Source organism: Rhea pennata, chromosome Z (assembly GCF_028389875.1).
Source record: "Rhea pennata isolate bPtePen1 chromosome Z, bPtePen1.pri, whole genome shotgun sequence".
Taxonomy (NCBI): Eukaryota; Metazoa; Chordata; class Aves; order Rheiformes; family Rheidae; genus Rhea; species Rhea pennata.
Window position 1 is genome coordinate 37,714,565 of NC_084702.1, and position 252,402 is coordinate 37,966,966.

The 252,402-nt window shown below is 38.4% G+C and overlaps 3 protein-coding genes across 5 annotated transcripts; 1 reads left to right on the forward strand and 2 right to left on the reverse strand.

Annotated features, from left to right (window-relative positions):
* Positions 1–17,866: 17,866 nt before the first annotated feature.
* On the forward strand, positions 17,867–24,193 carry PPIC (peptidylprolyl isomerase C). Its single transcript, XM_062599119.1, has 5 exons — positions 17,867–17,989; positions 20,057–20,170; positions 20,627–20,720; positions 22,293–22,477; positions 23,764–24,193. Exons 1-5 carry the CDS (start codon positions 17,867–17,869, stop codon positions 23,890–23,892), a joined length of 645 nt encoding a protein of 214 aa, XP_062455103.1. The 3' UTR covers positions 23,893–24,193.
* A 1,619-nt stretch (positions 24,194–25,812) lies between these two features.
* On the reverse strand, positions 25,813–112,128 carry SNX24 (sorting nexin 24). 3 transcript variants are annotated; one of them, XM_062600303.1, is made up of 7 exons: positions 111,989–112,128; positions 67,822–67,905; positions 62,438–62,542; positions 33,878–33,972; positions 32,069–32,101; positions 31,282–31,346; positions 25,813–26,804 (listed from the first exon to the last, which is right to left on the reverse strand). In XM_062600303.1, the coding sequence occupies exons 1-7, from the start codon at positions 112,046–112,048 to the stop codon at positions 26,734–26,736; spliced, it is 513 nt and encodes a 170-aa protein (XP_062456287.1). In that variant the 5' UTR covers positions 112,049–112,128; the 3' UTR covers positions 25,813–26,733. The 3 variants fall into 3 exon arrangements, with proteins under 3 accessions (XP_062456287.1, XP_062456289.1, XP_062456288.1); XM_062600305.1 differs by lacking the exon at positions 111,989–112,128 and adding an exon at positions 79,057–79,076; XM_062600304.1 differs by lacking the exons at positions 67,822–67,905; positions 111,989–112,128 and adding an exon at positions 61,388–61,502 and having other exon boundaries at positions 62,438–62,520.
* A 6,548-nt stretch (positions 112,129–118,676) lies between these two features.
* SNX2 (sorting nexin 2) lies at positions 118,677–152,393 on the reverse strand. The gene is made up of 15 exons (XM_062599470.1): positions 152,258–152,393; positions 143,374–143,491; positions 134,996–135,159; positions 133,677–133,743; positions 133,420–133,463; positions 133,168–133,309; positions 130,489–130,567; positions 127,211–127,286; positions 125,766–125,879; positions 125,444–125,537; positions 123,395–123,600; positions 122,291–122,434; positions 120,016–120,096; positions 119,834–119,905; positions 118,677–119,201 (listed from the first exon to the last, which is right to left on the reverse strand). The coding sequence occupies exons 1-15, from the start codon at positions 152,363–152,365 to the stop codon at positions 119,151–119,153; spliced, it is 1,560 nt and encodes a 519-aa protein (XP_062455454.1). The 5' UTR covers positions 152,366–152,393; the 3' UTR covers positions 118,677–119,150.
* Between the last annotated feature and the right edge of the window lie 100,009 nt (positions 152,394–252,402).

The window sequence follows — 252,402 nt, forward strand, 5'->3', positions numbered from 1 at the left end:
TGAATACCTCAGAAAACCTGCCAGACTGTTACGTTAGGGCAAATGAACATCCAGTCGGCTCTGCTGTACAAATAAAATGGCCTAGAATTGAACCTTTTGTGAAGAATAGTCAAGATTCACCCTGAGACAAATAGTCTAAAAGAAACAGCATCTAAGTCATAATCTTCTTTATATCCTGAACAGTGAGCACAAAACTATGTCAAATAAATATGCTGAGACAGGATGACTGAAAAGCCATGAGACTTCAGTAACGATATAATCCTTTGGTCATAAGCCAGTAACTTGGTTTCTGTTCCCAACTCAGCTACTGTCCCAAATCATGTAATGGGCCAACTTCCCTTTCTGCAGCCAGCACCTCTTTAGAGATACCAGTTCTTACCTATCTCTGTAAAAAGCTTTTACACCTTCAGATGAAAAATAGTGTAAGTGCTAGATATTACATCTATTAATTAAAGCACAAGGAATTAACCTACACATTGGCTAGGAGGGAGGATTATTAATCTTCAAAGCACTTCTGTTTGCCTGCTTTGTGCTATGTTATGTACAAGATACTCTTGAGTGTGTATGCCTGTGAATATATGCGTGAAAGAGAGGGAAAGAGAAAGGCAGAATGACTATGTGCATAATAGGTCTCAATGAAAACAAAAGCTAAATCAATCTGGGTTGCCAAGAGACCTAATATTCTATTATGATCAAAATAACGCCAAAGGAAATAGAGAGGTCAAGCAGCAGCAGCAAAAAATTTATCATCGGTCAGGGTATGAAGATCAAAATAAACTCTTAGGAGTGTTGTTGCACAGTGCAGAGGACAGGATCCAGCCTGAGAGGAAGCCAAGAGATCTTGCTTTGAAAGATATTGCCACAGTTGCAGTGTGTTACACTCACCAAAAAAGAAAGAAAGGTTGAATATTAAATGGCAACATGCTGGATCTTCTATTGGTAACAGATTTTTTTCTTAAAAACTGGACTGATAATTGTTTTACTTTATGGCATTATTAAGAAGTTCTCCACCATCAAAGAAAGATTAACAATGTGAGAACCCAGAGGGATTAGAGAATCAAGAAAAACTGTAACTATTTAGACCAAAGATTTGGCAAAACATAATAGTGCCCTGAGGTGTTAGAGCATAAAAAGCCAAAAGTACTTGTAGTTTGAGAATTCTGACAGGCTCAGGATTTGGAATTACAGAATTGTTAGTGTTGGCAGCTTCGTTAGAGGGCAGCTGACTCCCAATGATCTTAGTTTTGTTCTCAAAGCGGGATGTGAACGGTTCACAAAGTTCTGTTGATGGAGGAAGAACCAGATTAGACAGCTTCCCTGCAATAAAAAGTTACAAGAGAGTAGGGCAGTCTGCCCGTTCAGCAATTAAATTGGAATAATAAGCAGATCTGGCTTGTTTCAAAACATTTCTGTACACATTTATATGGTCCAAACTTGTAAGTGTACGTGCAGTCAAGAAGTCCTCAAACAGCATTTAACTTACAGCCCAGAACCTTCACATTTGAGTGCATCTACCAAAGAGGAGTCTACAGAAGTGGTATGTCCTTTAGGACATTACGAAGATGGTTCAGCCATTTTATATTTAAGAAAAAACAGAGAATTTCATGAGGTAAACAATAATATAACAGAAAGCATTGTTTGTCTGGTAAATGACTGTTCAGTTTAAAATGCATAAAAAGATATCAAAAACCTTATTTAGGTTTTATTCTGCCTTAATTCAATACAGATTTTTGGGGATTTGGCCAAGAATAAATGGTAGAAACAAGTAACAAGAAATAGTGGTGACTGGCACCTCCCTCACAATTTTTATCTACAAAGCCTCTCCGGAATATCAGTCACATTGCAGACGGTTGCCCTCCAGATGAAGAAACTAAGTCAGTGGAAAAAAAATAGGTCTTGATCCTACATGGAATAAGTATGGGTTTAGACTTCATACATAAAAATATATTCTTTGAAATCAATGGAACAAATGTCATGTGCACAGCTGAACACATGCTCAGTATTTGGGGGACTTTTGTTATATACACAAACACAATCACTCTGCAACAGAATTAGGACATTGGAATCTCCCACCCCTACTACCTCTGCCTTTTACAGCCAACTACAAATAGAGACCATACTGTCACATTTCATTCCCAGCTGAAGGAAAAATGACCTTATAGAGTGCTGGGCACACCTCTGGCACTTTTAGGGTGACAACTTATGACAGAACAGCTTTATTTTATATTGTTTTCCCTCAGGTAGACTATCTCAAAGTTATTTGACTAACATGAGCACAGTGTTAAACTTTAAAAAAAAAAAACAGATATGAGAATTAAGAAGTACACAGTAAAAATCAGAGATGCTTTGAGAGTATCTGAAATGAACTCAAGGAGGGGGGGAATAACTCTAAAACTGCTACCCTTTCCTATAGGTCGCCTGGAGCAAAAGGTTCCTGCACCACCTGGGAAGCAGGTTAGTGCCTTGGCAAGAAGCATGAATAGAAAAAAGCTTTGAGCCATCTCTCAAAATGATACCCTTGCTGATAGTGCAGGACTGAGGCAGACTGGTAACACAGGAAAAAGCATTTACTTTATTCCATGGCTGTACCTTCTATGACCTAAGTCTGTCCCAAACAGCTTGTGGTCTCTACTGATCTTTTAGGAAGCCCCACCAAGGGACACAGTTAGAGTTAGACTATGCAAAAGCCTTAGAGGTATAATCTGTAGAGGGGCGCGTCTGTACAACCACTAACTTCAACTTTCATGTTTTCCGTTCTGGGCTTCAGCTCTAACCCCCATTTCTGTTATGGCACTGAAACAAACAGAATGCTTAAACGTAGAAAACAAAAACAAATAGCAATACAAATGGATCCCTAGACCATCAAAGCACATATCAAAAATTGTTCCAATGCAGAAAGAGCACCTCTATAACACAAGGGACACAAGTCTGTTTGGGAGGCAAGATATAAGAGTGTTAGATATTCTTCAGCTATCACTTATTGAAATACAAAGTATGTGGTGCGTAGTGCAATAATATTTCCCAATGAACTAACGACATTCTTCCGGAGAGAATGGAGCACAAAGATGACAACCTCATCTGAAAGCCTGAAAAAGACTGGACAGCTGTCCAACTGTGGCTGGAACTAGCCACAGAACTGAAGCATTCAGATTATTCTGTGAATTTTGCAGCAGATTCAGAGTAAAGTGGTCCAGAAGTGAATCAATTTCCTTTGCCTGTGCCCTTAAATTTGATGAATTGAAGCCCTTGGTAAAGCTACTGAAAGTCCTATTCATGACAGCTAGATCATGGAGTACAATGTTGTTCTTGGAGCTGAAAAATAGGACATTAAGATTTGGGGGTTTAATGGCATATTGCAAAATCTTTCCTAAATTGCCTCCATATTCATATAGGTTTTGCCTTGTTTCTTTTATGCTTTTTCCATATTAATTAGTAGCAGAGACTTCTTCAGTTACTTCTGCATGATGAAGAAGAGGATAACATATTGCTGTTTGTCATATTTTAGGAAACTGAGCAATTTGCTTCACCCTCAGTGGCTTAAGAGTTTATTTTTGTAAGATTAAAGACAGAGTGCATATGGCAGTAATTCTGGTGTTTCTTCTTGTGGGTAAGTCATATTATTATGCATTTTATCACCAGGAAAGGTCTTAAGCCCTAAGTGATAGAAGTTCAAATTCTCAGTAAAATCAGAAAGTCAGTACACTTCCAATCATCCACTCTAGCATTAAAACAATAGGATGCCAGATAGTAACTGGCTTTCCTGGTTTGGTATCTTAACTAACAATATAGATTAATAATTTAAGTTACAGTGATGCTATAGAGAACAATTCTGAGCAGGCAGCTCAGAAAGCAGGGCAGCAAGAAGGCTGCTTGCAAGAATGGGGGGCTGCGGGGGGGAGGGGGGTGAGCTGCATGTTTTAGTTTGGCTACCTGAATGTTTTCATTCATTTTTCAAAAAAACCCAAGATCATCATTTACCACCTATATAACTCTTAACCTTTTAGTCTCAGGCCTCAGTCCTGTGAGGGGAGAGGAATTCCCTCCTGTTCCATTCAGAAAGCCTCCTGTATTAGCTTAGTTCTGTACGGCTAGTGAGACACAAAAGGTATTAAGAAATAAGATAAAAGGAGTCGGTAACAACAAGGGAATGCAAAGCGGCAAGGCATCACTAGGATACATATCACATACTGAAAGAACTGTAGTGTTGAATTAGTCCATTCTCTTTGCAAGGCTTTGGAAAAAAAATACAGACGCATTATATCAATGTTCAATGGAAAAGAAACAGGTACAGGAAGGTCAAATAGACTAGAAGGTCAAATAGGCTAGAATCACATCCTTCCTAGATATCTACAGCTAGTTCTTAGGGTGCACCTACGTGTTCAGTTTAATCTTACCTAACAGCAGGCTTCCCCCACTCTCCCCCTTTTCCACTCTTGGCCTTGTTTTCCCTTTACCTCCATAATTCTGGAGCTACCAACCATGAGGCTTTAGAATGAGCTGATCTGGTGTACTCCTCCACTAAATAACTGATCTACAAAAAAAGTTTACTTATCAGTCAGATCAGCAGGTTGATCTGACTCTCCGTGCAGCTGCATGATCCCTGTAAATGACATAAAGGACTGGCTAGAGCTTGGGATGGACAGGAAGTAAAAGGACCGGAATCACCTCTTTTGTTAACTGCCCACAATTTCGTCAGGTCAGGTGTAACACAAAAAGGCATCTTCACGGTGCGATAAGCGCAGCTTCTGAATCCCGCTAGCCCTGCTGCGCACCCAGACTGCCGTCAGTTTGGAGTATGTGATACCTCCTCGCAGACCCTGCCTCCCCACAGGCCAAGCTGCCAGCAGCACCCCACAGCAGTGACACAACATGCCGGACTTTGTGCCATCTCCTCTGGTTCTTACATAGATCGCCCCCCACTTCCATGACTGAGGAAAAGGCTTTGGAGAAGAGCAGATTAAGGAGTGCAGATTAAGAAACATGAAAAAATAACCTGCATCTCCAGTTATGAAGGTGGAAAATAATCTTCTCACCAGCCTAATTCTCAATAACAGAGTAACATGCAGGGGCCTAATGTTGTTATAAGGGAATCTGAAGCAAGTGACCACTCTGACTCAGTATCTTTTCTGTCCAATCCTATCTAGTTCAAAGATGCCTGGCTGAAAAGTTTTAGGCATAAACGCAAAAGGCCTTGATACAATGCCCCTTCCTGCTCCCCTGAAATTCAACAGAAAATGGTCCCTCAGTGATCTTTGCATGCAATGCTATCATGATGGCATCATATTTGGAGATATGGTAGTCACGCTTTGGGCTGATGATGAAGCTGGAAAAGCTTTGGTGTGTTCTCATCTTGCCGAATACTCATGGCTGTTGATTGGACACTACATTTAGGGTAGGAAAAAAGGGTCAGTAAAAGCAGGTGAACTCCAAAACCAGTTTTCTATCTAGAGTACTCACCTCCTCACCTACTGTTCTGCCATGCTGAGTAAAGAGCAAGATAGTGCTGGCTAATAGTTTTTAGGTGATTCCGGCAAATTAATCACATTCAGACAGGGCTGGCAACTTTTGATACATCTACTTTAGTCCTTCTGATGAAAGAATCCTTTGGTGCCCAGACAGTATGCCAGAAAGTGATTTCACACTATTTCTCTACAAGTTCCTCAAACTCTAATATTGCTACTACTATTTCTTTCATATATGGACAAAGGTAGGAAAAGTACATTATATAAAAGTGAATATACGGAAATAAGCAATCTGTAATTGCTTATATTAATGAAAGAAGGTTATACCTACATGATTCACACCAATAATTCTTGGAAATAAAGAACATTTCCATTCTTGAAATATTTTGAATGTGTTTCCTCCTGAAAGAAAGTGTCTCAACTATATCTTAGTAACCAGCATTTGAGTGAAGACTGGATTTTATATCATCCCTTCTGAGCCATACTCCTATTTGAGTCAAAGAAAGTAGCTGCTAAGGCTATCTGTTGTCACCTGGAAACTTTCATAGCACACTTGCCTTGCCTTCAAGTGAGAAAGGAAATAGAAGGTAGTATTAAAAGTCTGTATTTTCAAGTGTGATTTGGCCTTGTTCTTATTACTTTCTTCTTCCATCTTTTCATTTTTTGCTTTTTGGCCATTTCTTGGGGAAAAAAAACACCCCTCAAATAAACATTATCTGCTTATCATCTTATCACTGCTTTTTTTCCTTGCTATTTCACTGTTTAAACTTTTCAAATAATGATATAGCATCATCCTAATTATTCCCTTATTTGCAGGTTAAGCCAGAGTAAATCTGTTCTTCAAGTCCTATTGAATTTATTGTGTCAATCATAATACCGGACTAGAAGTGATGCAGTCTCTAAAGTACACAAGATTTGACATAGTTGAATACAGTCTTTCCTGGGGTTGTGGCAGTACTAGCCTGAACTCGATAGCCAAGTTACTCTTGACACCAGATTTCAGGGATCTAAGGCCTCCTGAAGTCAATGGCAGCTTTGATGACACCTGAAGTCAAGCCAGGCACTCTCCACCTTTGTTAGCCCACTCACTCTACTCTCATGTGCATTTATGGCTACTCTTTTCAGAGGCTTTCTTTCAAAGTTTCTCACAGCACTTCCCAGGCTAATCTGTAAAATTCCTAGTTCATTCTCTAAGTCAAATACCAAACTCTCTTTTCAACTGCCAATATTTGTTTTATAAGAGCAATGGAACTGCCACCACAGCTTCTGAGCTTTTATAAATAGTCATGTCTGTGCCAGAGATGGCTGTGACAGCCTGAGCAGCCTTTTTCCTGCTCTTCAGTCACAGACTCCTCTTACATGGATAGCCTGCTTGTTTCTCCTGCCCCTGGACTGGCTCTTGTCAGGTTGTAGACTGTGGTCTGCTACCTTATCAAGCTGGCAGGGCTAATGTTCTTAATAAAACAGCAACCAGCTCATGATCTATAATTATCTGTAATTGCATACAATCATTTCTCAGTTCTATGAGAGCCACAGCTTTTCTGGAGGTGTGTATTTTATACATATTACGGCATGACAACTATGACAGATTTTAAAAGTTTATTAAGAAAGAAGACCCAAGGAAATAGTAAATAATGAGTATGGCTATGCATGTGGGGAAGAGAAAAACATTTTAAATGGCAGCTAGGGAAATAAGAAGATAGGAAAAATGAAGTATTATTATTTTAAAGGTGTTGATTTTGTGTACATTTAAAATAGCAGCATTCTGACGAAAGATGCTGAAGTACTTACCAGACCTTTTCACACTCTCTGCTCTTGTTTTGAAAGACATTTACTTAGGAAACAAAGGGTTCTGCTAAAAAAAAAAAACCCAATTCTATTATTTTGAAATATGATGCCTTTCAAATACATTTGTTATTCAGAAAACAAAATACAGACAATCTGCAACTGGACTACAATTTTAGAAACAAGCAAGTAAGTTAACTAACTTCCATCATTTATCCTGAATACTGGGCATGTACTCAGTCTTATAGCTATTACCTGCATGGTGACACTGAGGACAGCTGGGATTACTCATGTCAGGAGCTTAATCATTTATTTTCAAGGCATCTCTTTAGCTTCTGTAACTTTGAATGCCTGGGAAGATCCTTCTCCAAAGAATATACTTTCTATTAAATTTGCTAATTTTACAAGACTGACATTATTGTTAGGTACATACAGAAAGGTAAGATTAGCAGGTAACAAAAACACTAGTTTAGGGAAAGATGGTCAGCTGCTTTTTACCTCATTCATTTCACTCAGCCACTTTATGACTTTGAGGATGATCCAGTCTGAAAAGTAGATGCAAAGCTGGATAGGAGCTTAGTGGCTGATGGGCTCATTACAGCCTCAGCCAAGCAGCTTCACCTGCAGCAGCTGAGACCTGTTCAAGATCTCAACAAAATTCAATGACTGCTTTACCAGGTCCTTGTCCAGCTGGAAGAGGCTGGGCAAGTTTCCAATCTAGAAGTTAAATAAGGCATTTGTAGACACTGATGCTACCTGATTATCTTGTGTCAGACAGGATGCTGAGGTGTCATACAATGACATGGAGGTTGGTGTAAAGTTAGGAAAAAGTATCTCAGCCAGGTATTGAAAGCATCTTATTACAGGCCAGCACGATTTTCACCTTGCTATGATTCAGAATGAGCTAGGTGCACACCTGATTTCTTGTCAGCATTCTGTATCGTAACAGCAGTAGCAATTGCATCCACTGGAATAGAGAGATACAGCTGCTGTATTGCTGGAAGTTGCTCCAGTGAGGACTTGTCACTGCCTTCCCCAGTGGTAATTTCTGAAAATTATGGATCCTGATGGGGTCTGCAACTAAGCTGCTCCTCTCTGTGTAGCAATGAAATAATGATATAATTCACTGTACAGGCAGAGGAGCTGAAACTTCCTAAACCTCAGAAAAAAATCAGTGGGAGAATGCAGAAAGGAAACCTGAAGTCTTTACTTCACGTTTACCCTGATTTGCCAGTCTGAACCTGTGTCTGTCTCAGCTGTCCCCCACAGATGACCTGCCCCCTCTCCTAGCTCTTACAAAGAAGTTCCTTCTAATGAATTGACCTGAAAGCCATGCTCATCTTATTTTCCTCTGTAAATTAGGATTGAGACACTTGACAATTTTGCTCATTCAGGCCATGGCTGAAAAACCACTTGTGATAAGATCTGTAGTCATGCAATGGCCTCCTCCAGATCTGAAGAAAGGAACACCAATCACGGCACCTCCTAGTACTGATAAGAGAGGTTCAGACACAGCTATGGATCAGCTTCATTTAATCAGATCTTGGCTGTGAAATGTCTCCTCTACTCCTCACAACTTCTGGCAGAAAAGACCACATGTAGACAGTGATAGTCTCACTACAAGAACATCCTTAGCCAAGATGATCCTTACAGGCCGCCTCAAACACCATGAAATGTAAAAATCCTACTCAGACAGAAAATACAATTAATGGGGAAGCATCACAGACAGAAGACAGAAAGAAAAGAAGGTCAGCCAACAAGGACACCCCTGCTGGAAGACTTCACAAATGTGCTGTTCACGTGCTTTTGAATATCCTGCTCCAATACAGGCAAACACTGCTTTTGAAGAGCCGAGTTTATGCCCGTGCTAGAGAGAGAAAAAGATTCAAGTTCTAATTTACATTTCCAGCACCCCTTTTGCTCTCCTATATACTTTGAATCTGATTTCCTAATGACGTTATAATTTATGAACCATGTCATTAAAAGACAACACTTTAGCTGTGGATGACATTGTTTATCCTCTAGGGGAACATTCGCAGCATTAGACATAATACACATAGCCAATGTGTTTATGAAATGAGTACCAATTTTGTCTTCACGTTCAAGAAGATTTACTGGTTCCAATTTGCAGATTGGTGTTCTAAGTGTGAAAACAGTAGTTTGCACGTCATATGCTATACCAGTCTGATTTTATAGCAATGTATTAGCACAACAGTTGTGAATAAACTCTGGATTTACAACACGACTAAGTTCTCCTACAAAGGGAAACATATAAAGCTGTCACTTCCCTAGCCATGCTGCCTGAAGTTAGAGAGTTCTGACACAGAACACGGCTAAATCTAAGGCAGCGCTGGGTTTTCTGTCAACCGGGAGAGAGACAGGGCATAGCCCCAAAAAGGAAAAAGCTTTCCTGGAACTGAATTGTAAGCATTCACTGTAATCCCCTGCCTTGAGCAGCAGCCACAACTGGCAATCTTAGGGGTGACTTTTTTCTCACTTGTCAGGTTGATGGAAGGAAAGATGTGAGGGAAGAGATCTGTAAAAAGTGAGTTCCCTAGAAGCCGGCAGTGCCAATGAAATGATAAGAATGTTAATGTTTAAAAAAGCCTGAACATTTTGGAACAGAGCAGTACATGGACTTTATCAATCTGATGTTTTAATGAGGAGAAAAATGCCACCACTTGTTTGCCAAGCCAAAATCTCTCTGTTTCTAAGAATACCATTGACATATCCCTAGATACAATCAAAGAAACATCTGCTCTGCTTCTACTCTGCTGTTGCTTGTGCTAAAAACCAGGGACATATTTTAAGGGACGTAAAAATGGACATTTAGAGTAAATCAGCTTCCAAGTAATGTAGAATTTCCAGGTAATTTGCAGAATTTGATTTGAATCTCCAAAGGCCTATTTTGTGCAGAAAAACAAAAATCATCAGTAGGCTTTCAGGCCCCTAGTGAGAAGTACCTAGAATTTAATGGTCTGAATAAAATAAATAGGATTCTCTAATCCATTTCGTCATCCAAACTACTACTTTGACAACCACAACTCTGAGAGATTTGCCATCCAAAATGCTACGCAATTAAAATATGCTTCCAGACATAGGGAAAATAAGTCATCCAGCAAACTATATGCAATCTAAAAATGGAAAAATAACTGTATTTAAAAATGACTGTACTTATACTAAACATTATATGTATACTAAACATTTCAGTATACAAAACATGATATGAAGTCATATTTCCAAAAACATTTCCCAGCAAAGGTTACCTATACTAACACACTTGATCCTTGAGCTCCATACTCCAAAATCCTTCGCACACACTCACAAATCTTACTTCTTTCCAAGTTACAGTGCTTCATATTAATGGAAGATAAAATCATCAACCAGTAAAACAAAATACATTTAGTGGCAAAGTATTAAGAACAAATATACATAGTTATAGCTCCTGAAGAGTTAGCAGCCTTGCTTCACAGGAAATTAAAAAAAAAAAAAAAAGAACACACAGTGAGTGAAAAACATATCATCAGCATCAAATTCTGATGAATTAAATATTGAAAAGTGGCAGCACTTTGAGCAAATTAGGTAGGTCATTCCAGACAATTGCATTGCCATGCATTATGTATATCCAATGTATTTTGTCAGGAGTTCTTGTCCTAAAATGTTTTGCATAGTCTTCAGGGCTTAGGGGATTTGTTGTTGACATAAAAAAAAAAAAAAAAAAAAAAAAAAAAAAAAAAAACTTTAAAACCCTACTCTTTTCCAGTAGCCTAAACCTGTAAAGTCTAAAAACAACTATGAAAATTATCTCAGTGGCTGGAAGGTCCCTTCCCAAATGTGAACAAGGCGTTCAAAATTCCCAGCTTTCCATAATCTTAGACCTCTCAGGATTTCTTTTGATAATGTGAGTTCAATGCTGAGACCATTTAGGCACCTCTGAGCTTTTGATTTGTCTCACTGCCATCAGCACAACTCTCCAAAACTGCGAATCAGAAGTATTTTAAACTGTGAATCAGAAGTATTTTCAAATGATTTAAAATAACTTTCTCAAAAATAACACATGAACATTACTACCCATTACTCGCACTACAGAAAAGCCTATGATGAAAGATAGAACCAATTGCTGTAACAAGTGCAGGGTACAAAATGTGGACTTTGGAAAACAGTCTAGTGTACTTTTATTATAAAAGAAATTGCTTAGAATAAAGAGAGAACAACTTAGAAGAGATAATGGACCAAAAAAACGAAGACTAGCTTCACCAGCAAATGTTTGTATGGTAAGTTCACACCCATACGAATACCACTAAAATGTCAGGATGTGCAGTTATTGTATCATGCTAATTGGGACACTGCGCTTTTTCTCCAAACACAAGAAACCACTGTATGTTTTTAGATAGAGTGATGTAGTAATTTTTGATGAGGACTACTGTATACCACTTGACATATAACCAACCTTAACATTGTTCAAACTAAAGGCACTAGGGAAAATACCAACTATACGTGCTCGCCTATAGCCAAGCACTCGTCGTTCTTGTAAGCAGCACTAGAGCAGCACCCCTCTAGATCCTTATTCCTGATAGAGAATTCCCCTTAGCTAGTGCATACATTTAATGCACAAAATCTTATACAAAGTGATTTTGTATAGGCAAAGGAGTATTTCTCAGAAATGTGATCTCTGATTAGCAACATCTCTACAGGGAATATTACACTTATAATAAAATATTTTCTTTACTTCTGTGTGTAATATTTTCAAAATGGAACAAACAATGGACCTGGTGCAGTCAGCAAATAGGGTGGTATCTAAGTCAAGTGTACACAGGCATCTGTATTTGCATAAATAAAATCTTTCAAAGTCAAAAGGAAATATATGAAGGACTAGCCCCAAATCTTTGCAGGTAGCATAAGATACCAGTCTGGGCATACTCTGTAAGAGTAAATAAATTTCTTTCTTCAGTTACACTGCAGCTTACAGATTAGAAACCTACTAGATAGATGGGGCCTTGTCCAGATACTACTTTTAGCATGGCGATAACAATACTGATCTTTATGGAGGACACCAAAATTACACTTACGTATTCCCTCAGTATCTTCTAAGCCATATTTCCTGGACTAATGAAGCTAACATCATTGTATTTTTGTCAGCACTGCAGGCTCCAGAGTGATGGGAAGAGAGAAACATCAGTTGTTGTCACCTTTCACTCAGCTTGAAACAAGCCACCAACATCCTTCTGTCCCTTTAAAAACATCTTTGATGGAGTTCTCTCCCCAGTTCCAGATACTCAGGTATTTTCTAAACATTATTACTTTTCATACAAAAGTTCTTTAAACATCTGGCCATTTTCTTCCTGGTTCATAAAGCAAAAACTCTAGAGGAAGCCTTTGGCACTTCTGGCTTGAAGAGTTGCAAACCCCACTTTTCCTCTTGACTATTCTAGTCTTCTCTGCTGTCTGGAAGGTGAGAACCTAACCCATTCACATGCCTTCTCATTTCTGAGCCTGTTAGTCCTCTTCTGAGTGATACTTCTGAGTTGCCATTTTTCTCCTAAATGCTAACGAGCTTCCTCTGTGTCACGCTTCCTATTTCCCCCCTCTCCCATCTCTTCCTTGCTCGAAAAGAGTAATTTAACATTCATTAATAATAATTGAACAGCTCACATGCAAACCACAAAGCTGGATCAATTTTCACCATAGTCACATCACAGTATGTTGTTTCTCAACTTTCTCAGTCTTCCCATTTGTATTTTTAGGGCACAAATTCTCTCTTCTTTCAAGAGCCCAGTACACAGGCTGTCAATCCTAATTTGCACCTTTGTGCATTATCAAGCTAGAAGTATTGATTACTGGAACTTACAGGTATTGACAAAGGCCCAATTTTCCAAAACTTTCATATTAACTTTAGATGTGAGTAGCTCTGCAGAAGTAAGACCACTGCCATAATTGAGGGACAGCATAAGTGTCTGGAGAACTAGAATCTTTATTATAAGCAACAGCTGGAGAAACAAAATCCTAATTTTCAGATAGTATGAATAAGTTCTAGCTTTTTTTGCCTTGAAAATAAAGAAAACTGATTGAACACTTCTTTATAGCTCGTCTTTACTGCTACAGTTCCCCCCCCCCCCCCAGGACCCTTACACGACTGCAGACTATACGAAAGACAGAAATCAAATGAATGACTATGTGCTAAATGCTCACTACAGTGAGATGTGCAATTACAGATAGCTCTGATATCCTGTAAACAAATGTGCTCAAAGCACAAACCATTCTGGCTCCAGCTGCAATATTTTGAAAACACATTGCTGGTATCACCTAAATAAATACTTTGACCATTAGAGTGGAAAGGGTGACACTTCAAATAGTGTTTGGATACAAAATTTAAAAAGCTTAAAAACTGTTCACCAAAAGGAAGACACTTATCCGGAGCATAGGACACATTTTTTTTCTGTAAGTGCACTAGATGACAGGAGGAGTCTAAGCCATTTTACAAGTGATTTAATAGACGAGACAGCACATGATACACTCAATCTTTCTGAAGTCACATAAAGGAAAAGACAAAAAAAAACACAAACAAAACTCCCTATAAACTTCTTTCTTCATTATTCATGAAGGCCATATATCGTGACTTAAAATTTTTGCACCTTAAGCTGTTGTGTTTGGTTTTTTTCACTGTGGTTTCTTAGCATTATATACAGTCACAATGGTTCTGATGATACTTCATTGCTTTTATTCTTATTATAATACAGACCATATATAAGATAAAGCAGTGTCATTTCTCAGTCATTACAGCAGTAAACTTTGGCTTTAAGCACATGATTATGTTCTGCCAACAACACATTAAAAAAAGACAAGTAATACTATGGCACGGAGAAGTAATACGGGTTGAGATTATGCCTAGTAAAGGTGATACACTTTCAGTGTGTTCAGGTTTGAGAATTAAACACGTATCCAAGTGAGGAAACCCAAAATTAAAAGCTCAGTGTAGCAACCTCACAGACCACAGCGCTTACTCTAAGTTTTATCCTGGCAGCTGTCAAGCAGTTAACAGTGATGAAAATGCCTACAGAACTATAAAGCATTATTATTAGGTATGTCATGCCCAGAATTCTTCTGCCTGTATAAGATGATATACTAGAGCAGTTTGGATATGAAATATTTCTCTATCACTACAATAAATCATGGCTCACTAAAATGCCACAGTGCTGAAAGGAAGTGCTAGAATTACTGCCAATGCTGGTACTACGAGAAATCAAAATCTGTCAGATGCGATACGCTTAATATAGCTCTCTTCCGTACCCGCTTTAAGTTGTAAAGAGGCCGTTAGAAGCAATGAAACACCTCATTACAGATACTATTACTTAAATTGAAGGATGTCAAACAGTGGCAAATTATTCTTTTAAAGGCTTGATTACTTCAGAAGGCTACGAGTGCCAAAATAATGCATGTCTGCTAGAACTAAAATGCAGAACGTTCCATGAACCACACTACAAATACAAGACAGTTTGGATGTATTTTAACATTTTGGTCACAATAGACTCGCCTCACCTGATCAATTTAAAAAACTGAGAAATGACAAAATGCGTTTATCTATAATTGCTACACACATTTAAGGATAAAGGTAATATTTCAGCTAAAAACTACACAGCCAGATGACGCCTACTCTCATATTTGACCCATATGGAAAGATTGAAGGAATTGGGGTTGTTTAGTCTAGAGAAAAGAAGACTGAGGGGAGAAATGATAACAGTCTTCAAATCAGCAGCAGTGAAGAGGGGAACAAATTGCTTATGCCTAGGGAGGATGGAACAGGAAACAATGGTCTTTTTTTGCAGATCCTCCCTTGATTTTGCAATTTTTTTCATGTATTGAAACTGCCTGTGCAAATCCACTGTAAATTCAGCGTGGTTTTCAGTAGACCGTGTTCAGTCTGCCTGTATAAACACTTTACGGAGACCTTCAAAATCTTCAAGTAGTTGTGAATAATTAAATCAGAAAAATTAAAAGAAAGACCAAAAAAATTCCAACGTTATCCTCTAGTCTCATTATAAGGATTTCTTTCTTTTCAGTTAATACAAACCCTATTGTTGGTCTAACTTTTGTCTTCTTTCAATTTGATATCATGATATCAAATTTCCAGGGGAAAAAACAAAACAAACAAGAAAAACCATGCAGTTGTTCCTTTAGGGTCAGAAAAAGATTTTCCGTGTAAAACTCAATTTTCATGAACATATTAAATTTTTGTCTCATTTAAAGATTTTTCTCTTTAAATAGCACTTACTCTTCTACCAAAAATTATTTTGCAGCATCACCACTATGCATAACCTTTCCAAGATAATGTAAAATAGATCCTGTCTCATCTTGCCGTTTTTAAATATCTTCAGTGCTAGTAAGCACTGAAGCATTTCATTTCTTCCCGTTCCCTGCTCTGTCCATACTAGCATTTTGTACAGGGATAAAATACACTTAAATTTCCCAAAACAGAGAAGCTACCCCTCTAACCCCAACATTTCTATTGAGAGAGAGTAAACAAGTGTAAAGAAAAGTTTGGGTAGTACAGCAGGTACTAACAGTCAGCCTATCTGCAGTGAATAAACCCTTCCGTATTAGAAGTATTGAAAGGAGCCACAGAGCCAGACCATCTTTTCTTTATTGTCCTTCCAGCCCGTTGCATGTCCCCTGCACCTTCTTAAGATTTGAGAAAATGTACTACTCAGACTGAATTGCTCAGAGAAAACAAAAAGTCTTACAGGTAACGTTTTTATTCGTTCAAGTTCAGAAGTCAGAACTGGTTACTGCTCCATCCTTCCCCACATTCCTGTCAACAGGCGCCTCATGACCTGCACCCATCTGGAACAAAAAAACTCCATCCCTTATAGCTCTCTTCCCACTCACCTCAAAGCCTAGAAATATTACCTGCAGAGTGCTGGAGAGTACTAACATGCTCTTATCTAGGCTTTAAGAGGAACCTTCTTCCATTTTTATCATATGCCTGTGAACATCTTACAGTCAACAGCATGTCTTCAGTAGTATAAGCAGAGCAAATGCAACTGAGGAGCAGATAAATACTGAACAGGTAGCTATAATGAAGGCAGATTATAGTGATAAAGGTGGAGGGAAATGCTACGGTAAATTTTCAAACCTTCTGTTTTTTAACTGCTTGAAATCTGTGTGGTGGCGTACACATTTTTGGAATGCCTTTTTTTTTTCCTTACTGTTTAGGTAAAAAAATATGAACTACTTCGTAACACAGCTACAGTGATATTGCTTTCTACAGTTTATACCTAACTACTACAACAGTAGCCAGAGATACAACCAGCATATCTCTGGCTTTTGCTATACTTCTGCAGTAAATCTTAACTCAGGAGCAAGTCAAATACCACTGGTATGCAATGATGCAATGCAGAGAAGGCAGCTGAATCATAATGCTGAATTCTCCTTTTTACCTGAATTACCTTTTTACACCAACAGAGAAAATCCAGTTCACTGCAGCGGGGCTGACACATAGGAGAACCCAACCTAAGAAACAGTAAAGCTTCGGTTCTGCTCTCATATTTAATGAGTATGAAATACATCAAGCACTAACGGGAGGGCCAGAGGAGGTCTCCTATGCCTATGCCACCTTAACTCGTCTGGCTTTAGCTCTGAAAGCAGATCTAATTAGCTCAAGGCAACCAGGCAAACGTCTTGAATCGCACCCAGAGCTCTGTCCTACAAACCGGCCCCTTCGACTTATTAACGCCGGGGCAGCCTCAAGCTCGCCGGTTCAGCGGCGGGAGCGGCGCAGGCGCAGCAGCACCCAACACATCCCGAGCCCCCTCAGCTTGGGGCTGCCCTTGCAGCCCGCACCAGGCCCTGCCTACGCGAGGTCCCATCTGCCTGCCTGGGCCACGCAGTCACACGGTTTAATCCTGACTGTGCTTACGTGTACCACTGTTACTCTTTTGCTTGCAGTGTACGAGTATCTTATTAACTGTTTTTCTTTCCTATCCTGTAGGTTGGGAGACCACAAATTTGATTGCGCAGGACAACTTGCAAGTTTTGCCGGGACTGCAGCAGCAACACCATTTAGAATAGATCCTAAGTGGAGACAACTTTTGAGCAGAGAAGGTAATAGGGCTAAAGCTCAAATCATCTGCTAGACCAGGGTCCCCTTCCCCTGTCTTGGCAGGCAACGGTTTGCACTTACTGAATTCATTTTGGTGCAGCTCTTCCCTGATTGAAGCGAAGGGTACAAACACGGGCGCCGAGCTGCGCACCCTCACTGCTAACGCAGCGGAAGCCAAAGAAAGGCTTACTGCTCCACTTTCCACGTCTCCAGAGGCCCTTCAGGCTTGTGTTGCTCCTCAGGAACCTCAGGGATGAGGACCCACGTCCAGGCTCCCTTGAGGGCCGCCCGCCCTGCCTGCTCCCGCCACAGCCCGCGTCGCTCCCCCCTCCCCGCGCGGAAGCTAAGCAGGGCCGGGCCCGGCCGGCGCGCGGAGGGGGGACCCACACGGCGACGCCCGCCCGCCCTCCGCGGCCGCCCCTCCCCTCCCCTCCCCGCGCGCCGCCACATGGCGCGGGCGGAGCTGCCGGGCCGGGCCGGGCCGGGCCGCGGCGGGCGCAGGCGCAGCGCTCGCGTCGGCGCCATGGCCGGCGGGGGGCCGCGCCCGGCGGCGCTGCTCGGCGCCCTCGCCTGCCTCTGCCTCCTGGCCCGGGCCCCGGCCGCGGCCTCGGGCTTCAGGAAGAGGGGACCCAGCGTGACAGCCAAGGTGACTGCCGCGGCGCGGCGGCTGCGCGGCCGTTTCGCGGCGTCGCGGGCGTTTCGGGCCGTGGCCGCGGCGTCGGGCTTGGCGGCTGCGCGGCGTGGCCGCCTGCGGCCGCTGCGGGCGGCGCCCCCGGGTCTCGGTGCGCGCGGGCTCCGCGCCGTCTGCGGGGCGGCGCCGGCTTTCCTTTCCTTTCCTTTCCTTCTTCCCGTCATGGAATAACCGCTGCACGTTGCAAGTAACAGTAGAGGTTTGTGTAAAACACAACGACCGATTTTCTTTAAGAGTTTTTGGTGAAGAATCTGACCGGGAGTTTTTGGAGATGCAGGCGTGCTCTGCTGAGGGGACCAGACTCCAGGATCTACATGCTCACTGACCTCGCAAAGAACTGTGAAAAATGGCTTAAAAGAAGAGGGTTTCTCTCTGCGAATGTGACACCTAGGGCTCCCGTATCTGCGTGCAGGATTTCCTGCCAGAAGCACGCACAGGCACATTGCACAGTATGTAATCGGGAAGCCCAGAGCTTTCCAAAAGCGCCGACCGCCTGGTGCAGGTACGTGGAGCGCTAGCAGGAGCAGCGTGTGCTGCGTTTGCGAGGGCAGGGTGAGCCCCAGGAGCGCCGCTTGGAAACGCGGAGTGGGCCGGTAGCTTTGCCCCGCGTGGTGCAGCGCTTGGCTTGGGTTTGCCCTGTGTGACTGACTCCGCTCTGTAAAGCGTTTGGTGACCTGACCCAGGAGTGCTGTCTGGTAGCCCCAGTTGCGTTGCCCGAGGCTGGTACATTGCAGGCAGTCCTACCTGGAAGTGCAAGCTGTGTTGAGAAATCCTAGGCACGCAGTAGCCCCTGCTTCGATAGGCCTGGCCGCAAAACTCAGCGAGGTATGTCTACAAAGTCGTGAAGCAATCAATGAAACCGTGCTCTTAATACTTTGGGAGTCACACATGGAAGAAGTACGTTGTTTGGTGCCAAGGAAGTGGATGAAGTGTAGCAAAAGGAATTTTATTTTCTTTATGTTCGTTATAATGTTATCCAGAAGTTCAGCAGTCACAGCCACGTGGAAGATCAAGAAATGGTAGAAATGTTTAGCAGGAGAGCGTGAAAGAGGCATTCATATTGGAGAGAGACTATGGTCATTTATTATCGTTATTGGAGTAACTTCTTAGAGTTGCAGACAAGTAATATTTGGTCGAGTGCCACAAGGAACAACAAATACCACGTCGTAGGAATACATATTGCTGTTTCTTAGAAGTTTTAATAATCTTTACGTAACTTTCTCTGAACTTCAAAATGCCTTGTTTCCTGACAGCTGCTCCTATTTTCTGTAGTCACTGGAACATTTTTGCTTGTTCAAATATGCATTGATATGTTCTGAACTATATTAAAATGCTTTTAAACTAATTTGTCTTTTTTCAAGTACTCTTTTTAGCAGTGTCTACGTTGAAGATTTTAGACAATGAGCTATCTAATGTAGCCTGGTTATATCTCTGGACAGTTCTGAATTCATATTTAGGAGGACAACCTCATGCTTTAGCAATAAGATTTTACTCTCATTGTTTGATGATTGAATGAAATTTTGGCTTTCATATATAATTACATACGCTGTAATGCCTAGAACAATGAAGATCAAGAGTGGACAGCAAACTCTCTTTTTTGGGAAGTGTCTGTACTATAGTTCCTTGAAATTGTTCATGATGCTGGAATAGCAACATTGTTCTTCGTTATTTTCATATTTCGTCTTTTCCATATTGTTTCATACAGTGCCTTCTAAATATATGCATAGCTGGAAAAAAGCTTCTTGAACCTTACCTACAATCTTGTGACAGAACAGTCCCACAGAGCACTTAAAAGGGATAAGAATCAAAACATATAAGTGCCAGGTCTCATGCATATTCTGCATAATCTGAAGTCAGTAGCTCTGAGAAGATTTTTCTTAAGCAGCACCTTCAGCAGTTGAAGGATTCAGTTAACATAGACCAGCCAAAGGTTGTTTCTTACCATTTCAAGTTTTCAAAAGGCTTGCCTTTTTGTTGTGCTCATATTTGTATCACTTTTGTTTTCTTCACAAAAACATCCAGGTCTTCTTTGATGTGAAGATTGGAGACAGAGATGTTGGCAGAATTGTAATTGGATTGTTTGGAAAAGTTGTCCCAAAGACAGTGGAGAACTTCATTGTGCTGGCAACTGGAGAAGTATGTGGTTTTTCTCTCACTATGTACTCAAGTTTGGTCTGGGAAGTAAATGTTTGTTAAATGCTGTTTCAGGTGTGAACTGTCAGTCTTAATTCAGTGGAATTGGTGAGGGAGAGAGCCGTCCCAGAGGCTGTGCTGTCTTGTGTGCATCCCTAAAGCCTTGCAGTTTTATTTGCAAAATGTGAATATGAGCTACTGGACGTCACCTCAGTCTACCCCTAGCTTGCAGATCTAGCAGGCAGAAGTACTGCGATCAGTGCATCAAAGTGCTGAATAATACCTGCTCTGTGCCAGCACAGCCCACCTGTATTTCAGTTTAATTTGTTTCTGATCAGTGTTTATCTCAGGTTGTGGTATATTCTGAGAGACAATGACCATTCACAGCATGTGCTTATTCCCATAAAACTGTGTAGGACTGGGTGTTATATTCACTTAAAAACTATTTCCTTTTCTTAGAGAGGATATGGATACAAAGGAAGTAAATTTCATCGTGTGATCAAAGACTTCATGATTCAAGGAGGGGACTTTACTGTTGGAGATGGATCAGGAGGTAACATGCTCAGTATCTTCCAGCTTCCCTTTCTGTTGCACCTTTGAATGTTTACTGAAAAGATGGGTGAAACAGTATTGCCGCTCTTTCTTTCAACTAAAATAAATGAAGAAAACATTTCTTTGAGAAGCATCCAAAATAGTTCTAAGCCTCTTGGCGTATTAGCTGCAAATACTTGGATTACCAGATTATCTGTATACTTAGGGATTCCCCTGTCCTCAATTTTTGCAGATAGATCTTTTCTGTCTATTTCTGCTCTGGCTGTGTGCTTCTACTCCTTCCCCCTGGTACTCATTGCATCTGTACGTGAACCAACTCGAATTATCCAGCAGAAAACTAATCTGGATGGAAACAGTGACAAGCGTAGAGGGAAGGCAAGGAGGGAGGGCACACACTGTCCTCTCCGTTCAGCTCACCCAGCTTGGTCGAGCTCTCTGAAGTGTGCTAAGGGAAGGAATTTCAAAGCAGCTGTAGAGAAATTAGAAAGCGAGGGTTGTGCCCTCCCTTTTTTTCTCTTAATAAATTTAAAATCATAAACTTACCTTTGGTCTGACTCGCTATACCTAGCTTCTGGCCATTTATATCACTTCTTTCTCTTGAGCTTCCAGAAAACCAGTTCAGCCAGAAGGCACTTTGGAGGGCATGCCCAGCGCAGCATCTCTTGCCTTGCATGCGTTCTGGCGTCTGATTTCCTCTCTGCCTTTACAACCACGTTCTTTGGGTGCTACGATTTGAACTTTCCGCATACAATGTTAGCGACTTCCCCATTGGGACAGAAGGGAAACACGCGCAGCACATGCGTTTCCTTGCAGTTTAAACAATGGGGAAGGCTAAAACACTGAAGCCGCAGTTTAGCGTTAAAGGTAGGCAGTGTGCGTTTGCCTGCTGATACCTTGGGGTAGTATCTGGCGGGGTGCTGGGAACAGTGCCTTACTGTGTTAGGCACTGTACAAATAAAGAACGAGACAGCCTTCTCCTTTCAAAATTATGGTAGTTTAAACATGACTCTCATGTTTTTTCTTCTAAATTATTTTAGGAACGTTGAAATCCTTATGTAATATTTATACAATTCCACACTGACTCTTTTAAGCTAACTTTCATTTGGTCTCTGTATTTCTAAACATGTCTAAAGCAATTTCATGTACTAGAGAAAAAAAATCTATAAAACTACGTATTAAAATTGTCACAAAGCATGGTTACCTTATTTGAATGGCCTTAATTACCTAATTTAAATTTGCTGAACAGGGCAAAGTATAGTATTATTCAGTGGTGTATGTAAGCAGGACCTTTGCAGATACTCGGCTTACTTCTTAAACTCAGAGGCTAAAGGATAATCAGCTTTAAATATTTCCTCATTATAGCTGGTGTTTTAGCTTTTTTTGTTCTTTCCTCTACGTACAAAGTACTTTTAGTTATGGATCACTGAGGATCTAGCAATGACGGTTATGGTGCTGCATTTACTCAGCCTCTGAATCTTCTCAATTCCTGAATTTATGCTTAATTTTTTCCATTTTGAACAAAAAGATTTCTTTTATTATTTATTTAAGTTTGCTTTATTATTTTGTGTCCTAGGAAGGAGTATCTATGGAGAAAGATTTCCAGATGAGAACTTTAAACTCAAACACTATGGAATTGGATGGGTTAGCATGGCTAATTCTGGCCCAGATACTAACGGATCCCAGTTCTTCATCAGTGTGACAAAGCCTTCCTGGTTGGATGGAAAACATGTAGTATTTGGTAAAGTCCTTGATGGAATGGTGAGTTAAAATATAGTGGTAAGATTACTCCAGGAAAATCAGGACAAATCTCAGAGTATTACATCTCTGTGGATGTAATTTATCATACCGTAGTCATTCAAAACGGTTTATTGTTTGTTATCTAACATGGACAAGATAGAAAATGTATGTGAAGTGCTTAAACTACAACAGAAATGGCAAGTGGTGATTACAGAAATGGAAACTTTAATCATCCCTTTTGCTTTCAGATTTCTTGTTTTTAGACTACTAAGCATCAAAATCAACACTGACACCTTTACATACTAAATATTGGATAAATTCAGGTCTGTCTTTCACTATGAAATAATTTATTTCCACAAGCTAAAATCTAGCTTTGTAACATGTGCTAGTTGTGGGTAACACTTTCACAGTTTGGTCTTCTAGAAGATGTGAAGTATACAAATGCATATATTTAGATCTGTTTAAAAAGAAAAAAAAAAGACTTATAACCAGCATCCTCAGAATGTACAGCTGCAAACTGAATAAATATTTGATTGCAGTAGAGGAACAGAATTTCAGTTTAAGAAATCGTACTTCCAGCTGACTGTACTTGTACTAATCTGGTTTTCCCTTTAACTTACTCCCTTAATCGATGTTGAAATGAATGGGGAAAATATGACTTGTTGCATTGATCAAATCTATGAGGAGTTTGAAAGCCTCATCAAATCAAAACTCTTCCCTTGCCCCACACCCTTCATATTGAATTCAGTTCTCATCGGCTACAGTAGTAATTAAAAAATGTTGAGGAGAGTTTTAGGCCAGAGGTATATTAATTAGCAATTACCTAAAGCCAGATACTGGAGAGCATGGTGCCTACTTGTACCATCTGGGCATAGGTTATGTGAGAGTAACGGGAGTCATCAGACACAATTATTCTGTATGATCAGAAAAAAAACTTACTGCTTATCCTTTATGATGTGTAGATTCAATTGCTGCTCAAAGATCACAGGTAGACTTCGTGTTTGCTGGGTTGATCATTTGAAAGGATATTTTCAATTGTTCCTTTCTAACATTTTTACTGGCTGGAAGCGTTTTCAGAAGGGCCTGCAGCCTTCCATGTTAGTGCTGTCAACTGCGTGCCAGTTGCGGAGTGGCACAATTTATAGCATGGAAAGACGACGTCTGTGGGAACTCAACATGGTAAAGGTCTTTGTTCAGAAGTTGCTTAAAAATAAACAAATAAACGCTAAGAGCATTTAGTTATTTACCTGGTATTGGATTTGAGCCGCTGGAGTTTCCTTGGCTAACCTGAACTCTCTTTTAAACAGTCTGTGGTGCACTCGATAGAGCTTCAGCAAACAGATGAACATGATCGCCCCCTTCAAGACTGCGTGATTGTGAACAGTGGCAAAATAGCTGTAAAGGAACCATTTGTAGTGGAAGTAGGTGACTGGTGAGGCTAAAAACCAGAATAGGAAATAAAATGTAGTCATTCTTCTTTCAGGCCTAAGTTTTGGACTGATCTCAATTATCCATTGACTTTTTTCCTCAAAACATACGAGACTATATTTAGACAATACTTAACATCTGCCAAATACATAAAACTTGAAGTTCATATCCCACTAAATCCTAGAACTTGCAGAAAAATTCTTACCTGAAAAATTTCAAAATATTTCTATTTTTTCAAAGGTTTTGAATTGAAGTCATTTTGTTTTCTTTAGAAATTTTACAATATCTGTTACTGCTATTTTATCTGATAACATTTTCTGTGAGAATATCTGCATTTTTTAAGATTCCTGTAAAAAGTAAAATATTGAAATGTTTTGAAAAAACACTCTTGATTTCAAATAAATACTTAATAAAGAGCTGCTTTTTTGCAAAAGGGCTTTTTTTCAGTTGATTCAATAAATGATGTAAGGGTGCTGCTTTCGAAGAAATAAAAGAGCAGGGGTGGCAAATCTCTCTGATCTTAATGTGTCAGATAAAGCCCCTACTGTCTTTCAATAAAAGACTGTATTCAGATACAATACTGTAATCAAGATAGAGCAGCTTAATTTATTGGTAAATAAAATGGTTGGTTAGAAAATGATTTAAAAACCCCTTGTTTTACAGCACAAAGCATTTTATAACACATAACTAATACCATCTAAGATGCAGCTCCAAAACACTAACTAAAAGCTTCGTTGTGTGCTCGAGATGTGTCTTTAAGTTCATTGTTTTTGTTAGGCTACTTAAATACCCTTTACCTTACTTCTAAATTGGTAGCGTTTAAACAAGTTCAGTATAAGATACCACTTAGACAACTGTACTACATTTTTTTTAAAAAACATGTTAATATTTTTCAGGAAAGAGATGCAGATTTTTTCCCATGAGTTTGCAGTGTTTTAAAAATTCAAGATAGAAGAGCTAATTCCTAGATCTGGTAATGGATTCACCCACCTGCAAAGTGGGTAGCACGACACTTACTTACCTTTTAAGAGGACACTGTCCTGAAGCTCACGCGAGATGACCTGTGGGGGAAGTGAGTACTGCAGAGAGGGGCCCTAGTCACCCAGCCCACAGCTTGTAAGTACCTGCTGCCCCCCCACCCCCAAGGGAACAGGAAGACACTGGGGGGCAGGGATTTACCTGGGGTGATTTGCCGTTGCAGCACTGCTTCTGCTGGTTCACCATGCACAGCCCCAGGGCAAAGGGAAGTACTGACACTTTTTGCAAAGAACTGTGGAAGGATTACTCTCCTCTTCAAAACGCAGCAAGAGGAATGGAGAAAGCCTCCAAATTTGCTTAGTACTAGGCAATCAGGCTTCAATTTTATCCATGTTCAGGTCGTGCTGTTTTTTTTCCCCTAACGTTCATTTTAAAAGTCACTAAAAAGCTGCACTCTGGAAGCAAGAGCAAGAATGGCATGTTCTCTCTCATCCCTGCAGCTTTGCACTAGTAGCTAAAGCTCGTTCCTGAAGGTTGATCGCTCAGAGGGTAGAGGGCTGAATAAGGCTGAGATCACTGGTGTCCTTTCTAAATAGGTCCCAACCACCCCCAAGCACCTTTAAAACAGATTACACAGGAGGAGGCAACTCTTGCTTCTCCAGCATCAGGTTTGTGTTAGCACCCAGCTTTGCCATTACTTCTTTTGCACAACTTCCCCTTCTTCTGTTTAATGCAGTGAATTGTTGGCTATCCACCTACACTGAAAAATGTTTTCCTTTTTTTTCCAAGATACAAAATTGTATAAATCTTCAGATAGCATAGTGCTGAGAGTCCTAAAGGAGCAGACACCCAAGTATTTTCTCATGCTTCATATGGAGATGTGAGTACCACCTCTGATAGCACAATGTCTGAGAAATGTCTTATTTGAACAGATACGCACACAAAGTACATTCATTTTCTAGTAATTTATTTTGTAATGTTCAGTAACACACAAATTTCCAGTTAAATCTGAACATATATATGCATTTTAGTTTATTATTTTACTACTTAATCTTGCTTCAGCTTACCACAAAATCATATGCACTGATTCATAAAATGTTAAGATATGGAACACAGTCTGCAAGTTGACTTGAAGAGTAAACATGCACACACATAAGATGTCATAACTGAATGAGATTCATAAATGCCATGTAAAAATCTGGTAGATAAAATCCTTTAGATGAAGTCTAGACAACTTCCTGGAAGAGAGCTACGTATTTCAAAACATACAAGCCTGTTTTCCAATAGAAACTCTCCATATACATGCATTGGCTCTTTTCCAACCTAATATTAAGGAGCAGTTTTTAAAATAACTTAAGAAAAACGAACAAAATACTTTTAAGTTACTTTCCATTTTTTTTCTTGCTTTTAAAATCACTTCTTTGCAATCTCTCACATACTCTGTTCAGTGCCAGCACTTTCTGTCCACTGCCAGCAATGGGTAATGTGCTGGGTAAAATCCTAGTGCACAAAGGTTTAGTGTAATTTATGACAGAAATCCAGAAATAATTAGTAAAACTTTCAATTCTTTTCAAAGTTTAGTGTAATTCAGTGTATGACTTACTTCAGCTTTTAGTGTTAAATAGAGCACGTCTAGAGATAAGGTTTAAATAACTTCAGTACTGTTGCTTCCATATCTTTTTTTTTTTTAAAAAAAAAAAAAGCAGCAGTTATGACACTGATTTTTACCATAAAAAGATATAACGCTTGAATTTCAACTGAGGCTGTCCCTCTTGTGAGCATAATTATCACATTTCAGAATTTTATTCCCATTAATTCCATTGAACATGACTTGGAGACTTGCTTCAGCTTCTTCTAGCCATATGCCACTTCTACCTGGGCAGTAGATGAGGATAAAATATTCCGTGCAGAATGCCTTCTATAACTACATTTGGAAAGTCATCTGAAAAAAACCCAAACAAACAAACAAAACTTGCTTTCTTACCTATGTCAATACAATCTAAATGTTTTTGTGGAACTTAACAAGGCAAGGCCCAGCATAATTTAGGTTATTGCATCACTCAACTGTTTACCCATGTTGGGGATGTGCTATTAGTAATGCTGTTTCAGCACTAAAGCCACTTTAGTATAGCACTGGGCATTGCATGAATGCGCTGCCAGATTTGTAGTTTATTGATTTAAAGGGATGCTCTAATACTTAATGCTGCTAGGCTCCAGCTCTTTATCTGAATCTTTTCTCACAAGGAAGATGGATTACAGTGGCAATTCAATTTCTAACAAAATCTCAATATACTTGAAGGAATTCCAAGATTGCTACTGGGAATACTTCAGAGCTGTTTTTCCATTGTGGTTTACAGCAGTGTTTAGACTGAGCAGACTTGAGGATGCCTGTGCCATCAGAGATGATCATTTGAGACAGGAAAATTTTAGACCGTGTAATCAACATAAAATGTCACATATGTTACATAAAGTCATCCTATAATATATCAGAAAGAGAAAAAACTCTATTCTCACCACAGATAGAGCGGAAACTGACACTTTTCATGTTAAATTTACCATGAAAGAATTACCCAAGGAAAGACAGCAATAGATCCACACAGAGGAAAGGCAGGATGTACATTACTGAAGGGAAAACATTTTTCAAATGCACCAGCTCCTGCCTTCTTAATGAAGGGGTTACTTTAATCACCAGGCATTAACATTAAAAATGGCTGATCTGATCTTATGATCTTAAAATAGCCAAAGAAATGGGTTTGCCTAGAAGATGTACATATATATATATATATATATATATATACACACACACACACATTCACACACACATATACGAATAAACAGACTGTATCTTGTACAGAACTTCCCACTCCAATCAAATCTTTCCTTCAGCTACTAGCCTATGGGATAGTCAGAAAGAGTGAGATGCAGCTTCCATTAAAATCGTAAGATACTTGATAAATTAGATCACCTAATACAGGTGGGAATTAAGTTTTGCCCCTAGTCCTGCTAAAACCACTTTGAAGGTAAAAATATTGAGCAGTAAGTAGATCAGGACTCAACAAGAAAACAATTTTTTTGGCTTATAGGTGTTAAAACTAGCAGGTATTAATAAAGTGATTCTATGGTATTAAAGATTTTGCAAACAGATTTTAAGGATGATGTTATGACTGAATCTCCACCACAAACAATACATGCATATTTCTCCCCAATTTCTGATAGTAAGTCATTATAAATTGCTCATTAATATTTTGAATCCAATAATGATTTCTGAAGTCCTGCAAGCTCAGCTAACCCAAATCGCTCTGCTAGACTAACCCTGTGCTATTGTCATTAATGGTATTAAAAATACACTTTGTAAGAGCAATCAGATGGTTTCAGGCTAAATTAAATGCTGATGTTTCAGAAACCTGTTTTTACTGGTTCTTCTGTAATATATAGGACAAACAGTGTATATGGGAAAATGAATATTGATTAAAAAAATGAAACAAGTTTACAGCACCAGATTTACTGTGAGGCTTTGTTGCTTAAAAAAAAATCAAGCATATAAATTTAATTTTAATGTACAAATACACTGAAATGCAGTCTCACAGATCCCCTACATGGATTAAAGAATCAGCAGAACAATTTTCAACCAAATGACAGGAAATCTGAGATTACACTATTCAACTCCTGAGGCATGATGCATCATTTTAGATTTTTTCTTCATTTTTCTTCAAAACAGAATGTTATTGGTCTTTTGCGTTTTATTAAAAAAGAAATGGCTGCCTTACACAAAAGATGTGTTCAAGTGCACAGCTGTTACGAAAAAAAGTGAATCTGAAAAAAAATCAATGCTATTTGTAACTACTATTTTTGAAAAATTCTGTTGCAACACAACAATGCTAAAGTAATGGCAGCACAGTATTTTGTAAAGACAACACTCAAAGAGTGAAAATTTTTTCCTCACTGTACTGTTATGTCCCACGAACATCTATTTTCTTTCACTACAAACCCCACAACTGCACAATTTCTTTTTTTATTGGAAAATGTTAACATTGGCATTCCTGTGTCCCGGAGAGATTAACTCCGCTTCTGATCTAAACGACTCTCACAATTTGACTTCTTCAAAGAGTAAATGCAATGAACAGTTATTTGATAATGGACATGCACTTTTGGTCATAGTTTGAACAACTATGACTACTTTTTAAAAAGGAATCAGAACCTATGGAAGTATCAGAGAAAATTTTAGAAGACTCATTTATCTTTTTTCTGTGCTGTGAACTGAAAAAAAAAAAAGCAAAATTCAAGCGAGTGGTAAAATGCTAAAATTTAGCCAGTATAAAAGCCTTTTTTCTTTATAACCAGACTGAGCCAACACAGAATAACATCTATACTTACAGCTTGATTCCCCCTGCCCCCCCTTTTTAAGGCTGAAATTCACATTCTAGTTTGTCTTGATTTATAAAAGAGTAAGTTAAATAACTTGCAAGTGAATTTATTTTTTTACGGTCTTCCAAAGATAAGGAAGAACATTCACCTGCTGTATGAAATTCTAGACACTGTGTGTCAAATGCAAAAAGAAAGCCTTAGCAAAGGCCTGAAGAGCCCGTTGTTTTAGATATTTAAACATGTCACACGTTACAAGCAGCATTTATTTTTGATTCAAAGTAAAGAACAACTTAAAAGGAACAGTTACAAAATTCATTATAAAGTTCCTAATGAATTCAATAAAAGGAATTTTAGCCATACTAAGAATACACATTAGGGAAGAAAGAAATACTGTTGCAGAACTGCCAAATCTTGAAAAGAAGTCATACAGCAAAACCTTAGTGTGGGCTGGAAACTTTAAGTGCTATCTTCATGTTTCAGGCTAACTGTATGTAAAATCTGTTTCATCTCTCTCAGGAATAGTATGAAATGAAAGATGTTGACCATTTACACCCTACTCTGGAGGAATTCACGTTTGTAATTAAAAGGGATGTTAAACTTTATTAAGAGTGAGACATACAACGTTGCTAACTCTAAATATTAGCATCGCAGCATGGTGCAAACTTTCAGACAGAAGGAACTGCGTAGGTGCGCCGGTGTTAGTGCTGCAGCTTGGGTGAGCAGTAGCCTTGGGAGGTGACCCTTCCCACCACCTCCAGGCACAGCACTTCGGTGCTTTGGTCTTGTGCTTTGCTTTCCCACCTCAAACAGGTGCCCAGCCACCTGGGCAGGCTAAAGCTAGTTCAAAGTGTAAAAACAAGTGAGCAACCCAAAACCTGGAACGTATCTAGTGCGGACTGCAGTGACGCAGGTCCTCTGCACCGACTGTTTCACTCTATACCTGGGACTTCAAATTCAGTAGGACTCCAGAGCTCAACCCTGTTGGGCCATTCTACTTGCTAACGTGGACACAGCCTGCAACAGACACTAACCTCCAAATACATGCTCTCCCAGTCCGTGTGGCTTTGAAGAAAAGCTTGAAAATGTGGAGGAAGTACACATCACTGGCTCAGAAACTACAAGCCAACACCTGTCCTTTCCTCAAATTACTCTTCGAAGTGCTGTGATTTTCAAGGCAGCTCAAGAACCTGACTCTTGATTTCAACCACAGCATTTTGTAAAATCAAGTAAAATCCCACATTTGAAAGTCTTAATTTACAGCTCTAGGAAAAAATTCTCCTATGGAATTGTATCCAGAGATATAAAAAAATCTAGAAACAAAAACATTTTGAATGCAAAATATAGAAGTAGTAACGGTTCTATCAAGTAAAACGATAAATCCAAGTAGAAGGCACTACTAGAAATAGTATTTTCTTCACATATTTAATTCTAGAAAGAAGATAGAGAATAAGCTCTATGTGTATTCATAATGCAAAGAAATGAGAACTTAAAAAAAAAAAGTTGATTATAAGCTATTTCAAACACTCTTTTGAAGCATGTATTAAGAGATGAAGGCTAACATGAATGTCCAGTGAACCCATCAATTACACTTAAAGTATACATTCTTTTTTTTTTTTTCTAAAGCGCTCTAGAGGTTATAAATGATAAGAAATAGTAATAATCCAAATGGAAATACAAACATGCTTGCAGTAAATCGACTGGTGTTTAGGGAAAAAGCACTTACAAAGGACTGGGCCTCTTAGTTCAAATGCTTCAGGCAAAACAGCCCAGAGGGTCAACAACAAAAAAAGAAAAGCAATGTTCTTAGTCTTTTGATTTGAATTCTCAGTAGATTTGACTGAGAAAATAACTGGGGGAAAAAATCCATCCTTTTATAAATCATCCATTCTACTTAAGGTTTCAGCAGTCTCTTACGTAAGAACTATGGCTTTATTGACAGGTTATTAGATTTTGGACGGGTGTCATTTGACTAGGCCTATATTAATAATAATGTGGTTTATGTGGTGCAGGGTCAGATCAGTAAAATGCTGTTAACAGATGACAGGTTTGATTACCGTTGGCTTTAGGCAAGACATATGGATCCCTTAGGAACAGCAGCACAGGCTGGTGGGACAGTTTGCTGGAAAGGTCAAGAACAGGGATGTCAGTATCAAGGGACAATAAACAGAATATTCTACAAACTAGCTTTGATAAAGCGAGGTGATCAAGCTGCTCGAGAGCAGTGTCAGCGCGTTTCAGCACACCGGGGCTGTCAAGAGGAGCACACCCCATTTCCAGGGAGCAACACTCGCCGTTCCTCAGCCCCAAAGTGAAACCATCAATGTGAAACCTGAGGTAAACAGGTCACGTTGTGGTGGGGCAGCCTGCAGCCAGCTCTGAGTCTTCCTCACCCCCGTTTGCGCTGTGGTACTCAGCATAATGCAGGCTACCTCACCAACGGGAAACCTCAGCGCTATCTGCTCCTCTGTCTGCATATACTTGTGAGGTCGTGCAACCAAGTGTATACAGAGCTCCACTGAACGCACAGAGAAAACCCAGACTCCTAATTCCTTCTGATAGACCTTGCTACAAACAATACACTACAATGAGTGGAAACGTTCATAGACAACATCCTACTACGGTTTTATAAGAACTTTCTCAATACATGATGCATGCTCAGTTCATATGAAAAGTGGATCTAGTAAAGCTGATGAAATCAGCCACAATATTTAACAAATATACCTAGTTTTAAGGCTAAACTAATATTATGTTTAAAACTACAAGGAACAAAAACAGGAAACACCAATAATTTCAAGTAGTTTATTAATCTAACATCCTAAAAAGAACAGGAATCAAGCTCACCTTGATTCTTCTGATTCTGTTTCATCAAATGAGCTGCAATTAAAGCAAGAGGAAACTTTGATTACAATAAAATTAACTTAATAAGCAAAAAAAAAAAAAAAGAAAAAAAAAAGAAAAAGAAAATTCCTTTAACAACCACCAAAGGGAGCATTCTTTTTCTGGTCAGTGGCTGCATAATGTGACATGATTAAATGAATGTGAAAGACCTTATCATTCTGCAGCCACTGCTTGGAAGTGGCAGCATCCATTCACTATAATAAACTCACATGCATACATATCTATCTATATATGCAGTGCTAGGATATAATTCCACTGAGGGTATTGGTTGACATCATAAACTACAAGTAAAAACTTGTAGTCTTGTCTGCTAGCTTGTCTCTAGATCACTAAAAAGTGAATATTTAGATTTGGGGGAGCTTTTTTGTTTTTTTTTTGGACAGTAAGGACAAAACATTTAAGTTTCATTCCAGTACTGAAAGTGGGATGACTGACAATATTACATAGACTGCATATGGAGTATATTTGCTATGATATGAACATTTTCAAAACCATTGTATAAGTGTGTTATACGTAGAATAATTCCTGCAGATCTTTAACATTAGCTGTACTAAAAGTGAACAATAATTTCCAAGCTTGATCTTACTATCTGCTTTTGAAACAACGTCAAGAATCTGCAGAAAAATCATGGCCTGTATGTAGACCTAAATTACCCTTTGCAAGGTTACCTGTTTAAGGATGTAGAAAATGATTTAAAGCTGTACTGAATTTCCTTTGCGTTCTTGCATCTTACCAAAAGGCAGGTGCAGATTTACTCCCACATAGGAAAAACTAGATCTTCCCTCCAACCCGTTCTCAGCTCTCTGCACACCGCTGTGCTTCCAATGTGGTTCCACCGCTCAGCAATGCAACCGTCCTGGTAACACTTCTGCTTTAATGGTGACGACAGGTGCATCAGAGCGGTAGACGTCTGAAAGACTCTAGAGACCACTCTGGGCCGTAGACAACTCTAAGTTAAGGAGGACCTCAAAATCATTTATAGCTTCCTCCATTCTCCTCCTGAGTGTGAATTCTCTGCTGTTAATGCACAGGAACTCCCCAAAAGCAGGAAAGGGACACATCATTTTCTTGGGAACAAGCTCTGACAACACTGCTGGCCTTGCCAACTACATCAGCTTGTCTAGTAAAAGAGATTATTCTCCCTACAAACGTTACACCTGTACATATAAGAGTTTCTGGTTACGGTATTTGGGGAATTTCTGTTATCCTTACACTAATCATAACCATACTTGGATTCCTTTCTTCTGCCCTGATCAAGAACCCTTCCCAGAGGAAGTGCAACATGGCCACTGAGGCAGATGTTACCAAAGAGATGAAAGACACCATTTCCAAACACACATGGGTGGTCAAAGATGGCTGCAGAATAAATTTCTATTTCATCCAAATACTAATAAGCAGAAAACATACACACACAAAGGCTTTCTATGAAATTGTAGTGAGTTTTTATGAATATCTTTGAAAACTCCTTTCAACAGATACTCCAAGATCTACAAAAACCCAATTTTTCTCATCTAAACTCTCCTTTGCTTTCCAAGAACATTACATTAAATCTCACTAGTGTCTCTGAACAGACTAAATTTATTTTACCACCTTTTGGGGATATATAAACATACTTAACATGACCCTAATGCCCATTTATTTTACCGTGTAAGAGTTGGCAGCAAGACCATTTTAAGTCAATGCAATTGCATCAGCACTGAATGGATATGGGCCTTTTGGCTTCAATATATTTTTCAGTAAATGAGCGCTTACCCACAGCTTTCTGCTTTTGGCAGAGTAGGTACATGGCGAACATTCAGGAAATCAAGAAATATTTTAGGGAGTTCTTCATTCTCTAAAATGACTGTCTGTAATAAAAAAGGGACAATAAGAAAACCAAGATTTTTTCGTATTTTAAATATCACACACTTGAGCACACTTCTGCTCAAGCTAGCGAAACACTTCTCACTTGCAACACCTGTTCAATTCTTCTCCAATATTTTTCACTTATTGGAGTGCTTCATTTCAATTGAGAAACCACAATTTTTAATGAATCACATCAAAAACATTCAGCTCATGCTACTATGTTCTTAGACTATGGGAGATATTTTCATGTGTCATCACCAGTGACAAGCTAGATGCATCTCATGCAGAGATGTCTGATTCTGAAAGTAAAGTACTGACACACTCATTTGTGAATAAAATTCTGTTTATGCAAAACATAAAATAAAGCAGCTACAGCTCAGTGCTTTCACATACACCTCCCAGAAGATTCCTGTCTGGCACATCAGGGAAAAAAGGAAATCTTTAGTTTTTACAATTTTATTAATGCATGCGTAAGTAAATGCTAACAAGGTAAACTGTTTACTTGGCTTGACAGATCAGCTTACAATATACTCCTTACACCTACGCTGCCACCCCTAACGACAGAGCTCTCAAAGAGCTGCTGTCTCTCTAGACCCGCCACGTTCTTCCAGAGCAGTAACATAATGGTTGGACTCGCTCTTCTTTCTTTTTTCACTGATGAGATGATTCTATGATGTTAAGTAAATTAATTAGCAGTATAATTACTTAAACATACATAGCAATTAATGAGATGGTTCGGCACGCATTTGTCATGAAAGAATGACTTTTAAAGAAAAGGATAGATCCCTGACAGTTTTATAGAAGCAGCCCCCAAATCATTGCTGATCTTTAATTTTCACATAAAACAGACAAAATAGTTTATAAATTCAACCAATGACTCACTGAAAGATTCAATCCCTACTTACTTGTTCATGCTGCAATAGTCTCAGAGCACACACAGATCTACGTAGCTGTTTGAGTACAGTACTTCACAGATAAATGAAAGCCACACGCTTTTTCCTAAATAGCTTTCCTTCACTGAGGCCTGATCATAGACCGAATGTGTGTACAGAAGAGGCTTTACTGAATTCATAAATTACTAGTTAATCGAAACTGCTTGCACAAGTAAAGCTATCCACATAGAGAAGCAACAAGAACGGTAACGGCTCCTCTGCTTACATTCAGGAGATAACTTAAACCTGCACGCGTATTCTTTCACATCGTAGTATCACTAAGAAGATGCAGTAGTATGTGGAGGATAATAGAATCACAAAAAAATTTACGTTGGAAGCAACTTCTAGAGGTCACCTAGTCCAACCTGCTCAAATCAGTCTAACTCCAAGGTTCAATAGCCAACAGCTTGGTTATCTGTGTAATGAAAACAGTGTGACAATTACCTAAAATGTCTATGGACTTAAAGAGAGAAATAAATTTTAAAACGGAAGTATTTGGAAATCGGTTTCCTTTTTTATATTATAGTCCCAACTCTGAATTCGGTGGCTACATTTCTTCAACAGCAGCTGAGGTCACCACTATCAAGCTGAAAAAAAAGGAAGAACACGCAGCAGCGCAGAGCTTCTGAACTGCTGTATTGTAGATTTTAACGGCTATGTCAACTCCTGCGGAAGAAACAGGAACGTCTGAAATGTAGGCAAGTGTTAAGCCTTTCAGTTCACCTCTATACGAGGATGCTGCATTACATGCCACCTCATTTGCATTCTGTGAAATCAGCACTCTGCTGCTGCAAAATTCATCTTGTTCTGCATTCAAGATATGCATAAAAGGGGGGTGCATATTCAGAGGGTGCGCGCACTGCGTAACAATGCCAGACAAAACCACCTCCCTGATAACATGCAACGGAGAACTACAAACAAGTTGTATAAAGATGCGTTAAGGGCATCCCACACTTCGTGCAACCTCACGCTTCTTGACAGCTTCTTCCACAAGCTGAGCTGTCAGCTGAGGCTGCTGAGCAGAACAGCGGTTGCGGGCGAAGAACAGAAGGATACGTCACTGTGCAAAAAGAAATAGCCCCGACAAGGCTAACAAACCTCTCTGTTGCTCTTTCCGCCCACTCCAGATTAGTATCTCATTATGCTGTGCACCGAGTCAGCTCAAACCCTGCCAACCAGCTAAAGCTTATCTGCCTAATATCTGCCCTGATATTAGCAAAAAAATTGTACTAAAACATTTAAGGAAATGGCATCTATTTCAGAGTCCTCTCTAAGTAGTTTGTTAATTGTTAATTCCTCTATGTGATGATCAGTAAACCTGAAAATGTAGAGTTTGCAAAAAAGCAAAAGCAATTTTGCACAGCACTGTATTTGCACCCTGCCTCTGCTAATGTGGAATCTGTCATTTCCAGGATTTCATGAAGGGAGGTATGACTGCACTGAACATGGGAAGATTTTCCCATTAATGTAATGCAATATGGATTTTAAGGAATTTAAAAAAAGAAAAAAAAAAGACACAGGTTAATTATACTAATTCAGGGTCAAATTATCTGCCTCCATTGGCTTCAATGGAAAAGGGCCAGCAGATAATCCAGCCCTTCAATTTACACACTAGAAAATGAAGGAAAAGAGAAAAAATAGGGACAACAAAAGAACAGCCACACTGCATTAGCTGTGTATGTCTAGCCGTATTTCCCACCACTAGTAGGAGAACAGACACGAGGGGAAAAACAGAAGTATTCTCAAGTTCATATTCTTTCGTTCAGTAAATACTCTTAAGTTAGAAAGAAAAGCGATCATAATTGGTTTAATTTACCTAGAACAAAGGATATCACCACATATTTTTGAGTTCTGACAAAAAATTTTAAGAAATGCGTATTTTGCAAACTTTGTCTTTAAATAACAGCTAAGCAGAAAATGAACCGGCAGGTGAACCTCTAAGCCACTATTACTTGTGATGCAGTGTGCTCAAATGTAGCCTTGGCTCAAGTAAGTAAAGGACATTGCCTTGTAAACATGACTACTGCCTACAATGTTCTGCAGTAAGGAACTTAGAAGATATATTTTCAAAGAAATGAAAACTTACAATTAGTCTATTAGTAATGTGGTTTTCGAGTGCATCTGATTTCTACCAAGATCATAGCAATGAGTTTCAAATGTGCATCCCCAGAGTGTTAAATAGGCTAATTTAAAAAAAAAGAACAGCATGCATATTTCCTTCCTAAAATAAAAAAAGAACTAAAACACCCAATACAGCCCCTAGCAAGTGATTTGGGAAGCAACTCCAGAAATACATTTTTCAAACTCATTGATTTCAGCTGAACTAGGAGCATAAGCACCATATTTTCTTAAAAAAAATCGTAAAGGGTGTTTATCCGTTACTGTCACACTTTAATGAACTACTGCATGCTTCAGAAAAAAAAGAAACCACACGGGAAAGCCTGATGTTTACATCAGCAGAAATGTCTTTTTCTTTGAAAGGGTGCAATTATTATTATGTAACACAAATCACTAAAATCCCAATTTTTCTACCTTATCAGTTTCATAAAATCATGTTCCCTAAGGACGTCATTGATTAGTTGCACATGTTCTTTCAGTGACATCCAAAATACTTAATTGTCGGTTATCTTTTCTCCTTCAGCCAGTAAAATATAGTCGCAAAATTGCAAAGGGACTTGTTCTGCCTTAACCTTAGCTAGATGCCATCATGCAGTGGAAAACAGTGCTAAAATATCACAGGATAATGCTCTCCAACAAGGGAGACATATAAACAGTATAATGATTTCCCACGAGTTTCCTTTTTAGAAAATTGTCACTAAAGCCAGGGTAAATGGTGACATATCTTCACAGAGGACACCGTGAAATCGAACACTGGCATTCTAGTTAGGTGCAAACCTACTCATCAGCCAATTATAACAGTAACTGAACATCTCGCTGAAAACTTGAACAAGACCACTTTGCTAACCTTAGGAGATCATGCCACAGGAATGCATTGTTTTCGGGGATTTTTTTTTTTTTTACTATTGTTATTGCTGTTTTTTAAAAAAATATTTTAAAATTCCTTTCGCATGATCATCTATCACACTTTCTCAAGGCTGCTGGAACACTCATCAGTGAAGGAGAAATGAAAGGGGGGAGCTAAGTTATAGTTTTTTTTTTTTTTTTTTTAGGCTCCTTGTAGTCTTTTCCATTCTGGTTCAGTTTGAAATGCCGTACTGTTAGGGTGAAGAAGTTCATGACAGTTTTTCCTCTCTTCACAGGGAAAGATGCTTCACAGAACCTAATTCAGTGGTGCAGCTAAAAATGGGGGAGAAGAAAATCAATATGTTCCAGCTACAGTAAGTAGGCTGGAGTGTCAGTCTCCACTGGGACCGAAACCCACATCTTTTAGAACACTTTAGAGTCTATATTCTTCTATTAACCTGCTTTCCTGCTGCTGCTTTACACAGTCCCAGGAAATGATAAAAAGGTTAGCAAAAGAACATATTAATGAAAATCCAAATAGAGTAGATGAAGGCACCAGACTTTTGAGAGTAAGCTTTCTTCTTTTCCAAAGAAGAAATAGCAGATACAATATAATGCTTTATATTACTCAGGGCAAGGAACAATAAAGTTCTTCTGCAGTGAGAATGTTGCACATCATCAGCAAGAAATATTTCTAAATACGTCACTTAAATTATCACAGTAAGGGCTCTCCGCTTTCCATTACCAGGTGAATTTGTAAGAACAAAAGAAGTATCAGCTAAACTCTGCATACGGACATAAGTAGTATGAAAACACACACACAGCGAAATAGAAGTGATGCTGTATAGGAAGTACCAGCCAGGTAATGCCCCTAAATCACAAACCACAGGAAAGTCAATAGTGCTGGGGGTGCCCTCTACACAGGGGAGCTTGAACAGAAACAAGATGCTGATGGTAAGTATTATATGCCAACATACTTACAAAGATCTATAAGATATTACCTGGAAGTTAATGACAGTAATTATAGCCACAGAAACGAAAGGCTGGACTTTGCGTAAAGTCGCAAACGTATAATAAATAAATAAATAGAAGGGAGCTGCACCCCCAAACCTCAAGACTGGAGAATAGTAGAAAAAGTCTCGCATCAACTATCAAACCAATTTATTATACTTTTGGTGAACTTAAGCTCACCAGATACCTCCTGTGTGACAAATACTTCTTTCACAACGTTCTCCAGCTGCACAGAGGATAAATGACTGCTGGAACTTCATTAAAGATATTCATAAAACTTGATGGCAGTGACTGTAAACTATTAGCATTTTCACTTAAGCCTTATCTAACCTAATTTTAGAGCACTTGACTCACTTTGATTTAAAAGTGCTACCAATTAAGTTTTGTGGTAGTAAGTACTTTAGTTAGAGAGTTACTTAATTATACATTTACAGTTAAGTTTACGCTTAACTACCAAGGGATGGGTCTGAAGCCAAGTATAACCCATTTGATGTGGAAAAAAAAAAAAAACAAAACAGCAAAATATAACAAAATATCACCAAAAAACATCTGGAAAACTGTGAATATAATGAAGTAGAAGCAAACAACGAATCTCTCTTCATAGAAAAATAGGATATTACCCCTTCTAAGATTAGAAACAATGTGCAACAGATCACATTTCCTTTGAAAACAAGAATTAAAGGTAGAAGCAGTCAATATAGTTTCCTGCGACACTGCTCAAAGGTTTCAAGGATAAGACAAAGCTGCAACCAAAATGAAAAAAATCAACAGAGCAAAAGGGAAAGAAGAGAAGCAGAAAGGCAGTATGAGTTAATGCTATGCAAAAAGATTAGCATGAACAAGAAAGGCTTTTAAAAATAATTAACAGGAAATGGTAGTACACTGAGGAAGCAGATCCATTAATGACAAAGACAGACACTGAAATAAAAGTTGATTTTAAAATCACTGAACAGAAGTGTTTTTTAAGAGTCAGTGGACCACTAGGAGAATGAACAATTAACAGGTAATTAAGTCTAAGTCAATAATGCTGCTGATACTAACCAGGTGCAGGAATACTTTAGACAATAATAGGTATAAATCAGTAGATCCAGACACATTCTAGGATGCTAAACTAAAGAAAATAGGTAGTTACGCCTGAAAGGTACAGGGGAAGAAAGTCTGGAAGAAAGCTACTGCACTGTTTTTTTAAAACACACAAAAAGGGGGAAAAAAGTAGGTAAAAGCAGAAGTTTAAGCTTGCAGCCCTCTCTTCTAAGCTTAAAGCAGCTAAATAGATAATCACATACAAATAAGCTGTAATAAAAAAAAATATTCTGGTTGCAAATTAGGACACCTGGGAAGTCTGGAAACCAGTAGGTTTTTGGTTTTCATGCAATCAGATACTGCCCTCTTCCCATACGCTGGTCTTTCTGCATTAGGCAGAAATCTAATTGAAAAAAAACCAAACTACACAGCAGTATCTGAGCAAGTAATTAAAGACACCCTCATAAATGCAAACTCTACCTTAGGGTGAACAAAGCTGTTATTGGAAACATCAGATCTAGATTTTCCAAACTTTCAATATATTTTTTAATCCTAACAGCATTCCTCTAAATTTGGGGGATTTGTGCATGTTTCTGTTTTTTTCAATAAGTGGTAACCCTTACAACATTCATCACTGCCAGATTTAAACTCTGAATCCTTAGTTTAAAACACATATTTCTTTTCTTTTTTTCCTTTTTTCTTTTTTTGTTTGTGGATCCTCATCAGAGAATGTCTCTAACTGAAGTCATGAAATACACAGAAGAGTGTTTGCCGTATTCATTCAGTTCAGTAACAAGTCAAGAGGACCACACGGTACTCCTCCAAAGGATCTTGCAGAAGAAATTGCTGAAGCAAAATGCTGTATAATGCATTGGTCATGGCTGCTTCTGAACCAGAAGACTGCGCCACAGCAAACAATGATTTTGAAAAAGACTACCAGGAGAGATCTGGGGATTTACCCCTGGCTAGTTGGTATAAGACAAGTTAGTAGCAACGACAGTAAGGAAGAGAACCAGCAGCACATCGATAAATACATTAGGTTAGCAAAAAATCACCGTGGTTCCTGTTAAGAGCTACGTTGTTTCAAAAGCTTATTTGAAACCCCTGAAAAGACAACCAAGCTCACAGATAAGGGTGACCCTGTTGATAGAGCCGATCTGCATTTCCAAAAGGCTTATTTTAACAAAATCCCTCACCCAAGGCTTTAAGGGAAACCAGGCAGACATGGTTCTTCCAAAGGTAAAAAAAAACCTGTTAGAAGTGAAGCATAAGGTAGGAGTACACAGCCCGTGCTCGCAACGGAGGGATGTCACCATCGGCACTGCTCAGAGATCTGTGTGGGACTGATGCTGTTCAGTGTGCTAACAAGCAGCACGGAAAATGAACTTAGCAATGAGGTAACAAAATTTGCCAACAATATCAATTACTTAGTAAAGAGAAGGGTCAATTGTGAAGAAATCAGGAAATATCTTACAGGACTCAATATATTACGGGAGATGAAATTGTACTTCAAATTCACTGAGACAAGTGTAAAGTGATGCATACGTGGAAAAAAGGAACACACGCAGTGACGCGTTTTGGGCTGAGCATTAGTGATCAGAGGACTGAGGTGCTTGGGGTTTCAACAGATCCAATAAATATTTGCTTTTTTAATTGTTACTGAATAATAAGCATATAAAAATGTTATCAGAAAGCATTAGAGAAGAAATCAACAAATTACTAGAAATTATAAAAAAAGTTACCTATTATTAAAAATCAGAAAATATTAAAAGAGGAACCACAACAAGAGGGAGAATATAATGCTATTCTCTAATTTCCTGGTTTGCCCACTACTTTGAACAGCGTGCACGGTTCAGATTCTTAGAAAGGACACTATGGGGCTGGAAGAGGGTCACAGCAGGACAACGAGGATTACCCAAAGCATGGAACAAGTTCCAGACTAAAAGAAAACCACCACCACCAAAAAAAATAAGCGAGGACTTTTCAGGCTGAAATAGCTGGCGGGGGGAGAGAAGAGGCATGCTTTAGGCCCTGCGAGCAGGCGCTGAAGTGGCAGGGGCAATGGAGGGGAGATGATCCAACCCTTCTCCCTCACTTTCAGCTGTGAAAAGTCTCACTTTAGAAATACGCCCATTAAAGACGCGTAAAGCCAAATAAAATTAGCACAAAGTAAGGATAAAACAGAAGGAACTTAATGGAAGGCAACAAACATTTTAAGAGATCTTAAAACATCACTTTGAAGCAAATAGCGCTTGTGTTCTTTTAGTCCTATTGCATAAAAATTATCTGAGAGCAAATACATCTCTAAATGTGAAATAAAAGTGAAAAAAAAGTATTTTTTTAATTTACTAAATGTTTTAAGTAGACAGGCTGAACAATATATTAAAATAATTCACAGCTCATTGAAAAATACTATTTGGTAGAGAATATTTTAGCTGCAAAATAACTACAGTGTTTTGTAAGTATTTTCATGTTTAACTTCCAGACATTAAAGCACATTCAAAATATCACTCTTTGCTTTACTCTTAATTACGCTGCATTTCAAAGAGGAGTTTGAAAAAATTGTTGCCTGTTTCCGTACAGAATTTTCCCCCCACTGACGTATTTTCTGTATGCTACGTTTACAACGCCTGTAAACGGTCAGTAATAAAGAAGAAAACCTATGAGCAAGCATGAAGAAAACGCTACGCTGAAGAGCGAAGCTGCAGCTTGCTATCCGGAGCGCCGAGAGCGGCAGCGGGACTCGCCAGCTCGCGGCGCGAGAGGGGCGCAGCAACGCAGCACCCCCGGCTCGCTCGGCCCCCCCGAGCCGCCCGCTGCACGAGCCCGATTCGAGGGCGCTGCAGCCCAGCCCGCTCTATTAACATGCGGACGTTGGACTGGACGTTGGATTTGTTGGCCGAATAACGTGGTTTTGGTCAAATAACGCAGCTTCAAATGAACTGAAAAAGCCCACAAAAATCCTAGAGCTCCAAGAAAGACTTAAGAACAGCTTGGAAATAAAATTTGTATCTATCTATTTTACTCCTTAAGAAAGAGGTCTCCTAGCTCTAATTCATAGTGCTGCCTTTGCTGGGAACAAGGAAGGGGCCAGGTGGTGGAGGAAGGCTGATAAAGCGAGCTGTGGAAGCAGCCTGGCTCGCCACAAGAACGACCATCTCACGCAAATGCCATGTCAAAACTCTAGAAATCACCCTCTTCTGAAGACCGTTTCCTCACGTACGTCGTTTGCGTAAGGCACTGTAACAAGAATGCTATTCAACTCTACAATAATTTTCTTGTTTCGTCTCCCTGATATTTTCTTGTCAGAGGTTTTGGGTCAGAGTAAACTCTTGAGAAATGATTCGATGTTCCCTTTGAAACTAATTAGATTAAGCAGCAGGTACCCGCTCCAGAGTCAGAACGGGAGAACGTCGAAAGCATGGGGAATTCACGGCACTTGGGGTTAATGAACTCGTTGGGTCATTTTTGCAGAGGTAAAGAAGGGGCAATCTAACAGACCAAATACACTTAGATTTGTATGCATTTTTAAAAAATCGTTTTTGAGACATGAGAGCCCATTCAGCAAAAAATGTGTTGTCAAATAAGAACTCTAGGCTAGTCTATTAGAATCTGCAATGTTGGAAGAGTAACTGTAAGGAAATCTGCGTGATTAATTTTAAAAACACAGAAGCCCGCATCAAATTTAATTGGCTTTTAAAAGAAAATACACTAATACTTGTTGCATCTGCAAGACATTTACTTATCTTTAGCAGCAAAATCAAGGGAAAAATCTGGTTTATTTTTTGCTGACTGATTAGTATATTAACAATTTACTCTGTGATACCGTAATTCTGGAGTTAATGAGGTGGCCGCTTACCCCAGGGCAAAAAAAGCATAAAATAAGTTTCAACCACTTGTAAACTTGGAAATGAGAGACACAGATGGTTTGAAGCAAACAGAAGTCAGTTGTAGCAGTACAGACAGACATCACAGGAATGGAACAAAAACATATTTGTTTTAATTTGTGAAAACAACTAGTTTTTTTTGTAGAATCATTATAACACAGAAAATCCCCTTTAGAAACATACAGCTTTTTCAGATCTTGTTAAATTAACTTCTGCTTATAATAATTCTTATGTTTAAAACATTTCCGTAGCTCCATGGGAGAATAAAACCCAATCAAATTATAACAACACTGTAATGCTGCTCAGACAGCATTAGCCATCGATTCAAACGCATGTATTTTCAGAAAAACTCACCACGGTTTGTTTTCTTCAGAAAAACTTTTTCTTTAAAAAAAAAAATCTACTTTGGATTCAAGCCAACAGATGAAAGGCAAAGATTCAATCTCTTCGTACTTCTGTATGCTACAGAACTATTTGAAACAAATGGCTGAGATGTAGTGACTTCTTACTGTATAGACATTATAAAAACTTAGCATTTCATGAATTAAACAAGTAAGTTCGAAGCCATATCAAAGAACAACAAAAGCTTGATCAGATGAAGCAGGACTTTTTTTTTTTTTTTTTTTTTTTTTTTTAACAATATGCACATTCAAATTAAATTTTTGATATATAAGTATGCTGTAAGAATTTTTTTTGTCAGTAGTCATAATTTATTTACACCAAAAAGGAAGAGAATATAAATTACACAAAGAAGAGCAAGACAGTTATAACTGAGTAAATTACTTTGTTTTTCCAAACACTATCAGAGCAGGGAGAAACTCAGGACAGGACAATAACCAATAAAAAATGAACAGCAAACACTGCCAGCAACAGATAACACTGCAGAACAGTCAGAGGGACAAGGAAGATTTTAATATTTGATATTCACATTCTCAAAATATTTAGCTGGTCCAATTTTGCCAGCGAGAAGCTGAGTCTGTTAACCCTCCCACTACTGCGCTCGTGGATCTTGCAGGATGAGTTATTTCTGTGTTAGAACAGCCTGATGGAGGAGCGCACTCCCCTTCGCAGCACACCACTCTTGCCAGAAGCAAGCCTTTCGAGTAGCCAGATAAAATACTTTGTCCTAGAACAACCATTCCTATATTCCCGTTCTCTATTTACTGGAACGGTCTCCTTTACAACGTATTTTTGCTCATCTATATTTCACTACAATTGCCAAGCAACTGAAGAGTTCTCTCAGTAGTGTTTTAGTGCCAAAGTGGTGCATCAAATACTGTTTTGACCAAACTTTCAGAAAAGGCGTCATCTCCCCCAACATTACAGGAGAGATGCGATGGAGAATGATCGCATTTCTCGCTCATCAATGAAATCAGCTGTTTGCAGAGTCCTGCCCAGCATATCGCAGCGTGATCCTGTTCTGCTCAGCAGTCAACTCTCTTTACACATGTAGGGAAAAACTACGAATAAATAAAAACTAAAGTAGCTAAGAGCTGTGGTGAAAATTTTGTGATGCTGAGTTCTGGATGCTTTTTACAATCCTACGTAGTTGCCTGTTTCTGAGTTCAATCTGTGGTGGATATCATTTTAAGTAGGAATTAATGTTTTCAGAAAGGCTGGAATCAGTGAAAGTATCTCCCTTTCTCTGCAAGCATACAGACTCTGCTTTTTGTCTGCACAGAGCCAGTAGCGTAAGTTGGAAGGTTTTCCTTGATTTCCCTTTAAAAAAAAGGAGGGGGAAGAAAAAACTGTCCTTCCTTTTTCACTCCCACCACCCCAGTAAAAAAACTCACCTCTCTCTCAGCAAAATGAGCATGCCTTGTTACATGCTGCTCTGTAACTATAGGAGCAAATCAATAGCAGCTGAATGCCATCTGCTTCGGGCAGCAGAACAGCACCAAAAGTGTGAGCAATGCATCTTCCCTTATTGAAAGGTTATTTTATGCAAGTAAACAATTCATCGTCTTCTTGCACGCTTGATGCTCATTTACCACTTTTGATCAATAAAATATGCAAAACAACAAAAAAATTGAATCCTAAGAGTGGTTCTGATGCCAGCGTGATAGCTAATCAATATCAGGTCTCTGTTCAGTAAGGCAGGCAGTAGGGTAAACTCTCTATTGTGTGAACCCTGGAAATGTGCGGAAAACTGTCTTTTTGCCTCTAAAATACAATAAGGAGAGTGAGAAACACAACTTTTATCCTGCGAATTAAAAAAGGAGAATGAAATAGGACGCATTCTTTTAATTGCAATTTTTCCCTTCGCTGTGCAAAGGGCGTTGCGTCAGGGTGCCCAATGATTTGCCGCAACAAAGAACCTGCTGTAATGCTGTTGATAGAGCTATACTATCATTTAACATAGCTATTTAGTTAAATCATAGCCATTACAAGGCATGCTTTGGATGGCAACCCACTGTGTTTCTTTCTAAAGCTGTTCTACCTTATTAAGTCTTGGTTTGCAATGCATTCATGTTTCAGGTGAACTCAGTTTTTCTGTTAAAAACAAACTGCTATGGGAATTTCTTTCGCACAGTGTTTCTTTTAGTCAGACCACAAACTGCCTTATTACATTAAGCCTCTTGACAATTGATTCAAGTAGAATACTTCTCTCCCAGCAAAGAAAACAACATCATATTATAGATATTGCAGAACAAACCCTCCAATTCAAACTGGTTTCTAAAATAATATAAAGTATTCAAAATGACTCAACAAAGGCTCTCTAATTTAGTGGACTATACATCCTAGTATTAAAAAAAATATTTAGTTGAGCAAAATATTTGCAAAATATACCACAAAAATAAATCTGCAAGAATTAGTTGCACACTCTATGTTCTGATCAGCATTTATACCACACTTTCTGCATTCTTTTTTCCTGCTTGTATACAGAAGCACAATTATTCAGGTATCTGGATTTCATTTACTTTTGGTTCTTTGAACTACAAGAACGCTTTGGCACACTTCTGTAAAAGGATGTCTTATGTGGGGTTTCCACTTAAGAGAATTAACGAGACTTTTTTTTTAATTAAAATACTGTTTTCTCTATATATTTGCAAAGCAAAGACACTTCATAAACACTGGCTACGAATTTTCCAGAAAAGATTTGCTGCAAGAAACCTAAACAATACTACATAAAAGACAAATTCATAATCAAACATAAACCGTTAGAGGCAAACACTAACTTTCAGTCAAAAAGTAGCACTCATATATAGGAAAGAAAATCTCCCAACCATTATTCAGTTCTCGTAATTCTTACAAAAACAAGACAACCGGATGAATCTATCTATAAATCAACTTGTATAGAATTTTAAATTGGTAATTAACTGGTAATTAATAAAGCCAATATTACAGATATGAAAACAGACTTTCTTAAATGTCACCTGACCAACCAACCAAATTTAATGCAAGACTGAGTAGGTTTAAGGTTTGTTTAATTCTATGAATTACAGCTGATCTGTGAGCAACATTTCAATTTTGTTCTCTTACAATCCTGCATGAATTCAAACATTTGTAGCTATATCTGGCAGCCCCCTGTTCTATTTCCCCAAGCATGGATCAAGCTTCTTCTGTCTGCCTTCTACATAAAAGCATATCAGCTCATATGAACCTCAATATTTAATCCCATTTATAGAAACCAAAACAGTTTTGATCAAATTAATAATACAGAACATGGTAAAGAAAGTGCAGTAGCTTTGAGTCAATGACCCAACTAGCAGCAAGGGTATAATTTAAAGTCAGAAATTTCCAGTGCATGCACCGTTAGCCACAGTGAACCTGTTACTGCTCTAAAGGGAATTGTTTGCCTCTTATTAGATTTTCTACAGCACAGCCATAAGTGATAAATGTACTGCTGTACTCACTGTCAAGTTAATCAATGCTGCCAAAGTTTTGTTGACCTAACAGTAATCCATAAAGTGAGCGGCATTTTCTCTATCCCTATGACATCTCAGTCCTCAGTGGAGATACAAATCTTACAACAGCATCTTAAAAAAAATGGAAAAACAAAGCAAAGCAAAGTGTGTGTGGGGGAGATATTTTCAAAAATGTCTTCAAATTAGCGGACTGTGAGAATTCCCTGTCTCTCTGAGAACTTGTTTAAAAATGAAAGCCACACAATGGATTCAGTCTGATGGCTAAAAACTAGCAAATGGATAACTTCACAGAGGATAAAGCCTTGTCTATAAAAAGAAAGTAAAAAAAACAGCTGCAGGAGTCTTCCAAGGAAATGGCAGTGTTTTAGAGTGCCATTTATGTGTGACTCCAGATTAGCACACTGGTTCAAACAGAGCCCAGTGCAGCAATTCTGAGGATGGTAATGTGAAAACAACAATAAAAATCCACTTCTAAAACTTGTCTGCTGCTACACCTGACTGTAATTCACAATCCATGAGAGGAATCACCATTGCAAAGACAAAAAAAAGTGAGGAAACGGTTCCCGGTAGAAAGAGCTGCTCTATCAACAAACTGCTGCCATGCTCTCACAAGCAATTACAGACATATGAAATATGAATTGCCATTGATTTTTCTTCTAGAGGTCACTCTGCTCCATGTTTTACGCACTCTAGGCATTTATTTGGGTGGCAAACTGACAAGTTTTTGCAGAATTAACGGAGCAACGTAATCCTTGCTCAGTCACAGGTACTTCATTGTGGCTTCTGCTCCTTGACACCTGTCCCTCCCAGAACTCCTGAGCAAGGCACTCCTTGGTAAGACAAGGAACTGTGCAATTACCTGCGGAAAAGAGCCCAGCCCAACTTGGTCAGCGAATGCCTGTTAACCTCTTCTGCGCTGATGACAAACGAGCAGCATCAGTCAAAGGAGTACGTTTATCACAACAGACTTGGCTAAAACGCTCCACATTCTTGGTATTGAAAGAGAGATGATTTCTCCCTAAAGGAGAAGTAAAATTCCTGGCTACCCCCCGAACAGAACTAACTTAACTATCTGGATTTCTGTTAAAAAAATGCTCTAACTTTAAAGTACTGCAAGAATGCCAAGCTACTCTCTAGAAATCTCCTGTTTCCAGTGTTATTTTCACATTTAGTGATGCTCATGTTCCTTACTCAGAAACCAGAGAACTACTTAATTTTGACTGCTAAAGCCTCTGGGTGAGGTTGAAGCTGGCAATACACAACCACCACATATTCTGGCTTTTTTAGTCAGCTACCTTCTTTACACTTATTATTCATTTTTGGCACACAGTCGCAGCCTCTGGGTTCCCCATGCAAAAGGGTTTTGCAAACAGGGTAGGTTGCACCTCCACAGTGGTTATTTCGCCTCTGAAGGCTCTGGTTTAATTTACAAGTTGGCTTTGTCATCTGAAGCTAAGCATAAATTATTAGTTGCATTTCCTAGTGTCTCAAGAATAGCACTACAATTCTATGGTACAGAAAGCTTAGTCATGCTTTGGATAGAAAGATAAGCAAATAAAAGAGGAATATGTCATCAACACAAATGTGTCTGGAGTAGTGGTGCCCAGAAATCAAAGGAGGATGTGGATAAAGTATCAGGGGTTCAGCAGAAAGAAGTTACAAAGAAACTGTAAGTCTACAGAAAAATTTGCACTCTGTTGACTGGACACAGGGCTGACCTTTAACATCAACATATGACACTATGATATTTAAATTGAATGAATCAGTCAAGATGACAAAATGAAAATTTGAAAAAGAATTGAAAGGTGTAAAGATGGGTATTGACATATGAATATGAAGGAATCAGCTACATATATAAAAATGGTAACATGGGGCCTTAGGAAAACAGCAAATTTACTACAGGCAAAATAATTTATATGTCTCCATCCACAAATAACAAGTGTAAGCTTCTCCATCTGTCTAATATATCAGCATCAAACAGCGGTCTGATGTTGGATTTCCCTCTGGTTTCATTTATGAATCTCACTCTTTGCAAAAACAGGCAAAAATAGTTGTCCAAATTAGATAATTTTTTTTGGTCATATCCACTATTTTTATGTATTCTTTTTAGGGCATATCTGGCTGCTAGACCTCTTCACTGAAATGCCGTTCATACTCCTACATGAGTAATACTGTTCCTGAATATTAACACTAGACCACAGTTATCAACAACCTCCTACATCATTAGAGCACAAATTCATCATAAAATCCACCAACCTTTATTTCCACTACTAAGGATACAAAGGAAAATACTGTAACTGACCTGTGCTCAAATGCCACGTCTATGATGGCATGTCTATTATCACAGTGAACGACACCATACTATCACAGTTATGAATACTCTGTTTCCCTACTGATGATGATATTCAGGAGATAAGAAATACGACACACCAAAAAAAATGGAAGAACTCGTCCTTCAGTGAGATACTTGCAACTGGAATGACATTTTCACAGAACGCCTATGGGGAAAGTTAACTTTGACATTTTGATTTTCTTAGAACAGACATACCCAATGGGCTGCAACAGCACAAGAAGAAAGAACTTTGTTCAATCATTTCAAAATTGTAATTCCACAAGAGTAGATTCCCATCACATACTTGCTTTAATGGCCACAGATGCACCATAGAAACCCCAGTTCCAGGAAAACAGATGCTAGAGTTGCAGTAGTTGGTATACTTGTGCCATCAGTTCAGATGAGTTACACTAGCAGTGCAATGGACCTAGCTGAAATAGCTCTATAAAAACTGGTTTAGAAATGAAAGTGTGTTTGGTGTGTAACAGATTATGCATACATTCTACTACTTTCCTCTTGATGAAATAATCTAGAAGCGCTTTATTTGAAAGCCTTATGTACAGAACAAATATCAACTGAACCAATGTGCAACACTTCCTTTGACCATATTAATACATACACAAGAGTCTATACATTTATTTCAATGTTACATGACAGAGGCTTTCTTCTCTGCTGCTGCAGGACCTTGGGGGGAAAAACCCCGGCAGTTTTCCTACATTTTGTCACTAAGGGAAATATCCAGAGGACCCATGTGGAGAATGCTACTTGCAGCATGTGTGTTAATACTAGTTGGGATACACAGTCAGTTGGGAGAAAGAAACACTCACCAGAACTGCCCCTGGGTACCTGCCATTAGAGACACCCACCTGTACTAAAGAGGGAACAAGAAAACAAGGAAAAGGCATCAAAAATCTAATGTGGTAGGCTTAAGCCCCCAGCAAACTTAGCAATTATTGGTTAGACTCTGAGTTTTAGATACAATTGGAAGTAAATTTTGTGACTGGCCCTGAATTGTGATATCTGTGATTTTCTTGCGTCTTATTTTCTTGAAGGACATACATACGTAGTAAAGGTGTTAAATGTGATTTGACATTCCCAAAACAGATCTTAAAAATAAATGCCTTTTAGTGCCTTTATTGTAAGAAAATTTCTGTACCACAAACAGAATTTTCCTTTGTTTTAGTGGCTACTCTCAGCCCTATTTTGTTTCTTTGCCATTTCTTATTGCTTTATGTAAAATCTGCAATCATTGACAATGTCGGTTTACTCTGACTCTTATACTAAGCTTTGAACTAATTGCTCTCAATTAATCTGTTCCACTCTTTGATAGCTTATTTATCAGATTGGGAAAGATAGATTTAATAGTGCTTGCTGGAAACAAGTTCTTTAATTGGAAACACCAGAGTGTTTAGCTCACTTCGTGCTCTAGCAATTAAGGACAATTTGGAAAAGCGTTTTTCCCCCTACTATTGTCTCCTTGATTAAATTTCCAAAGAAGCAGACAAAACAAATGACAATACCACCTAGCAATATTGGTGCAAATAAAAGCCCAGCAGCCAAATTACTTACTATGAGAAATGTGAACCATCCCCATCAATTCCAATGCTGTGTTACATTCATTTTGCTGTATCTTTGCTTCCCAAGTAGGTAAATGGCAAAATTTCTTTCAAAATGCACAGCTCTATGCCTGCCTTTATACAATTATCCCTTTCCACAAATAAGCCAAATCAACAGCAGAAATTATTTTTCTTGATTAAGCTCCCACATTTCTCTTGGGATGAAACAAAACAAACAATTAATCTTTCCTTATTTGTTCTCAGAAGAACCTGCATCCCTTAAACGTACGATAACCAGGGTACCTGTGGCAGGCAGTCGGCAGCAATTAGGCTTGTGCTGAAAATGAATGGACTAGAGGCAGAATACCTAATCTGCTGAGAGTTTCTACAAGAGGGCAAGGTTACACCAGGAAAATTCCCTTGCTGTGGAAACACTGTTAAAAATTACCACTTGACTTCAGCATAATTAACAAGGTTTGGGAATTTATATGAACTAAGTAATTGAAAAGAATTAGCAAGAGATATATACATTAATCTTTACCAGTTACAATGTGCTTAATGAAATTAAAGGGTCTACTACTTCACTCTGTTTCTGCAAACTTTTTTCATCTATAGAACAAGAAAAAGTATATTAGAGAAAGACAACAATAGTTGTGAGAAATGAAAAAGAAACTGCATCACAAAACGTAATTTTTATATTGATACTATTTGAAAATTCTGCTGTATACAAAACATAGTATTTATCAGAATAAGAAACTACAAAAGTTTGATTTTAATGTCCGTGGAACAGTTACAGGAAAAAAAACATACTAGAACACATAAATTTAGGCATCATTTAGTAATGTGCACTTATTCCTAAATATCATGCACTTAAAGTCAAGTCTTCCTCAATCAAGATGTCCTACAATCAACGGCTTCAGTGAAACGAGCATTTTTTACTCGGAATTAAATCCACATTATATTTGGATTATAGAGAAAAAGAACAGGTGAAAAGAGAAATACAATGGCGAGCAGTGCTGATATGTGTGGAAGAAGTCAGCATTATCACAAGATAACAAGTATTTGCGATTTCCATGTGCTACCTTATGAATACAAGACCTCCTTCCCTTAATTTACCCTGAAATCCTTCAACATATCCTTCAGAAAACACATGGAAGACTGCATAAATACCAAGAAAAGGCAACACACAGAAGAGAACTATTTCTAAGGCAAGAGAGCCTTGTTTACCATAGGACCAAAGCACGTGGCTTACTGACCACCCTCCCACGACCTGCTTGAAGACGGCCAGTCGCCTCTCCATCTGCTCACTTTTCTGAAGTGCTCCCAGACCAGTTTGTACCTCTTGTTTAAGAAGCCAAAGAATTTTGCAAAGAATTTTTTTGCTCCTGTGCACTTTCATGCCATACCCTTAAAGCAGATGCTCAGGAATTATTGCTCTTTTAACTCAGTATCTTTCAGGTAAAAAGTTTCATGATGGCGGGTCTGCAGCACATTGAGAACTACAGTTTACATACTACACTAAACATACACAGAGTCAAACAAAAACACTGAAGTTATTACACAATACTTCAAAGTATTCAGTATTTGTTTTCTTTCTCCTACCTCCTGATGTGGCCTGTGTCTTATGCGCAAATTTAAATCCTGCTATAAAGGATTTCCTCACGAACTTTTCCCCAGCCATCATGGGCAGTTTATAAAGGTATTAACGATTGATCCTCACTCACTCAAAGAGTGTAGGCAAAAATGTAACCATTTTGGCAGACCTATGTCTAAGCCACCTGATCATTTAGGCTGCACATTACTGAACAATCAACAGAAGAGTTACACATGCAATAACAGAATCCTATTCACTGGAGAATAAAATTTTCCCTTCATTGGCAGTTCATCAAGTATCTTTACAGAAGAGTTTTGAAGAAAGACCTTAAGATCTAATTTGTCTCCAAAGGTCTATTTGAAAAAGCAATTACCATCTGTATGCTACAGAATAAGAATTAGCTTATGTAAAATGACAAACAGTTGGAAAGGAAAAAGTGTTTAAAATGCTATAGATTGATTTAAAAGATGAGGAAACTGAGTCATTCTACTGCAATATAGGTCAGAATAATAAAGATCCTTTGTGAGAACTGTAGCACTCTCCTTCCTTTACTATAATGAACAAAAATTGTTTGACCTTTTTTTACAGACAAGCTCATGAAAATCTATTAAATATTCATTAAGGAAAGAAAACATAATTTACTGTCTGCATGTCAAATAGGGAGTCGCCTCGTAGACCAGAAAGGTGACTATTCTGCGTTTTATCATGACTGAATAAAAGAACTATCCCCAAACTTTGTGCTTCTCTAGAGGGAATCACAGATAGGAGAATGATTGACAGGCAGCAGACTACAGCAATGATAGCAGTGAGCCAGAAAATGGGAAATCAGATTTTAATATTCCTAGTTCAGCTTTAACTGGCTGTGACATCTTGAGCAGAGAACTTAATTTCTTTGTCTCCTCTCTCAAAACATTTTAGAGTTATTTAGAGCATAGGCAGGCCATGACAGAAACCACTTCTTGTTGTGTATATAGATACAGTTAGTACATTTTGATGTCCAATTTAGCTAGGGCAAAAGGTCGTGATAATACAGCATTATGATATATTGTGCAATTAGAATGAGCACTTATAAATGGTTTGTAAACTTGTCATGATTTTTAATGTAAATTGTACTTTTAATTGAATATTATTTACTTTGATCAGCCCTGACATGTGAAATAAGAGTGAGGCTCATGCAGTACAATTCTATAAGCAAACAAGTAGATTTTTGAAGAAAACGGGGGGAAAAAAAACATGTATGTAAAACACAGAGTAGCACCACTTATGAAGCAAATTGCAACTCTTAAAACAAACACAAACTAGTTAAATTTCCTAAGCATGTTTGAAAAAGGCCTGGAATATTTCCACAGGAAACATCTTTGCAAAAGGGTACTCTTAAGAAATTGATCTCCTTTAAATTATCTGCAAAATTGTTTTTCTTTCCTTTTTTCCCTTGCTTTCTACCTCCTGTTTGCAAATATGCAAGCCTGCATCTGTCACACACACTTCTTTAAAACCAACAGCCACCTAAAACCAGCTACATATCCAGACCACCAAAGAAACACGTATGCACAACAGAATCTTAAAACAGCTAGTTGCTGCAATGATGGATTTAAGTTATTAACCGATCAAAAAAAGATGGATGGTGGTCTGCTTTTCTTAATCTACATCATCATCTAGATCTATTTAAAGATATGTGGTGTACTAACATATTTAGTTAAGGTTTCGATAAAATCAGTAGAATAATCTGCCCTGTTACATTGAGACTGTATCGATCAATAAAATCACTTGTACTAGGAAAGTACTGTTAAGTACTGACAATCCCAGCCATTAATATTATTTAACACTCTGCTCACAATCTTTAATGAGGACAAAGAACATTTTGTCTTTTAATACTTACCATACTACTGCTTCTAGAGCTCCTTATAGGCGCAGTTAAACCTTGATTACTGCACACTAATGGAGTTGGAGGAGGAACATTGAATAATTTTGGATAATAATTTTCAGTGTCCAAAAATTTTCAGTGATTTTTATCCAGTTCTCTCTCTCTCATACAGTGAATGGTTAAATAGAAACACATGTGGGGGATTCAACAGACTTTCCAGCAAAACACTAGTTAAATCTTATTTCACTATATTCAACTTTCACTTGCATCTTTATACAGCCAGTTTCATTCTTCCCATTGTACTCACTTGCACTTAAAACCTCTTTCCAGAAATAGCAATCAGGAAGATAAGTATCTGCTCTGTGCTTGATAGGAAATTTTTTTCTGCAAATAAGCCTACTTGGTGTTAAATTAGTTAGAAATAGATTATAGAGTATGTGCACATTGGACAAAGGGAAGGACTGTTTCTCCAGAAATCTTTGTAGTGGTTAATGAATGACACCAGGAAGTTGAAGTGATTTTTATCCATCTCTCTCTTTCTCATACAGTGAATGGTTAAATAGAAACCTTGTGAGAAAAAAACCCACAGGTCAGGAATGCACAGAATAAGGTGCAGAAGCAAAGAAAGTAGGTCTAGACTTTCCACAAACATTATTAAAAGCTTAAAATGTCTTCCTTTGAGTTCAGCTTTTAAATATACAGCTCACTACCTCCTGCACAAAAAGCATTTGGGCTTACAAGAGGTTTTGTACAGTGGCATCTGACTTGTGCAACTCTTTGGTGTATCACTATGACTCAGCCATGAGTCATACGGTGGTAACCTTTTTTCTTTCGAGATTACTGTTCACCATACACACACGCCTCAACTCATGAAAACACATTTATGTTTAATCTCATTTAATAAAAAGATGAAACATAAGGATGTATTTAATTATTTTCAGGACTAGATAAGAAAGGCTGTACTGCCTCAGACCAAAGGTCCACTTAGCACTGTAACCCATCTCCAAAAACAGCCATAAGTAGATACTAAGGAAGAGCACGAGCAAGGCAAGCATATGAGATATTTTCCTTTAATACTTTACCATTTTCCAAAGTTATTTTAAGCTCAAGGATTTTCTATGCCAGATGTAAACTGTTCTTCCATGAGCCTGTCCAGTCTTCTCTCAAACCAATTTAAACTTCTTGTCTTTCCAACACCCTTTGGCAAAGACAAACAGGTCTACCAGAATAACTGAATTCTTAATACAGAGATTCTTAATTCATTTCTGAGAGTATTAGGCAGAAAGAACAACTGTAATGAATATTTAAATTAACAAAATGGATAAATGTGATGAATGCAACCTGCACAGAAATAAAATTTGAATAACCTAACCATTCTATGATAATTTTTGTTATACTTCCAGAATTAAACAGTAACCAACTTGATTTATTTTCACTTGGCAAAAGCAAAGGAATTCCTCATAAAAGTATATAAATTAAATACAGAGACCTCTATTTCTGAAAGGCTCGGCAACAGCACAGGTTCAAAAACTTCTGTTCCTACAAATAATATATTTTTTTTCTTTTTAAATACTGATAATGCAAAGCCAAGAACTGTTTCCGTTAGAAAGCACTTATAGGTTGCTTCTGATCCTAGAGGCTCACATCAGCCTCAAATAACCCACAAATTAGGACCCCATTCACTTTTATTCACAAATACCCAAGGAAGGTCAAGGATTCCTATCCTTTGCTGCAGGATGAAATGCTGCATTAGTTCTGCAGATCTCTAGAACATATTTTCCAAATCAGCAAAAACTTCCTTTCAGCATTTTATTTTTTTTAAATTTAACTCAAAATTTTCTCAAATCAGCAGCACACAATTAGATCAAATTAAATCAAAACAGTTCAATAGCTTTAGAAGGCAAAAATTCAGATAGATGACTAAAAAGGAATTTTTCTAGGCCTAGGGGAGGTTTAAACATGCCATTTACATTTATTAATTTGTTCATATCCATTGTCCAATTAGAAAAGACTTTATTTGTTCCAGATTTATCATAAGGACTTTAATATCAACATTTATTGAAGCAATTAAAGAAAATCATTAGCTAGAAGGACATCTTTGGCCAAATTTTCAGTAAGGTAGTTCCCCTTCTGCAGTCACCAATTGTAGAAATGTCCCATTTATCTTCACTTTTTCAGCTACTGAATTGCTCCCAAAACAAGTGGAAGAAAATGAACATAATAATTGGTGATTATCTCCTGCATGCTTCTGATGAACTTATTCATGAAGCAACCACACAATAATCATCACTATATACACTGTTTTCCTAATTCCATCCTGCTGGAAATGAAGACAGTTAAGGAGGACAGGATTGTGTTCTACTTTCTTAACAGAAGAAATCATAACAGATACTGTTTTATTTATGATTTTAGGAAGGATTGGTAGGTTGTTTCTTTTTTTTTCTTTAAGGGAGTTACATTTTGGAGAATACTGAAATATAGGTCAAAGTGCTTCTCAGATCATGAGATTATTTCCTTAAATGGAAAACAAATCTCTAGTCCAGTTGCATAAACTCCATAATTCATTTTGAAGATTTGGATTCCTGAAACTGCTGGAATGTTGAAGTTTACCAAATTTTCAAGTCTCACAGCCAAGCAGCACTTTAACCAATCTTATCTCCAGGAATCAGGACTGTTCTCTTCGCAAAAGTTCAAGACTAAATAAAAGCCAAGTATGTTTTCTTGACCCCAAATGAGAGAGAAAGATTAGCTCTACATATCATCTCTGCTTACAGACAGACAGAGCAGTTCAGAAGGTTTACAACCTTCTGTTATATACTAGATTCTTGCTGCTCACAAGAACAATTTCTTCAGATCACTCAAACCACAAGAAATGAGTTAGCATCCTCAAGCTCATCAGAAATAAGTGCCTTCTCCAAAACCCTTCTGCATAACTAAACCATTTCAGCAAACACTAGTGGCTGCATAGTCCCATTCTGAGGGGTAGGTGCCACCTCAGAGCAGATTCTGTTGACTATGTCTGTTATCTTGTTGGACTGATGATAGCAGCAAATGATGAGATTTCTTCTGCCCAGGGGGGTTAGAAAATATCTATTCCATTGAATTCTAAAAGGCAGACCTGTCAAAGGGCAGGTCCCTAGGGTAGAGAGACTGGATGGCAATAACATCCACTATCAGCTTAGTGGGACGAGGACATGACCTAACTCTAGATCAGTAGAGGGCAGGTGGTTAGATCAGATTTGTCCCTGCTACCAAGTCACTGGAAACAAGGTCCATAAAAACTGCTCTTCTAAGATTAAATCATATAAAATCCACTTGCAACAAACAATGATTAGATTGACAGCAGAGCTGCAGTGACTTCAATAAACAGTTAGATAAGGTCCCTCAGGGCTGTCCTGAGGAATCCTAATGATGTCTCCAAAGTCTAAGATATACCCAACTACTTGTTCAGTTTCTCCATCCAAATGACTGACTGTTGTTGTACACCAGTATCTGTGCATGAGGGAGCATATCAAGGGATCTGTATCTTCTTGAAATACACTATCAAAGGAGACCATATTTCTGCATTGCTTTGTGATAAACAGTCTGAGATCACACAGTAGATTAAAAAAAGATCTAAAAACTGTAACGCTAATTGACAGCCTGTCCTGTCATCTTCCACATTTGACTCTAACTTCTAATACTTTCAAGTAAATAAACCTTTCACCAAACTCACAGAATCAGTATCAGCAATCACAGACTTTTAATGCAAGTCCAGCTGGCAGCTGTGCTCAAACTGGAGAACCACCTATACACCTATACAACCACCTTCTTCAAATTCGTATGTTCTCTCTTTGCAACACCAAACTTCAAGAAATTTAGCAATAGAAGTTTCATAACCATAAAAAATTATAGCTAAGTTAAAAGTTCTAGTGCAATCTAATACTACTTTCAGAGAGATTTTTGTCAGCAATATTGATTTATTTTAAATATTTTATATCAGAAACAGTTGGATGCTAATCTCCACTCTATTACAAGTTAAAATCTCAGATACAGAAGTACGTTTCTATGAGGTCAAATTTTATATCACACTGTAATTGAATCACACAGAGAGGTGACTGTGAGCAGGTTCTTAGTTGACAGCCAGCACAAGGTAATCAGCATGGGGTTAGCCCAGCTCCAATGTCAGTAACAGGTAATTGCTTTTTAGTGGAGACAAAACTAGCTCAAATTAAGTCCTACTTGCTATAGGTTAAGGTCATGCATGGGGACAGTTACTATGGATTAGCAGAGGAGCAACAGCTTACTGCTTCATACTAGTTTACTTGAGTGTTTAGATCCTCATTCTGTATTTCACTTTTTTTGCATCTTTCCTCACTTATAAATTGAACAATTCTCTTTTCCAGTTGTCAGTCAGTTGATTGTTCACAAGCAACCTATGTTGTTACTGTGCATACTGTTGAATTACCACACTTACTCTTTAAAATAAATACATTAGTCCTCACACTGTTCCATAGTATTAAAAATTAAAGCTGTAAATTCCAGTCAAACTTGTAAAATATGGAAGTCACTTAAATATATAAGCCAGTCATTCACAATTCCATGCAGAAAATCAATCCATTATCAAGTGAAAAAAATCCCCATTTGGCTTTCAAAACCACAAAAGCCATCTGATGAACATTCGCTGACAATGGATAGGGATAAATTTTAAAAATGAACTTTCGTATAGCACAATCTAATAATATTTGGCTTATTCATAGTTTTTCTACTCCAGAAAAACAAAGAAATCATTTTGGACTTCTGCCTCGCCACTTAAAAAAACAGACAATGTACCCTGAAAGGATGCAAGAGGGTGGTTTCATCACAAACAGACCTCAAAGATGTGACAGTGTACTGACAATTGCAGCACTTTCCATCTTAAAACAGTGGAATTTATTGCTTTTCTTGCTCCTTGATACCAATTATAACATATAAATTTCATATAGTAATTTTCATTCAAATTTCAACTATAGAGGACTGTACTTACTTAATTAAAATTATATTAAAACCCAGCATTATTAGACCATGTCTGATACAGATCTGTATTTTTCCTGCAATCTTCACGGCACAGTACTTGATGCCTGTACAGGGTTTCAAGATGCAAAATATATAAGAAATGAATATATATTGCACTAAACAAATCATTTGGAAGCAACATCTGCGTAAATGCTCAATCTCTGCATAAGATCCCAATTGTTTCTGAAAAAAACAATAATAAACCAATTATTGCAATGGTTTGGTAGCTACAGAAATGGTTAACTAGCAGTATTAACCAAATTGCTTTTAAAGACTAACTCTCCTTAGTATCACCTGAAAATTGTTTGCAGTATTTTATATACATGACATTAAATAAAAATCTGATCATACATCTTCCAAAATGGTAACACATTCCTACATCGTGTCCTAGAAAATGCTTGGCACTTTTAAAAACCTGATAACTCAAATGCTTTGATATGAACTTAAAACTTCCTAAAATATGGACCTCATGATTTAAAAATATAAAATTTCATTATAGATTAGTTTTGTTTTCTGTTTGCTAATTTTAAATTAATGACTGCTTCCCAAGAATTTTTTTTTTCTTTTTTAATTTATTATGCACATAAGCATGGATTTACTTTAGAGGTTGGCCTTGTTTTAAATGGGGTGTTAGACCAGATGGATAACCTCCAGCAATCTCTTACAACCAAAGTTACTCTATGTTTCTGTGGTACCTAGTGGTGATACAACAGGGGAAAAGTTAATAAAATTTACAAGAATGCAAGTTAATCTTAACTCTTCCAGTAGAGGGGGATGTTCTTTTACAGTTTATCAGCAATTAAAAAGTGCTAACCAATCTACCTCTATACCTTTGCAACAAAATCAGCCTTATAACAGAAATAAACACACGTGCCTTAGTAGCAATATTCCTCAAAATATATTTTTATGCAAATCAGAAAAAAGGAAAAGGTTACAGCAAATGTTTGCAAGAGAAAAACATACCAATGACAGCAAGATGTGCTGATAGTCATCAACAACAAAAAGGCTGTACTTCTTTTCCAAATGCAAGTCTTTCCAAGAACAGCTTTCTCCACCCACATAATAAACATAATCTTTTAGATACCACTAATACAATAAAACTCACAGTGCAGGAAGAAAAAAAAGGATTACATGTTTCAATATAGCAATAATAACAAAATATTTAAATATAAAAATAATACAAAAAATAAATTATGTTGCCTCAAACCGTCCCTATATCTTGGGGAAAATGTAAACTGTATTTTTCTCCTTATTTCCAAACTTAATTTTAGAAGTTTAATGTCAGAGGCAATACTTTCTAACATGACATTACAATTCTTTCTTCCTCCTCAATTTGTTTTCTTTTACAAACCTTCCTGAGAATCAGGGAGGTTCCTGAGCAGTGCAGGTCAACATCCATTTTCTTTGGTGGCAGTTCACTGTCAATTATGTTGCAGTTCACCACTCCTCCAGCTGATCCACCACAACTGTGGATGATGACACAAATCAGATCTCTGAAATGATCCGAGTGAAAATAAAAAAGCCCTACTCTCACTCTTACCATCTGCCCAAAACAATTATCTTTTGGCTCAGATCATTTCCATGACCCCCTTTAATAAAGCAACACTTGCATAAGCACAGCTGAAGGTGCAGTGAACTGGAAACATGTATAGAAATACCTTAATCTGGCTTTACCACCAGAGAAATGCCTGTGGAACCACACCACCAGGCTTCTCCAATTTGTAGGAGGAAAGTGTTTGAAACAATCATGGTGAGAGCAGAAATTCCATCTTCTAAAAAGGAAGAGGTTTATCACCTCTATATTTAAGTGTCTATACACCCAAGTCATTCCTGAAAACTCTGGCACTTTGCGGCAAAATTATAAGCCAAGCAGGTAGAACTTGGTCCTTTAAATGCAAATGATCAAACAGAATGAGAGGAATATGAGATGAGAGGTGCCTAGTTCAACTAGAAGAGTAATTCAGACACAGGCACATACAGTACAGAGATATGAATCTATTGAGTTGATTCTTCCCTTTAAACAGATATCAATAATAAAACTGTCTTACTCCTCTTCTACAGCACTTTTCACTGGTACAGTCAAAGAAATTCTGGTAAAAATATTATTCTCCTTATTTTAGGCAGAGGAAAATGAGGTGCTAGTAGGTTCTCCAAAGTTAGACATTAGCCAATGGCAGAACCAGAAACAAAACAAAACGTCTGGTTTTCTAGCAGCTAAGCTCTTTCTAAGTGAACAGAAATTATCACTGCTGCAAAGTTTGTAACTCATTTCTCACAGCTAAAATAGCTCATCAACAGAAGACCTACTTAATACCTACAGTATCTTCAAAATGCTTTGGATACCACCATTCTGAAAACAGACACAGCTTTTACTGTCTCACTGATGAAAGGAGAGACTCACCTGCAAGTACAACTCCAGGCCTTGCCGTCGCTGTTCCAGGACCTTTGGGACCCAGTTCCTGACATGCTTTGAAGGGATTTCTGGTGTTCTTATAAACTTCTTGAGCTGCAGACAAAGAGAGAGAAAGAAATGCAGAAAACCTCCTGAACACATTTATGGCCAAAATGGGACAGAACAGGTAAAATAGCTACACATATAAAATGCAGTCCTGTAACTCACCTGTTACTCAAATTCAGTGAAGTAAGCAACAGACTTTATTATCTCTCTTCACACCTAAGGTTGCAGACAAAAGTTCTCCTGCCTAGCTGCCCTTCTGAGTGAAGAGGGCAGCTCTTCACTGCCCTGACACATTTTTGGAAATTTTACAACAAAACTGCAGCATCTAGGTGAAAATACTCGAAAGTGAAGACCCCATGACATAGAGGAGAGTCTCAGCTCGAACTGAAGCAAAGTAGCAACAATCTTGGACTCCATATGACACCAGCAATGTACAAGGCTGAACCTCAGGAAGCCACCCAGGAGCCACCGAGGCTGTGGCAAAATGGCTTGAGCTCAGCTCACAGCCACAACGAGGAGGAGGAGGAAGAAGCTGAGGAGAAAGGAGCATCCAGAATATACAAGAGAGGTATTCAACACCCAGCTCAGCCATGAATGCCCTGGAGATGTAGCATCAGCCCGTCCTGTGCTTCGGTTCCCCATTAGTTAACCTGAGATCATGCCTCGCAACATCACCAGGAAGTACTGGGACGTTACCTTGATACGGACAGTGACAAAGCATCACTGCAATAATTTCTCACTCTACGTCCACTCCATTTTTGAACAGCTGGAAGAAGTCTAGGGCAGAGAGCTAACTGTTTTTCTGGAGAGCTAGCAACCAAGAGAGTGAAATATTCCTCCTTCCCAGGCTGCAGCAATAAATTGACAGTTACGTTTAATACTTTATACAGAGCAATAGCAAGATTGCTACTGAATATATTTCTAGAAGCTCGACAATTGTTTCTCTAAAGATTCCCACAGGGAAAACTTTTATAGATATATAAGGAAATATGTGTGTATACGTATACACGTGTCCATATAAACAAACATATATTCTGACAACACTAACAAGTCCCTTTCTAGAACATAATATTATTTTCAAACCCAATCAAAATTAACATTTTGCTCAAAACTAAAGGACAAAAAACAATAACCAGAACCAACTCCATTGCATTTTAATAGAAGGTGACATTAGACAGTCTTTCTGTTGGATATTGCCTCTGAGTAAACACAAGGCAAGGAATGCAAGAAAAGAAACTCAAAATTGACTTTGACATGCATACCCATGGGAAACTGAGAATTCACATTTCATCTTTGAGCTTGCTGAGATGTCACCATAGGAAAAAGCAGTGCAACACATCAACGTCTCCACAATCACAAGTAACGAAGCTCCAACAAGGAAACCTCAATTGCTCCGGAAACATTTTTCAACTTCCTTATTTCTTAACTGTGCTACATTACAATTAAACATGAAATGACAAAAAGAAACAAATGTGCTTCTACTAAAGTATTAAAAAAGCCCATTTTTTCCTCTACCTCTGTAAATTTATCAGGAATGTTGAAGAAGCTATGATCACAGTAGTGCAAATCATGACAGCACTTGCAGATGAGTAACAAATTGCTCCAGATGAAGAGAGAGAAATCCAAAACAATACAAGCTTCCACTAAGGCTTAGCTGCTTACAAGATAAATACTGTGTGGCTGACATTTCAGCTGATGATTAACAATCCTTTTTTTTTTTTTTTGGCTTGTGACTGTGTGATATAAAGTATCCAATAAACACAGGCTAAAATGCACAAGCATACATACTGTGTGTAGGTATAACACCCATGCGACTGTGGTGTATGTACAAAGATGTACAAAGACTAAGTGATAAGCACACCTTAAGCTTATAATAATCCAATAATATATTATAAAATAATAATGGTTACTATAATATCTAAGTATATTATGTAAATCTCCCTATGTTAGTTATATTGCTCCAGACTTGTCCACTACTCATGAAATACTTATTTATCTGAGGATAATTACTGTTTGTAATAACTTCCTGTCTGTAACACTGACCTAACGCTTAACTGAAATACTGTTGGCTCCATTTTCCTCAAATTTAAAAGATAGCTCAAATCATCAATTAAAAAACTATTTTTCCAAGTGTGAAAAGTCAATACAATTTAGAGTATATAGTAATTGCTTTAAAATTATAAACAACCTGCAAACAAAGATGTAAAACCTAATAGTCTTGAAGATTTCACTGCAGTTGTCATAACACTGTCACTTTCTAACATTCTTGTACTAAAAAGAACTACCAATATTTTAAAATATAAATGGAAAAAATACATAAAAGAAAATAGGAATACATATAAATACGCAGTTGTATTTTCAGCTACATTTTACAGACAGAAAGAGTTTTATACTTTCTAAAGATGAATGTTATGAAAATAACAAAAATTCTGTGCAGATCTGAAAACAGTACTGTAATGTGAAAGGTGCAGAGCCTGAAAACCTACCTTGCCATTCATAACCAGGCCAAAATATAACGGCCTACACAAACTATAAAACAAAAGCCAACAGCAGCAGATGCTTTCTATCAAAGGAGTAACTTGTACTCCCAATGTATCATACCGGGCTTGAAAAGATTTTAAATCTTTTTCATTACAGTCAGATTGCAGAGGAAGTGGTATTTAACTTTTTTACTCAATTGGAATGCAGGAAAAGGTGAACACAGAAAGGAGACAAATCAAGCCTTATTTAAAAAAAATGCATCAAACCGTTAACTGGTATTCTGATGAATGAATAACCTCTTATCTTATATGAGTAATGGAGTCCTTCCTGCATATAATGCCAGTACAGTATGTTCTTATCGGGTAAATGGTACCACCTCTCCTATAGCCTCTACTTCAGTTTTCTACCAAATTTGTTTCCAAAACCTTTGCTTTTCCTACTCACTGCAAGACATCTCCAGCACTCAGTATACCTTGAATATGCAGCAAATTTAAAGATACCTTCCCAAATGACATGCACGCACAGCTCTCTACAGTGAAACTTGCACTGTAAATTAAAGGGGAAAAGAAGAACAGATAATGAAATGCTCTGCTGGGATGCTGAAAGCACATCTGATATATAGAGACCAGTGTAGATTGTGCCACGTGATGTAAACAAACTGTTCACACGAGCGAGATACAAATTTAAAACATTCTTCTTCAGTAAAAACTGTTTGAATACACATTACATCTTGTAGAAAAGACAAATGTACTTTCTTAATAGAGCTTTGAGATTTTCCACTTCTTCTAAAAGAAAACAAAGAGAAAAAACAAAGGTGAAACTGCCTAGCATGTTATTATAGAAGACTTTTCTCCAGTATTTTTGCAACTCTGAAAGCAATAAAACAGTTCAACCAGTTTGTTTACTGAAATTTTACTACAACCAAAAATAAGACTTAAGCAATGAAGCATATTATGCCAAAATATGCTGGGTGCTTTGTATCTGTACAGAAAACAAGCAAGAAAAAGCCAAGTCTGTACTGTATTTTAAACAGATAACAAGCAGATGAGGAATAAGATGTAACCAATTGAACAGTGCTGCAAAGAATGTCCTGTTAGGATTCCCATTCTTCAGTTTTGTTTATTTTGCTACTATTTTTGAGGAGAGAAAAGGGCCATCATTTATGGTTTTCCTGTTGTTCTAAGAAGAAATCTTTAAAGAGAGGAGCTGTTGCAGAGGAATGGAGGAGATGAATTGCAAGGAGACAAAGCTTAAAGTAAGACTGCAGTCACTCACTACATTTGTGGTACAGTGAGGGAAACGTCTAAGCATAAAACAAGACATAGACAGGAACTAAACTGCAGTACTTCAAAAATTACAGTGAAATTAGACAACACCTAGAGGACCCACTAAGCTTGTATAGGTGTGTTTTAATCACATAAATCCTGATTGTCCTTTCTTAGTGTTTCCTAACTTACTTGTTCCAGTAATCTGTACTCATCTGCTTTACTTTCAAGTACAGGACTATTCTCATACATCAGGAACACATGCACATAATGTGCTGCAGGAGTGGGTGGTGGTACTGCTAATTCTGACACTATTGCTCATCAGGTATTTTACTCAATCAGAACACAAGGGGGAAATACCTGAGAGATACCTGAAGTAAAACAGCAAACAAGAAAATGCATATTAAAGTGCAGCAGCTAATATCACAATGGGGACTAGGAACAAAATGTTGAGAAATATATGCATGTACCAATTACTATGCAATAAAGCAAAATACATTCTTGCTCTTTGAACTTTCAAGGGTCAACACACAGTTGAGTTGAGCTGTCTTTTGCTGCCCCACATTTGCATATATCCATGCTCCCATACCATATAAGCTGGCAACACCCACCTTCCCTGCCATCCGGATAAAGCCACCCCCTTGAATGACTCAAGGCCACAAGCAAACTTGCCGGTGTGGGTGAGCAAGTCTTGTGACGCTGCAGTGTCAGCCGCTGTGTCCCTGGGCTCTTCTCTGCCTTTTGCAGATACAGCTTTTTTATTGCAAAGGCAACTGGCACCAGCAAAAGCAAAAAGTCTGCATACACAAATGTCCTGTGACCCAGGTCCTAAGCCAGGACGATTGTCCAGATGCTCTTCCTCCCAGCCCCATGTTCTGTAAGCCGCTGCTTTTTCAGAAGTCTCATTCACATTACTAGGCCCCTATAAGACAGAAGAGGTGTAAAACTTGCCCTACAGGTACACAGCTGTAAAAGCAGCAGCCAGTGGGGCCTGCAGAGGAGAAATGATACTTTAACATTGATCAAAATAATTTAAAGAATAGCTAATGGCTACCCAATTTTGAAAGTAGTCAGGAGTTAGTTTCCTTTTAGATATTAATAGGATGAATCTGAAGATAAACTGAGCAGCTATTTTATATCACATTCACTCTATGAAGAGCAGTGGAATGAGAAGATCTGCCTGGTCTTTTTCACTCCCTGTTTCCTGGTGTATACAAGTTAGCAACAGTTAGCAGGTTAGCAGCGTGATTTTTTAGAACTAGCAAACTGTTTGTCTAAATAGATAAAAACCAAAACCATATTTATTTGCTATAGGCATGTGCCTTATTTCATGATTTTACAAGGAAAAATATGCCACAGGCAGAGCACTTTAGGAATACAGTATATAAACAATAAGTGAAAAGGACAGTAAGAAACCTTTGAGAAATCCTCAACTTCTTCAAGAAAATACAGGAGTTTTCAACTCTTTGGGGGACACTTCAATCACAAGACATATTTAAGACAGGCAACAATTTCAAGTGAGGGGAAAGTTATCAACTAAGGTGAAAAAAAGCTACATCTACTAAAGAAAGAGATAATTACCTTTTTATGAAGAGCATGGAATTCACTATACCTCTTCTCAACAAAATGTTTTCTTCCACTCATTAGCACCTCTATTTTAAAGACCTATAAAATTGCAAATAATAAAGAGGACATTAACCTTATTTGCTCAAACATTTCTATGATATGGTTGTGCATCTTACCCCTTTAATTACAGTAGTTGGTCCCCAAAAGCCCATGACTCAAGAGGCACAAAAGCACAACTATAATTAGTGAGTACTACGGCTAAATCCTATTAACAAATTTGGTCAGCAAACACACGGAAAGGTTGTTAAGCTCAGACTGTATAGTATATATTAAAATCTAAAAATTAAAATATTCCCTTTCAAAAATATTTAACATGATTGGAAGTTGGGGAAATAAAAATGGTAAGAACAAAAAGACAAGAGAAAAAAGAAATAAGGATTCATTAGATTAACTTCTTCCTAATCTGCATATTCATCTCTAGTCTAAGCCAAGCCTGTGCTACCATTCACTTTCTGAGAGAGAAAAAAAAAGAAAAAAAAACCACAGCAAAGGCTTGTTTTCTTTGTGTGATACATGTGACAGCTTTAGCTGCTGCTTGCGAAGGTTGAAAGGCCAGGAGAAGCAGCTCGCCGGATTCACTAATTAGCAGTCACTAACATGACATTTGCTTGATTCTCAGGTCATAGGGTCAGTTCTGAGGGCAAGCAATGAGAAATATTTTGAAGTACTCAAGAAAGCGTAGTCTATTAAATGAAGACAAGAGCAGCAGAAAAGCCATACAAAAAAAGGTGCCTGGTCTGTCCAAGAGTTCTTTGTTTTCTGCTTTGCTCAGAAAACCCTGGAAATAATTATTTCCAAGACAACTACCAACTACACTCAGGACAGATGATTATATCAAGACCCAAGTCTTAGGCCATATCAAAAGTCTTTTAAAATAAATTTGCAAACAGTGTTTATGTCTGAATGCAGGAAAAAAAGGGTTTCTGTCACAATACGTCCAGCTAGCATTGATCAGAGCAAACATACAGAAATCATTTGAATAAATGCTTTTGATTGTCCACCAAAACCAGCTTTTAAACATAGGTCAAAAATGCTACGCTTCTTACTGGCTAGCCAAACTATATTAGAAACAGACAGCATTTTATTTAATCCAGACTGAAATGTGTCTACTTTTGATCTAATGTGGTATGGATGGGGACCAAAGTCATCTCACACCAATGTTTACATTACCGATTAGTTTGGATCTTTGTAATCCATCAAAATAACTTGTGCTACATTCCGCTTCTTTGAAAAGGACTATTTCTGTGTCCTAATCACTGGGAACAGATGAGAGACCTTATTTGGGTGTATTGATTTCTTTCCCTCCTTATCTATTTAGACTATTTGGGGAGAACAGCTATTGGTTATTAAACAATTTTTCTCCAGAAATTAGTTACACTTGCAAAAGTTTCAAGACACCCTTAGGAATATTCTGTAGCTTCAGAGCTGTAAATAGGATCACATGTAAAGGAGAAGGAAAAGAAAGAAAATCAGTGTAGACCTATTTCTTTAGCTGAGACTTAACATTTTAATTATATGAAGGGAAAACAATATACACATATTTTACACACTTTACAAAAGTAGTATTTTTTTCAAAATGTTCCATGAGGAACAAAATGTTTTTGATTGCATAGAAAATATGTAGCTTTGATGGAACCTCAAAGACAAAATAGTGGGAAGGCTGAGTAGCAGAATATGAAGCTAGGCAAGTTAGCAGTGACCTAGAGTCATCCTTGCTAAGGTGCTGCGAAAGTTTTGAATGAACTTGATATTAAATCTCCAGCAACCACTAGCAACTCATACAACCCAGTTACCTGAGTCAGATAAGGGCCTCAGCACCGCTGTTAGTTTAGCGCTTCTGGTGGGTGCAGGGTTTGCCCAGCAGCTCAAGGCAGTCTATGGGGGTCCTGCCTCAGCCACAGGGCTCCCTTCCCAGGGAGCTTCCTGAGGACATACAGCTTGCCTTACGCAGCCCCACTTTGGTTTCAGTCACGTATGTGCAACTTCAGAGCCATGTCTTTCCCTCTGAAGTCAGTCGGCCTCTCACTTTATAACAGAAGGATTGGAATATCAGACAAAAGGAAATATAAATCTCTCTGTTAACTTACTTTTCCAAGCAGGTATCTGTTTTGTTCTGTGTTTCAGTACTTTGCTCATGAATTACACAAATGGTTTCAAGACATCAAAATGTGACCATTTCTTCAAACTCTTTTTTAACCTCAGTGAAGTTTTAATAACTGTTTACACAATTTTTGGTAGCAAGGAGACAGGTCCAATAAACTAAAGAATGTATCTGTTGGTCATTGTCATAGAAGACAGGAGAAGACAGACTCACAGCTCTCCACACGCGCTGGTGCCTCTTTGTATTGCACCCTTATATCTGCAAGCTTTATACTTTCAATCGGTTGTATCGATATGTCAGCTTTAACATTACCTCCCACAGCCCAGAGCACAGAGCTTCTGCTTCAGGAGCAATCTAACATTTGCAAAGCCAGACAACGGATCTACTACACATGAAATAAAGTTGAAAATTACTTTTTCCAAGTTTCTAATCTATACACTGTGGCACCTGTGTTCCAGAAATTTAAAGCAACCGTGATAAAGGTATTAACCGAAAAATCTCTCAATGCTTTCAATTAAAACATTTCCAAATACTCAACTGATTCACAAAGTAATTTATAAAGCAAAAACAGAGCTAAGTGAAATGGCACATATTGTGCTTATGAGCCTCCATTTAGACAGCACAAACTCCAATTTTACCTCCTCACTGTTTCGTTCCCAGATTACAATCCACAAGAGCAGCCTAAAGGCACAGAAGTGAGTTTGTGTCAGTGTTTCAGCACAAGAACACAGCTGTGTGGGAAAGGTAGAAAGAAACCTTTGCATACAGGAGAAATGGGATCTCTTTATGGATTTAAAATAGCTATGCACAAATCTCACACAAATTTAACGGAGCAACTGCAGGCCCTGACAGAGAAACAATGTAAGGAAACCGGTGAAAGTGCCAAAATAAAGAAGGAAGAACTATGGAAAAAAATGTAACATTGTAAGGAAATTACTTTTCTTGTAAAAATGTTCGTGTTCTGCAAACAGATAACTCTGAAAAGACGTATGACTTTCTATAAGCGACAGTTAGTTAAATGAAAAATGCAACAATTAATCACTGAATAAGACAAGTAAAATGCTTTTCCCATAGTCACTGAAAAAAACAGGCATTATGTTTCACTGAAAGATCTGCACTTCATCTTGACCAGGGCAGAAAGTATCACAGATATGAATGCACCAATTGCAAAGTTCTCTTTACAAGTATTCTAAAGCTATAAAGGACTCACATTTCTTGGTTACTAAAACAGCACTCGTCAATGATGTTTGTACAGTGCCAGAAGATCATTATTGATTGAAAGCATTCTTCCAACAGAGTTTAACCCACATAAATGATGCATAGGACAAACATCTTTGCATTGGAAATCAGTTTGGATAATGTTGATCTTTTTCCTACCAAAATTGCCAAACTTGCACTCCTAACTCATATTCATCAAAACTACGAAGAAAACTCTTTAAGAACTCCTAAGGCAGTTTTTAAAGAGATATTTCAAAACTCTCAGTTTTCTCGTGTGTATATATGTGTGTGTATACATACACACACACATATATAAACATATAAAATAAACCTGATTTTTGTTTTTCTTCCCCTTCATTTTATTCCAATGAAACTGAACACATGCAGATACTGGAAACCATTCTCTTCATATCTTAATGGCAGTGAATATGCCTAATTTTGCAAATTTCCTCTATTTATTGATTTTTGATTGTTATCAAACCTCTAAGTGAATTGCCCTTTTTCACTGTTTTCAAGGGGAATAACCTCCGGTCTTGTATTTCTTGTTTGCTGCAGAAGCTGCAGCATTCGAATGGTACTACCTAACAACTAAAATGTTTTAAATACAGACAAATAATTGGTATGCATCATGGTGAATTTCTAAGACAGAAAGCCTAAGTGAAAGAAAATATGAACAAATAAGACAGACAACAACTATTCATGCTTCCCTATACGCCCACAGATATTCTAAATACATATAAAGAACTGTATAGAATCACATTTGTACTACCTTCCTTCAGGTCCTACAAATGTCAAATGCAGATGGACATCTTATATCTGATAATTTGACCTACAAATATGAACCTCTAGTTCTAATTTTTTGAGTTTAATGAAAAATAGAAAAGAATAACAAACATGGCCCAGAGCAAGGAGAGACACTAAAACAGAAAAGTGACTTACTTTTCAGCCTGATTTTCTATTACATGAGAAATATACAGATGATGCTTTTATGTTCACTCATGAAAATTCTATTAACTACACAGCTTATAATTATGGTAAATTAATACTATCAGATTGTGGGGTTTTATATAGGAAAAATTAATTACAAAGTATATAAATTGCTGAAAAAATAAAGTTGAGAGAAAGATTTGTAGCAGTCTTGTTTGGAATGAGGAGATACAAAAACCAGAAGCAGAAAAAGAGCAGCTTACAAAAAACAGATACATTTGTCTAACATTCACCAGGAAGGCAAAACCTACAGAATTCTATTATTGTGCTTTTCTGTCTTAAGACCAATACTATTTAATATATTACTTACTGAAATAAATACATCCCTTTAGATGCTTCAGTGTACTTGACAGACTTTTGACTGAGGAACAGCTAATGCATTCAAGTGTCAAGAAACTCAACCTTAAACCTTTGTCATAGCCATATCAAAGGAATTCCAGAACAAATGAAGTGACAGCTCCAGTCCATGAAACACTAATAGGATTTCCACACGTTCAGTGTTTCATTATTGTTCAGACAACTGCACATTTTCTGTCTCTGTTGTGCTATGACTGAACAAGACCATAGCATATGATAGAGATCAAAAGGTGACTTTAAACCTGTTTTTATCCTACTGCACCAGGTGAAAGTGAGGGTCCTCAAACAGGAGGAATACCTGAATGTCTGCTCTAGCACACAGCTGCAAATAGGTTCAGTACCTTGGTATCTCAGGAGTTTAAATACAGCATAGCAGTGCTCCACACTCAGAAGGCCCTCCAGGGCAGCAGCTAGGATGAGGGCAGCACTCACAGCCAACTCAAACTTCACAACAGCTTTGATAGAACTGAATCGTGCAATCCCCGAAACAAAAACAAATTAACTTATTCTGACTTCATCCGTGGGAGGGAAGGTAGCAAAATTCAATCCTCAGGTGGGAATAGAGCAGTCCTAGGGCAGAGCCAGGTTGGGGTGGGACACAGAGGCTGGGGCTGGAGGAACCTTCTCTCTTTTTTCTCTCCTCCGCAGCCACATCTCCCTGTTTTAATTCTGCCCCTTCTTGTACCTTCTGCCATATTTCACGTAATGTTCACTTTCTGAGCCTTAGAGATCTTCTCTGCCTTAGGTAAACAGCTTACACAGCGATGTCTCCCCCTTCTCCCTTAGCAACTCCCCATCCTAAAAGAGCAGCACCTACGCAAGCTCCCAAGCTGCAGAAGGGGGAAGAAAGATCAGGTACTAGGAGCTGAGGGCCCAGGCAGCTGCTCCTTGAGCCAGTGCCAGGACTTCTGACAGTACAGCTCTATCCAACATCAGCATTCCCCTAACAAACAAGGGCTCCAAACACACTCAGATCCATTATGTTTCTGGATACTCTGTCTCACCTAAAGTCAGCCCAAAAGTTGGGATGGATTTACACACTGCCCCTCTCCCCCCACCCCAAACAATTTTGTTACCTGAAATCATATCATTTCACTTAGCCCCTATTACCATCTACTTCATTAAGTTAGATCACAAGAAAACAGTACCTAGTTTTATTAACTACAGAAATCAAAACTTGATATTATGCAATTATGACACTGCTTTGTCCAGAGTCCATGAAAGACAAAGGTCACTACAGAAAAATGTACTGTTAATTCAAAGATTTCAAGCATGTATTCCAGATAGTTCCAGACCACACGAAACAGTTAATTGACACTACTTCCCCTGGAGAAATAGCTTTACTATTTTTTATAGTATGATAAATAAATTTGCTACCATTACCCTTAAACCCACTGAGAAGACAACCATGTTATTTTGTTGAATTATTCTGTTAAATTTCATATTATTGCAATCTACATTGGACCTTCAATACTGAAAAAATTTGCACTTAAGAACATTCACAAGCACATGCTTGTGAAGCAAATGCTGTTCTGCCTTCAAATTTCTCCTTACTAACTTTATTTAGCTTTCTGTCATTTATTTACTTAAAAATCTGCCTCCTCACTAACACTCACCTGTGTTTCTGTATCCCACCTAAACCAGACGGTAGTCTCCTCACAGTAAGCACCTTTTAACATGTTTGTCTTCCCCACAGATACCATAAAAACAATTATGGATATTCCCTATCCTATCCTCTCTTGCATACCAGCCTTCTCCACCCATAAAACAGACAAGCATTGGAGGAATTACATACAAAAGACATGCACAGGACTATGGGGTATTCTCTCCAGAGATGCCCTTTGAGACATATATGTCATATTCCTTAGCGATTAGAGGAACAGAGAGTAAAGCCATTTGTACTGGAACCTGGTGAGACAGTAATTCCTACAAAATAGGAAGCTCTGGGGAGGCTTTCTATGGAACTGTCACTGTTGCTGAATGAGAGAGTAGCTGACATATGAGTGTAAGTACTCTTCTGATTTTTTTCAGCTCACTTTAAACCAATCTCCTCCAAACACATGCTTCATAAATTCCCATAGGAACTTCTCTGTCATTTCCTGAAAAATAACTAACTTGGCTTTGTAAGCTAAAAAGCCTCTCCCTTGCCAGTGAACACTGACTATGGAAATCTAATTTGTAACCAAACTAAGAAGCTACAAGAACTGACTTGCCTTTGAAATTTTTTCTTCTTTAGTCCTGTTGAACACAACTGTTGCACAGATGTCACCCTTTTAAAAACTGGTTGTTACTATAGTCACCTAACTTGATTAACACTTCAGAACCAAACTTTAGGCAAAAGATTCTGATTTTTTATGGAAGAAAGTTCATAACACATTTTAATGCCTACATTTACACACACAAACACAAATTAGCTTGCTCTATTTACTGTGCATTGGATCATCTTAATGTCTCTTATTGGAAGGAATCCAGTGGTAGAATATCCATGAGCCTTTCTTTCTGATGGAAGAAATTATTTTTCTAATAGGAATAATTCACTGGTACAAAAAAATACTTACAAAAAACTCTGGTGAAAAAATATTTATATGAAAGTGATGAATTCAAAGCTTGATGAAATATAAGGACTCTTCTCTTTTGCCACAAGACCCTCTGCTGTTTAATCTGGACAGTCTATAAAGAATCCTCTCACTTTACAAACATACTCCCGACTAGAGATATAACTCCTGACTAAAGTGAAAGTGCCCCATACAGCACCCAGCTAGCTGCAAGAAACTCAATTTTACGGGAAATTAGCCACAAGACTTGGTTTTTCTAGAATGCTGAAGTCTGTGTTACTTTGTTTCCATTTGTAATTGCTTGCTGGAAAACCTCCAGGTGCTGTAAGAGCCTTCAAAGCACAGATATCAAAGTTTAACAAACAAAAATGTCAGATAGTGTCAAAGAGTACATTAACAAAATACACAAGGAGGCAGCATACAACCTTCAACAATTTGGTCCTCTCCAGCTTCTACCACTTGCTTCTTCAGATACCAACAACTCTCTGGCATGGCTAGACTGAAGCACATCGCCCTTTGTGTCAACAGGGCACACTGATCGGCCTCTTCAAACCTTCCTTTTCGAAGCACGTAACTTTCAGTGAATGCTTAATGACCCACCTAATACCAAGTCCAGACACTTACATCCATGCACAATAGGGCTGTATCACATGCAAGCAGAATGGTAGGCAGAAGCAAGATACTATTTCTCAAGGCTTTGACTTAAGTCATTAATGATGGAACTAAGCCTGCCTTTGGCACAAACACCAATTTCTTACAACAGCTGAACAGCTGTCAAAGACTACATTTAGTGAAATATCTTCCATCTAACCCAAAATCTTTACTCCTCAGTCAAAAATCAATTCAAACAGCCCAAAGCAGGGTGATGAGCATTACACCTTGAAGGACTTGGCTTTCGAGTATCTCATGCTCTGTTACAGAATCACAGAATGGTTGAGGTTGGAAGGGACCTCTGCAGGTCATCCAGTCCAACCTCCCTGCTCAAGCAGGGTCACCTAGAGCGCATTGCACAGGACTTCTTCCAGGCGGGCTTTGAGTATCTCCAGAGAAGACGACTCCAGTGCCTCTCTGGGCAACCTGTTCCAGTGCTCCGTCACTCTCACAGGGAAGAAGTTTTTCCTCATACTCAGGTGGAACTTCCTATGTTTCAGTTTGTACCCGTTGCCTCTTGTCCTGTCCCATGACACCACTGGAAAGAGTCTGTCCCAATCCCCTTAATAACCTCTGTTAAGGTGTTTGTAGGCATGATGTTGGCATGTTTGTAGGCATGTTGATGTAGGATAAGATCCCCCCTCAGTCTTCTCTTCCCAAGGCTAAACAGGCCCAGCTCTCGCAGCCATTCCTCACAAGGGAGATGCTCCAGTCCTCTGGAGCATCTTTGCAGCCTTATGCCAGACTCTCTCCAGTAGCTCCATGTCTCTCTCGTACTGGGGAGCCCAAAACTGGACACAGTACTTGAGACGAGGCCTCACCAGGGCTGAGTAGAGGGGCGGGATCACCTCCCTCGACCTGCTGACAACACTCTTCCCAGTGCATTTCTTCTGCATTCCTGCAGTTAGTCCAGTTCCCCTGTACTAACCGAACACACAGGAACACGAAACACAACAGTATTTAGTCAAGATACAGCATACACAAATATTAAAAATCAACTCCACATTCTTCACAGTGAGTGAAATACCAGGGCAAAGAAATATTGCATACGCAGTCCTTGCCTCTTTCCTTCCTAGGGCCTCTGTGGTAATCCATCTCAGAAGCATTTTTCTCCCTACTACTCTTTAGCTGCCAACATAAATAGTTCATCCGAATCATTTTTCAAAAGCAGTAGTCAAAGTAGTCAAAGAAGTTTGCTTTCCCAAATGCCTATGCAGCTTAGAAAAGAGGCTCCACATATTGCATTTAAATATTGGGATTAACCTGTCTTCAGCCTCGAAATGGAGGATTCCAATACTACTTATTCCATAATGAAGATGAGTAGACAGGATGTACACAACATTTTCAGCCACCTCCTTTCAAGAGGTTAGCACATACAAACTTCACCTAAATTAACATTGGTTTGCCTTCAGAAACAGAAAACTAATCATCTCTGCTATTGCACATTACTGCAGTATCCTTGCAAACAACAGAGCTCTATTTCAAACATCAGCATCCATTTCTGAGAAGAATCATTATATCAATTTACCAAAGAATGCCATCCTGCTCAAAGGTTTCCTTTCCAAGGTTAATCTCTTTTAAGCAAAAATTGAAAGTGAGAGGAAGAAACAAGTTCCAAAATCTGTAAGGTAGTTTCATTTCTTACTGGAAATATACCTGCTACTACTGAGAAGACCTGAAATAGGTTACCAGGATGTGTCCACTGAACACACAACTTCAGAAAACATGGAGGTTCTTTATGCAGATGGAAAGCAGAGAAAATAGAAACAAACTCAAATGTCGACAGCACTGATGATACCATTGCCAAGGCTCAACTACTGAAGGAGCTATGAGGTCAACCATCATAAACAAATAAATCATAAATAAGGTCAAAATCAAAATTCAAGTTTTTATGCTTCATAATTTACATGCCATGACTAAAAGACTGCTTCCAGTGTAATTGGCACAACGGCACTACAAATACAGATATTCCCAAGCTGGAGGTAAACCAGTTGGTGCACTGCTACCAGTCGTAAGGCCAGCATCAGCTGCATAACTTGTGGCGTGAGTTTAGAGGGATTTTGGCTCAAGTACAAATCCAGATTGGAGTAAAATGGAAGAATACAGGCAAGAGAAAAATATTTTCTCATTTGCTCTTAGTGTTATAGTATAAAACTATAGGAAGTAAGTAGTCAAGAAGTAGCTGAATCAAAGACACTTCAGCCAGAATTACATTGGCACTGGTGGAAGAGTTAAGGCAGTGCAGAATTTGACTCAACCACCACCGACTGAAAAAAAGGGAGCATCTGACCTGCTCAGAGAGACCACGTGCAGGGCAATTACGTCAACATACTGCACAGGTTCAAAAGCAGTAGAAATACTAATACAAATCAATATCCAGGAGAAGGTATAGAATTCAAGTATCCTATTAGCTATTTTGCAATACGAGATTGAATAACCTATCAGAAAACAGTGGTCAAACAATTAAATATTTATCATTTCAAAGCCAATTAAAATTGATTCTGTGAGAATTATGTTAATTTCTAACTGGCTTCTCAATCACTTGAAGTTAGCAAGGCAAATATTGAGTAATTACATGCCTGTACGTAGATTCAGCCAGATTAAGTATTTTATATCTAATACATTTCTGAAAGACCTTACATTACAAATTGAACCTGATGCCGGAAACATGCAAATAAAAGTGTGCATACTGCAAACACAATGACAGGCAACAGATAACTGAAAATGGTGCTAAATGTTTCAATAACTGACTGTTGCTTGAACTAAAGATAATACACCACACCAATCCCTTCAGATGCTAACTAGAAGTATCTGACTCAAAGTATCACTCCCAGGTCTAAAATCTATGCCTGACTGTCTTTTGCTCAAAGGAGGAATAAAACAGAAGAGAGCCATGTGCAGACTAGAGGGAGGTGGGGGGACGCACACGCACACACACACAAAACCTAGCTTAGATACTTCAATAAAAACTAAGATTCTTAAGCACAGCACACTCTAAGAAAATAACACCCACATTCCCATTTTTAGGTGCTCAGTGAGAGTGTGAGTCTATCAATCATGCCATAGTTTTAGAGTGTAAATCCTTATTTTACTCTAATGGAAAACTTTGAATGTTCATCACCTGCAGATATCAAGTCACCTGTTTAAATACAAAAATACACACTTAAAATCCTAAATTCTGGCACACAAATTCAAACATACTGCAGAGAAAAAAGTACAGATAACATTAAATATCGTTTCTTCCCTGATTTTCATGTTTCAAATTTTCTTTTTGCCTTACTGTAGGCTTCATTATATTTTACTCTCTTATGCCAGCCTTACCTGAATCTTGGTATTTTCCTGGTTCTCATCTTTTGTAAAGAATATAAAACTTTTGCAGTTTCTAGCCACATAAAACACTGCCATAGATAACTTCTTCAAATATTTTTTCTTACAAACATTCTACCATTGTGCATCTCCAGTGTTCCTCTGGAAAAGGAATGTAAACTTTGCTTAGTTTACTTTAACTTCCCTGCTGCGGTGAAAGTTGATTCTTCTACATGTTTACAGAAAGTGCCACTTCCCTACTTAGAGGGCAGAGAAAATACAACTTGCCTTATCCTATACATTGCCACTTTATCTCCAACTGTCTTGGGAAGCAGCTATTCATCATTTCAAGCAGTCCCTCTCCTTTCTTACTCCTTCTTTCACCCACATATGTTTTTCATTGGTAAGAAATTTGAAAGGGTAAAGAAACAACACTTACCTACTGTCAGCTGATTCTTGCCTTCCTGTTTTGCTGCAGCTCACACACACTATTGTTATTTTTAATTAATATTTCAACAAGATTTCAAGAGGAACTGAGATAGAGTTAATTTAGTAAAATGTATTATGGGAGTTACTGGCAGTGATACAAGTAATTAGACTAATCTAATAACTAATCTAATATTTTCCAAAACTCTGTTCTCAGTTACTTAGAGTTTTGCCAACCTTTAATTTTTGGACTTTTATTTTTCCATACCAGGTATGTGATTCAGGCAGAAAATATTTTTAGAACATTTCAGCTAAGACAGTCCAAGTACATATTTGAAGAAAAAAAAATTTATTTTACTCACGTCAAAAAAAAAAAAAAAAAAAAAAAGTATTTTCACACAAAGTGTTATGTCCAAGACGTGGACAAGGAAGCCAGGAAGACAGCTGGGAAGCAATTTTGGCCAGCCTATAAACTTCTGAAGAAAGCCCTAATGCTAACAAACCTTCACAGCGTTATGCGTGGAAAGCAGGTTCTCTAATGGCAACTGCATTGCTAGTGCTCTCTTGCTTTACAGCGCCTACATGCTGACTGAACTCATTTTATGGCATCTCCACAAAATTACCACAAATTTCAGACCTACAGGAATAATAGCAGCTATTTTTCTGTGGTTACTCCAATACCAGGAGCCATTATGATATTAGGTAGCAGGAGAGATTCTTAAATTGTCATGAGAGAGATGCAGAACATGAATCTCGGCTTTGGCATGCGAGAACAATACCTGAGAAGACCATACTGCATTAAATTAAGAAGGAAATAGCAGGAATAAAAGGCTCTCAATTGAAGTATTCCCTCTCCTTTAACCTGGAAGGGAATCTGATTTTGTCATCAGTCAAAAATTCAAATCACGGCACTTTGTTGGTGTGAAAATCCTCTCTCTCCCTCCACTACTGGAAAAGTAGCTAGATATTAAAAATTCAAGTGTTTTCTATTTTAGAGCTCTATGCTGGGGACTGAAGGCTCCACATCCACTGGTGGCATGCCTGTGATCAGTACCTATCCAAAAGATGCAATCCCTTTCCCTTCATTCCCAGTGACCTTCCCCAGGGTAGAAAGAAGAAAGGTAAGAATGGAGAAACCCTTAAGAAGAAATGGTCGTGAAGGCAAGTACTCAAGCATCAGAAGTGTCAGCTAAGTTTTTTACACAACCACAATCCGGTACCCTTGCACATACACATTTGCAATGGTTACACACACACTGCTTTTCCCTGCAGAGCACCTGCTTTGCTCATCATGCATGACCAAGTCTTGTGGGAACATGAGCCTCAGAGCAAAAGACTTAATACTCTAGCGCTTGTTGCCAACTTGTATAATAACCAATATATAAGAAAAGGCAGGAAAACCATCAATATGGAAATAAAGATCACATGATTAAGGCAAGTGTTACCATTTGCCACGGTACTTTTGAAATTTTAGATCTAAAATCCAAGTAGTTCCAACAATGCTGAACAACTCAATTCAGACTTTTCCCTAGGAAAACCTACTTTCAGCATCCCAACTTAGGCATGCTTCAGAGGCCCAAGGTTAAAAGCCCAAACTCCTTACAGAATTAATGGACTCGGAGCACAGATACACGATGTGCACCTACACAGACTGCACATTCTCCTGCAGGTACTATTCTGTAGGTGCCTATTTTAGTGTGAGAAACTAACTTTGGAACTTACTGATCTCTTCCTGTCATTTTTGGAAATTTTGTCACTTCCACAATGCTCTAACATGGAAAGCCCTTTAATAAGAACTAAATGTAAAATTTGAAAAAAAAAATATATCTGTACAAGTGGACACACAAGCCCAAAGAGCCCCTAAAATCATCTCCTGCACATGCACTGCCAGTGCTGGACTCTAGCTGATTTAACTTAAGAAATTGCATTGCTGTAGGAATTACTGTTGTTCTACATGTAGATTTGGTATTTCTCAGCTCCTCTCAGAGTACATTGAAGAGGTAGAGGAGAACATAGCAGAGCTTTCCCACAAAATGTGGTATTGATTTTTCTACCTGGGGAAGGAGACCGTTAGTGAGAATCATCTCTTCGCTCTTCTACCTCATGAGAGGAACATCTCAAAAAAAAAAAAAAAAAGACATTGACCTGCTAAATCAGGAGTTGCTGCTGAATTTTGCTTTAACTAGTGCTTTTGGGATACTATGACACTACATAAATAGAAAAAGAAATCAACAAGTTGTACTCACACTAAAGACATTCTTAAAATATTTACAAGAAAATATTTTGAGGAAACAGAAGTTTCCTCAAAACTTCTTAACCACTGCACTTGCTGGCAAATACTAAACGAATCCAATGGAGAATTTTTAACTGGAACAAATACTTCACATTATTCTTTAAACTCAAAGAAAACAGCGTCACCTAGTTCATCGAGATGTATAGGTAAAAACCTGCTAGAGTTAAAAGGGTGCTAATTTCTTATTTCTGTTTTACATGTTAGCTTTCAGAGACACATGCTTTTTTAAAAAATATTGTCCATTAACATTACATAAAATTGTAACACTTTGCAAAAGTGAATATAGTATTTCTGACAGTAAAGACCGATACTATTTGTAATGGTCTTAAAGGAAGGTATGATGTACTACTGTAGTTTAAAATGACAACAAAATAGTTACAAAACGATTTCAGAAAATCCTTAGACTTGAAAGGCTCTGGACAGTTGTTGCTTTGTACAACCATTACCCAATACGTTCAGTGTCAAAAAATCTTCCCCTGAAACGTGTCACTATATCACTCTCCAAAATAAATAGCTTGTAAAACTCTGCCTGCCAGGAATAGAGAGAATTGCCACAAACTGTATAATCCAATTTCTAGACCAACATTGCTGGCCAGAATAATACTGAAAAAAATCTTAGTGCTGCTAATGAGATGGATGATCTCAGCTAAAAATAGACAGAACTGTTTTTATTCCTCAGAAAACATGGACAAAAACATTTTTTTTCAAACATCATAAAACAGCAGAGTTTCATTCTTCGCACCATTTCCTCCTACACATACACATTTTTCTATCAACTCTCATTCTGCCCAGTTACAAGAACTGACGGAAAATTATTGCATGTAAATCTCAGTTTTTCTAGAAAATATGACTATCACAAGATCTAATGCCAAATGTGGCCTATTTAATAGCATCATGAGAGGCTGGAGCAGAGGCCCAGAGAGAACGTGAAGAAAAACTGTGGCAGGACAAGACCATGAGCAACCTGCTCTAGCTAGCCCTGCACTGAGCAGGAAGTTGGACGAGGCAACCTCCAGGGGTCCAGGCCAACCTAAATTACTGATTCTGTGAAAGGTCTTCCTACATCAGGAGGCAAAATGAAGAGAAAAAATATTTGTTTCTTTTTCTATGCTTATTTTAAGACAGTTAGAGGATATATTTATACACTCACATCTTTTTTTTTTCTTGCCCACATTAATATTTGGGAGAACTTAAAACATTTGTTACAAATTTGTACATGCTTAGTGTAGGCAATTCAGCTGCTTCCTATACTTCGATTATTAAGCAGCTCTTAGCACTTCAGCTGTTGAAAGCAACTACCTTGAAAAGTTATTTTTTTCTAACTTATCCACTCATATCCTGAGTCTGTTGTATCTGTGAAGGTCCTGTTACAATATTTTGAAAGAGGAGGATGGGATGGGGAGGTTACATCTTCCCATTAACTTTACATTATTCCTCTCAAGAGTCTTTCATCCTTCCCACCAGGCACAGAAGAAAATGTCAAGTCCAAGAACACTTGGTAATTTATCCACAATGTACACAATTTTAAATTACAAATAACTGTGCTTTGCCCAAATAATAATTCAAGACATTAGCTGACAATCAGACTAGAATCCTAAGCATGTCTCACCTTTGTAGCTCGTCTTCATCCCTCTAACTCCAGTATCGTTTTCTTACACATTCCTTACTGCCACTCCAAATGAGGCTAAAATTAGCATGCTGTTTCAATAGCTTTCATATACAAGAGTGAAATTTCCCAGATTGCTGGTGATCTAATAATTATGTCTTCTTCACTGTCATTGCCTAATAGTTTAACATACTGCCTTAACAGAGGTTCAGATGTTAAACAGCAACAATTGCTTTTCTCAGCCCACCATAAAACTTGCTCGGTTAATGAAGAAGCTTATCAGATTATGAACACAGACTACATGCTGATTAATAACATGCATCATATTATTTACCTATATTAAAACCGTGTTGTGTGATTAGGATTTAAAGCAAAGTTTCCAGTAAAAGAAGATTCACGCCTCCCCATTTTCAGATGCATTCAAAGGCATCAACCTACGTTCTATGAAACATACTGAAAATTGAAAATTCAGCAGTAGTTTAAGTTCAATTGAATTTAATATCCAATGAATGAACCGTATACAATTATGTAAGCAAAATATTATTATTATTATGTGTTTATCTGAAATTGATCCAAGGTGTCATAAAATCACCATGTTCCACTGATGCCACATTGATGCAACAAAGACACAGGTAAGAGAGTCCCCAAGAAGTGTTGGGCCCAGTTCTGAAAATACTCCCAGAGAGCAGAAGAAAGCATTACACTCTTAAAGCAAACTGTTATTAAATGTGTATGAGGTGAACAGGCCTGCACTGCTGGTAAAAATGAAGATCTGCAAAAATGCTGAAGGTGTTAAAATAATCTTTCTCAGGAGCAGTGTCTATTAAAAAGATAAGTGAAATAAGGCCCAATATAAAAATACTATAGAAGATGCAAAAAATACCTGCATGATCTTTACCAGCAAAGTTCAGGCATTACCTGAAAAGTGGAAACATATAGAGATGGAACAGAAAATAAACTTTTTTAAAAAATACTAATCTTATAAATACGAGCTTTTAAATCCAACCAATACTACATAGATTAAGGGTGATCTATTTACCCTAAGATATGTTTACATTTTAAAGAGTTTTGCTTTTTTCAAAGTAGGAAGTGGTACAAGTATCCATTTATTAATGAACACACAGTCTTAAAAAACAGAAAAAAAGAAAGAAAAAAAGAAAGATTGCCTGCTTGCAATAAGAGGCATTTAAAATAGTTAACATATCAGGAATAGAAGTCTGGAAATAGTTTTGATGTTTTTGCTTTTTCTTAGGGAATTAAAATGCCCTGAATTTTTTGGTGAAAAGTCTCAGCAATGACTGAGCGATGATCAAACACCTTTCTTCTACCCACTTCACGCGGAGCGGCTCATAGTGCTGTCAGAACCACTCTGACAAACATTCTTCTGCAGATTATGGTTCAGTCTAAAATAAGAACTGCAAACATGTTTCCTCTTTCCTCTTCCTCCCATCTCAAGGTATTTTAATTAGTCCAAAGTTGTACTTTCTAGACTTTTTATTAATGCTAAGAAAAAAGTCCTCTGACCAAAAAAAAAAGCTCGAATGACTTGCTCCCAAATCACATTTGTACTGTCCCCTCTCAAGACACCTATTTACATGAAATCTCTTATAGTTTCTCTGCTTGCAGATGAAAATGCAGATGCCACTGCACATCAGGCCTCTGTTTGCCTCTTTGCACAGACAGTCCAAAACAGTTTTCCTGATCTGTTTCAACTTGAAATGTTGTCAATATATGGATTGTCTTGCTTTCTAATTCAGTGAAAAATCTAGTTTTCCATTAGTCTCTGCCTTTCTAATTTTCGATACAGCTTTACTAAATGTAATTATTAAAGGCAGATTCAAGAAAGCAATTACTGAGCTACTGGTTTGTATCTCTGAAGTCTTAATAAGGAACAAGAAGTTGAACTGACAGAAACACTGCAAAACCTGTAAAAAAAATGCCCATGCATTTATTTTAATATACAAGAAACACAGAGACTACACAACAGAATAGTATGGAAAATTGTTTAGATCAGTATGTTTGGGTTGACCAGACAACTCCCTGTCATCCTGAACGAATTTTAATCTTTATGTTGTTGTGCAGTCTATTTAGGGTGCATGTTATTTCAGAACTGCAAAAATAGATTTAAAAAGAATTTTTTAAACATAGTGTTATATCAAGAGGGATTGTGAGCAATGAGAAAGTGGTATTTTACCTTCTTCATTTAGGGATTTTCAAGGTATTCTGGAGGTCAGAACATTTGGTGGGTTATAATGGGCTATGAGATATCTACTCTCACTTGCCAGTACTAGCAATCAAATACTGGAAATAAGGGGGGTTTTAAAGAAAAATTAATAGAAAGATAATATACAGTAGACTGGTTTAAATCTAAAAAGCATCTGAAAGCATAGAAAAGCAATAAAAGTTGCAGCAGAGCCCTTCTGCTCGCTTCTAGAGAATTAAAATAATCATCCTCACTCGATACTTATGTGGCAGTACACAAGACAGAGCAGCTAGAATTTTATCCTACTATATAACGATTTTGCTCCCCTGCGAAGTTAATCATCTCCCTTTCTCCCCCTCAAAAAGTGGGTGAAATCCTGGCCAAAATGAGGTCAATGGCAAAAGTCTCATTTAACAGCTGTATGGAAACCTGAATATCATTCTGTTATTTTGTGACATTCTATGCATGCTACCATTATTTAAATTATTTTGGTCATTTTACTTATCGGAAAGATAAGAGACTTCTCTTATCTTTCCAGTAAGTAAAATGGGGACCAAAATAATCACAGCTTCTCATTTGTAAAGGAACAATACTGCCTCCAAATCAGTTGATGAGCAGGCTAGAAAGCAGCTCAAAATCACTTTATAATTTAAAATAACAATCAGCCTGCACAAGGACTTACTAGTAACATCCCTTCCTTCAGGAAAGGTCCATGTACATCATATGGAGCAAATTAAGGAGCAGGCTATCAGAGGAACAATTTTTGAAAGTCCTGTAGGAAGACCCGCAGAGCTGTAGAGATGATGGCTGACCCAGGAGCCTGAACATTCAGGGGTACTCTGATGCCCAGTTGCAGACCGGCCTTTCAGCTGAGGCTTCGTTGGACACGTCATGGTAGCGGCCCAGTAAAGCAGTGGTGAAGGTCAAATCTCAGTGATACGAGCAGCAGCCCCACAGCGGTCACTCAAAGCCTGTGACAGCGACGCACAGTGTTGAACTCTGAGGGCTCCTGAGTTCCTCCTCTTACCATTACACAAAAAATATCTGATTTATATGAAGAACATCAATGGGGGATGACTTTTATTAAGGTAGTGAAGCCTGAACTAGATATGCTACATAGGCAGCTTTGTTACGCACACAATCACACAAGGATAAAGTTCCTTGTCTTGCAAGTGTTTTTGCCAGTGGCAAGAGCAGAGGTGGAGGGCAACCAAGTAACCTGAGGCAGCAGAGCAGATCACTACCAGGAGGAGGTTAGAGTACAGGTGTGTCTGTTATACATAAGCGGGTGTTACTTTAGATTATTAAAACTAAGGACTTTTTAAATATAGATTTCATTTTAGTAATGCATTTACTTTCTCTTCTGACTCACAGCTTTCACATTTTCCTTCTTCTGTGCTAGCAAATATGGTAAAGATGAGCTGTGTATGCTGCATAGGAAGGAGTAAGCAACCCTAAGACAAAAAGTCAAGTATCATCTTTCTATTAGAAGAGCTTAAACGTTTATCTAGCTCCAATCATCCATCACAGAAACTTCCTCTCCTCACAAAAAACAAACAACAAACTTGGTCTGGGACTTGTACTGTAAATTAACTTGTGTTAAATTTGGAGCAAGAGTCTGTTCCACAGTGCAATATCCACAATCCAGCAACTATAAAAACAAAATACTGAATAGGGCAGAGCACTTTCTTCTTGTGCAACATGTACAGCAGTTGATAAATTGTCAGAATTATCAAGTATAATCAATCAATCCCATTGAGAATAAAACTGTACATTTCAGCTAGCATTCACTCTTGTGGAAAATAACTATTTTCTTCTAATACTCCCTTATCTTGTCAGTTTTTAAAGTTGCTTTAAATCACTTTACAATTAAACACAACTCATTGTTTTCATCCCATGACTAAATATGGAAAAAGTGATTTTTTTGATGCTTTCAAAGAGTATGCTAACAGGGCCAGAAATTAATCCCATTGTATCCTGCCCAGGAGAATATTTTCAATATTTACTTGATTTTCTTTTATTTCAATAGATCTTAGTAGACTACAAGTAGAACCCACAAGTTAATCTCAAAAGAAAATAAAATAAGACCTAACTTGCAAGTGGGCCATTTAAAACATGGTCACCAGTGTCCTCCTATAATACAAAAAGCATTTTTGAATGATGAATGACTCATGTACAAGGCACAATCATTTTGTTGCATGTTTGCGGAAAATGAAGAGTCTTGTCTGCAGCAATATCAAATCATTTATACACAGCAGACATCAGCTGTCATTTCTGTCTATTCCAGCAGTTTCCCCCCACACACACTTCTCTCTTCAGTCTAGGTGAGCTGTCAAGTTTCTAGTTTCTGACGCGTATTTACATCATTCAATGGTATCTGACAGTAGTGAAAGGCCACAGAAAACTGCTTATTGATCACAGCAAAACTAGTTGACGGAACAGATGAGGTTGTATCACAGAAATGCAGCCACACTCAGGTGATGACATTTTGCTCCCCAGTATACAAGTACTTAATGGAATACAACTTCATTATATCATGCCACTAGTGCTTAAAGAATCGCACAGTTCTCATGAGTGTTTTGTCTATGCGGTGATGAGGACAATCTATTTGTACTGGTACCCATGTATTACTAACCCGATCTGCTTGTGAACACTTGCTAACTACCAGCCAATGTGTCCTGATGAATATACTAAGAGACACTGAAGACTCAATCTTGCCAAAATCTAATTGAGCTGACCTTTTAAAAAAAAGATGGAATTACCATTTAGGGAGCCACATCTACCCAAGATTTAGTTCTGCAGAATTCTATGCTGCTTAGTAAAGACATTTTAAATGACCATTTTTATGCTTGGGACTGGTACAGTTTCCCAATGGAAGTGATAACTGATCATTAGTATTTCAGAGGTTATTGTATCAACTTGCACGAGAGTCTTTCAAACTGTATTGATTTAAATGCTAAACGGTGCTTGGGCGCAGCCTCCCCACAAACTCTCCTACAGCTAAAATGCTCGTTTTCTTATTTTTATTACTTTTCTCTTTTTGTTATCTTAATTATTATACACAACCACTCTGCTAACACTCTGTACAAAATCTATCACCACCACTAGTCTAAGTGAAAGATCCAAAACAATCTGAGCACAAAGTAAACTGCAACGAGTCCAAAAAATCAGCACACTAAAGAAAGTACCTGAAAAACTTGTAACCATGAAATTTCGAGAGGAATGCAGAGAACAGCACCTCAGGAGAACTCGCCCTCCATTTTATGCCATTCAGCAGACAGAGGTGAGCAGAGCTTCGTTTCACAGAAAAAGAATCCAGGGGGCAAAAAGATGCCAACGGTCCAAGAGTCACTCTTCACACGGGTAAGTGCTGCCCAGCCACTCTAAGCCAAGCCTAGTGCTCAGACTAACTGCTTTTAATCAAAAAGGGTTTTCAAATTCAAAACAAAACTATTGGCCACCTCAGAGACTCAGAAACTTCTTTCCATTTTAAAATGGAAAGCAACAAAAGGCTCAGCTCTCAGAGAGGCATTTTCTATTGCTTGACTTGGCCAAGCAGCACGAGACCAAAGGTTCAGACTGCATTCAAGTCCCACGTAACTAGAGAAATCTAAGCTTTAAAAATGGCAGAGAGGCACAATACATCTTTCTACTACTTCTTGGTAGAGATAACGTGGACCATCCTAGACATGAAAGTATAAGCAAAAAGGTGACAATAGTGCTGATCTCTCTTCAGCTGTTGCATTGCAGAAGCTTCTTTCAGACTAAAAAAAAGTAACTTTAAGAAAAGCTTTGTTCATTTCCTAATGTTTTTGCAACACACAATGCAAACAATCGAGAAGAATTTTACTACAAGACTGTGAGAAAAGCCTTGAGGTAAATTGAGATTTTTTTCAGAGGATACTTGGCAAAGTTTGGATCAAAATTCAGGTAGATAGCAAAGGACTTTTCCCACTCTAATACAACTTCCCTGTTTCTTCTTCAAAGAGGGGAAAAAAAGCACTACAGTTTCTTGGCACAACAGTTACAAAACTGAACTTATTTTATTAACCCTTGTGAAACACCTTTTCTATTTGTTTTTTCTCAGAAACAGATGAACTGATCCCACTGAAACTTAAGAACTTCAGTATTTACCAGTCACCCTTGACTGAAAATTTCAGCCCCAAAGCTGATGCTTGCAACAATTATGGAAATATGAAACTAAGGACTTAAACTACCAAATGGCTTTTAAATTTCTCTTCAATTTTCTTCCACAGCCAGCTTTGTCTATAACTAGCAATAACTGTGTTATCTCAGATACTGTGGTTAGATGTCAACATTTGCTTGAACATTCACAAAAACATACATATTTAACATGTACAGATCTAAGAGGAAAAAAGATTAAAAAATAGTCACACATTCAATAGATGTAATGCCAAATGTTTGAAAAGTAAACTCTCTGTAATCTTCTTGCAGTTAGCGGGAGGGGAAGAGGAAGTATTCCAGACAATGCACAGCACAAATAAGATGCTATTTTACGTGTATTTAAAAAACTTATTTTAGCAGTTACTTTTTTAAAACAAAGAAAACAAAGATTTTCTGCCTTTCTACCATGAATTCTTTTTACCACACAAGCTTTTATTCATAGGAACTCAAAATATCTTTAGACAAGAAGTTGCAGTTGCAGACAAGTTACATTTTGTCCTTTCCAAGTCTGTTCTTGCACTTCATGCTTATATAGAAAACAGGAAATTCTCTTCAGCTCAGTCGTCTGATACACATAAACATCTGGGCTTAAAACCTTGACATTGATATTGATGACAGTGGCAATTCATAACTGATTAGAAAAAACAAACAAAAAACAAAACTCCAAACCAAAGTGATTCTACTTGTAAATTAATCCTGGATCTAGAACAGTATGCTCCATCTGGAGCACAAAGTAGCCATCTAAAGCACACTAAATACCTCTCTTCGTTCAATAATCTATTCTGAGTTACCATAAAAATCAAGTACTATTCAGTACTAATTACTACGAACTTTTGCTGCACATACCTTGGAGTCAATTCTCACTTGGAAAGCAAGCAGCCACATAATTCCCTTTCCGTTACAGCGGAAATAAGTGGACTGGAAGCAGAGACTGTATGACAGACTGTTGTATGGATACATAGAGGATATGCAGAATTTGAAAGTGAAGTATATTAAACACACTTTGCTACTTCAGTTTCTTGATTATATACAATGATTGTCACATCTGATAATATTATTACTTAAATCCTTTTACATTCAGTTTCTATTTTGTTAAATCAATTATCCACCTTTCTAATAGCAGCAAGCAATAATCAAAATTACTTGCTCACATTTAGGGACATTATTTTAATATTCCTCTATTTCATTACAGGAAAACATACATCACAGGCATTTGTTTCCATTTTAGAAGAGAAAAAAGACTTTCGTTTTCCCTATGAATGGTTCACAGAAAGCCTACATCACTGCACCTGACTTCAAAAGAACAGACACTGAACCTTTATGATGGGGATATATGAACTGGGTAAATGCCCGAGCCATTGCTCAAAGCATGCCTGTAGCAGTATCATCATTTTTTTCCAGATAGGCACACTAGCTGAAGCAATGACTTTTGTGTTTTCCTAGCTAAACTCTATGGAGTTTAAGTCAAAGTCAAAAGAAAAACTATTATTTGAATTCATTATGCATCAGAGACTTCTTACTTTGTCAGTGGAAAGGCATAAGTTTTAGTGCCATAGGCTGCTGTCTTATAAAAGGTTTACAAAAAACCAAGTACTTAACACTTTCTTAAAAGGAATCCTAAAAGACTAAGGAAAAACAAATGCACGCAGTTACTAACACTGACAATGTGATTTACCTATTCAGAGTAATTTACAGTTCTCTCCAGTGTCTTGAATCCCAAAGCATGAGACACTACAACCTGTACCATGTAACTGGATCTTTCCAGTTGAAAACGTGTCCTGCAGGAGGATTCCTTTGAGCATGGGCCTGAAGGCACCTAACTCAGAAGGGTCCCACACTTGGCTCCCAGGTAGCAGATCTGAGACAATTCTGGCAGTACCTTCCCGTGCTGCTTTTTGCTCTCTCCTCCAGCTTCAATCTTCTTACTGCGCTCTTTGACAAAATCATTGATTTACTTTCTATACACAGTTCAGTGTACCACTAATAACCCCTAAAACCAGGAGGAGGTTTAGCACTGTAAGATTAACAGCCTTTCCTCCCCACCTAAGTGGCTTCAGTATTGTCAGCTCTCCACTGTGTTACCAAATATTTGGGTCTAGAGATTGGGTTTTTAATAACTCAACTTTTCACTTCTGTTGGATGGGTTTACAACTATACCTGAACACCAGATTTTCTTATAAAAAAGTAAATTCGTTGAAATAAAAAACGAGAGCAAGTTTTCATTTTGAAGACCAGTTCTGAAGAAATAATGGCTTCATACCAGTGTGCCAAGATATGCTAGGTTTTAAATGACCAAAACAACTCATATACTTGGAGGCAGAGGAAAGAAAATAAGGTGTAGTTTACTTAAACTATAATGACTTTACTGAAGATGCAGAGACTAAGCATCAGAAGAAGAAAAAACAAATACTCTCATGCTACTTTAGAAATATGTAAACTGAAGCTGAAGTAATTTTGTAAATGAATTCAAGTAACACCACTGAAAAGATGCTCACAACATTTTGTTATATGATTGGTAAAGTTGTTATTCTATTCCAATCAAAATTCATTAGTCATTTGAAGACATTTCTGTGGTTAAAACTTTTTAGAATACTTTACCAAGTAGACTATAAAATTTATTAAAAAATACAATGGAAAGATTGGTGTTCTTCACTTCTTGTTTTCTTCCCTCACTGCTATACAATTCTTAGTTACGAGACAACAATTACAGAAAGAAAGAAACAAAGATATTTTTCACTCTAATGCCAAAGTTACTAATATAACTAAAATTTCAACCAATTTAGGTTTAAAAAAAAGACACACATACCCTTGTGTATATCTTTAGTTCTCTTCTCAGAGTGGCATATGTGTAAAAGTGATCAGTATAAGTTTTCAGATACCACCCGTGAATCAAATTAGAGCAAACCCCAGCAGACACAGAAAAACAAGCAATCCTATTGCCTAATATCTTGTTACTGCCTCTTTCTGCTCCCATCTGCTGCTGTATCAGGAAACATTACAGAAACTAACCAGTTTATAGGCAGCCTCTGAGGCAAAAAAATATTAATATTACTGTTTTAGAAAAAAAGTAAAAATATGTTCCTACTCTTTATTTCAGTTTCAGCAGACTCAGTATGGTCCTCTGTGCTTTTCTGAAGTGAACTGCCAGATGCCAGCGACTTGCCTGAATCACAAACCGAGCTCTTAGCTCCTGTATCTCAGCTAGGGCACCAGGCTGGGATGGTTTTCTTGGAAAACAGGGGGGGCTCATCCACAAACCACTTAAGATGAAGGTTCTTAATAGCATCAACATATTTTGGAACAAGCTCAAGATCTGTATGCAGGCTCCAGAAGGCATGAATGCAGCACAGAATAATAAGTGAGGAAGAAGAGATCACCTGAAGGATAAGAAAATGAAGAACATAGCTAACTGCATCCAATTATGTGTAACATATCCCTCATTAAGAAATCTAGGTGTCCAAAATATTACACACAACAACCCTTGGTCTTCATCTTTCTTTCAGAACTGGATAAATGCACCATTTATGAAAGGAATAAGATATGCATGTTTGTACATACTCACCTTATATAGAAAATATTTCAAATACTTATCTACAGATGGGGGGAGGAGAAGATTTCTCAACATTACCATCACAGAAAAACTGTGAAATAGATGGTTCTTATATGTCGGTTTGAACCTACTACACTCATTATCAGATAGTTGCACTACTAACCACTTGACTTAAAGGGACAGGACAGATCTATTTCACTTAAAAGATATGCATTTTAGAAGCAAAAGCATGCTTGGTATGTTTTCACTGGACTTGTTATATTTTACTTTTTGAGTGAAGTGGAAGACGACATTGCTGAAGCATTTATGTGGCCCAATACCTGTCTCACCAACCTTTTCATGTTTTCAGCCATGAGGCATTTCACTATGGTTAGGCTTGGAAATACTGCAGCTCCAGTGACAGTGACTTTACGACCACTCAGCTTTTCAGGAGACTTTGAGGACTGATTCACTCAGTGTCAGACCCTTCCAAAACTGTATCAGGTTAGACATCCAGCCTCTGACATAGCCACACGTTGCAGAGAGCTTATAAAATTTTAACTATTACATATGCTTGTACAGACACCACCAATTCAAAGAGAAGAACATAATAAATAATGAAAATATTTTCCCCTAGGATTTCTGATTTAAGAATGCTAGAATATTTAATTAAAAAAAAATTAAAATCTTATGTAGTTCCTAAATTCAATGCACACAGTGACCCCTACTGGTCTGCTAAGCATCTGAGCAAAGCTGAAAACAGACAACACAATCACTCGACATAATGAACCTGAGCCAACTTGCATCCAGCTACCAGTATCCAGTAAGTTTTCAGATATACTCTGCCTACTTTATTCAAGTTATAGAATAACTGATATTCATAGCTTATTAGAGGCAGAAGTACCTCGGTGATTCCTACGGGCTTTTTAAAATTTATTCCTCTTGTTAACAAAAATAATCAAGTAAATGGCTTGCAAATAAAGTATACAATATACCAGTAACTTTGGTTGAGAGCCACAATATTATGAAGAATTTAAAATTCTCCAGGAATTTTTCTTAAAAATATCACCTGGAGAAACAAACTTCAGTCTAGTATAGTTTCCAAATCTCTATTTAACAAGAATAGCAATTACTACAGTAAGTCCTAGTGAATCAGACTGAGCTTGCTACTGTTTATGTTATACATAAAAAGGTCACAAAAGTGTCTTAACTATTTATCTAAACACCATCCGGTCTAACACACAATCAGTAAGCTAGCTGATCAATAGTGTGCTCTATAATACAAATACTTTATCATCTATTATACTATTTTAATTTTAAAACTATTAAATAATTGCAAGACAGTTCAAAATTTTAACACTAACATAAGAGTACATTCACAGACAAAAGAGTAAGGTTGATTATTTGAAATACTGAATATACATACATGCATGTCAACACTTTTATATAAAAGCCAGCATCCAACTAGGATCACTAAAAATTAGAGAATAGTGAAGTTTGTGCTAAATGTGTATTCTAAGGGCATTTCTTCAACCATTAGGCTTTTTAACAGCACATAGATAAAATTACAGAGTAAAAGCATGCAGGAGATAGACCAAATGAAAAGGACATTTGCCTTGGACTAGATTTTGGCCAGGATTAGTGGTAAGAGACAGTAGTATTGTTTTCAACTTCAGAAGGAAATCTTTGCTTAGAAAGCTTAAGTAACAGGACAGAAATCCAACTTCTCTCTGCTTTAAAATTCGGGGGGGGGGGGAGGGAATCTGTAGTTACTGCAAGTTTCCACTATGTCTAAACCAAGTCAGACCAGTATTCCACCACACTTGCATATTGGGAGCTTGCAAATAACCTCATTACCTCCAAGTATTCAAGAGCAGCGGGACGAAGGCAGAATCTGGACCTCTGAATTTTATAGTGGTCACAAGCAGTTTGGCGTATATACTGCCTCAAAATTTCTGACCACTAGTCAAAGCTGTTGAATTGAACAAGTACAGTCAAAAGTTATTTTTAAAATGCATTCAATCAGTTCTAACTTAGCACACCAAATCCCTAGAGCCTTCAACAGGAGCTCAACATTTTATAGAATTTTTATTTTTGGGAGCCATATTTAAATATTTATAATGTTACACAGGAGAACAAGAGAAAAAACAATGACATGCTATAAAACATTTAAGCAGCCTGTAACTCAACATTTTTTTCAAAATTACACTGTGAATTTTGCTACTGTTTCCACTGAAAGACAGTACTACAACATCCATTGTAAGAGTGTAAATTTAAAAATTAAAAGAAAAGCATAGCAAAAGAATACTGAGGTTTAAAGTCAATCACTCCAAAATTAGGGAATTTGAGAAATAAAGCTGTCTATGTACAACTTAATCCCTTAGTGTTTAATACCTTACGGATAATTAAACACTTGTTTCTCAGTATCTCAGCAGCATTCAGAGGACAAGCATCCCAGGGTCTTTGTGGTCCGCCTGACTCATGTCTGACCCGAGGCCTTGCAAGTGCCATCTAATTCCCAAACGGAACGGATTACCATCCTCCTTATGAACAATTCTTCTGTTGCACCCTCACCAGATTATCCCTGCACTTCACAAGAATAAATATTATAGCAAAAGTAGGTAACATTACTGTCCCAGCCCATGAGTGAGGAAACAAAGCACTGAAAAAGTTTTACCCAAAACATCAAGAACATTTGCTAATTCCAGATGCCCAACTTGCAATATTCACTACTAAATCTGGCAGAAAGCCTCCCTACAATGTGACTTATCAATCTGACATGTTCCATTCAGAACGGCTGGGAATCCATTTCCAGCCAAGTTTTCCCGGAAATACTGCCCCGAGTCACGAGAGGTCTCTGAGGCCAGGGACATCACATTTTCGGCTCTGGGACAAACCTACAGAACAGAGCCGTGCAGGGCCACAGCCCCCTCTGGCAGAAGTGAGGGCCCAACCTTCCCAGACCCTGCCCAAAACTGAGGAATCCAGATTTTCAGACCCTTGGCTCCAGCACAGTCTGCTTGGCGAAACAGGCGCCAGTACACCAGGAACAGGAATTCTGGAAGTTTCTAAGCTGCCTTCCACCGAAGGAAGGGGCCTAGGTCTATCAGAAACCCTGATCCCCTCTCCACAGCAGTAGAAAGTAATGCAGAGATGTCAAAGCCACTATCAGGCCAGCTCCAGTTCCAGAATTATTACTGTGCCAGCAGGCTGCTCTGATCAAACTACTGCCTTAAATCTACACTGGTTTCCAAGCCCTGATCTCAGTACAGCGGTGCAAAGCCACGCTGTGACTGCAGGAGAGCGCACAGACAAATGACTCGCAGCTTTCTGTGCCAACCTCCTTTTCAGAGTACAGTCTCAGAGCACCTGGGGTCTGAGTGTATCCAAGACTACTCCACAGCGTCCAAACCCCAGTTCTCCACATGTAGCCCGACAGTCTGTGCACACACTGAACTCTCAGATAAAAGCCACTTGCAAGGACAGGATGTGAGCTAGTAATCTCAGCTGAAGCTTCCATCTCCCGCTAACTCTCTCCAAAGAAGGCTATGCTGAAATTGTACCTAAGGGGAAAAAAAATAATAATAACCATTCTAGTTAAGTGCTGGGGTGACCCACCATTGGTGCCTGCAAAAGACTGATAGCCAAAGGTTGTCAGCTACTACACAGAGTTATCTAGCTACTAATTTGCCTTCTAGAGGGTCTGATAAATTGGTCCCCAGTATCTTCTGGAAGCTTGTTGATGATTTGTTAATGGAATTGTATTTCACTATCCACAAACTAGAAATTGAGAACTACTACAATGGAGGAGGTAAAAAGGGGACTTTCGTCAAACAAACCTATAAATTCTGCAACTGGAGACTGAGTAAATGTGAACTGTTGTCCCTTATTTCTCACATTCCCCACCATAATCTTATAATCCTATTGCCTTGAGAAATTTAGATACTACCTGCTTGAGCTGTGAGGAATAAAAATCTTCTTTCACCTTAATCGTATCCTTTGTTAATAATCACAATTCTGGTAGACGAGGGATTTTTGATTCAGTTAGTACCACACATCCTGCTAACAGACAGTGGTGAAATTCAAGTAGTCTGTAATCAGCATTCAGGACAAAGTACTGTACTTCTCTATACCCAACCCTCTGTTTTTAAATATTACTCTTGCAGGAACCATGGAAGGTTCTTTGATACTTTCTTTGTCAGTAAGGGCAAAAGCTAAGTCTAAACATGAGCAAGTCAAACATGAGCTAAGTCTAAACCTAAGACATGAATTATGCTGAGTATAAAGCGAAGCTAAGCTCTTTGTGGATGTCTCAGACAGAGCAGCAAGAGGGAATGGCAACGGCAGAGGGCGCAGCACTTTTACCGCCCTGCTCTATCCGCGACTCCTGACAAAGTACGTGGCCTGAGATGCAATGGAGCAGATCAATCAGCACTCAGCCAAATGCACACGGGAACAAGCATACAAGAACCTTACTGAAATTCAGTGCAAAATGTCTGCTACATTAGGTCAGAAAGAAGGTGTCTGCTAGTAGTGGACATGTAAGAAACACGAGTGGGGGGGGGAAAAAACAAAAAACAAAAAACCCCACTGATCTCTGAATACCAGAGCACAAGCTGGCAAGAAGCTGCTCACCCACAAAGTTAAAAACATACACTTGACAATTCTTTAACCAAACATAATATCTTATGATACCTACAGTCAGTTCTGCAGACAAAGGTTGTAACATGACACCAATGTCTTCCCTACAAATCCCCCTGAAATACTCCTCCCTTCCTCAAGATACAGTTCTCAGATCAGCTCCTGAATCATTTGGCAGGAACTGACACAAACTGTGTGGTCCCAGTGATTTCTGTTATTAGTAAACCTGCAGTGCCTTCCAGTTTCCCAAGTTCATATAGTCCACCTTCATGCCTCTTCAGATGAGTCAGGTCTCCAGTGGAATACATCTGTGCTTTTAAGATGCTAACTCCAGCAAAAAGGCTGCTGCATGGCTCTTCCCTTCTATAAAATCACGCTTGTCTCCTTTCATAGCAGACAGATGAGGACACAGGGATAGACTAGGGCTGAAAAACCGGAGCTCTGATCAGGCAGTGTCCAAAGTCATTCCTGTCCCTGAATTGCTTTCCACTTCACAGGTAAGCCACACATCTAACCACCTCTCTATAAGCCACCCATACAGTAATCTAAACATTTAGAGAATATGCATTTTATGGTAGAAATTGTACACAAGAAGAGGTGCACAGAGGTAACAGTGGCACTCAGTTTTCCTAACTTTTAATCTGCCCAAGCGGGAATTTTCCCGGAAGTGTTGAACCTCCCTATGGGCTTTATTGCTATGTATACGTACAGCTACGGAAACAAGATACAGAAATTCTTCACTGTTGCTGTTTTGCAAGTGTGAAGTACTAGACAAGGAACACACCGAACACAAATGCTTCACTCAATAGTATTAACAATGTTTAAACACGGGGAAAAAAACGATGTTATATAAGTCTGCTCCAAGCACTGCTCCTATCTGAAGACTTAAAATTCCTTAGGAACAGGAAAGCAGCTCTCAGGAAGAGAAGGACCTTGCAAAAGGGTCCCTTGAGCAAACTGAACAAGAGACATTTCTTCTTCCACAGCCAGGTAGAAGTAGAGAAGCTCACGACTGTTTCAGCAACCATGTCAGCAAGAGATGCTTTAACAGTCCCAAGGAGAGGAAAACCCTCACTATTGCACTGGACTGTGTTCAAGTCATGCATTATGATTCCGATTCAGGAGAGTGGCCAAACACGAAAGAAAGCAATGCCAGGCTCTTTGTCCAGCACTAAACTCGACAGTTTCAGGCTCTTTGTCATTATCTCTTACCTTATCTCCCATGACCAGAAACGAGACACCAAAAAAACCAAAGAACAGTCAACTAGGAAGGAACTAGGACCCTAAATTAATCTTTTTACAAACAAGGTGAGGAACAACAGCAAGAATCACTGCCAGAACAGAAGAGAATAGAGTTACTTTGGGTGAGCTCTCAAAAATTTTATAAAGCTTCAGAATTGGTAGGGGAGAAAAAAAATCAATGGGTTGAATTTAAATTGTTGAAATAATGCAAAAAACAATCACTAAGTTATAAGGAGAGGCTTACAAAAAAAAAAAAAAAAACACAGAGGATGAAAGATGAAAAGTTTAGGGATTTTTTTTTTTACTGGGAATTGCACTTCAGAGCTTCCACAGACTTTGCTTACACAAATTTTCTGCAAACGCTCCAGTCGTTTTGCTTTGCCAGTGCTGACTGACCCAATAATCCCCTCAAGTCTATTCTAGTCCTCAATCCCTGTGAGTTATCTAGTTCAACCTACTGTCCCCAGGCAAGATCAACCAAACTTCTTGCCCTGGACAGAAATACCTAAGTCCTGCATAAGTCCTGCAAAAACAACAGATTCTGTATTCTGTTCCTGAAAGCTATTCCCATACCGCAGCATCTTAATTATTCAAAATCATCCCTTATGAATATTCCTTGCTTCTGGTACATAGGACAAGAAATTGCAGGGCATAACTGTACAGCATTCCCAATGCACAGATTGATTACTTCCCCTTTGCAAGAGCCTTTTATGTTATTGAGGATTTTTAAAAAGTTCCTGCTCAGCATTTTCTTTTTTAGAACTAAACTACTCCCAGTTTGTTCTGCTCTTCTAACTGATCAGATATCTAGAAAGTAGTATCATATTTTCTCCTTCTCTGCTTTCTCCTGTGGATACTCTTTCCAACTGACTTGCATTTTTTCTTGGATTATAGTACCTAGAATTGGACACAGTCCTCCAGCCTAGGTTACATTCCACTTGGCATCGGTAAGGACTACTTCTCTCTTACACTTTACATTGCTCTTTAAAAATCCTGATATAGATTTGTCTTTTTTGCAACAACATGATGTTAGTGACCCATGGTCAGCATGTGACCCATGGGTCAGTTTGTGATGCATAATAAATCCCAGTTCCTTTCAGGAAGGACCACTATCAGTTGGATCTTACTCTGCTACTGATTATTTTTGCTAAATGCAGCACAAAATATAAGCTCCTACTGAATTCCTCCCCGTTTTCTCCCTTTTCTTTTTTTAACATTTCCAACTTACCAAGCTCATTTTTAATTCTCCAGCACACTCACAGTCACTTTCACCTTGGTGTCGATGGCAAATTTAAATAAGCACGCTCTATTCCATCATCTGGGTCATTAAGACATCGACTCATATGGGACCTCAGACAGATCTTTCTGCAATGCTCTACTATCCAGTTAATCATTTTATTGCTGATGTATGCGTGTGCTTCTGCATAACTGTGCCCAACATGTGCAAACACACATATGTGCATGCACATCTACTTTCTGTCTCTATCTGTATATAAGGAGATGACATTGATCAAAGTAATTAGTTGGTTTTGGTGCTTGGTTAGCTGCCAAACATTTAGTTTGCTTCTAACACAAGTAAAATTCATAACTGTAAATAATATTTGCACAAGAATCAACTACCTTGTACTTTCAACTGACAGCATGTTTCAACTAGAAATAGAACAGAGTTGTTTTATTGATGCATGTATAATACCAGTTATCAAATTGCAGAAATCCACATATTTTTAAGAAATCAAGCTACCAAAAAAATCACCAAAAAAAACCCAAAACGTATTTCCAACAGCTGATTATCTCAACCTTAAAAAAAAAAAAAAAAAAAAAAAAAAAAAAAAAAAACTTTCCTTCTGTTTTCACTTACAATATTGAACAGTGAGTTCTGATCCTAATACAGAATTTCCCTCAGGAATTGTATAATGTGATAGTATCTTTTTGAATATATTTAGAATAGAAAGAAAAAAAATGCAGGATTTTAACATTTTGCTTAGCTAAGGAAAACTACTAAACAAATGGGAAAGGCAAAGTAGGAAAGAAGCTGGAAGACTTGCTAGCGGGGTGCTCAGAGTTACACTGCTGTCTGAAATTCCCTAGGCAGAAGTAAAAAGAAACGGTTTTCTGCTCAAGCATTTTTATAAATTCCCCAGAGATACCATGAATATTGATAAGAACATTTTAAAAAAAGTCAGTTAAATATTTAAGCATGAGCATGTATGCCACACTGATGTAGAGCAATTGAATAAAAATCTGCTCTTCCTTTTGCTCTCCAGAGAAATCCTTGTTAACTCAAACTAGCATGTTCAAAATTACAAGATTCAATGATCTGGCAGTTTTTAAGAACAGATTACTGACATGGTTTTGAATGTTTCTTAGATGAAATCACTAACATTAACACCTTCACATTAATCGATTGGTGTCAGCAGAATTCAGGAGAGCTATGCTGCAGGCTCCAACACCAAAGCACTAATCAATTAAAGAAGTCAGCTGAAAAAAATGATGCAAAGATCAGAGTTGTCAATGGCAAAATAATCTCATCTCAGCGGTGTCAAAAGAGTAAAAATTATGCCATACGCTTATTCAATAATATGCGCGTAAACTACCCAGCCAGTCAAAAGATTTAGTTATTCAAAAATTCAAATAACTGTTGTAATCAAACCAATAAAGTAACTCTTCATAAATCTATATTTTAGAGAATATCCATAAATCCTACAAACTTATCTCTCTTTTATGGTACTAAAGAGCACAACTCTTAAAAAATACAGGTATTTTATGTAGACAATACTGTAACGCCAAATAATAGCAGTCTTAAACATGAAGGAAAAAAACGACATGCATGCAGCTTAGTCCCTGAAAATTACTTAACATTTTCACACCTCTTATTGTTTCTCCTTATTCAAAAAAAAAAAAAAAAAGTCAACGCCACTGATTTTCTTCCACATATATTCCGCCTGTAAACACTTATTAAGCACAAATAATGCTGCTTCGTTAAACAGCTAAGCTCTTGAACCTGCTGAGTTAGCAAAGATGCCCGCAGTAGGGTGTTGAGAAGGGGGGCGTTAAATACCACTCAAAATAGGGTTCTCATTTCTCCGTGCTCTTTGTTTGGCTATCACCGTCATGAGGGCCTCTACCATGTTACATGCCATAGAAAGCTACCTGACACAATCTGTAGTGCATTCTTTACCTTCCACAAGCAAACCATCAGAATCTATTAAAATTACTTTACGCTGATAGCACTAGAGACATGACAAATCACAGGCCAAGAGTCAGATACCAAAGAATGTGTCTCAGGGCTTTGGGGCCAGGCCCATTTGCAAGCAAATGATATTGTGTGAAGCTGGCATGCTCAGTGCATGACAAACTGAGGCAATTTCAGTACTGTCGCAGAAGCTGGGCGAGATTTCTCTGATGCTGGCTACGGTGAGTGTACAGAATTGTGCAGAGTTCCCAGATTTGAATCACTTGGGGCCTGAGAGGGCTTCACTTGACAAGCCACAAATAATTACACTACACTCTTGGTATTGTACTCTATTATTTTGCCTCCCTTATCTCTAGGCTTTGAGCACTCGTGAACAAGCAAGGTCGCTTCTATTTTGACCATGATGCAACAAAACATTGTTCTTTTGTGATATGATAAATAAAACACAGCCCTGCAGACTAAACATTTTTATCAGGTCCATTTTCCACTTTTATTAGCAACAACAACTCTGGGAGCTTGTTAGAAGAGTAGAGGTTGGAAATAACCATGCAGGCAAGTTCATGAGCTTTTCACTTAAGAGTGTGATATAGCTATCTCGTTACTGTAAAAACTCATTTGAGAAATGGGGCATTAAGCTCTTAGCCCTTAACAGATAACAGTTATATCTGTGATTACTTTAAGCAGGTTTTTACCCTCTTTCAAATCAGTGATTTTTGACAATTTATTTAGCGAGTAGCAAAAAATAGTTTTGAATGTGCAGCATGTTGCCAGTACTTCTGCAGACAACAAATCTTTTCCAAAACTATAGTAACTGCATTGTTCTACATCAGTTCATAAAATGTATTATTCAAACACCCAGTTAGGGTAAATTTTCCTTTAGTGAGTGTCATGTTAGCCACTGAATTAAAAAATAAAAAAGATGCTATCACAACATTCACCTAAAAAAAGCAGTAAAAGAAACACAGATGGCTTTCATAGTTTACGGATCCAATTTTTAGTTATCTTTTTAGCTTATAGAACATTCAACTGTTTCTGATTCCTATTAATGTAATCTTACGCTTATTTTCCAGATAACTACACAATAGCAATTATGGATCAAAAGGTAAGAAGATAATGTTAAAGCTGAAAGTGCTGAACTCAGAACATATTCCCCTACTTTGTCTCTAGTTCAGCTTAACATATTGTCAAATTTAAAAGGAGAGAACTACCATCCCCACAAGTCACTACCAAATTACCTGTTTTAAAACACATCTAAACATATTCTTTGCCTCTTCCTAACTGAGGCAAAGAATTTATGGCAGAACCTGGAAGCCTGACATCACAACATTTCTGCCAAGAGAAGGCAAAACTCGAAACTACCAGAGGAACAGATTTTGATGCGGAGGCAAAATACGGAAGGAAAAATGCAGCATATTCAGCAATACTTGCGAAACTAGTTGAGCTTTGCAATCTGTGTCAAACAGGAATTTTAAAACACTCACAGGAAACAGTGCAAAAAAATGTATTATATTGTTGCCAATCACACATCCACTTTGTGAGTGATCAGCAAAATGAAAGATGTTCGATATTTTCTACTCAATATCAAAAATAGATTGTTTTAGTTATTTACTGCCTTTTTTTGCTCCCACATTATGACTTAGAAAATGAAGCTAGGCTCTTATATTTTAGAGGGAGAACAGATCTTTAATTAAATATCTAGCTTTTAAATGTTCTCTGACTTACTCTTAGAAACCAAATGTCTTGGAATTTCAGCCAGTGTATGCCATCCCAGGATACAATTTTTTGTAGAAGGCAGAAGAAATCAGAAAAACAATAGGCTAATATATTTTCTGATTCTATAATGACAGTCTTCAAACTTGCAATACAAGTTCTTTTTTTTTTTCTTTTTGAATACCCTCTTTTTCACAGCTTTCAACCAAAGTCAATATTTTTGTAACATTCCATGGCATTACTACAAATCTATTAGTCCATCAGTCAACAATTAAAATGATAAGTTCCTCACGCTTCCTCATCTCAGAAGAACAAGAAAGTTAGATTATAATTACCATCACAGCTTGACTTCAAGGAAGAAGCATGACCGGGGACTCCTAATCATGGGAAGAGGCTTGATTATTAACTAAAAAGGGTAAGGAAGGGAATCTAAATGCAAAGAAACAGTATTCTGCAATACCAGAAGTAAACTCCAGTTAGCTGAAGTGCATCTGATCACTTTTCGTAAAAGCAGCACCCCACAATCAATACGAACTTGCTGCCGAACAATTGATTGCTGCATCACATAATCAAGATTCTTAATTTGTCCTTATGTAAGAGATGATGGGAAAGCTTCAGATTTCATTATATTCCAACTAGGGGAAAACTACTGCATGTAAATACTTTCCCACCCTAATACAAAAACAGAATCCCTTTTTAAAAAGGGAATCAGGGGACAGAGGGAGTGTGCATGTGTGCACACACGTGCACACACACACACACATATATAAAATAAACAAGGGACAATGAGTACAAAAAATAAAATAATGAAGATAAGAACTACTTATCTCAGACTTTTCAAAGGGCACTAGTGGGATAAAAGACTATCATATAAGCCTTGTACCATTTTCACTATATTAAAGAATTCAGCAGTCAAGCAAGGATAATACACTTAAGGATAGTCATTAATTTTCACAACTCATAAGGCAGAAAAATATTACCAATCCAGGCAATGTCTTTTGAAAGAGAGCTGTGAAACTCTCAAGCAAAAAAAATGCATACTATGTAAACAATTTAACAACTCTCACCTGGAGGCCCACATCTTAATCAGGACCCACCTCCATTACAACATTCAAATGCCTAATACATGAAATGGAAGATGCAACAGAGGTTTTATTGTCATTTCTTATAAAGTACTACCTCCTATCTAGACTGGTGGCATCTGGGATTCAAAAATGTCTTGGTAAGATTCCCTATTTGCAAGTTTTTAAGAGCTGAAAGTTATTTTGAACAGGAGGGGGAGCTCTCACTGCAGCAGCAGAGGAAAAACGAGGGGCAATGATGAGTGTTTTAGAATAGGGAATCAATACAATGTTCCTTTCTCATAATACGCTCTTTCTGTCCTTTCTTAACACCTAAAAACACTCAAGCATCACTGTTGCACAACAAATAACCTGTTAAAAAAAGTATGTTTAATGGTTTACAAAACATGACATGCTTATGTATTTGTACGTACTTAAGTATGATTCCTCTAGGAAAAAGAGTAATCACGCTGTACCTACTAGATATTTATCACCAGGAAACCTAAAAATAAGCAGTACTTTAACAAACTATGTATACTTATCCTTTCATTTCCCTTAAAAAATATAGCGTCATTTTCAAAGTAAATGACAACAGTTCTGCTTTGTCATTGAAAATCCTTTCAAAATGTTCTGTAAAATGCTATTTTTGTCTCCTCCAAACCACAGAAAGTTAAGTCCTACCAAAAACTGAAAATAAAAATTTGATACAACTCCTCTTATAGCTCTTGTAAAAGAATTAAGAAAAACAAGCGATATCCACAGCAAGAATATTCAAAGTGCAGTAACTGCAAATACTCCCTTAGTATACTTCCACGGTGCATGCACAACATAGCTACTTCCGTTGCCTCCACACCATAACCAAACGCAGCACAGGAATTTTAACATCGAGCCCTCTGCTTCACAAACCTGTTTTCTCTACAGCTTCACTATTCCCAATCAGACTCTGACTAAATTTTGTCATTCTTCCTACTAAGAAACACAATTTAGTCACTAGACTGCACTAAAAAAAATTCAATGTTTTTCTTTTCTATTTCTTGTGAATTCCAAGATAATCATCAGTGAACCACTAAGATGGATTTGTGCGCATTCAGTCTCCATATAAGCAACCTCTTGAATTATTTCATATAAACTGTCAAGACGTTACTTAAAAGCAGAGTCATTTCAGGACGAGAAGAATGCATACATGCAAATTGCCAGCACAGGTAACATTCTTCACAAAGACTGCAAAAATTAATATTCATAAGCAGATGGATATCTAGTGTTATTTTCCAACTGATAATTTTGAATTGAATTCTGAAGAATTGTCACTTAAGATTTCCAGTATTTCCAAAAATATATACCTGTTATTAAAAATACAATCCTCTAAAATTGCTGCTGTAATTTCAGCTTAACTTGGTCACTACCATAGGTCTTTGGTTTACTACCATATATCTTTGCTTTAAGGGTCTTATCACCTACCTTACATAAAACTGATACCATTAAACACTAAAATTCCAAGATAACTTCATAAATGTCATTACAATGATGACTAATTATTAATTAAACCCAAAACATAATTGTGTTTGGCCTTAAAAAGTTCAAAAGTCAATGAAAATGTGTGTTACAGTAATAAAAAAGGGAGAGACTTACTACATTTTCCCCTCTTCTATTTATAAGCTCAGTACATTCTCCCTCCTCCCAGAAAACAATGTATATATGCTTAACACTATCTCGGTTCATGAGATTTTACAAGTCTCATAACTTGATGCTATACGGACAGAAAACACCATCACAGGCAGTTCAGCATGAATTCTTCTGATGAAATAATTTGAATGGTGGTGCCATACTAACATTTTACTACTACCACTACCTCTCAAAGATTCAATGACATTCAAATATATCTTTGTTATGACATGCGTTTGAACGCTATATTACTCTCAGTCTTTCCAAAATCATCACTTCCTCATCAAAACACAGATCAGTAAGCCTTGGGAGAGAATTAGGAAATGGATGTTCTGCAGTTATGCTTTACTGGCAGAACATGTGGCAGCTCTTGCTCTTTCAGGAGGTAAATTGATATAGATAATCATTGTGCTGCTGTTTATCCTAGTTCTCAACACCTTACAGAATCCATTGAAAGTGATTTCCTGCTCATAAAAACCTTACATAGTCCTTTCTAGTAGGATGTAATGACTATGGATGAGAGGTTTTTTTTTTTTTTTTTTTTTTTTTTTTTTTGAGTATATGCACAATTATAGAGATCAGAGGAGCTGTATGTCTGTCTAATCCATCAGCACCCCAAACCAGATTAAACACACACACACACAGAAATGGCTTTAGCCAATTGCAATGTATACATTTAATCAGTCAGTTTTTCACTTTGATTATACTTTTTTCCAGTTTCTGATTTAGCTGCCTTCCTCACACACACAGTAAAATTTTCTTTCCTACATGATACTCTAAGTTTGTGTTGCATACAAAATAGTCAGTTTTATACCACTGACCTAAAGTATGTCAGTAGGAAAACTAACTGGAGAGAAGAAATTTAATCTCCTATACCAAAGTGCTGCCAAATGCCAAAGTTAAGCCAACAAGAGGGGGGGAAAAAAGTATTTTCAATCACAGCAACCTTTAAGTCACCAGATTTAGTCTACTAATGCTTTTTCATTAGAATTTAAGAACAAATTGTCTCATATAGCACTTTTCCAACATTACAAAATCATTGACATCTGTTAAGTCATCTTTATACTCTTCATCTTCTCATGCAGGAGAGAAAATATCTGTACAGAGTTGCTGTGATTCCCTTGCAGAGATACTACAACATTTAAAAGTGAAAGTAACAGAGTTTAACTGTTGCTAAAATGGGTCTAATTTTTCTTTAAATTCCTTGAAAATCTGCAGTACTTGAGAATCTTACAGGTTACATCTTGCTTCCACAATATTTGAAAGTTTGGAAGCAATTTAGGGAATAGTATTGAAGTTTTAATTAAAAATGCAGTAAGCACATGTGTCAGTCAAGCACAAACTCTGCTCTACATCACATTTAAATATGTGTCACCTTGACTTGCAACATACCATTGTAAAATTTTTTTGGCCCATATAAATCAAGTGTACGCTAATTTATGCGGCAAGTTTCCTAGCCTCTGAATCAACATTAGAAATCTAACCAGTATTTATTATTCCGTTATTGACAAAACAAGCATATTTAAATGGTAACAAGAACACATGGGTGTCATTTTGAAGTTAAATTGTTCCCTAGGGATATTCTTAGTAAGCATCTACATTTAAAGGTCACTTATTGCCAAATTATGAACAACTGTTGCATTTATTAGCACAGGCTCAATAGTTTGGAAGCTAGTGTCATCAATTTAAACTGACAATGAAATCTAATCACCAAAAGGAAAACAGACATTTTCCCAGTTCTCTTTTTCTCCCTCTTGGGTATACCTCAAACAAAACTCGAACAAGTGCAACTATTCTCTTAACTAACCTGGAAAAAAAATGTTTTCAGAGTTTTATGCCAGAAGAAATGTGCTTCAGTAAAGCCGAGCTCCTGAAAGAAAGTCAGGAGGGAACAAGTTCCCCATATACTTTTTTGACAGAGCATTAACTTGAGCATTGCATTACAGACACTTCCATCTTTTTTCCTCCTAATCATTTCTTTCCTTTGAACAATCTTTTCACTGGTCAAGACTCCACTCCTTTTACTTCTTATTTTCTCCCTAGGTTTCCCTGTGGAGCTTGGGAGAAGTTTCTGCGGCAAGTTACTTCCACTCTTTCCTCAAAAGTGCATAGTGCTTCTACAGTTAGCTAGTGTTGACAACTCTTTGCCTATTCCATTTTCCCACTGCTGTCTAGAGCTACGAAGGAGAAAATCATCCAAAGCAACAGGCATGAGGAAGCAAGCTGAGCAACCAGCAAGGTGGTAACAAGCTTCCTTAAAGGAGAGAACAAGCACCCTTTCCACCTCTTTTCTTTCCAGCCAGTGAGAATAAACTGTGGCAGGATGAACATGAGAGGAACTGGAGCTGCTCCCTTCAGCAGGCACCCTGTCCTCCCCAAGACAACCAGGTGCTCGGGGAAACATGTGTTTTGTCAGCTGTGCGGAGCCACTGCAGAGAGGATCTCCAATCACTCTTCTTCTGTTCTCCCATTTCATACAGGAGATAGCTGCCACTGTTTCTTGCAAACAAACTACAAAACCCATCACCATACTTCTCAAAAATCCCTCTTTCAACCCACCTCCTCTGTAACAACCCCCCACAGTCACAGAGAGGAAGACCAGCCTTCATGACCTCCTGGCACATTACTGAGCTTGTGCGGAACCGACACACCAGCAAACTTCTGTGCGGCCCAAACACCATCATCCCTTTACACCATTAATCACATCATCTCTGATAATTCCTTGTTTCAGTCACTCCAAGCAAACATTTTCATTTGGAGCTTGGCTATACTAAGTAAGTAATCACTCGCAGGAAAAAGAATGGTAAGAAGCATGGTAAGTTGTACTCCTATGACCATAACAAACCTTGTTTTAAATGTTAACACTGAACATAAGTAGCATGACATAAAGTAATGGAAATAGAATTACTTACACTATTTCACAGAAATAACATAATTCACTGTATTACAGCACTCCAAGATTCTGCTCATCCCTTAAATTCAAGGGTCACATTTCGAAGAGATTCAGTCTTTCCACACAGTCACCTTCTACTCTTACCACAACTTTTAAAATTCATCATGTTCAAGTAGCCCCACAGAGGTTAAAGGGACTAATTAATCACAAGGTCCTTTATCTTCAACATCCTGCAACATCCATAATTTATAGTGGTATCTACTGAAACTACAGCTTCTCTCACCATTAACTCCCCCATAGAGGCCCAAAAGAAGTAGAGCAGATAGAGTCTGGACACTGAAACATTTATTCACAGAAACTCATCAAGCTATATCATCTTTTAGCTTAATGCATAAATATTTCTTCCCACACAGCACCTTCCTAGCTAGTACAGAGCAACTGTAAGCAACGATAAGCTCTCATGAGCTGTTGTTTTCCTGGAGGGAATGCTTACAGTGCATCCATTTGCATTAGTCATGAATTCCTATGCTTGGTACAAGATTCATGCAAATTATTTAATAATGTAGCATGTTCTCACATTAGAGTATGCCTTGCTCGTGTATAGTTAACAAACCCTTTAAAATCAAAACAAACAGAAATGTTATTATCGGATGAAACTTCCATATTCTCTCCCACAAGGATGCCTGATCCAGAGGAACTTTATTTGTGAGTGCTATTACAGTTTCATGCTGAGTGAAATCCTTGAACTAATGCATTTAATAGCATAAAGCACCATAGATCGCATGGGATGTAAAACGGAGATTCAACGCACTCATCTGACTGAAGAGGCACAGTCATCAACACAAGAACAACTATTAATCTCTATCAAACCAAGTTCATACTGGCAGGCTTCAGATGCTTGAGTTACTCCTTACCAGTGATCTGAGACAACCAGTGCAACCATAATAAGCACTTATTTCACTTTTAAGACTACAGTCTGTTTTCTAGAAAGATACAGTTTCAATTCCAATTTCTTTGAAGCTTAGTCAGCAGGAACTTACATCAGGCATCCATGTAACACAAATTCTGAAACAAATCCTTTAGGCAGCAGGATTCACACACAAAATTACTTTTAAAAATAAATAATAAATATAAACTCTAAAAAGAAATACTAAAAATACACATTCCTATAAATACATCAATTCACTACTACTAAATTCACCAGTTTAGTTTGTGGCTCTGACACCAATGAACAATCCAGAGGCTGGAGGGGGTAAAGCTTAACAGTGCCACCACCTTTGGCTCACCTTTGATGACTTAACCTACAACATCTGTGCAGTCAGAGCTACAAACTTCCACTACATGAGCAAAGGCAAACTGCCCATTGCAGATTTGAAAATCTCTGCGCAGACTGTCATGATTTAGCCAATACAGAAGAAAGAACAATATATAGCATCAGTATAAGGTAGATGAGCTTATCACTGGGCTGACTTCCTCTGAAACATGCAACAGAGAAATGCAGTTGGACTCTATGCAACTATGCCTATAATGACCAATATTTTGTCCATTCTGTAATATCAGATTTGTCCTGGGATTTCTTAACAGCTCAGAACTACTGCATAAATTTAATAAAATAAGCTAGCTTTAAACTTCCACCTTTAGCCAAGTGCCTTGGGCTTTGGTTCAGCACATCCCAGACATCCACCAGGAAATACATGAAAAAGCGTTTCACCCCAGCAGCTCCGAGGGGCCGCAGGATCGCTGAGGTCGGATGGGACCCCCAGTTCAGGCAGGGTCAGGTAGAGCCGGCTGCCCAGGACGGTGTCCACGTGGGTTTTGAGCATCTCCAAGGAGGGAGCCTCCACAGCCTCCCTGGGCAGCCTGCTCAGTGACCCTCACTGGACGAAAGTTTCCTCCTCTGTGGAGGTGCACTTTGCTGCGATTGCCTTGCGCCCGGTGCCTCTCCCCTGTCGCCGGCACCAGCGAGGAGAGCCCCTCCCCGTGCTCCTCGCACCCTCCACCGGGTGTCTGCTGCCTCGAGCCCGCCCCGCTCCGGGGGCCCATCCCAGCCTCTCTCCCGCCGGCCCGGTCCCGGGCTGAGGGCCCGGACAAGCCGCCCCGGCTCCCCCCCCCCCCCCGCCACCGGCGGCGCCCCGACCGTTGCTGCAGTTGTAACGGCCGCGCGCGCGGCAGCTGCGGGGGGGGGGGGGGGGGGGGGGGGGGGAAGGGAGACACGACGCAGCCCGGCCCGGCCGCTGCGGCGAGGCGGCGCCGGCGCTGCCCCCGCCACCAGGCGCGGGGGTCTCGCGCCCGGCCGCGCTCACCGTGTAGCCCCGCTCCAGCTCGCTCTCCTCGTAGCGGAAGGACGGGATGAACACCTCCATGGCGGCGGCGGGAGCGGGGACCGGGGGAGGCGGGGGGGGGGGGGGGAAGAGGGGGCCTGCCCGCTCCCCCTACGGCGGCGCCGCCTCAGCCATCGGCCGGCGGCACGTGACACCGCCCACGTGACGCCGGGCGCGGGGCGGGGCCGCGCGGCGGGCGGGGCCGCGTCGCGGCGGCTCAACGGTCAGGTGCGCGGCGGCGGCGCTCCGCAGGGGCTGGGCGCGCCGCGCGGCGACGGCGAAGCGCGGCTGTGCCGGCTCGGTGGCGGTGCTCTAAACGCGCACCTCACCAGGCCTCACACGGGCCGGGCCGGACAGCTGCGGGGTCAGACGGCTACCTTCACCGTCTCTCACCTTTTAAAGGGTCGCTACCGCTATACATCTGCTCGTAAAGGGCGTGATTTTGGATAAGCAGATTCAAATATAACACCACAGCTTAAAACCAACCACGAATCCATTCTTAGGTCTTAATTCTATCACACCTCCATGGTTATGTTATCTCAGCATCTTTAGGAGTGCCTTCTGAAAACTAATCCGCTTCCTTCTTAGCCAAGAAACACCAAGGAGGGGGGAAGTGATGAGAGCCCTCTTCTTTCCTTCTCCCTGCCTTTTTTTTTTTTTTTTTTTTTTTTTTTTTTTTTTTCCCTCCTGCCAGCTAAATCCAGTTATTTTCTGCTTTGGTGTTTTGGGACCCGGAGAATTCAATACAAAATAAAATATTTTTGACCAAAAAAAGGGGGGGGGGCGGGGAAGCCAAACTAAAACAACGCAACAGCTATAGGTAATAAACAATCTGAAATCAAAGCGAGCCAGCCTTGGGGCATCCCACCCTGTGCTGCTCCTCAGCCAGCATCTGCAGCCACTGACCCCCAGCAGCTCCAGCACTGCCCAAGGGCGCAGGCAACCACAACAAATGCATTTTGGTTCCCAGGCTCAACATGCTGTTTGATAGTGTAGGGATGAAATCTTTAAAATGCAGTGAAAACTGAAGACTTTTAAGATAAGCAATCCCACTTTTTCCAAAGCATACTCTGCTAGACATACAGTCATCCCATGGAAAGACAGCCCCTACAATAACAGAAAGTTGTAGTCTAATTAGTGCATTAACCATAGGCAAACCAAAGGATAATTTTCATGCTATTATAATTGTTACTTTCTGGCAAAGACACCAATCCTAAAGCTTAATTTCTGTTATTCACCTGATATAGAAAGGATGGACAATACAAATGACACTACTTACACTATAACATATTTATACTGATGAGATGCCAGTGGAAAAAAAATTGTCTTTTTTGTGGTTATCGGTAATCTAGCAACCAATAATTTCCAAAAGCTGCTTTTCCTCTCTAACATCGTATAACTTATTAACAAAGAAAAGTTTGAGACATTAATCTGGCTTCAAATTCAATAGTACATAATGGAACTTTTGACTGTGCATCAGCCAAGAAGAACAAGGAAGATTACATGGTGGGCTGAATTCAAATACATCAATATGTTTTGGAATGTTAAATACTTAATTTCCACAGTGTATCATCATTAGTTAGCTAATCTTGAACATTACAACTAAAGAAAAATTAGAATTTCTCCACATGGCTGACCGTCCAAGGACCATCTTTTCTGTCTCATACAGTCAGGGACAAAACCAATCCAAACCAAAACAAACAAACAAAAAAAAAAACTTAAGAGCATTAATTCCTAAAACGCAAATCAACATCTGTGCAAATCACAGATAGCCTGAACTAGAGTACTATCCAGGATTCTCGTTTTTCAAAGCTAATTGCACAAATGACACAATGATTCCCAGAAACAAAAGCAGCAAAGAGAATGGAATATAGCTTCAGTGTAGCTTGGTATCAGCTGGGGTAGACTTCCATTAAAATCACATTAGTAATCTTAACAGCAAAACAGTGAAAGAGGTGAGCTATACTGGTAACAGTTGCATTGGCTGCCTTCCAATTCATCTATTAAGCAGACCTAGAAAGGTCTTCCAGGAACTATATGTTTTAGTCTGTTTTGTTTATTATTTTTTTTAATCACACATATCAGTGTCTTGGGTTGTATTCTTTAGTTAATTTGATCCAGAAGCTAAAATAAGTTAATATACTCCTACTCTAACTGGTAGTTGCCCTCAGACTTCCACTATCACAGAGACTATACCAACATGAACGATCATTGCTTAGAATAAGGTTTAATCTGTAAAGCGGGCCATGCTTTGTGAAAATGACATTCTCAAATCATTTATTCAATCAGATTTCAAGTCTATATAAAAACTAAGCATATCTTTGAGAAGGGGAAGAAAAAAAGAAAAAAAGAAAAAAAAAAAAGCTTTACTGGCCACTTCTGTTCCTGCCCCCTACCCCAGTTTTTTCTTCTTCTTTTTTTTTTCTTTTTTTTTTTTCCCTCTATCCTCCTGTTATGTCTGTGCAATTACTCCTAGGGCAATTTGGCATCTTCATGTTAGGATGAAGAGATTAGAGATGACAACTGTCCTAACAGTAACTCTTCTCCCTGTCCCCTTCTCACAGGCATCCTTCTATTCCTCAAGTGTTCCATCTTATTTCCTTTGCCTAAGATTGTGGCGTTCTGAAATTAAAAAAGAATCATGGGAGAGGAAGAGAGGAATAGACATTGGCAACTCTGAAATAACACTTCCCAGTAAATAATCCTCATTATTCAAGGACTCTCTGATTAGAAGTTTCCTGATTAGAAGTAGGCCAAGGAAATGCATATAAAAATTCTAATCAAAGCGATAAGTAAAGCACCTATCAAAACATGAGCCCAGATTAAAAAGTCTTTAATAAGAATACAGCCAATCTGAGTTCGTTGACTTTCCAACTGCTAACAGAAACATTGGTTTTAAATAAACCAGTCTTTGTGACCTTGGTGCACTTCATTCTAATTCTACAAATACTGATTTCCTAAATAAATAGTAGCAAAGTTCAACACACATCATAACCCCATAGGTAAAACATTTGCTTATTAAGGCGTTCACCTCCTCCTCCCTTCTCTGTGAAGATTTAGCTTAAATTTAAGTGGTGTAGTTGTTTCTAAAGCAACACAATGCACTTTCAGTATACAGTCAGTACAACTGAGACCATCTTGTATAAGCATGTGACTTCAGAAAGAAGACAGGAGAAAGGTAAGTCTGGAAAGCTCAGTTTCCAACGTAAGTTTTTCATGCCTCAGCTATCACAGAATCAAACATGAAGTCACTTACCTCTCTTAAGTATGATGTTGGAAGCTGGTAAGAAAGTAGCTCTCTGAAAGCAGGGGTAGGCGGGTGAGTGGATGTACCTAGAGGCTCCATATGGAATGTGAGGCTAATGTACAAATACTTCCTTTCTCAGGATTTCTGCATCTCTTTATATTTTGATTCTCTCTTAAACCATAGATATGGTCTATCTTGAGTCTTTTCTCCCCTTTCCATTTTCATTGTGCATTTCTTTCACTCTAGTTTAAGTATGCTGTTAAAAGAACAGCTTCAAATTCTGTCCAAGCTGCCTCCAACATTCTTTTGAGACCTTTTTTCTTAATGATGTTACCACAGAAGACAGATTTAGATTTTCTTTTTCTCCTCCTAAATCTGTGAGGAAACAACCATCAGAGGAAGGGGAGACAATATTTTTAGTAGTGCAGTTAAAAGTTATTTTGCTGATTAGCAAGTTCACCTTATTAAACTATGGAATGCAGAAGAATTAAACTGGAGGAACCCCTTAGAAGATAAGCACGAGCTTGAACAGCTCTGAAACCTCAGCTCCTCACATGTTTAATATTAAACTTGTTTTCTTTTTATAGATTCATATTTTGCTGGAGATACAACTAGTTACACAGGCTCTTCTACCTTGCAAACTGAAGATCTAACAGAATGTTTATTTTAAAATAATTCCACCAAATCTGTAATTTTACTGCATGCCTGCAGTTCAGTTAAACACACAGGATATACTAATCAAAGAATGAAATGATGACTAAGACTAGCAAGGCACACACATCATTTGCTGTGCCCCTCTGCCCCCCTCCCCCCAAAAAAAAAGAACGTAAACAAAGCGTTCATCCCAGTTTTGACCAAGACAAATACCCTTGCTAAGAAATAGCTGTGAAAACTGGAAACCTAGAAAGAACACACTGCAAAGTGAGAATGATGGAAGACTGCAGGTGAATGGAGAACTTCCCAGTAGCAGCCAGCAGGTCACTGCCACCAGAATCTGAGAGAAACTGACAGATTTGGGGCACGAACTACAGATATGTCAAAACATAATCTTCCACCTGAGGTCTTCAGAAGGAAATAATTTGAGAGAGGTACAAGAAAGCGTAATTGGCAGGGGAAGTAGAATATTCTGTCTTTAAAAGACAGTGACTAGAGATAGATGAGAACACTAAATGTCTATATAATAAAAATGTAATTACGCCTTCACAGAAATATTAGTCTTCAATTTAAGCTGCATCACCTCATCATTCTGTGGCTATACATTTTCAACTCAAAAAATACAATAAATGCGATGGATACAAGAACAGGGATGATGTAAAATTCAAGGCTGTAAATGTCAGTTTGCTTTAATCTGAGAAGTAAGGTACACTTCAATAGCACCAAACCCTCCCTTTTATACCGCACTGCAAATGTACAGCATTCCTTACCTTAACAGTAGGTCTTCACTATTTTGCCCATATTCATTTTGTTCATTCTAAGGATTCTTCAGCACTACAGTGACTTGGAGTCAGGAAAACAACATTTACAGAAGTATAAAAACCTGCAGTGAGCTCCACAGTAAAAATAGTTCAGCAACATCTCTGTACACTTGGTCTGAGTAGTATCTGCTAGTAGAAGTAACAACTCATTCTTGTACTAAAGACAATTAGCAATCCCTCAGTCTTTATGGGATAAGCAAATATACACAAAACAAACAGGTCCTAGAAGCACTTCTGCTCTACACAAGTCAAAAGCGACAGTTCATCAGGTCTAGTCTTCAAATTATTCTTGCGATGCTAAAGAACATCAAATGTATTAGTTACTCTCTGCCACTTAATTCCAGAAATGCTATTTTCCTTTTCTTCTCCTACAGGTTTTGTTTTTCTTAAAAAAGCCCTCTACAAAACTCATTCCTTTTTTTAGCTGTCTAGTATAATCGGACAAAAAGAAAGTCACACTAATCCCTACTAAAAGACTAAGCTTCACACCAATGCAACAGCTATTTCTCATTTTGTTCACTCATTACAGATTAAAAAAAATGGATCTGGAATTCACCTCAGTTCAGATCCTGATGCAAGCAAAAAGGATCAAGAGTGAAGAAAGCTGGAAAACATGCTTAAAAAGAGATCATGAAAGCGTATGAAAGCATATTTACTGATTTTGAGGCTGTCTTTAATTCTGAAAGTACCCACTCTCAATCTCACTGTAACTAATTTCAGTTTAACTTTGAGCTGCCTATCAATTTTCATTAGCACTGAGCACGCCAAGTATATCATAACACTCAGTAGGGCATTATGCCTCGTTCAAATTCTTCACAACAAACCTGTTACATGCTTAGCTGGTGAAGATCAGTTACAAGCTAAATAGCTAAGGCTGATGCACAAGTTACTACCAGTTTAAGGTCTTAGCATTTCAGCTTTTAAAAAAATGCTTGATAAAGACTTGACAAAGCTTTTTCAAATTGCTTAGCTTCTGTACTAATTTCCTTGAAAATTCCTAAAAATACTGAATCAACAGAATTCTGTGCAAAAGTAAGGAAAGACACTAATCTTGAAAGTTTAAACTAGTTTCCTTGTGTAAATCAGAGAGTGCATGATCTTTCAGTTAAGTTTCCATTTTGTTCAGAAATGGTATTGAGTGTTTCATTATTCTTGACTCTTAAGTCATACAAGTTCTTGGGCTTCCCATGCAGTCTTATGATTAGCTGAAAGCAACAGCTCCTCTGATGCTACATAATTAACATTTGTATAATTCTAGCAGTATTAGCTACTTGTAGACATATCATTGGCAAATTCAGTGCGAATTTAGTACAAGACACAGGACAAAGCAGCTTGTTTATCTTGCATATTTCAGAAAAATATTTAGCTGCACTGATACATTACAGAAGATATTAATAAGCAGTCCCTGCATGTGTTTTATATTCCAGAAAGTCCAGATAAGTAGAATACCAGGCCTTACAACTAGCTTGCACTCTCAATTGAATAAAAGACTTTTCCTTCCCCAATTATCAGAGTTAATGAAAGATTATTTTCCTTTTTGTATCCTGAAACCATTCAAGACAAGATTAAAACTGATTAAATGTATCAGTCCAATATGACATCTATATTTGACCAACAGGTGAACTTAGTCCTTCAGGAGCTTTGTGAGATACTCAGAATATATTTCAGTTCATGCATGTCTGTTGGCCAAGCTTCATTTTTTTGATCCTAACAGTATTAAGGCATTACAGTTTACCAAGGCAGTGATAACCTCAGGTGAAAATACCTAGAGCAAAAAGAATCAAACTTAAACATAATAGTTTACCACAAATACTTGTTTGTGACTCTTTAGCACCACCTTTGACATTATTTACCCAATGGTGTGTTTCTGCCTTGGTTTTAACCTCAATTTGTCATAAATGCTACTTCTAAGAATACAGTAAACATCTATAGAAAACAAACCAGAGAGTTTAATGTTTCACAAGGTACATCCCTTTATTATTGTAATCACAAAAACATGATTTTGTACAGGAATGTGTAAGTGAACATTAATCAATGCAATTAAATTTGTTTCATAAAGATCAGGTAAACATACTACAGAACATTATATTGTAAAGAACAAAAATATCTGCTTTCTGGCCTTGCATTGCACATTTTAGTGCAAGTATTAAGACACAATAGTGTTCAATTCAGCAATGTATTGCAGAACATCATGCCACAGTCCACTTTAAAGAGGGTCAGGACATGCAGCTTGTTAATAAAATGCTGTAGTATATAAAAGAGCCACATGTTAATTCATAAAATATATAGTGGTTTATTTGGATGATTTTAAAGTGATTTCACTGTGGAATTTAGCTTTTTTTTTTTTTTTTTTTTTTTTTTTTTTTTTTTTTAAATCCAGGACAAATATCCAGAGTGTCTTGTTATTTGGAATATTCTTCTTTTAGGCGATGGCTTTGGCTTCAGGTAGGAATGCTTCCCAGTATTTTATTAGCTTGGAGAGAAGGAAAAACAACCTCACTGTTAAGTACTGAATGTTGGAAAAAAAACCCATACACCTTCCTCCTTGTGTACAGAACTTGTCCCCACAGGACAAAGTAAGAACACAGATGGGACCCTTCATACTATCCATTAACATTATTACATGATGAAAGAAGAAAAAGTGACAAATGCAAATATCTGCTCATGGTAACAGGAGCTGTTTGACAGGTCAGCTTGCTAGTCTTACCTTTAACTGAAAGTTATTCTACTGCTGTAAAATATTCAGCACATTACTTTTCTTTGATTAAAAAAATTAAGTATTAATGTCTCTTCAGTAATTTTAAGCACATGTTAAATATGTTTTACTTCCTTTTACAAGTGAAAATATTAATTCAGTTTCAGAGGAAGAACAGGAGACTACTCCCTCACACTTCCCCCAAGAAAGTCTCTCCTCTGCTCTCTTGAATTAGAGCTACGCAAGTTAAGAACAGTAATAATTAGGTAATGGCAATCACTATGTTCAGCAATCTAGAACAGACTAGAAGTAGTTCTCTATGTTTTAAGGAACTGCCTGTCTGTTTAAATTAATCTAATACAGAACACACTGGAGTATTAGCTTGCACAAAAAATTTAAAAGTTTCTTACCTGCTGTTGTGTTTGCACTAATGATTCTAAGTACTTGATAATAACAGTTTTAAAGTCTTTCACTCGTTCCCTCTGTTAACAAATAAAGTAAATTAATTATGGCAGATTAAACTCTTAAGCAATCTTGCTTGGAATATTGATATTAAAGTAAAATTGTCAGTTAGCTGAATAGTTATACATGCCTCAAATCTTCCCACTTCCTTCCGAATGGTTTTGGAGATCTGTTCAAAATCTTTTTCCCCTTGTTGAACTTTTGTCTCCCACTGGCAAAGGAAAGACATGCAGATATAAGGCTTTGTGTTCTCCATTCAAACTATCAGTACCTGTGGGGAGGCTTTTCTGCCTTTTTTTTTTTTTTTGTATACTAGTGATAGTTATTTAAGAGCTGAAAAGCAGCTGTTTGGTGGTATTATTGCTTTAACTGGTATGACAACAGAGCCTTCTCTACAAATTGTTGCTTTGAAATTGTTACACCAAGACTTTCCCTCAAGTATGTCTAAAACCAAAGGCAATGCTGCCTACATTGCATTTATAAAAATATCTTAGGTTTGTTATTAAGAAATAGAGTAAAAATGTTTCAAAGATTCTTTACTAAAGAAAAGATTTCTAAAGCTTTAAGTTACTTAAACACTACTATAAGGGGAAGCTAAACCTGTAAGCTTTCTGTGATTACCTGTCACAATCAAATGTGAGTCTCAAGAGAAGTTAGTTCCCTGTATTTTCCTATTGACAGAAAAAATTATTAAATCTTCATCCTTGCTTATGGTCAGGTATATGCTTATCTTTGTCACATTTCTGCTGCAGACGTGAGATGAATGGCAGTGAGGATGCATTTAATCTTACTGTTGCAATGCGCACTGAACATTCATTCAAGTAAATACCTAGATATTTGTATTTTTAGTTTATATTTATTCAAAGTTCCCTTACTGTCTTTTCATATGTACATTTACAAAGCTATGCAATGTGAATGTGTTTCAGAGAAACACTGATACGTACATGGCCTAGAGAGTTAGCTAATATATGGGACAACATAAAGCTCAGTCAAGGAAAAGGGAGATTAAGACTGCTTTGAAATAACCTGTGCCTTCCTACCACAGGAACTAAAGCTGTCTTAGATTTCAGTTAAAGCCTCTGTAGGCCTATGGACCCACATTCCAGTTTCACAATGTCTAAGCATCAGGGTCTGTAGGAATTATCACCGTGTAACAGTCGGCAATCTTATAGTTTCTGAAAAATAAATCTTCCCCTTGCTCAGTATGGTGTTTCTAGGACTACTCTGTTACCTTTTAGCAGCAAAAAGGAACGAGTCATGGATGAAGCTCAAGCTGCATTGGCTTCCACTTTGATTTCTCTGCCATGATGACTATTCTTATATATTCTCAGTTGCTGAATTCTATTTCAATGGCAGGAATGACTTGTCATCATATTCAAACTGTGGGTTTACTAACAACCTTCTCTAATCATCTGATAAAGTAAGAAAGAGATATCCTCCAGAAACATCATTAATTCTTTTTACACTAAGAATGAGAAACAGTCACTACTTCCTACAACTCCAAATATTCAGGAAGTACTTTTGCCAGGGAGTTTCAGCCCGCTTCTGGATGTCACCATTCCATCCACCATGCAAGAAAGCTAACCAATAGAAATGTGGTCACACAAGAGTGACGCTGAGTTTTACCAGTCAATAAGGGCATTAAAAAAAAAAAGAAAAAGAAAAAAGAAAAGTTAATGAATAACTTCAACACTATATGCAAAATATATCTAAGTTCAGAAAGAACAAAGCAGCTTTAGGTTAGTGATGAATGAGGCAGCCAAATGAAATAGAAGCATAATATAGCTTGAAATCAGCAATTATGTTCTCCCATTATTTAATGGGAGAATACTGATGTGTAACTCGAATGTGTGCATTACTGTTAAATAATTAAGTTGTCCTACCTCTTCAATTTCCTTAGTGAAGCATGATAGAAAAAGTGTATAAATTATGACACTTCAACATGTTAGATTTATTTTTACTGAAATTATACCATATATACGTACATACATATATATATATGGGCAGAAATTCAGCATCATTAAAAAAAAAACACAGGAACAGTCCTCCATTAGTCTTTTTAGATAGACTTCAGTTTTAGAAGCTAAGAGATGCTTCTCTGCCTACCTGAGTTATCTGCAACAGTTAAGAGCATTTTAAAACTTGCCCATATTCCCTTCCTCCCCATCTCTGAGACTCTGTAGAGACAGATTTCTACTGCCTTACAGATCTTTGATTGGATAACAACGGTGCACATTTAATATTTTAAATAAATTCCTTTTAACAATTTCAGTAAACATGGAAAACAGCAAATGAAGAAGTGATTTGTAAACAAAAACTGTATAAAGTAGTGCATTAATGTGGAACGAATGAACCAATGCAAAAAGTCTGGCCTCCAGAATAATAGAAATGTTTGATAGTGTTACCTCTTTTATCTCATCTTTAGCTTGCTGCAATTTATCAGGTTTATTGGCAAGCTGGAGCTTTGCTTCAGCTTCACGTTTTTTTTGTAAGGTAACCTGAGCATCTTGCCATTTCTGCCAGCATTTCATTCGATGGTCAAACACGCCCTGTAAAGATGGACAAAGTAAAGTAATTGAAATTCTTAGAGCTGTCTACATTCCTATTAAGGAAATGCATCTCTGGATAAAACTGCAGCAAGTGTACTCAAAGAAACATCACTGTGTCTACCACAAGCGGTCTTGCATTTAATTTGGCAGCATGTTTACACAGCTAAATATTGCTTACAATTAAAGGAGGGCATTCAGCAAGCCTCCTCAGAGCAGCACAGTGCCCCACACCATTTCATTTTTGTTGTGTTCCTTGTCCCATCACAACACTACCAAAGCAATCACTAAAAAGTGCTGCATTAGGCAAATGCTTCTCTAAGCATAGATTCTATCAAACCTTTTCATTGACTATACAGCTATCCAGCAATACATTTTCATTAGCAATAGACTGAGGTAGCAGAATTAAGTGTGTGCGTGCATACTTTTTTTCCCCTGTAACCACCCGCCAAGTTCAAAGATACCTCCAGATAAAACTATTAAGACATGGTTCCCCACGTGAAAACCAAATCATGCTGTACTCCATGATTTATAGAGAACTTAATACTTTAGTGAGTTGCTTCCTTATTAATACTGTTGGTACCTACCTGATAAGAGTCAAGTTATGTTCTTGAAAAGATCTTATGGACAAAAAAGTTACCTGAATGAAAAAAGTACAGCATGCTAACTAGCGTGGGGTCCCTAAATACCGCACACAGTTAGCACTGCTCTAATTACAGGATATTCACCATTTGCATTTTGTCTGGATCTTGTTCCATGCCCATTTTTCATCATAACCATTTTTCTTGTGGGATTATGGATCCATTCATTTTACTCAGTTGAAATTAAGCCAGAAGCTCAGTAAGTCTCAACTGCATCATCAAGTGTGCAAATGGACAAAAACGTGCATTTATTCCAAATCCATAAGCTAAGGAGAAAGTGTGACCTTAAGCAAAAATTAACGTTTTTCCTAGCAGTACTCACTTTGACTGCAGCAATGAGACGAATGTAGTCACCAAGCAGTTCCGAGAACACATAGAAATCGGCAAAAGCTTGCTCTTGATGCAACTGATCTATCTTCTCCTCAACCTCTGCAAGCTGAGACAAAGCTCTAGACAGAGCAGTGTGGTCCTCAGAGTTACCTAACATGGCAGCACTTTTAGCAAAGGCAGCTGTGTTGGCTGAAAGCTCTGAAATAGAGGAGTAATATTCAATATAGAATAGGTAATATTCTAGGTTACATTTCAGCACAGATCAACCTAAAACCAGTTCTTGAGCAGAGATCTCTGCCCAACAGCAACCTTGACTTCCCCCAGATGGAGGAAAAAAAAAAAAAAAAAAGTATTTCCCAAATTTCACGATAATGCATGTGGACAAGACACACGGAGATCACAATGGAACTATGTTTAGGAGAACACAGTGCACCCTAAATTCCCCAATATCAGTAAATGACTTGCAGAATCTGTTATATGATGCCTACTCTGTCTGGCAAGAGATATGAAACAAACTGTCATTATCCAACTGCCTAGTTCAGAAAAATCCAAGTCCACAAAACAAAAGCCAAGTTACCTACACAGCAAGTTCAAAATACTAACTGATCTATAGGGTAGCTGTCCCATGCAGCTGAAAGGGCAAAGCATCAGGAAGTATTCAATGTAAACGTCAATATCGGAGCAGAATTGTGCTTCTGCTATGCTATTCTACTGATTAAAGTATCTTAAATGAGACTGTGTCCTGTGATGTAAGGCATACTATAAGGTATGGTAAATAAAAAAAAAAAGCCCACACTTGTGTGACTGGCATCCATGAAATCAAAGTTTTGAGCTTATTTATTAACAAATACCTAGATGATTGTCTCAAATCCCATTTAAGTCATCCTGTACAAAGGTAACGTCTATGAAAGACCTTTGAACAAAATATCATATTAATGAAACTTACTTAAGGATTGAAAGCACAAATTTTTTTGATTGTGCTGGCTTCGTAGAATCACTAGAACACCAGAAACGTTTACAGAAGAAAAAAGCTTCAGATATATAAAACACGATCTAAAAACAACTCTGAAAAAATCCATTTTATCAAATCTAAAAGCAGGCATCAATTGCACAGTAATCAAATGCATTAGTTTTCCATGTTCCTTACTTCTTAAAATACTCTTTAACCTTAAGACCTCTGACGAAAGATTTTTTTGTTACAGAGAACAACTCCTGGTAGAGATTTGAGAAAGCAGTTTAAGATAGATGCATAGTTTTTTTTGAAAGTGCAAAGTTGAAACATAACTCTGTACTTTATAAGATTAAGCAGCAGTGTCAGAAAGCACATTTAAGTCTTCCACATACTACCAAATTAAAGTTGGAAATCATCTGATGGAAAAAGTCTTTGACAAGACAGCTGCACAACTGATTAAAAATATTAATTTTACAGGCATTTTCTCACTCTGAAATAAGTAAATCTAACACTGGTATTTTCAGACTGGCTATCTTTCCAAAAAAAAGTTTTCCTCAACTGTATCTTTGATGAAATATCACTGTGTGGACCAATTTAAGATTAGCAAATCCCCAATTAAGGGTTCAAACTCAGTTAACAGAACAATAATCAGTCACAATTTGTTTAAATGGATTTTTGCAGCCACTTTTTGCTCAAAAGAAAATGCTTCTTGCCATGAGATCTACAGGTACATTTATGGATGTCTACTGTAGTTTCACGTAATAGTTGTAATATTAAAATTCTGCAAGAAAAAGTTCTACATTAATCATGATAATAACTTTCAAGTTCAACGGAATGACTGACAGATATTTGGGATATATATATGTATATACATATATATATGTACACACACACATATATTTTATATATATATAAAATACAAAATAAATAAATGTTAGTAGTTTAAACCAAAAGGTACAGTCAGATTTTTTGCATTAAAATTTGCTGTGACTGTTTGTTACTTTAGAGCTCTAACATTAAGTTCCTGCTTCGTTAATATTTTTAAAGCTCTAAACACTTAAGTTCACACAGTCAGAAAAATACATTTACCTTTTCTGTGGCAGACTAATGCTTCAACACTGGCATGAAGTTTCCTAAGCTGCTGATCCAGATTCTCAAATTGCTGCTGTTTTTCTTCAAACCACTGACAAAAGATGAAAGAGTCAAGCATTACCAATTAGATTACCAACAGCATTTCTTGTTTTAAAGAAGCAAATTATCCATGTGCTGCCAAGGTGGTCAACTGATACAGCTAAGAATCCAAGCCAATAAGCAAATTAATATCCCATTTTCTAGTTCTACAGCTTTAAAAATGCAATTGTTGAGCCTCATTAATTCGTCTCATTATTCAAGTCGAAAAATCAGCTCTTACTGCATCCGATTCATTCATCTTGATTGTCATTTTGTTGACAGCGTCGGCAGCCTTGTTCACCATCCTCAATATTCCTGCTCCACTCAGAGCCTGGGTGTTAACTGCTCTCGGCAGCTAGAATTGAATGACAAATAAGGGCAAACAGACTGGTTAAAAGGCTGGAGGTTTAACTGGGCACAAGGGGGAAAGAAAAGGATATAGTGTTTTCTTTACTCCTATGTGTTTCAATATAGTAGAATCTAATTTCTCAGATTTACCACTTTTACATTCTCAGAGGAAAACTTAAAAATATAGACTATTTACTTTTCTTCTACACCTTTACATTTAAATGGAACAAACAACCTACTTGTCAAAAGTTATTACGAACTAGCCAAAGGTCCTAACTAGCCACCTATACGTTACGGAGAGCCAACTGGCACTACAGAAACAGAAAAGCTTACATTTGTAGTAAGTTGAGATACAGAAATTCTGTAAATATAACGCAAGATTCACACTACGGATCATAAATAAAATGGTATGTTTACTTTTATATATAGGCCAGATTTCAAAACCTACCTCCTGAATATTGTGAGAGCTGTCTATTTGCAAGGTACTTAGAAATCCTTGGGGTAAGTTAACAAACTTTTATATTTAATTGATACTATTCTTCACTAAAGTTATTCTTGCAAATATGCTGCACAAGTAGCCTCTGTCAAATCATTTACCCCTCACATCTGATGTTTTGTATGTCAACAGCATTGACAAATCCGCTTTAAGTTATCTATCAATGATGCTTTTGTCAGTAGCAGGGCCTCTGTGACTTATTAGGAAAACTAAGATATTGACATTGGCCAAAAGACAGTTCAGTGTTACAGCAAATCCACTACGCACATTTATAAGATGATCGATGTTTTTATAGAAGCATAACAGACGATCTGTTTTGCAAAATATTTAATGTTTGTGAAAGGTGCCAGATTGATAGCACTGGTGACTGAAGTCCTCTATCCACAAAACATCTAGCATGGCCAGCAACACTGCAAGCCTGTTCACATCATCCCACCAGTACACCTGAAGCTTGACTCCTAGAGGCAACTGGCTTGGAAAAAGCTCTCTTAGTTCCCGACCTTATTTAACCACTAGTATCAAAAGTTACGGATTTTCATCATGCGTACGACAAGCTTCAGTCAGAACTGGGCCACTCGGAACTGGACCGACCAACTCACTCACTCACTAGAAGTCACTGAAGAGTAAGTAAGTTTTGGTCACTAACAATCTAACATTTAACAGAAGTAGAGACAAAATGCTTTGTGGGTCATTACCCTTCTGCCATTCTGTCCCATGAAGGGCACAATCCAATTTAATTTCATATGAATTTAGGAGATTAGTTCTCAATACAAAGAGAGTATATTATTTTGTATGTCATCATATCTGAAAACAAATAGGAGAACTTAAAAGAACTTAAATACCTCAGAACTTTCCAAGAATTGCCTTAAATCTGGATCCTGTAACAAGGTTGGGTGTTTTACTGTTCGTTGTAGATACCTATGATTTTAAAAATTAAAATATTAGATAACAAAACAGATTTAACCTAATGTGCCTGACAGCATTGGAAAGTGCCCTTTATCTAAAGAACGGGTACAATGCAGGCAGCACACAACTTCCCTTCATTCTCTAATGGGGCTTGAACACTCTTGTAAAGTCACCTCTAAAGGGTCAGAGTGTAGTTCAGTCTCCATGCCCCTTCAATCCTTTGCCTCTCTGCTGAGTGTTCAAATCATACTTATGCATTCTGTCACCTTCCCCCAACACACAAGTCCTGCACAGAGTCATAAGTTAGGACCAATAAGCAGTTTATACATTCACTTAAGTCTTAAATCTGAAAGGCTATCACAAAAACAGAAACATTTGACTAAAAATAACGCAGCCCCATGCACCATATAGCACATTATCGCCTCGAGTTGCTGGCCATGGCTTCTAACCTCGTTTGTTTACATCATAAACTCCTTAAGGTGAGACCCTTCATAACTATGTTGCACGATATTAAAATGTAGTAATGCACTTGCTAGTTTCAACACATCAGTCACAACTTCTATTCCAATAACAATCAATTTAAGACACAAGACATGAGCTTGGTTAAATATTCCTTGTGCAGTGCAGTGAATAGGCTTTTTTGTTAGAGCTAATTTTGGCTGGCTTGCTTTAGAATTACGGGAAGCCTTGGAGAAGTAGGTTGATCATGTTCTACATATGAACTACTAATTTGCTGGCTAGACTAAGTGTTCAACCCATATTAGTTCTACAGAATTCACCCACTCAAAAGTTAAAGTAATGCAACTCCTTCCGTCTTAGATCAGAGAAGAAACACAGTCTCAAAACTATTGACTGCACCAATGTGAGTTGAAGAGGGAGGTTTGTACAGTACTCACCCACTGAACTGCTGCAAGCTTATCGCAACTGACTTGAATATTATGTATGCACAGAGAGTGTCCAATGTTTGCAAGAATGCTTTACAGAAACTAAATACCTCAAGAGATCACGGGAGCATGAGAAAGTATGCAGTATGTCAGTTAAGATGCTCTGACATAACATTATCAACAGTGCTTTACAGCTGAGGTTTGGGCAAAACTAAAGCTTTACAAAAATTGCAAAATACTGGAACTGTCACATTACAGTCACCACTACATGAAAACTGCCCTAGAGCGTGATGCAGATTGGGACTCTTAACTAAAAGCCCAAGTATTTTGATACTGTGAGCACAGTATTTTCTCCATCCTCCATTAGATATGGCCACCAGATCCTTGTTTTTCTTCCCAAAGGAGCTAAGAGTTGCAGTGAAATTAAATTGCTCAACTTTTCCTTGATTGTTCTGACACTCAGTAGCAAGTAAGTGCAACTTAAAGTTGACAATGCAAGCAGCCGAAGAGATTTTTCTTTCAAACTTTGCTGCTAGAGACTAGCACTTTCTCCAAGGGAGACTACTAACATTTTCACTGAAGACAGCAAGTCTTCTAGATATCCTCAAGCACAACTCTAGTGGTACTTAAATTCCCTGTTCTAAGGCATAAACTTCAGTACACTCAACTAAAAAGGCACACTGTTTCCCTTCCCACTCAGTCCACAGCTCTAGGCTAAAGGCAGAGCAATTTTGAATCAGATTCCTTCGATCTGATGTTCTGGGACACATCAACATGTTTTCCTCAGCTTTTATGAAATAGCAACAAACCCACTGCCTCTAAATATCTTTTGAACATCTGGACAAGTAAGCAACTTTTTTGTTTCTGAAAGGAAAAAAACAGCTAATGAAAAAGTTGCCCTTTGTCAAATAAGATTTTTATGGTCTTTCTGAAAACCAAATGAAATACATTGTGAAGCTTTCCCAGGATTGTCAAGAATACTGAGGAGTCCTTTCCCCAGTACAAGAGCAATGCTGAGCATCCACTTGATGGTATATACTTTATAACTTCAACAACAACAAAAAAAAATGAAATGCAGCACTTAAAGCATGCAAAAGTTTGTCAATTAGCTTTTCCTAATCCTAGTTCTGTTCTTCAAATGAGCAATCAAGAGGGAAATCAGTCATCTCTATCACAAAGATCAGAAATTGCGTAGAAATGGCTGTTCAGTTAAGTCCAATTACTCCAGTCCTGGCTGTTACCTGGCTGAGTCTTTATATCTCATAGCACCACTTCCTCAGTGATAGGTTTATTGTACACCCAAGACGTGCTTCAATTTTGCTCCAAGGTACGTGATTACTTCAGTAACTTCTAGGTGTAATTTTAAGTGGCAAACCATAAGCTATATACCAATCTTCAGTGACAGGACAACCTATCAGTATTTTGAGTGTCAATATTAAGTTCAGATGTTCAGTTGATTAGCTTTGCAATAAGATATTAGCAATAGAATTCCAAAGAGTTTTTTTTCAACTAAGATTATTTCTGGAATTCCAAAAGCTCAATAGCGTCATACATCATCTGTTAGATACACCCCGTGTCAATCTAAAAACCTTTTATTTTTGTTAACTGTCTTGTTTAACAAACTTAAATGGCACATTGTCTTCATATGATGTAATTATATCACAAAAAATAGGCATATTATAAAATCGTAACAAAATTAGATCTGTATACTTGACTCAGCTGTACATGACCATAAGTTATGCAACTTTTACTAGTTGCTTTCCACAGCCTTACTAGCCACGTCAACAGGAATGCATGAAACCACATCAGTGACAGTATCCTAGCACAGCAAAGACAGTAGAAAAATACTAATTGTATGCCACTGCAAGGTGACAGAGATCTGATAACTTTGGAGCAAAGTTCAGCTAGTTACATCTAGTCATCAGAAGGCCATCTTAGTTTCAAGTGACTACAGGTCTCCTTCATCCTTTGGCCTACAACAGTCAACAGTCAATTTTACATGAAATAGATCCACTGCTGAAGTCACTTAGTTGCCTAAAACCAAAATGTCTAAATAAGTTGATGAACAAAATTGTGCTTACTAGATCCTCGCAATATCCATTTCAAGAAGTCAGCTGTTCGAAAAGATGTGGCCATAACTCTCCTTATGCCTAAGTTAATGTTTCCCATTTTTAATGGAGATTATACCATTTCTACACAATTGAGTAGCTCCATACAGCCTTCCAGAATCCACTGAAGTACAATCGGCCCACACCCCAGTAAAAGAGCCCGTGTAGTACATTACAAGTCACTTTGAGGCTAAACAAGTTTTAGTTAGATACATACATTACCTTTCTAGCGCTGCTCTTCTTTTTTCTACAAATTCAGTAGACGAAGAATCTTCCTTGCCTACTTTAACCTTGGTCATGCCTTTGGAGAAAATTGCATCATATTGATTTTACATTATCATAAAGAAATCATTAACATAACTGATATGATTACAAGATAAATCTCACCTAAGTTTATATATTTAAGTCAAATTATAATGAAAAGTACCACAGAGGAATACAAAGAATGTGAACACTGCATGTTGTACATTTTTGTAGGCATAACCCCATGAAATAAGTAGTTTCCTCTAATACATCTAGCATAATCAGTGTTAAAAATTAGTTGAATTTGCTTTTATGAAACCAATCCAAGAAATCAGTGTCTTACTGGTCACTTATATTCAGAAAAAAAACAGTTACTCACATAAAACAATTCTGTTTAACATAAGATGATAAATCTCAGTTTATAAGCCTACTGTTTGGTATGCTCATAACCAACATTTTCATTCCAGTATCTTCTAACTTCTAAAACTAAGAGTCTTTTTATTATTTGAAGTGAACTAGCCAGCTTTGAAAATTCTGAAGCATACAAACAGCTACAAACTGAACGGAAGAGAAAGTCTGCAGAGTGTATCCAGCTTTATGTCACTTTCTCTGTCCAAGAAGAGTGTCCAAAGAACCATGACAATGGAGGGAGTTCTTGATATCTCATGGTATGGGAAATACGCTCAAACTCAGCAACAGAAGAGCTCTAAGAATCTCAGACTAAGACTAACTTTTATGGTAAATACCCAAACTCACAGGGTTAGGAGCCTAAGTCCTACTAAAATGAGTGTGAAACACTGAACACTGCTTATTTCCTGAAGCATGGCAGCAGTAAGTTACAATACTGTCCAAACATTCTTGTTTCTTCCTGTAGTGGTTTCTTGCTCTATTACTTCTGTGCTTCCTCAGCTAGAAATTCTGAGTAGAAGTCTTAACAAATCTGAACATGTACTCTGTGACCTGTTAGATCAGCAGTTCCAAAGTTGTTCCCCTCCCAACTCCTCTTTGGAGGCTAGAAGTTTCACACAGTAACCCGTTAAAAAAAAAAAAAAAAAGTATCATTTCAAGAACAAGGAATCTTTACCTCTCAGTGAAGCCTTAGCATTTTCCTGTCTCCATAACATGATGGAAATAAATCCCATCAGCATATTTTCAAATGTATGCTACACCATGTAACATAATGGTAAATCTGTAAATTAATATGTTCCTAAGTACCAGGATTATAGTATGCAAACAAAGATGATTTAATTCATGCGCCTTTATCTTTTGGCATTAGTACATTAGTGTTCATCAACATTAAACTGCAAAAAGGATGAAATGCTGCAGTTTAATAGATAAAATGCTTCATATTTGATGGCAACAGAAGATGATAGGGAAAATACTGAAAATGCTATCAAATGGCCTAGAACGAATTCCTAGTTCTGATGTTGTCAGCTAATTCTAGATAACATGTCAGGTTTCCTTCTCATATATTCAAGGACAAGTGTAAATGCTATTTCTGTAACAGAAGCACTCTACTCCTTCACAGAAAGGAATCCATGACTTAAGCAAGTATTTTCTTAAAAACAAAAATCATGACATTCCAAAACGCAATGACTAAGTAGTTAGGCAGCTTAGAAGAACATTCAACTCTCACTATTGACTCAGCTTATCCTACTGTTTCACAGTAAGTAATCCACCATTTGAGTTTGGGGCTAAGGTCTGCAATGCTGGCTCCCCCTGTACCTCCAGCCCCCTAAAAGTTTTCAGCTTGCAACCCTCAAACTGAAAAATGTGATTCTTTTCCACAAAATTAAAAGCTAATTTTTCTAAGCTTTCTGCTCCTTGCAACTACTCAATCCGTCTTTTACCACTCATCTGAAAAGTTGGTGCTCTGATTAGCTAGCTTTACAGACTAAACTACAGCAAGAAGGAAAAAAAAATAAGGCCTACTCTTCCCTACATATTGAAGAGGATTGTTTTCTAAGGTCCAATCAGCTATTTACATAGGAAGCCACAAAAAACTGCACAAATGTAACCAGAGACTTGAAAAGGTTTTGTTGTTTTAAATACTTAGTCATTTTGAAAGAACCTCTACTACTTAGAGCTCAAAAATTTGGCAATTTCAAGTCACTTCAGTGCTTCAAGGCTTACTCCTGGGCTCATGGAACAAACAAAGGATCTGCTCCTCTAAGGAATTTACCAAGGCAAGTAACTTTTTAAAACTAAGTATTTCAGTGTTCATGACCAAAAGAAAGACTGAAGTATCAGAGATAAGCAGCACATAGGAAGCTCTGAGTATTACAGGCAACTGATAACAGCACAAGTTAAAAATAAACTTTCATTTAACATCTTTGTTTTGATAGCCTAATTGGCTCTTAAGGGGCAACAGTGCAGAAAGAATGACAGATAAGAAACGAAAGGACATGCATTAAGACAAACGTCCTTCTTATTATCGCACTGCTCTGAGTTTGGAAGAGGCCAGTGCATACCTTCCAACTTAAACATAACTTTTTTAGAATACAGAACGGGAAGTATAAATAATAGTTTGGATCATCTGATAAGCAGTACGTAACAGTTATGCAAAACATTATTTTACAAGCACAGTCAGTATTAAAATATTTCATTTTTATTACAGTACTTAAATCACATGCATATATTCAACCTTATTAGACTTACCTACAATGCTTTTTTCTGGAGCTGGAGGCACAATGTAACCAACATGCATATACTTCGTTGCTAATTTGCTATGCAACCCAAGAAAATCACTGAATCTTCTTTTAACAGAGAATTCATTTTTGTGAAACATGGAAAGGGATGTCTTAAAAAAGAGCGAGAGAGAGAGAGAGAGAGGTCATTTTAGTTATGACTTACTAATATCTCTGTTCAGCTGTGATAAAGTTACTTGCAAGTATTTGTTGTACTAGTTACCTTTGTTGTTACTCTGTATGCCATATAAGCATTCATGCCATCCCCTGTAAGAAAATTAAAATACTTATCCTAGAGCAAGTTATTTTAACCCTCCCACCCACTTTTTGTTCCGAAATACACATTAAGTAACTTTTCACTTAGATACTAGAAATGGCCAAAAGATAACTGATTAAGAGATTATGCTGAAAATCCAGAATAGTCCTCAAGAGGTAAGATGGTCTACCATCTGACTTACTAGGTTCAAGACATGAACTTACCAACTTTCTCTGGGTCTGACACATTGATTTCTATATCAAACAAATCTCCATTTGCTTCCTCTTCAATCTAGAAAAAGTGTATGCCATATTTAACAAGTTAATGTGCATTCATATTATCTATCACTACAAGAAGGGTAGGGTACAGACTAGGGTAATGGTGGAAGGAAGAAGAGCTAGTTTGTCTGAACAATTAAAAAAAAAATCATCTTTCAGGTCCATTATCTAATTTAAGCAAGCAGTTCCTAATATTGGTGTTAATTTTGAGCCATTCTGCGAAAGTTTTTAGTACAGTAGCTTCTTCTTAGGACTTGTTTACCTACAAATTTTTATCTATTTGTATTTACGTTATGAGAATATTCATTCTTATCTCTTCCAATTCAGCAAATACCAAGGTTCAAAAATGTTCATTTGCAATGTTTCTATATGCTTCTAATCAAAAGATAGATATTCCTTGTTATTAATAGTATCTGTAGTTGAAGAGTTGGGGATTGGGAAAGCAACAGCTACAGAATTTTCAGATACTTGCCTGAGCTCTGATCATGCAGAATTTCCTATCTTTCATGTAATATATACAAGTTTGATAAAATAGGTATCTTAAAGACCATGGCAGAAAGGACTGTGTGCCAGAGTTGAAGGGGAAGAAAATCAGAATAAAATGCCAGTTTGGGGCATCTTGAAAAGCAGTTATCGTTGAGACTCAGGCCAATCCTGTTTGGCAAACTGATTTACAGGGCCCCTGTCAAGTAAGCCCATATTCTAGAATGAGCAATACTTGCCAATGCCCAGACTTTGAACGGAGTGCCAAATATAAGTAGCAAAATATTATAAGCAATAAAATTATGATTAACTTCATCTGTTTGTTAGTATGCAGGACAGGGCTAACAATTGCTTCCTACATGTCCTAATTAACAGCAGCTTTGGATTCGAAGTTACAACCTGCAACCTATTAGTATAAATTACTATACATCTCTAACATCTCTCCTGCCTCTCAGCACTTGCTCCTACACACACTTTCACAATACCAGTGCATTAATTGTCCTGTAGGAATGGACAGGAGTGTAGGAATATTATTCCTCAGTACAGGTCACTAGTATAATCACCTGAGCAACAAATATTGATTGGCTATTGAAAGAGCCAAAAGCACATTAAATATCCAATGCAAAATAAACAGAGTAGTTTCTCTTATATACTTCTCCTCATCAAAGAATGATACTGTGAGTCAAAATTTAGGAAATGCTTTTTTTTTTTTTTTTTAATTTAAAAAGCCAATAGGACATTTCCATAGTAATCAACCCATAACTTCAAAGTTTACTCAGTACCTCTTCTCTGGATCTATCAAAAATCACAGGGGCTGTTATGCTTTTTGATTCCATTCTGGGAGCTACTAATGTAGTAGGTGTTACGGGAGTGATTGCAGGCGTAGGTTCTGGAGAGAGTATTGGATCCCTCTCTGGACTGTCCAGTGAAACTTCTTCTGTGGCTTCTAGATAAAGATTGAGGTTGCAAAGTTTTTGTACAATAGAGATAAATGTGCATTATAAAGACACCACACACATAATCGCATTAAAAAGTGACAATATACAAGTCTAATAAGATCACCTCTAAATAGTATCAATGCGTCTCATACATAATTACTCTAAATATGGAGCTAAACTACATGCATCACCTGAATTTCCATTGTATCATGAGTCAAAGCAAGATTAGACTATTTATATATATTTTACATATACACACATATGTGTGTGTATATATAAAAAAAATCTCTGCACCAACAGGTATAGAGTTCTTTACAGTAGTCACAGTAGTGAGTCATTCATTTCTGTATGAGATTATCACAAAACTACTGAATATTTTTCACCACCTAAACTGCTCTTTTTCAACCTCTATACCGATTTTAGTTTTTGCATTCAACAGCTGATTAAGTCATCTAGGCTGGTAATTGAGCATACCAGAAGTACGCTTTTAAGTGAAGTTACACAACCAAAATATACTCCTCCACCAAAAGTACACAACCTGCAAAGGACAAGTATTAGCAAATGAGGCATTCTGACTAGTAAGACTAAGTACTTATTTTTATTTCTTTAAACCTTTGTGCTTAAAACAGTTTACACCAGACTGAATACTTTCTTCAGATTGTAGACAGATCATCTATATTTAAAGAGGATGTAAATCTCTGCTCTATATAATTGGCACACTTCCCTGAACTAATTGGTTTTGACAACTGGCAAATCACATGTCTCTGGTATACAGAAGTTCCTGTTCTAATTTAAGTAACTAATGTTGTGATTCTCAATAAATGTGCATTTTAAAGAATTTAACTGTTTAAAGATAGTATTGACCATAAAATAATCATTTGATAAGAAATTTGATTTCACAACTAATCACAAGACTTGTTACAAATTAGACTTCCTGTGGCAAGTTTCAAGTACTTCAGGCAAGTTCAAGCCTCAGATAGTAAAGCAGATCTACTCCAAGTTACACTAAGCTATCGAAATAGTTTACTACACAATTCTGAAAAAAATGCTGTTCTTGCACCTCCGGTCTACATGAACAGCTCAACTTTCAAAAGAAAATAAGCCAACTTCCTGACAATCTTTTTAAAGCTTGGCACATGTGATGTATGCAACAAATCCTTATTCAAGAGTTAAGGAAACGGCAATTTTAAAGATCAGATCTTTAAAATTTGTGAGACTAGTTATGTTACGAAAAACAAAGTTTCATTTCTGTCCCCACAGCATTGTATGCTTCTCCAGAACAGCCTGTCATTTAGTAGTCATTTAAAAACAGAACTGGAAATAACATTCTCAGCAACTGAATCCAATCATCCATCACTGCAAAATGTGATATTACAATCATTCATAATTAATATATCAAAACCACTCAGCTTTATCCCTGTTGCTACTTAGAGATGTTCTGCTAGTCAATTCTTCCCATTTTTATTTATAACACTTTTTGTCAATTCTTGATTTTTTTCATAAGCAAAAGCACCTTTCCCTATGTCAAGGACAAAAAAAAAAAAAAAAAAAAAAAAAAAAAAAAAAAAAGATTGGGTGCTTAAACTGAGCTTCATTATCAAGCAAAAAACTTCTTAAAAACAAATACCAAGGTCCGCATGCCTTAATCTAGTTCGAGGCAAAGTTTGCTGTCATTATTTTGTCTGAGGATATTTTACAGAATAACAAAATAGTTGAGGTTAGAAAGGACTTCTGGATATCATCTGCTCCAACTCCCACCACTAAGGGCAGAGTCAACTACAGCAGGTTGCTCAGGGCTATGTCCAGTGGAGTTCTGAACACTTCCAAGGGTAGAGACTCCACAGCTTCTCTGGGCAACCTGTGTCAATGTTTGACCACCCTCACAGTGGAAAAAGTTTCTTCTTATGTTTAAATGAGATTTCTTGTATTTCAATTTGTGCCCGTTGCCTCTTGTCCTCTCACAGGTCACTGCTGAGAAGAGTTTTGTCACGTCCTCTTTGCTCTCCCATCAGATATTTATACACACTGATGAGATCTCCCTGAGCCTTCTCTTCTCCAGGCTGAAGTCCCAGCAGTCTCAGTCTCTCCTGCTCCAGTCCGTCACCTCTGTGGCCCTTCACTGGATTTGCTCCAGTGTGTCCATGTCTCTCTCGCCCTTAGGAGCCCAGAACAGGACACTGGGTAGAAGGGAAAAAGCTTCCTCCCTCAATCTGCTTGCAACACTCTTCCTAGTCTCAGATTACAGATATATATAGCATTTTCAAGCTAAAGCTTAAAAGCAAGTGCCTTTTATATTCCTCATTTTTAATACAAACAAATATTATCTAAGAACTTTAGAAGAGATTCATTTTTTTTACCATACACACTGCTTTATTTTTACTACTGAATCTTTCTGAAGAAACCTATTGATGGCTTCCTATCCTCAAATGCCACAGATAGGATACTGCATCTTAGACCAATAAAGAAGTTTGATTCAAAATCTCAGATCAGGTGGGAAAATATGCTGCAATAATTGTCAAGAAACTTCTAGAATAAAATCTCAGAAGCACAAAATTTAGACACAGAAAAGAGGTAGTTCTCTCAATCAGTGACTAAGAACATTTAGAGATAAGAAGTTACTATTTCACAGGAAAAAAAAGTATAAAGCCATTTTACTCAAATTCTTCCTTTTTTCTGTCACCATCTATTTGGCAGCATATGTTTGAGAAACAAACCATTAATCACATGCACTTTGTAGTAGTATCTTCACATTTTAGACAGACTTAATGCAAGTCATGGAACAATTCAGACCACACGTTTCTTACAGCTGAAAAAAAGAAAAAAAAAATCCCTTACTGGAAAAGTATAACCCAGAGAAAACAGAGTGAATTCATGGTAAAAAAACAGCATTCCTATCAGACAAAACAGCAGCACATCTTTCCAACCATCTCTCCTTTTCAGACCTCTATCTGCACATGCATTCATATCATGAACAGGTAGGTTTCAGAGGAGAAACTAACCTACTTCCAGAAACATCTGAGTTATTTGATTAATATTTTCCCCTGAAAATTTAAGTACTTGTCGATTTGTGTTTTTTAATTAAACTCTTAGTATTTACATGAAAAATGAAATCTAGGTCATTCCTGGAAAAGGCTCAAAAGCACAAGGCTCTTGCGTACAGAAGCAATTGCTCCATCCAATTTTTATGAGAAAAATAGAGATCAACAGATCACATCATCAGCGATGGCAGCTATCAGCACATACTAGGCACTCTCACCAATCTAATGCCAAAAGACTTAAACACATTAATATCTACTTTACAACCCATGAACAGGCTTGGATATGAGATCATTGTCAAGTGCTTAACTCCAACAGGTCACTAAACCCTCAAAAACCTTGCAGCCTGCTGCACAAGACTAGTTATACTTAATTAACATTCCATAGGCAGCTATATCAAGTTTCTGTCAACACCGTTCAGCGCTTAAGCTTGCGGGCCAGTCTCAGCCTTAGATGCTTACTGTTTCTTTACATCTCACCATTAGTATTCACCAACCATCATCATCATAGAAAGTGCAAGTTTCCAATTCATCACAAGGAGCATCACTTGAGTTGAATAATTTATTTTTACTGATCCCACTTGTAAATGCCACAGACCTCTAAGCACTCGAGTGATGTCAGAGTGTTAAACTGGCTTGTTATCTTTGAAGGTTTATGAAGATGATTGCACACATTTGGAAATAATCGGAAGTAGACACTGTTGTCCAGAATAGTAGATAAGTCATTAAAAAGGGGTCAGCTGACAGGACAGTCAGCTACTTATAAGGCTTTCTTGTGACTTCAAAACTGTAGGTTCAAACTTCGTGCATTTGTTTGTTCCAGAAGAGACCTCACACTGAATAACCAGCTTGGAAAAGGCAGCCAGGCATCCATGCATGACTGCTCTGATTGGACATGTCATACGACAACAGCCTGACAGACACTATTAGCCAGAATTTTTGCTGTTCAACTGGGCCTCAAGTAAGTGTTTTCTCTGGTCCACAGAATGAGTATCTCCTTTTCTGTATGAACGCCCAGAAATAAAAACCTAAGACATCTATTAGGACCTAAAGCTTTTAAGGACAACCCTCCTACCCCACCACACCCCCCCCCCCCCCCCCCAAAAAAAGTTGACTTTTGCTCAGGTCTACTTTGCTACTAGCAAAAGCTACTTTTGCTAGTAGATACATACCTGCATGAGAGAATCCATTCACAAACCCCTTTAAGGGCAGAAAAAACGAAAGCATTAAGAAGTAATCTTCCCACTTCTCTAATCTGGTAAAAGACTTATTTTTTGTGAAATTAGTAACAGCGCACAGATGTAACTTCACAGCCTGGCTCATAATCTATAAAGACCAGAGACAGAAAGCGTAGCTACATTCTGCACAGGCAATCCACAACACATTTCTTCAGCTAGTTATACACAGCACTTCAGGTACCATTTTGGAACAGTCATTCAAGATTTTGTTCTTATCTTGATACTAGCAGTTATGAGGTGTCCAGGTTTTAAGATAGTGATGGATGCTCCCATCATATTCTCCTAAGCACAGAGAGGCGAATGTCTGCAAAATATTCTTAATACTGTATGATTTGAGCAGTGACCAATATGGTCTCCAAGCATAAAAAGCTCTACAAGCTAAGAAAAACATTTTTTTTTTCCTGCCTGAAATAATCAACATAGACTTTCATCCTACAGTAGAAAATGCTTAAATGCGTTTAGCAACATAGCTGTCCCCACTTACTGAGCCAGGAACCACAATACTAATAAATGAGGTAACAAAGCTTACTGGTCTCCAATGACAGATGGAAAACTCATCATCTGCCACCTTTACCACCCAGTTTTAATAGCTGAAAGATTGTGATTCAGAGACAAGGCAAAGAATATCTAACACTGTTTATTGCAGATGCTCTCTGATAGCTGCCACAGAAGCACAGCAGCAAAGCCTTAACCACCCCGAATTGAGTTGCATTAAGACAGTAGAGGAAATCTTCCACTTCGCTCTCTCTCACTTCCTTTTCCCATTAGGTTACATTATTAGATGGAATAATGAAAAATGTTTATCAAACTTAGATTTGCTAGAGAGGCACAATCCACATTTTTACAAATAGGTCATCTGCAAAGCTAGATTTGTTTATGCTCCCAAAAGGTCAGAGTCCCTCCTTTCAGGAGCCATTTGTAGAACTTTCTTGACATGGGTTTTATAGCATCTAATAATTCAATAAGAACGAGTAACACAAGCAAGGAAGGCGTGGGACTTTGCCTTCCCCTCCACTTCCAACAAGCTTTGTAAAGATAAGTCTTTGAAATTTCAACACTCTAGGGGTGGGGGGGGGGGAGGGGAGGAACCCAAGGGGGGAAAAAAAATACAGCTGCACTCAATTTTTTACTCAAGCCTTGCTTTCATAGAAAGCAAGGCTTAAGCAATCATGTTGAAAGCAAGGACATGGAACTTGTGCAGCCTTCTTGCATTACTTCTATTCACTGCAAATCAGTGTAAGAAAGTGCTGGATGAACACTGCTGTCTAGTAAAATAGTCCTAAGGAAAAAAAAAGTTACCCTTGTGAGTGTACAGCATGGAAATACAAATTAGATTCTGCTTCTCAGAACAGGTATGCTGACAGTGATACAAAAAAAGAACTTTATCACTAGGATAGTGCTGCACTATGCAAACTTCCTGTTTAGGATGGGATACTGTGAAAGAAGTCATGTTTCTGCATGTTGTTTCAGACTGTTTTTCTCATTGAGATTGTACTAACCTTAGTCCATATATAAAATGACCTTGTAAAAATCACCTTCAGTTGTATTAGGCCTCCAGTATGTTACATGCTTTCAACTGAATGCTGTTTGCTTTTAAAAGAATGTCTTCTGTAGTAAAACTCAGACTCATTAAATCCATTCTGGAAGTATGTTTTCTCATAGCAGTCACTTCAGTTGCAACAATCTGGCTGCTAACATTTGTTACTTCTGTCTGGAGCCCATCAACATTTACTCCAGGCACCTTTTTTCTTAATTTAATACTTTCCAGCCAAAGGAGAATTGGCTTTCCTGAAATGTCCATTCCAGGTGGCTCTATGGCTACAAAAAGCTGCCTTTACACTCTAAAACTATATAATCAAATTACTAGTACAAGAAAGATTGTCAAATATGAGATAAAGTTCAGAACTAAGTTAATGTACATATATATACAAACACCTGTCCATATAAAACAACCCAGAACTAAACACTACAAAGTTCAGTATCAAATTATTATATCAGGGAATCAATGAAGACGAGACTAGAACCGTATTCAAAGTAGACTGTCAAACAACTCAATAAGTGGTAATAGTATAAGCGTCGGTATTGGGAAAAAAAGCATTTAGAGCCATCTTTTGATATGTATCTTCCAAACACACTTCCTTTCCTTGATGGACAAATGCTTCTACACTTGTGATTGCAACACGAACCATAGTCCATGTTAAGGGACTGGAGAATCTCTCATACAAGGAGAGACAGAGAGCTGGGTCGGTTCTGTCTGGAGAAGAGAAGGCTCAAGGGAGATCTCATCAGTGTATATAAATATCTGACAGGAGGGTGTAAAGAAGATGGGACAGACTCTTCTCAGTGGTAGCCACTGACAGAACAACAGGCAGCAGGCACAAACTGAAACACAGGAAATTCCACCTGAACACAAGAAAACACTCTTTAACTGTGAAGGTGGTTGAATGCTGGCACATATTGCCCAGAGAAGCTGTGAAGTCTCCATCCTTGGAGATATTCATAACCCAACTGGTCATGGTCCTGAGCAAACACCACCACCCGCCCCCGCCATCCCTGCTTGACTGGGGTGGGGGAGGGGGGTAAAGCAGAAGATCTCCAGACATCCCTGCCAATCCTAGCTGTTCTGTGATTCTGTGACTATACTGTGAAAAACAGATTGTAAAAAACCAACAAATTAGTGACTAATTGATCAAGGATTAGAAATAAGTGCTGTTTATTGGCTTATTAATCGTACGTTTCACACAACTTTCTCCAAGACATCCAGTACTGTCAAGTATTAGAGACAGAATTTTACACTAGTGAAATGATGGCCAGTTTTCCACAAATACCTTCCAGCTTGCAATACAGTCTAAATTATCCTTCTATAGAAATGGAAAACGGGCTAGGGTAGCTTAAATAAGGTTATGAAGTAGAAAACAAGGCTTTAACTTGTCTTCATGTTTTATAACACACACAAACTGTGTGTAACCAATACACATTGGTAACTACATAACAAGAAATGCTACATTGTCACCTGCAGAACAGATTACTAATAGCTAACTACTATTTCAGGTATGCCACACTGTGCAGTGATAGTACACAATACAAGAAGCCCATATTTGGTAAACAAACTTAAAGCTATAGAGTCCTACAAGGAAAAAAAAAACCCACAGAAGTCTTGTACATGACTGTTAAAGTACTTAAGAAAATTAAAATTTACTTTTCTATCAAAGAAGCTTCTCAAAGTGCCATTAATTCAGTATGCAAGACAGAATAACTCCTAAAAAAATAACTCTGCTACAAAAACTTCTCAGGAGTGAACACTTCTATCATACTCATGGTAAAGGACATAAATTTGCTGAGGAATGCCTCAATTTTTAATTTACTATTGAAATCTAAGCAAAACTCACCTATCCCTAAAAAGAAGTCACATATCACTTTATTTTCAGTAATGAGCAAGATTCAGTCTTCTGCTTTATGAGTTCACAACAGAAAGGCCACACTCAAAGAGTTTGACAATAATAAGCAATCAGTAGTTATACATGTTAATAACAGTAGAAAAACAAGTTCAGGCAAGGAAGAACCTCAGCTGTTTTCTCTTTGAAGTATGTTACCTCTCTTGCAAATTTTCAAGTTCATAAATTTGACAGTATATTGCAGCAGATCATAGAATTTTAGATAATAGCTAAACCCAATCAAGAATGATTTGCAAAGGCCAGTAATATTCCCTAACACTCAAAGAAAACTTTAACGAACTTTCCAGAAAGTATACCTGCAGGTTAAGCAACAGTTGACTGCAGTACTGAATTGAGAAAATTTAAAGTTGAAGTTTCAATTTTTAACACAACTGCTTCCTATTTCCTTACAATCAAGAAAATGATAACATGTTTTCTGCTTCCTCCTCACAAGGCATCCCTTTATGCATATGTGAAAAAAGCATTCAGACACGTTAAAAGAAAAGAACTGTTACCAGCAAAGAGATCTTCTCTATCATCATCTAGCATTATTTCAGCTGGCTTTGGACCATTAGAATTTGTGCTGAGGTCTTCTGCAGGAAGACTTGCTGGCTCTGGAGATGAAGGACTTGACTGTTTAGAGAGAGAAAAAAAGTGAAATAATAAGTAAAGAATCAGTTGTCGTGTGTCAGTGTATAAGAATTATTGCAACAAACATTCTTTCACTGCAAAGAAACATAACAAGATGTACAGAAAGGAAACTCTGTCAGCTATTTCCATTTCCTACTCCTAGTGGGATAACAATGAACAAAGGATATGAGTTAGTCAGTCAACAGCTCTTTTCATTCCTTTGTCATAGAAAAAAAAGTTACCCACTTCCTCATATTTAATTAACATGAAACAAGAACTGCTAGAGAAATATCCAGAATACATGTACTAGTATTTCTGAGTACAGTTTGATTATTAAGTTCCTTTTGGAAAGGATTATATTTAGATTTTGTTTAGTAAATTCTTCTATGTACAAAACCTGTCTCCAAGTGTTCCATACCAGTTTTTCAGAGATTAACAAGTTAATTGAGTTCACAGAACAACTCAAGGCTGCCTACAGCCACAAGAAATTTTGAAGTTAGAAGGTAGGCTATCCAAAGTTTCCTGGGTAGTATCTTTGCAACAGCTCAAAGTTGGGGATTATTGCCACAAAGGGTCACATTGTACTAAAACAGAAGCTAGGCTTACCACAAATAGTTCTCTGAATTAACTAAAGACTAGAATTTGTCCTGTGAAAAGAGAAATACTTGAAGATGCTCAGGAAAATAAAGGCAATACTGAAGTTGGAGTACTGAAGTAAAGCTTGCTCACAAAATAAGCACACACATAACTAAAGATCAGTGCTTCAGTAAGCAAGTCTTTGTTGAATCAGTGTCAACTCTGGTTATTTCAGAGTATCTCAAAATTTGCAAGACATTTCCCACAACTTTACCCATGACAACTAGCTAAAGAATCTTCAAAACCAGCATATTTATGCAAAAACACATGCACTTTAGAAGGAACATCTGTAAATAGAGAGTCACTACTGACTTCCTAGTTTTTGCATAAATTGTCATAATTTAATGTTAGAACCAGAATTCAAAAGAAAGAGGCTGTTCTCAAGGCCACAGTTCAACAAATGCCATGGGCTACAGAAGAAAAAAAAAAACACTGAAGAATTCTGTCCGGATTTCATATTGCACATTCATGAACACAGCACAGAAAACAGCCCTAAGAGGGAGGCCTTCCTTATATTGCGTTCCCTAAGAACAGGGCATCTTCTTGCATGAAGCACAGCAGTGCCACTCTGCTTGAAGCAAGATCACAGCCTCAGCATCAGTCCAGGTCTCAGTTACCTAAAATCCCACTCACAGAAAGTAAACAAGCAGCAACAATCCTGCCAGATACAATGAGGTACAGTACAAAGCATTAAAAATAAAGAATAGAACCTATGAAATTAAAGCTCTCAGCCTGGAAAAGTGTTAGTTGAACTAAGTCTTTCCCTGCAGAAGATAAAAGGAAGCCAAAAGCAGATACGAGAATATCAGAAAAAAAAAACTGTATTCCAATAAACATGAACCAGATCAAGGTTGAAACAAGGAAATGCTCCATTCAGATAGATAAAGAGGTTTTACCTCATTGCATTTACCAAAGACTGCCATTCTCTGAAAAACCCAGATACACCATTGGGGAACCAAAAAACAAAACAAAAAAAAACAAAAAAACAAAAAAAAAAAAAACAAACAAAAAAAAAAACCCACACACTACGAGCCTCAAAAGGCAATAGCTTCTTGAGCTGCTTGTTAGATTTTGCCCTCGAACCTGCAAAGAAGGTCAGAGCAGAAACACTGGAGAAATATGTATAGGTAATAGAGTCTATAGGCTTATAAGCAGCAGATCCACTAATCAGATGTGTATTTCTCATATTACACTAAATCAATGCTAAAACAGCAAGAGTACAATGAAGTAACGCAGGTACATTTGTTCACTCTGTGAAGCATGATTTTAAGCTGTATCACAAGACTTGCAACTAATTTAGAAAAAGAATGAAATAGAAAAGTTGAGGGAAAAAAAATCCACCAAACACATCACTTGCCATACTTCATTCTTCTACAAATGACAATGTAGATAGCACGTGTCACATGTAAAGATCAACAGCTTAAAGTAACTTGAGAACTCAGGAAGCAGCACATTTTAGAAGAAAGGTCTATCTTTCTGCGCAGAGCTACACAAAGCTTTGAATCCACAATTTCGTACTTCAACTAGAACAGTAGCGCATTGGAAAACTTATCTCCCCGTGAAACTCAAGCAGTTTCATCAACAAATGCCGTTCTTAAAACATTATAGACCACCCATTCAGAATCAGTTTTGCTGCTGCTCAGCATTGGTAAGAACCCACTTAGATCCTGATAGATGTGAGTTTTGACACACAGCGAACACCCCACATTAAGACAGATTGAGAACAACATACAGTTCATGCTGCACCTCCATGAGAAACAGCTGTAACACAGCCAGGCACAGGGAATAAAAGCCTTCCCGAACACTTGTTACACACAGCAGATGGCCTCGAGTTTTATCCCATAGCTGTGCTCTTGATTAATGAATGGTGGAGAAGAGCCCTTGGAGAGCACTCATCTTCAAGCTATACCTCCACTCTATCGCCTCAGTTTTATCCGAGGTAGCTATCTTGGCTATTGATGCTCACTTTTGACTAAACCTGGCTTCTAGTCACAAAAAAAGAAACCCTATCAGGCACAAGATTTACCTTGCACTCTTAAATCTGATCCACATATGCCATAATAAAGAAATAAATGAAAATAGTATCTACAGGCCTAAATCAACAAGTTCAGTAGAGGATCTAAACAAGGCCAATACCAAAACATTTCCATTTTGAAGAAAGGCACAGAGGCTTCCAAGAAAAGATGTAAACATATGAAAAGATGCTATCAAGTGTTGGCAGGATTACAGATCATTTCATATTACCGAACTGGGAAAGATTCTGTTCGTGGCACTACTCAAGAAAAACAGGACTTTTGTACTAGATATTAGGGCTTCACAGCTTTACCTAGAGTATTACTTACAAGAGACTTTCACAGTATTTCATATACCCTGTTCCAATGAACTGAAACTAGATCATATTCACAGAAATGAGAAGCAAGCAAACAAACCTTAGAGCTGCCTCAGAAAGCTCAACAAACGTAACAGCTGCATGAACAAGCTTTAACTTGTATACAAGGCACAAGGTCCAGAGGTGACTCTTTCAGGAAGATTTCCTGTGAAACTGACACCCTATCTGTTAGTTGCTATATAAATATATAACAAATATAAATTTGTTATATGCCTCAGGTTCTGTTATTATGAACAGTGGATATTAAAGTTTTGTGGATGATTTACAGACAAAATGTCTTTCCTTTAAAATGCATTTTCAGCTGAATAACGTTTCCTGGACTTATTAACCTTTCAGTGGCACTTTGGTATCTTTTAACAGCTGTTGTTCTCAGACAAGAGAAATTAAAGATGAGGATAAATAACTTCACATACAATTAGGACTTTGTACAAAAAAATATTTTTTAAAGTAATTGGAGCTTATATCAGAATGCATAATTATCTAAAAAGCTTCTTAAAAATGATTTATGGCCTGAACAGTTATTGTAACTGAACACAGCCTCAGGCTGCTTCTTCTTTTTTTTTTAAAAAAAAAAAAAAAAAAAAAAAAAAAAAAAAAAGGTTTTGCGACAAAGTTTAGTCCTCTATCTCCAAAACAGACAGCTTTTCCCAGTGAACCAAGACGACACAGAAACCCACTCCTGCACGTATTAGAAACTGCAGTCAGTAATATCCAATTCTTTGATAGAGTGCTGTTCAGCCTCCCCCCCAAAAAGGGCCACCTATACAGGTATTAACATATTAAGTTATTCCATTACATTCTACTGCACAGGCATGCTAAAGAGAGCACTCCAGTTTTGCTCCTTTAGCTCTTTGAAGGAGAGTTGATACATCTACAAAAGCAAAGCAGCTCAGAGCACCTAGCAGAAACAAGGCAGTGAAAATCCGAGCATCAGATAAGAAATGGAGGGAGATCAACCATGAAAAATAACCTCAGGGCCTACAGAGCCACATGCCTAGGATGGCCGATTAAACATTTAAACTTATTTGACTCCAAGGATTCACAAAGAGTCACACACTTGTCCATTTCTTGAAAGGTACGTGGCATGCAAAGCTTCCAAGAGACTCCTGAGCAGAGAGTAACTCAGGGAAGCATCCAACCAAGACACTAGATGGTCAGGATATTCACGCACGCAAGACATGCACGCATGCAAGGATCCTGCTCTACTTGTTTTCCAGAAAATGAGTTACTGAACACACATAGGAAGGCTATGGGCCCATTCCAGTTTGCACTGGCAATAACAGGAGCTCACTTTTCTTCTTGTAATGTGCATTACAGTTGGTGGCAATAACTTGAGCATTTTAATAGCTTTGACTTATGAAGACACAAGAACAAGTTCACACACTTTTTGTTGGCTGAAATAATAGCCCTAGTTGTTTGCACATCATCCCTTCTCTTAATAGCACAGCTCAGCCACCCCAGCCAGTTCAGCTACATGTCTGATCTCCTCCCAGCCTAGCAGGCTGACGACAAGCACGGTATCCAGCTACCCGAGCTAACCTGGCTCATTTGGGCAGAAACAGAGTACAAAGGCCCACAACCACTGCCTGGACAGAGAGAATACGGCTTCAATAGCAGAACAATAACCTTTTCAGCAGAAGATAAGAGGACACAAGCAATCTCAAAAGGGCCAACTACTTCACGTTTCCATTACTGCCCGAATTTGATGTTGAATACAGGAATGCATGCTTCCATCAGAATTACACCAATTAATCACGGACACAGACTTAGTTTTCTGCAAGATATAACACAGTGTTCAAAGACAATGTTTTAATCCCAGAAATTCTGGTAGGGTCATTAACGCTTCCCCTACAACTTTCAATTTTCATGTTAAATTTGATTTAGATACCTATACAGGCATGTGGACATCTATAATGGTCTATCTAGTGCCTTGCTGTCTGTGCACAAAACGAGATTACATTTTAGCCATCTATAGGTCAACGACATAAGCCGTTACATTTTCAATGAGATTATATACACACCCTGCCCTAAATGACAGTCCTTGATAAATTACCACATCTATTGCTTACTCATTGTTTTCGAGTGCCTCCACGTATTCTTCCATCAGGAAAAAAAAAAAAAAAAAAGTCAAGAGTATAAAAACCACTGGGAATGAGTAAGTGGCAGCTTAGCTACATGTTCACAAGGCAGCTGCTTTGCAGAAGAGGGAGACATGCAATAATGAAACCCATAAGAAATACTTAGGAAAAGATGAAGCAAGAAGTGGCACAGCAGAGTCAACAGATAAGCAAGGAAACAGGTGGCAGGAAAACATACGCAAGAAAGTAGTAGGGAATGAAACAGACTGGATAAGGAGGAAGAAGGAAGTGCTGAAATGAAAACAACACTACACATAATATTTTTCAGAAAAAAATCAAAAATATGTTTTTTTCATACATATCAAAAAAAGTGACTTTCACACAGTTGTTTGCTGTCTCTTCTAATAGTAGCAGAGGACACAGCAGAGTAACAATTCACTGACAAAACTTGTAACAGGAGACAAGTCTTATCATCATACATGCCTGCATCCAGGATATTTTTTTAAACACCTGAAAACAAGCAATTAGGTAAGTCCATGGAAGATTAATAATACAATGCTATCAATGGCTCAGCAAGCCCTTGAACTACAAAATGCTGGTAGCTGGGAGACTAATGTATGCGAGTTCCAGGACAAACATATAATCATCAGTAAAAACCTGCACATGGCATCCACTGTTAACTTCTGTAGAGAAGATGATCTCAGCCTAGAGAGGCTATTTGTCTGATTGCATTTGGCTGCTCTTACCTGCAAAAGCAAGCGCAGCAGCTGCCAAAGATCATTCCAGGACCCCAAATTTAAGAGAAGGTGCTCCATGAGAGATTAGAATACAGCTGGCAAAATGAAAACCTGAAACCACTTACAAACACTGTATGTATCTAAAGAGGAAATCAGCACCTGCTAGCTCAGACAAGCTACTCTACACACCAAGTTTTCAACAACTGTATTCTCAGAATGGGAAGGTCCAGTTGTCTCCATCCCTGGCAATTTTTATATGCTCAGACTCCTTCCGGAATTTCTGAGATGCACTGGGAAGTTACAGGGAAGAAATCAAATCTTAACATTTTACATGCCAGAATTAAGAGGGCTTAATTCAAGACACTAACTTCTAGCATGTGCTCAAAGAAAGATAAAGCTCCAGTTTCTCTTCACATGCAGAGAATTCAGCCTGAAATAAGTAATACTCTTCTCATGATGAGGAAGGTCACTGACCTTCCTTATAAAGCATATTTAAATATTGTATTTATTTTTATTGTTCATAATATACATAAAATGTATGTTTTGCTGGAATAAACTTAGATGAGTTAGCATTCATTTTATAAGGGGTGACTTTGTTAACATTGACTCTATTTGGAAGAATTATTAGCAGCCTTACAGCTTTTCCAGCGCTCTGCCAAATTATAGGTAAGAAAGGGACAGCATGTCTTGTCTGAGGTGCCAAGAGAGTGAAAGGAAGGAAAAAATGGGGGAGGGGGGAGGAAGCAAGAGCAGAAATTAATCACACAAAAAGCAAAGGAATAGCTCCAAGTTCAAAATAGTTAAGAATCCTTTCAAAGCACCACAGCCTTGACATAAGCTGGCTTTGGACCTTGGTGCCTTCTGCCATGCCATGTCCTCCTCCCTGTTACCAGACTAACATATACAATCAACTATGAAGAGTGTTAAGTGCTCTCCGTTTTTAATTTAATGAAACTTCAATCACTATTTAGAAAGAGGTACTTCATGAATATTTACAAACTACAAAAACACTTAAATACAAAAGTTTAACCAGGTCTCACACCATGACATAATCATTCTTTTCTGGACTAAGGTACCCAGTGAACTTAAATACAGTATGCTTAAGTTAAACAATCTAGCGTGAAGCTAGGGAGAAGTTCAAACTCATTTTTCATGATCTCTTCCTTCCACATTTGTTAGAAATTTGGAAGAACAAGGCTCTTTCCTAAGCACTCTGATTAAAAGTCAGGAAAAGCTTTATTGACAAAAGTTCTTCAAAGTTTCTCCTTAAACAAAGTGGCTTTCCCTTTCTACTTTATTCCAACTGCACAGACTACAAAAACAAAGCAGAACAGAACTGTCAACCAAATCACTTAACACAGAAAAATTGCATTTCTTTGCCAGTTTCTCCTGTTAAAGTTTTCAGTAACTATTTTAAAATATTAAGAGGAGGATTTTTCATTGTTAGATTGTGGTTTAGGCAATAATTCTATTGCATCTCTTAGGATTTTAATTTGAGACCACATCAGTAAAGAAATTACTTACATTTTTCTGCAGTTTTTCTTACGAGTACAAAATAAGACTCCAGTAAACAGTGTGTATCACACATAGATGTGCAAAGGTCTGTTAAAGCAGTTGTCAACTGCAGGTTCACAAATCACATCATTTGCTATTCTTTGCTTTAAAACACATTTTCCTAGCATTGAACAGATTATGCATCTATAAAAAGAAGTAAAAAGATCTTCTAAGTGATTGCAGAGGGGGCAAGTGCCTTTAAAAATATATTTAAAAGCCTTTCTATTTACTATTTTTTTTTCTTAAAGACAAGCAACAATCAGAGCAAAACAAAGAAGCATGCACTGATCCTATTACTGTAAAGGTCATGGACAGGAAACTGTTCGGGAAAAGCAGAACAGGAACAATTTTCTTTTTAAATGGGTCACTATGTAGAGGGAGAATGAAGTTTTTCCATAAGGGATTGGCAAAGGTGAAACATGACCACAACTTAGAAAGAGCAGCTTCCACTTTAATTAGCATGAGCATTTTCCAGAGCTAGGAAGTATTTGCACATTCAGTTGCGGTGTTCTTTTTTTATTAGATGCTCAACAGAGAAAGCAGGACTGGTTTATAGATTTATTCAGTAGAAGTTTTTAGATCTTTCAGAGCAATTTCTCCAAATAACTGCAGGTTTCATAGCCTCTTGCATGAATGCCTCTCTTTAGTTACCCATAATTACCACTTGTTCATGAAGAGAATATTACAGCTCCCCCTCTGCAAAAAAAAAAAAAAAAAAAAAGAAAAAAAAAAAAAAAGAAGAAAGTCCTAGCAGCTGTTCATCAGCAATAGGCTACACTATTATAGCTGAGCATTAACCATGCACTAACCATGACAGAAAATGATTCTGAGAGGAATAAGTTTTTACAAGTTTTAGCAAACTGGAAGGGGATGAAGCCTTGGACTAGACAAAGAAAATGAGTTGTTACTCCGCGGCACGTCTAAGGGGAGAACGACTGGTGAAACTGGTGTCTTGCTGCGAGGGAAGACACAAGTGCTTTTCACCCGGGCACTTCGGAGGCAGCGGTGACAGGGAAGAGCGGCTACCTGGGACAGGGAAGCGAGCGATGCCTGGGAAAAGACTTCCCCGGGTCTCTGCGCCGGCAGAAGGATTTCGGGGCAGGACCCGGCCCCGGCGGGGGAGGCGGCTCGCCGCGGCGGGAGCGGCGGGCCCAGGGGCCGCCGCCCGCACAGGAGGCCCCAGAGGAGGGGAGCGGCGGCAGGGCCGGGCCGGACGCCCCTCCGGGAGGGCTACGCGGGCAGCCGGGGGCGGGGGGAAGGGGCTGCCGCGGCGGGGGGCCGGGCCAACGGTCGGGCTAACGGCCGTGACAGGCAGCGCAGCCGCCGGGCCCGGCAAGGGCGGTTGGCGGGGCCGCGGCCAGGGCCGGGCGCTCACCTCGAGGGTGGACACGGTGCTGGTGAAGAGGTCCTCGCCGTCCTCCGGCTCCTCCAGCTCGCCGTGCCGCGCCTCCCCCAGCGGCGGGGGCTCCCTCTCCGCCGCCATCTTCCCTCCGGCCCGGGCCACCAGCACCGCCCCCTCCCCCTCCCCCCGCCCCGCTGTCACGTGACACGCCGGCCCGGCTCCGCCCCGCCCTGCACGTGACTGGAGGGGCCGGGCAGCGCGGTGGGAGGGGACGAGGGGGGAGCGCGCGCGCGTGCCGCTGCCTCGCCCCGCCCCCCTCGCGCCGGCCGTTGCGCGGCAACGGGGATAAAACGGTTGGAAACGGCCGTTCGGGCCGTTGTTCAGGCGCGTACGGTGCGAAGCCTGCGCCCCCGAGGGACTGTAATAATGAAACCCATAACAAGTACTTAGGAAAAGATGAAGCAAGAAGTGGCACAGCAGAGTCAACAGATAAGCAAGGAAGCAGGTGGCAGGAAAACATACAGCCCTTCGAAGCGTGTCTTGTGTTTCAGCATTTGGGAAAAAATGGAAGTTCAAATTGCTTTATGCCAGTCTCTGAATGATGAGCTTTTTTTCTATGAGTGGACTCTATTCCTTACACTGGTGAAGTGCAGATCTTCCTTAGGGACTGAGGAGAAAAAAAATACTATGTTCTGTTCTTGCAGAGTAGTCGTTTAATCGGGTGCTGTAATACATTCACTAAAGCAGTACTTCTCATGTAAATTAAGTATTTGCAGGCCTTCTCCATAAGTTACTATTTCTAAATCGCTTCTTCTCCATGTGACTTAGCTTTTGAATTCTTAAATTCTTCCAAAAATTTAAGATACAGTGCTCATCTAAAAAAAGATGAAAACAAATTCAATATTGGCTAGCTAGCGAGCATGAGCTAATATACCTACACCTGATCTGAACTGTTGCTGTTGTTTCTACTATACTGAAGGGAAGTTTCAAAAAGGATCTTTTGAATTTCAGTTTGGTCAAAGTACAGCTTTCATTCACTCGGCACACTTGTGCTTTGAGAAGAATTTGTTAATAGTCACTGTATTGAAGTTAATTTCTAAACAGTGTCCCATGGAGAGTAGGGATAATGCGTTGTCTTCCACAGGCTGTAATCCCTTTTGGGGCAAAAGCTGCATCTCTCCACTGTTCACATAGTGCCTAATAAAAACTAGAAGGAAAGGACAGACTTGTACCTATTGTTTTCTTCCAACCTTTTCCCAATTGCACCATGAGAAAGCCATAAAAATATAAATAGAAATCTGTGTTATCTTGAAAACGTAGAAATGCCATGAAATCTAGAAGCATAGTTCTCTGACCTCTACATTTTTTGTTGGTGACATCCTTACTGCCTTTCCAGCTTTTTATGGTATTCCTGTTCTGTTATTCTACTTCTGGAAACTTCTCAAATAAGTGGTACATGCACATTTTATCTAGAAATTATAATTGAGCTACTTCGGGATTAATTCTGTACCCTTTCGCAATAAACCATTAAAATGTTTCCCCATAATTTTATTTGCTGTGATCAGGAATATCATAAAATATATTATTTAAAAGTCTGGTGCGTGTACTCATTTAGCATCATACTTAGATGTTTAATGGTTTTCGTATGGTTATAATAAACTATCATCAGGCTGACTAGTTTTCTGGCTTCATCAAGATTCATACCCATATCTTTAATGTTCATATGGCTAGACTATTAATCAGCTCTCTGAAATACCCTGAAGTAGTCATCTATCACAGCAATTGAGTATGCTACAGAAGCAGAATGAAGTGAAAAGCAGATAAGATTTCAATTGCAGTATTATTTTGTCACTCATTAATTACTTTTGTACTCATTAGTACTTTTGCATGCAAAGAGTTTAACTTCTCTGATTTCAAAGCAGAATTATATTTTTAGTTTATTTTTTACTTACTTTTCCAGTGTTGTTGAGATCTGTGGCCATACCCTGGTGCCACAGAAATCCATTACAGACATTTTTATGACAAAGAGAATAAGGAATTAGTACAAAGGTAACTACAAGACCTGGATTTTTAACAAAGTGGGAATCAGTTTGGAAAAGTATGGCTTAGTAAAATCTGGATGGAAAAGTAATCCAAAACAGAGAAAAGTAATTGGGGCAGGGGAGGGAAGAATGGGGAACTATAAATTCTCAAAGAAATCTTAGATGATTGCAAAACCAATTACATATGAGACTGTGATGTGTTATTGCAAAAAACAAAAAATAAAGCCTCATCCCTATCACTGTGGGTGTTAGTGTGTGTAACACACTCACAACAAAAATGTAATAGATGTCAACTCTACCTTATACTACAAAGACAGGATCTAAAGGAGAGGAAACAAAACTACCATGTATGCTAATAGAAACTGCAGACAGCCCTTCCTTTGCATCCAGTAGATCCACTTCTATAACACTATGTGAAAAGAATATTAAGCTTGCAAAGTCAAGAAATAAAATACTAGGAAATGCCAACACCATGTTTTTCCATGCAACCTTATTCAATCCTTTGTGTATACAGAATGTACCTGCTTTAATTACATGGTTACATATTAAATTTTCTCCAAGAGCCTTCCAAGGAGCATTGATTGAATAGCTATTGAGGTTTTTTTTCCTTATTATACAACATTCAGCTCCATATTTTATTTACTGTATGCTTTTCCAGTCCTACTCTGAAGACAAAATGATTCATTTCCTCACAAGCTTTTCTCTGATGCTCATCACTACAGAACCTAAGAATTTCCCAGGCATTAATGAATTTATCTTCAGAATATTCCTGTAGGAATATGTTGCCCATTTTACAGGCAGTGAGCAGAGGCTGAGTGATTAAAACCAGAAGTAGTTACTAATCTGGGTGCCCAACCTGAGGTTGCTCTAGGGCTTCATTCACCCATCCATTGGTTACTGTCTCTCCTGATGCAAGAAAAGGGGGCATGACATAAAACTAGTAAGGAGTCATGCTGAAAACAAATAAAAAGATGTTGTTCTTCATACAACTAGTAGTAAAGCTGAGGTGTTCCTTGCCAAAGAGTGTCATGGATGCTGAAAGTTTATATAAACCCAAAGGAAGCTTAGACATGTTCATAGAAGAAAAATCCATTGAGGGCTACTATGTAGGAAGAAGCCATGAAGCTATAACATCCCAGCATGGTTGGAGGTGGGACAGTATTTCGGAGAAGCATCACACACGCTTGCCTGAATCTTCTACCTTTCTCCAAGTATCTGCTCAAGGCCACTCCTGGAGACATATTACTTCGGGGGTGCAGGTTACTGCCAACTAATTGCTGACTAGTTATTAATTACCATGTAGTTACTAGTTCAACTACAGCCCTCTAAAGACTTTGGATTGTGTGACCACAAACCGATGGTCTATGACTGAGTCTGTTTCATACATTTCCATTACATAGAAGTGTTTCTACCTGCTTTCCTACTTTCAGAAAACGTAAATAAAACATGTAAGGTCTGCAGTCAGTCCCTTGTGAGGAAGGAACTTTTGCAGCAATTTAATAATCAATTTTAACACATTTCATATACGATTTTGACAATAAATCAATAAAGTGAACATCTGTATTTTACTGTTCTCTAAATTGTTAGGACTTTCGTTATAGAGGCAGAACCAGTAGAAATGGTCAGTCTAATTAAAGACTCATATGTAATCTTAGCTGCTATCTTAGTGGTAGTTCTGGCAGTCCATTTTAGTGCATATTCTTTGACACCTTTTATATAGCTATCTGTTTATATTGATTTATTGAATTATCTTCATTCTTTCATCCAAAACCAGATGGTACAAAGGTCCCTAGAAAAACAGAACAGTGAGGAGAAGGAGGCAGAAGCTTTGTCATAGAGTGTTAGGGCAGAATAAATGTGCAGTCTATGTTGGTCCCATCTCTGCGTGAATCATCCAGTGTTACTGTTTGAAAATCCTTCTATTCAGAGACTAGGTTTCACCTAGCTATCATCTGATTTTTCCTAAATGGATTCCAAGTTTCCTCAGCTGTGGAGTCTCTCACCATTTTCTTTTCCTCTACTGGGAGTTGGGGTTAGAGGTGATTCTCTTTTTCTACAGCTGCTTTCTGGTACTGCAGCAATCTACCAGGTAATGCAGGAATTGCTCCAAAATGCTCCTCACATTTACCATCACTTCTGCACCAAGGGAGAGTATAACGTTACCATTTACTTGTATCTCATTTCTCCCTGGAAAATTTAATCTAGTGAGAACATCAGGCTAGAACCCTAATGAAAACAGTTTCAGGAAAAAAAAAATCCATTTTAAAGTGTCTGTTCATAGGAGAAAAAAAAATCACCTGTTTAAAGCACACACTTCATCTAAAAAATCATGTAATCAGAGCTGCATCTCAATGTACATTTTCCAGCTAGCAATACCATTTCCATCTAGCACAGCACTTAGTAAGACAAGAGCTCAAAACAGTGTTGTCTGCATTATCACTTGGCAGATGAAGAAGGTTTATATTCTCTCTTTCAAAGAGATAAACTTCTGGAGCAAATCTCAGTTTAAAAGCTTTGAGGAAGGAATACAATATAAGAAAGAATTTGAATGAAGAGCAAGTTATTTTCCATATGGCAGAACCTTAAGAATAATCACGGCAAAAGCCTGACGGTAGAGAAAATGGCAACATAGAAGAAAATGAGTGACATGCAGCAAAACCAGATGGAAACACCCCTCCAGCCCTTCACCATGAACATAAGCCTCGGCAGCCCTATGTTGTTCTGCCAAATCACAAGCCCTTGGAGGAAGCTTATTTTCCTGCTTGCTCGCCACAAAACGCAGGCTGTGATACATGCATACAGCAGCCTTTTCCCCTGCTGTGGGATCACGGTGGTGGCACTGCCATATCTTAAGGGGGCTGAGAGTTTTCAGTTGTTACCTTAGAAACAAAGCCAGGTTTTACTTACCCCTGGATTTTTCTATAAGAAGCTCCACATTACTAAAACCCTAAACTATATTGCTAATTAATCCATTTATGAATGTTTGTAAAAAGCAAGGGTGAAATTGCAACTAGTTCTTTGGGATAGATAAGGAGCAGAGTTTCTTACTTGCATTCATTCAGATGCTGTATTTTATATGTTGTCGTGAAAAAGACTTTGAAGGTACTGCTACGGCTGTTGCCAAAAGGGTTGCTGAAGAGCTAGTGGAGGGTGATGTTTATGGCTTCCAGTGGTTCATCTGCTAGAAATACGCAGATGCAGAAGGAAAGAGGTGTTGCACCTGCTCCTGTATAGGTATTCAGTGCTTTAAAATACTTGCCTTCTGAGCTAGCTATGGGAGATTTGAAGTAATTTGCTTTGATTTAAAAGCAAAAACTAAGAAAACAGAAATCTATTCTCTGACACTATTGCTGACATTTAAAAAATGCATATATCCAACCTACAGCTCCAAAAGTCTGCATTTCAGTTCTCAATTTGCAGTTTCATATATACTTGGGGTACAATTTAGCTCACTTAACTTTTGCTGTCTAACACACAAGAATCTAGTCTAAGCGATTCAGCTCAGTTTATAGGTTATGGAAAGAGGGAATCGAAGGAAAAGATGCCTATCTCTAGAAGCCTATCTGTCTTAAACTTCTGCGCTAGAGCAAATTGCCCTGTGAGTGCTTATTTCTGCTGCCTAGAGAAGATGCTAATACAAGTGCATAGATAAGTGATTAACTTTTGAACAGCTACAGTTAGGTGACAAAATCACATTCTGCAAAGCATAGGCATATATCTTAAATTGTAAAACCTCTAAGTTACTGAGCCTTAATCTTCAATGTATGTTTTTGATGAATCAAGGCCTAAATGTTGGCTTGTTGGCTGATTAAGGTATTTATCATCATAAACATTATAAAGTGACTGCAGAATTAATCTGACTCCAACTACTATTAATAATACTCAATCCAAAATTAGTCTGAGAAAAAGACACTTCCCTTCAGACACACTGGCTCACATACTATTCCTGTTTTAAAAAAACCCAGAACCCTAAAATTAAACAAAACAAAAAACACACTCTAATTTAAAAATCTCTCTCCAAATGTTTGCATTTGCATGGATTAAGAGAGCTAGCAGCCAGAAAAAAATGTTGCAAATGTTTCTAGTCATTTTTTTCAGAGCATAAACTTTAATTCTTTGAGATTTTTTTTCCTCACTTTGTGAACATGTAAGATAAGGGCATGTGAAAGCAATTTCTCACTGAAAATTGCACACTGAGTATGCATGAACCAATATTTGCTTTATTTCAAAGTTCCACAGCCCAAATGCAGCTGTAATTTGCATCATTTACAATTTTGCTGCAAACTGACTTGGGGCATCTGTCTACATTATAGCCAGATTAAGCAAAAGATAAGTAGGAAAAATGAAAAACGTCTAACATAATTGATTTCCACCAAATACAACAATTAGTTTATCAGTTTAATGGTGGTTACAAATTTCCTGATAAGTTACAGGAAAGCTTGGAAATATCCACTGAACAGCAGTGCAAAAGGAGATAGCTGCCACTATGGCCACTGGAACATCTAACACACATATTTGATTTCCTAAATTATTTTCAGGCATGCTAAGGCAAAATCTATTTTCACAACATTGTCGTTCTCTGAAAATTTTATTTCAGTGTGCTCCAGCTAAATTATCCTGTGGAGGAGTAAGTTTGGGCTTGGAAAAGCTACTTCCTCCAAGTTTGTGCTTCAAGTGGTAACAGATGCTAAACACATGGAAAGTAAAAAAGAAGCATCTCTCGAGAGCATTGAAAAAGCAATTAGCATATTGTCTAAATAAATTAATAATCACATTTCCAAATTTCTCGGTAAGGAAACAGCTTCAAGAGCTAAGGGAAGTCCTTGAAGTAGCAGGCAGGTCTAGGATAATGAGTAACCCATTCAAGAAGAGAGGGGAGCTTCTGGAACACATTGCTGTGCTTCACTTCGTGTCTTAGAAAGAATTTAAGTGCTTGATCTGCAGGAGCTAGAAATTTAGCTACAGAAAATTGAATGCGCTTCTCTAATCCTCTATTTGTCCAGCATATGTTGTATCCCACAATATATTTCTTTGCTTTGATTAACTTAGTGTTGTATTTGTAAAAAAAATAGGGCTTCAAACACATCATTTTAATAGTAAAGTTATAAATATGGTTCTGCCAGTATGTTTTTTAGTAGAATCACTGATCCTTTTCAGAAGGAATTTAATCTGAAATTAAAATGACACTACTAAAATTCTGTATGAGCATTCCACATGGTGTTATTTTCTTAACTTCACTTAACTAATCCTTCTTGAAAGTCCCAGCGCTAACTAAAGTCCCAGGTAAGTAGTGAGCTTATACCCTAGGCACATTTTCCCTTTCAGATAATGACAAATTATAGAGAACTTTATCTTACCTAATTTTAGGCATATTGTTAAATTGCCTATAACATAAGCATCATCATTCTATGTTCCCTGTTTAGCTGATGGAAAGAGATACCCTCCCTTTAGAGAGCAATTCAGATTTACTCCTGAATTACCTCTTGGAGACATCAACCCCACTTATCTCCCATATCTTTCTCTATTGACGGTGCAGGAAATCTGCAGCAACTCGGCTTTTACCTTGCACCCTCAGGTAGATATCTTCATGGGCCCAAGGTATCTTTTCTTAGCTTTGTATATTTTTTGGACTGCACAAAATATGTAGTTCTGCACAGAAATAGCCCCTGCAAAACAATGCAGAGAGAATGGGAGGGAGAGGAGATAGGATACAAAAGATCAGTCAAAAGTTTGCAAAGCAAATTGCTTAGCATGTAACAAAAATAGTTTGTTTCTCCTTGAGGTCACCAAGTGCTCTTCCTGTGGCTGCTAGTAAATTGATACATTAATAAAATGATAGTGGACTGGTATCTCAGTTCCTTCTCCTTGTTTACAGTTCTACAGATTAAAATGGAAGAAGGAAGAGTAGCCTTTTACTTCCTGTCCGATGATAAGAATATAGACCATTAATAGCTGACAAACTGTTTATCCAAAACAACTACCATAACCTCTATATGGGATTAATTATTTCCAGATATTATTTGAGCTGTTTGAATTACTTTGAATAATTTCACCAACAAATATTGTCGCCTTTCTGTCTGCAAATAAATCCAGTTTCTGCAAAATATGTGTTTTTTTGAAGCGATCATTTGCAAAGGTTTTTGGATCTGTGAGGTGTGAGCCAGCCGCTGCCTTTCCAGCTCTTGCCCTGGCTGTTGGTCACAGCGCATCTGCCCGTGGTGTCGGTGGAAGCCGTCACCTGCGGAACGGCCCTGTCTTACGGGAGGTCCAACAGACCAGCCAGAGCGGGCGGTTAGAAATGATTTTGCCAGTCCAGGCAAAATCCAGCTGTTTAAAGTCTGAACTAGCTTTGCTGATTTTTTTTTTCCCTAAAGTGCACTGAAAAGATCTCCCATGTGCTTGGCGACAGAAACATATGACTAAAAATCTTAAATAGATATTACATGACAAATAAGTAATGAATAGCACATGTGAGAACTGGTAAAGAAAACCACAGTGCTTTTGGAACAATAGTTAAGAACTAATATTCACATTTAGAAAATATTTATTTTGTTAAACTCACTGATTACACTATTGTTCAGTTGCAGTTAAACCTTTTGATATATAAAAATTAAATTGTAAGTCTGGGCCAGTGTAAGAATCTGAATGTAGACACGATAGCTGGAAAAAAAGCTTATTAGGCATTCATATGATTTAGCATCACCCACAGTTAAACTAAGTTAACTATTTATGACATTAATCAATCTTCACATTTTAAAATACGGATCACGTATTCCAGGAGATTTGGAAGATTTACCCTATATTCACATTATTATGCGGGAGGAGAATTTTTGCAGTGGTTGGGAAAGGAACATACCTCTGTTCCTGCATTCGGCTGACTTTTGTGGGCAGCACAGGCCGAAAGGAAGCGCGCCCAGATCTCTGGTGTGCACAGGCGCAGAGGAGGTGCCTGCTGCCAGCGCCGAAAAAATGCCCCGGGGGCTCTTGCTGCAGCAGGAGCCCCGACCGAAGCGAGAAGCTGCCTCACTTGCGCTATTCAGAGCGGAGGAAAGCCCACCTCCTCCCTTCCCTTCCCCTCCCCAGATGTCGGGGTGCCGGCGCACCGAAGAGGGCAGAGACAGAGCACAGCGCAGGCAGCGGCCACGGCAGCCCCTGCCCGGGGGCAACGCCACGTAGCCCCCTCGGGGCAGCCCGCGTGCGCCCAGGCCGCGGCGGCTGCTCCTTCCCGGCAGGCCCGGCAGCGCGTTCGGAGGAGCATCTCCGCTGGCCATCACTGCGCATCACTGCTTGACGCTGCCACGCGCCCTGGGATTTACCGTCGCTGGGCCAGCCCACGCGCCAGGCTGGCTTCTGCGTTTGTCTCAGTCGAGGAAGGATCGAAAACCTGGCACCAGTGCTTTGGGCAGGCATTTAAGGCAGCCTGAACCTGTGGGGCCAACGTTGCTGTCCTCTCCAACAGAGGCTGCCAGGTCCAGGCGCTGCTTTGTACACACTGGGTCAAGATCATTGCTAGTGTAATCGCCTGGAATATTACGTGGGATAAATTCCTTGAAGTTTTTTCCAGGTGCTTAAATATTTTAACTTAAGCCTTTTAAGACTTCAGAAATGAAAACCTTCCCTGAGGTTTTGACGGATGAAAACCTTAAATAATGGCATTCTGCTGCTTATTAGTTCCAAGCATTAGAATATCCAAATGAATTAAAACAGAAAAAGTAAGTAGGTTTGCAATGATGACTTTGGTATGATGGGAATGTTTTGTGGGTTTTCTGAGTTGGAGAGCAAATATTACTTAAAAGCCACTTCTCTTTAAAAGTCATGAACATAAACCATCAACCTTTGGAAATTCCGATACTGCCATTTAACTAGAAGTATAAAAAAATGAAGCAAACACTATTTTGGACCAGTGAGCTTTTTGTTCTCCTGTAACAGCTCTAAGCTATTGGCAAGACTATTTTTCTCTTTTCTTCCTTTGCTAAGTCAGTATGTTGACATGGAACCTATTATTTTAGATGGGCATGTTACTTCTGGAAAAATTAATTGGTTTCAGTCAATGGATTTTGTATTTTTTCTTTCTCAAAGAAAAAAATACATTAGATTTTATTTTCCAAGACATTTATGTCAAAGCTGGCATACACAGCAAGTTACTTTATAAAGTCAATAAATAGTCTTCCTTTTCAAATATAGGTGTTTAAACTACACTTGGAAACAGCTAATACCCACAACCTACTTCAGGGCTACCACTCATGTCTGCATATTCTATAGATGCAATTCCAGATTATCTTTTTAAATGTGTAGTCTGAAATGGTTGTTATATTTCTTTTGAGAGGCAGAATATTTTGTGTTACATTTGGAGCTAGGTAAACTCCCTCTGGTGGTTAGCTTGAAACTTAGACCATCCATTGACTATCATTATTTTTCTGGGTTGATTAAGTAGCTACATTGGTAAAGAACTAGATTTTGCATGTCAAAAGTCACTATATGTAAGGCGATGTCACTGGAGCCTGTCTTCACACTCCATAACAAAACAGATATCGAATTCAATCACACAAGCCACAGAAACATATACCAGAAAAGCACCATAAAATTGTGCACCAAATAGCTAGATAAAAACATTTCACACACAGCCCCTGCAAGAGGATGAGGAATCCAAGAGAGTGTGGAGGACTACAACATGGCTTGAAGTACTGAAAAATGATATTTGCTGAATGAAATCCTTTGCACACCACTGGCTGGCAATGCTAAATAGTTCTTTCTATTTAGAAAAAAACATTCCACTTGACAGCTGTGAGTAAGTGTCATAATACCTGTCTTCAAAGACACATTTGCTTCCCAGAGGAACCATCTGAACCTGATGGGAAGTGGCCGCAGTTTGTTGTCTCACCCATTTGCCACAGCGGGGAGTCAAAAAGCCATATTCAAAAGGAACAGTCCACGCTTCCCAGCCAAACTGAAAAGACACTGTAAGCTGATACCACAGTATGTATTTGGGGTGCTGTCCTGGTCAGCACTTTAATTCACAGTTTGGTTGATGAAAAAGAACCAGATTTACAGACGACAGTAAGTGCAGAGAGCTGAAAGAGGACTGAATTTCTACAATTATTTTAATGAATTTGAGAATTACCTGAAATGAACAAATGAAATTTAATAAAAACAAGTACCACATTCAGTAAGCAAATATCAAATGTACAAGTACAAAACACGGACTAACTGGTGAGGCAACAAAACTGCATTAGAAAACCGGGAGTGCAGAGCAGAGCACAAATTGAGGGCATTATGTGCAAAACAAGTAATTCTCATTCTGGGCTGTATTAAGAGAAGCATTTTATGTTAGATGTAAGAGAGAGGGTTTTTCTTTTTTTAATTCAGCTCAATGCTCATGCCTCAGATCAAGAATACTGCGTCTGCAGCACACTAAGAAAGATGTAGACAATTTAATAAGACTTCAGAAGGAAGTTGTGGAAGGTAAGAGATTGGATAACATGATCTGTGAGGAAAAGCTGAGAAAACAAAGCAGGGCATCATACTAGTTTCTTTGGATGTAAAAAGTTGTAAGGAGGGCGATAGTCAACCATTCTTCATTTCTGCATATATAGGACAGGAAGTAAAAGGCTTAGTTTGCATGTGAGAAGATCTGGGATAAACAATATGAAAACTTTCTAATGCTTGAAGAGCTGAATGCTGTCTGAGAATCACCTCTTTAATCAGACACTTTAGACAGTAGTCTGGGCAATGTCTTTCAAGAATGGCCTGGGAATAAGTGGTCTTAGAAAGGGGAGAAGATTGGGGCACTTTCTTCTAGGTTGCTGGATGGGTTCTGCTACCTCTGGATCTATGCAGCTCCTGTAGACTAACCCCTTTTGCTTAGTTTTAGACTCTGGCCATAAATGCAAGAACAAGCATTAGATTCCCTCATTGTATTTGAGATACCCATGTTCTGTGGATTTTCCAAAAGTGCTTATCAAGCGGGCACAAAATTCAGTGCTCATTTTTTCTTACCTCAAAGTTTTCTTGAAAAAGGTGATTAGTGCTTTAAGTTTGTTGTATAACTTATTTGTTATGCTTGGCATCTGCTATCACTGAGTGGTACCAGGGAGTCTGAATCTGTTGTTTTTCCTCCTTCATCCACACTTCACATATTTTTTTTTCAACTTTATTTATATCTGAAAAAGAAGCCACAGGGGAATTTTTAAAAGGGAAGCATCCAACACAAACAAGTGCTCCAATTCATGTGAAGCAAGACAGTAATCCTACAACATAAACCAAAATCACTGAGATCATTCTGTCACAATATAAATCCTGTATACAGTATTTTCTTAAGAATTCTTTAAAAAATGATCTTACATCTTACATTTGTTCAACAGATCAGTTATTTTTGTCAGTTATGTACCTGCCTGTGATAACTTTCTGCCTTATTATAGAATCGTAGGAGACACGGTTGGAAAGGACCTCAAGAAATTTGTAGTCCATTCCACTGCCTTATACAGCTTTGTTTCCTATCAGACAAATACACACAGATTCTATTTTGAGAACATATAGTCTTTTTTTCTTTTTTTTTTTCATTCTGATTTTTGGAACCATGTGAGATGGGCTTTTCAAAAAAGAAAAATATAGCATGCCTAAAAAAAAACTGGGACGATGTGGTGAACTCCCTTACCTGCTTTCCAACTTTTTGCTCTGTTAACTAGCTTTTTGTTTTCCCTTTTCTCCTTCTGCTGTTTTCAAGCTTATTTTTCTAATATAATTTTCTAATTTCTCTCTTTTCTTTGTCCTTATTTCCACTGTTATAATCACAGATTATGGTGCAAACTGACTGACAAATGACTTGCTATAGATCCAGCAACACCCGATCTTGCCACTGAAGAAAATGGAAATGTAATGGGGACAGAAATGATACCAGTAATTGCTGACAGCTCATTTTTCCCATCACTGATCACATTCACGCTGTACTCTGGACAAGAACACTGATTACTTTATACTGCATCCAAGCAGCTCTTTCCTGCTCTCGGTTCTCTGACAGCTGCTTGTTGTCTCAACTGGCTGGACAAGAGGTTCCCTTCTCTGCTTCTTCAGCACAGACCCAACTTCAGCAGCAGGACTGAACGCCAAGCCTAAAGTGGCACCTTACTTCCCATCTACGTACTTCTTATGGGAAGCTGATCTGTCAGAAAGAACCTCCCAGTTAAAAATCTGCCATAAGGTTCTTGAAGGTGCTTACACACTCAAAGTAAATCAAAAAGCAAGAAATAATTTTGGGCTGTAAAATGCAAAAATGGCTGAAGAATAGAATCCCATTTCTCTAACCTCCATGATCACACTACAGGCTACTTACTTGTAACCAAAACTGTTCAAATACGCAAAAGTTTAAGTAATGTGAGCAAAATCTTGCAGATCTTTGTAATTATTTTCCAACCCCGTTTATGAGATTTTCTTCTCTCTCACTCTCTTTCAGTAACTACAGCTACATCTGCATTGTTCTGCAGCTAGGGCCACTGTCATGTTAGAGATCAGCTAGAAAAGCTGATGACAACCTGTGCTCCAAATGACCTGTCACTCTTTACTGCTGGTCTGTAATGTATCCCCAAGGCTAGCAACTGGACTGTAAAATTCCAGTTTATAAATCATGATCTAAAACAAAAGAAAAAAAAAAAGAAGAAAATGTATGTGCGCAATAGAGGAATGTCAAGTACTGAATCATAAGGTAATCCATTAGGCTTGAGCCTTTTTCTTTAATTTTATATTCCCTAATTGCAAGAAAAAAGAACTAATCTAATGGAGAAGCATTTTGTATTTCTGAATGTCAGAGAAACAATTCCCTTGAATATAGGGAAGAAGACAGAGCTTAGTGCATGAATAGTAATTTCCAACACACTGTTTACTTGCATAAAGGGAGGATTTATGTTGACCTGACCTGAGCAACTGTCTGGGTGACACCCATCCATTTCAGTGAGAAGTTCTGGAAATTCCCAAAGAGTCTCAGGGCTCACAAGGAACCTTTGTTTTCTGTAGGCAAGAAAAGCAAGCTGCAGCCGGACAACTCCAGTAGTTACAAGCAAGAAAGCATAGAGGTATTTGAAGAAGACAGACTGAAAGTAACCAAAATCCTTTGTATTTTCCTGATTTTAAAAATTCACAGGAATTATCTTTATGCACAGAGGCTCCCATTACTCCTGGGAGACGGATCTATTCCAGAGCTGTCAGCCAACCAATACTAGGAAAGGATTCTTTCAGCTTAATGCTGTCTCCACAACATCCATCCACAAAGATGTACTAGTGTATGTGATAAGAGAGGGACAAAGTGGAGAAAAACAGGCATCTAAGGCTTCACTGATGAAGGCAAAGGCCTAGTCCATCAGAGAGCTGTTAGAAATACAGTTTTTTAGGGAGCTTTTCTCTAAGAACCACTGTGACTCTGAGCTGACATGGAGCATCTACCCCAGCGGTGCCCATAATTCAGGATTTAGCTTTTAGATGTTAGAATTAGAGTCAGTTAGGAGAATGAGTGGCTCACCCTCCCACTGGATATCATGGGGAAGTAGATAAACTAGACATACTTTATTTTATAAAAATAGTGATGAACTCCAAGAATTCATTAAATAATGGCCCAAAGGCTATGAAGAAAATCCTTACACTACAATTCCCAGAGCAACTGGTGAGGTTATTATTGTAAAATAAATAAATAAATAAATAAATAAATATTAAAAAAAACCCCAAAACTAATGTAAGATTTGGTTTCCATGAGCTGATTTTCCTTAGCTGCATTTACCATCAATTTGAGATTATTCATCCAGCTCTTTGCACATGACATCTATCTGCACGGCTTTAAATGTTAGGATACGTAGAAGAGACTCAGGAGGGACCTACAGACTGTATTCTGCTATATCTGTCATGTGGAATCTGGGAGAACCCATTCTAAAACCACTTGGATCTCAACTTGCTAGGGAATTCAGAAAAGCCTGGCTTTCGCTGCAAAGTTTGAAAACTGTACCCATTCGTTCTTGTAAGACCACCGTAAGGTGAGAGAACCTGCTGCTGCTTACTATTGTTTAACAGCAACCCAAGTGCCTAGGAATAAAGGTTAATAAGTTTGGGAGCACATGTGACCTCTTCCTTACGTTATCTGCCTTTGCATTTTGTGGCTTTAATTTTGACTGTTAGTACTCCCTGTAACTTCTCTTATGAGAGAGAATCCTAAATCCTTTACTTACTCATTAGCTTGTAAAAGCACTGCAGAGCTAAATTATACTTTCATTTCATTTATGAGGGCAAAGGACTGGGCTTCATTTTGCACTATCAAATTTTGCGGCCTCAGATCAAGAGACAAAGCAAACAAATGTAAATGATATTAATGCCCTGCAAAACACAAAGAGAAAAGAGTACCTTAATGAATGGGGAAGATCTGTTCAGGCAAAATGAAATAATGTGGTGCCTTCCTAAGAGAATAATAGTGAGCACTCTCTGAATATTAACTAGCAGAACTAAGCAAAAGATTTCCTGATACAGTATATCTATTTATCTGGAACTAAGGGATATTTGCCACAGTATTTCAGGGCTTGCCTAACAAATATATATAAAGTGCGTTCTGATTCTAAGTTAAGGCTGCCATGCATATTAAGAGTTACTTACTTTCTGCAGGTAAGCTTTTTAAGTAAATATGTTTACTACTTGTAGCATATAGATTCCATATGAATAGATCCTTGAATTCTCCTATCTCTGTAACTTCTACTACGGGTTAGAATAGAGCAGTGCATATGGTTGTTTCGATGACACTTGGCGTGAAAGCAGCACATTTATCATCTCATTAAATGGTCAACTGCCAACAGTTGGCCATGTCCTGTTATCCATTTATGTGTCAATGATATACTTATCCCAGTTGTCTACAGGTAAATGAAGCCAGCCAAGTTTTCAGGGCGTAAAACATTTTTCATGAGAAGACTGAAAGGGCATTTGGGTGCCGTGAAAAGAGGTGAATGCATCCCTTTTAAGCTCACTAGGTCTTTCAAGCCTTCAAATTCAATAATGTCAACAAAACAAACTAATTATTTAAACACAAGAAGCCTGTGAATAAGAGAAGAGCTCAGACACTGGGGAAAATCTAAAACAGGGAGCTGCCTTACAAGATTAGCATTTTTATGCATATTCCATCTTACTTTAAGTTACAAGTATCATAAACTTGGTGATGTGGCCCACCATGAAAACATGAACCAGTCAAGTAACCCTCCCTTGGGTCTGCAATTGCACACATATATTTAATATAGATTATTCATTCCAGTAGTGAGAAACTCACAGTGGTGAGTTCCCCAAAGATCTCCCCAAACTGGCATTTGATAAAACCTCAACAACATTTTTCTGGCTGTCCAAGCTGTGAAGTGCCAGGATGCGCCATGCAAGGGCAAGGGCTATTCCCAAGTGCCGTGGGAGGAGCCCTGGCGGTCTCCCCTGCCGCTACCCACCAGTGCAGGCAAGGTCACCAAGGCAGGGCCCTTGTGGTGTCTGGAAAGCACCAAGATACTGGATTACGTTCTGGACAGATTTTGCAGGGAGCAATTGAGATGAGTCAGTGTAAACACCTGCACAATATCTGAGCCATTAACTTCTGAAGAGGAATTTCTCCTAATTGGTCTGTATAAGGAGGAAAAAAAAATAGTGGGGTGAGGGGGAAAGCACATATTGGTCAGAGAGTGGATAAGAACCTCAGTCTGACCCAGATGTGTCTTGTCTCTGACAAAGAAAAGTGAAATAAATTGCAAGGTCATTGCACCCAGCTCATATCAGACTGCCTTTCATATTCAATAAATGATGTGCGATTACAGTAAGCAGCTAGCTTTTAGGGAGTATATTTTGGCAGGGCTTCTCCCCTCTCTCTTCAGCACTGGCACTATGGCTTCATGTCACGGTATCCTCCTACCTGTCAAAAGACTTCAGTTTGGATGCACTGACTGCTACTGCATGTGGAATAAACCGAGCCTTACCCAGCCACGTCTGGAATGCGTCTCCGAACGGGAAGGGAACTGGGCAGAGGCCGCTTCCCCCTCGAGGAGCACAAGGACCGTTCTGGTATCGACAGAATTTCCCTCTCCAGACCACGGAGGGCTGGTTTGAGGAACGAGCAGGCTATTTTGTCTGGTTCTGTTTGTACAGCATGCGGCCAGGTGATTGTCTCCTGCAGCTGTTTCCCCCCTCTCCAAAAGGAGTCTGTCAAGGTTATTTTTTAAATATTTAAGGCTTGTTTTTTTTCCCTCATTGTTCTCCCTGGAAAGCTCAACATTTGAATTTGTTTCTTTTATAGCGAGTATAAACTGAAGACAGATTTTGTGTTTGCTTGCCTTTACTGAACTTCTCTTGTTAAAAATGACTGATGCTTGTTTATCTCCTCTTTTGTACTTTAAACAGATACCAGACCCCATGTTTTGAAAAGGGAATATAGAAGGGGATCATGGATTCATCATCATTCATCATGCACTTTGATGTGCATGTGTGTGCCCGTACTGCAAACTGAGCCCACAGATACATCCATTTGTCTGCCTGCAGCGAGCTGTAATTAGACTTCTCTGGACTGTAGCTGGAAAGCAACTGTTTGCTACACTGCAACACTGGCAGAGCTAGGCTACTTTATTTTTAGGCTTTTCAAAAACAAACGGTAAAGGAAATCTTCCAAACCCGCGCTATATGTAACAGATGCAAATCCTTATTCCTCAGTCTGCAAATAGCTTGGAACAGTCCTTCTGAGATGGATAAACTCCCTAACAGCCTTGATCCGGAAGGGTATTCTCCCCTGTAACAATGTCAAATTCTCATCATTTAGGCTGAGATATGCTTTCCTCTAATGAAAGGTCAATCTTTCCTGGACGTTTGAACAAAATCAATGAATGTATTTTTAAGAAGAATAAAATAAAATTGTATTGCTGCCACTATTGTGGAGAAAACACTGAAGTATTCTTTCTTATCAGCTTCAGAACTGAAGCCTGAGAGGCCAGAAAATATACATCTGGCACAGGACTATCTCCAGAACTACACCTGTCTTTTTCAATGGTTAGATTAAATTTTATTTTGATTCAGTTGAACTATCTTATTTTAAAATTACTGTGTATATATGAAACACGACTATTGGGTACTTTTAATTAATGATGATTTCATCATGTTCTAATGGCCCTTGTTTAATGTGCTTGTTTATATGGATATATTCAATGAGTTTTGAACCATACTAAATATCAATACAGGGAAGTTTTAGTTCTTGGTGTTTAAGAATGTGTATCTGTATGTACGTGTGAATGATTTAAGGCACGTAGAGAATAAATCCGGTTTCCTGACAGAAGGGAAGCTAGAGGCTGCAGCTACATTAGCTTAAGTAAAGCCTCAGGTTTAAAAACCTCTTTTTCCTCAGAATTGACCCTTTACAATGTCCTAGCTAGGAATTACATATACTGCAGCACTGGCCCTTGACACCGTCCAGAGATTTTTTGATGTCTCCAGGACCCTCATAAAAATATATATTTTTTATCTTGCTGTCAAATCACATCCACCAGTTTTAATGTACCATTTCATTAGACTTTCCCATTCATTTGTTTCAATTACTGGTTGTTTCTTGCCTTAAAGTACAAATGTCTAAGGGCAGTAGCGGCTCTTTTTGGGGGTAATGTGCTCATCCAGCATCAAAAGACCTGCTTGTTATACATGACTGGGGACCAAAGGTACTATCGGATACCTCTCTGGAAGATTTGCTGTAACTCAAATAGAAGGTATGTGCTTGTTACAGAATCTTCTCTCTGAGAGACTGCTGTGCTACACTGTTACAATGATTCCTTTTAACCTTAAAAATAATAAAGAATAATTAAGTCTAATTTTCTGCCAGCTTTATAATACAAATCTTAAAACTTAAAACCCAGTTAGGAAATTTTATAGATGCTGTTACTCCTACTCAGCAAGAAGAAATTACCACACTACACTTACATTTCTGTTATTAAGTGAAGGATGTAAACCAGATCTTTCTGACACATAACAGGTCATGAAACCTGACTGGAAAGAAATCTTTTATTAAAAGTTACTTAGGGAGGGTGGGTTTTGTAGAGAGTCTAGAAATATCCTTATCCTCTTGAAATTTTTGCCATACTGGAGAAGAACATGGGATGTTTTCACATGGCATGGAGAAAGGAGAGTTAACAGGGAACAGCATGCTGAGGAGCAAACAGACACCTGCGGAGAAGTTAGGAGCTTCAAAATGAAATGTGCTACTGAAGTTAAAAGTAGAGGCTTCCCAGGCTGCTTCTGTCAGCAGCTGAGAGCAGCAGCAGCAAAGAAGTGTGACGGGAACCTACGAGGAGGCAGGAGAATCTGTGGGAGACCAAAAGCCAGAAAGCCAAGAGAAAGACCCTCTACAGGTGCTATTAAAGAGTTGTCCCGGGTGATAGTATGTAAATGTCTCACAAATGTTTATGCGAACAGTGATCTGGAAAATACTGCTTGTTTCATGGAGTTTCCCCCAAATATATACATGATTAAAAAATTGTAAAACACACGTCAGAAATTGAAACACGCAATGTTTTAGGTGCAGGTGATTGTTTGCATTACAACTGAGGTTAGACAAACCTAATCCTGCTTATCAACTCACTTCGAATAAGAATGGCAATCAGACCTGCAATTTGTTTGCAGATGGCAGGGATAGGAGGCCTTTGCAAGTCTTCATTTCCTTTGTTGTAACAGGTCAAGTAGCAAAATCTAAAAAGTTTAAAGTTCAGTATCTATCAATCTTTTTTAACCAAGATTTTAATGGGTACAGGTTCTTCCTTTTTAATTTCGTCATTACTAATGACTTATTCTGTAGTTAGATTTCACATGTCACATAAGGTAATTTTACTCCATGGCATTACAGCAGCAGTAATTTTACTCCACGGCATTACCTCCATTCCCTTGAAGGTAGCACTAGCTGTGCAGTTGCAACCTAATGTGCTCAGTCCCGCAGGATCTGCTAATCTGACGCATCTGCGTTTGTGGTTTAAATCCATACCCTTGCACTGTAACAGGGTCGAAGAATCAGCACCATAAGATAATGGCTCAGGGAGAGTATAGGGAACCTTTTTTGCCACCTACCAGCTGCCAACGAGAACCTGCAGCCTGACAGCTCTGCGCTTGGAGCCAGAAGTTCACCAGCCCCGAGCCCTTTGCACTCTCGCAGTGAGAACGGCAGGCTTGATTTCACAATTGGAGCTCTAATTTTTATCCTTTTTTTTTGTACTGCTTTATTGATATATACAGATCTGTTTATGTTAAATATAAGGCTTGCAAAAGTATTTGTATGATCTCCTGACCACACTAAGTGCTCACATAGCCATATCTTTAGTAGACCAAGGAACTAGCAATACTTCAAATAAACCTACTGTATGTCATGGAATTGGTCATGCAGTTTAAAGATCTCAGTGAGTGTACTCTACGTGTGCAATGTTCCCCATCATTATTCTGCTTCAGCAGTCCCAGAGAAATCTTTGTATATTCAGAGAGGAATATTAAGCAGCCTCTATCAAATACAAAAGGTAATCAATTTGCTCCACAGTTATTTAAAGTTCTTTGTTTGTTTGATCATTGGAGATTATTGTCTATCAAATTCTTCGCAGCGTATTTATATAAGATTAAACTCTGGAAATGGCATATATGCCATGAGGGTCCTGTTTTGGGATAGGGTACAAAGTATGATATGAATGTGAGTAACAGAGACATCATCTATGCATTCTTTTTCATAGATACTGTCATTTTTCCTATTCTTACAAACTATGAACATATCTGTCAGTTTGTACAGGGTGGCAGAAAATACCTTAAAGATTGAACATCCCTTCCATAAATAGCCACAATTAAGTATGAAAATGCAGTGCTGAAACCACAACTGACTTTGATTTCTGAATACAGCTTGCACACAATTTGAGAGCTTAAATTCTTGTAGGACTCCTAGATTATACTGTGCTGAATGAAAACATTTAATTACTTCAGATCTAAACACATGACACTTTGCTAGGCATTCATATATTTGATTTCAGAGGATTTATTACCTCTGGGCCTTTGAAATACCACTAATCTAAAGAAAAATTATCGGGCATTAAGATCAGATGCTAAAATCCTCAAAATCTTTTGCATAGGTAAATGCACACTTATAAACCTAATCTATGTATTTAACTGTTCCAGTTACAAGTGAAATTAAGTATTCATATGAACAAAAGACCAGAAGAACAATCTCGGCCACTGTTTTTAACTTGAACTTTAAAAATCCTGAAGTCCTTCCTACCCCTAGTATTCCTACGTACTGACTTAAAGAGGTCTCCCTTCATGCCCCATTTTTTTTTTTGGGGGGGGAAGGCCTAATTTAGATAGCAATCTCTTTTTCAAAGAGTCTTTGTCTTCTTTAGGTTCATCAAAATGGAAGTTTGACTGTAACACGTGATAGTCCATCCATGCCAGCCCCCTGGAGCAAGCCCTGATGACAGAAACTGTCAATACGGCAGCATAGGGTTAGTGTGCATTGACCATCAGAAAACAAACTCTCTAGGGACCCTTGATTAATTTGGAAGGGGTATGGACATAGTATTGGAAGGATATGGGACAATTATACTTTCCTAGGCAGACCTTCTCATCAAAACCACCAAGGGAGTTAGGAGCACCAATCTTTACTGACGTTCAATAAAATTGTTACACTAACTCACTGAGGCAGACTTTTTGTAAGTCTTCCACTAACTTATCTTTACAGGATATACATACACTATATATTGTTCTTCTCTCTGTCTTTCTATCAATCAACCAACAGGGCTATTTAAGCTAATGGTAAACTAAGGATACAGTAGCGTTTCTCTCCAGATGAACAAAGCAGCTTTGTAAAAAAGCAATAATTCCTCTCCTGCTACGAATCAGATAAATAGATAAAACATACTACAAGACGCCATACTCTATGAAAAATATCATTAACTACTTCAGTATTAATAGGTAAGGTTTGTATCAAGGCTCCTCTGCAGTCATCTCTTGCTTCATTAAATTTTGCAAGAGCCAGTTCAAGCAAGCGTGGGACACACTGACAGAAGCCTATCAGTTAATTTGATTTTTTTGGTGTAATTCAATGTAGTCCACTGCCATTTTTTTTTAAATTTATGGAAACACTTGATATATGATTTTGACTTGGCATTATTAACTTTAGCATAATTTAATCTAAGTCAAACCAGTTTGCCTTCTTTTCTGTATAAACAGCAACGGTGCTGAGTACTGTTCTTTTTTGTTTTATGATATAATAAGAAGGTGTTAATTCCCCTTCCTTCTAAATACTTACAACAGCTCTCAAAGCCTGACACGAAAACATATATTTTGTAAATGCCCAATAATTGTTGATCTAAGGTCCAGAGAGGTTGAGTGGTTTTCTTGCAGGAATCCTATATTACCAAGAAACTGTAACGTAGAAACCCTTCAAATGAAAAAAGTAATATTTTGATACTTAAAAATATCTCTAAGTATAATGCAGAGACTGCAGGGATGCAGAATACTACTTAGAGGAGCTAGTGAGTAATGTTTTAAACTACACACGCAAATGGAACAGGATTTCACATTCTATTTTCAGAGCTGACTTAAGAGCTGATGGGCTTGTCTAGAACATGCAGGAAAATCAATCTGAATTAACTTTTAAAATGGATTGGCTAAACCACATTAAATTTCTGTGTAGTCGACTCTCATTTAGAATGTATTAATTTACTTTGGAAGTAAATTTAGCTAAAACGAATTAGAGCCACTTTAATTTTGAATGAGAATGTGCACATAATGCAGTTCAAGTAATCACAACTTTAAATTCACACCTTCAGTTAATTTGAATTAATTTTCTTGAGTGTTCCCAGGCACACAAACTCTAAATCTCACTGAAGTCAATAAACATTTCTTCAGATGTGAATTCTTACGTAGCCAGATAAAGCAGCCTGAAGGAGCACGTCCTGACAGCCAACTCCACTGCCGACGCAGGATGAGGGTGTAGCTCCCTATCTAGGGAAAGCCACGGCAAAGGTTATCTCTCTCAACGGTGTCATGCGGTACCTGGGCACCGAAAACATTTAAAACCGCCTACGGTCAACATCTGATGGCATCTGCGATAGCCAAATATTTGGTAGGGAAATAATGTTATCAAAATTGATTGCAGTGGGTTGCTGCCACTTGAAAAGCGGCAACCCCTATGACAGCGGAGAAGCTTTTAATGAAGCGTAGGTGTCGATTACACAACGCCCCGCTGCCGGTTCTCCCCGCGGACTGTGAATCCTAATGACCCGCTCTGCTGTGTACCTGACGGGCCCCCGCTGCCAAACACACTCGAGCTACGCACAAGCTTGCCGCTTCTTTGAGGAGCGGCAAGCAAAAGAGGCTGAAAGAGCATTTATCTGAGCTATTGAAAAAACAGTGGGAGATGTGGAGGAAGGAGACAGGCATAATACAGCCCCTAACAAGGCCATCTTTCCTCTAACAGTGCAGATTAAAACCCACAGGACAATAATCAATGCATCAGGCGAACTGCAGGATTTCCGCCCAGAAGAAAAGTTATGTGATCTCTGTCCAAAAGCAACACAGTGCAAAGGCGACGTGACTGAGTAAAGGCCACAAGGAGGAGTGTGGAGTAAATCACTCACTAATAGCTGCATACAAATGAGCAGACTGTAGTGTAAAGTGTGAAAAACAGGGAGTCTGGGCGGTACAATTTAGCTCTGATTGAAATTTACTTCTGTGCAGGTAGAACTAAAGCACTTTGGGACTGTGAACCTCAAAATTTTAAAAATCAGGACTGCATGGCTGACAATTAATTTAATTGCAATTAATCTGTGACATGAAAAATGACCAAATTGCAAACACTGCCATCACAGACTTTTTGGAGCAAAGAAATTAAATTTCTGAGCAACTCTGACCAAAAAAAATTTGATTAGGGATAATTTGCTTCAATTTTGCATGACCTTTAAATGGTAATAATAACCATTACTATGGTTATTATTAATCTTAATAATATCAACCTTAACAATAACCTTAAATTTTAAAATTTGCCTTGAAATAGTGACAAAGACTACTCTGTTTTTCAACTCATACATCAGATTTATAGCCAAGATGAATTTTTACACTGTTAGCTTCTGTCTTAATCTTACATAATGTGAAACACTAATCCTGAAGTTTCACATTTTTAAGACATAAAAGCAACCTTACTATTTGGACTTTATGTCCAAACTGTGCACCTATAGTTAAATGAAAATTTACAGCAACTTCACATATAGATAAAAGATTACACTTTAAATCTATATTTAGACATTTAAATGTGTAATGATCTTGTCTTAGAAGGGCAACATTATTATAATCACTAAAAAATAATCAAACTGTTCAATATTCCTGTATGGGTGACCAGTCTTAAGCAAATCTGGCTTGCTCGTATAGAGAAGTTATCAGTGAAAGCCAAGAAAAGAAAAAGTAATTGATAGAAAATAGATAGAGTGCATATGTATACTGCTATTGGATGAGAGATTACATTTTTACATTTGTTGTCACAGTTTTCATAAAACTAAAGTCTCATTTTAGGCATGCTTGGATTGTAACAAGTTGCAAGCCAATAACGAATTTCTCTAATTAGCACGAAATAGATTTAGAATATAGCCCACAGGCAATTTGATGCCGTTGTTGCTGAATGTTTCAAATGATCCTATTTTAGAGCTCTAACACAGCTAAAAACTCCTAAGGAGTCACCGGGAGTTCTGTGTACATAAGAGCACGTACGGCCGACAGCACTGAGCCCACTACCGCCGTCTACGGCTGTGCCTCGCACCGTCTTCTGCGAGACCTGACCAGCGGAGCTGACCCTCCTGAATTTCAGTTCACCTGTGGAACTGAAAAATGTCTTCATAGAGATTTCCTCTGATTTGACTAACCACTTCTTATCACAGCATCAGGCAGTTTATCAAAAGAAAAGGCTCAGCTATCTTTTAATTCAGAATCTGTGCCTCACAGTAAAGGAATTTCCATACACTCCTGAGCTAATCACAATGAAAATTCCAGGTTTAACAACATCATTTTAAAGGCAAAATACTTATTTTATCCTTCTCAATTGCATTTAAACCTCGGGCTCTCTATTACGATTATTTATAGTTATCATTTTGGCTGCTCTGAGCAGCAGTGTCTGGGCTTAGTTGTCCTCTCCCCTCAGAATGAAAAATGAAGTTTGAAAGAATGTTCATTACCTTCACGGCATGTGTTGACTGCACTGATTCTTCATCTGCCAAGCAGCATACGCTGGCTTCTGTCTCATCTGGAGACCTCTGGAACTAAAAGTAATTGATCAAATTAATTCTAATACAATCCCACATAGACCCTGCTACCACTGCAGCTTGTTAACCTTACATACAAACAGTTTATTTAAACTATCTGGATGACATCATGAAAACTACCTTCAATACATCAAAAAAAGTATGAAACGAAAGCCCGTTTCAACATTTTCCAAGATATGATTTGGTTTTTGCTACTTTTTTCCAAAAGATAAAATTTGGAACCTCAATACTTACTGAACTAATTTCAATGCAGTTGGCCATACCTCCCAAATACCTGGAAAATTTCCCATGATTTTAAAACAAGACAGGTTTCAAAACATCAAATTCCCCAAAGTAACTTTTTACACAGCACAAAGGAACAACTGGAGGATCTTAGCAGCATTTTCTGAAGTGTGTGGTCTCTTTTCTCACATGCTTGCGATTTGCACTCCTGCATTTTGTGGACCACGACTTACACCCAAATCAGCTCACTGACAGACTTCCACTATCCCTTATGGACTCCTGTCCACGTGTCCTACAGCAGCTAGAGTTTTCGGTCATGCAAAATATTCTGACATCACTAATCTAGCTGCCCCTTTGCAGTTCGTTCCAGCTTTCTGCGTACTGGCTGTCGATGGTAGGACACTATTAATACCATTAATGAATGGTGCCCTGTGCAACGATCTTGCTGAATGTGTTCAAGAGAAAAAATCTCAAGTGGCGATGCCACATTAGAATATTCCATTTGGTATAAAAATAAATACTCAAAACCCATCAGAAATGCCTAGACTTCTTAAAACAGCAGAAAGTGATTCTCATAGCAAACTAAGAGTAAGGACATAAATGCGTGCACGACTGCTAGTGATTTATAGATACAGAATGTTCCCCACTGCTACGAGGTCCCACTTGTGAACAGACAACGTGGTGAATTAAAGATAGCGTAGCAGTCTCAACTTCAAAATTTCCTATAATTTTTCATCTTAGTCCAAACACTTCACCAGTATTTCCCCATCATTTGACCTTATCACTTGTGCTTAGCTGCCTAGCAGCCAAGAGCTGTTAGACTTTCTAGTATTGATTACCTCAGGCAAAATATTTAATATTATTACGCATAGCTTCTGAATGGGAAGGACGAATACTCTCACGAGAGCACTCCTAAAAGGACAATGCGTTGTCATCATGTCTTGTGATTATTATGTTATTTAATAAGCACGAGTGTCCTTTTCAGCTGAAGTGGACTGCTTCTCATAGGCTTCCATGACAACTTTATAAATGCTCTCAGCTCTAATCTAGTAGGAAGTTTTCCCAAAACACTGCAGTTATAGAAAGGATATAACCCTCATTAAAATCTACTTCTTCTAGAGTTGCTCTGTGATATATACTATACTCCGTATTTTGGTTAGGGCTAATTGGCAACATTTCAGTAAAAGCTTTTTCCAAAGGCAGACACTAAGACACGAACTTTTTACAATAGCATAATTTTCTTAGATTTAGGATAGATTCTAGAGTCAAAACAAGACAGACAATTTTGAAATTATTCTGTTCTTCTGGGACATAGGAGCCCCAGGTTTAAATCCATACCCTCCAACATTTCTCTTGCAGTAACTTAGGAGACCAGTTCCACCATTTTGACAAGAAGATAGCACTATCCTGGTTAAAAAAAATACATATTTTGTTTTTTTTTTAAATGGCATGTATCTGAAGTTATGCATGCAAATAGCTGCAAAGGGAACACGGATATCTGGCAGTAATGCTATATACAATGTCCTAGCCAATTTCTGAGGCTATCATGATATGAAATGAGATGCATGGCAGTTGTTTTTTTAGCTTATATTAAACAAATACAAACTCTGGAGAGATATGGCTATGTTTCCTGTATCAGAATTCCTAGATCTGGTTTATGTACAGGAAAGCTATTCTGTTTTTTTTCTGGTTGCATCAGCGTATGTAGTAAAAAAAAAATCACCTCTCCCCAAAGACCTTCCTCCAAATACAGATGTGCAGAGTAGCCCAGTGAGCCTTTATATTTCTAGACAGGAACACTGAAGTGAAAGTTCCCTAATACAATATCTGAAACTCAAAACATGTCATCAAGCATAGCTGACCTCCTTCTTCTAAGTCTTTCATAATTACTAGCAACTATAATCAGTTAACTAAAGGCAGAAGGGTAATTGGGGCTCATAAGCAATGCCAGTTATGAGGGTTAGAAAAAAATATCCCTAAGCAACACACCCGAGGTTTGGAAGGGGATAGTTATACCTGTGGCAAAATCATATGTAGGAACCGTAGATTTTGTCAGAGGGCCAAACTATGAGTCCTTACAACAGAGTAAAGCAGGCTGACACGGCAAGTACCGAGCACACAATAACTAACCAGTCTGTAGGAGAAACAAACCCAAGTATTTTCAGTCTGATAAAGTCAATGGGTCACTGTATCTATTTTTCAGCTTAGCACAAGCACAGGCTGGCAAAGTTTCCTACTCCCCCAATTCTTCTTGCTTTCTCTGCACACAGCCCATAATTCTATATTAGTCTTTCATAAATAGCTCATGGTAGGAACAAGCACTTTCTGTTTATAACTAGTGATGCTTTAATGCCATGTGTGTATGTATAAATTCCTCTCACTTTTATAAATTAAATACTAATTTTGAGAGGGAAACTAATCCTAATAAAAATTATTACTGCAATAAAAAAATAACAGAAGAGCATATTTATGGGCACATCAGTTTCAAGTTCTTCATGGATTAAGACAGTTAATCAAGAAAAATGTTTACAAGAACTGCAAGAAACAAAGAAATAAAAATATATTTAATTTTTTTTCCTTGGGAAACAGAAGCAGTATAGACTTCTATTTCTAAAAGAACCACTGGTTTATGCATCATTGCAGTTAATAAGTTATTCAAGGTATTAAATCTGTCACATTCCTTTGACTTAGACTAGAATTGAAGAATTTATAGCCAGAGACCCAAATCTGACCCAGCAATTTGAAAGCATAACAGAGATATGAATCCAATTATTCTCTGTCCAAACACTGACACACATACCTTGTATCAGAGAGACATCTGAACAAGTCATATTTAATATCAGACTGAAATGATTACAGAAATGAGAGCATGAGGATTATTAAACACTCATTTGCTGAAGAGACTTCACTCCTGAAAAGAGACCATCAACTGGCTTTAATTGATAATGTTAAAAGTCTCCTCAAAGACCTATAAATTTGGTCCACTCCTATTTCCCACATTTCATGCCCTCACATTTTTAAAAAACACCTGTTTTTTCAAGTTAATTAAAAAATATCCTCATCTTTGCAGATAGCTTTGTGCCAGCAGCAACATTAACAACCTATTAGTAAGATCCAAATAATTACTCCTAAGTTGGGAATTTTTTTTTTTTAAACGTAGCTAAGAGAATTTTGTAATTTAAAAAGTGCAAGCACAACTACAGAAATCTCCTTTTGTGCTATTTTCTCAAAAGAATTACAGAACCTCTTCTCTCTTGCTGTGTTATCACAAATTTTGCCAGTTGCAAGAATGTCTTTGGTATTAGAAATTACTGAGTAGGTGACTCCTCTTGAAGACGATAAACAGGCCTTGTTGTGCTTCTACCAACAAAGAAGGAAGGACTTTCCTGCATTATAATACCCAGAAGAGGTGAAATTAGACACTTATGAAATGGTAACAAGGGGCAGGGAATAGCCTACCTAACACTCTTCTGCACATCTGTGCTTGAACAGGTAGGAAGACAATCACTGACGGGAGAATACGCGGGTGGGATGGAAAGCCTGCTAAGCCTTTGAAGTTAGGAGCTCATTTTTCAACCTTTTTCTCAGGTAAGAACTTCCACTCAGGAAGGCAGAAATGCCCTCATAATAATAAATACAGGGTTAGGCCCTCACCTCAGTAACAAACAGCAGAGCTACGGCAGCAGCAGTAGCTGGGAGCATCTCCTCCCACTGCATATTTGCCACATACGTCTCTGAGCCCCCAGGCAGTCCTGACCAGGCCGCTATCTCCTTCCTCATGACATCTGCACTGTCCTGCAGTGCTTATCTTCCTCTGGGCCCCATATCCCCCAGTGCACCGAATGCCACTGCAGAGCGGGTGAGCGAGGACTCAAAAATCAGCCCGTCCCAGGAGCACGCCGGCACGCGGCCATGCGAGGAGGTGGATGGGGAGGCTGCTCCTAGAAGCACGCTCTCCACAGCTGCAGCTGGCTGAAGTGCTTGGGACTGCGTATGAAATGAGCCCTCTGAAGAAGGACAGAACCTGAAGACTTTGACATGTTTCAATCCCATTTAGTTTTTATTTCTTTGAAACTCAGATGGGTATACCTAATCTCTTTGAATACCTGCACATTTTCCTCCAGCAGTCAGATGCTCACAAACTAATACTGGATCTCATGTTAGAGCAGGGATGTCAGAAGTACAAAGGATGCCAGCTTTCTCCGTTTTCACAGGCTCATATTACAGTATTTGTTTATAAAAGCTTCGCTACAGCGCAGGGAATGGAGCAGTTTGCTCTTCAGATTACACTATGCACCAAAGACATACAGTGAAAAATTCTTGATATTGTCTGAACAGTGAGAAAATCCTTGCCTTTCAGGCTTCAGACTCAACTCCAGTTACAAGAGCATGGATTTAACCCAGAGAGGAGCAGCTCTTGGATTACCTGAAGGCAGGAAAATGATTTGATGTCTACATATCCAACTTGACTTCCAGTAACAAAGAGTGAAGAACAGCCAAAACAACAGCCAGTGGCAATTACAAAGCAATGAACAGTAGAAAACTCCTCGTGGCTTGGAGCAAGGCATTTCAGCTGCAAAGTACAACAGAAAAGAAAGAAGTCAAATGGCAGATCTCAAACACATGCACAGTGTAAGTCACTGGGCTTCCAACACATTAACACTGACACAAACGCACAGCAAACAGCTCAGATTTTATACTCTTATACTCTCTGTGTTCAGGTGAAAAATGTACAAAGGATGAAGGATTAGGCCCTTAAACCTTACATCATTTCTCATGGTCACTAAATTCTAGTTGACCATAATTTTCAGTGTAAAAAATCATTCTTCTAATACTTCCTTAGATGCCTCATTGGAGTCCCTGATTTAGTTAGTTAATAAGGCAGACTGGAACCATTTGAGCCAGAGCTTCCTGCGACAAAGCCCTTAAAGAAAACAGCATTTTTAAGCTTATGAGATTCTACCAGCACTGGAAACATCCAGGGAATTAAATCCCAGCACTAAGGTTTCCCCAAGTTTTCTCCATTGATCAGTATTTACCTAGTTCATCACATCCATTACCTGTTTGCTGAAGGAACCGCTATGCTCTGATAGGAAATACAAACCCAGTAAGTGGGATCTGAGGTGTTTTTGGCAGTGTCAGAGAGCTCTCTGTCCCTGTACAGGCAGGAATAGCGTATCTCCTGAATTTTTACAGGGTGTTCGCTGTATGCTTTAGATGCTGCTGGCTTACTCTCTGCTTCCACTTCTTCCTTGTTGAGACAGGTGATGCACCCTTACCTTAGACTTGGCAGCCTCCTGGCAAGGCCACTGTGCCCTCTCCCTGCCCACACCTGCAGGAGGTCGTACTAGCTGGATATCAAACTGGACCAAACTGGTCAAGCTAAAACTGTCGTCTCTCGAATGCAGCTGTTCGCCTGCCACAGCTGGTGTGCATGCAGGTGTCAACACCAGGGAAGCCAGCGCAAGGTTTTGTGGGTCTCCTCTGCAAGTCTGTATTTCTTGGTGTACATACCTGGGATCCTGGGAAATCTCTACTATGAGTACAGTAAAATCGGCCTATTTTAAAACAGTATCTAAGTGTTACACTCTAAAAAAAGCAGTAAAATAATAATTTATCTCATCACCTAATTGTTCTGGTAACTGTTTAAGGTATCTGACATTCCATAAGAAATTAGGAACGTTTGCTTCTTTTACTTTGAAAATCTCTATGCTTTCCCCAAAAGATGCATAACCCTCAGTTAAACTCCTTAAACTCTTCCTCAGAATATTCCTTTGAAAAATGGAATTTCCCTTTCCTCATTCAAGGCCTGCCTGGATGCAACTCTGTCTACCATACTCTAGGTGACCCTGCTGAGTGAGGAGGTTGGACTAGATGATCTCCAGAGGTCCCTTCTAACCTTACTGATTCTATGATCCTACGATTCTACGATTGCATTCAGTGACACTTTCTTTATAATAACAGACAAGTTGAATTAACAGACTAGTTCTCCAGCTATAGCTTTTTCCATTTAAGAAACAGACTTTAATTTGAGTGCTATAGCAGGAATTTCCTTTTTTTAAAAAAAAGAACAAAATCCCCTCTATGAGCTAAAGGAAAAGTGCAGGTTTTAATTATGGTTTTATTTTTTAGAAGACAGAACATGTGATGGTCCTGTCAGAGATGGTTGTGTCAATATTATGTAGTAATATGTAGTAATAATGAGTGGTTTACATAAAACAATGCTGAGAAACACAGAACTTAATAATATTAAAAAATCACTATGGAATAAAAGGGGTTAAAATTGTATTTCTCATGAGAAGCTAGGAAATACATCAAAGTAACATGAATTGCAAGTAAATTGTAAGTGATGATTTAAAGAATGAATTGACCCCAACACATTGCTGTATGTTGTACACCCAAAAATTTTGTGTAAACAGTATTCGTGTGGGTCAGTCCTGCTCCTGAATAATTTAATGCAAATAAGAAAGCAAGAACAGAGAGTACCGGTAGACGTGTGCCACTCTGAAGGCTGCTGAGGTTTGTGCTATGTAGGATTAGGCTGATCTCAGATGGAAGCACAAAAATCACAGACTCAAAATGTCCGGCGCGAGATGACAACATTTATCTGATGCAATGGCTGCGTTACAGCCATGTTTCGCAACACGCAATCAGAAAGGCTTGCGGAAATTTCTTAGCTAAGAAAAGAGGGATGTTGATACTCACTCCTCTTCCTTTCCCTAACTGTCACAATCCTTATGAAAACCCGTTACACCAGTCCCAGAAAGGAGCATATGGACAGCTTGCATCTTAAGTATGAGCAATGTGTTTCCCCAAACTGGCAGTGCTAATGAGAAGTAACAACAATAAATTCACTTATGAAAACATTTAAGAGCAAAAGGCAGGAACAGGGAACATCACTATCAGTCTGGTAAGATAAAGCCTAAGCTGGGAAAGTTCTGTTTAATCTTTTTGATTCACTTCCAGAGCTGGGCTTGAGAGAGAAACAGATTTAGATGATGAATATTTTCAAAGTACATTAAGAAAAGGCTGATGACAGTGTGATATACTTTTATTTGTGAGTTTACTGATAACGTACTACTAATGAAAAAATGTAGAAACGACTCCACTGCATGCAGGTTAACTCTACAGGTTTCTGTATACTTGCATATTTTTGCCTTTACTGTTTAGGTTGATGGGGTGAATTAATCTTCTCTTGCAGGTTGCTCTCTGCACTTGGGAACAGTGTGGACTCCAGACTGAGGGGATGCCTCTAGATTTCACTTCTTTGTGAATACATTTAACAGTATTGCTATGATTATTTTTGCTATTGTGCGTACACAGAGCCTGTGGTAAGATATAACTATTTCTGCCTGCTGACACAGATACAAGAGGTTTGAGGGATGATGAGCCTGCTACATATATGCCCTTCAGTTCATAAATAGACTGGAGATAGGTGTTGCACAGAAAAACACTGAAAGACAGCCAGATGGCAAAGAGGTCTCAGTCCCGACTCTTCCAGCCTCCAGGATAATGGACTGAGAATGAGAATCTAAGCCGTCAAAGGGCAAGTGTTTTTCTTGATCATCTCCTGTCAGTGCTGTATGCTGAAGACAGCAGGGCTTTAACAAAGCACAGGTCTGAATATGCATCTCTTATTGAGTAATGGTTTCTTCCGTAACATTATATACATGGCATATCACAGAAGAGATAGGAATGAGTAAGTTCTGCTAAAGGTTCAAACAGCAATCTGCCTTCTGACCATCACTACCTGGCCAGATGGTCAAAATATGCCTCTGCAAAAGTAAGGTCCATTCCCGGTCATAAGAATATGTAGGATCAGACTTTAGTTATAAGAAGCCAGAAGCAGGCAAAAACTAGCCAACAGTCAGGCAGAGGCTTTAAGAAAGTCCAGTCATTTTTTCTTCTATTTTCGGGTTAAACAGAATAGTTACTTCTTATTTGCGTTTTGGAAACTTGGCCTACGCATGTTTTTTCTTTACTTATTAGATAAGTTATTTGACAAAAGAAGACTGAAACACTAAATACAAATATAAAAGCTATTTAAAAAAAAGACCAAAGCTGTTTACCAAGTCACAATACTCAGTCAACTGAACTATCTAAAAAGAATTATTAAAAGAAAGACAGATACTACTCCTACTCAGATACTCAATAGACTCCTCACTCTCAGAAGTGTGAATAATGTCCTAAGCAGAGACTTTTTATTAGCAATTCTTAAAAAAATAAAAACTAAGCCTGCACAATCACTGTGATGAAAATCTGAGGCGTGATTTGTGAGTGAAACACGCAATCTCCCTGTAAAGATTTTACTATGCTTTGTTTAGATTTGTAGGAAACCTCTGACAAAGGCTGGATTAGCTCCTGGAAGACACAGCTCACACCCTACAGACACCCGCCACTGCTGTGTCAAACTGCAGTGCTGTGGGAATTGCATGCAGTATGCTGTCACTTGCTTCGAGCAGTAGTTCAGTGCCTGCAGTTTTGAGCCCATACTTCTTAGAAAAGAGAAGAAGAGAGAGAATAACCCTTCATATTCTTGGGATATACAGGCCTCCTGAGGCCCGATTCAGGGGGACTGATCTCTGATGACCAACAAGCATCACAAGAATGGAGGCTCCTTGGAAACAAGAACTGGTGGGGCTGGCATTAGGGCAACCCCACGCAAGAGTGGCTGACTGCCAAGAGCAAGGATGGGATGTGTGATCAAGCATAAGGTAACAGAATAATCCTGAACGGATCCACTGCTATATTTCTTCTGAGGACAAATCATAGGAGGGAGATTGCCTCTGGAAGAAGTTATGGATGAAAGGGGATCTCATCCTGGAGAGGGGGCAATGAAAGGATGGTGCCATGAGGAAAACCAGCAGATGGGGGACCCAGTGGTTAGTGCTAGGCAGCTACCGGCACAGCTGCACTGGTACCTTCTTGAACAGCGAGCCCTCTTTGGCAGGTGGACTCTGCCTAGGCCCGCAGGCACTCTCTTTCTGGGACTGAGGCTGTCATAGCCGATGAGAACAGTTGGAAGTCTTGCATATCCTCCAAATCTAGCTTTAACACAGAAAACTCAGGTACGAAGAACAAAATAGTAGACAAAAAGGGTGCAGAGAAAGAAGGTTAATAAGGAAATGAGGACTAATATGGATAACAGCAGAAGTCTTACACATAAAAGCATCAATGAAAGGGCTGATGTAGCTCATCTAAGAATCTGAGTGTGGCCAGAGAGAAATAACTGAAATGTTTTTATGCTGATACAAGAAGCCTAAGCAGTACACCTGAAGAACCAGCACTACCAGTGCAACATGTCTAACATGCTCTAGGTGACCCTGCTGAGCGGGGACGTTGGACTAGATGATCTCCAGAGGTCCCTTCCAACCTTACTGATTCTATGATTCTATATGAAACCAAGTATTATAGAAATAATAGAAACGGGCTGGCTAGGAATCACACTTGCAATTCTGGTACTTAAGGGGGTACTCTGCTTGGGGAAGAATGAAATAAATAAAGGCTGGAGAAGGCAGTAGATTATAAAGTTTTAGAAATGATCTTACATTTATGTTCTCTACGGCACCATTTCTTACAGCTTTAGGACTGTTTAGTCTAGCAAAATAAAAGCCGAGAGTAGAAAAGACTATTCCAGAAATACAACTAGGTATGAATGCCTGTGATGGAGAAGAGCCATCTAAGAACAATGTTGATACAAGTAAAAATAAACATGACCTGGTGATAAATAAATCCAGGCTGAAATTCAGAGGAATGTTTCCGTCAGAGCAAGAAGGTTTCAGAACAACAGTCTGGTAGTGTAATAGGGGAAAGAAACCTCTGCTTGGACAGAAAAGTGAAAACAACCTATACAACCTCTAGCTTTGTTCAATATGCAACTTGCCATTCAGTCATGCAGTTTGGGGGGATTTTACACATATATATTATATATATATATATACACATATATATATATATGTATGTATGTATGTATGTATATATTCCTGGCATTAGTAATGAAAATATTACAACAGCCCCAAATGTGGTAGAAACATCAAATACCTTGTACATCAAAATCACCTGACTTTAGAGAAAATCACAGAAAAAGGCAGATAAACTATAATAAGATACCTCTCTACTACAGAAGAAAATTACCTACTAATGTGGGGGTTGGGAAAGGGAACAGGTCCATGTCACTAGCAGGTAGAGGAAGAGAGGAAAAACCCACTGTGAGGTATTTCATTTTTGTTATCTTTTTAACAATTTACAGAAGAAATGTCACATAATAGAAGTTTGGTTCTCTTTTGGGAATCATAAATAAAATAGTAGCGTTATTAAAGGACAGTAGAAAAAAAGACACTGCAGATATTTAACTCTTATTTATGCTCACTGCCATAATTTATGACTCAAAGGCAAACGTGGAAGGTTACAACATACAATAACTCAAATGCTTATATATTCTCCTGCTGCACTCTGCCTGTTAAACATTTCCAAAGCCTGAACTTGCTACTTTAATTTACTGCTTTCTAGCCAGTGATTAGAGAAAGGTTTGAAAAGGTCTTCAGAAAAAAGCGGCGAGCTATCTCTAGAATTTGTTACTAGAGCCCGTTCATCTCTTTGATCAATAGCGTGCAGCAGTGTAGGTCTCTGCCACGGTCTCCTGAGAACCTATGCTTTAGCTGGGGCAACGGCAAGACAGAGGATTTTGTGCAGTCACACAGATGGTGCGTTTTTTTTTTATGCTGGGTGCAGAGACTTTGAAGTGTCTGGAAAAATTAGGGCAAAACATTCTCTTCTATATGGATTTTTAGTATATAATAAAACATTAATGAGTAAATTCTACCCAATATGATTTCAACTTGAGTAACAAATCTTTCCACTTTACCAATATCCCTTGTCAGGACTAAATTCAAGAGCAATAAATATACAAAGGGATTGACAAGCTTTGTCCCCTTGACTACCCTTGATTTATCTCTAAATCCAGTGTGAATCCTGTAGACTGCATAGATCAGCAAACCGTACATCGTCTCCTGAGCACTCCTTTATCCTTTCACACAACAGAGGAGGGGAAAGGTAGGAGAAGAAGCTGAGCTCAAGAGACCTGCTTTGCTTCCCTCTTCTCAAGTCACGGTATCCTCAACTTTGGCCCAAACAGAAATCAGAGCAGTTTCTGGGATCAGCTGCCAGTTGAAAGTTTACTGAACAGCATCTACCCCAACCCAACGCATCTTTTACAGCAGGACAACTGTCAGATGAACAGCATCTGTTGGCTTTAGACCAGCTAAAAACCATCTTTTTATTTCCAAAATTTGCCATTCTCAGTGAGGATGCTGTGACTATTTCTGCCTCGTGGCACAAGTAGTATGAGGGCATAAGAACTGGGTGGGACAGAGAGTCCCAAACATGCATTTCAGTGCCTCTGTTTTCTTTTTACTCATAAGAACAAAGCTCTGTGTTTTAAAGGACACAATTTGCATCCCTCCTTACCTGTTATTCACCTCCTCTGTCAAGACAAGGGAGGAATCTCCCTTCTAAAGCCATAAAAAAATAGGTCAGTTTGTTTAAGTTCTTTCTCATTTAAGGAATGTATTATCATTCTCAGATATTTCACACTTTATAGGGATTACCTCCTAGACAAAAATGTCACCTGTGATGGACCTGGCAACGCACTTCAGACAAGCTGCAGCAAACAAATCCTTTGCAGGGTTACTTCAAAAATCTTCTTACAGTGTCACATGCCTCAGCTGCTCAGCCTGCTTTGCAGTGACCCCAACGCAGGTGAAACAGCTGTGAAAAAAAGAGAAAGCAGCTTTGAAGCAGTTATAATTGTTGGCTGCCTGGCAGTCAGCTGGGAGCAAAATGGGCTCCTGGAGCCCGTGGCTAAGAAAGAACGGCAGTGCAGCCCAGAAGGTGCCCTGTCGCTATCTTCTGGACTCAGCAACAAACAGGTAGAGGTTCGTGTGAGCTCTGCTATCCTGGACTGGTACAGAGCACGTCTCAGCCCCTCCAGCAAATCCAGACTATGCCACGTGATTGCTAAGCCTGCCCTTTTATCGCAGTCCCCCCGTACTCTCCTTATTGCCAGCTTACACATCCCACTCCTGCATCCTTGGTGGTGAACTTCAGCCAAGAAACTGCTGCGCTGCATCCTCTTTTCTGCAGGCACATTTTACACAGTACTTCTGAACTGCTTCCCACCTGGGAATGTTGTGGCCAGATTTAGAAAATAATTTAGTTTAATATAATCTAGATTGTATAATGACACTGTTAAACTCTATCTTAGAAGTTAAAGCCTCTGCAGAATGGGCCACGGCAGAAGTAAGACTTACAGCGTTACTGACTGATCTTACATTTTTTGTCCTAATAGAAAAACATCCAGGGCACTTTGCTACACAATACATCTTTCCTCCTCACAGAAACATCTGTGCCTTTTTTCTTTTGGTAGAGTAACAGTTCTTCTTCTTCCCAGAACCACAGGCACTGCTATGATCTGTTGCATCTCCAGAGAGTATAAAATACTCTCTTTTTGATAGCCACTGAATTGCTCCCAGAGCAGTGATTCGCAACTCAGTTAGAAACACTGCCGTGATAGCAATCATTACAGCTTTCAAGAGTGTCCTCCAGCTCACCCTTGTGGAAGGATTTCTCTCAGATTTTCTTATGAAACTACCATAAATAGCCTAATCACAGACAGCTGAAGAGACCGTTATACAAGAATTTATGCAATTTAGCTAAAAATCTCACTACTGAGTACTTAAAGGGCAATCTACGCATTTTATTTTATGACGATATGATAGGCACTGCCACATATTTGTAGCCCTGGTAGATACAAATACCAATTAGGGAAGTAAAAGTGAACAAATACCTATTTTTAGATGGGCTCATATAATAATTGCCTCTGAATTTGTTTTACTCATATTTTTTGAATTAACATTACTTCAGTCTTTACGAAGCCCTAACATATTGCAGCCCTACGGTAGCGCATGGTAGTTGAATTCAAATAGAAGAAACATCTTCGTATTTGTAAATACAACCCCTTTTTTAGCTAAAATGACAAAGCCAGTGAGAGTTAAAGACAGGGAAGTGACCATTTAGCTTTCCTGCAACCCGGTATGGCTTTCCACACTGCTAATATGGACTAGTGCTCTCTGAGAAGGGCTACACACCTTAGAAAAATAAAAGGTAGGCAGATCTCAGAAGTGTCAGAATTTAGTTCAGTTCAGGTACTTATCTGAGGTTCACATCACTTGAATGTTTCTGGTAGCAGTAAAATTTCATCTAGAACAGATAGCAGAAGTGCAAAAATCTTGAAGAGGTATAAAAAAGCCTCATTACCTTTGCATTCCTCTTTCCAGCTTAACACTTGGGTGAACCTCGTTTCTCTGAATATTTCAGAAACCTGCTTTCTAGGAGAGAGTAAAGGCCCATGGCAGTAGGACTAGCAGGTGTTTTAGTTTGACAAACGGGTCCACGTTCCTCACGGGCGAAGTCCTTGCTCTCCGTCGGGAGAGTATCTCCTGCAGGATAGCTGATGGATACCGAGGGACGCTGCAGGAACATACATGTACCCAGCGGTGGTGCACAAAGCGGGCTGTTTTAGCAAAGGTAAATCTGAAGAGGCAGCTTGCCCTGAAAGGGCAACTGGCTCATTTTTATCAGTTGTATGACCATTTGTTTTGTCTCTTCTTAGCCCACAGAGAAGCTAAGACCATTTTGAAAGGGCAGTTTCCACTTTTAGCAGGGTATGTGGACTGAATGTGAAGCAGCGGGTAAGATCTGATTACTGTATGCCCTTAGTATATCTTAAATATCCTGAAACAGCCACTTTTTAAAAGAGATCTATATCATTACTGAAGCACTGCAGAAAGTACGGTACTACCTACAGAAACAAGTTTTCTTTTCCAGCGAGAAGCCTTGTTTTAGTTTTGATGGAGCATCTAGACAGCATTTCAGTCATCAAATTATAGATGCCAAAGTCATCAGTAATCTAAGATTCATGATAATGACATACTGAAAAATGTTGATCCTAAGGAGTTGCACGTAATAATTAGGAGGGATATTAGGGTGCTCTGCGGTGTCAATTTGAAATGCCATTTCTTTGCTACTTCAGCAGCACCTGGATCTTTTGAGAGCTCAAGAGAAATAAAGTTCTTCATTTCCAGTTCATTCTTCAAAATTCCCTGTCCTTTTCCCTCTCTCACAAGGTCTCTTCAAACAAACCTTTTTCTTTCCTTTCCTGCTAAAGCAGGCTGGGCAGTAACACATAGCATATGCATTTGGTAAGGACATAAATTCTTATGAGAAGACATCTTCCCAGTTCAGTCAAAGGAACTGGGAATCAGCATTGCAGACCCATGCAGTACATATGTAATAATGTAAATATCCCCCGGTAGTTTTAATTTTGTTAGTGGTGTCAGGCACAGAGCAGTCCTGGGACTCATGCATTCACATCCACTTTAACTACACCAGTACTAAGAGGGGAGAATAAAAGGGAGGAAGATGAGAGGCCCAAACTCTTTCTCAGACGTTAACAATGCTTTTAATGCTCCTAGCCTCAATTTCTGCATCTTTATAAAAGATATAAATATTACAACCTCCCTGCAGAAAAATATTACTCCAATGTGGGTTTTGTTTAGCTGTAGTGAGATTCTGAGATGTAAAAGCAGCAGTAGAAGAATCTAGTGAACAGGCAACTGCTGCTAAAACTGCTGTGCCCACGCACAAACTGCGTTCTGCTATAACCCTGCCTTTCTGGGGCTAGCCAACAGCCAGGCCTGAGCACAGACTAAAGGTTAGACCTACGCTAATAGATTAAATGCAGTCAGCTAAGGCCAGTGGCATGGAAAAAGTCACAACCAGAACCAGCAAGGACTGCTGAGGACAGCAAGAGCTTGATACTCTGTACAGGTGAGGCTGGTATCTCTATGTCACAGCTTTATTCCCATACATGTACCTTAGGACAGAGTAATCTCTGATTTACTGATTGCCTAGAGAGAAGCAATGGGTTACGAAGTGTAATTTAACCATTTGCAGAAAACTGAAACCACAAAAACTACCAGAGGACACCCACATTACAACCCCAAGCTGAGCAAAGGATTGTATTGTTCCTACAAGCAGCAACTACAACAGGGATGTTAATCACATATAACAAACAAGTGAAAGATATTACAGTGAGAATTGCTTTATAAGTACGGCAACAGACTTTTGCCTTTCCCTTTTTTGCCTCTTAACAGCAGATAGTTCTCCTGTGCCAGCCTTAGGATGGAACAAACTCTTAAACTGCAGCATTCAAATCCAGCTGTACTGACCGGCTTTGCAAATTTCAACTAAGGATGACAAAGATATGCAATAAATGTGTACAAACCAAGACTGACAAGTAAATATTTAAGATTAAAAAACCTCCACACATCTCTACATTTAGTGATACTTTTCATAACAGACTACAACTTACTCTTAGACTGGACTCTCTTAATTTTTACAGATGTCAGAGAATTTCTTTCTGAAACTTTCCTACAGTTTGTGTCCTACATAAAAAGAAATAATATATCCTTATGTATACCCCAAAGGAGAGGAGGTAACTTTACTTTTGAAATGTTTTCATTAGTGCACTAAAGACAAAAAACTGGCTGACAATGTATAACAGAGATCTCCTCCAAATCATAGAAGTTACCAATTTCTGAATACAGTGGCTAAGGAAACAGCTAATTTCCAAAGAACTGAGGTAACACTTACGGATGGGTTTTCAGCATAAAAGGCCCTTCTCCCCCTAAAATTAAGGAGAAAGCCTAATGAGATAATATAAAGCTCAGACTTATATACGACAATTTTATTCTGGAGAGATAAAAGTCCATAAGTGAATGAAAGATCAGACAGAGGGGTGGACAATGATGTGAGAATGATATTATCCTTGTGTGCAGCATTGCTAGCTCTGGTAACTGCACAAGGGAATGAAGAATGGGGTCCTGTTTATTTACATTCGTTGTCTGTTTGAGAGACAGCCCAAGAAGTAAAATAAAATGAGAGCCTACTCAAATACCTGCTACATTTCCCCTTAAATTGAATTTCTCATTTTATCAGGAAGCAATACTTGCACTGATGTTAGACAGGCAGCTAAAAGGTCAGCAAGTTCCCTTGGTTGCCTTTTGTCAAGGGTTTTTGACTTGTCTGTGAATAAAGATCTCCCAGGAGGAAGGCAGACCTGAATTTCCTGTCATCTTGAAGACAGCAATGAATTTGAAAATGTTACAAAAAGCATAAGGGACTTGAAGCACACCTTCAAATGCACTGCTGATGCCAATAGCTTCCCATGTAAACATGTACACAGAGTTGTTTTGGATTTGTTCTGTCAAGTTTTGGTTGTGAAACAAATTGTTATACAGCTGCCCACCTTGAATACTGAATGAATCTGATGGTTTTTCCTTACCACACCGTGCCTAAGCAGGTCTTCAATCTGCTCAGGTTAGCTGTGGCGCTGGCACACTCCCAACAGTGGCGTGCTGAACCACTTTCCATTCTCTGCCATCTTCTGTGACTTGCTTAGCTGCCCCCTCCCTTCCTGCCTACTTGCAGTCCCCTTGATACTCTTTAAAAGTGCCAACAGTTAAGATAGTCTTACTGAGTATCTAGGCGAAAAGAAAAAGCTCTCTCACTCATGAGGAGCATTAATCATTCTAGGAAGCACATAAGTTACTTTCTCTCCAATAGACAGAACAGGAGTTATCTTTCTTTTTGTAACATCTGTGGGAAGATGTTTCTTCTTGCAGCGATAATGGGGACATTTTCTCAGAATATTTACCAGTTGTTGAAGCCTCTAGTGTTGTTTTCTCTCTACTTAGCTGAATTAGGGCAATACAGTCATATCTGTAAACAATGTATATGCAATGGCATATATATTGCAAATGGGAGAGAAAAGCTTTAGAGAGGATAAATCTATCTGTGTTTCAAGACTAGAAAGCCAGCTTGTTTTTGATTAGTATACCATGTAGCAAATAGGCTGGACAGCAATTTATAGTTCAGAAATTATTAGATACCAAACTTGCAAAACACCATACGAAAGCTGCTGTTACAATCAGAAAGAGCCCACAACGTTCTCAGGATGCTCAGGAAGCTGCTGCATAATCACGCCTGGCAAAATTTTCAAAACCTTGATCTCTGCACTCACTCAGCTATTTACAGACATATTCTCACTGAAAACTAATTAGCACTTTAATGCAATTACGTCAGTGTCCTCCTGAGTAAATGATATATCCATTATGAGTCCCTATGAAAATAAACACAAGCAGAGATGAGAAGGTTGTCAGCTATTCTAAAATATTGTATTTTTTTGTCTATGTGAGACTCTGCTTTTTTTTCCCTTGAAATGTGTGTTTCAAAATAGATTATCAAAACAAACTCCAAAGGAAAAATAGACTCCTCCTTGTTGCATAGTACAGGGGAAAGAAAACTAATTTAGGCAGGAATCATGAAGGCTAATATTGTAACAATTGTTAATATAACAAAGAAAATTTTTTCTTTAGAGCTTCTCTTCATTTAGAGCTCCCTCTAAATTTGTTTGTTCAATGCCAGGTAAATACAAGACACAGACATAAAGAGACAATGGCAGAATGGGGATAGCCATGGCATATATGTTCCCCTATTTTATAATCACATGGGCGCACAGAAACATGCACTTTGAAGTAAATACATTTCACATAATCAACAACAAATTTGTGAGAACTCAGGATCAAAGGTGTACAAAGTTATCTCTGAATTTTATGGATGTGAAACATTTTTACCAAGTGCAAGCCTAGGTCTTCCAAAGCACATATTCAGAAACTCTGTATCCTTACCTGGAGGTTGCATATGGTGTTATCATTGAAACTACATTGCTACTGACAGTCCAATTCTGTAGGTACTTACCTACAGTTATTTCCTGTTACTGGTCTCTAGTTAAGACCTCCGTCTACACTGAATTCATTTTTTCAGTCAGTCTGAACATACAAAATGGTTTGTATTAAAAGCAGTATGGCAATAGAGATACAAGCCAAATAATTCTAGATTCTCCAGGTTTCTGCTTCTTTTATAAAATTAAATGTTACCTTAAAGGATGTTCACTTAATGCTCTTTCACTTGTACAGTCTGATAGTTTACATATCAGTGCAAGTCACAGAAGTTACCTCCTGCTCTTTTTTTTTATTACAAATAAAATGCAAATCTCAACACATGTTACTGGAACTCCCAGAAGGGGAAAAAATAAGCAAAACTACGTAAAGTCCACAAAAGTAATTTGGTTTAATTAAATAAGGCCTAACATTTTTATTTCCCTGATGGATGCATTACCTGAATCAATAGTAAATACATACAGAATAAGGGCAGAACAGAAATCCAATCACAACCTCTTTCTTTTCACTGGTATATGGAACAACTGCAAAATGCATAATCTGGTAACACTTTCAATTAAAATTCCCAAATAGACACTTTATGTAGATCTAGAATGACAGCAAATTTTAAATAAATATCAATTGACTTGCAATAATTAATTCCTGAAGAATACTACTGATTGTACATATCAGATACAAGCCTACTTTACAGACTACAGGTGTACTTTATGGTAGTCTGTATGGTATGCATGGTCTATTTTCTAAAACTAAGCAAATATTCAACATACAATATAGGAATCCAGGGCTTTTTCTTTAAAGCTCTTTAAATATTTACCTCCCCCCACCATCATTTCCCTTCCTGAGAAGAAAATATAGCCAAGATTACACTGCATACCTTTTGGCCAGAGATCCAGCACATGCACTGCTACAGCCTACGGTCTTCTCAGGTGGCCAAGGTGCTTGTGCTGGGACTTTCTGCAGACACCTCTGGTGGGCTCCCAGTGCCCAGTCTGGGCTGCAGGCACCTTAGGGATGATTCCTTGCAGCATGTGCAGCTATCCCTCGTGATGTCCCAAAGCCATGAGCAACGTGTTTCTGTTGCTCACTTCAATATGACAAGCTGCTCCCATGAGAGACAAGAATACGCCATGTCTGGGACTAACCTGGCGTGGTGCCGAGAAGCTCTCTCTCCTGAAGAGGTTTTCAAATGAGAAGGGCTAAGAAGGATGTTATTCCTTCTTCCTAGTTGACATGACAGGTTTGGCTGTTGCACTGGCTCATTTTACCTCCACTGTATAAGGTAGGGTGAGTACCTATACATTAAAAAGCATGAGCATAACATTAAAATAGTTCTACAACTGTTCTCAAGTTCCTAAAAGAATTTCCAACCAGCTACCTGGAAACATTCAGGGGAAAATAATGCCACAGCAACCTCCTCAACAAAGGAACAGTATTACACATTTCTGTGGAGGCAGAACAAAACTGTAATCTTATCCAGCACTTGTATCAGTTGTGTCTACATGGATATAGCGAAACAAGGTCCTAAAAATCATCCTGGCATCTTTGTAAACAAATAAAATATAAGATCTTATCCAGTGTATAATTTTATCTGCTCAGGTGATAGATTTATTGTGTTAATATGAAACATGACTCTAAAAAATTGTCATCTCCTGTAATCTTACGAGTCTTGATTGTATCAACGGTTTGCTGTAAGGCAAAATAAAATGTTTCTGAAAAATATCCTGATCTTGTTCAATCTGGAACTTACACAAGAGAGATGTTATAGAGATGTATCCAAACATTAGTTAAAACTCAAGAAAAAAATAAAAAGGGAGAGAAACTTGTATGGCAACCCTAAACTGTGTTTATTTTTTCAAGGCATGGACTCAAGTCCATTGACTGCCACAGTCTGTAGAGTTAAAAAGTAGTGCCTGTTACTTCATTGTGTTCTCTGCTCTGTTGAAAAAATATCATACACACTGAAGTTTCTCCATGGCCTGTTTTTCTCCTCCTCCTGGTCTATTCTGCATCTTTTTATGGAAAAAACAATATAATTAATATTAAATCAAAAATAAAGTTACATTTCCAGCAATCTGCAGACAGATTAAATATCTATATTAAATGTTTGTGCAACTCCATTGACTTCAGTAGAGCAACTGAATTTATTTTGCTGTAAGGTAACTGCAAATTTCCTTTATAGATTAGAACAAAGCTCAAAAAACGATGCTAAGGGAGTATCATCAGAAAGGTTCAACGGTTCTGTACGAGAAGGATAGGATTTTAAAATGTACCAAATTCTGGTAGAAGATGAAGAAAGAACTTTAAAAACATCCAAACCACACAATGTGAAAGAGTAAAAGAATAGTCACTGTTTTTATAAAACAGCTTTTTAAAAAGAGTCTGCTTATTTAGAAATTATCCTATAGATCAATATATCTGTTTAGCTTCATACATTAGTTTATTCCCTCTGGAGTGGTTATTCCCCCTGGTGTTACTTAGAGAAGATCAAGGTTGGGTAAATAAAATAAGCTTTTAACCCATGCTGACACTTTTTATTTTACTTCAAATAGTTGAGACCATTCCTAAATTCTTAACTTATATAAAGGAAAAGGTTAAGTTGGACCAAACTGAGACAAACATTGGTGAGAATCATGGTTTGTCAGCAGATCTCTAATCCCCTTTACATAAAATTCTGAAAATTAAGAATGATTTTCTCTGTGATTATCAAACTAACTTTGATCACAAACTGATTTTAATGATTTGCAGAATGAGCTCACTCCCACTGCTACAGTGACAGTATCTTGTACATACGCACATACTACAAGGTACTCACAGTCACTCACGCCAAGTTTTCATGATACCTGAGTTACACTTAGTCCACAGAAAGGTATTTACTAACTCTAAGTTTTCAGCTGTGGCACTGACTTTAACACTTTATTAATATTACTTTAAGGAAACACAAAATATCAGCTGCTCATTCTGAAGCATCACTGGCTTTGCTAACCTGAAGCAAAGGTATTTGAGGACATTAAAGGCCATCATGGACTCCAATGCCCTTGAAGCATATGAGCTTTGGAAAACTCCATTTCAAAAATTAATTTCTTCTCTAGGGCATGGTAACAGGAATGGAAGATGGCCTTGGTAGGCACAGTAGCTTGTTCTTATCCTCCCCTATGGACAAGTTGGGTAGTGTGACTGCTCTTCAGGGAATTACTTGATTAGATATAGTTTTTCCCAAATATATTACTGTGTGCTACAGTAACTGCTGCTCACCGCGGATTACCACAATCACACCTATCAGTGACTAACATGCAGCCTGCAGGTAATGCAAGAGGGCCTGCTATTCTGTTTATTGATGCTGATGACCATACTGCCTTCCTCCCTTGATCTGCTTCTGTTCAAGTCTCTAGGTAGGCAAGAGAGTCACGGTTGGTGCCTGGAGTTCAGAATATGAAGCTGGGAGGCTCATGACAAGCTGCTGATTTTCTGGACAGGGAGGCAGCGTCCACAGTTCTTGCTTCTGAGTTCAGTCTATGCACGCTGCATCAGTGAATGAACACACAGACTCCTTAACCAGAAGGAACACGGCTGTCCTAGTCATTCGTCAACTGCTCCTGGAAGCTCTGAACTTCTTCGTTAGCTCTTTGGAAAAGGAAGGTCATAAGTTCCCCTTGGAATCTGTGAGAATACATTGCCTGTTCACAACCTGCACTGTCTTGATCTGATGGGCACACCAAAACAAGGAGCTCTTGACAGTTTTGTTTGTATGTCTTGCAAAACTACACTGGAGATACGGACAGGATGCAAATCTCTATTTGCTCCCCTTGGACAGTACAGTTCTCCATCAGCCAAAAAAGCTACCTTTCTATTGTGTTTCAGGCCATGATAGCCCTCCACTGGCATTTTACCAACTCCAGTAGCAGACAGCACAGGCAGCTGCATGATGTCCATGTGTCCTACAGCTCCCACTGGGCTGAGTCCATCCAGTCAGACTAGTCTGCAGCAGTCACAGGAGCCCTGGACATTAATGGAGTTGCAAAGCTATACTTCTGCTTGGCCCCATTCTGTGAGGAAAGTCCTAAGCGGCTGTTTTATAGGGAACTTGAAGTGTTTGGCACCTTGTATTTTCTTAGTTCATAGCTGCTTCTTTCTGTAATCGCTTCCTCCAACACCAGCTGCTGTTTGCAGACTAGAGTCTGACTCTTTCTTCATTTCTTCCTCCGCTCCACCTTCTACCTTCTGCTGTGACTGGCTGTGTATGGCAGGCAATGCACCCTACACAGATCTTAAAGCTCTCCCATTCCTTCCTGCCTGAACCTCTCACCTGGAAGGCAGATTGCTTGTACACACAGTGCAGTGAACCAGAGACATTTAATCAGTGCAAATTATGCAAACAATGAAATCAAATACAAAGAGAGTAAAACCGAATGCAAACAGACTGTATGAACAAATTGGAAAGGTAAATGAAATCAAAGATTGTAAGAAAAAGTGCACACATAAAAGCAAAATAACAGCAGCGAAGGCACATAAAATATTGAAACAAAGGTATGAACAAAACATTTAAAAAGAACAAATTTGAAAAACAAGCAACTATGCAGGCAGTGACAGTTCTCATAGTGCAGTTATTCTGTGATACTTAAAAAACACGAGCAGTAAAATTCTTGCTATCAAAGAAGGGAGACAAAACTTAAGACATAAACTGAATGGTGCAAGTGATACAGACTGTTCCAGCACATGCAATGGTGCTGAATGCTGTGTATGACAATTGCTGCAGAAAATGCTTCTGCAGGAAATACCTGCTCCAGTAACAACAAAAAGGACTGAAGGAAGGATGCTACGAGTAGTGGTGACTGCATGACCAGAGGATGACTGCTCCCACTCCCATCTCAATGGGAGACAGTGAGGATGTGACAGGGAAGGAGAAGTGCTGATGAGCAGGACAAGCGGCCTGTGGACAAGGGTGCTGGAGCTGTGAGGAGGGTCACAGGACAACCCAGCTGCCTGGGTGAAGCCTTCAAAAAATATATCCTGATGTGCCTCTGCATCCCATTCATAATAGTAGCCCCTCTTTTTTTCTGAGTGCTAAGTAGTTGCTATAGCCCAGAGCAGGGACACCGCATGTCCGCATGGCAGCTGAAGGGCCTGGGCTTCGCTGGCCCCTCTGCCAGGGCTGCAGCCACATCCTCCTTGTCCTTATGGCAACTGCACTGCAGGTGAGCCACCCGCTCTGATAGAATCTGGGGCTCTGTCCTGCAGGATCTGCCTTCCCAAACGCACATAGGCTAGGTGCTTAGGCAGGAAAAGTGGCAGTGATTGCTCTGTCCCATCTGGAAAGAAAAAATGCTTTTCCTTGAGCTACCGCCGCTGGTTTCTCTTCCTTGTCTGGCCTGCTTTGGCAGAATTCCCAATTGCATTCCTGTCTTGTAATTTATTATTAAAAACACACTACTCGTGGAAGGAAAGGACCTGGAGAATTGGCTATGTATGATATCACTGGCCTGCTCCATCTCTTCATTGCAAGAAAGTTGTGAAGATATTGAGAAAAATCCTGACCGGTACCAAGACACCAGTTTGCGCTGCAGTGCTCTCCTTTGCCGGATACTCCGGTTTCTCTTCCTTTCTTGCATTCCACCTCTCCAACAGAAAAGGCAAAATAGTCCTAACAGATAGGATAAACCCATATACCATGTAGAAGATACAGAAATACAGAAATACAGAAGAGTATCAAACATACTCTTCTGTTTAACATGCTGGGCCTCCTCACTGTAGGGAGAGTTTTGTTCTTTACAATCCTCTTTATTAATGAACTGTGAAAGAATTCAGATTTCCTTCATTTGGTTTTTTGGAAGGCACATTTTCTAAATGCTTGGCAGGCTCCTTTCAGCTTTCATGGAATAATTAAACATGGAACAAAACAATTTCTTCTCTAACCAGCGTTCAGTCCTCAGACTGCTTCAATTGTCCAGTCCTCCATGTATTCAAATATCTTCAGTCACAGTGAAATCAATCTTTGTGTCATTAGATAGCACATCTTTGTGTCACAGCATAATTTTTTGTATGCTGTAGCATAAATTTATCACCACATAATTTTAGAGTTTTGAAAGACTCCCTTCCTCTCCCCTCCCCCCAGAAAAACTTGTCCAGATAATGGCAGAACTGACATGTTGCCTGTGGATTTAAATGCTGATGAGGAGCAACAGCAAACTAAAGAGTAGGTAAATTCACACAAAGGATGAATATAACAGCGAGCAAATTTGGAGCTGATAAACTATTTACTTGTGTATGCCTTTGATATCATGACAAGGAAGCTACAAAGGTTCAACAAAACAATTAGAAATCTTGTGCATGGTTTCAGTATTTAATTTCTAATTCCAGATAGAATTTTTAAAAATGCAGAGGAACTTAAGTATCTGGAAAAAATCTAGCTACCTCTCTCTCTAACATAAGATACAGAGAATTTCAGTTTTCTTAGAAAGAATGGTAAGGATTTAAGTCTTTGCCCCCCATCAAAAGTTGGTAACCCATCACTATATTTAGTTCTCCTTAATACTAGCTGCTCATCTCAGTTTACCCAGTTTTATGACTAGTATAATTTAGCAATAATGAGATATATAACACAGATGAAATACTCTGTCTAAAGAAAACGTATTTGTACTTGTGCTACGTTACAAAAATTCTAATAATATGAATGTCGTTATTTCCATTCTGCTGTGTTTAGTTTTCATTATTAAACTGTTTCTACGATTCACAAATATCATGTCCAGTATATATTCTAGCTAAAATGTTTAGTAATACTTTCATGATATATGTTAGCTTATAGAACTGTATCTTGACTAGCAACTGCTTAGTCTCTAGGAGTGTAAAGATCCAAGAGAAATTACCCACAGTACCTGTAATTGGAGTTCTCTTAAAGGTCATAACCCTCTATAGATCCACACTTACCCTCCTTTCTCCTCCCGGGATTTGGAATACATTATGCTTAGGATGGATTGTTTAGTTCTCTTTAGACCATAAAGAAACTGATGTAGAATAAGTCATGCTACTCCCTGTAAGCCTGTATATAACTTAGTGCATATAAGTTGATCTGACAGACAGCTAGAAATAAGATTTCCAGTAACACCATGCAAATATTTCACTAAAAGAAATCATGATCTTCAGATTACTTCAATTATATAAAAGTAGTTTAATTTCCTTCTATTATTATAGCATCTACCAAACTTGAGAATAATAGAATACTGAACTCTGGCTATGAAACAATACTGCTCTCTTTCATTGAAATATCAAATTGAAACAAAAAAACTCCTCAGAAATCATTATTCTTTTGGTGAGAAAACTTCTTTTTACAAAAGATTTACCATAGAAACTTCTGATTCTCAACTATGACAATGACTTGACACTTCATCATCATCCCAGACAGGGTTTTCACGCCTTCTGTGCAAGAGAGAGATTTGTACTTAACCTTTCTTCTGCAATATTGAGTGCATGAATATCAAGGGCCGGTTTGAAATTACAGCTTCCAGTGTAGATAGCAGTTATTATAACTCTGATTTTGTCCTGAATATATAAAAATGCCTACTTTTTCCCTAGATCACAAGATTTTTTCCCCTCTTTGTTATACTTCTGGTTGTTTATTTCAGCATCACATAGCATTAAAATGCCTCCATAGAAAAGGTCACTCTTTTTCCTTTCAAAACATTTCTTTGCTGTTTCTGTTCCCAAAGGTACACATAGAATCAACAATCGATGAGAGAACATTGTATAACACTCTGACTTACCTTTGAGGAATATCATTTAGGTCAACACATTTTATCAGGGAAAGACTTTTACAGCCAATCATTTTCCTTTTAATGACATTTTCTAATCACTACATAAAATTTCCTTGAATAGCAATAGTACAGCTCAGTTATTTAGTCTGATGCATTTTAACAGGAAAAAAGGCACTCAAAGACTTCATTCTGATAAATCCTCTCTTCCAAGTTACAGCTTGTTTTTTATGAATTGAAGTACTCCCTAGTTATAATTCTGAGCATTCCTGAAATGGATAGAGATTTGGTATCCTAAAGGATTGCTTAGCTATGTTCCACTGTACCATATAACTACTACAACACTAGTAGAATACTAACAGTGGTATCCTGGATTCTCTTATCATCTCTGAAATCTTGAATTTTAGTGGAGAAAGCCAAATTTGTACAATCCTGCCATTTAAGGTTAAATACATCTTTTAAAAAAACAACATTCAAAGTTCAGAAAAGCTTTCTGATGAGAGTGGTACATCTTTCAAAGCTGTCACAAAATGATGGAGAAGAGCTCCTTTAAAAGGCATGGTCATGGGCTGCTGCAAATAAGGTCACTGTTTGTAAAAAACAAATCTAAACGGCTCGTAAAATAGTTAACCTTCTCAATTTATAGGAAGACATAGAAGAGACAGAACAAATTATGACTCTGGAATCATATTAAGTCTTAAGGAAATGTATCCAGGTTATTTATTTATACAGAATAGGAACAAAAAAATTACATATGCATTTCTCTAGCACCAATCACTGAAGTACTTGGCAACAGCTATAATCTAACTCCTGCTTTCCAAAGTGTCATGAACAAATACATCACTCTCCATGGAGGTATACATGAAAGAAATATAGGAAAAAATATCATCTTTATAGAATATCTGCTCAGCTTTTGTATTGCAGACAAAAGCTTGTTGAAATAACATCATGTTTGCACAGTGCATCATGCACTGATGATGCCAGCCTTAAAGTTGACCAACTAGTCATATGCATTGGGATTACTTGTTTTTCTTATCATCATTCAGTACAGAAAGCACATTCAGTATTTTATTTTCTCTTCATTATTCAGAGCATAGCCCTATGCCTAGGATACATCCTTCATACCTTCCACTACACACAAAATTGATTAATTTCCTTCTGAGCATTTCTATGCCACTTACCAGTTTATGCAATGGATGTAAATAAATTTTAATATGGAGCACTATGTCTGCTGCATTTATCTCGGTCTCTCAGCCACCCAGTAGAAGAAAAGATTAAGGATGCTGAATACCACAAACAGGAAGGACACCAATCATTACCACTATGAACTTGGTCAGGTAAGAGGCGATGGCTGAAGATAACACAGATTCAGTCCTGGGACAAGCTAGTGAGCTTGTGCCTTTCTTATCAGAGAAGAGAGAGAAAAGAGATTGCCTGAGCAGAGGAGAGCACCAGGTGGAGATCGCATACCCAGATGTAACCCCGAATCTTCACTCCACACCTTCGCAGTGCACTGAAACTGTACTACACTAAACATAGGCTTGAGATACCTAAAAATTAGTATCTATTTGCATTACTACTAAAATCTTACTGCAGAAGAAACTTTCTTTTCTTTTTCTTTTCCTGTGGAAGCTTGGCATCCAGTACAGTGACCTCATATTGTGGCACCTCTGCGCCATGACATCGAGGCCCAGTTCATCGGTCTAAAAGAGCCCATACCTGCCTTATGGCTTGGCCAATGGCTGGTTAGATGCAAGGCCGAAGTAGAGGGGGTGACTCAAAAAGATTTGGGGAGCAATCAACTGACAAATAACTTGTGATGCTTGATCTGTGACTTTCTTTTGCTCTAAAAACTAACTTCACATCTTGCTGATAGAGGGGAAAAGAAAGACTACTTACACCACAAAGACTGCGCCTCTGTTTTCAGTTCTAGGCTGTACATGCTGCAAGCTCAGCATGGTGCAGGCCACATATAAAGTTTAGCGCTATTGCAAGGCATTTTGTGCTGTATCTGAGTGAGATTAACAGAGCTCTGCTATACAGTAACCATCCTGGCAACTCAGTAACCTCCAGTAACATCTAACATAATGTGTTTAGGAAAACTGGGAGAGGCACAGGAAACTGCCTGGACCACTGCAATAGATTTGATGCCTTTACTAGTACTATCAGGAACACCCATTCAGCTTTAGCTGAATTTGGATGGAAATCAGAAGAAAAATGTAGGAATCAGTTGAAAAAAACATGGCAACCTACAGGCACCTAGCAAGGAGCCTCTATGAAGAAGTTTGGGTATTAGTTAATGCCTTCTGCAAATAGGATTATTGGTAAGCATTTCCCTTCCCTGGAGAAATAAATATTGGAGAATGGACAGATATTATGGTGAACCTCTTTAGTTAGTCAGATGCCTTCCTTCTGTGATAAAAGGCCACTGCAGCTTCTGGAAGATGCTGGTCAAACAGAGCTATCCTGCTTCCTATGGAAACTTCCTATGGAAGTTCAAAACATTCAGGCATTTTGTCACTTGTGTCTGCAGACAGCTCAAGGGCACTCTCTAACCTGCCTCCGAAGAACTGAGAAAGTGTCAAGTATAAACTTGATGTACCCTTCTGCCAGCTGTCTGACTTAAGCTAGGTTTCTCTCTTTTGGGAGCTCTTCTAAACTCTGTAATTTATCTTGGAGAAAGACAAGTATTCAAGCAGACAAAGCATGGCAATGGGAGGGAGGGGGAAGGAAAGTTCATCTTTGCTACTTTTATCAATTTTCTCATCCAAAGAAAGGCTTCTATTAGTGGCTGCCTGGGCAATGCTTGTAGAAGATAAGGGGGGAAAGGCTTTATAAAGACAGAAGATGGCTGGAACTGACTGCTTCCCTGACTTTTGATGCAAGTGCAATTTAGGAGACAAATAGAAAAAAATCTTTCATGTGTGGCAAAAGTCTGTGTTTACATTAGGCAGAAAAAAATTGTCCCTGACTGAAAATAAGCTTCCTTGTGGTCAAAGGATGACAAACTTCAAAGAGAGTATAAAATTTTTTTTTTATTCTTTTTTTTGAGAAGTGATATTTTTAAAGTGTAATCTACAGGACATAGTGTCTAGGACAAATAGCTCTGATTTGTACCATGAACAGAATCAGCCTGCAAGGGTGATGGTGATATGAAACTGGCATTGCAAGATATGCTCTCATAAATGATTCAGTGCTGTTTACAAGATAAATCTTTTTCATGCAAGCAAATCCACAGAGAACCTTATTGCATTTTTAGGCTGAAATGATGTAAGAGAAGAATATATGTCACATTGAGAACCTGATGCTATGTTAGAGGGCTATAAAACGTTCAATTAAATGTGGCAAGGGCTTGAAAAATGTCACCCCGGACACAACTCTTTGTTTGCTTTAAGAACTTCAATTCAGTTTGTTTATTGTGGGCGAAGAACGCAAGGATGGCAAAATGACAGCATCAAACTGATCTGGAAATATTTGTATTCTCATAAAGGAACCTCCCCTCCACCCCCAACGATATATCTTGCTCCTCAACTTGGCCTTTTAAAAGACAGACAGAATTGTATTTGGTGTATTGCACCTTGTGGAATTAAAGCAAACCTAAAGAAAACTGCTCCACCATCTGTCTTCTTTCAAGCAGATTGTCAACAAGAGGAAGGGGTAAGAGAAGATGGGGAAACTTTGCAAGGATGTTTTAAACCCTCCAGATAAACTGTCGCTTTGAGCCTTGACAGCTCAAGACCTTGACACACGCGTCTGCTCCCGGGGGCCATCCCCTCCACGCTTGGCAAGCCGATCACGGCCACTGAGCTGTGACGCCACAGCGCTTGCCTGACCTGACATAATGGGCAGCTATTTACTGCAAACAAGGTAGATGGAAGAACATAGACTTAAATGATGCTCTGGTGTAAGAAGAAATCCACTTGGGCCCCCAGCAAGCCAGTCAATCTTCAGGGTTTTTTTCCTCTTGCCTCTGGCCACTTTTTCTCAGATTGTTTCTTTCTTTCCCTCAGGAGGAGCTGACCGTGGCCCGGCACCAAGCCACCCGCCTTAGATCAATACAGTGGGTTAAAGAAGCAATTGCAGGACAATAAACAGAAAGAGAAAATGAACTTTGGATAACCACACCACCAATTTGCTCTGCTCATTTTTTATCTATTACTGTGAAAAGTAAAAATACAAGTCCCTGGAAGGCCTGCAAGAACGCTGTCAGCATCGTTCTACCATGTAAGCCACAATCACACACACACTTGATTTGTGAAGAGCACGTGCCAGAAGTGAGGGTGAATCATACACACACTGTGTCTGTTACATGAATCCAACTGCATCTGAGGTTGAATATCTCCTGTACATCACATTTTCATTCCCCTATAAACAGGTTAAGGGGGAGGTGCCCATGGTTTCTTGTTTCTCTTTCTCACCATTATAAGCAAGATAGTGAATTCAAGAAAAGCCTAGCTTTTTATATTTAGCATGCTGGCTGCATCATACAGGCAGCCTTCTCCACTGATGTAAAACACTAACAGCATTGATCCAATACGCTGGTTTAAATCAGCTGAAAAAGTCACCCAACCTGGGTAATGCAAGTAAATGCAAATATTGTGATTAAATAAAGTTTAGACCTATATGACATTGTCATAGTTTCTATCTGAACTTAGGGAAAACAGAAGCACAAGACAACCCACTTAAAGGCTCAGCTTGTTTCCGTATTTTCTGACCCTTCTCTGTTTATGGTACTAAATTTCATTGTTCTGCCTGCATGCCTTTGATTTTTAAAATAAGTTTACTGAAAAGGTGTCAAGAGATCCATACAAACTCTCCCCAAAGAGTTCTTTGATTTTTTTACTATATAAGGTTCTGATTTTATGATCAATTCTGGTAACTGCTTGCATTCACGAGGCCCATTAACTTTAATATACTTGCATATACATCCAAGCATCTGCTTATTTGAGTCAAAAAATGGAACTGAAGTGCTCTGATGATCTGAAATCTTTATACAGGAAAATAGAGAATTTTATACTGCAGGTGTACTGATTTCAGAACATTTAACCCAAGGCAGTGTTAAAAGTAATGCATGGCCATTATAATCCCCACATGCACATAATGTGCAATACATGCAGCTTGTTAAAATATTTAATACTTCTTTGATGCACTTTCCAGACCAAGATGCTATGAAACCTTATTAAAATCTCGAGCTAATGTGCATAATTTAGATGCTAATTACAAGGTGTGAAAGGACACTGCTTCCTGATAAACTCTGTTAGATAAGCCTATTTACACAGGCTTCTCAGGAGTGGGTATGTTTATAAGGCCAGCTCCCAGATCATTTCCTGCAAAAGAGCTAAGCCTAGTATTGCATACAGCTGTGCTGTGGATGGGAAATAGAAACAGCAACACACTAGTGACTTTGTGACATAACCTGGAAATATGCCATGATTTCAATGGGTGCGAGTCACAATCCTGTTGCATCTTACAACAAAATTTACCTATCAAAGACCTGAAAGTAGTGGAAGAGACTACGATGAGCTCATCTGGCATATGCCCATAGATTTGGTGCATCTCTGTGCATGGAAGAGCCGCTCTCTGCACGCAGCAGCATCCAGTACAACCCCACCAAATTTCTCTGAAAGCCAGCTATAGCTTTGCTATTCCTGTAGGATCTGGCTAGGGTATAAAGGGATGAATCTTGGATGAACCAACTGCAAGGGTAAGGCAGGGGCAATGCCTGGATTCCCAGCAGGGACAGATGCACAAACACAAGGCACTCTATGGTTGGTATTGAGTGTTTATTACCTCTGAGCAGGGGCTCTCCAGTGACTTCCAAATCAAGACAATGATGGAGCGGGAGAGCGCCTGGCAGCGCTGAGCGTTGGTCCATGGCGATGAATGCCAGAGGCAGGGGCACTATATAAGGTTTTTACGTACTGCACACACGCGCAGTAAGCGTATTGCACTCATCACTACTCTCGATTCAAAGCCCAGGTGTACCGCCGCACAGGCACAGGCTCAGCTGCGTGACTGTGGGTCAACATACCCTGTTGATGTTCCTTTTCCCATGGAATGGTCTGGCTAGCTTCCACCGCCTATCTCCTCGACGTTCTTCCGCGCTTTCCCATGCCACAACCATGCCCTCGCGTATACTGTACAGATCCAAGAACACTAAAATACAATTGTCGGTAGATTTTTAGTCATCTAACACGCACCATCATCCACTAGCATGTTGTTATGATATGGGTGTTACATGCATTCAAAAGACGCTCTCAAAGAGCATGCAAACACAGATCTGGAAATGAGAAATGTTCAGGCAATCAGAAGCTATAGCATACATAACTAAGCATGAAGTGGCTTACACCAGCACAAGACTGTATTTTTTTGGGGAAAAAAAAAGTGTTGTTCCTCAATATTGCAGTGAAGAGTCACACACACATATATTTTTTACATTGAGTGATATCCACTGCCATCTCCTTTTTCTTGTCGCATTTATTGTGATACAGTGAAATCCCCTTGAATAAGAGTCATGTTTGTCCATCTCTTTTATGGAGTAATCAGTATACTTCAAGAACAATAATAAATAACAGAGCATGGATTTTTTTCGATAGATAATGGATGGTAAATTGAATGATGAGCTGTGTCATGCATTAGTGAGCTTTCCTAAAGGTATCACAGTCCCTGCAGATGATTGATTATGGAATACTTTGGGTAAAATCTTGCCTTGAATGAATTCAGTTTTCTTTCCAATTTTTAGCATAAGAATTTCCATTGTTGCTTGTCTTAAGGTCTTTCATTACCATGCAGAGAAGCAAAGTATAACAGAAAAAAAATGTTGTAATAGAGTTTGAAATAGGATGTACGTAATCTCAATCTGAAATACCATTATTCACGTTCAATTTTCTTGTTTTTTGATTGAAAATAAAACCTGTTTCAGTACAAAGAGGTACTGGATTCTACAGGCACAGCTTCCACACTATATTGGATCTTTCTTTTCCCCCAAGCGTAGGCAACTATTTCTAACATCATAATGAAGCACAGAGAAGTTTAAGATGTTGAATACAGACTTAGCCATTGTTGCAAATGTTTTCCACATTTTGATAATTAGATTGAGAGAATTAACTAGAATATTAAAACCATCAGTGGGGAAAGTGTCTATGCATTTGTTTCATACCAATTGTAGTAACACTACAGAGTTGTTTCTATTTCAGGAATATCTGAAAATAGGTCTCTCTCTGTTTATGCAAAGGGTCCCATTAAAAATGAGGAAAAAAAAAACATTCACTGATACAAATTTTCAGTGATGCTAGGCCATGTTCCTACTTAATGCAATGACACAACACGTGATAAAAGTATAATCTGGAAAGTATAATACAAGTACAATCAATTTTCTGAAGGATGCCGGCATTAACAAAGGTAACTCCACAGTGACTCAAACACTTTCAAATTGGATCTCAAGGATAAAAAAAAAAAAACAAAAAACACTTTACTCTAAAACTGATTTTGCTTGTGTATGCCCAAATCATCTTTTCCATGTAGGTCCTTATCTTTGGCAGATCTCTACTGCTGGACCTCTAGGGAACTTCACCACCTGTGTTACCTAGATGACAAATTCTCCAGACTCTCACATTTTCACCAGCAAAACCATTCCCTACCCTCGCTGCTGCACCACCAGGTAAGTCCGGGCACCAAACTGTTCATTGCTCAGAGGGAGGAGAATGATTTTGCACAGCAATCTCCAGCAAAGGCAAGGTGCTAAGTCCTTTGTGGCTCTCGTCCTAAATTGCCACAGTCATACCTAATGTCAATGATACAGGTGGGAACTGAATTCAGATCACTTAAACCATAGACACTGTGGTTTTCTTTCAAGTTGCTAAGCAAATATTTATGGAATAGACTAACCCATGGGGATATGTTTTCACAAAAAAAATGCATTGATTTTGCTCTTTCTGAAAGGAAGATTTTTATCTGGATAAGATCTTGAGGAAGAACTTTCTCTAGGCAATACTGCTTTTTTCTGCAGCTCTGAAGCCAGTATTAGGCAATAGGACCTAAAACATAATGCTGAAATGTTTAAAGCTATTCTTTTTTTAAATTAGATTAACACATGAGATGCATCCCAACCTCAGTGAACATAGCAACCATGACTGTACACACTGATTAAATAAAAGAACATGACTAGTTCAATATTCACTCAATTTTTGTGTTCAGAGGTATCTATATGCTCCCCCTAACACTGATTCATAGGTATACTTCCAGTTTTGCATCAAGGCCTAGGATTTCCTTCTTTAAAAGCTTTAACTCTTACAAGCTCCATTTTTAGCCACCTCTTTTGACTGAAGTCGAGAAGCAAAGAGTGGACATCAGCGTCTTCAAAAGAACTCATATTAGGATTTCACCACTTACATACCGTGTGAACTCCAAAGATAATGTCTTTCAGGAAACCACCTGACTGATGTCTGTATTAGCCCACATCAAGCACTTACATTGCATGGCAAAGCTACACTTGTGTTACCACATTCTTGCTTTCTCTGCATTTGGTTACGTGTGTATGGGGCACCTCCTTTGTGCTGCAGACTACAGTGTCCCCTGCAGAAAGCTATGAGGCAGCACAATAAATGTGGGAGTGATTTTGTCAGCATCCTTACAGAAAGACACTCTGAATCTGGGGGCCACGCACAGCACTGTATTCTGCACAGTTGGAAGCTAGTCACCTGAGTATACTATAAATCTAGGGTAAATTCTAAGCAAGAGCCCAGTTTAGTTGTGATTAAATATGCTCTTTGATCTGCCCCAAATATCTGCAACATTGAAGGGTTCCCAGAGCAGGGAAAGAAACAGAAAAGTCAAATAAGAATGTCCTGAATAAAAATCTATCCTAAGGCAATATCTCTTTCTCATTCTGTACATTCTGCAGCAGTGTCTGGTCATATATACTGGACCTATATATTGGTCCTATATACTCTGTCCTAAACCTTCACCTTACACTCTAACTGGCTGCATTCCTACCACTTGCACAAAAATAGAGTTTATGTTAATGCCTGGATACCTCAAAAAAAAAAAAAAAAAAAAAAAAAAAAAAAAAAAAGGAAAGAAAAAGAAAAGAAAAGAAAAGAAAAAAAAAAGTGTAGTGATCAGTATCCATCATCTTTCCAACTGCCTTGTCACTACATCAATTAATACAATTGAGCAAAAAATGTCACAAGCCCGGCGGAAAAACCTTTACACAGCCTTTCAGGGGGAAGTTTACTTCCAGCTTTTTTCCCTTGCATTAGCTCCTGTCATCCACAAAACAACAGAACCCAGTGGTGTCAATTATATTTGATTGACTGAGTAAAGCACACACACAAATAAGCGAAAACAATGGACACAAAAATCTATATATGACTCCCCTTGTCAGTGAGAATGCCTGTCTTCTCCATTTTCATGCTGCACGGTGTCCTGCTGCTACAAGCTTAAATGTTTCCTTCAGCCCCCAAACTATCACCAATTAAGTTAGCAGGGTCTTCAAAGGTGTCAAATGACTCCCTGGGCAATTGGCTGTATCTGCTGTTCAATAAATGAGGTCTAATTTATCAGTTTAACTTCACTTTTAAAAATCTAATGTCTCTGGGTACCGTGTGCCATTTGCCCAGAGTGTGAGGAGATGCCTGCCACGCTGTATTTTGAAAGTTACGTGAGCTCTTGTTAGAGATCGCACATTTCTGTCTGTCATACCTTTTCTCCCCTTTTGAAAGATGTATTTGAATAAAATATACTTGAGTAGGATGGACTTGTGTATCATACTACCTCACTGAAGCCTCACTGAAACAAGCAGAAAGAATTAAACATATCTCAGTGCTGGTTTTCATATTTAATGAAGGTTTAATGACACGTTAAAACAGGGCCCATTGGTTCTTTTCATACCATTCTTTTACCTAGCTCCTGAAGTGAAACATAGTGGAAACTAACTTACTGGTTTTTGTTTTTGTTTTTTTAAGTGTTGGAGATCTAGGAAGTCAGATTGGGAAGAGGAGACACTGTGGCAGAGGACACACTTAAGGTGCAAGATAAGGTTATAACTCATTATTAGAGTCATCATCACGGTAAAAATATCAGGAAGACCCAGACCCAGATAGTCAGAAAGGTAGGATATCAATTTAGATGATCTTGATTAAAATACATAGAGAGGAAAACTGGGCATGCAATATATTCATAATTAACAACTAGTTATTTTGCCATTAAAAAGCAATCTAATTTGTATGCAACTTGGAAAGTAATGAGATAAAATGGAGCTATATGGAAAGGTACAGAAAAAACAGAAATTCATGTTACAAAAAAGTAGTGCTTATTTGGTATTATAGGTACAATAAGCTTTTGATACAGATGAAGCTCATGCTAGGAACAAAGGTATCATTTTCATATATATCAGGATTAATAGCCATCAGCAATAAAAGATATTCTGGTAGAAAATCAAGTGGGGCAACCTTAGTTACATACTCAAGGATATTTTTATGTTTTGATTTTTTTTTTATTTTAATAGGGATGCCAAACTGCTCAGCGAGGCAAAGACTTTCTCAGTGAAATGCTATTTCAATGCAAAACGTGCAGGTTTTTTTGTAACGTCTTCTCTTCAATACAGGATTCGAACTCTGCTGAACATACCTTTCTTGCACTGGAAACAAAGAACCATACATACTCCCACTTGCTGGGGACAGCTTAGGATGGAGGTTAATCTATTTTACCTTTAACTTTCTTAACTTGCCTGCCTCTATTTTGATCCATAGGTATTTGCAACACACCTAGCCTTAACCTAAAACCTTATGTTAAATAACTTTAAGAACCTTAACTTAAAGTTGAGGTTCTTGAGATGATTTATTGAGGTTTACAGGACACATTTCAGATTCCAAACCTTCAAAGGCAACAAGAAAGAATCTGGGTAATGCCAAAGACAATGCATTTCCACATTCAAGAAGGAGATGGCATCTAAAAAGAGCTCCTAAAGGAATTTCCTAGAAACAAGAACATTCAGAAGAAGAATCTGTGGATGAAAGTGAAAGGATAGTAATCAACCTGCAACATCTATGACAACTACAAATCCACCTATAAAGATTTCATCTTCTGTAACATCAGACTAAGGAAAAGAACACAGGAACACTCTTCATCGCAAGTACGCATGGAAGGGATACGAATAGAGGGGAATGACTATCATCTATTCTTCTTCCTTCAAGATCTTTCTCAACACCTGCAGACTTCATCTATGTTTAACAGAAACTAAAACTTTGTATGTCACATGTACCTTCATGAAATCTCAGCAAGTCTTTGCATAATGCTGTTGACATTTCTGGTCTATTATATCACCATCGCTTTTTCTTCCTGATTTTTAACTTAGGGCTATCCTATGAACAGTGAATAGACACTACTCTCTCTCTCTCTCATTTTCAAATGCAGAGCCTCTCGCTTGTAATGGAAATTTTTATCATTCACTATATTACTATTCTTGCACTTCTTACAATTAGATTTCATTTCAGTTTTATTATTCTGCTCCTCAAGGTTATTTGGTTTTTCCTGTATAACATTCGGATCTCCCTGTACTGTCAGTTCCTCTCAACTCTGCATCTTGGACAAATGTTGTAACTATTCTTGCACCTTTTATGCAAAGATTATTAAGTAATATCACTTGCCACAACAGATTTTCAGAAACTCCACCTCTAACCTCATATCACGTATATAACTCTCCTCTTCAACAGATCTTGCTGCCGTCTCATTTTTAGCTAATTTCTTACAAATTCACAGTCCTCATACTATTATCTAGCTTCACTGACAATTTTCCATGTCAGAACATATCAAATGCTTTACTAAACTTCAGATAGCTTTCTTTTGTCTTCTCCATAAAACCATTTAACTGAGGAAATGCATCAAACCAGTCTGGCACAAGCTACTCTCAAATAAACCAGCATGGTATTTTATTTCAGTTTCTAATCACCTATTTTACATCTAATTGTTACTTCCTACAAAGACTGGACTATACCCTGGCATGGCATTCATATCAGAGTAAGTTGCTTGGATCACTTGCTCTCTCTTAGATATAAATTGCTATTCACAAACATATGGTACCCACACTCAACTTCATAGTTGTGTTAAAAACACTTATCACCCAACTTGTGATCTCATATGCCAGAGTTTTAACAATTGGCAGATACAGATTATTTACTCCATTTCAAACTCACATTGAACACAAAGAACTAAATGCAAGCTTGAATTTTACTTCTATTTTGGATATGATCATTTCTTCTATATCACTAAGTATTATGCCATTTTTTCTACCTTAAACTTTGCCCTTATTAACAAGGAAAAATAAGAAGAAAAACAAACCACTCCTTAGCTTCTCATCACTGGATAGTAGTTTATTAAATACAGTGGAATGCAACTGTCACATGAGGTTATCTCTACAGAAAGAAATATGACCCTCGGGTATCTAAAATAGGCAAATGTAGTATTTTCTGTATGAAGGTAGTGATAGAACAGATTCCAGATTTAGTTACAGGCAAATATGGAAGTATTAAACTGAATCTGAGTCAATATCCTTTGTGGCAGATGGCGAATTTTTAATGTAAAGTGATCTCAGTTTTAGAAACAACGAGTTGTAATATTTACACTCAGGTATCACAAATCTCTGATTACTGTGGCTACTTCTGTGGTTAGCAGGATAGGTAGAAATTTTATGGCTCCATATTTATTGCCTCTATAATTATGTGATCATCCAATAGCTTTGTGGAACTATAAAGCACCAGTGCAGTTGGTCTGTTAACAATCCAAGAAAAGCAACTCTAAGTCTTAGGTGTTTTTAAAAGAACACTGAAAGGAAAAAAGGACTTACCTCAAACTTACCTGTATTCAACCTGAATTAGACAAAACTTCCAATTACCTAGTGTGCAGCAGAGAGAATGCTATTTACATTTGATGTAAAGGCAGATAATAGAGCTTATATTCATCTTGCCTCTGTAAAATTACACCACAGTATACAGCATCCACTCTAAAAACCATGAGGCAACATCCAGAAAAATTTCAAAAAGTAAGACAGTCATGTGGAAAATACCAATCACTTAGCCACAGGATCTAGAGTGTCAGATATACCATTAATTTAGGATTAAAAAAAATAAAATTTTCAAAAATATAGGGTGATTTCCTCATCCCTTACCTCTCTGAAGCCTTGCTGGGTGACTGACTTCTTATTGACTCCTGAAAAACTTTTCCTTCTCTGAGCAAAGCCTTAGCAAGCAGGTGTAGCTCTTCCTTGATTCTCAGGAAGGCAGATGACGCTAGCAAGCAAGAGCAAATAATGCAAAAGCATTAAGTCTTTATCTGAAAAAGATAACTCACGGCAGCACAAAATAACAACATTCAAAGCAACAACTTTTGATCAGCTTCTTTCTTTTTCCCACCTGCCTACCGTCTACTCAAGTTTTGTTTGTAGCCAGTCTTGCTTTGCCGAGCCAGCGACTAAACTTATAATAGTACCCAGGTAAGACTGCATCTGCTCATGGCTGGAGGAGGGCTGGGAGACCTCTCTTCAGTGCTGGGAGCAGACATGCTAGGCCAGTGGTGGTGAGATGAGCGAGGGGAGGCCTCAGTGAGAGATTAAAACTGTTCACAGATGCCAGGCAGTGGCAAAAGTCACCACAGCAGCAATCTGTGAACAGTGTGAGGCGGCTTTCTGCGCTCGTACCGGCGCATCCTCCCACCTGCGTGTGCTGCCTGCTTTCACTCTTCTTTCCCTCTGCCCTTTCCGTGTAGTTTTGCTTCAGTATCTCCTCTTCCTTCCCTTCCACTTCCATTTACTTTTCTCATTTCTGTATAATCTGCTAAAGGAAAGGTGCGATGGTGGTGTCTCACTGTCTCTGGTCTGCCTCCGTGTCTCTCTTCAGACCCAGCACTTTGGCGCCAGGCTGCCCCGCTGTTCAGCGCCAGCAGAGCAGCCTCTGCAACAGGGCCCTGCTCTTGGCTCTGTAGCTGAGGTAAATCTGACAGAAGGGAACTTACCAACCTATGGGGCCTTCTCTCTAGGGCTAAATCATCAGAGAACAGTTTGTTTCAGTCACATTTGTTTTCTCTACTTGTGCATCCATTTCTAGGCCATTATGATAACGAACTTGTTCTTGCTTACTGGCATTATCAGTGACACAACCAAAACTGTTAAAGACTTTATCTGATGTAATGTTTAAAAAATAATAAGATTAAAAATTTAGTGGCATTAGAATACTTTTGTTCCTGACTAATCAAGAGTCACGTTGCATTGCATTTACAGAGCTATGCAGGAATGTTTGCAGCTCAGATGATGCCTGCAAGAACCGCTGTGTTTCTAACATACGAAAATTGCAATTTTAAAAGTACAATCAGAATTAATAATCACAAATTTCTGCACAACTGTCAGGCTTAGGCTAGAGACATTAAAAATTAGACATCAAGATTTACCCAAACTACATGATGTTTCTGACATGCTTCCATAATGCTTCTTCTACTTATATCCTAACTTGCTTTCCCTCTAGCCTGCTACTGAATTTCCATTTGACTGTGTGCTAAGACAGCTTTTTTCCCAATTAGCCCCAAACTCTATTAGCAGCCGTGGTTATGGCGACCCTGACCATAGATTCTGCAGCCACCATTATTGTCTATATATTGATATGACCACAGTACTGCTGCTAGTATCAGGAAAGCTATTGGAAATGTGTTGGGTTTTTTTCCCCAATAAACAACTGTTACACACCTGTCATGTTGTGGACTATTGCCCTCTGGAGTTCAAATCTGGGATAAGCATTTTCTCCCTTAATAGAAGAAGTCTCTCCTGCTCAGGAGGAAGATTTGGCACTATTTGTCTCTCCTTCCCTCTGAATTTACAACTGAGCAGGAATTTTTCTGGCTTCCACTCAGGCCCTTCCCCCCGCAACCCCAGCTTACCCATATGGAAAGCACTGAAATACTTGCTCCTTGAAAATGTGGTTTTTGCTTTGGGGCCAAGCCAGCAGTAGAGCTAATCTTGGTTCATTACATTACTAACACTTATCTTGACTTTAGAACTATTTCAAAGACATTTAGAAGTCTTTAGCATTTTGGGGCACCCATTCTTTCTTGCTCCCACACATTTCCATTAATTATGGAAATTACTGTTCCTGCTCTAACAGCCAGTCTCAGCTATCACAGAAAAAGAACAGACAGAAAAACCCACTTCACTTAACTTCCTGCAACTTTTTTCTTTCTTTCTTTCTTTTTTTTTTTTTTTTTTTTTTTTTTTTTAAGAAAAACTGTGGAAAGTGAGGTTGAAAGTAGTAGGCTCTGTGGTTCTATTGCCTTCTGTGGCAATTTGACTATTCAGGGCCGCAGGTTTTTGTCTGTGCTCAAAGCTGTTCACAGCACTTAATTGGTAAAAGCCATTCTGAACTGCTCTGGTCCAGAAATGCACATGGGATTCAGGAGAGAACAGCACTGCAGTTACTTCTTTCTGATGAAAGGGGTGGTGTGGGAAAGCATAAACACGGAAGAAAGAAAAATAAAGGTAGCAGAGTTTATTCCGGTGCTTGTGTCCACCCTGCATGCTAGTCCAGTGAGCTGCAGGGACTATAGGGGGCCACCACACATCACAGGGTAATGCCTCTTCTGACCTGCCACTGACAATGGATGTCCCCGTGAAATCAATAGAACATTAAGTTCTATATACAATTCTCAACGAGATATGCATATCTGTGATGTGTGTGTTTTGCTAAGCAGCAGTGAAGTAATGAAATGACATATTTTTCTGCAATATTTTCCTGTGTCAACTTTAGTGTGAAATTAAGCGAGTACAGACACAGAAGACTGATAACTGAAACATTTATCATGGCAAGCCAGATATCTGAGAACCCTAAAGCTTTCTGCTCAAAAATACTTATGGATGGATCCTGTTTTAGTGTATTTCCCTATGGTTTATGCAATTGTGCTCTGTATGCGTGTAATGTTTGTCTGTATTCCCTCATAATAATGTCTGAATGCTCAAGTAACTGCAGTCATGGTAGATGGAGAGAGAGTGATCTGAAAGAGAATTAAGCTCCTAAAGGTTTCCTGAAAACAGGTGCCAAGAAGAGCAGAGAGCCCTATAAATAATCTGACACAGGCAATGGCTGTGCCAGATGCTCTCCTTGAACTCCAAAGGAAATCAACCAGGAGACACAAATCCACAGGAAATCAGACTGCTTAAGTTCTGGTGCTCGTGGAACTACTTACTTTTAAGTAAAGGTTTTGTAGGAAAATGGCACCCCTAACCAAAGTTCAGAAATACACTCAGAACATTCACAATACGCTTAATCTGATCGCACTGCAGGCTGCACTCCCAGACCCAGAGACACATTCTCTCTCCCTCCTTTCGCTCGATCTGGAAACCAGAAGCTAATCGTGTCTCGCTTTGCTTTTGGCAGGTTTGGTTGGTTGGCAGTGAAAGCAGGCAATGTGCAGGCTGCAGCTTAAGGAGTTTGGGGGGTGCAGGCACAGGGCAGGCAAAATCTTGCAGAGCTCCTTTGCGGGAACAATTTTGGTGGCGATCCTGCTGCCACTGGCATGTGCTGAGCCAAATGAGACCACTCACAAATAGGACAGTCAGCAGGACTCAGACATCTACATGGCATTTGAAAATCTGTCCCTTAAAGTCACTGATAAGGAATATTCCACTTGACAAGAACAACATAATATAATCTTTGCTTTACTGTGGCTTCTGAATAAAATTGCAGGCAAATGGTGTTGTTAGAGTAGTTCCTAATGAAGATATACAGAGCTCTATTTTGGGAGAGTCTGTAACAGGCCTAGTGACAGCCCATGGAGATTTATACTGCAGGATGTCCTCAGATATCTACCGGATTCTCTCCCACAAAGGTATTCCTCAGTCTCACTGACTTCATTCTGATGTATCTCAGGAGAGAAGGCTGCTTATTAACTGGTCTAGTGTGAAGTATTAACTGATGGTCTTGCATTACATTTTGTCATGCATTAAGCTTTATATGGTCAGTTAAAAAAAAATCAAATCTATGCCCATTTATTCTGAATTCTTAATGGTTATTTTAGCAACAATAACAGAAGCATTTCTTGGCTTACCATCAAAAAATTAGATTTTAAGGAAGTTGAAATACTAATCAATGATTATTTAGGTTTGCTTGTTTTTAATACATTAAAAAAAGTTCAGTGAATGCTTGAATCCCCTGAAGTCCATAGAAAAAAATGAAATCTTCTTCTCCCAGACCACAGTGTGGTGAAATAAATTAGTATAATGATTTATGTTTACGGTTTTAGTCAATTCTGATAGAGATTATAGAGACAAAATGACAAACTGCCTTAGCGGTAAACTTAAATCATGTCAGCCAATCTTTAGTTTTTCCTTACTCTAATTGCTCCTCTTGTTCATTTATCTTCCTAGGCAATCTTTAGAAGAAATACTAGTTCAATCAGTGCATGTGCAAACCACCAGAGATAAAAAGTTTAGCCTAATTTGTCTCACTAAATTGTAATGCCTCTAGTAAACAAATGTTAGTTTGAAAGGAAACCAAGGAAATCTAAATAAACTCTCCACAAAACGTTTCTCTCATGCTTGCTACACAAAGTATTGCTGGTGCTTTATATATTTACTTTTAGATGCAAATAAAACAAAAAATAGGCACAATATGCTTCTGCAGTTATCTGCAATAGTTGCATTCAACTATTCATGTTTGCTTTTCAGCACGAGTAATTTGATGTTATTACAGAAAAATAATGCAAATAATTAAACAGTCAAATAAAGTACTGTATTACTGAAATTGTATAGCATTTAAGAGATGCACTTTCATTTCTCTGTCTACAGTTTTGAAGTTTGATACTGTTTTGCTGCTCATAGTATGCAGAATTTCTTAACTTAGTATAGCTTTATTGCTGCTAATTTTATCTTCCTCCCACTCAACTCAACAGTTCTGCCATACACCTTGGGAGAAGTTGGTTGAGTCCATTAGGTCCTGCTTCCACAAATGTATATACTTTTTCACTACAAATACTTCGCATGAAAAATAGGAAAGTGTGTGAATCTTTGCAGAGTAGAGGCATAAAGTAATGAACCATCACTGAATTGAAAGCATCCCTAGTATAAATTAATTAAGATCATTCATTTGATTTCTAGGAAGTTAAGGTCCCTGAACGTAGTAATGTAGTCTGTATTTGCAAAAAAAAAAAAAAAAAAAAAAAAAAAAAAAAAAAATCCATAGCCGTAACTGTCCAAGAGCATGGTCCAAGAGCATGAAATGGATCACTTTTAGGGGAATATTTCAATGGCCCTGATTTTGTTGCCTTTCTGAAGCAAGATTGCTATCAATGGGAAAAATCTCATCAAAGGGAATTTTGCTCATATAAGGCTTTCAGGATCCAGACTTTCTGGCCATCTCAGATTAGAATTTGATCCACATAGCTAGGTTTTCAAAATATATAAGTGTGTAATTATTTATTTAACTAATCCTAGCAACTTGAAGTGAGTAAACGTGCATGAACTTGCAGGATTGGGTCCTAATCTCTCTCTCTCTCTCTCTCTCTCTCTCTCTCTCTCTCTCTCTCTCTCTTTTTAATCATCAGGATCCCATCAGATTTTATGTCTAGCAATTTTTATTATATATTACTGCATAAAGCTTGGTCCTGTGGCTTGTGTTCTACAGGGAGGAAAGATATTTAAACAAAAAATTACAGCAGTATCTATAATAGGGTCATTGGCTGAGATATCCAGTTATTAGACAACATGCTTGCCAAATACATATGCACTGGGTGGAAAATATGCTTTCTTTCTAATTAAGAAATTAAAGAGTAAAGATAAAAGCAGAGCATCTCCATTTCTGGACAACAGAGACATAACTCATGTCAGATGCTGGAATTCTTATCACTTTCTCATTATGTACATTTATCATGGTCATTCATCTACTTATCAGGTCTGCATGATGGTACAAACATCAAAAAAGCACAAACAGCCATAAGACCTCTAAGGGAGCATGACTTTGGGCCTGACCTTTCAAAATGTATCAAATATACATCATGTTCTGTTTAGTAGACAGCAAAAGATTAAAACTTTAAAGATTAAAGTCAAACCTACAGTATGTAAAAAAATCTCTATTATCAACATAATTTTAATGGTTTATGTCTCTTTTTGGCTGTCCTACATTTCTCCCTGCTCTAATTGTGGAGCCAGACCCTCAACTATTTTAAATTGCCATAATTCCCTACCAAAAGTTAGTAGGAGCTGTGCCAGTTTATATAAACTGAAGATCAAGCCCACACTCATTTCTGAAAAAGAAAAAAAAAATGTTCAGGTCTGCATCCCTTCATCCCAGGACTTTAAATGGACCTGGTTATGCTTTTAAGCATTTCTGTAGAACTACAGAAACTATCTAGAACCATCACTGAAAAAATCAAAAGCGGGCACATTTTATATTACTTCAACGTTAGCAAAAGCACAGCAGGGCTTCTTTTATACCTTTGAGAGTCTTTTCACAGAAGCTTTTAGCTTCACTACACAGATGGCCTGATAAACACAAAGGTTTCTCTCTGTTAACTCCGTCAAGGGATCAGCAGGTTCAGTAAATCAGGACAATATCCTCTAAGAAAACCTAACACCATTCCCAAAGCACTTGCTGATTTGCACAGGCTGATTTTTATAACTCTTCTCTCTAAGGATGACTGTCAGAAGGACAACACATACCGTACCATATGTTTACCCTGGGCACTCCTCAAGTGCCTGCATGGAAAATACCAGCACAGAGGGGCGAACACACCCGAGACCTGTTCACCACTGCTACCGCAACCTGATGGAAAGCAGAAAGGAAGATGACCAACATAGTAGAAATGACTGTAGCAGAGAAGTGCCTGCCCTCCCTTGCAAGGATGTAATAGCTTAGGAGCCAGCAGCCAAAGGAGTGAGCTAGGGATGGGGGCGAACACGTGCACCAAGGATCTCTCTGATGCACTGCTTCTGAGTACATTTGAACAACTGTTTCTAAATGAGAAACAAAAACCAGAGCACTGTTCAAGGGTTTTCCTTCTTATGAATTTGTTTAAACAAATATGAAGTAACTGGAGCAAGGAACTTGACATACAGCCGAGTCTCCATTTTCAATACAATCAAGGACACGCGGTACCTATGAGACATTAGACATGTCATTTTAGCTTTCCAGGCCTCAGCAAGAGTGGTTTGAATCGGGTGTTAAAGACAATTTGACAAATGTAGCTTTTTTGTTTGGGAAGGGTTCACAACATTCACAAAATAATGGATAATCCAAATCATACGATGAGTAAGTGGTGTAAAGAATCTTTCTACCTACACGGACTTACCAGATTTTGTTGCAACAGTCAAATACATGCTCAGTCACTTGACAAGCACTGTCACTCTCTCTTCAACATAATAAGCGTAATGACCACCTGGAAAACAGTAAGGAATTTGGAGATGCTCAAAGAACAGCAAGATCTCACCATGACTTATGCATTGCTTTAAGTTCTAGGCATTAGAGAAATACATGTACCCCAGCTGCTTTATAGTAAACTATCTCCTGCAGATGTGCCTTTATGAGAGGCACATTTTGCCTCTGGAGTTATTACAACGTAGATTTTTTTTTCCAGAGAATGACAGCAAAGGTGTAAATGGCAATGGTCATTTTTGCTATTAGAACCAGGCTATGACTACTGTGTCATGTAAAACAGGGCACTAAAGACCTATCCTAGGGTAAGAGTATCAGCTGTGAAACAGTGTGCACCACAAACCCTTGACATACAAAAACTGTGTTTCTACTACTGATCCCTTGAGCCCATGCACCCCATATTTTCCATTTTCAGTGAACTCTTGGTGAAGCTCTTAGAGGATTTACAGCTTTTGTTGTACAGGATAGTCAATTCAAATAAGCACAGCTCTGAAAGTATTCAAACAAAAACAAATCAAGAGTCAGAAACAGATAAAATGTGTATTTGAAAGCAAGATATTGAAGATACTAGAACTAGATAGAGTAGTGGCATTGCATCACCAGACACAAACTTAAAATGCCCAGACAGAAGACAGAGTACCCTAACCAATACACACAACAGAAGCAGATTAAAATCGAAGGAGGACAGGTTAACCACCACTGTTCCACAGCCTCATGGCAGGGCAGATAGTAAAAGTTCTGATCCTTTTATGTTGCTTCCGATGTGCATATGATGAACATGAAAAACTAGCCTGGGGGAAGAAAACCCCAACCTTCCATAGCTGTAATTACGTTACAGTAGTAGGTTTTCTTCTTCTCCCATGTTTGTTGTTTTTGGTTATACTGCCAGAGAGTATCAAACTCGATTGTTGCATTTTACTGAAAACATTTTGAACAGGTTAACCTAGAGGTCAAAAAAAATTACACACAGCATATCTGAAGAGGTTTAATGAGGAAAAGTATGCTTTAAAGTTTAATTCATAGTAGTTTTTTAAAGCAAGACTTATGCTCCCAAGTGTCTTTGAGTGGACGTTTCAAACACCAGAATGAAAGATGCAAAGCAACATAATGGCACAATCTGATTCCAGTGATGGCATTAAGACCACCTACTGGTATTAAATATGAAACCTTTTGTGAATGGTGAATGTCAATTTAATTTTTTTTTGCATTCTTCTATACTGTATTTGCAGTGCTGCAAGACATAGGCGGCATTCCATAGTTTTTCAGTCCTAGGGGATTTACCTTTCTTGAAGATATGCCCTGATTATAATCTAATTTGTAATTAAGAAAATAATCTTATAATTAAGAAATTTAAAAAGACAGTGGAAATTATCTTGTAACATCTGTTTCACAGATATGCAAAAATGTGTCAACTGAAATAACCTGCTCCTGTAGCACTATACAGCAATTAAACCAACTGTAGAAGAAGATGTACACGCTGAGAAAAGATTCACAATTGTACAAAGATGATCATTGACAACATTTGATCAATCAAAACAAGATCTGTTTAAGTATGAAATTTTAAACACACAGAATTAATACCAAGAGATTGCTACAGGAACATATGAAATATAGAATTTAAAAATAAATGCTGCTTTGGTCAGTGACTGAAGCCCTCAGTTGTTGCGGGCTGCAAAATGGCATAAGCAGTATAGAGAAAGCATGATGGGGCAATAGATCACAGTAATAACATTTGCAATAAACAATAACAGAACAAAGCAGACATCTATAAAAATCCCATGAGGAATTTGCCTTATCCATAATTTTTCTTTACATTTGAGAAACTGTGTCAGGAAAGGCCATTACAGCCAATGGCACCAATTAATTTCTGCAACTTTTAATGACATGTTTCTGGGTAAAAACCTCAGATAATACCCCAAGCACATGATTGATAGAAGCCTGTGTTTGATTTGTACTAGATTCTTGATTTTTTTTAGTATTTTTAAAGAGTCCCAGCGCAGCCAATCAAGCAATCAACATGAAATACTCAGATCTTCTCCTGTAAAGGACAAGAAAACAGAAAGACAATGGGATTTTCTTAGCAGAGTTGACAGACTATTGGTGATTTTATTTAGGTAGCTTTCTGGATGATGGATTACAGGAATTTTTATTCCAAAGAAAATGATAGCCAAAAGGAAATCTTCGATTCTCATTCCACTCTGGATATTATTATACCCTTAAAAGGACTGCTGAAATGCAGAGGAGATAAAAAGTAATTGATTCTGAGAGGTGAAACATGTAATAATAAACTGTCCTCACATTTGGTTTTCTGGTCTTCAGCTAACCAACAGGTTTCAAGCATCTGGTAAAATTCAGTCTGGGATTTTTTAAAAATAAATCTTTGGAGAATTTAGAAAATGTAAATATGATTACCTAATTTTCCTGAAGAGTTTAGCAAGATCATCATTGTATACTTTGAGATCATTTGTAAAATTAAACAAACAGAGGAAAACAGAGGAAGGCAGACTTTCTTTGCTGTTCCGGTGAGCTTGCTACACCTATCAGAATAAAACATGATGTGCCCTTTTCAATAGCAATTAGATATATAGAACCATCATAATACTTAAAACATATCCCTCACTGAAACCAGGGAAAATGATTTATTTGTGGATTTATTCTATAGCATACCCGACCACGCAGGCATCTACTGCTGTGTGTACGGTGGGGACGAGTTACAAGGAGCTTGGATAGCGCAGCTTTCAATAAGAACAACTGTACAACAGGAAAAGTGACAGGAGCTGTTTTGCTTAGCTACCTGCTTTGCATGTAAGCGCTGTAATCGCCTTGCACAGTTCTCCTGGATAGATGGCCAGGCCTACGAGCAGTAAAAAGATATGAAGAACAGTCCTGTGACCTCTCTTTTATTGCACTGCCATAAACATTTAAGTGTGGTAAAGGGACACACTGGGGGAAAGAAGTTACATAGCTACAGATCTCATACCTGATGATAGTAAAATTGATAATAAAAGCGAGTAGAAACAGTCCTGCTGGTGCTTATGAATGCTGCACGGTCACTGAGAAACGGCAAGAGAAGAACACCTCATGGGTCAGTAGAACAGACAGACAGCCCTTTTCTGCTTCTCACCAACCCCCGATCCTGCAAACCCTCTTGTACTAGATGCACTTTACACACACGGCTTACATTTGTGAGCTTGCAGTGACGAAGGATTACAGACTCAGGCTCTGAATACTGGATTTACAAAGTCTTAGACAGTCAAAAGACGCAGACAGTCATCTAGAAGGATTTATAAATGTGCCCACGGAAATTAGACTCCTGACAGCCAAGACTTCTGATGGAGGTTTAGATGCCTGTTCTGCGTAACTGCTCAGGCACTTTTCTAAGTCTCTGTAGTGGCCTATATATCTCCCAGTGACTTTCTCCGCAGGCCTTTTTAATTGCTGTAGGTGGGATGCGTGACCTCATGGAGACTATGTCATAGCACAATTTCTCTGAGTGTTAGTCTAAATATAACCTAACAATAGCTTTTCTAATTACGAACTCAAATTTATTTCTGGCTTTGGCATTTGATGTTTGTTAACTGTATTTAAATATGCCGTGAGAATAGGCACCTCATATATGAACTTCCTTGAAGGCTTCCAATAATCTATATTTAATTATTTGGACTGTTTTCTGTATGTTAAATAGTTTTATGTTACAAATAAGAATAACTGTATCATCTAAATTTGACCTTCCAATGAGCAGCAAATGAAGATCACACTAATGAACCTTGGTATATTAGATTTCTCAAGGTTAATATTGCTATCTTGTGAGGTAATAGCTATTTTATTCCCTCTCACTGATGATTAGCAACCTGAACCACAGCTGCATAAGCTGTTTAGCTAAGCACTCTCACCTGGAATGCCAGCAAGTCCTGTGCCAGCTCTTGGAAATGGGCTGATCCTAGCCACATTAATATGTTCTGAAGGGGTTCAGAACTGCAATTCCTAGGAAGGTGATATATTTCATACCCTCTAAGTTCATTATACACAGTCTGTGTTAGAATTATTCCTTTTTTAAAAGCCTTTCAGTTACACGATAAAGCTTTCAATCAGTATTCCAAACCTCTTACAAATTAAAATTTCTCCCCCGAACCTAATTTGCTGTTACCATGCTAGTTAATTACAAATACCACAGTTGTTTCTCTTGTCCATCAGTTCCTCCCTGCTTTAAAAAATAACTTACTCTCCATCCCTCAGCCAACAAGCAAATATATTCCTATTTCCCCTCAACAAAAGATTCTTCCATGACAGTTTTACAGTTAATTCTTCTTTCATTACAGGAAATCCTTGTTCAAGCGTATTATCCATTACTGGGGTCACATCTACTATCATTGTCTACCATACAGCTATCATATAACTATGACTGCATTAAAGGCCAAAATTTTACTCCCATAATATATATTCAGCAAGAATCTTCAAGCTGTTCTTATCCCAAGCATTGCCCCTCTAAATTCCTTCATGCCATCTCTTTGAAGAATAATTATCTATCATACAAAAATAGTATTTGCCCTCAAGTATATCAGATATGACAAATTCAAAGACTGGGAGTATTAAAAATAATTATGTTTACTTTTATTGGCAGAGCTACTCAAAAGAATAGCTTAGTTACTGCAGTGCAGATATTAATAGTCAGGAAGGAGACTTTGGAAAAACGCTGCCAGTTTTGGATACAAGTGTCCTCCTTCTGCTGCTGCTGCTGCTTTTGTGAACTACTGGAAATACTCAAAGTAAAAAGTGAATTATGTCACAGATGACTCATGTAAGCATGTGTTTGTTTTGTGAAAAGACGAGTGTTTCATCCCAGAGCCTAATTCAGTAGATTTATCTGCTACAATTACAGTGCTTTGATCACTCCAGAATAGGTGGTGTAGTGCGGGGTGTAGCTGTCCTTTTCCAATTCACTCTCCTTATCAGGATACATGTCTGTTGATTTGTGGGAAGCAGGCTGTTTTTCGTTCCTGACAAACTCCAGTGATTAAAATGTAGTGGCTTGCTCTTGTTCCCCTGATAAAGGTGACAGCTGCAGAGTTTCCAGTGTTAGTGGATATGGTCCATGCAGATTGCTTTTTAATGAAAGCAATATATTATCTTACCTAGAGACCCCGCAGCCTTACCTTGTTAATGTATTCTGGCTTGGCACCACATTCATCTATAAATTAGTTGTATTAAACATGCTTCTTACTATTTATCCAGTCTCTAAGGAGCTTTTTTTTTAAGTTTATTTTGTTTGCAACTCTGCTTCACACCACCTCCAGCACCAAAACCATATGCAAAACGAACAATAGCGCAGATTTCTCATAAAAATATTTAGTATTAAATAATATAATCACAGACACCTCCACACTTGATGACTTGATAATCCTTCACATTTAGCCATTAAAATACATGCTAAGGGATGTGGAGTCAACAACACTTGATTATACAGGTCATATCCACAAACGTTTTCCCTTTCGCTGCAAATTTACAATCAAAAAGATGGAAGTAACAAAACCAAACGAAAACCAAGATTAAGTTAAATAGTCAAAGTTGTGCTTCATTTTTTTTAGCTATGCTTCTTTTCAGATTGTCAGAAATAAACATTTAACTTTAAGCAAACTGAAAATTCCAGTTGCACTGTATCCTTCCACAAAAATTTTCAAGTCTCTTGAGCACTCAAATGTCCAATTCATTATGTCTATGAGTGACCTGTTCTTCATATGTAAGCAGTACATTCACTGTCAATAACTTATGTTATTTTCACCAATCCTCGTCTTGAACTAAGCTCCAGAAATGGACTGGAATATTTTAATAGCAAAAGGTAAATATTTTATTTCAATGTCTCTCATAAAAGATGCATGGAAAAAGATGGAAGCTTGAATACACTATTGTTATTTATTCCAAAGCTATAATAACAAGTTAGTAAACTGATATATTAAATTCAAAAATGATCATTGCATTATCTTTAAAATCTTCCATATCTACCCCAAAAAATTTAGTAATATAGAAATATGGATATAGGAGCTACTAGCTACGTAGAAAATGTTTGATAAATCTCAGAAATTAAATATGCTACAGCCATGGGGTGTATTCTGCATTTTGTACTTGAAATAGTGGTATACGATTCCTTTAGAGTGCCTGCATGTCTCTGCTCCATTGTATCTTTGTTAACAATGCATGTACAGTAGGAGAGATAAGTAAGGGATTAGTAAAGGATTAAAGGAAAGCCTTTGGTTTACATACACTGTGAACACTGCCTCTGCTGTTAATTTTTTGAATTTTTACGTTTTCTAGGGAAGATAACAAAATACCACACCTGCTTATTTCCTCCATCTAAGCCAGCACCCTGATTGCCTTCTAATATCCTTGGAGAATGATCTTAGAGACCCTAACAAGTCTTTAAAATAAAAATAAGAATACTCTTGAATTTCTCTTGGCAGCAACTTTGATGCTATAGAATTATGCTTGTTTATTTTCTCTTTTGCATTTGTTCTTGTTGCAAGTTTTAAAGTCATTTGGACCTGTGAAGTTTTTTTGTCTCATGGGAAAAAATAATTATCTTTTGGTTTTATGTCTAGTATCTAGTGACTTTGTAAACACAGAGATAACAACAGAGGAAGAAAACATGGAAACATAATTTTGGCTAGGAATAGCATATGGGCCATCAAGCCTTCTAGTCTCTTAGCCCGGAAATGCCAGTTCACAACTTAGCTGGGAACTGCACTTTCTCATGCTCCCTTTTCTCCAGTAAAGTTTGTTTCTAAAAATAGTTTCACTTTTTCTCTCTGACAAATGTGTGAGACCTATTAAAGGTATAAGCATACCTCATGACATATTGTACTAAATACTCTACGTTCCTTCAAAAGCTCTTTGAAATTAATGAAAAAGCTACAGCTGAATATAACCAAAGTTATTTCAAACACATACATTTGTTCTCTGTTAGTGGAGGAAAATTTCAAGAAGATAATTTCTTTTTATTTTTCCTTTCTTTCCCTTACGAACATCTAAAGTCCTGATTATATCATGCTGACATCTGAATCGTATTTACAGTAAGTAATTGAGACTGTAATCAGAGATTTAAGGCTTCAGCTGATAAATGAGTATTGCAGGTTAGTTTGTGTCCCTACAGAAGCCAGCTTGAATTTTGCTGTTGCCAGAAACAGGACCATGAATTCATGCAGGTACAAAACTGAAAAAACACTGATGTAATGTTATGCTTATGCCTTCTGCAGTGATATAAGAAGGCTGCCTGCAGGCCTGCATCATCAATCAAGTGTTTGGGACTCACGGGAATTACCTGAGTGGGTCTCTCTCTCAGCAGAATTTGTTCTAATAAAATGGAAAACATTCAATACAAAATTTTCTTTTAAGCATTGGGTTCCTTTACAAGATTGTTCTCTTTACTTTGTATAATAGTATTGGCATGGCTGTCACTATATTGTTGTATTTTGTGGAGACTCCATATTTAAGCATGTTTTACAGTTTTAAAATATATTTCATTTAATATATTTTATTAAAATAAATATATTTAAACTATATTTTAATGCTTGGGTTTTGTGATTATTCTCATAAATAAAATCTTAGTGAATGGTTAGTAAAAGAGTCTGTAAAATTACTCGTTATGAAATGCAAAATTTGATACCCATAAACAAAGTAATCAAATGGAGCATCTGCATTCCCATCTCACCAGGAGATGGTTAAGGACATATTAAGATCTAGCCTTTGGCACATATATACAGCGTATGCTCAGGATATATTCCATTCCCTTTTCTTTGATCCATTGCTGCTCAGTGGCACAAAGCAAGCCAGTCAAACAAAAAGCCTTCAATTTCCCCAGCCAGCAGCAGTAGCCTGCTGGCGGAGAGTGGCAATAGTCAGAGGTTAGAAAGGTGAGGAAGAAGCGCGATGCAGCAAAAACAGGGCATATGACTCCACCATCAGGAGAAAGAAGGGAAAAGTACAAAGGCTCAAGAGAAAGTAAAAGAATTTTCATTTTGTGCTCATTAATCATTTAGACAATTATACAGATCCACAAAACATAAGCAAGCAAACCCAGAATGCTGACCACAGCTTTCATTCTTTGCGTAAAACCAGCCACTGCTCTGCAAATTGTTTCCTCCAATGTATTTCCCCACAAATAATCCGTTTCAAGCAAATATCTAGATACACTACTCAGGTTTTTCTCCACTACCTTTTCTGTATATCCCTATCGCATAAAGAGATTGCGACTGACAAAATAACATGCTGATAGAAAACAAGCAGATACTCCATCTCATAAATCACTGAGGAAAGAAAAGAGATTATCAAACAACTAAATAATGCAACCCAGAGCAAAATATACCAGTAAATCATACAAACCAGGGTAAATTAGATAACACTGTCCATATACAATTACATTGGTTGGCTCCCATGACAGCCTTTAAATGTGACATGTTATTTGACATGCACGTAATTAGGCCTTAAAATCAATTTTTTTCTATTCCATTTAAAATAAAAAATGTACTGTTTCCAAATCAAACACTACTTTTTTATTCAAGATGGACAAAAAGTAGTATCAGGTTAGCAGCACCATCTTGGCAGCATAATGCAAACCAATAAGAGCTGGTTTTCTCGAACACTATGAAAGACCACATCCCAGGGAAAAATCATTACTGCACAATATTTTTGCTCATTTATAATTCCATTATTATAATTTTTCACAGGACCTTTGCAAAGCCAGGATCCAACAAAAAGCAAAAATTCTAATGCCCAATAATATTGATGATATGGTAAGTATCAAAGAGGATTTAGCTCTTTCCAGGTACCGATGCGCTGCGACGGAGGGTTACCACCTCTTGGGTACGATCGCAAGTGCAGAAGGAAGAACCTGGTACACCGGGAGGAGCGGCACTGCCAACGTGACCCTCGAGGCTATACGAATCACTTAACTAGTCTATTGCATTAGGGAATTAGGAATAACACTGATTTCTTATCCAGCTCAGAAAAGCATTAGAAGCAGTAACTAATTTCCGTGAAAGCCTGAACACTCAGTTCTCTGGAAGTGTGTTCAGTGTTTATGACGGGGGAAAATTGCGAGCCAGAGTCCCAGCCTCCTTGCACTTTTTGTTCTCCACTGGCACTTGCGGATATTAAATGGCTCCAAGTTCTGGTCTGACAGGTGGGCCAACATGAAGTAGCCAAAAGTTTAAAGAGCAACACAGGTGCAAGCAAATGATTTAGATTTCTCTCTCTGCAAGCCTCTGTTTTTTTCTTACTTCTTATGAGCTCTCTCTCTTTAACCCTTCTAAGTCTCCCCAAATCCACAGTCTACTGTATGACCCTCCCAAAAGTACTTATTTCCCTCACGGCAATGTGATATCCAGGAACGCTCACCTGTTCCTCCTCCTGGTGATTCCAATTCTGCCATGACTGCTGCGATGCTCTCTGCTTAGGGATGCTCCTGAGAAGTGCAGGAGACACAAACGTCGCGCTTGTAGTAGAAGGGAGCTGACAGTAGCTCAGGTAGCTGAGAAGCAGGCAACAGCCAGGGATCTGCAGAGAATAACCCCTCTCCAGTCACCAGAACCCAGGGCACCATAAAGGCCCCGAGTTTCCAGAGCTGTGAAGGGCTTCAAAGTCTCCATAGAATTTATGTTCCTTGGCACAGTGTCCCACGAGGGCTAGGCACAGGGTATGGCCACGTGGCGCAGAGAGGTACAGCGTGCAGAGGCACCAGCTAGCTCTAAGGAAGCCTAGCTCGATCCTACCTTGTGATGCCTTCACTAACATGGAATTGCTGTTTAACTCTGGAAAAGAAAGATAGTTTTTGCCTCAAGTTCTGCAGCTGTCTTCTGTTTTCCACATTTTTTTCCTCACCTTTCAGCAGTCATTAAAAGTTAGTATCTTCCTGCTGGGTTCTCACTCTTTATTCAAAGTCAGCTGTCTTGATAGGCTGACAGTCTTGACAGTTCAAGAATTCCAAATGAATCAGTATTGCATGCCCAACACCCTTCTGTCTCCTCCACATCTGGCAAAGAAAATTAATCACAAAAATTTTTCTCCAAAAATATGTATTTTCCTTATATTTCAAAAATTATACTTCACGAAGAACAGTTATAAGGTAACTTGGACAACTCCGGTGATTTTCCTGTAGTGAAAAAAAATGCTGGGAAATACATGCTGATCAGAGCTTTTAAATAAACAGGTGATTAATGATGTTCTCTAAAAATAAACTGTTGTTGAAATAGGATTATCTGTCCTGATGCTTTACCCCTTCTTTCCCCACATTGTCTATCTATTGTCCATACACTTTAATAAAAGCAACAACAAAGTATTTCACAACTTCCATGCAAATTCTCATCCAGATCATCACTTTTTTTTGGCCTAACTGAAGAATCAAATATAGTTTATTACATTGCACATCAAGAGAAAAAGCCTTGAGATGTGAGACAGCTGTACATGGTAAAATGTACAAGGAAAGGATAAACATTACATGTACATCAAAACAGTGCTTGCTGTCACTGCACTACTCATTTCCCTTCTGCCTCCGTCTTGCCTCTAAATACTGCTGTTGGAACAGAGATGGATTGCCTCTTATGCTAACATGCATGGTTTTTTGAACAACATATGAGAACTCTTCACTCTTTTATTCATGTATATAACACGAAACCTCTGAAAATACCCATCACTAAAACATTTCTGCAGTGATAGCTGTTATCATGGTCATACTTTATGAAGACAGGGTTTTACAACTAGGTTCCACTATGAATACGTCGGTGGATAATCACATTGATGCCAATGCTAAAATGTTGGATCAGGCCAGAAGACAAGATGAACTCTGACAATAAGTGCTAAATCAATTCATCACCTTTTTATACCTATTCCTTAATTCTACATGTGTTTAAGAAATTATTACCTTCTTAGTAAAAAATAATTCTGCACTTGATATTTTCATTTCATCTTTGCATCATTTCACATGCAAAGGGAAGTTCAAATTTCATGGCATGTCATTCGTGACTCATAAAGGAAGCAAAGATATGCTGCTCTAAGTTACTTCCCCAGAAAATCAGATAGGGTTGAGAGCATGCCACCCTTTGTGGCATTATGTTGAGAGCTACACAAGATCTAATCAAGACACAAAAAAGAAGCATAATTCTTGTTTTATGTGATACATTCTGAGTGTTCTTTGCAGTGAGCCCTATGAGATGAATCCCTATGTCTCCATCTCATACACTGCATCTCATATATGCTATTTTGCAAGGAATGGATTTCTAATTGGATGGGCAAGCAGGATCAAACAATAGTGTAAATGAAACAAATTCAGCTCCAGCTAGAAAAGGTAGTGCAGGCTTCATAACCCCTAAGCAGATCCACACGTATGTACACACATACACAATCCCTAAAATCACTCTTTCCACGTCTTTTGTATTTTTTCCCTAAGCTCCTTTGTGACCACTCGAAAAACTTGTCTGTTAGATTGGTGGTCAGCAAATTTGCACAGTGCATAGTCTTTCATTATGGTATGGTAACCAAGTCATCTTTTCTCTTTCACTGAGCTTGGTTTGCCTTGTTCCCACGCTTTATGAAACTGAAACACACTGCAGGGTAGAAATTACCTGGCTTTTAGTTTTGCTTTACGTAGTACACTGATTTCTGCCTGGATCTTCCTGCCACAACTGCACAACATTAAAAAACACAACTTCTTTCTTCAACTGACCTTTTTTTTTTCCTGAAAACAGAGGAGAAAATTCACTTTCACTAGATTTCTTTTCCTTTCTTTCTGAGACCCGCCCATTCCAAAAACATGCAAGTGCAAACTGTGCTTTACTAAAGGGAACAAAGGCAGCAAACATGTCTGTACTAATAGCTAGGGCATAATGAGAAAGAGCATCTTCCCAAATTGCCTGTTGTGGGGAAAGGGGTTTGATGCAGAGAAGAGAAAAAAAGACATAGCTGTTCACCCTTAGTCCTCTCTAGGTGTGCTAACTTCAAATTTTTAGTTTTTCAAGAGACACTGACAGGAGTCTGGGAAGCACTATATCCCATGTTACAGAAAAATTTCCATGCGTCCTTGTGCATTCTGACTCAGCGGCAGGACTTGACAAGTTTTAATTTCTTCCTCACTTTTACTACCTGCCCACCTGCAGATGATAAAACAAATGGATTAGAGGACATAATTAGGTAAAGCCGCAGCCTTACTGTCAGAGCTGGAGCAAGAAGCCAAATCTCCAGCTTTGCGGTTCATCTTCTCACCCCATCAGGCCAGGGGGCCCCTGCTGTGGCATTCGCAGAGCGGCCGGATGCCACACAGGCTGGTTAACCAAAAGGCAGCCAACCTCCGCCTCTTGTGCCTTCTTACGCTGTTATCACCTCTTAGCACTTAGATACAGGGCTCTTGAGGGCAGCCTTATGAAAGGGCTCAGAGTATTTCTAAGCAGAATGGAGCATCTACACTAACTGCGTTTGCACTGACGCTCGATCTCGTTTCAGCGAAATTAGGGAATAGGCTGGAGCTAGAGGACTATCTTCTCAGCGCAGGACTATGGCTCCCTCTACTGCTTTTCTAGCATAAACTAGTTTCCTGGGAAAAGAGACCTTTTCAGTTGAGGCTGGCACTCTTAAGACACAACAGTGCTGTTTTAGAGGGAATACTAAAATCTGGAAGTCTGCAAAAAAGGTTAGCTATCTCTTCTTTTCAACGTGATTTTGTGGGAGGAAGCGATCGGTCATTTCACGAGCACTTTTTCCCACCAGTGCCCACTGCTACCTGGATATGGGGTAATCTCTCATTATGTCACATGAGACAACTGGCCATTTTCCTCCCCTTTGCTGCTGTTGCCAGTGTGTAGATGGGAAAACACAGTAGGCACTCATCCTGTGCCTACAGTCTCTTAACCAATCCAGTGCTCTCGAACAACTGGGCAGATTTACAATCCTTATTTATGATATTACTGGTAAGACAATAAAACACACAATCAATATACTCAGTTTTCGTATCCGGAAGCAGAGGCTAAAGCTCAGTGGCCATCTTCCCAACCCTACAATGTAATAGAAATGATTGTGTTACGGTTCTGTTTATAAAACCATCTTGGTGGATCACTTAAAAGATTGGGTCATCTGCTTCAAGGCAAGTCTGCCTTGCTTGTTGTGACTGCTGCTGTGTTTACTTACTGGGTAACACCCCTTCTCAGTTAGCCCTCCTTGCTCTGCTATTCTCCTTTGACAAGCTTATCTGTTTCCAGTCTCTGTGTGACCATTTGGTTTCTGCAGTCAAGAAACCCGGGGAAAACAATGTAACAGCTCAGATAAGCTCTTGCCAGGTATTGGAAACGCATCCCCTTCTCACTTTTACTCCTTGATTTTGCCAAACTCATGGACAGTTGCAGACTGCCTCTGCTTTAGAAAGGGTTGTGCTCAGAGACTGGCAGGAAGTAAAGGGCTATAATACTAAATTGCAAAAGAGCAAAATCCTCCTGTTGGACTCCAGAGGGAATCCAAACACGGATAAAGTAACAGTTATCATCTTACAAATTATCCTCACCTTCCTGCCTCCTAGATTCTACCTGAGATAGTCTTTATCCATGTGATTCATTTAAGCTTGATGCACTTGAACAACTATAATAAGCATACTTGAAGAGACAGCCTCATGTGAATAAACATATGCCAAATGGGCCTGTGAAGACTTGGCGTCAGGACACAAGCAGCAGAACTGAGGAGCTGTTGTGAGGGAAGCTGTTACTACTCTTTTCCTTTTTTGTAGGTAGTAATGAAGGAGATAAATATATTTTAGCTCAGATCAGCTGTAGTAAATGCTTGGGTTATTGTGGGCTAGTCTTCTCTTAGAAGCTCAATTTTGTAAAATCCAGCCCCAAGAATACCATGTTCCCCAAACTGATTCCTCTCACAAGTATTGTGTGGACATGCACTAACTATTCCAGCTAGCAAAAGAAGAGAAACCAAGACACAACCATTTTCTCTGCCTAGTTAAACAAACTGCAGTCCTGCCTTGAGGGAGAAATGGTCTTTTCCAATGAATGGATTCTCTTTGTCACAAACAATAAAACCAAGCTGCTCTGAAGTGTGCGTGGGGGGCAGCGTTATTGAGCTCCTCTGTGGCTTTTGCTAACAGGTTTTTGTATATCAAAGTGCTTCCATAAAGATGACAGATTTAGGTGGCATTTGTCCCTGAAAAAGATTGAAAGCAGAAAAGAAAGTGTGTCTCCAGCAGAGGCCAGTGAATATTTCAAAATAAAACTACTTCTCAAAATATGCGTCAAATGGTTTTTCAGAGACCTTTGTAGGCTTGGTCCTCGAAATCCCATCAACTCACACTCCCAGGGATGCAAGCGTTCACGCCTGGTATCACCTCTTAGCGCGCTGTCCAATGTCCATTGTTTCACATCTTCTCTGTAGAGTTCTTGCATTTTCCTCAGTTCTGCTTCACACTTTCTTTTCTGACACTGAGTTTTGCATTTGTCAGTGCATAAATAGAACAAGGGCTGTAAAAATATTCTACTTGGCAACCCGTACTTGGCAGTTCCAATCAACTAGGACTATTAGTCATGACTGGATGAAGAAGGCAGCCTAGGCCTAGGGTGTATAAATGTTCTCAGGGCCCAAAAATTCTCTTGGCAGCCTCAGCTCCAAGCAATTCAGTCTGTTTAAATTACTCTGTTTTCCAGGATGCCTGTGCTAGTCTAGTGTGGTTTGCTTCATATTTCTAGGGCGAGTGGGACCTTCAAAATCATTTCTGTGATGCTGACAAGGCACCTACTTACCTCAGCATGGAAAGAGCGAAAGGGCTAGCTATCTCTTGGAGAGTGGAGGGGCTTGACGGGTCTCTGGCGAGCACTCTCCAGTGGACAAGCAGTCAGAGTCATATGATGGGAAAAGGGCCCAACTGCCTGCACCCACACTATGCTTATATTCAATCTTGACAAGAGTAACAAAGGTAGTACTTTTAGCTCAATTTTATCTGAGACCCTGCTCAACTTCTGCAGCAAAGCATGGTCTGGCCCAATCAGGCCCCAGTTAAAAACTCCATGGGGAATACAGCAATACAAAGAAATGCTGGTGGAAATCCAGACAACAGTTTACCCTCCTCTGTGACTGATTATTAAACAATTCCTTAGCACTGGTTTTAGGGGGACGTAGTGTGTCAGCGCAACTTGTGGTAAATAGATGTTAGCTTTTGGCGGAGTTCTGCTGACATCTAGCTCATGACTAAATTACAGTCAGAGTAACTTACTGCTTACTTATATGCCTTTTACAGATTCAGCCGCAAGAAAAAAAAATGTTCTGTGTTGCCAGTAAACTGCCTCCTACCCACATCTGGGGCAGCACATACATGCATACCAACACAGGGTTATATGCGTTCATCTCAGTTATTGCACAGTGCAATAGTGCAATACTGGTAGAGACCAGTACCAAAAACCCCTACATTCTGAACATCCAGAGCTGTAGGTGGACCAGTGCCTTGATTTCACCTGGCAGCAGATGAAGTTTATGAGACATAGGTTCAATTTCTCCCAAGTGAACTCCCTGACCCGATACCAGCTCTAGGACCCAGTCTGCAGAAATAGTTTTGGGTACTGTAGACAGTACCCAGATAGTGATAGATAGTGATAGATGCAAGGAGAGAACAGCTCAAACTCGTCAAGCAGCTCAGTGTAGGGTACAGTTTTGAACTGCACAATAATGAGAAAAAGCAAGCATTCTTCCCCCAGTTCTGTCTATACTACAGTCAGTGAGTATCCACGCAGCACAAATTGCACACCGCATAAGCAGATCTGTGTGTGTTATACACATATATTACTATCTGGTCCTTTCTATTACATCTTAAAATGTTATTTTTAGAAAACAGTTCTGTTGGAAATTGTGCTACTGTTCCAGCAGCATTCTTACTATTTTTCTGGGTAGATGGTTCAGTTGCCATTTTTGTGGGCAGATTTGGCTCTGAGCTGTGAGGACAGCCAGGCAAGACCATATTTGATCTTCTCTGCTCAGCTTTGTTATTACAGGCAGCTCTTCTCCTGTTCTCCATACTGTTCCTAGAGTCTCCATGCCTTGGAAAGCCCAAAATCAGAATACTAATCATAGAGTCCTGGCAATTAATTTTACCCATCTATCAGATTAATCTAAATAGGGACCAATCCTCTTGGATGCTAACTGCAGGCCACGTTATAAGCATCTTCCGTCAAAATTCACAACCAATTTCTTTGCTGGAATGAGACATTTTCCCAAATCTGCTTCCTCTCAAATCTGCTTCTTGCTCAATAAGCACACTTTAAATAAACAAACAATTTCTTCTTCAGCACTGTAAGACCTATTTGACCTACTGCTTTCCTAGTGACAAGGAATTCTAATTGTGTTCCTGTATTGTAAGTACTCATGTTCTTCCTTAGCCCCTGCTTAAGCATCACTAAATCTTGGCTTACTTGCTTGCCCAACAAATATATGGGTCTAATTTACCTTCTACAGTAACCAAAACTGAAATTATTGATTATCTGTTTCCTTCAGGACACATTGTTATACCGTTTCACCTCTAAACCAGAGAACCTGCACAGAGCAGAAAATCCCCCTGAAAATGTAAAAAGGTCAATGTTGCATTTGATGACACATGTGCTTATGAAGCCACATAATTCATCATCTGTTACTGCAGAACTCATTCCTAGAGGGATTAGCATTTGCCAATAAATATACTATATGCTGGATCTGTATGGAGATTTTTTAAACTGCTTTATTAAGCCATTAAGGATCTCCCATGACAACTATGACTAAAATGGGCCAAACCCACCAGGGTTCCCTAGACCAGTGAAGCATGTGGGTTAAAGGATGAAGTCATGTCTCAGTCGCGTAACAATTCTTCAGTGAGACATTTACGATTAAATAGTTTGCTTGTGACTTGTCTTTCAGAAAGAACTATTATTTCTCTGTGAGGACATCAACTTAACCCTTCTTTCCCTCCAGAAAGAGGGGGAAGCAGAAAGAACACAGAAGAAGAAGAAAAAGTTGAATTGCAGTTCACCAATTGTCACTGAGTTTAGATTCTAACAAGAACTGTGAAAATCTAAGAAGGGTTATTAACAGTTTCTTGTTTCTATTGAAATATAACAACTTATAAATAACAACTTATAACAAGACTAAATAAACTGCACAAAACTAATTTTCTGAAGCTAGTCTATTATAGGAAAGGCTCACATGCTCCACTTTCATGTTGCCAGAGGTCTTTTCATTAGCAACACAGCCCGGGACTGTAGAGAGAGAAAATGGGCTTTCCACATACCGTAATGGGAAGCTTTGTGTGACAGCCATAAGCATGAGCTCATTCAGGGTCTGTAACAGACTATACCAGCCAGCTGAGAAAATCTTTTCGCAGATGATGAGAAAATACCAGATTGCTGCTTTGATCTGTCCCTGCCGTTTTGTTTGGATACAGCTATCTTCCTGACTACCAGTCCAAAATAGTAAAGTATCTTAGTTCTTTTCAGTTAGCCACTCCTGTGTTACACCTTGCCAGTAAATGAAATAATAGCTCTTTAAAACACACAATCTGTGTATGTACATGTACAGATACAAAAACTCACACAATACTGTGTTTGCTTTGGATAAAAAACCACTGTTTACAACTGCATGTGCTGAACAAAAACATAAAGCCCCTAACTGGAAAAAAAAAATTCTTTGAAGAACTAAGAATACTGGGGGCTGGTCTACAGCATGTGAAAAACTTTGAGGATCTCTGGAGATGAAAGACATTATTTAATTGTAAAATACTGGGAAAAACTCCCAGTATAGCTGAAAATTAATGACAGAATTCCCATGGACTTCATTAGAGGGAATATTTGGCTCATATGACATAGAACAGATGGCTTAATTTTATAGAGATGGAAACAGTGTAAATCACTAAATAAAAGAATGTGAAAAGAAATAATGAAATAAAAGTAATAATGTTGTATGTTTTCCAGAGTTTTCTTAGAAAGGATGCTCAAAATAGGTAACAGTGTTATGCTTTTGTCTTTGAGGAAAAGCTTTGTGTCCTCAGTTTAACTTTTTGTTTACAATAACACAGAGATTTTCTAAAGCAAACTATGGTAACACTAACACAAAAACCTCCAGCTCACTTCATATTGAGAGATGAATACACACACTACCCCCTAAAAATACATGGCTTTTCTTTACCCACTATGTAGAACTGACATAAGAACTAGCAAAAGCTGAGTAGTAGTAGCGTAACAGAAGACTAGGATGTGCCTGTTCATCTATTTAAGCTTATTCTTTATTGTGAAAAAAACTTCCAAGACAACCAAACCCAAGCAATTAACCAGGTAAGACTGTTGGCCTGAAAAATATAGAAATAGCATTCATTTAAATGCTGCAAAATAAATGGTTCATAAAAGCAGCATATGGAAAACTTTTTTCCAAACTAAAACTGAAACAGTTGCAATAGTCAATATGAATTAAGTCTAGAGCCATATACAAGGACACTTTTCTGAAAGGGGTAAAATGAGCTATCTGATTAAAAGGAAGATCTTCTCTTTACCATAAAGAAAAACTCCATGCCATGGAAGCTTCTGTGTCTTTCCTTTTCTCTCCTATATTTAAAAAAACTCTTCATATTAACAGATTTGAATAGATGAAAATTATCATGTATCTGTTAACTGAAAAAGAGTACTGCGCAAAGAGTCTACTCCTCCCACATTCATAGGCAGACAAATACATTTTCTATGTATGTTTTGAAATAGTGAGTAGCTGAGATTCTACCTTATCTTGACCATTAAAGAATGGTTTTGCCTCAATACACATCGGGGAAATGATGCTGAATCAGCTTTCAGTGAAAAAGTAGTGTCTGATGGCCCAACTAGGCACAGATAAATAATACACCCTTTTTCTTTTTTTTCCCCATCAATTAGATAAGAACAGATAGAAACCAGAAGGAGGTGTCCAACCAGATAGGTAGCTAGCAAACATTACTTCTTGAGAGCAGGAGATATTAATTAATCTTGGCAGCTGAGAGAAGCCACCTCATCCAGGAAATCAGGATGCCTCTGAGATCTGCAGGTCTATTGGCTGAGGCAGAAAGTGAACTGGAATGTTTCTATAATTTGTTCTTGCCCTATTTCTGTTCTAGAAAAACAATCAAGGTTTACCTTCCCCTAAAGTAAAAGGGTTCAAACCAGCTTTGCATTCTTGGTGGCAAAAGAACTCACAGAGTTCTGTGAGTTCTTTGTCCTCTAAGATTTATCAACTAATCAAATACAGGTAACAGACCACAATGTATATCTGGACTTTCTGATTCAGAGGTAAGACTAGTGTATAAGGAAATAAGTTTGACTGGCTCCCTCACAGAGTAATAGACTTATCATGTGGATGTTATATTATATGCATGTTATACACAGTGGTCTGCAAACTGTAAAAGCTTATAGTGGCATTTGATGTGTGTAAATGTAAGCTCATGATCAGATGGTATGTGACACACTGCACATCTAGGTATGCCTCTAGCGCATTGCTATTTTTCACTTAATGCAAGAGATGAGCATACCTTTCCAGATAGAATACAGCATCTGTCTCAACATTTTAATATGATTTTCAGTTACCAGATTTTTTTCCCCAGCACTCATAGTTAAGCAACTGTACACTGCTATATCATTATTTTGGCTGATGAAACAGCAAGGCTTGAGGTCATAATTCACAGCCTGATCTCACTGCTCTGCAGGTGATGGGCCCTGGAGTCCAGAAAGAGACCATCTCTACTCTTCTCAGTTGTGTTCCAGCAAATACTGCTACTGTTATTATAAAGCAGAACGCACATATTTTTCCCTAATATTCTGTCCACATCAAAAGTTACACTATCATTAGTTAAAAAGTACTGAAAGAGTTAAGTATCAGCGTAGGCACACTTTTGTTAATAACAACTTTCCTTCCATTTGAAAATGAGATCTCTAATATCTCTTTTGTTATCTCTTAATAAGGCTGCACTCCAAGAAAGCACGTAAGCACATGCTTCCATGTTGATTTAGTCAAACGATGTATACGTACACGTAAGTATTTCACTAACTTAGAACTAAGTTTTTACCAACAAGTCCTCTTGTAGTCAGAAATATTTTCTCCTCGGCTGATACGCAGTTACTCTCATCTCTCTTGTCACACGCGTTCCCACCCTGCAGAAAACAGAGCAAAGCAGCGACCTCCGATTATTATGCATTTCTACCAGAGTCTTGGAAACTGGAACAATCGTACGCTACCTCTTTCCCAAGCACCGCTTGCCACCGTCAGTTCTGTCCTGAAATGCTACACACACTGTCTCCCTCTGGCGATCAATGAGGCCACATGGCAGGAAGCATCTCTGTGCTGCTGTGGTTTGCCTATAGCTGTAGTTTCTCTATTGCTTGCGTTCTACAAGCAGGATACAGTTCGTTTTCTACTTAATGAATAAACGGACAATTGCTTAACAATTTATGACAACTGCTTGCAATAATCATTTTGCCAAGTTTGCTGAAATATGTTCCTGTAATACTTTAATGCCAGAAGCTGGAGATCATATTAAAGAGCTACACTCTAACAGTTGGGAGTACATTGCACTTGCAATGGCACACAAAAGGCATCTGGAATACAAAACCCCTTATGATTTTGCAATTACTAAGTTTCACGTGTTTGAACTTATATTTTATATAGTTTACATGTAAAACCTTTCAAAAATTATGTTAAATAAAATCCTATACATACCACTAGGAAAAACTTGGCTCCCAGGAGTTTTTTTTCTGAAATATTTACAGAAGTCCCTGAAGCCTTGCACAGTGCATATTCACTGCTCTGAAGTCAGATACCATTATTTCTGAGCATGCCATGTTTGACTGACACATGTTCCGCTACAAAAATGGACATGAAGAATACAAAATGCCAGAGAGAAAACTTATTAATTTAACAGGTAACTGCCATGTTATCTTATATCTATCCTATGTCTTAAAATCTTTTGCTATACATACATCTTTATATATATTAAGGAAGCAATCTAGAGTTCATCGTCAGGGTAGAAGTGTAAAATCAATTACTGTTAGAAATGGAGTTCTGCTGTTTCTGGACTCCTGTGCTCTCTCTGCTCTCAGAATAAATCCACCCTGTTCATATCTGACTTAATAGTCTGACAGACTGTGACTTCCAACAGCTTAAAAAGGTGCTGTTACAGGAGGAGTATGAAGCAGCCTCTTGGCTGCCAAGCACTTCTCTAAGAGACAGCAACAGAGATCCCCAAGAGACTCAGTTTCTTTGCTTTTAATTTGCACCAAGATCTCCTCTTAGGTCTCTCTCTGTTGGCTATGGCCTCGTCCCTATTTTAGAAAGGCTGTTCAGAGCAGATAACACATAATGTTAAACATATCTAACTTCTGGCCTAAAATCTTTCTGTTGAAGTACAGATCTCTCCTCTTTTATTATTAAAAAAGCTGAAAGGGGATAAGTAATACCTCCCTAAGGATGTCTATTGTTTTTCCCCACAGTGTCGGGATTTTTACCCAAGAAAACTGGAAATTCTAAAATAGCAAGCATTACTAGTTTTCTAGTGGTGGAAAAAATGGAATTTTATAAACAACATCTCAAAATAAATTGGAGTATATATGAGCATTTGATCCCCATATGGGTGTTCTGTCTGTTTAATGCTGCCTCATGAAATATGTGCATATTTTATGTTTGTTGTAAAAGTATGATAAAAAGCAAAGAAGGAGAATACTTGGCTTTTATTGCTATAGCATGAAAAGGAATTTCTTCTTGTTTCTTCTACTTTGGTCTCTGTTGCTGCAGTTATGCATTTGCTTAGCTTTACTTATGTGAATACAGCAAAAGTTTCCAGTGTGGATACAGACACTGGAATTTTGAGGGGAAGTTTTCTTTTCAGGTCGTGTCTTTTAATGCTTTGAAGTACGCTTTAAAGCATCTACCTTCAGGTAGAAGTAAAGCATCTACCTTACTGCCTTTCAGGTCTGTAAAGGCATAGCAGACAGTAATACTGAGAACTGAAGAAAATTATCTGCAGTGCTGTAACTGTGTTGATGGCAGTTTTCCATCACAGAATTAGAATTACCCATGAACATGGTTGACTGTTTTCTAACTCCTTCATAATATAGTGAGAAAATAACTTCAGAGAAATAGCTTAGGAAAGGATACTGGGGAACAGTCACTGATACATGCAAGTACCTTTTAATTGAGAACAGTCAGTACTTTGAATCCAGAAACACTGGTAATTTATTTTAAAGCAGTCTGTTTAAAATGTTTTCCTACAAACTTATTCCCAGGAAAAATAAGGGATTCACAAACGGCAGGCTATGGATTTTGAAGGTGTTTCTTCCTACTGTTATGATTTTATAAAGTTAAAGTACAGTTGTGAACTGTAACATCATCTGCAAGAGCGTGCTCTAAAGAAAACAAAATGGTATTCTCATTATTAAGCATCTGAGAAAGCATTCACATAAATGCAGCTGCCTCAGCCATTTCCTTTACTTACTGTTTTGAGGTGTGCATCTTCACTCTGAGATAAAGTTTATTGTCTCCTATAAGGAGAACTGTCAGGCATGAGACTGCAGAAAACAAGACAACTTGGCTGATACACCTGGTGCTGCCCAGGTAAATAAAGCACCTGAATCGACAAACATGTAACCAGCAATCTGTTGTGTATTGCTAAGTGAAACCTTCTTCAGCAACATCACTGAATCAGCCTCAGGCAGAAGCAGCAAACAGCAAGCAGTAGAGCATGTGCGCCATAAAATAAGGTCCCAAGAGAGCTAGCAGTAACTCTAACAGATTTGCCAGTTGTATCTAACAAACATTTTCCTCTAAAATTTAAACAAAAAAGCCCTGTCAACAGCCTGTTTTACACATGCTTTCAGAGTGCAACTCTTTGACTCAAATTATTGGTAAAGTGGGCTATTGCCTAGGGCACTAGCTGAATAAAAGCAGCATGACTGCAGCTCTGCTGCTACTTTGTGAGTGTCAGGGCAGTGAAAACGGTGGCTAGTGCTAGGGAGAGGCAGAAGCGCTTAGGGCAGCAGCTGTTGCTGAGGATGCAGCTCTCCTGCCCTCTGTTCCTCCCAAAATCTGGCAGCAGCAGCAAGTATGGCTTTCAAGAGCCCTCCACCAGTGTTCAGGCAGTGCTGTCATTTCTTTCTACCCTTTTCATGGTAAAAATAACCCATCCCTGCCACTGGGATGACAAAATTAACTTTTTCCTGTACTGCCCTGTTTACCTTGTTGACATTCCCAGCCTGCTTATTTATCCATGTCTCCAGCAAGGGAATGACAGAACCCACATTTCAGCAACAGAGGACTAAGGAAAAAGGGCAGAATATAGAACTAGGATCACTTCCAGGATTGCCATCCGCTCACCCTGCATTTGCCCTTGTAGCTTATATGCACAATGACAGCTTCTCTTCACCAAAACAGGCAACTCAGCTTGCTGCTGGATGCTCTCCTTTTTTTCACTAAACTTGGGCCACTCTCAGTAAGTGATCTCTCTCTTCTATTTCCTTCAGCGCCATCAGCTTGTGTGTGCAATGAAGAAACATTTCACAAAAGATTATTTTCTTTCAGCTCAGGAAGCTGGTACTCAGTGAAAACTGGGCGGACAGCCCCGTGCTGTTAAGAAGAAATCTTCATCTGGTTTCTTAAGGGACCAGAAATACATTCTAGAAGCTGTCATAACTTAGGCAGGCATTTTCAAGGCAGCTTAAAAGAGTTACGTGACCTATTAGATTCCTTAGAAAACCCATCCATGGATGTTATTTGGTCAACGTTCTCAGAAAAGAAATGTATCCTTGCTCTCTGTCAAAAAGACCCCAGCAGTTTTCACATCTCTTAAGTGGATTCTGCCGCAATTGAATCACAGACCCATTAAGAAAGAACAGTCTGAAAGGGATCTCAGGAGGTCATATGAGCTTAACCCCTTGCCCTATGGCATTTCTGACAGTTTCTGGCATCTCATTCCTGACAGTTGCTTCTCTGACCTGTTCTTAAAATCCTCCAATTACGACTCTTCCACATCTTCCCCCAGGCTATTGATTCCCGAGCTATCATCACTTTTGGAAAGTTTTCTTAACATGTAACCTCCAATCCCTTTGCTATAGTTCTATATTCGCTGCTGCTTGTTCTACATACAGCAGACAACGTGCAGAGCTAAAGAGAGGGGCAACTTATTCCAAACTTCTTCTTTAGTTGCATATGCACTGTAAGGCAGTTACCTTGTCTTCCTCAATCTTCTTTCTTTTGCAGTAAATAACTCATTTTTTCTAGTGCTTCCTTAAAGTTCTGAAAGACCTCTGGCACATTTGTGCTTCACTGTTTAACATTTTTCTTGAAGCCTGCTGTTGATATCCACAGCTGAGAAAAAAAACATGAAGATTGTCTTACCTCACTAGCAACACTTCCCATTTAGATAGCTGGCATAACTATATTGTGTGCTTACATACACAGACACATGTGTGCATGGCACGGCCATAGCTTTTTGCATTGCAGAAATCCTGTTATTCTTTTCCATTGATTTTGGAGGTTCTGTGCATTACCTGTACATTACCTACATGTCAAATTAATCTCACATCTGCACTTGAAGAAGGATAAACTCCTTTTAGGCCTCTTCTAGACTTGCATGATACTGTCTTTTCTTGGAGTGGTATTACTGGCTGATGTCAGTATGCAAAAATCTACCTCCGTGTTCTAACAGCCTCAGGATTTCTCATCAGTTTCCCAAATATACCCAGAATAATTCTTTTCCTTCCTGTTTTACATTGCTTGCCAGTAAGCACACAACCATAACACATACCAGTTACAGTGGGAAATGGAGTGGCTGTACAGATGTCAGACAGTACTGTCCATCTTCAGAAAGCAGATGACTTGAATTAGTGTTTACAGCTGTGCATATATGCTAGACAAAAACAGTTACAAGAGCTTCTACAAGTAGAAGGATCTTTCTAAAGTTACAACAGGAAATGTGCCATAATTACAGAAATGATTCCTATTATATTTTGTCATTGAGAAACTATTTCATGACAGATACATAAGCCTCGCAGTTTGACACTACTAATGCAGGGACTACACTTTGCACATTCCCTTTTGTCAAATTTCCATCAAGCAGGTTTTTAGAAGGTTAAGAAATACATCCGGGGTACTGAGAGCTGAACCTTAGTCTACATACAGACAAGAGCTGTTTCAGTACTAAATCCATTCACCAACATACTAATTTGTTCTTAGCACATGATGTAATGGCATTTTTACTTTGCTTTTAACCATGCTGCGTGGCCATATTGCTCTAATGGTAAGTGATGAAACACGCAATGAATCAGCTCACATTAAACATATTTTGAGCCAGTAACCATTTTGTTACACATAAATGGATGCTAGAGTACATTTTTACTGTTATGCTGTCAATCATATTTTCTTATGCCATTGATCTTCTGTCAGCTTGATGTTACAAGGTTTCTGAATGACTGCTTTGGTGGAATGAATATTAAATCTAAACTGTTTGTCTAATTTGTCTTCTTCAATTCACTCATACACCAGCTATGCTGAATTACAGTATATTTTATTCATTAGTAACCTAGTGAACCAGCTTCAATCTCTAATTTTTCTGACTGAGAGCCGAAAAAAAAAGCTTACTAAAATGCTGCCGTGTTACTCAAGTTCTAATGCAAGACAAAGCATAGTCCAGTATCCTGCCGATGAAATGAAGAGCCATACTCACAATCCTGACACTGCATACATCCACATGCTGTCCACCAAAATGACCCTCCCAATACCTGCAATAAACAAACAAATAAGCCAACTAAGAAATATGATGCTCCTAGAAAATGATTTTAATTCTTCAAAAGAGAGACTAGCCAGAGATTACCTGAAATTTGGAATTCACTAATAGGCTCTTAAATACTCTATAGATCAGCTTTGGTACAGAACCATGGGACAAAGACACAGAAGTCCATGGGACAGAGGGTCACAAAGATTCTTGAATTTGGAGGGGATGAGTGAACACAAATTGCCACTCTTTATAAAACTAGTGTCCACAAAAATAGTTAATTAGGGCAGAATCACAATGGTTCACCAACAAATGATTTCACTACTTCATTTCGATCAGAAATTTCCGAGTGGACTGGGAACAACCCTTTTGGACTAGGACTGTAATCAAAAGGGTTCTTTTGTTCCTGTAAAAAGCTTTGATCAACCACTGTTTTCTGAAAATGTTCATTGGAAAATCCCTGCTCAGCTCTTCTTCTGAGAAATGCTTATGCTTTGTTGACAGAAGCCTGACTTAGATTCATTGCCAAGATGGATTCGCCTCAAGGATTATAAACCAAACAGCAGCAGTTATGGCACCTGGATTCTATAGCTACCAAGGGTACAAAAGTAGAGTACACATTTCAGACAGCTGAAAATCACAGAATCAGCATTTCTCTTACAGAAATCACAGTGTTACCACCTGTAGGATTTGGGGCCCTAGGTAGGAAATAAACTACAAATTAGGAATGATAAAATCAGTTTATACAATGTGAGTTCATCTTCTCCAGCGATAAAATCCTCTGGTTTTACATTTCAGGTTTATATCAAGTAGGCCTTTCTCTGGCATTGGCCAGTCCTGAAACTGCTTATTGCCCCAATATGCTCAGAACTGTGGATAAGAACACGAACGGTATGTGCAGCTCTCCTCAGAACATCTAGGTCTTTCTAGCTGTATTGTATTACCCAAGTATCTATGTTTTATTGTATATCTAGCGAGTATCTTTAACCACAAACCCTGAATATCATCTGGCATCCCAATCCCACCTCATTTAATAATATCCCATTTGCACAATTTGATTTACCATGCACTGTAAGAGAACAAATATACTCTGCAGAAACCACAACCCAGCACCAAGCAGGTAACTTTTAAATTCCCAATGTCCAGAACAACCAATCTCCTCCTTCCAGGATCTGACGATACTTACACCTTAGTCTGTTGCAAATCCTTTCACAGAAGCACTGCTTTATCCCCTGCTGCAGCTAGCATTACAGATGGCTGTGGTGGGATTTACACGCATCCAGTCAAGTCAAGATCACTGCTTTTACCTTTTTGTCAACTCGGTGACCTTTATGATTCAAACTGTCCTTCAAGCCTTTGTCCACTGTCTCGTACAAGCCAAAAATTTCACATCAGTCATTTTAAGGGTGCAGTTAACAAGCTAGCCATAGTTGAGGTTAAGACATTTCAAATATATTGCATATTTGATTTTTTTTAATTGACTATGTCCTTCACAAACCTTTATGTAACCCCCCACTTCTGCCATTCACAAAGTCAGTCTCAACACTTTTCGCATTCTCAAAAACACTTTTTACCCATTTATTTTAAGCCTATTCACCAGACACAGGATCTCTCTTTCCCTATGCTCTCTTTCAAAACTCTGGCAACTGCAGCACGTGTGTCTCTTTTTGCTTTACATTTAGATTTCTCATGCGCACACAGATGATGGGAGGCCCAGTTAAAGGTACTGCTGTTCCTGCTGACAGATATTTTTGGAGGTTTCATTGTTTCTTTAAACAACACAGCTCAGGTCAGCTAGAGTGCTAAGTTTATTACTTCTATCTCAAAAAACCAAAGCATTGCCAAGTGACAGATAAGAACTGCGACTGCAGACGAAAACTCAGAATTACATTTATCTAAGAGCCTGCTTTTCTTACTTCAATTTTTTTCCCCTCATCTCTCATTTGCCTCCATTTTATCCAGTAGCACTCGGTGTTCATCTGGAGCCTGTAAGCAGGGGTCTGGGGCATTTAGTCATCTTGGTCTATGGCAGTTGCAAGGTTAAACTTGACATTATTCTGAAGAGTGACCCAAAGAAAGACTGTCCTCTCATTTAATTACAGGTTTCCAAATGTTAAGTAACTCGTCCAAGATAGCTACCCAGACTTCCCTGGTAGTCAGTGCAATCAGACCACACTTCTGTAAATGAGGTATCTAAAATAGGGAGGATGAATCACATCAAGGAAGTATCTACCTCTCCCCACTGGCTAGAGATGAAGCCCAGTGATTAATATTTACACAGCAAAAGTTAGGCAAAAGAACAGAGAAAATGACTCCATTGTATTTCATCAAAATCCTCTCGGGGCTCCACATTATTTACAACTAGTTCTGTAATTTCAGGAATTTAGTTTGTATAATTTCAGAATTGTGGTATATTTTATATGGGATAAAAATTTTCTTTGGCCAATCTCCTATGATTTCCCTCTGTTTTATTAGAACAGTTACTGAAGTAAATTCTTATATATTAGGATCTTTCTCATCAAATCACAGTAGTCTTCAAATGGAAAGAGATCAATATTATCAAAATCAATCAAGTATAAACATACATATATGGTACAAATAAATATGTCAAGTAAAAATTGCCTAGTAGTCTGCTTTGGAATCTTGTACTGTATGACAGACCTAACAAATACTGACAGTTACCAGAAACAGAGTTAATCATTTTTTTCCAAAAGGTTCCAAGTGCATTCAATGAAAGGATCATGATGACTTTGAGGAAATCAAACTGGGTCTTAATGGACCATGAGGTGATTTGAAAAGTGCTGAGCACATAGCCAATGTTCAGCAAATAACAATAAATAGTAACTTAAAATT

Excerpts from the sequence above, each read along its gene's own strand:
- SNX2 (XM_062599470.1), bottom strand. The coding sequence starts at position 152,365 with ATGGCGGCGGAGAGGGAGCCCCCGCCGCTGGGGGAGGCGCGGCACGGC. Across the intron at positions 133,310-133,419 it reads CATACAGAGTAACAACAAAG|ACATCCCTTTCCATGTTTCA; the intron begins GTAACTAGTACA and ends CTCTTTTTTAAG. Across the intron at positions 130,568-133,167 it reads TCCAGAAAAAAGCATTGTAG|GCATGACCAAGGTTAAAGTA; the intron begins GTAAGTCTAATA and ends TTTTCTCCAAAG.
- SNX24 (XM_062600303.1), bottom strand. The coding sequence starts at position 112,048 with ATGGAGGTGTTCATCCCGTCCTTCCGCTACGAGGAGAGCGAGCTGGAG. Across the intron at positions 62,543-67,821 it reads TCCATGCTCTTCATAAAAAG|CTCAAGAAGTTTATAAGAAC; the intron begins GTAATTATCTCT and ends CTTTGTCTGCAG. Across the intron at positions 31,347-32,068 it reads ACAGAATCAGAAGAATCAAG|CAAACTGTCCCACCAGCCTG; the intron begins GTGAGCTTGATT and ends TGACCTTTCCAG.
- PPIC (XM_062599119.1), top strand. The coding sequence starts at position 17,867 with ATGGCCGGCGGGGGGCCGCGCCCGGCGGCGCTGCTCGGCGCCCTCGCC. Across the intron at positions 17,990-20,056 it reads GACCCAGCGTGACAGCCAAG|GTCTTCTTTGATGTGAAGAT; the intron begins GTGACTGCCGCG and ends AAAAACATCCAG. Across the intron at positions 22,478-23,763 it reads GTAAAGTCCTTGATGGAATG|TCTGTGGTGCACTCGATAGA; the intron begins GTGAGTTAAAAT and ends TCTTTTAAACAG.